This window comes from Oreochromis aureus, linkage group 2 (assembly GCF_013358895.1).
Source record: "Oreochromis aureus strain Israel breed Guangdong linkage group 2, ZZ_aureus, whole genome shotgun sequence".
NCBI classification, from domain to species: Eukaryota; Metazoa; Chordata; class Actinopteri; order Cichliformes; family Cichlidae; genus Oreochromis; species Oreochromis aureus.
The window spans coordinates 23681349-23969706 of NC_052943.1; the positions used below are offsets into that span (position 1 = coordinate 23681349).

General features: G+C 38.5%; 2 protein-coding genes across 3 annotated transcripts; one reads left to right on the forward strand and one right to left on the reverse strand.

The window, feature by feature from the left end:
* Positions 1-23568: 23568 nt before the first annotated feature.
* fstl5 (follistatin-like 5) lies at positions 23569-203862 on the reverse strand. Of its 2 annotated transcripts, XM_031757945.2 has the most exons (17): positions 203487-203862; positions 176433-176574; positions 169564-169594; positions 141697-141945; positions 112431-112627; positions 106689-106809; positions 90109-90275; positions 85556-85567; positions 81871-81991; positions 64939-65100; positions 64152-64286; positions 46317-46343; positions 45979-46097; positions 39760-39909; positions 35504-35611; positions 33653-33777; positions 23569-25964 (listed from the first exon to the last, which is right to left on the reverse strand). In XM_031757945.2, exons 1-17 carry the CDS (start codon positions 203507-203509, stop codon positions 25262-25264), a joined length of 2592 nt encoding a protein of 863 aa, XP_031613805.1. In that variant the 5' UTR covers positions 203510-203862; the 3' UTR covers positions 23569-25261. The 2 variants fall into 2 exon arrangements, with proteins under 2 accessions (XP_031613805.1, XP_039477065.1); XM_039621131.1 differs by lacking the exon at positions 85556-85567.
* Positions 203863-248021: 44159 nt separating this feature from the next.
* Positions 248022-259166, forward strand: qdpra (quinoid dihydropteridine reductase a). The gene is made up of 7 exons (XM_031759017.2): positions 248022-248247; positions 248332-248424; positions 249235-249331; positions 250099-250239; positions 254009-254117; positions 256191-256274; positions 258062-259166. The coding sequence occupies exons 1-7, from the start codon at positions 248164-248166 to the stop codon at positions 258162-258164; spliced, it is 711 nt and encodes a 236-aa protein (XP_031614877.1). The 5' UTR covers positions 248022-248163; the 3' UTR covers positions 258165-259166.
* The last annotated feature ends 29192 nt before the right edge of the window (positions 259167-288358 follow it).

Here is a 288358-nt window from a genome sequence, read left to right on the forward strand (position 1 = left end):
TAGTTTTTACATGCGGCAACTTTGCTTCATTGGTTTAGAATCACTGCACTGCCAACAGCATCTCCTCTGCAACAGGGGGCTGGTTTCAGTGAAAAAATATCAGATAGACTATATACTCTGCCAGCTTAGTGCCAAACAGAAGACGGGCAAATTTAGCATATAGATACTGAACATACTGGAGCTTTGAGCAACAAAAAAAATTGCTGCTACAATCTGACAGAAGTAGAGAAACGTGTGCCTTCTAAAACAGTCTACTAAAACCTTTATATGGTGATTTTAGTCCTTTAGTGCAGTCATTGCTTTTTCACTTCCCTGTAAAACAAAAGCATTAATTACATTCCATTAGAGATGTCTATTGGTCTGTCTTATGGCTGCAGTTGGAAACTTATGTATGACTGGTGCTGAACCAGACTGTAAATTAATGGATTGGAAAATCAAAACAATGAGCTCAAAGCTTTTAAAACTGTAATACATGACTATCTTTTTATGTGTGTGTGTTTGTATTATGTGTGTATTAATGGAATTCAAACAATAAAAATACACTTTTTTTACTGTCTTATGCATATCTTTACATATTAATGTATTGAAGAGAAATACATGTAGATATGTACTCACCTTTCTTTGTATTGATCTGTAAAACCACTCACATAAAACATCCCAACTTTTTAGTGTAGCTCTATAAAATCGCCAAGACCTTTAAAATGATTTCCTCAAGTCTGGTCAGAACTGAAGGACTAGGCAGTAATAAATGATGAACGTGCAGCCTTTTGAAAAGTACTTCTGTGTTCAATATATTCCCAAGAAAAACTTTAAATTCCCAATTGAGGTGACTGCAGTGGGGGGCAGGCAGGCTGCTGAGAAATGCTGCCAGTGTTGGCTGGCTCTATATTATTTTGGGAAATATAAGCCTGCTTGCTCCATTGCATTTGAATTGCCTCCAACTCACCTGCACATAGCATTCTCCTGGTGGGAATAACTGTTTATACTTGTGCCATATGTGTGTGCTTTTTTTCCTCAAGTCCTAACAAAAACAAATATATATTGAGCACTAAAAAAGTCATGCTGTTCTCTTTCTAGTATAGGGACTATAACATTGGTCAGGGGATGTGAGAGAAAGAAGATTAAAACCTTGTTACAGTGTCAAACACCAGTGATAGATCTGACAGCTTTGGGGCTGGTAATGTAAATCAGATGTCCCCACAGATTCGAATGCCAAAGACACTCAATTTCACCACTTTATCACGCAGTGGATTGTTACTCTGTTTGCACTGCCAGGACTTTACTTCAGCTTAGAAGTGTTAAAAAAGAAAATCAAATCATCAAGATCACAATATCTAAAGCTGAGATGTGTGAGCCAAATAAAGCTCAACACACATAGAATTTTAAACACCGTTGCAACATTTTGCATAGGTGGGAACCATTGTTACAGCCATTTATTATGGCTAAATAATACATTCATTTGCAGAGAGAAGCAGTTCTTTAGTTTAAAGAGGACAATAAGAAATTTACATTTAGCACTTTGTGACAGCAGAAGACAATTAGTCCCATATATTGCCAATGATCTGTTCCTCCCAGTTTCTGCTCTTCTAGAAGAACAACTGTTTTCTTTAATAATTAATTATACTCGTATCACTTTGTTGCATATTAGAGAGTATACGGTGGAGACACATAAACATAAGAATAGAACGACAGTGGCTCTGCAACAAACAGCATATGCCTCAGAGCAGTGCTGGTTTTATACAATGAAAGTACTGCAAGAGTAGTAACTCACCCTTAATAGCACTAAATAAATATGGTCAGAGTGTTCTAAAAATATAAATATTAACAGTTTGTAATTTCTTTTCAAAGTTTAAGTCTGTGTTTCCTTTTTTTTAAGTTATCTAAACAATTTATTCTGTTCTTGATAAAACTTTATGCATGGTAACATAAGGTCAGGAGATTGCTGTGGGGCTAAGACTGACTTGAATGAAACAGAATTTTCTGAAATCATTAATAAAATACCTACAGTATATTTGGTTCTTAGCTGTAAAGTCTGGTCCCTTTATGAATAATTCCAACACTGACTGTAATAAAAAAGGGGGGCAAACTCAAGGTGAGTGTACTATTTTTCTGAGCATCAAAAATTCACATAATTGGACTCTTCTTTAGTTTCAGAGTCTGATCTGTTTGGTCGAGTTCATAGTTTTAGCAGTCCAGAGGGCAAAATGGTGTCCTCCTACCCTGTCTGAGGTTTTTTTTTGTTTAGCTTTTTTAAAACCAGGTTTGTTAGGCTGAAATATTTTACAGCTGTTCAAATGCACTGATGACTAGCTGCTACAAAAGTAGCTTGTATACCACTGCATAGGACCGCACAAGCACATGGGCCAAATGGGAAACATCGCCCACTGGCTAAATCTAACCAAAATATTAGTCTTGTTACTATTGCCCCGAAACACTTACAGAAACCCTGAATCTAATGATCCACGGGTCGATGTTAGATAGCTAACCCTTTGGCTAATTAGCATTCACCTTTGCTTTGACAATGAAGAATTTCTTACCTTTCACCAGCACAAACTGCAGCACTATTGATCCATTCAGATATAGCTGTCTGCATCTTTTGTATGTTTCAGCCAGGCAGCAGTATAATAGGGGTGGACGGTTTCTCTATAATTTCTTTGTAAAACCTGACCAAAGTAGAGTTCAACAAGGGCTTTTAAGTGGTCTGAACACTGTTGCAGCTGCAATGTGTAATTCACAAGTGGTGGATCAAACTTGCAGTTTGGTTATGATGTTATTATTTATCTGCTTTTGAGAGGTGATTAAAATATTTGTGGCGTGAATCAGATGGAGCTTTGCCCAGGAGGCATCCTTACAAAATGCCCAAGCGATCTCAGTTGGCTCTTTTCAGATAGCGATTCCAAGTGGGTGGATTCAAGGTTAAAATTTTGCCAACTTTGAGATGGATGATTGAAGCAGCTGTCAATAGAAGTGACAGATAATGCTAATTGACATATGAGAGGATGTTAAATGGGTCAATTAATCGGTTATCTGTCCTTTATATAGACCAACAATCAGCACTAAAGTAATGCGCAAAGAGTGAATAACTTTTTGGCCATTTAGTTTTTATTACACATCCTCCAACAGCTTGAGTAATTCATAGTCAAGCTGGTGGAGGATAATTCATCTATGCAAGAAATTTCAGAAGCTGTGTGTAGCTTCCACAACTGGGCAGCTTTCAATCAAATGAACCAGGTAAAATCTTTTCAAGCCAGTAAAAAAATCGTTTGATTCCTCCTCACTCAGTGGTATTCACAGAGAGCTGATGGTATCATTCCTGCTCTTCTGTCAGTATGTGGTTCTTTCTGGTTTTCAAAATAGTTTTCTCTGACATCTGACACTTGATGTCTCACACTCTTATTGTATTTAATTATATCATATGGTGTTAAATGCTATTAATTTAATTGCTTAGTCCTTTAACACTGTTTACACACTATATTAATATTTGTAGTGTAGTGTCAGCCATTGCATAGCAACAGCTGCTGCTGTAGCCATGAGATATAATAAACAAGTCAAGGGAAGACTGAGGGGAGGAGGGGATTCTTTTCTTTAACTAATGGATTGAAGTCATCTGTTTTTGAAAAGTGGGGAGACTTCTACTGAAAATCCCAGTAGGGTGCAAGCTCAGGTCTAGGCTAATTAGAGCTAACCCACCACTGTCTCTGCCACAAATAGTCTGCTGGTCATATAAAACTGCCAAGAGACTTATTCATTGTGTCTATATGAAATACTTCCATGGATTTTAAAATCAAATGAGTGACTTCACTCAAAGTATATACTGTGAACAATGTATTAGACCACACCTTTTAATCTTTGAATTCATGTATTTTCCAGTGGCGTCATGCTTTACACCACTTCATCCTCTTCGTTGTGCTTCTTGATGTAAGGCTTGGCCATGGCAACCTATTCCACACAGCTCTCTACACACTGTTCTTGAACTAGTCCAAAGGCCACATGAAGTTTTTAGATCTACATCAGCATCCTCTGACCCCGCTCTGTGATTTTTACGTGGCCTATCACTTCATGACTGAGTTGCGGTCATTCCCAGTTGCTTCTACTTTGTTATAATTCCGCTAACTTTTGACTGTGGAATGTCTAGAAGTGAAGAAATTTAACAACTGGACTTGAGAGCGACCCATTCTTTCAGAAATGTTTGTAGAAGCAGTCTGCAGGTGCTTGTGGCCATCGAAGTGATTCGAACACCTGAATTCAATCATTTGGATCTGTGAGTGAATACTTTTGGCAATATGGTGTATTTTATCGAACATCAGGTGATGTCTCCAAATCCTGATAATATCCCATAGCTTTCTGAGTAATCCTGCCAACAAAAAGAACGACAAACAAATGAGCAGATATGCCAAACAAATCACATAAAATCACAAAATCAATCACAAAAGCTAATTTACTGGCTGTTCAGGAGCTTTTCATCATTTCACATCATTCTTCCTTAGCTCATGGTGTTTTGCTGCATGTTAAATTGCAGATGGTAAGATTGATGTTTTGTTTTCTTTTTTTCTTCTCAAGTGCACTTGGGAATTTTTCACAAAATGTCTTTTTTTCCATTACAGTCTGTTATATAGTGGACTTATCTGCTGTGACTTCACCTACTGGTTTGTTAACTACTATTTTGAAGCCTCAAATGTGTCATTTTAGCCATCACTGCCTTTGCTTTTTTGGAGTCAGAAGTGTCCATATTTGAAAATTAGCTTGTTTTGTCGAGAGACACTTGGAAACCTAACATCTACTTAGTAATGTAGATACTGTTTAAAGCACCACAGGCACACTTATCTGAATGACTTAATGACAGAAATCATAATTCAAACATTCTTCATTTCATGATTTCTGTCATTATTGTTACAATCTATAAACATGTTCAAAGAATCATTTGAATAAAAGGTCAACATTAGTACAATGCATTCATATACGCCAAAAGCTCAGACTTTGGAAACTCTGTTTCAGACAGTTTTTTTCAATCCTTTGTTCTCTATGACATCACTGAGACCAGTTATCTCAAATATGGTGATATCAGACATACAGCTGCACACCAAAATGCAGTTCAGACCTCTTGTTTGGCAGCTAATTAAAAGTTTCCATAAACGAAGGGGCAAGGCAGCTAAAATAGTTTGTTTAGAAAGAGGATGAATGAAAGTGCTGCACCAAGGCCAAATAAAAGACAAATAAGCACTATTTTGAATGTTCTATGGGCTTAGCAGAAGTTGATAAAATAATTTCACTCCAAGGTCTATTTTTCTATCTGTCTGGCTCTTTTTTGTACTTTTTTCACTTTTTCTTTAACTGGCTTCCTTCATTCTTCTGCTTCTTCTGTCCCTTCTTCAAAGCTGTCAAGAATGGACAAGAAGTCCTTGAGGTGCTGAAAAATTGAAAGTTTACTTTTGCACAACTGCACAGAGTCCAATGGCTGATTATGCTGTGTGCCTGAAACCTTCACAGCATTGACAGATTTGACATCTAGTGTATTTGTTATGGCCATTTTAAAGAGTGAGAATAAACCTTGAACCACAGCCCCTTTTTTCTGCAGTACACAATCACTGCAAAGAAGACTAACAGCTTTGAATGACGTCTACAATAAATTTCCAATTCTGTGCCACCAGGTCATCCCTAATGGGAAAGCTGCCATGTTTCGTGTTGACAGTCTTTGTTTACTTAAACAAGACAGTAGGGTGATGTTCTGATAAAGACAACAAACCTAAGGTCTTTTTTTATCAGTAGCTGAAGGCTGACGCAAAGTTCACCATCAGTGTGTTTGTCCTGTTCAGCTAAGTGAAACGGAGAGCCTTGGAAGGAAGTCTTTGGAAAGCAGAAATGTTATCATTCAAACAGGATTAAAGACAGAGGGAAAATGTAATCAAAGACTACAATTCGCATGGGTGAGTTCTAATTGTACTGTCTTTGTCTCAGCCTTGATGATAAGTAAACCAAGGTAGAACAATTAAAAAAACACATAGTTCATGTTTGAGATTCTACTTGTATCCCAGAGGTACAGAACTGTGCAAAGGTATTGAGCTACCCCTCACTCCTTTATATTTTGCTTCCATCAAGCCAGATTTTGTGGTAATCTTTGAAAGTAGTCTTGTACAATAATTTTCCAGGCCAAGTCTTATAAAGTTTGCGACACTGGCTGCTTTTTCACTTCTTTTCTGTCCTTGCACCTGACCATTTTCAAATGAATTTTTTATTTCTTTATTTGTTAAGCCACTTAAACATGTAACTCTAACCTATGAATCACTCAAGCACAAAACTAGAAATGAACAATGTTGTCTACCCATAACAGACAACTAATAATCAGCAAATAATCAATTTTAAATTGTATCTTAAGGTAGTACCAACATGTTGCAAAACCACATAATTTCTTCCTGTTCCTTCAGGTGACTCAACAAAAATGCCAAAGATGGCACAGTTTCATGGGCATAGATGATTTCTAAAAATCAGTTAGCCAAAAGCTTGGCATATCTTGGCATGGTGTGCAGCAGGCCCTTAAAAAATTTGAGGAAAATGGACAAATTCAGATACTTATTAGTATCTGAAATTCATGTTCTTAAGTACAGGAAAAAAAATCCAGCAGACCTGATACAGAACCTAAGAGATCCATCTGACACCTTAAGTTGTGCCATCTACTATTTGCCTCATCAGAAATGGTCTTAGTGGAAAGGAGAAATATGGAGAAAAGGCTGAAGTAGGTCAGATTACATGAGAACTGTGATGATAATAAGTGAGAACAGGTCTTATGAAGTGGTGAATCTAAAGTTCTGGTTAAAATCTTTGTACATATGTTTGGAGCAAGTCAGGAAAGATACAACAGCAGTCCTTTGTAAAACATGGTGGAGGCTCTGTTAAGGTTTGGAGCTGCATTTCAGCTAGTGGTGTTGGGTCAAGGCTGTCAAAATTGATGGAATTATAAACACAAAAAACTGCAGTCAGATTTGGTTTCACCATGAAATACCATCTTTATGACATGCAGACCGTTAATGCTAAAGATACATTGAGATGGAGGCACATGATTCGCTCTGGTGACCACTAAAGGAAGCAGCCAAAGAAGAAAAACGCAATGCCATCTGGTAAGTGTCTGATATACAAAAGCCTCAATTTTTCAGCATGGCATGTAAAAGCATACCTGGGGGGAAAAAAACGCACAATACAATACTATCAGTCATGAATTTGCCTCCTCAGAGGCCAGACCTCTGCATTATTGAAGCAGTGTGGGATCATCTTGACAGAGAATGGAACAAAAGGTAGCCAACATCCAAAGAAGAGCTTTGGGATGTCCTTAAAGAAGCCTGGAGAAATATTCCTGAACCCTACTTAAAGAAATACCAAGAAAGTTTGCCTCAGAAAATTCAGGCTATATTGAAGACTACTGGTGGTCATACCAAATATAGATTTTCAAGCTTTTTGAATTGTAGAAATTGTTTATGCCTTAAAAACTGTATTTCCAACTATGTCTGCAGATGTTTCAAGAAATTGCCGCACCTATTTCCCCTTTTCTTTGGAAAGTGTAAAGTAATGAGGGGTGGCTCAAGACTTTTGCACAGTACTTTATTTCAGTATTTTGATTTGCTAAATGTAATTAAATCAAGGAAAGAATGAAATGCATCTCAGAGCAGACACAAGTTGAGTGTCGCACGAAAAATGTTTTTTTTAGCTTAATGTGTCAGTGTGATAGACAAAGTTATTTATCATTTCTCCAGCAAGTGACATGCATTAAAAGGTCAGCGCCATACACCTGCATGTGTTTGATTGTGTGTGAGGTGACAAAATGAATTCAGTTTGAATTTCTGTGACAAATGGCAGCACATGCAGCTGCAGAGGGCAGAATGTGGCAGGCTTTTTGCCAGTTTATGACTTCCTGCTTTAGTTACACCATTATAGTGTCAGGCTAGAATTTTCCTATTTTGTTAATATTGGTGTGTCATCCATAATATGGGTATTATTTCATCAGCTGTTACTAGTAGGAAGGATGTGAATGGCAGCAACGGGGGCTCCATTCCAGATCTCAGTAATTCTGAAGGCTGAGAGTAAGACTTCAGTCATTTACTTTGTGCATGCACATTCTCTTCATGATATGTTTGAAATATGAAAATTTTATTTATTGTGGCCATGAAGTCTGTGCTTGAACCTTGTAGACCAATTGAATAGAGCAAAAAAGATCTCCAGAGAAGGGCTGTGTTTTTGTCTGGCAGTAACAAGAATCTATAGCCAAGGAGCCTTAACATCAGCATGCTAAAGTGATGACAGTGCTAACTTACTGATATGTAGCAGGAATAATGTTTGTAGTATTATGCTTTTTAGTATGCCACCTGCTCACAGTTGCCACTAAACACAAACAGAGGGAAATGTTGTCAGTTTTGCAAAGGTTTTTTTTTTCGTAAACAGATGATGGTCCATCATCTTCTGCTTATCCTTATCAGGGTATAGGGCAAGAGGTGGGGTACACCCTGGACAGATCATCAGGGTGTACCCCAGCTCTTGCACAGAGAAAGGTTAACACAAAGAAACAGACAACCATTCGCACTCACATTCATACTTATGGGTGGAATTCTGTGGGTGAAAGCCGGTGTGCATGGAAAGAACCTAAGAGCACTCCATACAGAAAAACACAGGGAAGGTGGTGGAATCGAACGCAGGACCTTCATGTTGTAAGGCAACAGTGCTGCCCAATTGATAATGGTGCTGGATGAAAAGTTAAGGTATCATCTAAGTGAGTAGACTTCACACTCTGGAAATCATGGATGTCGGTATTTTTACAGACATTACAAACCCGTTCCGATCTGTCCTGTGGTGAAACTGGTGAATTAACAGACAGCCAGAGTAGCTTTGTTTAAGAACAGTGGGCAGTGTTTTAGCTCAGTGGGATGTGGTTGCTGGCACTCAGGAGGTGGAGTGCAGGGTCAGCGATGGGAACACCCAGCTTCTCCAGTCTGCACACTGAAGTGTCTTTGGGGAAGATACTGAACCCCCAAATTTTCCCAGTGCATCCAACTGTGTGTGGTGTGTGCATGCAGAAAGAATGTGAGTGTGTTTGAATAAGTGAACGTAGTCTGTAATATAAAGGTCCTTTTAGTACTTGTTAAAACCAGAAAAGCACTATTAATGTTCACCAATTAACTTTTTATCCAAATCAGTCTTAGCTGTACTTACCGGTGTAATCAAAGGACACCTGTAATTAGCTCAGTATGTTACAACCTTGTTTCTGTTTCTTATGTTCAGTATTGTTTTTTTTCCATATTTCCATAACAGAAAAATAAGAAATGATCTTACCTTCTTTCAGAGGCTTGCACATCCATCATAAAGCAACCTGTTCCTTTGCGGGGTGCCGCCATAGCTCAGTTAGTAGAGCATGAAACCAATGAACTGTACAAAGGCAGAGACTTTACCCACCCCCTTCTCTTTTTCTGCCTTCCTGTCCAATCATCAACAGTTATTTCTAATAAAGACAAAAATGAATGAAAAATGGATGAAAAATGAATGAGGGGTGGGTGGGGGGATACAGCCACTGAAAATGGTTCCAACCATAGGCTGTATATTCCAACGAGTGTAGTCCCCTCCTGCTGACCACTAAAAAGAATGCAGATTTAAGCCACTTATGTGCTGGCTTAAATTTATAAACCCGGAAGCTACGTCCATCTTTGCGTCTGCTGTGTCAGATAAAAGTGCCTCAAAGAGAAGCTTCCTGTAGGTGACGCTGTTGTCAGGTCAAGGGCTGCATCGTTCCAAGGACTCGGCCGTGAAGAACACCATCCCACTTTGATGAGAACAATATTTTAACTAAATATATTCTGGATAAATCAAAGCATTATCAAGTTGTCTGTTGTTTCCTTTATTTGTCCTTCCCCCTGTCCTGTCCTGCAGGATAAACATCAGTGATTCACCACAAATTTCTTTTTGTGATTCTCTATATGCATCTGTTTTGTTTTGTGTTGGAGATACCTCTGCAAATACAAGAAACAAATATCTAGAAATTGTTTTAAATGATTCCACCAGTCCCTCAACTACAGAGAACAGATATCTGTTCTCCCCCTGTTCTGCTCTTCATCTCTAAGCTGCTGCTGGCTCCTCTTCCTAACACTGGCGAATTTGTCCATGGGTGAAAAGCCTCTGTCCCTTCACCTCTCAGCTCTCACCGGTGGGTTTCTCAGTCTCTCCTGACTCTGGACACTTGCAGAAGGAAATCCACCAGTGTGATTAACAACAAAAGCCGAAAAGTTTATCAAGTCTCTGTTAACAATCAGATGAAAACACAATTTGCTCTTAGAATCACCTGTATATATTTTTTATATTTTGATCAGAGGCAAAAATAAAATTAAAAAGGGGAAACGGAACATATAATCCTGCAGAAATGTTGGGCTTTACAACAAGGGCGACAGGCTGAGATTGTATGATATAAGCATGCCAAAAATTGTGCATTTACTGTATATCTTATTATTAGTTGCTAGCATGCGTGGGTAACTGGCCGAACAGTTACATTCTCTTCCACTAGAGGGCAGTACAACTACCTGCTCTAATTAAATGGGTTGCCAACTGCCAGTAAAACAGAAGAAGACAAGAAGAAATTACATAACAGTCATGTTTGGTGATGTGCCTGTGATTTTTCCAATGTGAAATATGTGTTGTGTCTCCTAAAGGTTGGGAAACACTTCTATACAGGATGAGAGCTCATGTAATTATGACTTTAGCACATGGTTAATTCACTCTGTTTCCTTATCATAGTTCACGTATAAAATGTTTGGTTTAGGTAAATACACTTAGGTTAAAAAGTGAACTGTCTGCTTCTTTTTTTTTTTTTTTTTTTTTTTTTTAAAACGTTTAAGACAAACAGGCCCAACTTTGACAGAAAACTAAACTAAATAGCCAACCAGCCAAAGTATGTTAAGTGGCGATATCACTAATGTCACATAACTTGGCTGAAAGTTAGGTAAATTTAACTTCAATATTCTTCGTTATGCTAACATTTGTTCCATTGGTTATTTGAGTGAGCTAAAACTCAGTGCTTACTTTTAAAAGTTTATCTCTGGACCGCTTCACTTCAACCATCCACCATTTTTTTCAAAAAAACGTCTTCAAGCTTAGGATTGGCAATGACTCCTGGAATAGGGTGGGTGTGAGATAACTTCACGTGTGTGCCATTCCTCAGTCCTCTCTTTTCAGTAACGAAGTAAACTTTCATTTTGCACTGATACCCATTACCTTTTAAAGGGCGCAAAATGCACCACAAAGACACCCACAAACAAAAAAATCAAGTAAAGATGAAAAAAATAAGCAGAAACATTAAAAGGTAGAGTGGCCATTTATGTTGTGAAGATACTTTTACTCACATTAAAGTTACCTGGATCACTAGAGTTTAAATATCAAAACACAAAGCACTGATGAGAACCTGCATGAGCTGCGAAACCCCAAATGGCCACAGCGGATATTAATATGTTAGCGTGTTGATCCAGAAGCATACGGCTGTATTTTTTTTTTATGTAATTAAAATAAAAACTGCCTTTGTAAGGTCAAAAGAAGCATCTCTTACTCTTAATCTTCTTATGAGTTTGATTCTAATTAACAAAGACAGAAACTGATTCTTCTAGAGGCACAAATTACCTGCTGCTCTGCTGTCAACAACTGCATCACATAAAAACATGTAAAAGCCAGGATTAATGCTCTGTGAGTAACATCCAGGTAAAATTAGACCATAACAAGTGAACCCGCAAAGGTTTCAGCTAACACGTCTGCCTTCAGTATACAAAGTGTCTCATTAACAACTCTGAGCAAACATGTGATCCAGAAAACCTCCATTCGCCAAAGTTGCTAGCATCATTTCAGCAAATTAAAAGTTATTTACAGTGTTTACTTTTATGATTTATGAAACCTGTATTTGTTAAAACTTGTTGTATAACTAAAACCAAGAAAAAAACACAGATTCATGTGACACTTGTACATCGCTACATTCCTGAAAAATATCTCCCCTCATGCAGCACTGTCTTTCCCCAGTAATGGTGATATATTCCTGTTGGCCAGCTGCCCAGAATATGAAGATGTTTACACCCAATTATGCCATTTCAAAACAAAGCCACACCGACTGAGACTTTTTATGCTTGTAATGGCTACTATTATTTTGGCTTATCATCCTCAACAGGTTAAGAAGGACTAACTTGTCCCAAAGTGAAGAGACACATCTTAATTTCTGTACAGGCTCTATATAAACAATAGAAGTGGACAGACTGTAGTGGATGTGGTGTTATAAGGAATATAGTAAAGTGGCTAATCCTAGGCCAGAACAATAAACCTGTTTAATTTTCTTTCAAAAACTCACTTGGAGTTTTAGGAGTTGCATCCTAAAAATATGTATAAACATGATAACAAGCAATACAACGCACTTGTCACTGCTTCTATGCTAAAAATACTCCTATCAGTTCATAGGTGTCACTGTTAATTAAGTGGAAACAGAAGAAAAACTCAACTGCAAAGTGAGATTTCTGACATTTTTCTCCACCAATTTGCTGTAAAAATGTGTGAAGTGTGAGTTTATAGATAACAAAAGAAAGGAAGAAAATCTGTTTGGTTTTTTTTCTTGTAGTTTTGCTGAAGTAACTTTAAATTCATGAGCCAGATTGCAGTGAAGGTCCTCGTTCAGTTCTGTAGTCTAGCTCTTCAGTTGAGAGGTTTGCATTATGGAGGAGTCCCTCTTGGCCTAAAAACCACAGGACGACTTCTTCTTTCTGTGCACTCAGATTTTCTCTCTGAACAGCTGGCTCTTTGGCTAAGAGCCGTTGAGCTGGCAAGAGCTGGATGATGTTTCCTCCTGGCAGTGATCGAGCTGCTCTCTAGAATTATTTCCCCCCCGTGCAGGATGCGTCTCGCTGTGTTTAGCAACCCAGGAGACGGGCATCACATCTGGTCATGCACTCAACAGCGACAGGCAGTGAGAGGTAAATTCTCCTAATGACGACTGGCTGGCCAACGGCCCGATCCACCAGGGCCTGGGTGTAAAGCTGGCATCCTGCTCTAGTAGAGAGAGAAATCCAAATATGGGGACCTATATGATTTGTGAAACATTGAACACATTTGGCGGGGTTCACTCGGTGCATGAATGGAAATGAGAAAGGATTGAGACTGAACATGCTGCTGCATGTTTCACTCTGCTAGTTGTTTTCTCCAAGGTCACACTCTGTGGTCTGAAAGCTGTTGTGTCCAGATGGACGGTAGGTCAGCTACATGATGGATACTAAATGTTCATATTGATTGATACAAGACAGCAGGGATTTAACTCAGGGCTGGTTCATACACTACAAGTATCTGCAAGGTTTTTAAGTGGAATAAAACTTAGAAATCAATAATTCTGTTGTTGCTGGATGTTCTAGTTTCTCTTTGGTCAAAGTTGTAGTAAATAATCATGCCTGCTACATTAGTGTTCTCCACAGGGTGTAAATCTGTGTCTGACAATGTTGGAAACTGGTAATTTCATTGGTTAATTTTCTGTGAACACTGAAATCACAATAATAATAATAGCTCATAAACCTCCTAAGTCTCATCTCTGGTTCAAGCTCTGTTGTTGTTACTACTTCTTCAGTGACAGAAGTGATAAAGGCAGAAATACAGAGATAGAATGTAATGAAGTACAAATACTTTGTTACTGTACTTAAGTAGAATTTTCAGGTATCTGTATTTTACCTGAGTGTTTATTTTTAACACAAATATCTACTGCTTACATCAAACTGGTTTGAGCCTAAAAAGCAACACATAAAAGGCAAACCTAATGGTGTATCAATCACCAAAGGTTATCATATCCAAAGACATTAAAGAGGTAACAGCATTTAATTTATGGATTATTTATAGTGTCATACGAGTTAAAGTGGCCCATTTTTTCATGGGTTTGTTTTGTTAATTTGTGATAAGTTGTGGTAGTGGCATTTCAGCCTTACAGAAGAGAAGAGAGCATAAAGGGAGTAACTTTTCTTGGTATCAGGAAATGTCAAATGCACTGTTTCTATCAGTTCATCAAATATCAGCAAACACACAAACTGTGTATGTGGCTAAAGGTCCAGCTGCTGTATTTCTCAGAGAGAGAAAAGAATGAGAACTAACTTCACTTGGAGATGGCAAAAGATAAGAAATTCAGTTGTGTGTACTCCATAAAGAGCAGTAAACCTCAGCAGCAGCAGGTCAGCTGATCACAGCTTGTACACAAAGAAAAAATCTACTGGTGCTCACAACAGAACTGATTACTTGAAAGTAGACCCTTCAATAATAAAACAGAGAAAACCCCAACAATCATATGACCCCTTATGAGCAAGTGGTTTGCAACAGTGGGAAGGAAAAACTCAGCTTTAACAGGAAGAAACCTCCAGCAGAACCAGGCTTAGGGAGCGGCAGCCATCTTTTGTCTTCAAAAGAGTTTACTTTCTTAGTTTGAGTACATTTCAGAGCCGGTACGTTTTCACTTTTACTTGAGTAAAGAAGTTTAATCAATACTTCAACTTTTACCAGATAATTTTTAGCACAGGTACCTATATTATATATAGGTACCTGTGCTGTATAGGCATCTATGCTAAATATTTAAACCAAAATCCGTATATCCGTATATTATCACATCTCACTTAGGAGTAGAAAGAAACCTCTAAGCTGGACAGAAAATCAAATTTGATTTATATTGTTATATATATTAACATCACCGATATTAAAATATAGACAATTCTGATAAGTTTTTTTTTCTTTTAGTATTCCTCAGCCCTAAATCTTAAGTGCCATTTCAATTAATGGCCTCAAAAAATGTTTTATCTTCCTTAAATTAGGGAATAATTAAAGACAGCAGCAATGACAATAAGTGTGTATTTTCCAAAAACCGATAAGAAACCAAAAATTAACTTAATGTGTTTTTCATTTGTAATAAATATGTTTTTTCTTTTTTTTTACTCTCACATTGTTTGCAATAACAATAATTTAAAAAAAAAAAAAGATTAGATAATAAAAAATGATGATTAGCCTTACCAGCAATATCCTCTGTTGCTGAATGAACAAAGAGTTGCCATCTGGGAAACTTAGATTTTCTGTTGAGGAAGTTCAAACATCAAAGACTTTGCCTAAAAACATCCAAACAAATACACCCAAAGAGATTGTTAGCAGTGTACCAACATATAGACAGCTAACACATATCAACCTCATTTCCTGCAAACATCTCAGCTGGATATCACTGAGTGTGTTATAAAACTGCTGTAGTCAGAAGTGTGCTGTCATGAGATACAGAAGCACAATGAGCGCTTTGAATATACTCCAGAGTTTGCTTGCAGTAATGTGATGGTCATTTCATGCCTTTTTGGGGCTCACAGATACACACTCCTTTATCACTGTGAATAGTTTGAAGAAATTTGTTTGGAGAAGTGCAGGGGCTGACTTGCTCTGTATGACAGTTCCGTTCAAAGATTCCTTGTTCAAAGAAGTTGGGACTGATCTTTGGAAACAGGAAATAACAGTCTTTTAATCTGAGATAGTTATATTCCTTAAATGTCTGTGAGCCTGTCTGATGTACAGAAACAGTATGGAGACGAACTTCTGACTCAGAATAGATTTTGGTAATCAAAGTTGCTTCGTCATGAGAGTTTTACTTTTAAAAAACATAGTTGTGTGAGAGAGAGAGACCCAATACAATATTATCATTATACTTAGCTCACAAAGTGATATCATTGCAGCTTTAAACATTTTGCAATCTTCCAACTGGTAAACTTGTCAAAACTGAATATGTCTAAGATCTTTTTTTTTTTTGCTATTTTTTTGCTACAAATGGAACGACTTACCAACCCTGTGAATAAAGCCTGTCAGCAATATTGCATCCACATGATAAAATGAAATGCTCGTATTAAAGTAAAAGTGTAGATTACTTTACTATTAAAGTATTTTGAATGTGGGACAGCAGTCGCCAGTTTTCTGTGATATAATGAGCTCTTTTGGTCTAATAATAATGTGATAGTGAAAATGTCGAAAAGTTGATGCAACCCTTTATGCTGTACTCAGACTTTCCTCAATTATTCTTCCCTTCTACAGTACACAGAGAGAAATCTTTAAAGGTGATAGATTTGCTGAAGTGTGATGTAGTTTTTCCAAGTTCAGCGTTTCCAGTGTTGGTGAGCTTTTCATTTGAGCAGACTTAGTGTTAGCTTAATCGTCCTTAGCTGATGTTAATTGGAATGATAACCCATGAGATGAGCTTTCATATTGGTTGTATTCTCAGAATATTTTCCTTTTATACAACATTTCTTGCAAATCCCATGTGTCATATTTATTTCCTTTGTCGTATCCATCGTAAAATAAATAAATCCCAAATAAGTCCATATAAGTGATTTACACAAAGACAGTGCTTTTTGTTCTCCAATCCCTCCATGTTTGTTTTACCCACTTCCTCCCGATACTGACTGTTAGCTCTGCTATTTTACTGGAACCTGTTCCACTATTATTCATCCTCCACCTTGGTCAGCTCAAATGACTGCACAGTTGTGGAAAACATGTGGCATGCCAGCTTTAGCTAGTGCAGTTTACTTGATGATGCCGTTTTTGTCTTTGCCTGTTTATCCTTTTTTGTACATTACCAGCTAACCTCACTGCATCTGACACATTTTATCAATCTAATGTTTGTTAGTAACTTGTTCCACTATTTTGGTTGTTTATTGATGTTCATCACACAGCTAGTAGGTGCATTAGCACCACCTTCAGGCTGTAGTGGTGCATTACATACTACCAAATGGCAAAAGCGCAGAATAGTTGTTTCTGGGCAAATAAATAAATAAATAAAAACAAAATAAAAACAAAATGTTGCATAAATTAGCCTTTTTTTGAATAGTTTAATGACTATCTGAATGTTCAAAAATCATGCCTATCCCTGATTATATTGTAGTAAGCTAACAATATGTTGCAGCAAGTCACAGTAACAGCTGTCTCCCCCCCTCTGTCAGCCTTGGTGCTGGTTTAATACCTTGTTTTCAACATGGGTCCATTTTAGTGACTAGATAATAACCTTTTTTGATGGTTGAAGACTTTCAGTTGGGGAAATATTGGATCAGAGTATACGATTCTAGATGATTTATTATCATTATGTAACACATGACTGCACAACAAAATTGTAGAAGCAGTCCTTTTATGCAACTCAGAAACAACAAAAAATGAAGAAATGATTTAGTCATTTAAAAAAATCAGTTTTTCATGTTAAGTGCAGAGGTTCCATTGTCTTACAGCCTGAGGAAAGAACCTGCTGTGAAGTCTTGTGGGATGACAGCAGATACGTCTGCTTGTCAGACAGCAGCAGGGTGAACAGGGGTGTTGCTTTTTTGTTTTTGTTTTTTTACAGGTGCTTTAGGCCCTGCCGCCTCACTGGTATCTCAAAAGATTGTTGCTGGTGATATTCTGGGAGATTCTGATCACCAGCTGCAGAGCCTTCTTCTGGGGTGTATATGTCCAATATCAGTTGATATTTTCAGTCAGAATACAGTGTAGTAGAAGTTAACAAGAACTAAAGTTTGAAGCCTATTGCATTAATGTTTTGGCCTCCTTTTATTTTATTTATTTGTTTATTTACTTTGTTTGAGAAATGATTAGTAAACCGACATCTATAAACTGACAAATAAAGGTACCTGCTACATGGCAGCAACAACCGCTAAAGTCAAGCTAAGTCTAAGCTCAGTTATGGCACCTCTTGTCAATCTTTTGGGTTCTGATCATTTGCTGTTAATGTAAATGCACAAAAGGACCAGCCAATTACTCCCAGTATATATGGCTGCAGCACACAGACATCTGCTATCTGCTAATTAGTGCAAGAAATATGCTCTAAAACATTATTTCAGCGGCTGATGTTTTGTGTTTTAACATCAGATTGTATAGGGATTGAATCCTTTGGAGCCAGCCTCAAGTGGTCATTAGTGCAACTGCAATTTGACATGTCAGTGGCCGCTAGGCTGTCTTTACTACGGTGGAGATGTTTGATGATCATGACAAGTATCAAAGACAAAGAATCTGATTAAGCACACACCAAATCTCTCATTTTTTAACTACTTTATATCAGAAGGTTTCAGTTTTATTTTATGGTTGAGGTGATGCAGTTAGAATAAGCTAGGAGAAACCTACCATGCTTGTCCATTTGAGAGCTAGCAGTGCTGATACTTTTACTCACCAATATGACAAATATGTGTCAGAAAAGATGCAGAAACTGTTGAGGAATCCTGAGTTTGACTTTGGAGCCTTTTGCTGCTAGTTTTTTCTTTTCGGTTCGACCTTGAGGAGCTCTCCCTCTGCTGCCTTTTCACAGCACACTGAACAGCAAAAGGACAGACAAGGTGCATGTTAAGTGAAGGTGGTGGCTCCTGTCATAGTCGACCTGGGTGCTATCAGGACGGGATCAGTCGTCTGTGTCTGGATGACAGAACTGCCTGCGTCCCCATCACTGCAGAGTGTCCACAGGCGTATTTTGGCCTTGGTGTCATGACAGCCAGCTCAGCATGACAATAGGACAACTAAAGGGGACAAGCCGTCTGCTGTCAGCAGTTAAAACCAAATCCTGGGCTCCTGCCATCAACATATGTCCAAAATCTGAACTAGTAAAACTTCACCTCGACGCTGATATCAATTTATTTAAACAATGCTGAACTGATTATACAAATATTCAACATCTCCTGTCAAAATTAGACATTTGGCAAAGATTTAGGAAATGACCTTTAAAAAGTTTTGCTATTTGCAGACTGGTGTGCAGATCCTCGAACTCCCCGAAGGACTGCTGAACATTGGCTTAAGGAGCAAAAACCCTAAAACTCCCATCTGTTAAAAAGAGACGAGATGTCCTGATGAATTACAAGAATCAGAATCAGAATACTTTAATAATTCATAAGGAAATTATGTACGAGGAGACAATATTTGGTTAATTTCCTAAGGAATATTATGGACATTAAAATGGAATATTAACAAAGCAGTTTTGCTAAATGTTGCAAACTGGCATTATAAGCAGGACAATATAAACATGTTGACCTGAAAAAGTGCTGCTTTCAAACCACTCCAGAGATTTGATTGTTGCTGCTTCTCCAGTGTGGAATCTAGAAATTTGCATCTTGTAGACTGAACAACCATTTTTTTAGCAATAAAAAAAAATTATAATAAATTGTTTGCCTTAATTTAAGCAGTCAACAAATTCCAAAATAAGCATTGACCCTGATGGCCAACCATTCTGTAGGCCCAGCCTGTGTGACTGGGGTGGAAGTGTTTTATAGTGGAAATACTGGATGTTAGTTCATTGGGTTCTGCAACATCTCTGACCACACTGTGATCATCACATCATATAAGAAAACATGCAGGCACATTTCTTATTTCTAAAATAGACCATAAAAAATGATATAACCCAATAGATCCTCACAATCATCACTTGCACCTTAAATCCACGTCGCAGTACTCCAGGTTTATCTTTCTGCTGGGAAGACAGCAGGGAGCCAGTGTTTACTAAGCTAGTAAATAGACACACAGAACATGTGATGAGTGAAAGACCAGTTTTTTATGAACTTAGCCTAAATACACACGTAACCTGTTATAAACTGTAAATCTGGCTTTGATAACAGCCCATCCAGATCTGTTGTTGTACAGTGTTTGCGCTATTTGTGTGGATTTGTTGGACTGCATGTATTTTGTGTGTGGTCAAAGTGCTACATTCATCCAGTTGTTCAGTGTGTACATTGTGCGATCACTAAACTTTAGCATTAGTGTGAGGCACTAAGTGGAAATCTTATCAGCCTAAACTTTGTGTTCAGTTTAAAATAAAAGCACACAAACTTGCCGAACACGGTAGACTCTTATTGTACCCCTGTCACTATTCAAAGCTATCATCCCAGCCTTGAGAATTTTTTTTCTGCTCATTTTCTGCAACCCCACAGAAGAGAAATGTGTAATTTATTCAAAGTCCATGTTTGCTATAGTAATTAAATTCCTTCTTATGTTTACATTGAGCTTATTTCACCACTGTGACTAGTTAATTTAGCATTTGGGGAAGGCTTCTTTGTCTGAGAGAAAATCCATTTTCTAGCTCCTACCATTCACCGCCACACACAAGTATGCTGATTATTCCGGAGGCACAGAGTGGGAGCGCGGGCAGGAGAATGCAGGATGAGGACCTACAACTGGCACAAGGTGCAAGCACCACCAGTGGCCTCAATCAGTCATGAGGTGCCTCAGCACGAATGGAGCAGAGAGGTTGTTGTGCTGGCAGCCCCCGGCAGCATGATTAAGGAGCCAGCGGTGTGATTACGCTGCTCGCCTTATGAATGGAGTAATAGAGGGAGGCATAGTCTGGTGCTAAATTCTCCTGATGGAGGTGAGACATGAGTATGCGGTGGGGAGGAGTCCGAGGCCCTCCCATGTGACCGAGAGAAGATAAAAGACTGACAATAGATAATTAAGGAACTGCCAGGACCTCTTTTCTATTCACATGGCTGTATTATTAAAGGGGATTCAGTCAGGAAGAATATTAATATAAACTACAGCCCGTGTGACTCAGATGAATATAAATTGGGGCCGGTGTGTGGAGCAATGCATTAGGGAGTGTTTATCAGGAGCGCAGGGGAGCACGGCGATCATGAGAATGGGCTCCACACTTTGCCAATGAAGCTGTGTTGAGCTCCGGTGAATTAACAAACGCATGTAATCAGCAACAAAGGTTCTTTTGAGCGGTTTGCATGTTCACATATTTAAATCGCTGCTGCAGAAAAAAGTCACACAGCTGCAGTTTTTTGCGTATTAGTCTCCTGTTCATTCAAGCTTCATCACTTTTAATGATTCAAAAAAAAGAAAGGAAAAAAGTTTAAATCCCCAGGTGAGTAAATGTATTTTTCAAGCTACATAGTACTATAGAACATTAGGCAGAAAAGCATTTCATTCGTTAAGAATCAATATAATCAATTCATCACAGAGTAAATATATTTCAGGCAGTGAAAAGGTGAGACTTTTCTGTGTCGTAGTTGTGGTTGAATGTGGTAAGTTTTTCATATCTGTGGACAAAAAAGGCTTATCTGCTGTAGGGGTTGTTGAGATGGAAGTACCTCTCCACATGGATTTCACAGATAAGTATTCAACCTTATGCAATTTGGAGGATCCTTTTATCCAAAACATCCGACTGAACCTGCAGCTGTATACATTTTAAAGATGAATAAGCCCTGAGAGAAAAATATGACAGTGCCAGAAAACATTACCTGTGCTAAAACATGAATATACTGGCTATAGTACTTTTTTTTTTCTTCCATAACACATATCAGTGGGAAGAAAATTTCAATGATGAACCACTGAAAAAGTCAAAGATATGACTTTAATAAAAACAAAAGTCTTAATGTTTTCTTCATCTTCCTTTGAAGATGACAGGTTCCAAATTAGAGTTTAGATTTGCATCCAAAAATTTCAGTTTTTCCCCCTTTCATTAATCAAATAGTTATATGCCTCCAGATATGTCCATCACAATCTCCTAAAGGCCAAGATGACTTCTTCAAATGAGCCATTTTGTCCATCCAACAATCCAAACATCCAAAAATTAATTTAATCTTTGTTTGATAGATTTCTGTGTTTTCAAAAACCATGACCTTCATGATGAGCCTCATTTAACCCAAGTTTCTCTTTGCAGGAAACCCCCACAGATTACTCAGGCAGTTTTGCCGATGTGGTGGTGTTTAAAAAAAAAATCAGGAAAAGCCATGCCTGTCTTTCTTATACATCAGAACACCATAACTTGCATAAGAATAGTTTGCCTCATCAGTGTTGATGAAGATTCACTCTGTTCTTGGGGACTTGGCGAAGTTTTATTTTCATTAAATGTCTTCTGCCTGCAGCACACTTTAAATGGCAGTATTTTTACCTTCACAGGTAGGTGATTCCCAAATGAAAAGCTGGCAAAATGTGACTTTATATGATTTTATAGATTAAGTTATAAAATCACCTGATACAAAATGAGCTCTAACTGGATCAACTTAAGCCTGTTAATGCATGTAGAATAATAATCCACTAATGTACATACAGTATGTAGTAAACACAAATACAAAATTGTCAATAATACGTGATTTAAAAAAAAATACTAAAATAGATTTTAATGCCATTTTGAACAATTTTGAACATACTTACCCTATTAATCCATTGTTATTTGCTTATCCAAAGTCAGGTAAGGGTGGCAATAGGCTAAGTAGGTTTTTCCAAATGTCCTTCTCCCCAGCCATACTTTCCAGTTCCTCCTGGGGGATCCCGGGGCGTTTAAAGACCAGACGAGATATATAATCTCTCCAGTGGGTTCTAGGTCTACCCCAGGGTCTCCTCCCAGTTCAGTGTGCATGGAAAACCTCCAAAGGAAAGTGTCCAGAAGGCATCCTAAGCAGATGCAGAAGTACCTCAGTGAACATAGGTGAGGGTTGGGGTGCAGATTGACTCGTAAAATGAAAACTTTCCTTTGAGCTCAGCTCTCTTCTTACCACGACAGTCTGGTACGATGGCCACATTGCTGCTGACGCCTCATCAATCCACTAGTCCAACTCACACCCCACCTGCTCATCACTTGTTAATAAGATAATTGAAGTCCCCTGCTTGAAGCAGCCTCTTTCCAGCAGAGAACCATGGCCTCAGGCACTTGGAGGCACTGTCTTTCTTGTACAAATAATTTTTTTTAAGTAAACGAGTACTTGAAAAGCAAATATTGGTGCTATATCACTAAAATACACAAAGAATATACTTTCTTTACCTTCAGTTAGTCAAATACATGCCACATTTTACCTGAGAGCCAAGATGCAGTCACACAGAGACCTGTTGGCAACCACTGCTCACTAGAAGACAGGGGTTGCAATTGCAATTCTTTCTAGCTGTAAGTGTCACATTCACTCGCAGTATTCATGGAAGATGTTAACTTGTCTGCAAAGACTGTTGATTCTCAAAGTAAAAGTCATGCATTTTCAATTGTGATGTTTTTTCCCCCTCAGATTATGGTTTGGGTTGCACTTTTTCAAGTTTCACTACTTCTCAGTAAGCAGCAGGCGAGTGTTTGCAGATAAATCGGTGTCTTCCATGCACACTATGGGCAACTGTGGTAATCTGTTAGTGACCAAAGCAATCACAAGGAGGTTTTTGGTGCAGGACGCTCTTGGTGACTGATTTCAGCTGACACAGCCAGTAACCTCCAGCAATCATTCACAAACCATCGGGGAATACACATTGTTCCCCAGCAAGCTTAGGGAAGCTGATTGGTCTCTGTGTGACTGAGGCCTGCAATAACAAAAATACACACGCACTTTTGCATGAAACTAGTAAGTCTTAATTTATGTATTTTTTTTTTCTCTGCTTCTTACAGTTATCTTAAGCATTCTTTGCTGCAAGATAAATGCACCCAAAGGGAAAACAGACTTGTGACCTTGTTCTTGTTGCAGAATAAATAACGGTCAGCTTGGCTCCTAAAGGAGCCTTTATTCCATAGCTGTAAAGCGGCCTCTATAGAAGGTCACTTTAACAACAAAAAGACACAATGATACACTTGGTTCATGATATATTTTTTATTGTTGGGTAAAATGACAAGCGTGTTTTCTCTATATAAATAACAATCACATGAAAGAACATACGAGACATGGCTATATGGAGGTGGAAGCAGTGTTTGTGATCACAATGTGCTGCTTGGGTACAGGATGTCCATAATGATAGCTGTGTGTTTTGTTTTTCATTCTTAAAAAGGAGTGTGCTGATTTTCTGAAATGAACAGAACCTGGCAGAATCTGTACACTGATGAGAAACTAATGGACTCACAGCCAGCCGCTATGTACAGGACAGAGAGAAAGGTCAGAGGTCGTCATCAGCAGAGTCGGGGTTTAAAACAGGAAAATTTAAATCAAAGTATATACGCTTAACTGGAAAGACAGAATGACTATATATAATCTGTACACATCAAAAGTTCATACTAAATTTGAGATACAGTTGCCCATTGTGATTCAGAGTCATAGAGTGCTAGGGTGAAAATGCATAGAAATGTGTCCAGCTAGGAAACTGTTTCATTGACTACTGCAGGAGCATTTAGAAAGAGCTGCTTCTCATGCTCAAAGACCCTCTACACGGCACAACCACATCTACCCCAGTCCCCAGTGTGCTAGTTCATCATTACTTCACATTAAAACATCCACTTGAAACACGCTGTCAAACAGAGCAGACTACGCATGTGCTCCACATTCAGCTACACTCTAAGATGCTTTTCTTTTATTTGGTCCAGGGATATTAAAATTATGACAGAATTTTCTTCACACACGAGTGCTCTATTGACTCTTAGCTAAGGAACATTTTTGAAATATTTTAAATTTCATAATGTGTAAAGCTGGCAATATTTACCTAACATCACCGCTGACTTTCATTTTTCTGCTTTGGACTATAAATGAAAAGAAGAGGAAAAAAAAAAACTATAACATTCAAAACCTTCCAAAGCTGGTTATAATTTCGGATCAAAGGTTACAGAGCACACAACCATAATGAACCACTCAGTCTCCACTTCAAACAGGATGGGATCACAGCAAGGGCTCGTTTTAATTAGACAGACTTGGCTGCATTCGATGGACGAGAGCTGTAGATTTGTGAGGAACCACTCACACTCACCATGAATGAAGGGGTCAAAGAAAGAGGTGTTAGTCTGCAGTCACACTGGGAATAATTATGCTAATTCCTCTGATGGAGGGGAATTTTCCTTGAAGGCACAGGAAAAAAGTTGGGAATGGGAAAATTATAAGATTTAATCTGGGTGTATACAATATATATGTATATATGCGTTTCTGCCGATTCACTTTAGTTTGTTTTTGTTAAGAGATTATCTACAGCATTCCCACACACTGAATACAACCGAATAATAATGCAAAGTTGCACATATTTATGATTTCATACCAATTTTTCTGAAAAAAATGTTACTAGCAAGCAACTTTGATGTAGAGGCAAACCACCAGGTGAAAACAAAACAAACAAACTTGGCTTCAAGACAATATCAATCAATTATGCCCTCACATATTTGTTCTTTTTTTAGCATTTTTTTATTTATTTATTTATTTTTTTCATTTTCGGATGACAGTCCTTCATCCGTTGGACTTTCAAGTCAATTTGGTTTCTGAATCTGTGGTTTTCATTATCGGACTCCCACAAAACTAAAGAATCTGCAACAGAATTCAGTGCATTAGTACCTTTGAAAGGAAAAAGCTCACTGGGTCTCATCGTCATGACCCTAAGACTCTCCCACCCACACCACCACGTTGCCTTTGAGGACATCGGTGATCTCACAGTTGAGCTTGTTGAGCCGTCCATCCAGGATGAAGAGGGACTCTCTGGACGGTGTCATGAGGTACTGTCCGAACAGTCCGCTGCCCGCCATGATCCTGTTCTTGCTGCTCCATGGCCACTCAAATGACTTGGTGGGCTCCTTCAAGCTCTTGATCATCTTGACTTTGCCGGTGCTCAGCTCCACAAACAGAGCGTCAGTTTGACGGCCGGAGCTGCCGAAAACGTTATACTGGTGGACCTCGGTGAAGGAGCGCTGGAAGGCCAGATCAGATAGGTGCAAGTTGGTGTGGATATCGAAGGGTTCCTGGATTTGCCCTCGCTCTGAGATCGTCTGGATTCTCATCAAGCCATCACTGTCATCGACAGTGACCAAGTAGTGGCCGTCTGGAGACACGTAGGGAGTGCCAGTGATGTCACGGTTTTGTCCAATTACGCTGTCTGTCACGCTGTCTAAGATGAGCTGAGGCTGCGTGGCACCGGTAGAGTCTGGCCTGCAGTTAACAAAGTAATAGCCACCCAGATGGGTGTAGGCTACAGACTTGGGGATGCAGTTGTACTCCCATAAACTGATGTTTTTCACGTATGAAGTCGTCTCCAGGTCAATCTTGTGTAGGACAGGCTCATTTCGATGAAGGATGAGGCCAAATCTGCAGGGAATTTAAAGAGAAAAACAAAGAAAAGATTTAATCAATATCACATTTTTCTTCTGAAATCCAAATTAAGAATCAAGAAACTGCCAACCCAGTTGACTGGTTGAATACTTTGTACAAAAGTAGTGTCAGAATATATCCAAAACATTTCGGTTTACCTGAGCATGACTTTAGCGATACTTTTTTCTCATTTAAGACCGTCCAAGCAGTAATGCACAACTGCCCAAATCTGCAGTTTGTTTAATAAACTCTTGAGGCTTCCTTCGAGATCAAATCAATCCCCATAGACCCCCGTGTTAAAATAAAACACAAATGTAGAAGCAAGTTTAAATGTTGTATATTATTTCTATATACAGTTTCTGATGCATAAACTCCAAATAATGCACAATGTATTCCCTATAATCCCCATCCAGCAAACATCTCGGCTATCTGACAAAATGCCCTAACTCAGCACATCCACACATTGCTGAGAATGAGATTTAGCGAGTCAGCCAGCGAAATTTGCCTCCTTAGTGATGCTGCAACTTTTTCATTTTTAGCCTTTGTAGATTGTAATTGGTCAATGCTTTCCTTTAAACCAAGTGGAGTGAGTACCTGGAGAAAACTCACTCAAGCACAGGCAGAATATGCAAACTCCACAAAAAAGAGCTCAGCTGTCAGTCAATCCAAATCTAGGACCTTTTTACTGTACGGCATGAGTGCTAGCCACTGCAACACTGTGTTGCTAAGATTAGAAGATCATCAGGTACCGTTGTAGTTCTGACCGCCGGTGGCATTTCTCCCATGACCTGCTTGGAACCAATCGAAAGGCACCACCAGGAGTTGAGGCTGCAGATTAATTTGACTTAATATAGGAAACCTCACTCTGCCCGGACATTGAAATCGGATTGAGAGCCTGATAGCACTTTCTTGATTTTGTGGTTGGTGGCACATGACTATTATTGGTTAGTGGACCAATTAAACATGCAAGAAACTGATTTTAATCTATAAGTTTATAGATATAGGAAGATTTAGGGGGAAAAAAGTAAATAAATGTTGGGTTTAACTTGGTTTTCAAATGAAAACCAGGTCGCAAAAGGTATTTCAATGGAAACTCTTGTCATTCCGACATCCCCATATAAATAAACATACAGTCTCCTCAGTCTTGTTGTGTTGACAAATTTGACCAAAAGTGCACAAAAACAGTACATTAGACCTTGGAGGGTTTTTTTTAAACGCCTTTTCGTTGGATTGCTGCACAACTTTAGTCTAGTGAAACAAAATTCTAGAGTTTTACCTTTAACTCTAGCACTCATACTATTAGATAAAATATCTCAAACACTGCTGATGAAATTTGAAGTATATATTCATCTCTCCCCCAAGTTAGTTATAAGAATCTTGATGATTCTTAGTTTTTCCATCCTACACCATCATCCAATTGCATTTTTAATTTTTTGTTTTATGACCAACTAGATCATCCCATCAGCTGCAGCTGTGTTTAGTTCTACACTCTTTATAATTTGTGATCTAATACAGACTGACTTGCAATTAGTGCTTGTAAGCTGAATTTGAGAGGCAAAATCATACATTTTTGGGCTGTCTTCTCCAGCTTCCCGGCCTTTTTGGATGATTAATGCAGAAGGACATCTTGTTAGTTCAAAGCTCAAGTCATTTGCTTTGAACAGTCATGCACTGTATTTGAAAATGTTCTGTAATTTTCGATTTTTTTAAAGAAATCTGACAGTAAAATGCCCCCGAGAAGCTTAACCTGCAGGTGGGAAAAAAAAAAACTTAAATAAACCAGCACAATGCACATAACAAGACAAGGTCAACCTGAAATAAGAAATTGATTTTTTTTTTTACTAGGTAATTATGAAGATTGTTGGACTGTCATAATTTTAAAGAAATTTTCAGGAGCAAAAATTAATGTTGCTGAGAGGTCCATTTAAACACTAAAACGACCATATTCTGCCCTCTGACAATCTTAATATTGGCTGTCTAAAATCATCTACACTTTCCCCTTTAATAGAATTATAGCAGTGTTATATGTGGGCAACAATCAGTGAAAATGCTACTCATTAGAAAAACCCAAAGAACCTCCTAATGGCACATTACACTTTAACAGCTGAACAGTTGGAATATGCAAGGAGCGGACAGGCCTCAATTAAATGCGAATACCAGGTGATTGATGCTGACAGGCACTTCAATCTTGCCGTCATTCATCATCTTTTATGCCGTTTGAACACCACACTGTCTGTACCTGTGAACAGAAAATGGCTGTTTGAAAGCCACACAGCACATTATCATCACTGTGAAGGGAATCATTGATCCAGAGATCATTGTGTCCACTGGGGCCAGGCAGGAGATTGCACAGGGTCACAGAAACAACTAAATCGGAGTTTTTGGTTTGTAACATGCGAGCATAAATTGACAACAACTATTTCTCACGTGTGCGAGGCTGGCTTTACTCCTCAATTAATTATAGTTTACTTATTATGTGATCAGTATTTAGTTTTGGGGGGTTTTTTTCTTAAAAATTTCCTGCCATTGGCTTGGAGCTGCTAACGATCGATGGCTTTTGGCATATTAAATAGTCTTTAATTAGCCTGTCTTATTATTAATGGAGCAGTTTTTCATATTTTGTGGCCACGTCTGGACTGTGCTACAAAACACTTGTCTGCATTTAGCACAAAAATTGTGGAGCAGACCATTTCTTTTCATTCATTTGCACAAGTAAAAAAATTTTTTTTCAGTGTAATCAGGAAAACAGCAGATTTAATTGTTCTTTTTCTAACTCAGTGTTACTGTAAGAACTTGCAATATGAATTATTTGACCAGTTTCTGTTCTGCACTCCACCCCCTTCATTCAGTTAAAGAGCTACTCTCTACTCATTGTCATTTAATAAAAATACAAAAAGCATGTTTTTAATTATTTTTAATTAATCCCTGTAAGGGGAACCAAGGATTTCAGAATAAGTAAAGCAAAGACAAAGGAAACAGGTCAGAGTAGGCAGGTTGCTGCAGGAAAATGGTAAGAGTAAGAGACCTGGACAGGACTTTTATTTAAGGCTAGAGTATAACACTGGACCAGTGCACTCATCCTACCAAGTTGTTATTGCTCAGATATGTGAATGTGTTACTTCCATAAGAAGCAAGCAGTGATATCAGCAGCCTTTCAGAATTTCTTTATTAATTTTGGCAGCAGAAAATACTTATACTAATACTTATCAGCCTAGCCTAGCCTAACCTATTAGTTAGGGTAGCAGAGTCAATGCTAGCCTAACTAATGATTATATCCAATAAACTTTTACTTGGAGTTGACATCAAACTAACATGAACTACACTTTGCTGTTTTTTTCCTGGCTCAGAACTGGTCTACACTGGTGGCTGTGTGCGTTTTTCACTTTGTTATTATGGGGTATTTGTAGAATTTTAAGGGTGAAAAATGAATTGAATCCTAAGATTCAATAAGAAACAACCACTGTAATACGACAAATTGTGGAATGAGTGAAGCGTTGTGAATACTGCACTGCATCCTAATCTCTCTCAATAAGTACAGCCAAAATCTCAGAACAGCCAAGACTTAAAATGTCCATTCAAATGAATTAATTAGATAAAGTTTTCATTATACAACCAGGACTTTAGTAATTTAGACTGTAAAATTTGTTGACAGTATACACTGGTTAATGTTAACTTTCATAGGTGGTATTCGAGTCACTGGAGTCTTACAAAGATTTATGATCATTTCTGTGAAACCACTGAAGCGGTTTTATGTCAATTAAAAACTAAACATGTTGGTTCTTGATTCTACTGTAGTGTCCCCCACCTATATTAAAAAATAAGCTCTGAAGGAAGATGGGGGGATCTAGAAGAAAATCATCAGAAAAATGTATTGTGCAGTTTAAATGTGAAAAACCATTTTCATCCACTGGCAGGCAGAGCTGGTGATTTATAGACCAATATTACAACTCTGCCTGTCAAACAACACTGAAATTGTTTTGCCATGGATTATTATCAATATTGTGGCTGATCAATGACTAGTGCACAAATGCTGTGAAATACTGGTAACATGCTTGGAAGCAAAAGGTCAGTGGTGCATTTATCTTGCAATGAAACAAATACTTTTCTCAATGGTTTGACTTTTTTTTTCATGTATGAAAAATTGATAATCAGACATTGTTTGGCCTTGCTGTGATGTGAACACAGCTGGGGTGCTTCACTGGCAGACTCGGATTGCTCTGTGCCAAACTGACAGCTGCTGTTTGTCGTTTGTACCAATGACTAATGCATTAAAGATTTTCCCCAATTCTGCACGACATGGCTATGTTCAACTAAGGCTGCTTTGCATGCTATCTCATCTCTGTGTCAGTGTTTTCACTTTAGAAATGGCTGAGTCTAAACACTTAACCCCAGAGTAATGTTTGCTATGCAGTTCAGTAAAAGATCCTCAGGGTAAAGCTTGTGAGCAGCCACAATGGATGCTGAACAGCAAAATATATCTAAAGCACAGCAATTCTTGTTCACCCATCCTCCAGCACAAAAAGAAACATCAAATCAACATCTTGCTTGACTTGTTTTGCCAAAAGGGAGTCTGTGCAATGATTAGAAATCTGTGGAAAAAAAAAGAAGTGTGGGTAGCTTGAGCTGCAGGGTGCTATAGATGTGGGCATAAATAAGAAACAACCACTGTTTTTTTTTTCTTTCCTTTTGCTGACATGTAAATTTGCTTGGCTACAAGTCGATGGTTGTAATGAATGACAGCCCCTGGAAGTTCCTGTTTGCTTTATAGTAGCTGCTGAGGGAATCCCCAGTCATTAAACAATCCCTGGAAGTTGCTGAATATATGTTGGCTGTTCACACACAGCTCATGTTGCTAAATCGACTAATCGATGCTGCGTTCCTGCCAGCAGATAAATGCCTGTGTGAGTACCAGATATATAAAGAAAAATCAGAGCCACAGGGTAGCAGTTAATTCCAACTTTCCTATTATCTGCAATAAAACAGCTGTCCAAATAAAATTGTGTATAGATCCAAAGCTTTGTCTGCTCCACCTGTTGTCACACATTCTCCAGAAGAGTACTCGGCTTCAGCCTCAGGTACTGTGTCAGATTTTAGCCATATGAAAAACATTCATAATAGTTGCACCTCCAAAGAGAAAGCTTATTTTTAACTATGAGTAGCTGTTAAAGAGAGCAATTTTCACACAACACTGTGGGGAAAAAAAAAGAAAACATGGTCACACTTTCCTGCAATCTTCCCTGCAGGTCTCAGTGGATCTAATTACAGCTGTGCCAGCAACCCCACCCATACTCCCATCACACACACACGCCGGACTGCTTGCTCCTCCTCGGCAGGAGACCGTTAACTTCCTGAAATCCTCCAGACCTCCTGCTTGTTCCCGGCCTCTCCGTGACATTAGCCAAGCGTTTGGGAAAAGCTTTTCTCTATCCGCGTTAAGCCTGGGTGTGACAGCTGCTCATGACATGTGAAAACCGAAGCAGCGTTTCGATGCACTCTGCACTCAGCAGGTCTATGCTTTGTTGTTGATGAACTAAAGCGATAAAGAGCAGGTGAGGTGCCAACTTGCCCCCCCTCTCTGACTTTGTTGGGGCTTTTTTATTTTATCTTGGTGAGAATAAAGAAAACACTAATGACTCCTGTAAGTAGTGGCATTTGATGATAATACTAATTGCCGATTCATTCTTAAAACCACTCTTTGACCATTTGACACAAAGAGTTTGGGGATATCTTTATCAGTGTAAGAGGCAGCTCCATTTAATTGTTGTTATTCTGTTTTGGTCCTGATGTTTCTAAAAGGAAAATTTCAACAGCTATAAACGGCATACCTTAGTTAATTGTTTTTAAAGTTAGTGCACATTATGTGGACAACCTGTGCAGAACTGGAAATTAACTTAAGCCTCAGGTATTGCTGCTGATTTATCAGGTAATCACCATTTACTGGTAATGTCTAGCACCAAGCTCGGAAATTTGTTACATTATTTCCTTAAAAGAAAAAGAAAAAAGTCCAAAAGGTTGAAAGGTCTATTACAATCAAATTAGTAAAGGTAGGGCCTAGCAGGCAGCCGTCAGCTGTAGCCGCTTTCCTTTGTCCCATCTGTCAGTCAAAACCTCTATAACCCCCCTAACAGGGAGTGGGTGTTTACTATTCATAGAGGCCACAATCTTTTTTTTTTTTTTATCCGTTTACAAAAATGCTTTTTTCAGAGACTCACTTTTGGAGCCAAAGTGGCCATTAAAGAAACATCCTCGTTGGTGTTCTTTTCAGCCCCCGAAATTGCTGCATGATTATTTGCTTACATGTCATTTTTAATATACACCTTAATGTTGTGACAAGTGACCAAAATCATAATAAACTCCTAATCTTAACTAACCACTGAGTAAAAAGCACTGGGAGATGAGAGATTAACTGCAACCTGCCTCAGCATCTTGTATCCTAGACCTCCTCCTCCCCCTTGCGTCTCCTTTGTTTAGAATTTGATACACAATACCTCTTAGAGTCTAATACTGCAGGAGCCCCTGCATCAGGGCACCGATGCCTAAACACCTTGGACATGTGTAAGTCTGTCACCCCAGCGTCTTCTGACCAACAGCAGTATTTGATGGCTTGGAATGTGAACCAGTTGGATGGGCTGAGCTTCTGCCTCCCAGACACTTTAATGTAGGCATGAATTTGCCTTACAGCTTAACGTGCCCTGAAGGATAGATTCAGAATCTATTATGATGTATTATTAAATCTACAGAATTATAAAAAATGAATCGGATTATAAATTTACCATTGTGACATGCTTATCTCTCTAGTCAGTTGCATTTGTCAGTCCTCTTATTTTTTGAGCATTTGAAAAGCACTGCGTACAAGATCTACTAGAGCTACTGTGTAATATTTACAGTCTTAGCACAGGAACCTGGAACACACAGCCAACAAAGACTTGATTTTAAGCAACCTAGCAACATTTAAGATAAAATAATAATTGATGAAAAATGAATGAATTAATCCAGTATTTGCAACTGTACTGAAATCTGGTAACTGTTCAAAAAGTTTTCAAGCAAGAATGCAGATCATTTTCTGCCACTTGCTGTTTATTACTGAAAACTGAATATTTTTGGTAATCTGTTGGTTGGAAAAATTAAGACTGAGATTAATTAGAGTTTTTTGTTTTTGGAAGTTTTTATGACCGAGTGATTCGATTAAAAAAAAATCAGTAACTTTGACCTTTTTCTTCATGGCCAAACCAGACTTTAAATAGTCAAAGGATATTTAACAATTGTAAGGATGCTGTGACTTTCTGCAAGTTTCCTTTGAGATATTGCCAAGAAATGTAAAGCAAAGAGTACACTGACATATTTAACATTTCTAATACTTATAATAATGCTTATATTATTTATTGTTCTCTGCTTAGTTGTACAAGTTTTTTGTTGTTTTGATTTTTATGCTGGTTCTTGTTTGTCTTTTGAATTTATTTTAAAAATAAGGAATTATATGATCTGTTTCAGGGTGCCCAGTTTCATCAGATAACTATTTGGCCTTGATCCAAAAACCCACTCAAGTAGCGCCAAACAATGCCCATTCAAATTATTGTATTGAGTCTTGAAGAGATTTTAAGTAAAGTGAATAAAATGCCAAAGGGGTGAACCTAATTTGCAAATCAATTTGCATTAGGAATGTTGCTGGATCATGCTGGATGTACCTGATGTGGTTAATGATGAGGCTGGAGGCGGGAATGAAGAAATCGTCCACTCTGTCGAAGCGCCTGCCGACCGGTTGTGTGTGAACGGTGTGGTGGGAGACTCTTCCGCTGGCCTGATTGATCACCTGGTGAAGACCAACAGAGAAGCAGGTGGGTGTTTAAAATGAGCTTGATGAATACACTCAGTGCTGCTGGTTTCTCCTCATTAAAGTCTTTAAATCATACTTACTTGGAGCTAACAATGAACCAAAAGGGACTAATATCAGAAAGCTGCAATGGTTTCCAGCATTTTTTAACAGATAAAACTCTTCAGCCTCTCCTTGTGCTGTTGAGTTGCTGGAGCTTCTCAGTAGGAGGTGATGTGTGCTATATTCCTTGGTGTCTAAATAATAATCATGCATGCACGGAAGCATGTAGACATGTGCTTGTGTGTAGGCAGGGTTTGCTTTGATTGTACCGCAATGCTGAAGGCAAATTGCCACAGACCAAATCCCTGCATTACAAATCTCTGAGCTGCTGATGACAAACTAGAATTTCCAATGAAACCACTCAATTTGACTCAAAGGAAACAATTAAAAAACACACTCATTAAATATTTGTTCCATTTATAGCAAATTCCTCAAAATTGAACATATACAAAGAGTATTTACAAGGTGCAATCAATAAGTGTAGTGAATTCCAGAATTTAAATAAATAAATAGCAGATTTAGTTAGTACTATAACAGAACGACTGCTATTTTCAGTGTTCTCCAGAGGTCCTGCTTTTACCACTTGAAGTATGCAATGTGTGCTGCATTGGCTCTCCTCCAGCAACCCTTTATCTTGAGGATCACGTTAAAAATTATTACATGAAATTTGGGTCATTTTGATGTTGACCCAACAAGTTAATGTTTGCTGTTCACAGAGACACAAGTGGTCAGCACAGGATATCTAAAGAGCAGTGTGAATGAGATGGACCAATCCTGATGTGCAAAAAAAGCACCATCTTTTGATATATATATATGTTAATTTAACTTTTTAATGATAAACACTCTACATTTGTGGTCAGAAGTTTATGTGCCTTGATTTATGTGTAGTGGTTCAGAACCAAAAACTACTGCTGCAGCCTTCATGCTTGCTGCACTCGAAGTGCCTTTTAATTAGGCAGGTAAGACAAATAGGTCAACAATTTAAAATCCCGAAGAGACTGAATGATTAATGCATTTATGTCATTTTGGAAAAAATGGGGAATGGGATTTTTTGGAGTAATCTACATTTAATAACTTAAAATATACTCTAAGGGAGAAGCAATAAAAATAAAATCTTTTTTCAACTGTCAAATAATGCACAGCTGAAGTCACTGAATTTTTTATAGGGAGAAAAGATCAGTTTGGTTTTTTATCACCTGTAGCTTTCTGGATTGGCTTTGTTGGTAATGTTATGCTAATATTTATTCCTTATTGCTGATTTTACAGCTTACCCTGTGTGGAGATAGGCTTGTGTATTTAATATAATCAGCAGGAAGATATTAAGTTCCTCTATCAGCTCCCTTTATTTATAGAATCCTGAAAGGATTCGTTGAGTAATAGAAAATTAATGACCAGTTAATTTGGCACTGTTGGTAAAGGAAAAATGAGCAGCCTTGGACTGTGGGACACCATGATTGGTATTTTTCACAATTTTCTGACAGTTGGTGAACAAAATACGTTTTAAAGCATGTGAACCATCCAAACTTTGCCTTGATAGTCTGCATCTCTGTGCTTGTTTGTATAACTCACTGCTTTCAACAGTTTCACAAGGACAAAAACGGACAAGGACTGCAGAGGAGAGAAAGACATTGAAATATAATTAACTAGTGAACCACGGACACACCTGCAGGGTAGGAAAGTTCTTCTCCATGTCTCCCCAGCTGAGCAGCCACACCTGGTCATGAGATTTGTCATAGTGGAGCTTCACCGGATACGGGTCAGTGCTGACCGTCTGAAAGAGAACACAAAACCGATCGAAAACCAAACTGAGCCCAAAGACAGCAGGGCCATGGTATAATAATGCAAGGCAAACTAGACTTGGTGTTTGAAGAGATTCCTCTTTGATGTGCAATGGTAATGCTTTTGAAAAGTTTTCCTGCAGACTAATGCACCGCGGGTTGACAGGACCAAGTCTTCTTTTAACAAGGTAGATTGGAGGTGTGCTTTTTATGTATAAGGTGTGTTTGGTGTTGAGCTGCATTTCAAATCAAGTGGTGACAGACACAATTGCTTTACCACACTGAAGTAATTGCTTTCAGTCTTTATCCGTTCTTTGACACACAGCGGCAATATTCCCAACCAGAACAATAGATGAGTCGTATGTGACAGAGAAGCGCTCCTCATGCATTATGTCCACCTGAGTGCAGAGAGACAGCTGGCTCAAAGGGAATACGGAAATCTCAGGGGAAGCGAGAGCATGCAGTAGCTTTACTCTTCACAACAGCAAGAAAAAGCAATCATCTTTTTTAAAAAGAATTATTGCAACCCTGTATTCCCACAACCCCCTTTGACTGCAGCTTTCTTTCTATAATATTTGTTTTGCCACAAAGTCCTAATGGTATTGTTTACCTTGGCAAAATATATACTGTATTACTGAGAGAGTAAACCTCTCCTAAGAGAGTTATTGCAAATAAGATGAGAATATCTGTTGAATCCCAACTAATCTCCGAGCATGTAGTCATCAGAGAAAACAGGTGTTCACGTTGTTCTTTTCCTCTCGACTGACAACTTCTTTCTGGCTGAGGAAGATTATAAAGATCCTCAGCCAATATGCTCTAGTAACTTCTGCAGATCTGTCAGAGATGAAGCGCGGAGAACATTGCAGCTACTTCCACACAAGTATCCGCATGCACTCCGCAATTAATTAGTTATAATGCATGGATTGGAATACAGCTTGCTCATTAAAAAACTGTTAACCTAACAATTTAATTGGTTACAAATTTCAAAACTCAAATCGCTTGTTATTGTTGCTTTCGGCACGTCAATCATATTAATAATCCAATGAGAACACGAAAATCTAGTAAACCAGAACTTGCGTGTCTCTTACCATTCGAGACGAGTGACGGGTTCAGGTGGTTAATTAACAACTGGTAATATAATGCAATGAAGCTAAACCTCCAGGCGACTGAATAATGAGCTTGTGACAGACTCTGGGACACCAACCTGCTTACCGGCAGGTCCCTGAGAGGCTGGCAAGCCGTAAACAGCTATCACAGTGTCAGGAACATCTGCAGGGATCTGAACAGCCCGGAATTAGTCTGACACACCCCAAAAAAACCCACTGACACTGATGATTCAACTCCACACTACTCACTGCCATTTCCTGAGAAAGCCTTGCATTACAAAAAAAAAATCCACCAGGAAAAGAGACGGGTGCAGCAAGGTGGCAGAGTGTTAAAGGGGCGGCTTCCTCACACCATCTGTGAGGAAGATGGCAGGATTTGCCATTTTAAAGTATTTCTGAAGGGTTGCCAGGCGACAGTATCCATGAAGAGGTGGGTCTCAGGGTCACTCGGTCATCACGTTGACGCTAAGGTTAACTGTGGGTCTTGACAGTTGCAGTTTGTATGAAATGGGTCAGGTCAGGGATTAGCAGTCAAACAAAAGCTGATCTTAAAGCTGAAAAAGCAGCACTTTAGAGCAGCAGTTCAAGTGGAACAGAGCCGGGCTGATGCACTGGCAAGCTTTCAAGCAAGTAAGAAACACAACAGACTTCATCAAGTAGAAAAATTCAACACATGCAGACAAAGCCCTGCACTCTGCTGTTGATACTGAGGTTGCTTATCAGAATGATTTTATAATCTCTCTGTAGTGGTGACAGCAGTAGCTGGGAACCCCTGGTCAAAATCTCTGCTACTGTAAATAGTTAAGTGAGTAGATGATAAGCTGATGTCTAAAAAGACAAATATGAAGCATTATTTTGAATATTTTAAGCAAGATTAGAGCACGCTCTCTGTTTTATATAATTTTGGTGCAAAATAAAAGTTTGGGCACCCCACAAGATTTGACTCTCACATAAGTTTTGCCAATGTTTCCAACCTTGATTACGGTAGCTTGTTAGGCCCATTTTCTTATTAGGTCAGAATTATGGAAAGGCCTGGGGATGCATATTTCAGAGTTTAATAAATACTCAGACTCCTAAGACCTTGTCCCAACAACTAGCAGCTGCCCACTACTCTCAAGAACAGAGAATAATTGATGCCCACAAAGCTTGATTACAAGAAAATAGCTTTTTTTCAAGTAGAAGCTTTCTTACTTTGTAATGGAATTAAGAAACGGCAGTTAACAGAAAGTAGAGGTCAGGTTGAAAGAGCTGCTTCAATAACTGCTAGAAAACCAAATAAAAATGTTTTTTTCTTAAATAGACATTTGGAGTGGGTCTCCACGATTTCATGAAAATAACCTTCATGGAATCAGAAGTTTGCCATCCAAACAACATCCAAACAAACCAGATGAATGGCAGACTGCTACACTGAACAGCGAAGTATTTGGAGCAAAAAAGTGCAGATTTTCATGAAAAGAACTCCTCTCAAACTGTCGCACCATTTTAGATTGACCGTGCTTTGGGTTCTCGCTGTTAGAGGAAACAATGGATTCAATTAAATACCAACTAGGAAAAACATTTGGCTTCTACAGCAGGAAAATGACCTTAAACGCACCTCAAATTCCACAATGTGCAACCTCAAGAAATGCAAACTAAATGTTTTATCATGGCTTTCAGATTGGGGACTGGGGACAGTCCATCAATGAAAGCTTATGGATAAATCTCTAACAGTAGTGCATGCAAAAAATCTCTGAGTATTTAGTAAACAGAATAGAATGAGTACTCTTAGCTGGCTTCAAAAATATGTACAAGCAGTGATGATGTTTCAGGCTGTTTTCAAGCAAGATAACAAAAGTCATCCTGTCTGAAATATTAAAGAAATGTGTTTTCTTCTTTAACGTTTTCTTTTTTTTTGTGCCAGATGGGCACGATCATCTCTAGACTTTACAGAGGATGATCAGAAAAAGAGAAAAATACCAGGGAGAGGCAGTTTATAGCCAAAAATGTTTTGTTGGTGTCAGACATTGGGGAAAAAGACTGCTTCAGACAGCTTCAAGCTAATAGGAAGGCAACATTAACTCAAATAACTAGCTGTTCTGTATGCAGAACAGCATCACTGAATGTGAAACATGTTGAACCTTGAAGCCGATGGGCTACATTGGCAGGTGTCACTAATGCTGGCTGCTATAAACATGAACCTGAGGCTACGTTTTATGCAGCCTGAAAACCAAAGGTCGTCAAACCTGATACAGCACAGTATCAGACACAATGTACCTAATATAATGTCCATTACTACACTAATTTATGTACATTTAGTTAATGAATCAGAAAATGTATTTTTATGCTTGGTGGTGTTTTACTCGGACTAATAGACCATAAACTGGAAAATTATTTAGTCTACTGGCGTTTATTACCCAGAATACTTGGTTGAAGGAAGTGTGGGTTAACAAAGAAAGCTGATAACCACCATTCTGATACCTTTCATTAATGCTCTGTTTTGTTGAGCCAGATGACATGAAGAAAGCCTGGCTATATTGAATTTACTTTGGTCTACACTCCTCATACATCGTCACAGCACTCACTTACTTGTACTAATGCTCTACTAAATTGTTACTTAAGTAGAATATTCCAACACCTCTGATACAAGTGTTTCCCAAATAACTGGATACAGGTCATTTTTAGTTTAGGCCCAAAGCATTCACATATTTGAGCTTCATGAAGGAGGATGATGTATGGAACTGGAAAAAAAAATAAAAAAACCATGTGTGTCCTTCATTCAGCAAAATCAATCACAGAAAATACCCATATGGAGCAATGATGTATTGAAGGTTTTTGTGAAATATGTTGCGTTCAATCAACATGGGGACACCAAGCAACCTTGAGGTTTTTTGGCACAGATGGAGTCAATTACTGTAAACAAGAACTTTTCACTTTTACAAAGACACAAACAGGAAAGATTCTTTTTTTTCTTGACCCGTGTTATCGTCAGACCCTCTCTCTGTGTTTCTGGCAAAACGGACGAGAACTTGTTTTTTCCAGTTTAGCCCGACAATTACCTGGACGGCCTTCTGAGACTGGATGTCAACTATGAGCACTCGATCCAAGGTTGGCTGTGTCACATAAATAAACTTGTCCTTGATGTTGACCGCTGATGACCACACACACCTCTGAACCGCCTCTCCTGGTGAGGTGGGGCACACTTCCTCCTGCAAAAACAAAGGCGCGCGCACACACACACACACACACACACACACACACACACACACACACACCTACAGTGAGCTAATTGTTTTTCATATTACAGGGAAATACGTCTCATTAAAAAACAATTACCTTCACCTAGTCGTTTTTCTGTGTTGTTTACTACCTGCAGTCTTATGACCTATGCTGATGTGAGTCGTGCTATCTTGGCAACTTGGATAAATGAGCTTTACGTGGTCCAGCGAAATCTCTGTAATCGCTCCCACTTGTCCGCACATATTCTTCAACACAAAGCCCGCGGACAGTCTACGGCTGTTCAGCTTCCACTCCTGGCAGCTCTCGCCTTGCTGGCTAACGGGCAACTCAACCAGCCTTCTGGCTCTGGAGATTTCCACCTCTCACCCCCTACCCTAGTCATCCAATCCTCCAGGCAGTGCCCAGTCGTCCATTTCAGACTCTGTGGGACAATTTTGGGAGCTGCAAGGATGAATGAAGGGCTCCGGCATGGCGGGATAAACGCTTTCTCTCATATTTACAACCACAGAGGCAGCCCATGACAGGTCCCTTTCCACTGGCCAAATTTTCTTGGTTTGAGGGGCATTATTTAATCTATGAACTTGACTCAACTTTATATTAAGAATGGGGGGCAGCGAGAAGGGATCTAAACTCTACTTCCGACCTCCCTAGTGTCTTCTCTGTAGGTTAATTTGCACACAAAAACATCCAGCTAAGAGGTCATTTCAAGAAGCTAATCACTAAATCAATGACACTGCTTTGGATTTTCTGGCTCCATCACAAGGATTTCAATTCTCTGTGACTACATTGTCCAGGTGCAGCGCCATCTGTTACTGTTTATTCCAAAAGAGGTTGGAGGAGTCTTTTTTAAAAGCCAGAAATCCTTCCACTTTGTGAAGTAATCGTTGAGTCATTGTTATTGAACCCTGCGACACCCCTGCAGACCTACGCTGTGGTCATTTTGTTGCTGGGGGGCTGTCAATATTCAACTTATTGCACCTTTAAGAAGTGAGAAGTCGAACATCTGATGCCCAGCCGAGGGTGTGAATGGAGGCGGCTGTAATCCTCTCTGTATGAGTGTTGCATATGTCAGTATGTGGGTGCAATCGATGTATGCAATTTATGTTGCAACTGACAGGTTTTAAAGACTGCAAAGATTTGCTGTACTCCTTTATGATGGAAATGACTACAGTGTGATACAAAACAATATATATCTTTTCATCAAATACTGCAGTAGGACATTATGCTGCAGTGAATTGACACTGCGGTGTTGTATTTCTTTAAAAGATATTTAAAAAAAATACTAGTGTGAAGTTATATTTAGAGGATTTTTACTCTCTACACTTGTGAATGTGGATGATGACATTTAAAGAGCTGCTGTGAGAAATATGAGGCTTCTGATATTCTCCAGCTTAGCCGCCGGATGATTTGTAGAGCTAGTACATTTGTGACACATAAGTCGTCTGTGGGGAGGGAAAGTGCCGAAAACAGTGAAGCAGCAACATCCAAAAGTGTCAAAAAGAGAAACTTTGTGGTAAAGTCACGGCACAATCATGTCTAATCTCTTGAGGTGTTCCTCCAAGCTCTCAATCCAAACTTCTGTACTCTTATAGTATGACGTGATGCAACTTTCACAATATTTTTTTTAACATGTACTGATAGCTTAGTTAGAACCTAAAGCTTTTAGAGGATTCTCTAAGCACATTTTTCAAAAAGCTTTAGGTGAGTTCCAGCTAGTATTACCCTAAAGTGTTTTTTTTCTTGTTGAACCAGCATGCTAATTATCACCCTTGAGAGTAAACAAGGTCCTCTTGGAATACTTGAGACTTAGAAAACACTTCTGTTAAAATTAAAGAAATAGAGAGAGAGTGTTCAAGCTGTTGACTGAGTCCCGTCGGTTTTCTAAAATAAATGTGGCATTTCTAAAATTCCAATTATTACATTCTATTTACCCTATTGTTATTGTTTACAGTTGACTGTTTGACTGTTTTATGATTAAAATTATCATTAAAAATGTGAGGTTTATATACATACTTAATGCATTTACATAAGTTAAGCATTTGGGTTCTCTACGCTCCTCCTACTCTGGAAATACCAACAGCTACTCTTCCACTCTTTGTTCAGTCACACCACACCCTCCTGGTCCAGTTCTGTTACTACTGGAGGAGGACCAGCCACCTCAGGCAATGCCTGGATCTGGCCAACGTCGTGTGGCTTATCCTTGGGGCTAAGGTATAGTCCCAAGTCTGTTCTACCCCCTGAAACCCCAAGTGGTGAGTCCTAAAAAAGAACACTAAGAGCTGCTTCCATCCACACCGAGAGGGTATTCAGCCGATCAACAAATTTTATCTACTGGAAAATGTGGATGTATCGCGCTCTGGTGCAGGTAGAATACCAAGTGGAGCGCCAGGTGGAGGAGGAAAACAGTGGCGCAGTCTACAGCGTGGATATGGAAATTATTTTTATTGTACAAAAGACCAAGAGCAATGATGGTAAAGTGCAAACTGCGTCCATCTGAGCGCATCCATTCGTGTTTCTTTGATTTAACCTTTACTAACACCCAAAAATGTGGAATGTTTAGTACGCATTTGAATTTTTCCTGCCTTTTCCTGTCTTAATTACTGTAACTCACTTGTAATGTGCATCCCACAATCTGCAATAGGCCATCTTTAACTGCTCTAGAATGCAGCAGCTAGGCTGCTAACAAAAACTAGCTATATTGCTAACAACATAAAGCCCATCTTATACAGGGACATGTGCTGAGACATTACTGTGGCAGTAATGTCTCTCTCCGATAATCTGTACACACTCTTAACTGTTCCATGCTCTTATTTTAAAAACCAGAGGGGATCATTTTGAGGTTGTAGCTCCTACATATTGGAACAGGCCAAATCTGAGGTTTGTTTCAAACAACTGCAGAAAACGTAACGTAACAATTTTTCTGCAGTCATTAGTTTTTAACCTTTTGTCCTTTTTCACAACTATTCTTCTTCTAATGTGCAGGAGAAAATCTAAGACTATCTTTAACTCACATTTGTATATTTAGACATGTACAACTATCTTTAATTTGTGGTTGTCTCCAAACTGTGAAGCACTTTGTATGTTTTAAAAGGTGCTATAAAAAATAAGCTATTGTTATTGTTTACAGTAAACATTAAGACAACCACCGCACTTAACATAACCCTGTAGCATAAAAAAAAAAAAAAAAACACCTCATAACATATCTGATTGTCCTTTGTTCCACAGGAAACCAAATAAAGATGCTTCCTGAAGCAGAATTGGACATCATTGTGTTTTCTTCAATACGACATGTATCGCAGTTGAGCAGTCTATATGGTGGATTTGGATAATGGATTGGCTGTGCATAAGCAATCAATCCTCTGTGATGGAGAAAACGTGAGCACTGTGCTGGGAAACGGTCTCATGTGTTCACACCGCAATCCACCAAGACAAGAGTGGAGTGCTGCAGTGATTGATATCCTAATACAAACACCTCTCAGAGGAACGCTTGGCTGATTGTTGCGCGTTCATGGCATCGCTTTATGTATAACAGCCGTCCAATCAGTGCAGGGCTCCTGGATGAAAGGCAGCTCAGAGGAAAGCTGCTATTCGAGAACACGTGTAAATCTAACAGGTATCTATCAGCTGGGTGCTTTGAATGTTTTGCTGCTTGAAAGCTTCAGTGATAAACTGTGTCTCAGTAGGGGAGGCTCGGTGTAAACAGTCCACTGCCATGTGAAACTCACTCTGACTGCATGAGCTATGTTAGTGAATTAACACCATGACCCAGTGGGTACCCTACGTGTCTAGTGGGCATTGTTTTGTTCAACTATCTATCCATTTGTCCATTTCTTACCACTTATCGGGATCCAGGTCGTAGGGCAGCAGTCCAAACAACACAGATGCTTAGACCAGCCACTGCTTTAACTCTTCTGGGGCGTAACTGAGACATTCCCAGGCCAAAACAGAGATACATCTCTCCAGCAATCTTGGGTATTCCCCTTGGTCCAAATTTGGTGATATGCCCAAAACACCTTACCTTGAAGGCATCTTAGTTAGATGCCCTTTTCGGAGAAGCGGAGGCTTTACTCAAGAATGACTCAACTCCTCACCCTCTGTTATGCCCAGACACACTCTAAAAGAAGCCAATTTCTTGAATCTGCAACATTGATTTACTTTTTTCTGTCACTGAAGGTTGAAGACACAAGTGAAGCTAGGAACCCAGACTGACCAATAAATCGACAGGCTCATCTTCAAACTCAGCTCTTTCCACTTTGACAGCTCAGTAGTGCATCCACATCAGTACACTGCACCAGGCCTCCCTGTCAATCTCTTGCTTTTCTCTTCCCTCATTAGTTATCTGACGGAAGCAAAATAATAACATATTTATGTGAACAATGTTAGGAAAATGACTGTTTGAGCCTGTTGTTTTTACAGGTTTACAGAACACGTTTGTTTTTCTTCCTTGAGTGAAAAAGGCTCTAATGAAATTACCTGGTAAATGGGGAGGAGATGATGGAGACCAATTGGTGGGTTTGCTTTTGTTCTTGTGGAGTTTGCATATTCTCTCGATGGCTGTGTGTGTTTTCTAGCTCCCTCTCACAACAGGTAATCCTAAATTTGCCACGTGAATGGCTGCATGTCTATCCATGTTAGCCCTGCCTCCACCACCCAAGCTGTTTTTCCACTGCGGACGACCATCTTCTGGTCTAGTCTGATCTTAATTCTCTTTGGGGTTTCTCTGAAAAACGTTCAAATTAATCTATACTGCAATGGAAAGCTTTAGGTCCATTCATTTAAAAATCAGGAGAAAAAGAAGGACATTGCAGCATTTACAATGGATCTGTTGCTGACATAATAAGATAATTACACCATCATTTATCAAACAAGTGTGTGAGAAAATGCAGATCTATATTTAAATCATATTTGCAATCAACTGTTCAGCAGGACACTGAACGTTCAGCAGCTTAGCTGACTCTGAAACTCAGATAAATCCAACTGCTCACAGAAGCTGTCACTCTGTCGGATAACAGCGCACTTGATGTGTAGGATATAAATAGTGAATAACACATTACATCCTTTCAGAAAGATTAACAAACACTCCTGTTTGTCCACAGGAGTCCACTGTAAAACACTAAGATCCAAACACTGACATTTAGATCTATGCAAGCCAAGGGCTTACAAGACTATTCAAGCACCTCTTCTCTGCTTCCACTTCATTAAATTAACTGGTTCACTGACAAGATTTTCCAAAGTTAAAATAAAAATTTTACAAGGAACATTTCACAGTGTTGCGAGTTCCTGGCAGGCACAAATCATAACAGTCTTTGGACTTTAGGAAAAGAAATGGGTTTTGCAAAGTGATTATGCAGAGAGGCATGAATTTATATTAAATAATGTCATTAAAATTATTACAATTAAATTTGAAGTATACTAGGTTAGGTGCTGTTAATTTTCAACATTGGAGTTCTGACACTTATACAAAGGAAGAGCAAAATAGCCTGTTAAATACACCATAGAGGTCTCCTTTTATGCTGCATGTCGGCAAAGAAACCACAATGTGGCTCACGTGTTTTTCTTTTTTTATACACTTTATACTTTTGCATACATTAACAGTGTTTCTAACCAGAAACCCACTGTTGGTTCAGGTCTTCTGTAAAAATGTATTAAAAACAATTACTGTAAATCCTTTACATTTATAGTATTCTACATCACTGCTTTAGAAATGCATTATAAACTATGATCTGTTTTATAGCAAAGCCCAAAACTGACACTAGATATTCACTGAGAACTATTTCACTGCTCTTTGAAGACTGCAACCTTCTCCTGTCCCCCACCTTATGGCTACATAGGGCTATGGTCGACTGCTAATATGCTAGCTTTGAGCTTTGCCTGGTTGAGTTAGACGTCTTTACACATCTTGCTGTTTCATTGGTGGCTTACAAAAAACCTCTGGCAGCATTACTGCCAGCTTCTGACTGGCCTTGGGCTTTTCGTACATTTTTAATTCTGGAATATAAAAAAAGTCACTGAATCTTAAATGTTTTCTGACGACTCACCTGCAGAGCCAGCAGCTTCTCACTGGGTTTAATGTGCCGTTGAATCTCACATGCAACCGGCTGAATGACTTTGATCCCATCTTCATAAAACACATAGAACATGTTGCCAATGCCGAGACCTGCGAAGGAGTAACAACAGCACCGTTATATACGGAAAAAGCTTATGAGACTGCACAGTACGAACATTTGGAACGGAAATAAGCATACAACATTGTTATCTACTCTCGAAGCATCAAATCATTTAATCCTTCTCATCACAGTTCAGTAACCCTATTACAGAAATTCAATTAACTCAGTTTAATGAATGCTATAGTGGAGTAGAAGCAGTCTAGACGTACCTTCTTCCCGCCACAAAATGTTTGCCACTGCAAGGAAGGAAAAAGAGGAAAGCACAGATGAAAATAAATGCAAGAATCAATAGTGTCCCTTTGTGAGAACTAACACCCAAATACTGACTCCTGTTGAGGCAAAGAGGAAAGCAGACCACATGAAAGTTTTATGGAAGCTGTCTGTCTGACACCAAGTGCAACAAACAATCGATGGAGCTCTCTGCTTGGAAATAATTTGATTCCAAACACTGGAAAATGGAGTGCAAGCAACAACAAGTACTGTAAAACAGCTTATGATTTTTGGATGCTGCAATCTTACGAAGAGAGAGGAAAAAAAAAATCTTAGACCTCAGATCATCATCCATCAATATGAGCGTTATGGGTAAGCTGCCTTAGACACCCATGAGTAGTCCACAGGTTTCAGGCTCAGATGATTATCATAAGTCATTAGGAAGGATTAATGTGCTGCTTCTTCAGTGGCATGAAACCTGTTTTGGCTGCTATAACAGGTAATTTCTCATTAAATTTACTTAGAAGTGACTAATGACATGAAATGTGGGATGAAAGCCACATAACACCCTGAATGTTCACTGGCGACCTAAGACACAGACTGACAGTGGGCTCTCAAAGCAGCCGCTGGATACTCGGAGAGAAAAGATGACATTATAAGACTAAATAGTGAGAAGAAAATCTAGAGCTATTATATACTTTCCATGTAAAGATAAGAGCAAATTCTTCTACTCAATCATTCTCATCCCCCAACCCGCCACCACCACTATCATCTCACACTGGCTTTTAACTGTGACCTTCTCTCATTGTTCTGTGTCCCCCAGTCTTCTCTCTGCTTCCATTCCATCTTCCATTTTCATGCATTTTCAGTCTACAAACCAATCTCCAGGCCAATTCACATCCGATTCTAATCTCGCCTCTATTGCAGTGCTCATTCCCGCAGCCTCTTGCTCGGGTGGACGGATGCAGAGAAAGAAAAGGGAGCTGAGACAAAGCCAACCAGACACCACTGTGCCGTTAGTCAGCCTTAATCTTTCAAAAGTGCTTTGTCAAGTCTTTCCTGTGCACTCTTGCATACCTTTTAGCTCATTAAAAGTTACACAAAAGGAGCGGGGTGTATAGCGGGGTCTGGAGGATCGAGGAAGGAAGGAAAGCAAGGACAAAACAAAAAGGAAAACAATACAATTTATTTGAGATCTGCCAAAAATGGAAAATGGAAAAGAGGAGCTGAGATGAGATCTTGTGTGCCCCGGTCTTTTCCAATAGTCCACAGTATTGATGCTATTCATCACTTGGCAGAAACACTGTGGCTGTTCTGCGCATACAAGGAGCCCATACATCAACTTCATCATCCATATAACAAAACAAGCTGGCTGCCACTGTAGGCAGTGAGTTCACTCTTTCTGGCCGTAATAACTATGTTTCCACTGGGCTCCAAACATCGGGGACGCCACGCTCACCAGCCAGTCTGGCCTCCGCAGTTCCTACCCGTCAGCAAGGTTACATAAATTCAATTTGTTTACAAGAGCACGCTGCTGCGACAGTGGGCCAAACAGCCTGTGATGTTCACCACAGTGGCATGGCAGAAGACAGTATAATACAGCTAAAGTAATTGGGTCACAGTAGATGCAAATGTAAAATGTAATTCAGGATGACTGCCTTAGGTGTTCAGCGTTTTATTGCTCTTTCCAGGTATTCTTTACGAAGTTTCTTGGGAAAACTGACCCAGACTTATGCTTTAATTATAAGCTCTACACACGCACACCTTCTCGACAGTTTGGAAGTACAAAGCCTACTCGCTGCTGTAGCATTATATATTCAGAAAGTGAAAAAATAATGCTCGAGAAAACAGGGAAAAATATCATTCTTCCTCTTCTTTCTTTCATCATCTACACTGATACAAAAGTCTTTTGAGAACGCTGATAGCATGCAGAGCAGGTACCCCACAAATCTGTGCGAAGCCAAAAAGATTTTTGCATGTGCCTGCCTGCCAACTCCCACTTGCAGTACATCGAGGCCTGGATCAAGATGCCTTAGGACTCTCTCCTTTGGGTCTTAGCCAAGCCCTGTAAACCTGAATATCAGCAGAAATTTGTCTTTATCAACGGTGTCTAATACTACTTTTCAAATGCTCCTTTAAAAAAAAACCCAAAATGTTCTGTTCTTCGAATTTTCTCTGTGCTGATTTTCAGAATTAGGTAGTTGATCAATTTTCTTGTAGGTGTTTTCAAGAAAGACTATTTTCTTAATTTGCTCTACACTATGAGTGACGCTGCCTACAAGTGAACACTACAGTACTTTCAGCATGAATAAAAAAGACTGGTTTTGCCACGACATATTTTTGCCTTAATGCCTCTGATTTAAAGTGAAAAAAGCTCAGGAATTTACCTGAAACCACGTTTAGAAGTCAAACTATAAATCTAGGGAGGCAGTTCAGGAGGTAGAGCAAGTCATTTACTAATCAGAAGATTGGTGGTTTGATCCTTTGCTGCTCCAGTATGCATGCCAAATGTCCTTGGGTAAAATACTAACCCCAAGTTTGCATCTATTGGATTATGAATGTCAGATAGAAAGCACAGATAAAGTTCCCATCACAGAGAGAGAGTGAGAGGGCTGTTATTGTCTGATACTGCTGCAGTTTCAGTGAAAAAAAAAAAAAAAAACCACACAGAACTGCACACCACTATTGAGAACTGAGTAATTTTTAAAACAAATGCAACAACGCATGCCAAATATGTAACAATAAAGAAGTGTTCATCCACAGCAAGGTGCTCATGGTAGTGACAGCCCAAAAGTATGTAAATATACACATAATATACACTATTAAATTGGATGGGATGTCATGCCAGACATGTTTTCTTTTACTTTCAAAGCACCAAAGAGTGAGTGCCATTTAGTTCCATTATATAAAAAGAGAAGGCAGATACCTCTGCAACTGGCAGCTCACACCAAAGCAATCTGACTTTAGAGTGAACTGTCCCTTTAACCTCAGTTTATCAGACAATGCTCTGGGCGCAGGGTAGGAATCAAAAAACAGTTCGAGTTGAGAACCGCTTCCAACTGTCCAATCTATCTCGACTGTATGCCCCCAACTGCTTTTATCAGCACTGGCACATTTTTCTGACAGATGAACATGTCAAACTGATGGAAGTGGAGCTTTGACACGTGAGTCACACTGAGGCCTTTTTTTCCATACTCTGGTTCTAAATTGTGCTCAGACAAATAATTTAAAATTTTATGCTTATGCCGATCCCTCCCATTTTAGAAGAAAAGAAAAGAAATGCAAAAATTAAGTACAGAAAAAGGGGTACAGAAAACTTGTTAAATACTTTTAAGTCAGCTTTCAGTATATACACGTTGGTCTTTCTACTGAGAGGTCTGACATCATTACCATTGTGCAGGCCCTTTAACACAATGAAAAGTACAGAGTACAATTTTTTTTTCATATCATGAGCCGTATGCTTTACAAAGAAAAGCCACAGCAGAAATCTTTATCCAGTTCTAGGAAATGAGAATTATAAAGCAGTGCACCTTTGTGAGTCAAAGGTCAGAGAAAATGTCATGAAGCTGTAGCTCTCAGATGGTAAGCAGAGTATCTTTTTCCTGCGTGTTTTGCAAAATGTAAAAATGATGGTTGATACGGCTGAAGAAAAAGTCATGAAGGGTCATTTTAAGCACCAAGATATTTCATGTCTTATTTAAAGTGGCTATCAACTGATGGTGGCTCAGCCTCTCTGGCGTTAAAGTGAATACTGATGAAACAATATCATTTTCAGAGCCTTGTGCTTCTCACTTGGCTTCTTCTCTCTGCACTACAAACACTTATGAGTCACCTAGTGATCAAGTCCAACTTCATACAGAGAAAGTCTTTTAGCTTTTATATTTAACCCATCCATTCTTCAGTCACGAAATTCTTCAGATTTCCTAACAGCTTTTTTTTTTCTTCTTCCCCCATTGCTTTTAGCAGCTCTGTGCTTCAACAGCAAGTTCCCAGCAGTACTATTTAAAGTCAGGTAGAGCGAGGAAGCTTTCAAAATAACAGGTCTGACGGCACTTGAATTAGAGCTGGGAGCCTGTGGACGACCGAAGGCTGTATCATCTCTTTAGGATGAAACGTATTCAAAAGACTTAATCCCTGAGAGTTTTCAGACAGGGTAAAAAAAAAAAAAAAACGAGTTACTGGAGAGCACTTCAAACATCCAAACTTGAAAAATAAAACTTGTTTAAACTGATTGTGCTTCATCACAAACACGGGCTGCTATGGGAGACATACACGGATGAATATCCGCTGTAGCAGTGCAGCCAATGTGATCCATCTATAATTATGAAAAAACCCTTGTGGTTTCTTATTTTTATTACATCACTAAATGAATCATGCTCTATCACATTTATAATACTTTGCAAAGTCATGGCAACTAAATCCAGTCAACCTTTCAGCCAGTCTAGTTCTACAGACCAGGTTTAATGTAATCACTATAATCATTCAAGTGTAAATAGATTTTAAGTGGTGTTCGTGTTGTGTCCTCTGCTGTTCATGATTTGTACTGATTATGATCATTATCCTCATGATTAGTATTATTACATTAGTATTCAAAAGAATCATCACAAATATTCATAAGCTGTCATGTTGTAGCTGGGGCTTAAAGGCGTTAAAACTTTCCACTGGATTTACGTTATTCATTTCGGAAAGCCTTCAGCGTGAAACTCAGTCGACAGGCAGTAGGCTGCTGACACTGCGGATAGCGTCACTGCCTGGTTAGAGTTCCTTGTTGCTGACAGCGTGTCCAACGCTGTGTGAAAGCCTGCTGTGATGGGGAGGGACGCTACTGATGGAAACATGGACGCTAGTTTGGCTCGAGCTGATCTTCTGTGTTCAGAGGATATGAAGCAGACAGCACGGCGAACAGCATAGCATAAAACAGCTTTGTGAAGACTTCGGTGTGCAGCGGTGGTTCTCATCTGTGTAGCGCCGAGGCCCAGGAGATTGCAGGGCTTTGTTCCAACCAATCACTTCAGCAGCAGATTTCACTGATTAGATCTTCCCCTTCGTCTGAAACTGTAAAATCAAGCAGTGGCGTGTTTGATTGGAACAAAAGCTTACAAACTGCAAGATATCATAAAATGGCCAAGAAAACGTGACCGAATGAAAACAGCAAGGTGTGCAGACAAATGGTGAGGGAGGAAAAAAGTTGCATAGAAGAGGACAGAACAGTATGGAGCAAAGACAATAGTCTAGCATAATTATCGGTTTAATAACATAAAAAAAAGTTATGGGGTTATTAAGAAATGCGCATGACCAATGATCTCAGTTTTGAATTTACTTAGGACATGTCTTCATTTTTTTTTCATGCAGTTTTGCAGTGAGAAATGTTTACCTACAGGTAGATATCAGCTGTGGGGTTGTAAAAATGTCAAATGTTCTTTTCATGGTGTATATCTGAAAGTTTACTTTAAACAAGAATTTGTTGGAGCACCACACTGAAATCTAATGTGGACGATCCTAAGACCTCATGTCACTCGATGGCTTAGATACAGACATCAGATGAGGACCAGCAGTATCTGACTGTGAGAGGAATTTTAATGATCTATTATTGGTCACATACCTCTCTGCTTATCTTGCAGATCAGCAGGTATCTGTAGCTATTAGTCTGTTAACTTGCACAAAATTTAAAGAGCCTCTATGCCAACTGTGGTTTGCACCAACACAGCATTACTATTGAGGTGGAACAGAAAAGGTTGCCTGATTATTTCTGTGTATTAAAAAGCTGATAAGCATCACAAATTGCTCTATTATGTCTGACATTAATGATTCAATCTAGATACTTAGCTGGTTGAAAAACATACAACACAAGTGGGATGAAGAACACAAGAATAAAGGGAGCTGTGGGTGTCACTTTTCCAAAAATCACAAAATGCATTAAATTTCTCATTCTGGAAGTGCTCTAAGCAATAAACCTCAGCATAGCATCAACCTCAGAATCAGATCACACCTCCTACAGTTGCACACAGTGAGTCACTATCTTTATTTTCACACATGTACTCTGGACAAAATTAGGAGAATTAGGTTGTGATAATTTCCACAGTTGTCCTTCTCGACATGTGGGACATACTATGAAAAAGGCTCCGTGTGGTTTAGATGAGAACACTGTTACAATAAAGGAAGCAAAACATGTGACGCCCACTCACTAGTGGTGAATGTGCAGAACAATTTGATGCTCTGTTAAAACATCGAGGCAGCCTGGCATTACACTGACTTTGTAGCAGGGAGCTGGCAGGTTAAACACTGGCTCAGTGTTCAGTCTCACTGTGTTACCTGCACCTCCGCTGGTTGAGCCCTAGAAAAATTCATGGCTGCAGTGCTTTTGTGGAAATGACTTAGGATACCCAACTGCCAGTTGAAGAAATAAGCACAAAATGCCACCAGTGCAAAATACACATGAAAACAGAGCCCTAAAAATCTCAAGACTAGAGAATAATCAGACTGATTCAGAATGAAGACAGTCTGAATTTCTCCAAAACAATTTGTCTGTACCCTAAAGGTGAAATAGCTTTACCTTGTCTGCAGCTTTGCCACAAAATAATGATTTTAGGACTCAATAGGTGAATCATATCTGAGTGGAGATGTTTCGCAGCAGAACTGCTTAACTCACTTTTCAGCCCACTCGAGTTTCAAGACTCTCTGTTCCTGCTGGAGTATTTAAAGGTCATACATTAATTAATGAACCTTTACAGTGAGTCACGAAGCAACGAGTACAGAGGAAAGAATATAAAGTAGAGAAAATATAGTAATAATAAATAGATACTGGAATTGTGAGTCAAAACCAGAGTAAAGAGAAAAATGGGGATGTACCCTGACCTGCCAGAACATTAAAAGCCATCTTTCTCTTGAGCTGCCAAAACAGCTATGACCCTTTCAGGACCTCTGTGGGTGTCCTGCACTATCTGGTACCATGGTACTTGCACCAGATCTTTTGGGTCCTGTGAATGTGGGAAATGGGACTGGCTAATATCAGATGCTTAGATATTTTTACAGTTTGGTGAGGTGCTGCTGGGGAGACTAATATCAAAAGCCGATGTTTTCCCAGCAGAACACTGCACTGTTATGAAATCATCAATGTTATTCACCTCATCTGCTCTTCACAACAGGCCATAACCATGCCACAAACAGCCATACTATTAAAACGCGGCTTTAATGGGTTACCAGGGTGAGATATATATAAAGTATCAAAAATGTAAATGTAATTGTTGTGCTAATAGAGAGACAAGTGAAAGATGCATGTTGCAATTAAACACTAAAAATATGTGACAAAATACGTTATCCTGTAAGTGAGCTTAAAAATATTGTAACAGTAACAAACTTACTTGTAACTTTAATAAATTATATAAAATGAAAGATTCAGATACAAAAATAGCTAATGGAGATTTTTAAAAATTCCATCCACCTGTTAAACAGCTGCTTCTTTCTTTGCATTGAAAAAAAAAACAAAACTTGAATGCTTCCTTCAGTTTCTTGTTTTACTTACATAGTCACATATTTTAGAGGCAGGCTACACACTAAGCACAGCCACAAAGTAAGACAGAAAACAGGAAAGTCAGCACAAAAGGAAAGAATTGTCCTGTTATAGTAAGCAAATATTTTCACTTGGCAAGGTAAATGTAATGTGACTCATTTATTAACGGTAAAACGGCTGAAAGTTGCCACTAATTTTAAAGGGTCAAGGCTACAGAAGACAACTACTACCACCACGCTGTGTTCTATATGTTAATTATCTTTCTAATTAAGACTCGTATAAAAATAGTAGAACTTTAGCTGCATCAAACCATAGCTGCTGAGCAGAGGAGTTACCTTGATTAACAACATATACAAAAGCTATTCATGCACAGAAAAGAGCACACCAAGACCAAACCTCTGTTCAACATTCCCACCACACTATCCGTTAGTTCAGTCGCTGGAGCCAAGTGGATATCCAGATTTGGATTACTTTGTGATATTTTCTTGAGAAAGCCAAGATCATGTTTCCCATTTTTTTACTTCTCAATTTCATATTTATGAAGATATGACATGAATCATCCAATTTTGCTCCCAAAAATTCCTGGATCCAGATCATGAATCACTCCAAAATCCACCTGTAACCTTTTAAGTAATTTCGCTAACAAATACACAGAGACACTGAATTAATCACATAAACCCCTTGGTGGGCATACAAATAAAGTTAATATGTGGCTTGCTTTAGACGATAACGATATGATCGGCCCTTGAAACGGTGCAAGGCAGATTTTCTCACAAGATTATTTCTAGTAATAACAGCATAATTAAAAGTTCTTTATTTGGTCCACAAGTGCACTTCAATGAAGGTAAAGAAGCAGTAACTCGGGCCACTAGATTCACTGTAGAGTATTGTAAGTCCCTGATATGGGGTATGAAGTGCAGCATAATGTGGAGACATAACAAAGTGGAGAGACCAAAGCAACAAACACTCGCTTTGAATCTCGCAGATCCTCTGACACTGCAGAAATAATTGGCACATTGTGAAGGGCAGATATTTATGCCAGTTTAGCGGCAGACTGTCAGAGATGGATGGTGCTCTGCCTGCTGGTGACAGCTTCTGTTAAAGAGATCTCAGAATAGTGACTGCTCAGGTTTTCCCAAACAACAAAGTGCTTGGATAAATCTGAGAGAAAAACAATTCAGTGCTGCGCCTGTGAAGAGAAGGTTTTGACCTCCAAGCTCCTCTGGTGGATTCATCTAAAAAAGATCACTCATGCCTTGCTCATCAAATCATGTTTTTCAATTCATCTAATGCTTAATACCTTATTCAGCCCTTTGACAACTGCCTTAGTTAGTTATTCAGCTCTCCTCTCTCTCTTATTGAAGTGTTTGAATGAGAAGCCCAAGGCGGGTCATAAACAATGATTCCACAGAAAGAGATCATTACTTTCCACGAAGTTAGGTTTCTAAAACATTTCCAAGTGTAATCTCAACGTGTCATTTAAATCTCTGTCTGTTTCAGATCGATGCTGGTAGATCAAGGGTAGTCTGCTGCCACAACATGCCCACAAGCATCTCATCCTGTGTAGGATCAGAGTATTGAGCTTTTGCTTGAAAGCGTCCTTGATTCTGGCACTTAAGGCAAATGTCGTCTGTTTTAATAATGTGCATATCTTGTCCCTGAGCATAAACACAATTAAGTCGGTACTTGTGAGCATCAAAAAGTTAGAAAACCAGAAGTACGACAATTATATATGTACAAAGAAAAAGTATTTTTTATATAGGGGTGTTTAAGTATTGTATGTAAATGATTCACAGTGTTTGCAGTTGGTTGTCCAATTTTTGATTAGTGGAAAATATGTACATAAAAAAACATGAATTATTACACACATATAGGAGTTGTTCCAAAACTTTTAAAGCACATCTTCAGCTAACAGAGCTGAGCTGTTATTAAATTCAGAGTCGGCGCCAGAGCCTAAAGATATGTTTTAACAGGGTGAAAGGCTCGTCTTACTTTATTGTTTCATTTACAAAAAAAATCTGCATTCACATAATTCCATAAGTCACAAAACAGAGACTTTAAACTAACAAAACAGTGGGAACTTTGGATATTCCCAAAGTCCACACGTGAATAAATAGCCCCACTACACAATGTGACAGTTGGCAGGATCTCCATTTGTTTAGCACTTTTTAAGTGAAATCATCCTTCCAAGCTAGCAGTACAAGCTAATGGATGAGCTCTTTTTAGTAACGATGAAACATAAGCGAGTAGTTTTTGAAATCCGACATGCATTCTTAAGGACATCCTTTTCAAAATCATCAGGGCAGAAGTAAATCCCCATCAGTAGGATCAGTGTCCTTACTCAGAGCAGTTAACTGTATCACTGCAGAAACACTAAGTTACTATGAACTGGATAATTAACTTGAGCTGTGGTGTTTCTGCAATGCTGTTTAAGTCTTCCATTACCAAACTAATATGACTGAATGTCCTGCTCAAACAGCACAAACAGATGTGGATACAGAGACGCCATTTATACACGGTGTGGAGGGAATTTTCTATCTTGGCTTTGGCTTGAAGGATACTGTTACATGCTTGTGTAGAATCACCGGTGAAGTTTTCCTCCCCATATCAAGAAGGCACTTAAAGTTCATAACACTGCCTTCGGGTCTGGAATGTCTTCACCATGAAACAGTCAGTGAATCTACCTCTTACCAGCCAAAGTCATTCTCTTTGTACAGTGAACTCTGATAACAGAGTAGTTACAAGAGCCAACAATGGGTACATTTTATTAGAAATGGCCATACTTCAAAAGTTATAGTTGTAATTCATTTGATAAATACATCAAACAATGAAACACAAACTACTTGCTTTTACTGTATTCAGACTACTTGTGCTTACTGACGTGTATGTCACCTCTGAAAACAGATAATAAAGTCTCATCAAAATCAGAATAATTTGTGGCCTTTGAGAAATCCTCATCCTCGGTCTGTAAAAACGTTGAGTTGCAAGTTTACTTTAATCTTTATGGTTAGGCATTATTTTCAATGGCTTTAGGGAATTGAGAATGACTAAACCTGTATGCAAATTTAAAACAGTAAGAATTAGGATTGGTTTTGTACAGAATACTTCTTCACTAGTTATATAATTTCCCTTTATATTTGTCCCCATAGTGTCTCCCTGAAACTAGCTTATGAAACCAGATGCTGTTTTTTGGATGGGTAATAACTGCCAATGACTTTAGAGAGCCTCTCTGGCCCAACATGATATCACATGGAGCTAATCTAGATTCACACTCCAAATGTACTACAGCGTGTGGGTTTAAATGAGGAAAAGACTGAAAAGACTGTGATTTATGTGGCAAAAGTGGGTGGCACAGATGGTAATTAATCATAACTTTATCTAAACAGTCTAAAATTACTTATTATTACAAACAGCTGCTGCAATTGAAAAGTAGTGAAAAGTTTGTAGCAAGTTTTTTTGCTAATAGAGGGACTGGCAGGCTGCTGATGAAGATCAAGGTGGAGAATAAGCTCAGACTCAGAAGACAATGTGACAGACCAAAAGATCTTTGAGTCAAAAGGATAAAAGGGGTGAACAGGTAAAGTCTAACCAACTTCTCTAATTGCCAATGTTTCTGCCGTCTGGAAATAAAGGGGAAAGAATCAAACTGTGCCGCCTAATGTGGAAAGTCCCATGCTTAAGAAGAAAAGGGTGACCATGCTCTTGTAAAACAGAGACAGAGATTAAATACTGGATGGCCGAGAAGGACACCATCATATGAAAAATTTAAAGTTTCCACCAAACTCTACATGGAAAAACTAAGCACAGCCTTACTGCTTGCATAGGAATTAAGAGACTGGTGCTGCTACTGATTTACCGATCATCAGTAACTGTGACCACCTTTATAAAACTACAAATTTTGGTACTTTGTTGGACTGGAGCATTCAGGTGTGTTTTAACAGTCAGAGGGTGCAATCCTTAAAAAAAATAGGCATGTTAAATTTAAAGTTAATGACAAAACAACTAGAAAAAGATTCTTCTCTGTAAAAAGAAAGTGTCAGGTTGGAAAAGTAGCATCTGAACGAACTCATAATTTCTGGAACAATGTCCTTTAGACGGACAAGACCAAAGTAGAAATGTCCGGCCATAATGCACAGACACACCAACACCATAGCAACTCTTCATACCAACTGTCAACATGGTGGTGGTGGAAGCATGATGATTTGAGCCAAAGGACCCTGCAGACATGAACTCCTCTGCATACCAAAGTATTCTGTTATTTAAAAGTGATACCCGTCTGTCTGACAAAACAGAAACTATTTTCTGGGAACTATTTCTGGCAACTGTCAAGCAGTCCCTTAGCTACATCTATTAATAATAGAGAATTAATAGTATATCAAAGTACTATATGCTTACTGTCTAATCTAATAGCTACACAAATGTAAAATAGTATCAACCTGTATGGGTTAATAGACAAATACATGTTAAATAACTTTAACATGAAGTCTGTCAACATGAAGTGGGACTGGGAACTGCATATGTAATGCAGTTTACACACACACCTTAAGTAAAATAGACAACCCTGCACGCTCCAAACATGAATCCTGAGATTATCTGTTTGCACTAATCATTATAAAGCCACGGTAAATCAATGATTATATTTTTTAAATAACAGCTGCTTGACAAACATTTCAATATTTACTCAGAAAATTTCTCAGGTAAAACCAGGTGCAGTGTACAACGACACTAGCTAAACCTGATTAAATTTGTTGTGTTAAAGTACAAGTACATTGTGCATTACAATACACATGAGCAGCTTAGACTCCTCGGTGTCTGTGCTCTGGCCTTAAACACTGATGTATTGACAACAGCTGGTAGCTTTCCTCTGAAATATCACCCATGGCAGCCTCTTATTGGAGAGCCCAATAGGAATATCTGTCCATCTGCAGAGGCTAATCAAATACCAAGATAATGCAAATGACAACAGGGGGTCAAAATTTAAACCTGCAACCCTCTCGCAGATTTAATGAGTTTTGTGTTTGTCTCACCTTTTTACACGAGCAGCTGCACAGACACAAACAAGTCTGAACTTATATTAGTCAGCCTTTCTCCTCTATGCTCAGATATTAAATTATCTGAGCATAGAGATGAATTCATTTATTATTTCTTAACAGACTGCACATGAAACATTACATATAATAGGTTGTTTTTCTGTTTTACATGCATGTATCTTAAATTTGTCATATCAGTTTATTCTCTTTTCTTGAGCTAGATAATTTCAGTATTCGGCTGTTTTAAAAACACATTTTAAATCTGTTTAATTAGTCAACACCTTATATGCCTTTTCCTTCAAGCCAGGAAAACCTTTAGATGGAGTGGGGACAGCTTAATAGTTTACTTTGTTTGCCACACACACACACAAACACACAGTTGTCAGCCGTAAAGCACCCTGTGATGGATCTGTGTTAAAAGCACTTTAGGAATAAATCTGACTTGACATGACCTCGTGTGACCATTAAACTAATTACACTTGTAAAGCTGAAGAATCCAATACCTCTTTGTCTTTCCCTTATACCAGACCACTTCTGTTTTCTATGTGAAGAGGACAGCGTTGTAGCTACAGTGTAAATTGATGAATGATGATTGGTTTTGATTGTACTGCTGTATTGAGTTATGAATGGAGGAATTACCAAGATCATAGTTTATTATTGTTTCATCCATAATCCTCATGATCAGCGCGCATATATTGTCCAGTTTGCACATGCCTGTATCGTTAACCTCTTGGATCTATTCCTGAATAATGCATGAATGTCATAGTTTCCATAATTGTCACTTTTCACACAGAAGGAAATGATCAGCTTCAGATGCATTTCCACTAGTATGCAATTTAGGCGAGGGAGCTGTCTTTATAGTTTGCATATGAGGCAACAAAGAACATCTCCTTGCTACCAGTAAATCCACCGGACTATTAACTGCACTATTCTTACACAGACTATGGATTAGAGATCTGTCAGATTTAAAATTGATTAATATCTGATCCAGCTGCATCAGACAGTTGCATGCCCACTGGTCAGGTAAGAAAAAGAAAAAAAGATGTGTCCTATCGAGATGTTTGTCCATATGCAAAAAGAACCATCAAATGCTGTTGTTGCTAAGAAAGCTGAGGTGATGGTTTAGTGTCGAACAGTCTGTATTTAACTATTTTTGTTTAATGTTTTTATATTAATTGCATTGATTTAATTTTTTTTCAAAGATTTGTTGGCTTGGCAACCTCAACATGATTAACAAAAACAGGCTGGAATAAACTGTTAAACTCTGCCAAATGACCATTAGTAACAACTTGAATGAATGTGCCAGTGTTCATCACATTAGGGCCACTCAGAGAGCTTGCTGGCAGTTTTATATTTGACATCATTTGTCCCCACAGTAGTGTTCTCAAAGATATTGAGGTAAAGCTACTACACGCACACACACACACACACACACACACACACACACACACACACACACACACACTTTTAAATAAGAACTGATGGATTTTTAGGGTTTTTACAGCTCATTGCAGCTTTTATAATGATGATATTTAACCTCCATGACCATTGTTGCTTAACAACAAGTCTATCCCATAAAGTAACTTGGCCATACATGTAAAATAACTTAAACAAAAGGTACAAATGATATTAAAGGGGAGTTACATTAGAGTTGATGCCAATTAGCAACATTTTTCAGCTTCCGAAATATCAACTCTTTGATATCCAAGATTTCAAAGCAACCTTAGACAACTTTCACATCTCTGCAGAAACTAAATCACCTGTGATCAAAACTGGAGCTACAACTGTCGAAAAAGAGAAAAAAAAGAAGCACAAAGATAATAATTTAATATAGTATGGCAATCAGTCTGGAAAATCATGGCTGCATATGCTCCATAAAGCACACCATGGTGACAAAGGGAAGAGAAGCTATCAAGATGAATTTAACTAACAGGATTATGATAGGCTGATAAAGACAAAAGGGTTGAAAAAATCCAGTTTAACAGGTGATTGTCCATCTTTGAAGTTTTTGTAAGATAGTTACTTTATTTTAATGATCCCATAGTTTGCATGCATCAGGGATATTTCTGACTTGACATGTTTTAACTGTTCTAATTACATCTGTAAGACTGAATACAATCCCCCCGCGTCCTCTTCCCATGTCTGTTTTTGTCTCAGGACCACACAGCATGAGAAGTACACTGATATTCTGTCACCGAAGAATACCTATGATTTTGGTGTTACTTTTATTATCAACATAGAACACTTTGTTGACAGTAAAAATTGACTCTTGGTGCACTAAAGACCAATATGTGCACAGATTTGAATCTACTAACAAGTCTTTTCTATGCATTCAAAGTAATTCAGTCTTACAGTGCAGTTTTTGTAGAATTGCCACCCCAGAACTGTATGCCTCTGTCAACTGAAGGCAAAGTTAACATCCTTCCATTCCTGTGTTTTGGTGATGAATAATAGCGAGAAAAGTATTTTTTCAGAAGACGGTGATGTCACATGAAGTTGACCTTGTGCGAAATGTTTTCATAATTGGAGGAGGAATTCTTGAATTATGCTCAAAAACATGTTTTGTAAGGTCACATGGAACTTGACCTTTGAAATTCTAGAGTTCATCCTTCACTCCAAGTGAACTTTTTGTGCCAGATGTAATGAAATTTCTTCCAGTGTTCCTGAGTTATTACATTCAGAAGAACAGAAAGGATTTACAGTAAACTCGGTCTTTAAACTTGAAAATTAACTCAGTTCATCCTTCAGTTGCAAATCCGGCCAGCAGGCTTGTGACAACACTTTGTAACTTAACAAGACCAAGACAAAATCACAAGGAACAAGTAGATCCACAGGTTCAAGTTCCATTTTTTTCTCGCAGTCTGTGGTTTCAATAAAATAATATGTGCAGGACAATGGGGTGGATGGATAATTGCCAGTGAGGGAAAATGCTACCTGCTGCCATACTGGATGCCAGTGAAAAGGAATAAAAACCTATTAAAACAAATGAATGACTCCCTCCATTGTAATGGATGCATAGACCCTACATAATAGGTGGACATAAAACAAGAGGTTGCTCTGAAGCCTGAAGCCTCAAGTTTGGCGTTTTCCCCATTGCCATCTTTTTGTTTTCAAACCAGACATGACAAGCAGAGAGTAGACCTGCCTGAGAATTCGAGAGATGCGCAGCGCTTAGATTGGCATAATAGGACCATGACTGACAAAATAAGCATCATGTTAGATTTAATAACACTTGTAAATAGCCACCGAGCCCATAAACCTATTAGGAAAATGTTTCCTGACATCAGAATAGAAAAGGTAACATATAGCAGAGTTCCAGCAAAGCTTTACAGGTAAAAGCCACCAGTCTAAACCAGACAAGTTTTACAACCAGAAAGAGCATCTTCTTTTTAATATATTTAAAAATAAATAAATAAAAAGAAAAAAAAAAGAAAGGGCATCTTCTCTAGTTATAAAAACAGGTTTGGTTATATGGAAGTGACACTTAGCAAAGATGCAGGTTTAAGGCAATCCTGTGTGGTCTTTGACTAAATAAATAGATCATTAATAAGCTGAAATCACTGATATCAATAGAATGACATTTGTGTATTTACCACACCTTAAGTGCCAATGAAAATTGACGATCATGCATTTTAAAGTTCCCTTGTGAATTTTAATTGGGTGTTCCCTTGTGTGTGAAATGGATGTGTATTTGTTTTAGAAATAGAGGTACGTGTTTGTGGAATGAAGGCTTTGTGAGCTGACACCCCACATTAGCCTCAGGCTCATAGAGGCAGCCAGTTCAGGAAAAATAGACAGTCAGCTTCTATTTGCTCACTTAACTGGTATCTGAATAAAGGGGACAATCTCATGGGAAAAGCAGAACGGGTCAAGAATGCAGTCTTCAGATATCCAAGACAGACAACAGCATGTGTAGTAAAGTCTGTCTTTTCCTGTCTTTCTCTTTCGTAATGTAGTAGTGCAACCTTGTCTGCCTGTCAGCTGACATCCCTTTGAACTCACTCCAAAAGGGTCTGCCATATCTAACTCATAGCACCATTTTGCCCGCGGTAGAGCTTCAAAGGCTTCAAAGCATAGGAGTGACTTCTGACCTCACCAAGTATGATCCTCTGATGCGTGACAGGCGGGGCGGAGGAGGAAGTGTCGTACTGTAGGGATCGCATCTAAACGCACCGGGTCTGGCAGGTGACGGTGTGGGACAGGGTGTGCGTGATGTGTGACCGGACTGCAAAGTTGAAGCGTGTGTTGTTTGGGAACTTTAATTACCCACAGGAAAATACAACACACTAACAACTGGTCATAGACCCCAAAGACAGATTTTGACATTTCTGAGAAGGTCAACGTTAATTAGAGTGTGTGATTCCACTCACGAAGAGGAATCAGAAGAGTTTGTTTAGACTGTAAAAGCTTCCAAATACGAATAAGATGATTATCAGTGCCCTCAAGTTACATGCAGGCAGTTGACAGTTACCTTATCAATTAATAAGGGTATTAAAAAAAAAAAAAACATGGTGACGTGGATCATGGTTATGGATAGAGATGTTTTCCCCTCATCAAATTTCAGGATCAAAAATTATGTTTTACATTTACATAATTGCAAATTTAATATATTTGGTTTACGTAGTGTTTTATAGAACAAAGAATTATTTTAAGATTTTCCCTTATGCTTGTGATTATAGAATAAACAGCAACTGATTTATTCATAAATACATTACAGCTGCACTTATTACTTTCATAACCGATTAATCTACCATTTCTTCTAAGATTAATCAACTATTTATTATGCAAATGTCTCAAAATGATGAAAAATTACTACACCCGAGGTGAATTTTATCTGTTCAGAAAGCCATCACCACAAGATGCTCAATTAATGATCACTTTTACAAAAAAGTGCAAGTAGAAAAGGCAAGAAACAGAACATGTTTGTCATTTCTGGAACTAATAATTAATCAGTTAATTAAATTATTCTTGTCAGCACTAATAGAAATTCTGATTGGTTTGATCCCTAGTGTATCAAGGCAGACGCAGATGCAATATGAGGAACACAAATGGCATGATAGTGGATGAAAGGGTAAAAGAACAACTCTCCCTGCTTTCAAGCCAAGAGACGGAGAGTAAAGATAGTATCACCATTACTCCTCTTCCTTCATCGCAGCATCACAGGATATAAACTATTAAGAGCTGACAGGATAAATTATTAAGAGCTCCATTTGCATGGCTCCATTTTCCCCCTGAATAAAAAAAAAAGAAAAAAAAAGAAAAAAGCAGACACTGACATCATGACTTATACATACAAGTTTTGCGCGCAGAGTCCTCAACAAAGAGCGAAGAGATGTCCTCGTCCACGCCGGCCTCATTTTTGGCGATACAGGTATAGGCGCCGGTGTCCTCAAAGTGTACGTTGCTGATGTGAACCTCGCTTCCATTAGCTGCAAGGGACAACAGAACAGGAGGGAAAGACAAAAATAAAAAGACAATTTTCCTTCAGGAAAGAGATAAAAGGTGACTTCAATGTTACCATCCTCTGCTACCATTATATAACAGTTATGTGTTTGGAAGAAGGGTGAAAGGTTTGTTTCGGGGAGATTTCAAAAAGGTGGGAGTTCAAAGTAAGAATGTGGCACATGCTGTGTTTCTGTGAGATCTGGGACAGTTTTCTGCTCTGTAGCTTTTGTAAGCAACCTGAGGGGAAAAGCAATCTTCACTATTTATTCTGAGAATCAAGTGACACTTGATAACTTTACTTCTGAGCCTTTGATATAGAATTTGGACAAAAGACTTTGACGTTGTGCATCTTTTGGTGACATCAATCTAACAATGCCTCCTGTTCAAACAAACAGCTTCACAGTAAAATTAGTCACAAGAACCAGTCTTCAAGCAGCTACTGAACTAACAGGACAAATGTGTGAGAATATTAGAAATACATGCAATCATCTATGTCACCCAGTCCTCTTTGATACATGAAGTGATGGCAACCATGTTCAGATATTAGCATAAAAAGTGTGAGAGTGGTGGTAAAAACAATTACAGAAAAAGTAAATGCACAGGTGCACTTGCAGTAAACTCATTACTCCTGTTTACCTTGCAGAGTGAGCTGTTTGGACAGCTTGGTTGTGATGTCCATGCCATTCTTGAGCCAGGACAGCTGGGGGCTGGGGATGCCCTCTGCATGGCAGCGGAGGCTGGCAGTGACACCCGGCTCCCTGGCTTGGCTCTCTGGATAAACTCGGATGACAGGAGGAACTGAAAGATGGTGTAAGAGAAAAGAGACAGCATAGAGAAATGAATGAATGCTGCTGCATCACTCACTGCTGTTTACATTAGAATCAGTTAAGGAGTTGGATAACCTTATTGAACAAGAAGTTTTCAAGAAGACAACAAGTTCTGAACTTATGGCTCAGAATTAGCATAAACTATCAATAGGATTGAGTGCATTTGCAGCATTACCGAATGCCTTTAGATAAGGTTAATGTGCTCCACAAAGCCAAACAAATCAGATAGATAAATAAGGGAGGGAACCTCTGTTCACTTGGTAGCTATTGATTTTCTGTAACCTCCTGTCAGGAAGGAGATGAGGTGATAGAAGAAGAGAAAACAAAATCTGTACAGAAATAAAAAAAAGGTAAAAGCTAAATGTCGCTCTCTTCTCCAAACTGTTCCAAAAGCTTACTTGGCACATTTCTGCACACGGTGCTACTGTCATGCTGCTGTTTCACTTGTTTACCCTACCCTGAAGCAAAGACAAACAAAAATATCTCTCCGACATATTGTACTTCCAAGAACCATAAATTAACATAAATCAATAAAACACACAAATACATTAATAATATGCATTTATGCATTGGCTGAGAATTATGCCACAAATTTTGCTCTACACCCGGGGGCCAACTTGTTAGAGCCCTGCTCCACAAAACATGGAAAATATCAGAAGAATGAATTTGAATAATCCTTTATAGACGGAAGACTTCTCTGAATAGCATAACAATGATAAAACCTTTCAGAGGCATAGCGGTATGTCTGAGGAGACTCTTTCACTGGAATGGTGACTCAAACTTGGACAGTGACAATGAACTGTTTACAGAGCATCCATAAAAATGCAGCATGATTCATTCCACAACAGCCTGTCACATATAAGGATGACAACCTGGCAGCAGTTAAAGTAGAGACATCAAATGTCTCTATCTTGCCATCTTGTTCTGAGCGATCCCTTTTGAGTCTCTGTGGCCCAAATCAGCACCTCCTTTTTTCCCTCTCTTTCCTGAAACAGACTTCAGAGACGTGAGCGGAGGATGGAAGCAAGAGTCTTGGCAGAAGCAGAGAAGGCAGACGTGCTGTAGAGACCATTTCCTGTGGGCACTGGGTTAGAGGAAGTCTTTACTCAGCCAGGTGAGTGAAAGGACTGAAGATTACTGCCATGGCCATCTGGTAACCACAGCACTCCCGGGCTTTGGAGCTCCCGTCAACCCGACTGCCAACACACTGTCCACAGTGGGCCACAAGGGTTCTTATGGCACTCAGGTTACCTTACCAATCACAGCCACACAGACACTCCGCTTATGCCAATGCCTCTTAGCAGTTACAATGCTGATTGCATAGAACTCTGGGAGACAATTATTTTGTACAATCATTTGAATAAAGTTTATTACTCATGCTTAATATCCTCACAGATGCGTACACAATCCCCCAAAAGATCTGTTTCTTTCTTTTGTGTGTCTGTGTGTGTGAGAGAGAGAAAGAGCTGGGGTGGGGTGAAGAGCATAAGTTTTACAATCCTCCTTGCTTATCTGTTTTTGTGCCATATGCTTACTGTAAATCACTCTGTGACTGCCTTGTTTGGTGAAACAACTTGTTTACTTGGTAAATACAAGCTGTTCAAAAAGGAAGCTCGAATCTACACCTGCGTCCTTATATCAATCAGCCTGAATACACAAACCATAAAAATCATTTTTAAAAATCACATTTTATGTGACTTTTATGTCAATTAGCACCTTACGATTGCAAAACAATCATATGTGATTCATATTTGGTCAGTGCTCTGGTTAATCTCCTTGTGCAGCCATAAACTGTTCCTATAACTCCTGCTACATGCCAGCTGCACCCTGGAAGTCCCGTTCTGACCATGTGCAATTTTACCATGAACCTCAAAACTTGCGCAAACATCAGATTTTGTATGAAACTGACCCCATTTTTAAAATCGTCCGTGGAGATGAGTCAGCTGCAGAAAGCGTGACCATGAACATGGTTGTTATTTGTTTATAGTGTTCACAGGGCTGTTCAACGTGACTATGTAGCCCACAATCAAACAGTCAATGGCAAGCTCTACAGTAATGTCCAGAAGTGCAAGGAAAACAACCTGAACTGTGACACAAACATCATCTCAATGTGGAGCTGCACCTGCAACATGTGCAGGAGATCCAAAAGTGATGCACCTCCAAGGAGCAAGAACGAGATATGCAACAAGCGATCCAAACAGCAGAGAGTCTATGAGAGTTATGTCTAGACTAAAGTTAATATATATATAACATTTTATGTGTAACGTATTATTTCCCATCTAGCATCAATGTAGAATTTAAGAGTCCAGCTTTGTAATACTTTGTAAAGTGTGTACAAACACACCTGCAGTGAGATTATAATTGACATTTTGAAATACCACGTCATGTTTGGTATCATATTTGGTTTCAGAAGCTTGCAACCTTTATCTTACTGAGCTATAATACTTCAGGTGGCATTTATTAAAATTCTTTTGATAAATTAAAAAATAATTTTAAAATAACTACAAATCATATGATACTAAAAAAGGGCGAATGCATTGCATAGCTAATACATCAAGCACAAGAGAAGGATCTAATTAACCAGGTTTCTTTATGTACAGTGCTAATGTCATTGTCATATCATTGTCATGTAAATTTAATCACTGTGAAGTGAGAAATGATGATTTGAATAAATAGAATGGATTTTAGTATTGGAAAATGTAAATGAAGCCACTGTATGGGCAGTATTTCCTCACCGTGCTCTTACTGTGTTTCTGACTGAATTCATTGTAGTTAAATTATAAGATGTTAAATTTCTTTATAGATTTTTCTACTAGTGCATATTAGACTGAGTGGCGGGATGTATTTTTTGCGTGGAGGTGTTAAAGAAAGAGGGTCATGACAAAAATGGCATGTTCTTGGCCCACAACAACAACCCATTAATCAACAGCTGTATAGCGCAAGCATGGATCAGCCAGGTTCCCCTGAGTATCCCATCATTAAAAACCTCTCAGGCAGTCTGACAAAGCTGTGTTAATTAGTGTGTTGGAATTAAAAGAAGAAGAAAAAAGATCCTCAAGGCTTTTAAAAATCTAAGAAAATAACAGCTAACAGGGCTGTGGAAGGGGGCAGGTATGGATGTCTGAGGCAGGAGTTGCTCTGTGACATCCCGAGGTCACAGAAAGATGGACGACTACATAGAAAAGCAGCTTACTATGACACAGAGTGCTTTTTATAAGTGGAGGACTTGTCACCTACAGAATCCCAAGTAGATATTAAGACCAGGCCATGGTGGTCTGGAGCCATGTCAGTTAAAGCCTTTGCCTCCAGCAAGTTCTCGAGGAAAAAGCAATGATAGATAGATACCGTTCTCATCCTCCCATCTGCGACTACTGCAGAGAAATGCAAGGGTCTAAAATGAAAGGATAAAGTCTGGTGAGACCTCTGGAGCCATGAAAGGCACAAGTCCAAACCCTGGCAACAAAAATGAAAAGTAAGAGAGGGGTGAAGAATAAAATGTGTAAATGCCTGTGAATCACAAGGTCTACCAGCATAAATTTGAAAATGACTGTCTCACAGACTCCCACTCAGGCCGGGGTTGGGGAAGTGGATCCCACACCTCTGATTTGAAGGCATTAACATTATTTTTTTTTAACTCATAGTGCAATAATATCACTTAGTTTCAAGCTTAAGCTCTTTAAAGTACATCACAGAAGTACAAATGTAAATGTATTCTAAATGCTGCTTGCTTGATGATGCTCTCTACTGGCCCAGACCCAACAGGATTTTTCTTGTTAATTACATTTGCAAAAATTGGGGACTTGAAGAAAATGTCATTAGGCATTCAGTGGTATTTTACTGATAGCTGAAAGTAGTGCTAAAGAGTGTGAAGGAAAAAGGAAAAAAATACATTCATGTAGCTCCATCAGCTGCTTCGCAAAGGTTTAGTGATGGTTTAATAAACAAATCCACACGTTAATACTGTAATTTATGCTTTTGGAAGATGAACCAATACCATCATTATTTCTGTCTTAGCCGGTATAAAATATATACGCTTAAACAGGTCAATAAGGCTGCTATAAGACTACTCAAACCAATAAAAGATGTAATTTAGAATCTACAGATAGTTTAATTTTATTGTCTCTGATAGACAGACATTTATTAGATTTACAGCATAACAATACCTTTATAAGCCTTAATACAGCCTGAGATATCCAGCAGAGATATTTTTTGAAATTCAAAGGTGGAGGCAACAGAGGCTTTGAGCCTTTAGAGGCCAGGCGCTCCAACTCAGGAACAAGCTGTCTGAGGGGATCAGACGTAGTAGCTCTTTGTCTTATTTTAGGTTTTAAGTTTTGAGTCATCAAAGTGTGTTATATGTTTAATCTATGTTTTGATACAATAATGTTTTCACTCCGCTCTTTTTTTTTCAACTTTACAACTATTATTTCTTTATCATTATCATCATCATTAAGAATTAAAACAGGACTATAAATAAATTTGTATTAAAAATACTAGTATCCATTCATTTTTGCTATTTTAATGTGATTTCAAAGATACCAAATATGATATGATCACATTTTTTTAGTCTTCACTCTCAGTCTGAAACAGGTGTTGAAAAGTGGCAGCCAGGTTGTGATCAGGGTGGTCTTTTGCTAAGGCCAATACAGTATATAGAAATATCTTCTGATACTATTGAGACTGATGGAAAGTGGATAGCATGAGATTGCGCTCACATTTCATCCAATTTTTGAGTAAATTGCTTGTGTGATTTCAGAAGGTGGAACTGGTTGGCGCTTTCAGCTGGAGGTCTCTGAACTACGATCTAATCATAGCTGGTAACAACACTACAGGAGTCCAATAGATTACAGTCAAAGTATATTTTCAGCATGTACAGGTGCAATTACACAGTAAGTAAGAGTGGGACTAATCAGTGCTGTGATGGGTATACAGCGGCTTGCGCAGGCAGACCAGCAATTGCAGGTGTGTGGGTCCTCTGTTGGTTTCATGGACCTAGTTCAACTAAACATCTGTGATGGGAAGGAATCACTGCCTGCCAAAAGTTTTGTAACCTAGCCTAGTTTTTCCAACTTTTTTTATTCATGAAGGTGTTCAGCACAACATAAATACATAATTAACTATGTAAGAGCAGGTTGAGGTTACGTAAGGCTGAAAATTCCCCCCATGCATGAATTGTTAAGATTTGTATCCAAATTATTTTGGGATATTTTACTTGAGAACGTCGATATACTATGCATTTGTGAACACACGATGCAAAATGTTTCATTGTGCTATATCTAAAAATTCCCGGATCCTGAGCTGGATCAACTGCATCTGGGCTGCAGATGTTTAGGTTTTGTCTTTTCAAAAAGTTATTGTTTAAAAAGAGACTTGTTTATTCTTCGTCTTGGAATCCTTGACTTTGTAGCAATTGTTTCAAATTCCAAACAACTTCTAAAGGATGTTTGCAATAAAATTACATGTGCTGTAGCGCAGCATTTAAATAACATTTGAAAACACTGCATTATAGAATAAAAAGGAGAATGCTGTGACTTTGCAGCGTTGCGTCAGATTTCTAATACTAAAGTTTCTGAGGATATATCAGTATGAATAAGTATTAATAAAAATGGGATTTCTACCTGTCATAAGTCATATTTAGCAATGGGAGATATCAGCTCTCACCTCTTCTTTAGACCAGAAAAGCTATTCAAATAGCAGAGCGGTGCATTTCCTCTTGCAAATTTCCCTGTCAAATATACAGCTTATGTATCATGACTGCGAAAATCTGACTGCTGTCTATCATTTACAGCCTACAGTTGTTACTCTGAGCTGAAAAGCAGGTGTGGAGGGCTGAAACCTGCGTAGGAGGTGCCAAGTTCTATCAATGTTGCCATAATTCCCAGTGGCTGCCCACAGAGCCCAATAAAGGTCACTGCTTAGTTAAAGGCCTATTATTTGAGAAAAAGCTCATGTCAGTGAATTCCCCATGTGACTGTGCGAATGTGGGGGAGAAAGCCCATCCTGCCCTGCTGCAGATATCTATTAATGCTACCGGGGTTCCGAACGGTCACTGGTAGCGTTCGATAAGTCCACCAAGTTATTTCATTCCCACCTGAGGTAGAATGAATTAATTAAAATGTGGTGAGCCAACCGTGCACATCTATTAAATTAGAAAAAAAGAGGGAAAGTTTTGTGTGGTGTTGGATGAGAGCAAATTGAAATGTTGAATTGTGGCACTGCAATAACTGAAAGTCATACTTAATGTATGTAATTAAGTTCAAAACAAATTTAGCTAATATTATCGGGAGAATTGGGATAATTGTTAGTTTAGGAGAAGCACTGTTTGCTTCGAATAGCAATTAACTACAAAGTGTGTTTGTGCATGTGTGTATGTGTGTGTGGGTTATTATGAGTTTAATGGGTGAAACTTTTAAACTAATATAATCATTTAAAGTAAAGTATTACAGCACATTCGTTTACAGTTTAATAAGTGCCCAGGGGACTATTTTTGCATGTTCTACCCAGTTTTCTCCCAGTGTTACCATTCCAGGAAAACACCACAGATACCTGAAAAGAGGAGTTCCCCTGATAAAAAGAGTAGAGGCATGCGAGCATATGTAGCTTCAAGCTTTTGGCTTTAAAATTGTCATCAGGAATAATTGGATGTGCTTACAAAGCAACAGATAATGATACCAGGTGTGCCATCTGATTGCTCGATTCCATCAATTAGGCTCCGTGTCCACACACATTGGATTTTGCACCGGACGCGCCCATGACCCATTTTTTAGAGCACTTCTTGAGTGTTTATTTTTGTCTGGTTACAAAACATTCAACATCTTGAGTGTGGTCATGTTCCTAAAATCACACTTTTCAACTCAGAGTGCCAAGAGTGCAGTGAGCTGTGCACTGGAAATGCTGAGCTTCCAAGGATTTGTACGGAACAGAAAAATAAATGCTGCTGATGCAAAACCTCTGCCTGCAGACACAGATCGTTATGGTGACAATGTTACGTCTATTTTACTTATTATTTAAATGAATAGTTAAAACAGTGTTACAGTATCAATATCTTCTCTAGTGCAACAAATTCAGAATAATCAGAATTTAAGATTCTTTATTTTAGGGTTTACTTATTGATGTAGCCATTAAGAGTGGTCATGGCTTAGTAATATTCGTTGACCGCCATCATTTCAATCTGAAGGTCAAGATGAAGAAATTTATGCAGCAGGACTCAGAATCATTCTTGTGGAGCGTAAACAAAATTTCTGCTTAAGAAAATCTCACTATACATTTGCTATATACTGTTAATGGTTAAAATGTCTCTTTTTTTTGTTTAAATTATGCGTGTAGAGTGATTTTCTCTCATTCTTTAAAGAAAAAACAATATCAGAGTTGTATTTTGTTTTAAATGTAGTTTTAAATGAAATTAACACGGTTTATTTGATGTTGAGAGCACTGTGTGTTTCTGAAGACACAACTGCTGTTTGTTAGCTGTTACTTTCTGACACCTTTGTTTGTTTCCAATGATTATGTCAACTGAAAGCCTGAAAATATGCTTTGACAGTATAGCTACTCTGATAGAGTGGTATCTAATGACACAAAATGTAGCTTGAAGACTTTTGACAAAGCCTGCCTTCTCCCACAGTAAATCCAGCTCTTTCACCAGAGTCCCAAAAACAACAGAAAGTGTACACTCATCCTTTCGAAAATCCCTCTCTCACACAGTCCATCAATGCATATGCACATACTCGATTCCTGCGTGCAAATCACCATTTTCTTTGCCCAGACATTCGTGAAAACGAAAAGAGCGAGGCAAGCAGGGGGATTTTTCCACTCAAAACTCAATTCAGACAAGATGTGAGAAAAGTTGCATTCTGATGTGTTTCTGAGAGTGTCAGGAGAGCCACTGCCAGGAGAATGCGACACAGCAGGGCTGACAGCTCCATCATAAAGCTCCCCAGCCAGTCGTCAATCACTCAGCAAGGCTCCCGTCGGCCATGGCGCTCCAGAAGATGAGCAGGCGTGCAGAGACACACATACACAAACAAGCGTGGCGCACACAAACACCATGGCAGGAGACCACTTCACCATCACACGACTGGGAGATTTCCAACTAAGCCTGGCAGTCTTGGTACAGAACTTCAGTCAAATTGAACTTGTGGCTCATGCTATTAAACACACACAGACGCACACACTCTTAATAACACACATGAGCCTCTGCACATCTCCCTATGACACCGACTCATACGCCACCTTGAAATACTGTCCACACACATCCACAGCCACACACCAGGACAAATATGCACACCACGATGAAAGCTTTCTCTCTCGGTTGTGATTACTCTTTCACCTGCATGCCTCCCATGGATATGTGGAAGTAATCAAGCTCAGAAAACAGTTTGGTCCAGAGCCTGAATCCAGTGCACTATGTGAAAAATCACAAAGCAATTGAAAAAGTACTTTCCAAGGGTAAAACAAAAGTAAGACTGCTAGGACTGTTATTAAAAAAGATCTGGAATGGAAATTAAGTATAATGGATCTCTAAGGAATACCGCGATGCTGTGTTTATATGCTGTTTCTTTTCGGTCTCAAAAACAGTAATGTCTGTACGTGTGCACAGGGGCTGGGCTACTTTTTCCTCATTTAATGTGTGTTCTCTATCTGATTCATTATTTACAACAAGGAATTTAAATAATACAATTTAAATTAGGGAAATTTGGTCCATGGGGCACCTGCTGAACATAACAATAGAAAGCAAAAACAAAGAAACTAAAAAAGAACAGATGTTTTGGTTTTTCTTTTTTTTCTGTGCAAAGATACAACTAGAGTTATAATAGTTGTAATAGTTCTTTGATTATAAATTCAGTTCCAGTAAAATGCAAATAGCTGATATGAATGAGACCTATTTTGCTATTTTATTTACTGTAATTTGTACCGGAATCTTTTATTTTGAAACAAAAATTACTTAAAGGAAGCACTGAACAGTCATGTCTCAGCCCAAGATACTTAAAGCCTTGGACCAGCTTGTTCCAGCCATCATTATCATAGATTTAGTGTTCAGAAACATCACAGATAACTAAGTAATTTGTAAGTTAATAACTTAACTTATTCAGCATGTGTATTTTTTTCTGTACAGCTCTCATATGCTGTCTCGCTAAGTTCACCAAAAGTTTGAAGTATGGCAACATCCATACATCCAGTGTCAGCTAAGAAACAAGCATATTTAAACTGTATATGGCTCAAAGTTATTGAATACACCATAACAGTCTTAATCCTTTAAAAAGATGTCCACATATCAATGGGTTGTATTACAGTAGCTATTTCCTTTTTGATTAAAGGTCTATGGTTTATGTGTTTAATGTACCCATAATAAAAACAACCATGCAATTATATAGATTTAAGAACTAAGATCAAATGTCCAACATGTATAGTTCTTGGCCAAATTATTGAAGAAAAGAAAAAAGACTCACACAAATCTGGTATACATGAAATAGCTCATTTTTCCTAAACTACTCTATCTCTGATATTTTGTGTGTCTGGTTACCTGTCTCTGTTTGACAGAGCCAGAACTTCCACAGGTGACAACCCCCCTAAAACCCCCAACCAGACACTCCAAATCTACACGTCTGTACACTCTGTCTGAACTGCTCTTCAGCACCTACGCACAGCAACACTCAGACCCTTTTCTCTCATCAAAATCCAGCAGTGTGTGGGCAACCCACTGGTTCTCTAGGAAAAACTCCAACACAGCAGCATTCAGCTAGGGGCTTGTAAGTATTCACACATCCAAAGAGCAGCAGCGGAAAAACAGACAGTCCAGTTTCAGTCAAGGTTTATGCTTCCTGAGCTTCTGCATAGGTAAGCTCTCATGGGTTAAGCTCCACCTCTAGCGCCATTTCTCAGAAATATGACTTCTTTCAGGCCCCAAGGGGCTATTTTGGAGCAAGGGATTAGCACACCAAGATTCACACCACACCTACCACCTATAGCTAACCTCAGGGTTCATAACAAGACCCCATGGGTATATGTTAGGTTCAGCAGGTCTCTGAATCCCCATTAGTGTGCCCTCCCTTTCGCACCATACACCCTACCACGAGCTCTTAACCCCCAACAACACGACTTCCAGGGGTCACAGGGCACATAAACAACAATATTAGACGGTATCATCAATTCATTCTTGGATAAAAGTAAAAACCAAACTCCATTCATACACAAAATGCACATGCCAACTTTTGACAAAAGATACTACCTCTCACATTTAACACTTCAAAAATGCATATGTTTTGAAATTATTTTCCCCCCCGAATGAAAGCAGCTTTGTAGAGAGGGAAACAAAATGTATTTTTCCAGGAGGAAAATTGGTTGGTGTATTTGACGATTCAACCAAGACTTTCATTAATTTACCCCAAACAACAATTTGTTTTCTGCTTAAGTGCCTGGGAGAGTGGGCAAACTTTGCAGCCACAGTATAAATGAGATTCAGCTCTATTGATTCATGTGGGTAAAGTGGGGTCAACGCAAAACAGAAAGAAAGGAAGACAAAAAAAAAAAGAGCCGGCACAACAGAGTTACAACAACAAATAATCACGACAAAATAAACACCTCGAGGATAATAGTGTACACTGAAGATAGCATTGCAGTGTCTTCATTAAGATGGGGTGAACAATAGGAGGCAGCTAGCTGTCAATAAAAGCATGCGGACAATAGATGAAATGCTTGTATAAAATCCATGAGGGACATTTTGATGAGTCAGTTTGTGTGGGTAAAAAGGGATCAAAACCAAAACTTCTTAATGATCTTCCGCACTTTGCACTCCGCTTACAACATAGAAACCTCTCTGCTCTCAGACGTCTTCACTGGGAAATCAAAAAGTTCCCCTAAATGTACATCCAGTCTAAATTTCATTAGTTGCTCAGAATAAAACTCTAAATGTATATCTTGCCATTCTCTTGCGGCCCCAAGAGTGATGGACAGCATTCTGAATGCACTTCTCCAGGATTACCCTATTTCAGCTGTTTTTTAATTGAGTTTTAGAAAAGCTCAGTAGCCATGGCAGGATGATAGCAGGTCCTCTGAGGCTTCACCCAGACTAAGCATGTGAAACTCATAGTCTTCAGTAAAAAGGTCATCTGGAAGTTAGAGTATTAATTACAACCAAAAGTCACCGGCCTCATGAGGGTCCCCATTTTCCATATACACAATACTGGGTTTATTAGGGCCTGTGTTTCTTTGCAATTAACCTCAGAGTAATCTTCTAGAAGAATGATAATGAGCCAAGTGTCTGTCAAAAGTAATGAAGATCTTGAGCTTTCCGCACTGACACATTGTGATTTTTTTTTTAATACATTCAGCTCATTAGGGGCAGTATGGAAGAAAAGTGTCTCATTCACACAAACTCGCCCTCTTCACCTTTGTCCTCTCTTTACTGCTCCTGTGTCAGTCTTTGCACCGTTATTCCCTGTACTGACTATCCCAAACCAATTAGTAAAAAGTAGATAATATACTGAACTGGTATTAGTTCTAAATGAAAGTGAGGTCACATTGACTTGTGCACAAATGAAAGGAGAATACTCTAAAAAGGGGTGCAGTGCACAAAATAATAATAAAAAATAAATCTGTGAGAATGAAACTATCAGTTAGCCAGCCATGGCCCTACAGCCATTCAGTATTTCACTGGACCTGAACATGTAAATCCTCCACCGAGGTGGGGCAATCAGTCAAGAGTGACGCCGCAGAGAGATATGTAGTAGAGCTCAGCTCTATACACAATGACACCTGCTGGACTGAATGATGATTTTATTTTAAAATGCTTTCTCTGAACAAGTTTAAAAACATAGCAACAGAGCATACATAACAGAACCTTGACCATCAGTAACTGTCATCAGAATCACACCACCTCGCTTCATTTTATCATTGTCACGATTCAAGAAGGCTGGTCTGTCTTTACTCATTTGCATGGAATCCTGGGTACTGGGGCTTCTAGTCTGTTCTTTACTCAACTTCAACTTTCCCACACTGCCAAAATTAATTCCGTCATCACTCTGGTCCAATTGGGGTTTTTTTTTTTGGGGGGGGTTGCCTGCCTTCTGTGAACCAATCAGCTAGTGCTAGATCTAACAATTTTAATTACTGGAAGTCTGGTTTTGCATTCTCTGCCACTCAGGAGACCAGTGTTGGGACTAACGCGTTATTAAGTAACGCGTTACAGTAACTACGTTATTATTGTGGTAACGAGCACGGTAACTAGTTATTTTGCCAAAACCAGGAACGCGTTACTCGTTACTGGGATTTAGATAGGCTCGTTACTCGTTACTTCGTGTGGTGGATATCGCGGAGCTTCCACAGATTCAGTAACATTAGCAAGTGGTGGAAGCCAGCAGGTGGATGAAGGAAAAGGGAGGCAAGAGGAGAGACCCGAAGCGGCCGCCGGTCCGCGTGTCAGGTGAACTGAACTTCAGGTAAGAAGTTATGACCTGCAGTCTATCTGGGTCAGATATAAACCAAGTTTAGTTGGAGTTTATTTTCGGTATGCTGACTTTTTCGTACTGCGTGCTAGCTAGCATGACGGAGTTTCTATACAGCTGGGTGGGTGCTATGTTACTGATGTTGAACTTTTTTTGTTCATACAGTTAATTATTAGAGTTGCCAACCATCCCGTAAAAAACAGAATCGTCTGGTATTCAGAGAAAATATTACGCGTTTCATACTGAGGTGAAAAGGAACACAGTTTGTCCCGGACTTCAGCTACAATGAAAAAGACACAAAGCTGGAGCTGCACAGCTGCCTCTTCTTCTCTCATTCTCTCCTCTCCCGTTTCTACTTCAATCACGAAACTGATCAATGATCAGCTGATCGGCTTTTCTCTCTTGTTTATTTATCGCCCACTTTCTGCCAGAAAGAGGAAACCAGCGGATGTCGCGTTAAACAACAGCAGCACGTTTAAGCTTGATCAGCTGTTGTTAGAATTTATTTAATATTAATTTCTAGTACAGCTGATGTTTGCTGGAGCCACAGCTGTAAAGCTGCTGGTCATGATATCGGTTTGGTTATCTGGTGAGAGGGAAACATGAAGATGAAACCAGGAGATGTCCTTACTGAACCATCAGAGCTGAACAGGTGATGGAGAAACAGGTTTACCTTTTAGGTGACATGGATGAGTTGAAGGGAAGTTATGAGCTGTTTCTGAGAGACAAATAACACCAGCATCCTTTTCTATGAGCTGACAGCTGGTAACTGTGCAGGGGCGGGTCTAGCAAAGTTTTGCCAGGGGCCAGGTAGGGCATTAACAGGAAAGGGGGGACAAGGAAATACTTTTCTTTATTATTCTCATTTAAAATGTCTCGCTTTTAAAAAATAATTATCTGAGTCTTACAACAAACAATTGATAGATTGATACATATATACCATCAGAACAGTGTACATCACTGTCACAACAGTGTTTATTTTCATTCAAAGGCTTTATGATTTTTCCTATAATGGTGGGCGGTCTCTAGTCAAAATGCCTGGGACGCGATTTTTTTGTCCCAGTCCAGCTCTGTATGCAGCTCATCTGCAGTCTGGTGTTACCTACATCTTCCTATTCAGAAGGCAGAATTTCCAAGTTCTGAGTACAATCAAAAGCACCACGACTGCAGTTTTTGTGTTGGATGTAAAAAGCAGGCTAGAATCATGGTGGCGGTCAACGACGGTCCAGGCGTGGGATTTTTCTCGTGGAAATGTGCACATTATTTTTTCCTTTCTATTGGTAGGTGGCACGGTGCACTTGTGGCAAGTAAGCAAGCTAGAAGACTGGTACTCTTGCTGGGTATCCAGTTACGGAAGCAACACATTAACAAGAGAATTCTGAGTAAAACCAAAGTTACTTTCCCTAGTAACTAGTTACTTTGAAAGTAACGAGTAACTTGAAGTAACTGAGTTACTTTTTTAGAGAAGTAACTAGTAATGTAACTAAGTTACTAATTTAAAGTAACTTACCCAACACTGCAGGAGACTAATCAGCTGATAGTGCTGACTTTTTTTCACACAATCAATTACTAATTTTCAAATTCAAAAATCTACATTTTTATTCTATTACATGATAATAATTTTTCTATCAGGACACTACGTGACACCTGCCAACATTAGATACATAAGTGATATAACCTTCATTTTCTGTAATTTATGATGAAGGCCACTTACTTGAAACATTAGCATGCTTATCGAAATGATGAGAATTCCTTCAAGGAATTAAAATGTGTCAACTTTTCCTTAAATTTTATGTACTACTTTTCCTGTTTACACAATATTTGAACAACATGACTTTTGTTTAGCACCATCAAAAAGCCAATACTACCATCACTACAGGGTTTTCCCTGAATATGAAATATGGCTTTTATTTCCCTTTAAGTGGGGGTTAATTTACTCAAGCCCAAACACTTTTTTTCTGTATGAAATGACCAAAAGTTGCAGAAAAACACATAAACCTCTAAAGACAGGAAACACAGACTCTTTGCCTTAACTATATTTGAACCAGCTGTGCTTAGGTGTACAGTCACCCCCAAAGGCCCATTGTGAGCCAAGAAAAGCCTTGTATGAGGAACACACCTGGTTCAAAGATTTATTTTTGAGAATAGACTTATAAGTCTAGCAGAGGCAGACAGAGATCTCACTAGAGTATAAACTGGATTTTAGCATTCAGTCTTTTGGCCTTTAATCGAGTAAAATGACAAAAGAAATAATAAATATGCAATAACTGATTTGTATGGCCACTCGGAGGCTGCAGGAAGAAGCTATAAATGCAAAGACATCTAATGAACTCATTACTGGATAAGGCAGACTTGTTTGCAAACAGTTGCTTATTTACTCATGTTAGGCATTACACCAACAAGTAAGAAGTAAGAATGTCTTATAGTTAGAGTTGCAATTCTGACCAATAGTCAAATATTCATTCCAGCACTGTTTGCTGGACTGACTTCTACTCTGGGAAGTTTCTGAATCTTTAGCTGTTAAATGCCGCTGCCAGGTAGTCACTGTTTGCATTTTAATCCAGAGCATATAGTGCAAACCAACTTTTAGAGAAACCACTCAGGCTGCTAAACAATAAGACAAAAAGCTAGCTCTTTCAGTCTGCCACAGTTTTTTCCTATCAATTGGTATTAGTGTGACTACATCTTAAGACTATGTTTTACTTTTGGGATAATGCACTCATGCGGTATGAAAAACATCTCCCTTATGTTATCCTGCTATTAATTACGGAGCAAAAAGTTTTGAGATATTATGAATTCATAGAACCAGCTAAGAAAAAAAGCCCCACCACAGCAGAACCTGGCATGCAGTTTTAAGCAGTAGGTATGGTGACAACTATTCCTGAGAGCAGCATGATATTTTACCACTTACCCATTTACTTACAGTCTCCGTTAATAAAGAGTGCCCTACACAATGATTGTTTTGAAGTGATTTTGGAGAGGGACATTTTTCTAAAGGACGACTGTTCCAGGAAGAAATACTCAGAAAAAAAAACAATTTTCTCAGAAATGAATTTCTACTTTTCTACTCTTTAGAGGCTGTTTTAAAAGCCCATTATTGGCTCTAAATGCACCGCTACAGTCAAGTCCACAAGTCCATTTTTGGACAATGATTTTTGTAATTTTGATTTGTACAACACTGCAGTGGATTTTAACTCAAACAATGAACATGTGATTGAAGTAGAGACCTTCAGCTTTAATTCAAGTGATTAAAAGAAGAATTTCTCTAGGAATTACACTTATTTTTACACATAGCCTCCAATTTTCAGAGGCTCAAAAATAGTTAGACAACTGACTGACAATCAGATTGATGGCTAGTTATGATCTGTTCCGTTGTTATTTCATTACAAATTAACCTCTCGACATAAAGAAATGCTGATGCAAGAAAAACGCCTTCACAAAATCTAATCAAGTCAAGAACACGCTCAAGGAGGTGGATCATTGTCAAGGCCTTCATGAATGTAAATGCAGAGGGTTTACAAAGAGGTGCAAACCACTGATTACACTCATCATGAGCAGATTAGAACAGCTCATGATCTAACCTACCCCTAAACCCTAATCCTAACCCTTGCCCAGCATAATAGAGGTAGTATTGGTATGGTATAGCTTAATGCAATATGGCATGGCTGCAACTGGAACTGGGTCACTAGTGTTTATTGATGATGCGACTGGTGACAGAAAAAGGATGATTAATTCTCAAGTGTACAGGGCTCTCTGCTTAGATTCAGCCGAAAGCTGCAAAACTGATTAGACGGCACTTGACTGTGCAAATGAATAACGACCCAAAGCACACTGGAAAAGGAACCCAGGAGTTTTTCAAGGCAAATTCCCCTTGAGTTAAAGCTGAGAGTCTGCACTTGAATCACATCTCTGTTCTTTGATTTAAAATCCACGGTGGTCGCGTACAGAGAAAAAAACAAAACAAAACAAAAGAACAAAAAAACCCCACAAAAATGTGTGACTGTTCAAATACTTATTGTCATGACTTTTTGAGAGCAATATAAACAAAGACTGGATACAACCACAAATGTGACAAGGGACTGTGGGGGACAAATACAAAGAGATTATAATGACCATTGTGAGATCATAACACAACTCTAAATGTTAACAGTAAGTGTAAATTTGCCTTAAACCTGACAAGAATGTTTTTTCCACTTTGTCACTATTATTTACCAAATATAGATTTTCAGATGAAATCTTAGCATTAACCAGAGGCTACTGTTTTACAAATACTGTGACAAATGTATGTGAAAGCCTCTTACCGTTCACTTGAAGAGTGTGGATCTGAAACAGTTTTTCATATCCATCAGCATAACAGGTGTAGTTGCCCATGTGAGTAGTGGTGACCTTGGTGAAGTACAGAGAACCGTCATCCCCAAAATCCTACCACACACAGAGGGAAAATAAATAAATAACAGCTTTTATCACTTACAGAAAGCTACCAGAAGCAGCAATTTTGGCTTTAGGCATTGAGAGCTTGAAATGAATCGTTTCAGATGAAATGCAACAAGCCTGTGGCGTGCAGATGAGAATCGTTTATAGAACAGGAAATTAAAACTACCACATGACAACCAAAAAGGCACATTGCTGAGCTAATGGCCATCAATCTAAGTCAAAAGTTGAAGCCATTTTGTGCCACAGAAAACAAGTGCGGAACGTAACTGTCAAAGTCACAGTTAAGAAGAATTGTTTTCAGTTTTTCCAATCAGTGGCAAGAGATCTGATGGAAAGGAGCTGAGGTGACAGATGATTACTGTAGAAATTACACATCCATCCATCGGTGGTGGGGCTATACCAGATGTCATAGGGTAAGAAGTACACCCTGGACAGGTCAGTTCACATCTACAGTCAATTTAGAATCACAAATTAACCTAACCTCATGCATATCTGTGGACTGTGGGAGCTAGAGTACCCTCCACTGATACATGCAAATTCCACACAGAGTGGATTCAAACCCAGGACCTTCTTGCTGTGAGGCATTAGTGCTAACGGGGGGTCACCGACAAAAATCAAACAGTGTTTCACAAACAAAAACAGTGAAATATTAAAAATAACAAAAGCTACTTATTTGAAGTGTAACTGACCTTGAAAAAGGCAAAACATTGATACTTTGCTTTGTGTATTTGTGGAACATGCATGGACACAATGCTCATGTGGCTTATTTCAAGCAAAACAAAACCAAAAACCTATCTATGAAAGCCAACTGAAACATGATTAATTCATGCTGTGTTGTGGTTATTAAGCCAGAGAACAGAAAAAAAAAATGGTGCCGGACATGGAAGCAAAGCGAGCAGAGGAATAAATTGAAGCTGCAGCACAGAAAGAAGCCCCCAAAGCTAATGAGCCCATTGATGGTGTGCTGGCAAAGAGTGAATGTCTGCCCTCTTGGTAAGATCACACTGCAATAAAAAGTCATCTTCACAAGTTACTATAATACATTTTGGTACTACGTTGAGCCCTGGGGTAATATAATAATCTACTCCTAAAAATTAATTAAAGAGGTGCTCTTTTTCTGCATTGGATTCATATGAAGTAATAAAAAGACGTCTTCTGCTTGAAAGAAAAGCAAAAGTGTTTTTCTCTTTTTTACAACCCTAAAGGAGAAACAAATTTATTAGTTTACTTTTGACCTAAACATGCTAATAATGCTAATGCACAGGAAGTTACCTGGGATATTATGGTTGACTATTATTTATTTATTTGCTTTTTATTGAATCATTCATTAGTATTAGTGTAACTATTTATTGTGGTTGGCAATTTCACTCTTGAATTCCAAGTTGCTGAAACATGTTATGGGTTTTACAGTTTTTTTTTAAGGTGGAACTGGTAGTAATTTTAAAAAAGAAGACATTAATATTTTCAATCGGCTTCTATATTTGAGAGGAAAAAATAAACGTACATTGAATTATATAACAACACTCCTTTGAGCGTATCATCTAAATCAAGCGAATACATTATAAATCTTCTGGGACTACTTAAATAAGTGCCTGTTCTTACAATAACACTGAGGTGCACAGTGGCTTTTCAGAAATGAGCGCGCTGCGGCACTCTGCCTTCATTAGAGTTTTCACCATTGCCATCTAACTTGATGAGGGCCAAATGCCAAAACGTGTTCACTTCTGATTGCTGCTACGCTTAAAAAAATCATTCAGATATCTTTTAGCAGTGTGAACGTTTGCTCTTAAGAATATCCGTGATTCTGCTTCAGTGCTTCGGGTTTATTATAACTGAACACAGCATTGTCAAGACTCAGCCTTAATTACAACCCTCTATCAGAAAAGTTCATAAGAAGAAAAGTACCTTTTCTCATTAAATAGCTTTTAACATTTTGATCACATCTCTGCCGGCTTTACATCTTGACATTCAGCTTACCCTTAAATGTCTGCAGATGAGCGAGGACAGGCAGCCTTCGTGTTTACAGGCAAACTGGGTGTTTATCGGTTCATCCCGATGTGCTCCGATCTAACGTACAAGCTTGGTAACGGGTCGGGCTGAGTGAAGCATCAGAGCTCCACAATATGAGGGGAAATCGATGGTGCGTTTTGGCCCCTTGGGCTGAGAGCATATTGTGTCACCTTCTTAAATGAAAAATGAATGGGGGGAGAAATGAAACTCACAGGGGTGGAACGAGCCACGGCGGAGGCTGTCGACAAGATTCCTCCACCTCACCTCACCACCCTAACCTCAGCTATCAGCAGCGCCCAGCACCCAGCTCTGTGCACACGAAACAGGCAAGGGTAGGACTACTCGTAGGGAAAGGAGACAAGGGCAGGCAGAGGTGGATTTACAAATAGGCCATAGTCCTCAAGAAACTATAATTAATAAAGCTGTCACTGCCCAGTCACCTCTGAAAGGACACTGAAGAGCCACCTCATTGAATAGCTAACCTGTGGTATGATGAGGCATTTCAGACAATGGCCTTTGAAGAAGTTTCCAGCTCAGCCTTGTGAAACTTTGTTAGAAGAACACAACATTTTGAGTAAAAATACCCTCCAGTGTAAACAAAGACGGAAATGTTTTTGCAATCCAGCTAAAAATAGGCTGTTCGACATTAAAATGTCAGTTCAATTTAATACAAAGAACCATTTTATTACTTACATCTGTGTACTTCTATCCATGCAAATATTTTCAGTTTTATGTGCCTATGTTTATGAGATTTCAGCTGCTGTAATTACTCCTGCGCCCCAGCACAATGGAGGTGAATGGTACTTAATCTGTTGAGCTAACAAAACTGACATTTAAAAAAGGTGCATGTTTTCATAGAAACACTTTTTTGTTTCAACTCCTCCTTATATAAAGTTTTGTATTTTGATTGTTTTTATGTTGGTAGGTGATTTATCTACGAATGCTTCATTGCAGATTCACTGCTTCGAATTGCCTTTTGAGAGGAAAAGAAAATGTTGGAAATGGATTGACTTAATCCACAGAGCTCACTCTCTAACTTAAGCAGACAGTTCCTGGAGAGAAATACAGCTGCTGAAGTTAATTTGTTTTGATGTTGCACGCATTGCAAACAAAATTCAAGTCACCTCTGTCATAGTGGGGAAAGCTGTAAATGTCAGAGAGACATATTTTTAAATGTGACATAAAAGACCTATCTGCACGGCTGACCACTACCCGGTATTTATTGGAATATATTACCCTTTAAAATAGCAATAAGGTGAAAGTATAATAGGCATGTAAAATTCCACCCTTTCCTATGCTAATAATCCTAGTACCTTCTAGCATAACACCTTTATTTTGACCAGATTACTTCTTTAGATTTAACTGTCCCATAAAAGTTTGCATGACAGTTCATGTATAATATTTTCAGACTTTTTTGTCCCATCCCTGAGCTGACAGACATGATTTGTTGTCCGCACTTTACAGCTTTGTGGGCTTTTTTTTTGGATGAAATAACAGAAAACGTGAATTGATGTCAGTTTGGTGAAACCAAAAACACCCTACCTGAGACGGGATCTGCTGGAGGAAAAACAGAAGTCAAAGATTTAGAGGTTCATTTCTAATCAAAGCATTTATGAAAGAGATGGATTCCAAACCAAAAAAGGGAAGCAAATAATAAAATACCAACGTTTTCTTAGCCACTTATCCAAATGGGGTCTATAGCCTACTACCAGCTGTCAAGGGGTGGAAGTTAGGTCACCAGTCACAGAGCAACAGACAGAGAAAAATGGCTAATTTAAAATCACCGATTAACCTAACAAGCATGCCTTTGTACTGTGTGAGAAAACCGGTGCAAATCGAAGAACCCCACACATTGACAGGGAGAATATATACACACAACCAGGAGATTTGTCTTGACACGTGCTCAGTAATTTAGGTACATTTCATCTCTTATCCATGTGACTTTTTCAGTCTCAGCTGACTGCAGGTTTCCCCAGTCTTATAAACAGCACAACTGCATAATGATCAAAATGATCATCATTATGTATCAATGAGCCACAAGCTCGGTTTCCTGATCATTGATGTTTCAAATTGTCATGAGCATTAATCAGTGGCCATGAGTATTACTCACAGTGAACTGGAGAATGTCTGAAATCACAGTACTGGACTGTTTGAACTTTGTTCTGAGATGGTCATTCCCTTTTACATAAATATCCGCTCAAACAGAATCCCTTCCTCATCCTTTCATCCAAAGAGTGGCCACTGGCATGTAGGTGTAAAGAGTGATGATTGATTGCAACCACTTAGCAGTGGTTACTTGGTTTCCTCAGTGCTTTTGGCACTAGCTGGTAGTAATCCTGCTGTGAACCTGACGCTTGCTTGAGGTGGACCATTTCTTGTGCATTGCATTTGGGGTTTGAAAGCCACAGAGACACAGAGTTTTAAAAATATGCATCGCAACTCTTCCAACACTTGTGACATATATAAGATCAACAATGCTTTTCACTTGGGCAGCGAGTGTCCTCCTTTCCTCTTGGATCTTGTGGCTCATTGTTATGCAGTGGTGGTAGTTTTGATTGTTATGCAACTGTACTGTTGATAAGCCTGGGGAAACCTGCAATCAGCTGAGACTGAAGAAGTCACTTGGATGAGTGATGAAACATTTGTACCACTGAAAATGTTGCATCCAAATGAACTCGATCAACTTTCTGGAAATCAGGAGTTATCAACCTGCCCTAGTGCTAACTCTTGCATCATCAAGTCTCAGTAAAAAAATGATAAAAATACACTTGTCTCAAATATGAAAATTTGCAGTTTTCGCAATTTGTTTCTTGTTTTATAGTGTTTAATTGTGGCATAACTTTAGGAGATTTAAGTTGGCCTTTCAGCTACTCTCTCAGAATCTCTGAGGCAAACAGCCTGTTGAATGCACACTGACACGGCAGCAAGTCACCCAGTACAGACAGTACAGAATATGAGCTAAGCTTCCAGACCATAAGATTGCTTTGCTAAATTACATATTTTTGTAGCTATTTTAAAACAGGACACTGAGTTTCAGTTATTTCATGTATTATCTGAAATGTGTTATGACAAAACTTGATTGAATCATCTATTAGAAACAGCACAGGAGCTGCATTCGATTAAAAAAAAACAGCTGCTGAAGAATTATATCAGATAAATGCCTACTTCAATGGATGTGATCAGAAGGGAGAATAAGAAACATTCAGATAAGCTTGTACTGTTTCCTGTGTTTCATCTTCTCCAATTGAAGCTTTAGTGTCTGTCTTCAAAACATGTCTATTTTTAAACACGTTCATGTTTTTTATCATTCAGATCAAAGATTTTGGTCCTAATGAGATATGTTTCTATTGTAAAAGCACTAGTTTAAGTAGGACGTACTACTCTGAAAGCTGCTGACAAATACTGTATACAAATCTCCTCTAAATACTCTTTTAAATAGATGGATTTTCAAACTTTTGAAAAATTACAAAAATGTCATCATCTGAACTTTTGGCAAAACCCAAGAGTCATCATCCCCAAAAGCAAATACGAAGGTACACACGCAAACTCACACACAGAGACATGCACAGTACACAACTGTGTCTTTGGCTTGGCCACTCAGGGAGGATTGAAATACTGACAGCCTTGGATGATGATGCAATAGCCAGCAACTGTCAACTTCACGGAATTACAGTAAGCTGCTTTGTCAAAATTCAGAGAGGCTCTATTGAACTCCAGGATACAAGCGCCCCGCTGGGATTAATGTGCAATTCACTAAGTCTGAGAAAGAAAAAAAAATCTAAAATAACAACGTTCTAAAATTGGGAGGGCCTGCGAGATTACACAGCATAAATCTCCCATGTGTACTCACAGGAATATAACTCCAATTAAGGCTGGCATCAGATGCTCACAAATATTAACAGACAGCAATTATACAGAAATTGTCTGCAAGGCAATTTGGGAAAGGGCTTGTGGATGCCAAATGCAGGCAAAATCCATTCTCCTCTCTGGAAAGAACAACAATGATTGACTGGATGTCTGAGGGCCAAAAATAAATCTGGAATGAGCTGCGCCTGTTCCACTGGTGGTTCCTCTTGATGCTGCGTGGCTTTCACACAGTATTCTGTTAAAAAGCAAGAGGCTGTTAGCATTCATGCTGATTGCCTTGCTGACAGTGTTTAGTGTAAGTGAAGAGGTAATCTGAGCAACAGCAGAGGTTGTAAACTTGGGCGTTTTTAGGTACCAACAAAAAAAGATCTAATCTGACAATCGCATACCCCGAGGATCAGACTAGATCAAGTTCTCTCAGTATGAAGTGCCAGATTAGTCCCTGTAGTTGTCCAACTCAGTTTCACTTCATGAAGCTGCACTGGCATCAACCCAACAGGCTGTGTTGTACCATAGAGCGAGAGGCATAGCGAGTATAATTTATGTGTCAACATTTACCACAAGTACTATGAAGCCCTGAGGGTACCAAAGTGGGTTAGGGTTAATTAAAATGCAAACTGTTAGCTGAAGCCTTCTTTCAACTCTGCTTTCTCCATGATGTGCAACTCAAACCTTGAGTTCTGTGGACGGACATCAAATTTTGATGCTTTCTGTAGGAGTAAGATGTTTGCAAACCACAAAAGGCAGAGCTCTGATTGATTACCAGCACAGCCTGTTCTCCTCCCCGCTCTCACAATAATGGGAAAAAAATGTATGAGTAGAAAAGGTGGAGAGATTATTTTTTATCCAAGTCCTGATGTAAAATCATAGCAATGTCTAACAGTTTTAAAATAGGTCATTTTTATTCCTTCGTCTATATGCTGTCATTTTTCCCAGCTATTGATGAACTTCAGAGAAAGCATTTTTTTCATAATGAACCTCATTCAGTAGCAGAAGCTTTCATCCCTGAGCTGACATTTGAATTGAAACTACACCTGAGCAAGATCTGATACTGGTCACTGTGGAAACGGATGACAGTGCATGAAAAGCAGACAAAGACCACCCCTCGTTGAGATGCTGAACTCTGCCGTGTCTTCAGGCAAAATACGAAGATGAAACAAAAACTGGTTCTATTGAATCTTGCAAAAAAAAAAAAACAATAAAAAAAACAAAGCAGTAAAACAGTTCTTGAAAAAAACATATATGAAAGAGATCAAAGTCTAGGTTGACCTTACAAAACCTTGCATTTCACTTTTTTTTCACTTCCATAAATCCTCTGAAAGATATCCACAGCGTTCTTGAGAAAAAAAATCTGACTTACGTATGGGGTTGGCACAGGTTTCTATAATAGTCACACATCACCTCCATCCAGTACCAGCACACTAGTTTAAAGCCAGTTGATGGTGCCAAGGATGACTGGCGACAGCTGGGCGCCTCTTACTCATTTTAAGGGTCATCAAGATTTAATGTTACATTAGTGGCTTCGCTGGGTTTCCCTTTATCTTCTTCGACAGTGTTGACTTAATTATGCACAGCAGTATCACACTCATCTTGGTCAGCCCAGACACATGGAGAGGAAAAGGGTAAAGCAAAGGAGCTCTGCCTCTGTACCTCTCTGTGTATCTCGCTACGTTAAGTATCCGTGCTCCTTTTGATGTGGATGAAAGTGACACAGAGGGCTGTCTGGGGCCGTGCATACAGATTAAAACGCCGACACATACGCACACGCAGTCTTTCACCAAGTTGTAAAAGTAGGTCCTTCCTCTAGGGCTGAACCCCTTCGGTATCCCCCTTCATCTTTTGTCTTTGTCTGAAATCCCAGCCCCTCCCAGCAGTCTCTAAACACAGACACCAGGAACACAAACTGACATTCCGGATTACTGTCAGGCCTACAACACAAAGCCAGTGCCAACAGTCAAATAAAATGCGCTGACAATCTGAGCCACTGCCAAAAGAATAAAGCTGAAATATGATGAGAAGAAAATATAGGAGGGATTTTTTTTGTGTAATTTTTTTCCAAAAGGAAAAAAAAAAGTGACAGCCCTGAAACTGCAAAAACTGCAAATTGGTGAGACTTGCTGCTGTGAAAATGCAATAATTAGACCTATTCAAAGTTATATGCACATCTAACTAGATTGCATCTATTTAGAAACAATAAATTAAAGACAGTTTTGACAGGTAGCTCTTACATTGATGTCTTCCAGGTTCAAGGAGTTCAGATACTGATGGTTTCTCTTCCACAATATAGGAGGTCTCCGTTCACCTGTGATGGCGCAAGTCAACACAGCACTCTGGCCCACCGTTACTGTTGTCACGCTGATTTTCTGGTCCTCTGGAAGGGTGAGCAGGTACGCATCTGTTGATGAGATAAACAGAAGTTAGAGTGGCTGTCTTTGGCTTAATTTATCATTTTTGAAACAATTAACCTGCTAAGTAAAAGTGGCCACTCTAAACTTTGAACATGACGGCTAACAGTAAAAAATTGAATTCAACTCAGTCATCCTATATTTTTTTTCTACATTGAGTATTCGCTGGCTTTTCATTCTTCTAATGGCTCACAATTTACCCACTGAGATGTTTCAAAATTCATGGTTTTCTCACATCTGTCTTTTAACGAAGCATAAAAATAAGAACACACAATACAAGCGTGTCTCAATTAGTTGCTACCGTCCTATAGCGGGAGACACTTCTTTTTTTTAAATATGCACCGAGGCAGCACAATTATTGCATTTTGCACAGTAATGAGAGGGAATTAAGTTTAACGTTCTGTAAATACTTTGCATAATTTATGTGAAGATACTTTAATGGAAGTTCTGCGTTATAAGCCTCTCTGCAGAGTCTGTGTCCACCACTACGTATTTCTTTTTTAGCTAAAAGAACAAACCTGACACTTTTGGGAGGCACCAGTACTACTCTTCGGCTGACTGCTAAAATCTCAACTGAAGCGTGGTGCTTTGTAACTTAAAGCTGGAATATTTTTAACATGCTCAGTGTTCTGAGAGTTTAAAACATCTCCATGCTGTTATAAAAGCCCAGGAGTACACACTTTCTGATGAAAGTAACATTGAAATCAAAAAAGAAAAAGAAAAGAAAAAAATATTCTCTATGTGCACAGAGGTTCCCCACGGAAACACAACCCCTCACCCTCAACCAGAGTTAGCGTTTTGCTCGCTTCAGTATTTCTGCAATAAGCCAAAGTGTTTAAAACCTAATTCTGATGATGATGAGACCAACACAGAGAGAGAACAGCAAGTAAGCCCGATCGGGTGGCTTGGCGAGAGGTCACCATGGTTGCAGTTGTTTAATCCCTTTGTGCATCCAGTATTTTGAAGAGACAACAAGTACAATATACAGTCCGCCATTCTTTGCTGATATTATGTAATGCGGCCTGTGAAAGAATGCCTTTTAATCTTTCTCTTGGGTAATGAGCAATGGAGCAAAAGGAAACAGAGACTCAATTTGTTCTGCTCCTAAGGGCATGAAATACAAAACCTAATGAAAGAGCAGGTCCAACAGTGTTCACTTGCCACAGCCCAGAGAATGAGGATGAGAACACCTTCAATTACAGCATGACTCCTGTGGCCCTTGTACCAATGGCTGCTGATTGCTTTTTTTTAACCTTCTCACTCATTTGCTGTGTTTGGTCCACTTGTTGTGTCTTTGAACTGTGAACTTGGCTAGCGTGTTAGATCCAAGCTAATCACACTGAGACCGCGAGAAAACTCATACTTCTTTTCAGTGGGAAGCTTTGAGTTAAGACTTCTAATCTCACATTTGGCCCAATGAAACCCTGTTTAAGCCCAGGCAAATCACTGCTAGGATTACATCAAAATTAGAGGATTAATGAGAGCCCTTTCTTCTGAGTGAAGAATAACTAAGTTTAAATGATTATACTGTTAGTGAAGTGTTGAACAAACTCTGCTGTAATTTATAAGGCTGCAGTTTCTTCTAGAAATTGTTTTCTTATTCAACTGATGAAAAAGTGATTAAAAAAACACTGACTACCACTGTAGCTCATTGGGGTAAGTCAGAGACCCGTATACCATTAGGCTATTGCATAAGTCTGTGCTTGAATAGATGCATTGAATAGATGAAAGAACAAAGATTCCTTAGGTACATCAGGAAGATGACCTATGTGCGTAGAGAATAACTCAGATAGCAGAAACCCAAGAAAGAAGAGGAGCAAGAAAAGGAAACATTATGGAAGGACAGATTCCTGCACGGCATGTACCACCAGCAGATGGAAGAAGTGGCTGATATCGTAAAATCCTATCAATGGCTGGCCCTAATGATGCCAGTACAGGAATGAGCTCTCAACACAAGATCAATAGAGGCTGGGGTCTACCACAGCAGCCAAGACCCAAAGTGAAGGCTGTGCAAAGATGCCCCTGACACAATTCAGCACATAACAGCAAGATGCTCGAAGTCTATATATATCCAGAACACCATAAACAAGTGGCTGGCATAGTATACAGGAACATCTGTGGGGAGCATGGCCTGGAAATCCCTAGCACAAAATGGGATACGCCCCATAGGGTGGTTGAGAATGACCAAGTTAAGATCTGGTGGGCCTTCCAGATAAAGGTAGATAAACTGGTGATGGCTAACCAACCAGTACTGATGGACAAACAGAAGGCCATAGTGATAGATGTAGCTATAACGTGATAACGACACGGTCAGCTAAATCTGTCATAACAACTTCAGGAAGATGGAACTTGAAAACCTAGAGGTATACCAAGGGCTGAGAGAGGAGATAGAAAAGATGTAGAAGATAAAGGCAACAGTAGTTTCTGTCGTAACGGGAGCACTCGGGGCAGTGATGCCCAAACTGGACGAGCTGCTCCATCAGATCCCAGGAACAACATCTGAGATCTCTGTCCAGAACTGCACAGTCCTAAGAATCGGAGAAGAGACCTCTGGTAGAGGACCCAAGCTTGAAGGATAAACTTGAAGGATGAACTTTAGATTTCTTAATAATTTTTTATTTTGTTATATTACTATGTGTGTCAGCACTACAATCCCCAAGGAGATGAAAATTAAAGTGTTTCCTTCTTAATAACAAATGATCTTGAACACAAATACTGAAGTTGAAAAGAAAAAAAAACATTCAAACAAACATAAAGAAACTTAAAAAGCAAACATATTTGCTCATTAGTCAGTCTCTTTTGTCGGTAAATGATAAAATGTCATGTGATGCCCAGCACAGACAGTATTTTTTTTAGACGGAAATAAATAATAAACCTGCCACTTGTTTTGATTTAGAAAAAAGCATGGTGAAAATGATACATGAAAAGCAATAACCAGCTTCATAAACGATTGGAACATCTCCCCTGTGGACACCGTAATATGACAGTCATTTGATGGAACACATTTGATTAATTAAGAACTGTTTGTATGTAATAAAGACATGACAACAGTTGTCAGCAGGGGTGATATGAGAGCTGTCATGGATGGAAATAAATAATAATGACTGAAGGGAAATGGAAAAACATTTAGGAGTAAAAACTCGTTTTATAGCACCTCATTAAACATGTTTTTTTATGCAGTATTGTTGTACATGGACAACTTCAGGTCAACAAGGGAAAGGCTGTTTCAGGGCTTACAGATGCACTGCTGTCTTTAGCTTACCTCTTCGTATTTCTTCATGTTTCAACAAAGTGGATCCACAGCCACAGGTAGCATATAACTTCTACTAACATAACAATACTTGATACATTTATGTCACCCCCTTTATTTTAGGATATAAGACAAAGTTGTAAGGACCCAAAGTATGGTGCAGGGTTGGTAGACAGTAAAGAATGTGTTGGAAGGCCAAAAAAACTGTTTCCATTGTGATGTTTTCAGGCACACAACGACCCAGTGGCACTGGTCGTGTTTGCCATATACTCTCTCTCAAGAGCCTGAGGACATTACAGCAGAACTCATAGTGCACAACCCTGTAAATAAGTGCTACTGATGCAACTCCTGACCTATGCCCCTTCACTGTGTTTTCTTAAGAACACTGCAGGCTATATCAATGAAAACTGAAGCAGCAGCTCCAGCTCATGTCACTAGCCTTAAATACTTAGAAGCTGTCAAAATGGAAGAATTGCTTCTGTTTTTAAAGCTATCAGTATCTAAGAGACAAGGTGACATTTCACCAGGTTCACCAATTATTACTTTTCAGATGTTCCACAAGAGGTTTTTTTTTTTTTGGGTGTGTGTGTGTGTGTGTCACTGTTTTTGTTTAAGAATCACACAATTTGTCCACTGGTTTTTTTACCTTCCGTCATAAATTTCTTTCAAATGCTTGGCAGGCAAATTTAAGATGACTGTTTAAAACAGACATTTATCAGTTCAAACATTTGATTTGTACTCTTTATACTGCTATCATTAATCATTTAAGAGATCATTGCATTCTATTTTTATTGACAATTTAGGAAGTTTGGTTTACGTTTATCCTTCCTGTAATAAATGGATATTTATTTTACTTCAACTTTGTTTAAATCAAAGTTCATGAGAAAATAATGGGCCGAGTCTGAGTGTACTTCTACCAAATTCATGTTACATTAACTATAGCCATAGCAACCCAAAATGAAGCAATCAAGGTGTCAAGCAAAATGAACAATATCCAGAAGAAAACATAATTGGGGAAGTAAGTAGAAAAACAAAGCAAGCAAAACAAAACACAATAACATCACCCTCATGCAGAAAGCAAAGATTTAAGGAAAGTGGATCCTCAGTCACTCGTGGCTTAGCCACATACCTCCTCCTCCCGCGACACTGATAACAATATAGCCAGCAGATCAACAATCCAAGGAGCTACTTGGTGCTCTACATGGTGCTGAGGTGGTGGTGGGTGGATACACTGACAAAAATCTCCTTCAATAATGTCCTCCCTAACCATTCAATTACAGCACCCTTGTATCTTAATGCTTTTGGAATACGCTGCAAGCAACAAACTCGATTTGCTGCTGATCCCCAGGGGGATAGAAATCTGTGAAGGTATAGGGAGAATTTTAAGAAGAAAGTGGGCAGGCAGACAGGCAGGCAAGCTTTAGCTATTGGGTGGAGCAAGGATGGGATGGAAGGGATCCGACCCGAATGAGAAAATCCTCAGAGAAAGGGGAGTCAGGGCGGCCAGAGCCAGCTGAAAGCCTTCAGCGTGCAGCAGCTCCTGTGTTAAAGATTTATCAGTGGAGGAAGTGGCACCGGCTCCTCTTTTTGGTCTGATTTGAGGCCTGAGGGACTCGGCCCCCAGGGAAGGATCAACCTTCACCGTTCGACCTGTAATTAGTGATTAACGGTAAGGTCCAGACTTTTGATTTACTCTCCTCTGCTCTCAGAAGGGGATGTTGGTCAGTGGCACGGCACGAGGTAAATCACCTATTGCACTGGAGGCAACAAGCTTGTCAGGGAAAATAGGCTCTGCCTAGAGGACGCTGCAAAGGACCAGCTGCATGAAGACAAATTGCACCAAGGTTGCTTAGCCAACCCTCTTACTCCATCCTCTATCATGCTCTGTCGCCCTCTTTCTCAAATACATGCTCACTCGAGCTGTCTTTCTTCACCAAGTCTTTCATTCCTTTCTAACTTACTCCCTCGCTCAATCCTAATGACATTCAATATTACCAAAGCTGAACGCCTGTGTAGCCCCAATTGCTTTTGAGTTTGACATTTTGAAGAGGAGATAAAAGTATTTTTCCCTGATGCTCAGTATTCATAGATCATATGCATAGACTCAAAGGTAAAAAAACACCCCCCCCAAAAAACAGAATACACATTCATCTGAATACTCTCTGATCTTGGATGGTTGACTTGATTTGTGCAAACTCTCTCCCAAAGCAAGAAGAATGGAGTCTCTGCTTCTGTGTTTTTGATATAGCGCATGAATGACTCGGTGGACTTGGATGTTTGGCAGAGACAGAAAATAGTTTGACTGGTGAAACATTCCCATTTCCTTTGTTTTCCCAAAGAAGATTCGTATTTTTGCTTTTCATGTCGAACTGCTGTGGCTTGTTGCACTACTTAAAGAAAAAATAATAATTCCCTGTATAATATGAAACAAAACACTAATCAGGTGACTTTTTATGCGTCTATTAAGACAAACCCACATTGCTGACAGGGAAACATTGCACCTTTCCTTCATTCCAGGTTTTATATTTTTCCCGTCTTGTTTGGTAATGCAGAAACAACTTAGCTGTGAAGACCAAAAAGCAGTTTTTGACATGAGTGGGAAAACCTGGTGAGAGAGTACAAATGAAAGGTTTAACATAACCATAATTGTTGTTCAGAGGAGAAAAAGATGTAGTCGGAAGAAAATTACAGCTTACAACATTACCTACAAGAAGTTGATTGCATGTTATAAACACCAATTATTCCAAAACAATCTTATGTAAGCTCAAAAAAGGCTGCGCTTACACAGAATATTTATATTATGACACTATGACAGTTCTCTCACCAAACCGCCATAGACAGATTGGCGACCTGTCCAGGGAGTACGCTAAGACAGCTGGGATAGAGACTGCGACCCTGAATTGGATAAGTGGAAGAGAATGGATGGATGGATGGATGTGAAGTAATAATGGCTGTCTTATTTCAGTATATTCTTTATATTAATAAGTATATGTACACAGCAGCACTGTCTTCTTATTCCACTAGAGCTGCTACTCATTACTGTGTCTTATGCGATTGCCAGTGCTTTTCAGTGTATTTTGTACCTAATTCTTTATGCAAAATAAGCAAATTATTTAATAATTTTTCAAAAAATAAATAAGCAGACAGGAAAATATAAACAGATGCAGACATGGGGCTTGTTAACTCATAATCACGTACTTGTAATCAAGATCTTCTGAGCAGATCTTTTGAGCTTTGACGTTAATAACTGTAATCGATATTGTCCGAGGCAGCTGTACTTAACGTTTGCACAAGTGATTTCTGCAAAATAAATAATAAATTTGGGTTTACTTACACGGAAAACACTGCCACTCAACTTCAGGTCAAAGAACAACGAGCTGCCTTTTATGATGAATCTGTGCTTGTAAGAGATGATTATATAATGCGCAGCTATTGGGGCGGCATCTCAGCATCCCGTGTCACCTTTCACCATCTTGTGAAGGAGGAGAAATAACTGTGCTTTTGCAGCTTGCTAAAACAATCTTAAATATGCAAAATAAATTACAGGTATTAGGTAAAAGGTGAGAAGATTATTATTATCTCCTTCCACCCTCCTCCCACAAACATCAGGATGGCTTTAAAACAGTCACAAATGGCCTTTGTGAGTGCATTACCTCTGGCTGATCAGCCTCTAGTCTGTTTCCAAGCTGCTGGTAGAGATCCTGAGGGACGGCCTGCATTAGTATGCTACAGAGCTTAAGAGGATGTCTAATTGGACTAATTTTATCACAGCTACCTTGTGGAAAACAAGTAATGAAAAAAATCCTCCATCTTCCTGCTATAAGTAAATCACACGGCACTTAAGCAACAGCATAAGAGAGGCTATATTTCAATGACTTCTTATTTCTTAGATATAAAAGCCACTAATGCTGCTGAGTCCAGTGTGTGTTGATGCACTTTTCTGACAAACATCAGGCACCAGTTTGTGTGTGTTAAAGGGGCAGTATATTTAGCACCTCTACAATACACTTCCATCCAACTGTCTTGGCTTTCTGCTAGTTTTACGGCAACATTACAGCCCAGCTGAACAGCTGCAAATGGTGCATGCCTACACCTTCAAATAGATGACAGGAGATGTTAAATGCTGAGAGAAGCAAATGAATGCAGCAGCCCGTTTATGCTGAACTCCAAAACATTCCTGACAGCCAGAAAAGCAAGTTGAACCTTTCTCACTGAGAGGGCTGTAGAACATGTTGTAAAAAGTTTCTCCTCACTGGGAATTTAAACCTGACCCATCAGTGGCACATGAACACTAGTGAAAAGTTAATTAATTGAAACCCCACTGTTTCCAACCTCACTGTGCACAGAACTAGCTGCCACGGAGAAACATGTTTCACAAGTAAACTTGCTGAGTACCTTATGCCCACTGAATCAGCATAGTGAAACTGCAAAGCTCATACTGAAATTGGGGTTTATAATCATTTTCCATGCAGTAAAGTTCCCAGCTTATTTTTTGGTGCGGGACATTTATTTGGATTTATCTTACAGTTGTCATTCACTGTGTTCTTTGAGATGTAACGTATTGGGGTGGCAGGGGGGACTGGTCCCGCTTGTCCCCCACAGTGTTGGTTTGCAGGGTGATGAGTCATGTCAATGGGAGCGCATATATAGATAAATTATACCACACTGATGGATTAATCTTTTCCACACTAAACTAAAAAGTACTTCACTCAAGGATTACTTCAAATTTTAAAAGTACATCAACTTCTTCTTTTAATAAATTCTGGAGATATCAGAAAAAAGGTTTGAAAATGAGCCACGAGTTATGAAACCATTTTAGCACTTGAATGAAACACTCAGCAGGGGTTTTGACAAGCAACAGTTAGACTATCCATTAACTCTCGCTCTACCATGGGTGCTGAATAACAGCAAACTTGACTTAATGGAAGCAGCTTTTCCTAGAAGAGGCCTGGCTGATGGTTTGGGTGTCTAATTATAATCTTCAGAGAAGTAAAGGGTGTAAGTCAACTAATTTTCAAGCCTGGCAAAGTCTGTATTACACCACACATGAAACAACACAAGATTAGAGGTGGACTAGGTTAAAAAGAAAGAGAACGTGAATAAAAACAATTATAATAAAAAAGAAACAAGAAAAGATAATTAATAAAAACCAAAAGGAAATCACAACTGTACAGCCAGAATTGTTATGCTCCTCCAAATCAATTTTAAAAAGGCTAATAAGGCATTCACTCTAGCAGCTAATTGGAAATGTTTTCTCAAGTGAATCTAGTATTTGCCCAAACTTGGGTTAACTTTACTTGATATATATTTTGTTTTTTAATTCACTGACAATAATTTGGTTGGCAAGATACAGCAAAAAAAGGAAGATGGCATTGGGTCATAAAAATAAAGGTAGTATACAAGCAATGTTTGATTATAACAATTAAGTGAGCGGTTTCACTGAAACACTCGTCCTTGTCACATCTATTTTTTTTTTAACCAAGAAGTCCACTCTGCAATTTCCCTTCAGGTAACAAACTTTTGGAATGCCACCAACACAACAACCTTAGTTGGGTAAAGAGTTGGGTGAATGAGTAATACATGACTCAATTCAGTAAAACAAGATTATTTTTAAATGACACTCATCTTATTAAGGATTCAAAAATAACTACACATAACAGATGTTAGGGAAGGCTATTTATGTTTTATATGTCTAATATAACAAAAATATGAGCTGATATATTTTTAAGTCACTAATTTTCTGCCTTAAAAATCTGATATAGGTTGGGCTCTACTAATGAAAGAAACACTCATCTTGATGCTTCAAATGGATAAATAAAATCCTTCTCCTCCCGTAAAAGGCTTTGAATAATCAGGCCCCATCTTATCTAGAGCTACTGATACTATATGACTGATATAGAGAATGCTCCTTCCACCTGCTGGCTTACTTGTGGTTCCTTCTAAAGTAGAATGGGAGGCAGAGCTTTTAGCTTTAAGGCCCCTCTTCTGTGGAAACAGCTTCCAGTTTGGATTCAGGAGATAGACACCCTCTATACTTTCAGGATTAGGTTTAAAACTTTCCTCTTTAATAAAGCATATACCTAGGGCTGGATCAGGTGACCCTGAATCCTGCCTTATTATGCTGCAATAGACCTAGGCAGCTAGGTACTTCCCGTGATGCACTGTGTTTCTTGGGGCAGTGGTTTTCTCTTTATTATTGTAAGGTCTCTACCTTACAATATAAAGTGCCTTTTGATATGTTGTGATGTGACACTATGTTGATAAAATTTAGCTGATTTAAAAAACAGTTTTCAGAAAACAACATGTGACATTGTGTAATTACATCTATCTTTTATAATGTATATGGCTGGCAAACTATTACAGTACCACAGCATTATCTTTGAACACAACTGGATATTGCACTAATATAACAAAATGCACTCATAACTTACTTTAGGTGTGTTCACATGTGTCTGGATTATTCTTGCACTCGAAAAATGTATTGTTCATTTTGACCTTCCCCCAAAGCACAATAACCAGGCTTGAATTATTTATATTGTGTTTTTAATATAAAACGCTTTTGTTTAACGAATGGACAGAAATAGGCTTTTGTTAAAGTAACACAGATTTATTACCTTAACTACATACTGATCAATCGTGCTAAAATGCAGTCAGCTGCCCAAGGCTGATTTTGAACCAGGAAAAATCATGCTGTAGGTAGATGGATGTGGTGGATAACCCCTGCATAAATACACATCATGTGTTTTGATGCAGACAGTAGAAAATTCTTTCTGTGTGAGGATCACAAGAGTAATATATGATAGCTCACGTTACAGTCCATCTTAGCTTCTCACCAATCCCTCAAGAAGCCAGCGGGCACTCCAAGGCTTTCTACTCTCAGCAGAAATCAAAGAGGTGTATATATTGGATGTGTGTTCTGTCAGCAGGGGTCATGGTTCAGATCAATATGTTGATACCCAAGGAGAGTGGAGTATGTCATTACTATGAATCAGTCAGATATTGTATATTCTATAAACTACATACTACATCCCACATTCTTTAAATAAACCACCTACTTCTGTCATGCTAACAGGATATAGCCTAAAGTAGGGCAAATACAGTTTACAGTTTAAATGTAAGAGACAAGGCCTCAAATCTGTATAATGTCTATGGACCTGATAAATTTTCAAACTAAAAAGTTAGCCTCAGGCTGCATCTCATCCAAAGAGATCTTTCCAAATACTTTCAAATTCATTTTCACCGTTGTCTGCCAAGCAGTATGCCTCAAGATTGCATTCAGTAGGTGTTCCCAAACTAATAACATTTAAACTGTGCGGTGCACAGGCAAAGCGCATTGTGACTGTACAGCCAACTTCAAAGAGCTTAAAAAGCTCACTAACACAAGGATTTATTCAATGTGTGAATTGCACGCATCAGCTTTCAAAAGCCCTCAATCTAAAAGCACCCAACTTAGCTAATCTTAAACCACCCTTTAGACACTGTCCATTCTTTCAGCTTGTGGACTTGGTTCCTGAATTTAAATACAACAAAACTTTATTTGCAAATGTGCAAAAGAGTGTAAAAAGTCTAAAGTAGCACTTTTTTCTATGTGCCTTTTGAATTGGCCTAGCACCTTCAGCTCAGTCCTAAAGACGGCAGTTACGTCCTGAGGTTTGTTCTATCTGGTAGTTGTTTAATTTGAGTAAAGCAAAGAAAGAGATGGATTTCCACAATATGGGGAATATTTATATTCTACTATTCCACTAAGGAAAGATTAAAAGATTTAGCATTAAAGCAGAAAGGATCCTACTAACTACATATATAGTAGCAAGCGTGGTACATTTGCCACATGTGCAGGCAACATCTTCTTTTAAAAATAAAATAATTCAAGTGCTGCTACTGTATACTGACTAAACATGGCATAAAATTAGTACTTTACAACAAACCCCATAGTGCAGGTATAACTGCTGTATGTACTGTATTACAGATTTTGTTACACCACACTCCTGTGTATGATCTGTACATATGTTTTTTGACAATAAAACTGACTTTGACTTGACATTCGCATTTAGTGAGGTATGTATATTTACCATAGTTGAGTTTATTTTCATGTTGTACTGGTATAAGATTTCTCATATACTTTGCTCTACTCTAATATGCCAGATGTTACTGTATATATCATTTTATGCATGTAAAAGAGCACTGTCAATGCCAAACAGTCTTCTTCTCTCAAAGGAAACATTGCTGCTGGACTAAAACAGTTCATTTGTAGTCCTGGTCTTTTTTCTGTCACTTGTCACCATCACTATGTGAATGAAACTATTTGCTGCCATTGCAGCATTTTAATACAATCAAAAAGTTTAGAATTTTTTTTTTTTGTAATGCCAAAACTAATCAGAGCAGACCGGGGTTTTTAGAAGACAGATGTTAAAGAACCAGACTCTAAAACTGAGTGCTGCAGATAAAGCATGGCAAGAGGTGGTACAGTATGTAAAAGATAAATAACATAGTTTAAGCATGTAAAACTTTTCTATGAGACCCCGAAATAAAATCAAGGCACCTGGTAATGAGCATGATACGGGTGCTTCAGTGTCTGTGCAATGTATTCTGTCACCTCCGCGCCAAAAGTTAATGACACTTTGTGATAGATGACACCTTATCTGTTTACCCATGATGCACTGAGCCATCATTCACCAAATTATTCAACGATGACATGGTACTCACTATCAGCAGCGTGGCAGACATCATTCATATCTGTAACATCATCTAATTAAAAGACATCACTTCTGCCAGACAGTTTCCTTACTGCTAGCTGAAGCAAATTGATTCTCAACCCCCTTCCAGTCTATGCAAAGGAGGAATGAATAATGCATGGACATTAGAATCTTATCTTCTGTCCTGACAAACAATGTTGCAATGCTTTGAATATTCCATAAAGGTGTGCAAAGGGTCCTTATTAGCGCAGCAGTCAGACAGGTGTCGTTTTCATGGAGAGTCATTCTGCCTTTACTGCTGTTCATTTCCAAGCCACACCATAGTTCTGGATACACTGAATCAACGGATTTACTTTATGATCGTGCTCAGTTTACGACAGCGCTTAAGGTATTTGCATAGATTTTTATAGCTGCCACTCAGATATTATGTTGGCAATGAAGTGAGAAACTATAACTTTACAATGTATTTTTACCCCAAGCTCTGTGACCAGGCTCTATCAGGCCACAGGCTACAACCTACAAGTCACTGAAATAAATGTTCAGTGCTCTGACTCAGATTTATACTGGAGATGCCTGTTATTGCAGTATTATCAGCAGCTGCGCACCAGCCCACTCAGATTTAAAAAAAAAAAGAAGAAGAAGAAGAAAAGAATTAAAAGTGTTTCATTATATAGCTGCTTTCTACCTGTGCACAGACAGAACACTATCAGCAGTAATAAAATAGATTAGCCACGCTCAGTAAAACTGATTGACTTGTGTTTTTAGTAAGTTCAATATACTATAAAAAATAATGCTTTTCCAATTAGCGTTTATGTTGCATGATTGTGAGCATCAGGGAAAAATACAGTATGCAGCGTGGTGATCTACATGAAATATATATTTTTGGGAGTCTGGGTTGTCTTCCCAGCAGAATGACCAGGCGTCCCCCTCGTCTCAAGACACGGTATAATGGACATGTCCCACGTTTTGTTTTTCAAAAGTCAACAAGACTTTTTTTTTTTTTTTTTACCTCAAAGCTGGATTTTATTAAATGGTGAAAAAGGGTGACTACTGTCACTATGACAATCTTCTACCAATCAAAGCAATTGCAAGGAGCTTTTCAGAGCTAAATCTCCAGTTACACCAGTGTAACTGGAGATTTAGCAATCAAACCTAACTCCAGCAATCACTTGCCAACCAGTCTGGGTTTACACATTTTTTCTCTCTGGTGTGAAAAGAGAGATTCTGTTTTTCTGTGAGCTTGTTTAAATATCTTACCTGTTCAGTTCGAGATGAATTTTATTTAAATATACACATATTTATACTTCTATGTTGATCTCCCCAGTTTTACTGACGCTGACTGAAAACTAGAAGGCCACGCAACATCACCTTGAAATTAGTAAGCAAACTAACAAAGTCACATTTAAACTTAAAGAAAAAAAATCTGCTGTAGTAGATCACATGTTACTTGGTTTTACATTGCAAAAAAGATGGATGTAGGTTTCAGGTTTGAAAAGTAAAGCGCAAATGGAAGTGACTTAAAAGACTTGCAAAAAGACCAGTTGTATAAAGATCAACGTGAAAATGACCCTTGGCTCCCTTGCTCTGTGACCTCTGTAAAGAATCAGAAAGGAGGATGTCCTCATTTACCAACTTGTCATTCACAAGTCATTACCCAGTAAGCGTAAGGTTCCATAGCCAGGTCCATCCTTCACTTGTCAGATCCAGCTTCAAAAGATCAAAATACCAATGTCTGATGTCATGGTTGCTACATCTATCTTTTATACTGCATATGGTTTTAATCCTACTCCCTAAACACCAACTAGGAGTAGCACTTGAAGCTTTTTTCTGAATTGAGCGGTTTTTGTCATGTTTCAGGCCTGCTTATAGAACAAAATGACGGGGTTTGCATCAGATGTTTGTGATGAAATATCTTAATACTGGCTCCCCTTCTGATTCCTCCATAGTTAGAAAGATGTATTTCTATAAACATAACTACTTCACTGCTTCTCAACTTGAAGGAATGGCAGTGGGTTGGGGTGTTGGCTTTCTGGTCAGTATCTAGAAGAAAGACACTTTATACTACACTCGAATTATTTTCACCTCTCTCTACTGACTATATGATAGATAAGTACATTTACATAGAAATTAGGAGAACTAAAATCTTCAGTCAAGCTGTTAAGTCTCTAGAGATGGTGGCCTTTTTATCACCATTTCCTTCTGAGCTGTGGGCCTATCTTGAAAGGATGGAAGCATTTAGGAGAGAGAAACAGGTTTGGACATGAATAAAGTGAGGAAGCACAAGCTGAGTACTACCATGACCTCCAGGTATGTAACGCACGTCAGTAAACCAAGTATTCAATATTGAGTGTTAGTTGAAGAGAGTTGAATTCTTTTAAGCAATCTGATACTGCCCACATGGGATGGAATAAAAAAAAAAAGATCTTTTTTGCTTTATATGTATTTCTATCTCACACTGAGATATACACAGGAAAGTGAGTATGTTACAGGAGAACTTTTACCACTGAAAGTATTGTGGATTTATTTCTGTTTATTTTCTATAACAATAAACTCAGAAATCCTGAGTTGTTGCCAAAGACACATTACTTCAGCTGTGCTAAGCATATTGTTTATTGATTGCCTCCATAACTATTAACATCAATATAGAAGCAATTTCCAATAAAGCGTCTTAAAAAAATAGCTTATCCAAAGATTAATTCTACAATTGGATAATTATCCGCTGTCGCTAAATAGGAACATAAAAAAGGATACAAAAAATGAAAAAGTCTAAAAGAAGAGGAAGGCAGGTTGAAAGAAACTCCATCACAGAGGGGGAGATTTACTCACATTAAATATCCTATTTCCTTGTGAGCAGTTAAGCTGGAAGCTTGAGAAAAAAAAATCCTCTGAAACCTAAAAAAGGAAGAGACAGAGCAACTCAACTCTTCAAAGAAATCTCGCCCCAGATTGAATGGGGTTCTGTGTTTCTGTGACTTGCCAGAAGGGGTTTCTCTCCCACACATTCATGTATGATGTGGAATCCAGCAGACTAGATGAGACTCTTGCACTTTGCCATTTGCTCCCGTGACTTTTTTTTCTTGGTCTCCTCTAGGAAATGCTTCAAATACAAAGGGCTGATAAGATGAAGGTTGATTATGAATTCTCTCCCTCTGCTAAATGTGTCAAGCCAGCCAAATGTCAGAGGATATTCTGTCAGAGGATATTGAGCTGACTGAAAATGTCAGACAGGGAGGAACCGTGAATAGGAAGGAAACAAAAGACAGAAACTGGTGCACATGTGTTAGTGTGACTCAGATATCACACAGCACCTGTCGTCTTTATGCTGCCTAATGATGGGGATTTGGTTTGAACTACTGTTTCTAAGAAGTTGTGACCTGCTTTCTTTTGAACCATTTCCACTTTGAACTCCTTCAATGGTACAACGCTGTTGGCAACAATCTGCAGGTCTCAGTGAGTAAACTTTGGCAAGACATCAAATATTTCTCGAGGTTTACCACAATCGTAACTTTGGCCAAAAGAACAGAAACAGTCTGTCAGTTTCAAAGAAAAACTCAATCAAAGCCTAATGAAACACATATTTCTTTTATGAAGGCCAAAGTTTTTAGACACGTTAAAAGAAATTGCTTATGTCTCAGGAAAACCAGGGCCATCACAGGTGACCCCATGCGCCCTGTTCACCACCTTTTTGACCCGTTGCCCTCTGGTCAATCAGGTCCCACACCTCCAGACTCACAAACAGGTTCTTCCCCTTGGCCATGCAGACTTTCAATAAATACTATCCCCCACAACCCACCCCTGCCCACCCACCTCAATAATCTGAGCCATGGTCTCATCACTCAGGCCCCTCACACACGGACTCTATTCAGACTACGTTTTTGCTTTGCACTACTTGTTCTCTAATGTGTGCCTTTCTCCTATTTTTGTATACATTTCTTTTGTTTTGTATATATACCTCTTGATTGTATATATTTCTCCTGTTTGCCATTTATTCCTGCTGTCTACCATTTATTTTTTATTCCAGCACAGTTGTATGTGTACTTGTTGTAAGTGTACAAGGACAAATAAAAGGGCTATTCTAAAAGGAGAATAAAGATGAAACAAGCATCAGTATCAATGAAATATGAGTATACACATTAATTATGTCGTGACATCTGAAAGATTTTTTTTCCAGGGTTTCAATTTACTCCCTGTTTTCTCATAATACTCATAATTACTGCACTACTTTCCAAATCAATTAACAAACAACTGGGTAAAAAGAACGCCAAGATCATTGCCATAATGTTTACACACTAGGACAATATGAACAATCAACTTTAAAATATAGTTTTTTTTAAAAGACAAGAGCTATTATTGAGTATTGACTAAAACTGCGAATTAAAAAATGCATTTATGTCACATCTGATATATATTTTACTGAACAATGTAAACAGACAATGGGAGTAACACAACTGTATACTCACCAAAGGCTGTGTAAAACTCCTCTTTTGTAAGGTGCTCATCATCGTTCACGTCGTTGTACTTCAGCAAGTCAAACAATGTGCATTCAGAGATGTCCTTGGATAGACCTTCTTGCTTGATGACCTTCAACGAGAACACATCAATCTTTGGTTAAAGAAGGTTAAGAGCATTTTTTAAAAATTCTGTGTGTGTGTGTCTGTTTTTTTTTCAGTACTGTTCCAGAAATTATAATAAAACAAAACCTCTATGCAGTTAATTTTGTCACTAAATAAATCAGCCAGATGTTGACTAATAACATTTTTGTTTTCCACCAAAGGATTTGATGTCTCTTAAAGTAAACCACAGCAGTGATGGCATCGCTTATTCAATCTACAGTGAGTAATCAACACAGATATGTGTTAAACCTACACAGAGAAGTGTAGGTTTAACACATAAACTTGCTTTCTGCTCTAAATCCTGCCCACCAGACAAGTATATCCTAATAAGCTGAATACAGTAGAGGGACAGAAGTCCAGTTGCCTTTAAGTCCATTTCAAGTGGGATGAGGCAAACAAAGGCTATTATGGATTGTCTGTGTAGGTTCTCATTCATCCAGGTCATGGTAATTTAAGGAGCTTGGAAAGAAAAGCGACTGGACCTCTTTAAGTGTCTTAAAGACGTTTCATCCGAGAAGCTTCTTCATCCGAGAAGCTTCTTCAGTTCTAAGACCAAATGGTGGAGAGTCCCAGGTATTTAAACCCTAGTGGGAGTTGTCCCTTAAGATGGTTGTTGACCCGCTATTGATCATGTGCCTCATCACATGAGCCAAGGACATCAGCAGAGGTCCGGGCGAAACATTGTGAGACCTTGCCTCACCCTATCATGTGACCTACTGAGATCAACTGACGCAAGATGTGAGTGGGCGGTAAGATTATTATGGATTTTTTTGTCCACTGATGAGAAAAATGTGTTTACCCCAGGTTTAAACCCAAGAAACAACAGGCGTTGCTTGGATTATACTTGTCATTACAAAATGAAAAACTGAGTACTATATATATCTAATTGCCATGAAAACAGTAACTGGAATCCACTGGCTGAAATGAAGTCGAAACCATCAGGTACTATCTCAGGTCAATTAAGTTTTTTATGTTAACTTGTGGTCACCTCACAGCAACAAGATGATGGGTTTGAATCCACCTCTGTGATAGAATGGTGATGTGACCAGTGTGTACCCTACTGGATATTTGATGGATGTTTGGCAAATTATGTGCAAAAATGGAAGTAATGGCCCAGATATCAACTATATTCTCCAGTTATCCACTCGCTATACCGAAACCGAAGCATAAGATTTTTAAGGCCACTACCAATGTTGATATTTTGGTGATTTGAACATTTTGCACATTTTAAAATTTTTGCTAGCATTTCTTATACATAGTTATTTATTTAGTGATTTACACTGTCCAAATCTGCTTAGATTGTGTCGTTTTTAAGCTTGCTGTGTTTCAAACGTGTGCGTTGCCAAAAGTGAATTCGCAAAGTGCCCTCTGGTGGAAAAACTACGCAATGTCAGGCCATTTCCCCCATCTTGTTTACTCAGACAAAGCCAATCAACAATTTAAAGTTTAAATTTGAAAAACAAATAAAATGGTTTCAATATCTGTAGAAACGTACAACAATACTGCAGTTTTTGTCATCATCCTGATAAAAACATGATCCTATTCAACACCTTCTGCATGGCCCTGGCAGTAAAACATCCATCATACTAGATCAGCTGTCAAAATGCTGATCACAAGGGACGGCTTTATACATCATGCATTGTCCATCGGATGAGTGCACTTCCCTTTCCCAGATGACTTGCCAAAATTTAAGAGTTACCTGTGATGCTATGTGAACTACACCTAACTTTCATTTCAATCTTGAAAAACTGAAAAAAGGTTAGAATTCATATTCTTTTCAACTTTAATTCTTTTCATTCTTGGACTTAGAAACAATTGAAAAGAAGCAGAAGATTTTAACTCAAAAACGGTCTTTACTCAGTGCACCTTTCTTTACTTGGTTTTTTGGTCCTTTTTCTTACTTTGACCAGGACTGATGTGGCATTTAAGAGACTTTTATGTGTTGGAATTGCAGGCTTTGATGCATAAACTCCATTTCTGTTTCTACATTGTTTTTCCAGTAACTGCTCTGGAGAAAAAGAGAACAACACAAAGCAGTAACACACCCTGCACATGTTCAGTGGACCATGTGAGCTAAATGATCTGAGGCAAATCATCGATGGGTTAACCAGATATATGTGTATTGAGATTGCAGCTTCTGCCTGTTTTAAATCGAACCTTAATTTACAAAGCCAATGGAACATTGGCTGGTTACCCAGACAGAACATATGTCTTACAATTAGCAGTTACACTGAGTTTTTTTTTTTTACTTACACTGAACCTATTCTTGTAATACAGACATTATGTACCATAGCTATACGGTTTCTGCCAGAAAAGTTGTTCAGCTGGGATGCTTAAGTTGACCCCCTGTTGCGCCTCCAGGCTTGCAATACACTGGTGGAAACCTTGCTGTATGTGAACATTTTCCAGCATCCCAGACGTGCTTTCATCTCCTTCACTCTCAACTCTTCCCTCATAACCATAACAATTTACACACCATCTCCCTTACAATTTCAAAAGTTTTAAAGTTTCATCTGTCTCCTCCTTATCCACCTTTACTATTTTTTCACACAAACAAAATAAGATTCTGTGTTATTCATGCGAGCAGAGGGTAGTCGTGAACCCTGCATGCATGAATCTGCAAAAAAAACTTTTGCATTGTCAAGAGGATGAATTAGGCACTGCAGTACAAAACAATACTGCAGGACTTATACTAGGATGTGTGACTTATGAAGCAAGATCTTCAGTGTCCGTGCTGTGAACATTTCAAAAGATTTGCAAATTCATTATATCTATTTTTTATATCTATTTTAGCCCCCGAAAATCCCAAAAGAGGGATCAGGAGTCACCTGTTCGCACTCCTCTTAATTTGAATTCAGCTCTTTTAGAAATATTTGCAGACCTGATAACAGACTCAGACTAGATTTCTGCAGAGATTTAGAAGAGCAATTTCCCATTAGTTATAACCTTGAGATTTGTACTATATTTAAAAGTTTATAGATGCAAGTTGAAAATAAACTTGTTTCTTCTTACAGCAAATTCTACAGCATCTTTTATCATGCTTTTTGTAGACAATACACGGTATATCAGGATCAATACTGGACAAGAGGCAGTGTTTTAATTTTTTTTTCTAGTAAAAGATAAATCTCCAAATTCTATCTTTGGTCCAATGATAGATACGATGAATGCATGAAGAAAAAATACATTTTGATTTGCCATTTTTAAAGGGCACTCTAGACTAAAAGGGCAGGAACAATTGCTCCCCATGTCTCTTCATGTGCACACTCTAGCACATCAAGTAAGTCCAAGTGAGGGATTTCTGTCCTAGAATTTCAAATGAGATCAGAGAATGCTCCAATTATAAAGGGTGCTTTAGGCCATGCGGGTGGCAGCCATAATTTTGTAATTTTAAACTGATGAAAAATGTGTGAATTGCTTATGTAGTGCTTTTTGAGGGCTTGTTCAGACCAAATTTGATTTGCATTAATCTCTTCTTTCAAAATTATCATTTGTTAATAAGATAGAACCCAGCCCCAGCTCAAGCAGATGAGGTTAAGAAAACATGCACAGCCCTGCCAGTACAAGTTAAGAGAGTCATAACCTTACTGTGTAACTTACATCCTATTAGCTATGAATTACTCTGAAATACAATTCTGAAGAACTACTTAATAAAGCAGAGAATCTATCAAAAACCCAATTATTAATTTGGTATAGGAGCCATGATGTTAAATCGCTATGAACCCACGAGAGCCTTTGTTTGTTAACTGACTGATTAGGTTGAGAAACCAATTTCAAAGTGATATTTGTCCTTCGGTCATTATGTAGTTATTCTGATATGAATTAAATTAAGCAGAAACTGTGCATTTTTATGCCTGTAAAGTAAACATGTAAATAGTCTTCACTTACTACAGGCAAACAAAAATACAGTTTGGACTGCTGCATTGATGGACTTCTTTTGGACAATATTTTCTTCAAGGTAAATAACAAAACAAACGAAAAAAAAAACTGCATGCATACCCCAAAGTCAGGTAGGGTCATGAAAAAAAAGCATATCTGTATGAACAAAAAAATAATAAATTCAGTTGAAACCCCCATAAGGGCCACCTGCAATTCACTGATATTTCAATTTCTGCCCTTCCCAAAAGTGCTCCCTTCTCTCCATTTTCCTGTGAATGAGGTTTATGTGGCTGGCTCTGCATGAAATATGCCAAATTTCCCATATATGTAAACGACAAAAATGGGAGGAGGGCTAAAAACAGCCCAGGAGGAATCCCCGAAAACAGCTCCTCCATTTGGACGTATATTATTAGCCTGCATCATTCAAAACACCTGGTGGGGGTGGGGGTATCAACTCTGCAGGGGAACAGAATACATGTCATTTACAAACATGTTTAAAAACCAGGCCAAAGTAATATTCAATAGGTTGAAAGGGCATATTGAAATTAACACTTGGGGTATATTGGCAATATTTTTCCATAAAACACAGTCCAACATGGTCTAAGGAGCTTGGAAAGAAAAGCGTCTCTTTAAGTTGCTTGAAGATGTTTCACCTATCATCCGAGAAGCTTCTTCAGGTCTAAGGTCAAATGGTAGAGAGGCCCAGATTTAAGTCCTAGGGGAGTGTCCCCCAAGAGGGTCATGAACCCCCTGGGGGGATGACTGAGAACCTTCACAGACAAACCAGTCCAACATGGTTTGTTGACTATGTATTTTATTCACCGAGCATTGATTTCTCTCAAGCTGGCAAGGAGTACCATTTAATGTTAAAACATGTAAAAATATGTAAATAATATGAAAATGACAAAAATATCACTATTTTGTGGCCATATGCCAAAAACCTCCAGTGCTAAAATATACTGAAATTGATCTAATGAGTCAGAGGAAAGGGCACTGACAAAGCTTACCAAGGTGACCCCTGTACAGACAGGATTTCCTACTGGATCAGCAGGAAGATAACAGAAGAAAAGGAACTGATATGATGGTTTTGAAAACCACTGCGGGTTGCTTACCCCTTCAATTATTCAAATAAGCTCTATATTAACTCAATCCCAGGGTACTGGGAGACTTTATTTGATATGCACAGAATATCTTCTTTCCTTACGGCAGCCACAAAAAGGTCTTTTTTACAACATCCCTCTTGGTAGTGCTGGTCAAAGGCTGTAGCCTCCCTTAAGCTTCATGGCTCCTTTGACCCACATTGCTTTTCAAAAGATTTACCTTGAGCGATGCACAACAGCCACCAGAGGGAAGGGTAAAAGGAGTAAAACGGACACAATTCTGGCACACATGAAAGAGGACAGTTTAAACACCTGAGCGCACAGATGGTTTGTTCACTTTTTATCCCCCTTTGATGAGATATTTAAATGAAATGGCTCTCAAGTTTTGACAGACATGACAGATACTGTGAAGTCTCTTGAAATGGGAAGCAAACCTTTTTATTCTGTACTTACATGCTGCTTTACAAAATACCTTAAGACCAGTGTTAGCTTGTGAGTCAAGGTTAAGCAGTATGTTACCTTTATGCCAGGCACACACTAATACCACATTCATTTTTGAAAGGGGGAATATGTAGTGGCATAGTCAAGCTCATTTATACTCCCATATTCTTACCTGTGAGAGCTCGCTGGCATCTATTTGACCGTTATTGTCTGCATCAAAGCATTTGAACATGACATCAACCAGTTGCTTCTTGGCAACCATGCTGTCCTTGTGTTTCCCATGGCTGGCAGTCCCCATGTATCGTTTGTCATGCAAATCCAGAATCTTGTTTTTCAGCCGCCGGTAGTCGCTCAGTCTACAGTTATCATCTGGGGAAAAAAATAGAAAAGGCAAATTGGTTGGATGATGGAGAGTTTACTGATTTATTTGTAGTAAAAAATGCAATAAGAGCTAAGGGGAAACTATATGTTTATTTTGTCCGATAACATGTTTCATAAATATCTAAATTATTCCCAGGTGCAGAACAAAGCACAATTAAAAACATTGAACTTATTACTTGTAACAATGGATGTAGTGTTTTCACATTTTTAGCCAATTAGTACCCGAGCAAAGTAGAATCCCCTTGAAGATTCACATTATTAAACATTAGCTCTTGTTTATATTCAGCAAAACCCAAATCTGTGCAGGTCTCTGACTGTCTTCCTCATAATAACAAATGCTAAGGATTATTTTCCCGAGGGGAGCACAAAGTGTGACAGACGTGCTGCCTTCACTGCCTCAAACTAAGAAAGCGGGAGCCTCTTCAACACAAAGAAACTGATGAACAAATCCATCACACAGGTGTCAAACACTAACCCTGACAGCAACAGAAAACACGATGGTTTTGTATTTACAATCCACCATCAAAGGCTCCAGATCAAAGACGTAAACTACATGAAAGATTCAGCAGAGTAGAGTGGAGCCAAAGAGAAAAATAAGGACTAAAACTAGAGGTTGACACATGTCAAATCAGCTTCTCCTTGTTAAATCTGGAAGTCTCTCTCTACTAATAACAGTTATATTAGCTGATGTCAACAAGCACATGGGAAAAAACGTTGCTGTTCACTGGGAAGTCTTTTAAGTCTCTGGAGAGGACGCTGACATCTATACCACATCTTACTGCGTGATCAACATGGGACAAGTATGGAATAATAGCTTCGATGCAGAGTCTCATGTGAGACAAATGATCTTTGTTGGGGATGATCAAGCAGGAATGATTTAGTGAGTCTGGTAATGAGAATTTCACACAGTAGAACTGGGTTCTCACCGAGAGCTGATGACTAGCTAAGTAGAATCAGAGTGACCCCAGAAACCAATGACATGTCATTATGAGATACCTGGGATCTCATTTTTATCTAGTAAATTTCTTCAAGCATTCCTTCAGAGAAACAACTTGAGCAATCAGTGAGCATTTAAATGAGATGCTTGATGTAATCCCGACGCTCGCCATCATTTGGATATGAGAGCCTTGAAGAAGTTCTCCTAAAACTCTGCCAGGGAAATAAATGGGCTTTCACCGAAGCTATCAAGTCGGTTTTATTTTCATCTCAGTTCTCTGTGACCTTGTAAAGTCCCCAAGGTGTAAAAACTCTATTCTTTGCATTCATATAATGTTTATTATTATGAAGAAGTTAAAAAAAAGGGTCATTTTTTCATCTTAAGTATAAAAATATGGTAGCGTAAAGATTTGGTGTAAACAATGTACAACTGACACTTAACTTATTAGAAACGATTTACTGATATTTGCTGTTTTCTGTGATATTCTCTTGGCGGAAAAGTGAAGAAATACCTTTAGCTATGAATCAAAAGAGAAAAGCCTTGACAAATAAGAAGAAACACGACAAATATAGATTCTTCCATACAAGCTTGTTAAATAAGATTTTCTCTTTAATACAGATGTCAATATCATGGACAACGGGTACCACTTGGATACCAGCGCTCTACCTTTTCAAATTTAAAAACTGCCACATTCACTGTGCTGCAATGAAAAGGAAAAGTTAACACCATTAGTGTCTGATCATTGCTATTCCATGCAGGGCAGAAGGGTTCAAGTGAATGTTTGATGAGTGTAAAATTGATGCGAATCGTATGTGATGACCTTTGCAGTTAGCAACTCCAACCACGAATGTTTACTGTGGGAGATATTGGATCAACATATTGAAGATCATGCTCTCTGCTGTAGTTATGAATATAAAAAAACTGAAAAACAAGGTTTATATCTTGTAGGAATGTTGCTCTAACAGTTTGGTCCCAAGAAGCATATAAAACACATCTAGATGTTTGTGGACATATTTCACTTTAAAGATTTTTTTCTCTGTGATCTATATATCGTGTTTTAAGAGGGACTCGTTTGTTTTGTTTATCCAAAGACATATTGTCAACAGTGTAATTCTACTCCCACAATGCTTTATTTTCTGATGACCTGGTGTAGCAAAATTATGAAATCATGACCTAGCCAGGTGGAGAAAATTAGGCAAGAGAAAGAAGCTCTGGAACAATGACTTTGTCTCTCAGTGCTGGTCTGGCTTCTAAAACTATCAAACTGAGGTGTTGACAGATGTTTGAGCTGCACACTCAGTAAGAAGCGCTCTGTAACTAGCAGGGTGTGAACAAAAACAGTGGTGGCTGCTAAGGACTTTCTAGCAGCCGCAGCAGGTAACAAAACAACAGGAAGATCTTTTAAATGACAAAATTTGCTTTGGCTGTCAAAATAGTGAGAATAGCTGGTGAATTTTAGGGAATCAAAACAGTAACTTGCCCTCCAAAGTGTACCAACTGCAGCATGCTGCACATCATGGAGCGGGTTCTGCTTTAACAAGCATCAGTGGCAGAGAAGCTGCCCTGGTCACAAATGGCTGGTAAAATGAATAAAAGATAAATGGCTGCTGGCATACCCTCGGCTAAGGTCAGCTACATAAAAGAAGCATGAACTAGCACACGCATACAGGTCCACACGTGGATGTAAATGAAACTACTTATACACAAACTGCTACCCACAGACATGCATTTAAACACTCCAACATATCCAAACAGCACTTGTCTACACAGGGGAGTTTAAGCATTAATTTGGCAATGGCGACTATAATCTGTCAAATTAACTATGCCAACATGCCTTAGTCAAAACGGTACTTCAGGGAACAAGTAAAAACTCAGCAGAAAGCTGTTGTGTTATTCAGTCCAATCCACTTTGTCAAACTAAGATCTACTTATGGCTGAAAGAATAACTCTCCGTTTCGTGAAATCCAAAGTTTCCTGTAAATAAGGAAATATCTCAGGCACAGAAATGGCTTTTGAGCCAAAAGGGATGCATCAATGGAGTCTGCTTTTTCTGTGTAATTGTCGGGATTATCCTAAAAAAAAGAAAAAAAAAGAAAAACCATTTCCCATTAAAACTTCGATCATTAAATTGATCATCACTAACTGATGTGCTCTCAGTTCCAACATTGTCTTGTTAATTGAATCATCTGCCTTTTTTCAGTCTTACTGTAGACAAAGACACAGGAAATCAGGATGGGTTATAAAACTGTGCAAACCTCGTCTGGACTCAAAATTACTTGTAATGGAAGAACAAGGGAAGAACAGTGAGGTGCTTGCTTTGGTTTTTTTTTTGTTTCGGGCTGTTTTTTGATGGAGGATCATGTTAGATATCAGTAAAAGGCTTAAAATGGAGTTCTACTGTTCCGTCAATATTATAATCTTATTTACAATAATGATAATAATGTTAAATAATCCTTTAACCTTATCCTTTTATTTTAAAATAATTTGGTGGTAGGAGAGCAGGCTGCTTCAGTAGGAAGTTTAAGACCCTGACTATAACAGCAAGCACGCCTCCATTGACTTCCATGCCTTGGGAGACCAACACGGTAGCCACAGGGTAACTGACAGAGAGCCAACAGTCAACTGTCACCGATTACTGTGAAAGTGGAGAGGCTGCAAGACTCAGAGAAATCCAGGGACAAGGACAGCTGCAGGCAACTAATAATCCTTCAGCAGGTTCAACTATGAAACCCTGAGAGCTTCCTCTAGATTGATCTTACTGACCAAAGACTCTCTTTTGGTCATCTTGTCTGGGGCTGTAAACAGTGAGTGAGACTGAGCATTTAGAGCAGGGCAAATGGGTGTGCTTGATTTATAACACAACACTGTCAGCAGGCAAAGCAATGGGTGAAAAGGCAGGGTACATTCTGGACAAATACGTAGTTGACCACAACACAGAGAGAAAGACAGCCATATACTCTCAGATTCACACCTTCGCCTATTTAGAATCACCAGTTAACCTAACATGCATATCTCTGGACTGTGGGAGGCAGCCAGAGCCCACGCAGGCACACGGAGAACATGCAAATTCCACTAAAAGGTCCATCTACCTGTCACACAAGTATAGCTACTCATGTGCATGGATAAGATGATACAAACAAAAGGACAACTTTCAAGCAAAAGCTTAATGTGGCGTACAAGCTTCCTGCCAGTTCAGAGTTATTCCAGCTGGTGCTGGTAAAGGTCAAGTGACCTGTGCCAACAAAAAGAGCAAAGAAACAGTAGATATAAAAGAGGTAAACAACAAAGTATTGTATACAATAGCTTCAAGATGAAGACCTCGAGGATGCAGAGAAAGCAATTCTTGCAATAGTATCACATTAACCGAAGTTACGTTTGTTTACTTTAGTGGGTAAGGCCTTTAAACGATTGAGCCTTACCCACTGAATAGCAATGGCATCTTAAATGCTAAGTGTTAAAGATGAGCTGGAATGTAGTTTAATCTGTTCTTCTTATTTGTTCTATGTAAGTGGTATCGATGGACATTTTGCATTTGTGCAGCAAAAGGGATGGATGGTGATGAATAGTGATCAAACAACAAAATCTTTATGGCTAACTGCTTTATGCAGCCGACAGCTTTTTCTACATTTAGTGACATTCACAAACAGACTGAACTGGCAGTTACAGCCTTAGAAAGAACATCTAAAATTTAAACTAATGTTTCACACTGGGTTCTCCACATGTTGGTTTTGATTTTTTTTAGTACTTAATAATTTCATCTTCCCTTATCCCCAGTGCAAGCTTAACTGTACCTTTCATTAACAGTCTCCTTATTAAGAACACACCCTGAAAACAACATATGATTAGTAAATAATATATTCAGGGACATGGAAAAGTGTTGCAATACATGCAAAACTAAATATTATCCATGGATGGAATACATGACATTTTTCATAGACAGCGTTGCAGAGAAAGCTACAGATGCACCTAAAACGGGTCATGAGAAGTCAGGCTGTGAACACTCTCATCTACTGTTAGCTCTGACATTCAACAATTTAGTGAGAGTGACAAAAAAATTTATCTTTTCACAGTGACTATTCATCTGTGGGCAATTGGTTAATAAGTGGCTTTTAGTCAAAATGTAGGCCATCCAGGTATTCATGGAAGCCAGTGTTAATTTTTGATAATTTGGCAATACCACGTGAAGGAAGCCACCCTTTTACTGTTTGCTGTTGACTCAATGACCTGGAGATTGCTGTATCCAAAGAACAACAACAAAATCCTACATTCAAACCATACAAAAGTGGTATTCTCATGGGTATAACAGCATGCAAGCACAGGGAAATGGTGGTACACTCTGTGGTGAGCAAATGTAATGAAGCATGAAGGCTAAAAGCAAAAAAAGCAGTTTCTGTTTTAAAGAACTTTTCCACATACAGATGACGTCAGTGTAGAAAACGTAAATATTGTACAGATGAAAAACGCCTGCTTTCTAAGCACCTGAGAGGCACACTGCTGTGCACAAGACATTTAGAGTCTCAAACGTGCATTGTGCCAAACAGCATGGAGAAGCAGCTGCTGCATTAGCAACCAATATAAGTCCAGCTGGCACTAATGAAAAGTTACTTTTCGAGCTGAAAATACACACTAATCCTTTGCCGAACATGCAGTAGACTCAGAGAAAGAAAAAAGAAATTCTACATGCTCTCCACAGAGACCATAAAAGTGACTGAACCCCCCTCGCTACCTCAACCTGCCCCTTTAAAAGCCCTACTGTTTTATTTATAAAAAGAAAAAGGCGGCTCAGCGGAATAGCTAGAGTCAACTCCGCTGAAACTGTCCCATCTTTGCCCGACTAAGCCTGCCCCCCACCAACCATCTCTTGCAGCTTTTCCATCTCCGTCTCCAGAGCCCTGGGTACTGCCACCGCTCACAATACATCAAGACAGCACAGCATGACAACTGGGCTAACCAAATCAGAGGTCACTGATTGCAATCTTTAAGAGCAACTGGAGGTGTCAGTGCCGCAACACCTGACTGAATCTGAAATGGATATCTGGGCAGTAGAGCTGCAACCCCTCAAAGCTGCTCTGGCCAGGGCGATATGAATGCAAAACACTCACAGCAGACCTCAGGCACAGAGAAGAGACTCCTGCTAATATCTCAGAGTTCAAAATAAAAATTTTTAGTCACACTGAGGCTTTTTGCATCCATACTGAATTGTAAAGAAATACAAAACTGAAGTTCATTCCTGCCCTTAGAAACAGCAAGTTAAAACACAATCACACCCTAAGGTCCTTTTGTTAGATATTCTTGATCTTTTAATCACACTCCATGATCTTTATCAGCAGATTGAGTTTACCCAGCTGTCATGGAGCTGCTTTTCTTTTGTTACATGTGCCTATATGATCACATTGTGTACTGAAATTTTGTTTTCATGCTGTACTAAAAACCAATTCCATCTGTGGTTGCATGGCAATGAAAGTAAAGAACAAATCTGGAAACAAGCCAGTCCAATTTCTACAGGGAATGGGTCTCTAAATTGTTAGACTTATGTCAAAGTGGCTGCTAGAGTTGATGAACAGATTTCTTGTGTTTGGCCTGATGGCTGAGTGTTTTGCAGTATCTAATAATATCTGTACAAAGAACAGGATTGATCTATTGAATTATCCTTTGGAGATAATGATTGGTTTGTTGTTTAATTATTAAAACCAGAAACTAGTGAGAAAAAACCCACAAGCTTTCTTGTTTGAAGTCGATCATAGGAGCATTTTCTTATCAGTCACCTCTGTTAATATTTTGTTAAGTTCAGGCAATTAAAATAACTTGGTGTCAGTTACAGAACTGTATTAGTTAAGCCACAAGGAAAACGTGAAAAAGTTGGTAAAAGACAGGATATGTATTTGTTTTGGAGAACATGTTAAAACTTTCAAACCATTCACAGTCATCCGAAAACTAGTGATTACTGATATATTCACCAGCTACACACACACACACACACACACACACACACACACACACACACACACACACACACTAACCCAGAACCTACTTCCATATAAAATATGGAAGTAGGTTCTGGGTATGACAAGTAAAGTCAGTCCACAAGTACCGTAAACCTGTTTTCTTGCTAATGGCCAGGGGCAGAGTGCTCAGTTTGTAAAACAAACTGCTAGTTGTACAGAAGACTATAGAAAAATAGCCCTTGGCTGCTTTGCTCTGTGACCTCAGTAAAGGCTTCTCTTATGACTTCATAGGGTAAGTAGAATTTTGTAAATTATGGCTACAATTACAGTCGTAAAGGACGATTATCACAGTCATTTGCTAATGAGCATGAAGTGTTCTACGGTTTCTGGGCCACACACAAACCCTTCGAAAGCTGAGATTCAAAGCACCAAGATTTTTGATAGCAAAAACACTCATAACTTCATGACTTCATGACCCATGGGTACCATCCCACTTTTGTACTGTCTCTACATGCTTAAAGGCATAAATGAAACAACCAAGTAATTGTGTTTATAGCCAATATATTCGTATATCAAAACAGTCACCAAAGGTGAACTCTGTCTTATATACCAAAAACCCACACCAGCCTCCTCCATGAGATGTTTTGCAAATAATAATAAAATAATAATACTGAAAATTCTAAATAATAAAAAAATAATAAAAATAATAAATAAGTAATTCCAACTCTGTCTTTACCAAATAACAATTGTGTATTTTTCATATAGAGGACAGCTTCTATACAAAAGTTTCTTTGGAAACCTCACTTTGTTTCTTTACCACTTAGTAACTTTCTGAGCCTTTAGTAACAGCACAAGACAGATTCCCTCCTTTCATTCAGTCTCTGTCACTACTGTTTCCTCCCCAGATGCAGGTGTAATCCTCTCCTTCCAATCTTTCATCAAGACTGCCGCTCTTCCTCACGTCTTAATCTTTGATGTATTACCACCCCACCCCTCCTCTCTTACCTTGAATGGAATCATTATCATCTAGGAGACTTTACTCAAACATTACTCCATCCACCCAACTTACCCTTACTGCTTTCCTTTTTTTCACTCGACTGACAGAATCCCCAGGAGGTGTTCAGAGCTTCAATTCCCCTATTAAAAAAACCCCAGCTTCTGTGCCATCTGCTACTATATACTCCAGTACACCCACACCTGAACACTCTGACTTTACTGGCCTTTTGTTCTAGCACTGCTGGATCCTGGCCATGGTGGCTTTGTGGCATGTTCTGATGGATTATCTTAATTATTAATTTCAGTGAATGTGAAACATATGACTCATCTTGACTCCTGCATTGTATAAAGCATTACAGGCTGGAGCTCCAATTTAATTAATCCAATACATGTATAAGTGAGAGAGATTGTAAATGGAAACTGGTCAAAAAAGAATAAAGAATAAGTATACATTTAAATATTTTGAAATTGTTGGTTATTGTAGGTCTTTTTAGTTGGGGGGTGGGGCAAGCAAACAAAAAAAAAAAACAGGCCTTTCTTATCCCAAAAAAATGTAGGTTGGCTTAGACTAATCTTCCAGACTGAGATGAAGCTAGACTGAAATACAAGACAAAGAAAAGGAAGAGAAGAGAAGGAGATTGTGGGAACAGGAAGGCTTTGTTTTCCTCTCAAATATGATCCCAGAAGGCTTGATTACACAGAGCTTACTCCTTCAGTGGCAGGTCTTGTTGATGACATGATAGAAGACAGTGACCCAGGGGCTGAATACACCTTGGCCAAGACATCAAATCAACACTGCTGCAGGTCTATATTTGGTCTACTGCAGACAGACTGAGGAATATCATTTTTTCACAGTTGGGCCACAGTTTGATAAGCGAGCTTGAACAAGAATAGAAATATATCTCAGATGTATAGCTGATGCATAAATGATGTCAATAGCTGAGTTAATAATGTTAGACTGAAACCCAGCGGTAGAAGCAAAGAAATAAGGAGTAACCTGAGTAAAATTTACAGTTTAAACTAGTCAGAATGGCTTTTGGTGTTGCGAGGTTAACTATCTAGCCCCAAGTCAAGATGGATTTGGAATGGATGGGTAGATGTGTGCTGGTGTGACCAGCAAACAGTAAAAGCTTCCTTCACACGGTATTGCCATTTTGCTTTGCTGTACTTTACCCTTTAAGCATGCTGACCTTACTTCAGTGGCTTTCTGCTTCAGAAAAAAAGTGATCCCTATGAGTGTCACCTACTCCAATCAGTTATCATATTATCAGATGAAGATGATAAATCCTTACATAACACAAACTATGACATTAAAATGCAACACTGGTGCAAATAAGGTGACTGCACCACATTAAATGATCCAGTCTAAAGTTATAGAGCTCTAAACACTAAACGTTAATGTCACACAGCATAATAAAGAAGATGTGGACATTCCATTAATTTGTAGTAAGATAAAGGGAAATTATTTTGTTGACTGGGCAGGTATTTTTGGTCTGTGTTGTGGTACTGTAGCTGCGATTCCAGCAGTTTAAAGGAAACCTAGCAGCACATTAGGACCAAGTCAAAAAACACTGATAATTTATCTGCTTCACCAAATGAATACATGCACATTCCTGTTACAATGTGATGCACAGTTTGTGCTTCATTCAGTTGTTTAAGATACGTCTTAACAACTTGCACATATCAAATATATTATCCCAGCAAATCATCTATATTGCACGTATAACAATATAGCATTTAAAAACATGAAAACTTGGTGCTTCCATGGTGAACACAAGAGAGTTTTGATGAACTTTAGAGTACACCCTCTGTGTTGTCGTGCAGTATCCTAGTAGGTGGGGTTAATTAGTACAACTGGGAGGACCTGGCCAGTGTCCCTGGAGGACTTAACAGGTGTCTGTCTCAGCTCTTTCTCCATCGACCCAGGATTTGATTTGGTTGACTACAGCCGGGTTATTTTAGGTTTTACACTACACAACATCACAGACTTAACATTCACTCATCTAAATACTGACACACTGACAATGACTGACACACCTCACAAGGTTAATTATGTTTTTTTGCTTTATTTGGCTAATAAATTGTGGTTCAAGTTGTGCCTCTCCCATTATTTGCATGGCTCATAACCCATCGACCCTCCAACACTGTTTTCAATGTTTTTCCTAATTGTACTGTCATGAATTTTTGCACTTAACATGCTAACTGAGGACTGCAGAGTTTGAGATGTAGATCTCAGAGTTTCTACTTTTTCTCTGAGCATTGCACGGTCTGACCTCGGGGTGAATCTGCTGGGATTCGCACCCCTGGGATGACTGCAGCATTGTGTTAACATAGACCTAAATGATCCAGCCAAGAAAACTACCAAAACACCTGCTTACATAGAGATGGTGACACTTGCTGATGATCAATTAATAAATGCATTTCATTAACAGCACCTGGTTGGTATTTACCCTGTTAATTCCTATGGAAGCAGTAAGGTTGTACTTGTTTTTCTTATTTATTTGTTTGATTAGCTGGTTGGTTGGTTTTCTTCTTTTTGTGTTCTGTTGTGTTTTTACAGGACTGTATAGGATCTCTTTAAAAGCTTTCTTTTTCACATGACTGTCATTTTAAATGCATATGTTAGGACAGTGATGAATCCAATCCATCATCAAACACCTTTTGTCCTCCACAGGCGATGTCACAGGGTGCAGCCAACTCTGTCCCAGCGTATTGGTGCTAGCACTGCTACTCTACTGCCAAGTTCAGTCTTATTCTGAACTTGGACTAGCAGGATAAAACACTACAGGCTAGGCAGGAGTACATTGCAGTACTTTGACTAAGAATCTAAGTCATTATATTATAATCACTTCATTTAATTTAATTAAAAATATCTTAAGGTCAGTTATGACCCCTTGTATCTATTATGCCCAAGCAGGAATCTGTCTTTGGTTAGCATCACTAAAATGTAATTAACTATAGTCTAAAACTCTTGAAAAAGTCCAGAAGCTGACCTCAATTTCAGATACTTTTTCGTTGTTTTCGTTGTAGTTAAAGCACATACCTAGAAACTCAATTTCTGACATCTAGAGACTAATGGCATTTACATTCCTCCCAGCAAGAGACTTTGCACAAAGAAAATGTTTGGTTCTTTAACTCAGCATATCAGTGTTTACCTCAACCAATGAGTTTATTTTACTCTCCAGTGCAGCTCAGCCTCTGAGAAATGTTTGTGTTGCATGAATAAACTCTAGTCTGCCAGAAGTCTGCTTTGTGGTCTGAAGACATACAGTACTCTATTCAGCTTTATGTACTGGCTTGTATTATACTGCCGACATTAACAGACACAAACAAACAAACACACACACAGACACACAATCTCTTACTCCTACACAGATTGTAAAGCAGCTTCTTATACTGACCAGCGGCAACACTCTGATCACAATGCCTATAGATTCCTGCTTTTCATCGCACTGTGGGGTCAGCATTAGGTTAAAGGACTCTATTATCATCTATCTAGCCACTCAGCTCATAGCTGGGAACCATAAAGAGTTGAATTCTTATAGATCTGCTGCGCTGAGATACGGCGCTTTCTGTAGCCTTTATTGATCGGCTCATAAAACATTCAGAATGGATGGAAACAAGACGATTTTGTCACAACTATTCCAGCACCAACACAGATCGATCATTATAAGTTGTCTGATTATTTTCAATTGCATTCCAGCAAAATACTAAGTAGCATTTAATAATAATCAATATTTCATTCTGTGTTGCTGTGATCACCTTTAACATTGGTAGGGTGGAGTAAATGGAACCAAATCAGTTAGATTTACAAGTATTCTTCTTGCTAAAGGTTTGTCAGAATGCTTGGTGTAAACTGCCATATTGGTGTGAGCTCAGTCATTGCTTACTGTAGTAGACTCACAGTCATACTGACAGAGCCATGAGGAATCAACTTAAACTGTAATCAAATGTCATGATGTACATTGCTCTACATGAGCAGAACATTAAACATTAATTACTTACTAATGTTCTTACACTTAAAAGAACATTATACTTCTTATTATGTCACCTAAGGACAGGAAACTAATGCTACAAAATTGGACACGAAAATTGGACAAAAGAAGATTGGAAAAATGTTGCTTGGTTTGACGAGTCTTGATTTCTGAATTTTCTGTAAACACCACGACACTAACATGGAACCATCAATAGAAGGTGCAATTAATGAAGTGGCCAGAATGCATTCAACCAGATCAGAACAAGCTATTGCACACAAGAGCAGATGTGATACTTTAGTTTGTTAAGCATTTTATGTCATGATGGCTTTTTTGGTAATTAGTTTGTTGAACCATTCATTTTTGGGATAACATTTCTCACAAGAGGAAGGGTAATTTATTCAGGAGTTGTATTTCTGATATGATAAAAGTTTTCACTGTAAAAGCAGCTGCAGTTTGCTCAGGACAACAGAAAGTTTGAGCATTTATACTTTGTTGCAAGAACACCCCAGATCATTTTTGGCTCATTTTCAGCTGCTGTTTCCAAGGTCCAAAAACTCTTTGGGAAGGCAGTGGATAAAAACATCTTCCAAATCACATTTAACAGAGAGTAAAATATCGATCTTAATTATTTTCCCAATAACACTTTCCAACCTGCAAAGCATTTTTTATACCCAAAAAGCAAAATCCAATTTTGCATTTCTAATGTATTAGATTTTATTTGTGGCGTATGGCACATGTATATGAAGTGCACCCATGCTTTCCTACAATAATCATAAAATATTACTTACATAGGACGCTCAAAGGAATTTCGGAAGCACTGGAACAATTCTAAAGCTTTAAAAGTGAAACTTGATGATGATTAACCCTTGGTATTACAAAGGCGCTTCATTTCTTACCCGGGTATATTGCCATTGCAACTTAAGCTGCAGACCTAAACTGCACTGGAGCAAGTTATGTTCCAGATTAATGTACTGGTATGGAATTACCACCTACAGACAATCAATTCTACAGTAAATAGCATTACTATACTCGATTGGAATGGAAAATGTCCAAAACCGAGTCGAGTCAAGCCGCCTTGAGTGGAGCCGAGTATGTACTAGTGGGAAAGGATTATCATTTGTACTTACTGACCTTATATTAAATTTGTAAGGAGACGCCTACGAGGAAAGTATGTTTTTATATTCATTTTCCACTCTCAGACCATTAAATGCTAACTGACTTATGCAGATCTAAATATTCCTTTAATGTAATAATAATAATCCAGAAGATACTCCTGAAGCTTGGTAGAGCTTTAATTTTGATAAATCTGTTAAGTTACACAGTCACAATTTGTCCAAATGTCTTGTCCTGCCTTATTGACCAAAGTGCTTAAAGCACAGGCTCATTCATACATCACTTTTAATACTAAACTACTGTACAGTGGTTTTCCAGTTAAATACACTCATTCTAGTCATTTGTCTGCAGCAGCTGTGTCTATTTCAGTCTGGATTATATGTTTAACCCTTTTATGTTTTTCTGTGTAAAATCAGCTCCCCTGCTGCCTGTGACTTATATCATCTTTGTGACTGAGCGAATGCTGCCAACACCACCCCTTTATGTAAATGTGCTTAAAGCTAGATTGAGAAACCCTGGGTTAACTTTTCTATATACTGATATTAGGGTGCATAAAGCCACTTAACAAAAAGATACCTAGGATATGTTGAACTTGCTTCGTAGTACAATAGCCAGCTCTCCACCTACAGCAGTTTCTGGATATAGCGGCGATCTATCTCACATCGGATTCCCCAAAGAGATCAAGGATTATCTGTCTGACTGAAGATGAAAAACTCTAGCTAAACTGGCTAGCTCGAAGGCAAACACAGTACAGGAAGGACTGGTGGTAACTTGTTAGCAACAACTTTCAAAATACTACCCAGGATATTGTTCTCTTGTAATGTAAATTCATCAGACTTTGAGGCAAGACTAAAACCGGTCTCCAAATATTACTTAGACAGCCCTTAATTCACCTGAGCATTCAGTCTAAATAAAGTCTACGTGTGGAAAACACCGGAATTTCAAATTTTAAAAAGGATTTGTTTATTACACTATCGTGTTGCATTTACAGTATACACTATCATATAATAACTGGTTGGATTTCACTATGCTAGTGAAAAAACAAGTCCTTAAATTTGCATCACTTAGCAATTCTCTATTTCCTCTCTTCCTTTTGAAAAAGTAGCTTCTTCACTTTATACTGTCCAGCAGCTGAAAATCCAACACATTTGTCATGTCACTGGGTCACATGTTTTGCACTAAATATAGAATGAGGTCAATGCTTTGATATTAGAAAACACCCACAATGCTGTAACCCAGTCAACCTCCCCCCACACTCCTCTTCTTCCGTACATCTCTGTATTTATGACTTACTCACAAACGCTGCTTCAAGCAATGTTGGCAGCTACTGTTCACTTTCATTTCACCAAATTTTACAAAGGTCTGATATCCAGGAAGGACAAAGTAGGTGGAAACAAAAGAGGAATAAAATGCAGTGAGCAATAAAATGAAAACTTTTCAGGATAATGGCTCATGCAGGAAAATGGCTTTTAACCAATACTTTAATGGAAAGCCATCTTGCGCAGACTGCAAAAATGGTTTTGGAACCCATTCACTTCAAGTAAACAAACCTGCAACGGGATTCAATCGGCCAATTGAATCCCGACTGAATCGTCAACAGTCTGCAGAGCTTTTAAGGGGTTATTTAAGCTTGTGTTGTCATTGGAATATTTTAGAGGACAACAGGGGAAAAGAAAAAATTAAATTTAAATTAAAAACAAACAGAAACCAACAAAAAAGCTTAAAAGTTTATATTATAAAAGGATATTAACAGACAAAACAGTTCATAACACCTATAGTCCAAACTGTATCTCTTGAAACTGCACAATCTAGCAAACTGTTACTGAAAAAGTCATGTAGATAACCTCACTAAATTACAAATATATAGCCCTTATGTTTTCCCTACTTAACTCAATTCTACTATTTATAGGTAGCTACACTTATCTCTGAAAGTCCTCCTGTAAACATTAATGAAATTATTCTGCACTGACAACCTCTTATTCTGTACTACAGGGGAGAGTAACATCAAACATGTTTAATTGGCTAATTTGTCATATGATTGTTTGGGATCTGTGGCCTAGTCCTCAGCACACGCCTTTGATGGAATAATTGGCCATTTTGGGCACATAATGACATGCAAATGACTATAAGTTGCTTTGAAGCTGGCCAAGCTAAAAATAAAGCCATCGATCAAAGACACCAGTTTCTTGTCTTGAGGTTCACAAACCTGCAGTGGTGTGTGCGTTGTGTACAGGGGAGCCAACTGTACCAAAAATGGCACTAAACAGTGCTAATTAGTGCAGCATCTAAATAGATGTGCCGCTTCTGTAGGTTTCTATAGGGCTGAAAAGTACCATGAAAAGAGAGATGTAGTTTCATATTCTTCTCCGTTAGCAGGGGGTACTATAATTGAAACATTTTTTTCCAAAGGCTCATGGTTTGATATCAAAGACAAACTTGTCCTTCAAATCAATGCTGCACAACGTTTCCATCTAATATTTATAAATTGCTTGTGGTTCTTTTGACTGTGGTGATGTTTCATCAGAAAGTACATTATATACATTCTATTTTCACTCTAATAGTTAATGATTAATGAAAAAAAACAAACATTTTTCCACCAACACCATGTTCTTTGTCTTCTATGCTCACTTTCTTCCCAAGATCCTTGTTACTGTTCAATTTAAAACTCCAGCCTACACAGATATTGCTCTCAGGCTAGGACCTTTTGGAGTGACCTAGGACCTTTTACTTATAGAGTATGATTTTATTTGCTGTTAAAATTATAATAGACTACATGTTCTACTTGTCTTAAATATGTTTTAGCTTTTTTCCCTCAGACTTGTCTGCAATGAAGCACTATAAACAAACACACTGCAGCAAATCAGAATTGTCTATAGCATTGCTTTTTTATGCAGTCCATAGCAGATGGTGCTAATTGTTTGTATAAATAGGGTAAATCGAGCCTCAGGTGTCTAGACTGTGTGCCGCAGGAGAACACACACACAGAGGAGAAAAAAAAAAAATAAATAGGAAGAATACCACTCAGAAATGAACACTGTATAAATTAGAAGTCTCTTTGTGGGGTAAATTCTCAAAGGCTTTTCCTTTCTGTGCCACTAAAATAGTACCCGTATAAATCATTATTTATAGATCAAGAATTAATCCAAATTAGAATTCATTTAATAACATGACATGCCAACAAAATGCAAACACCTACTGTAAGTTTGTTATGTTATTCACCAACACATGGCACACTATCAGAGTTTTTCCTGGCTCAGAGTGAGCCTTTGGAGGAGTCCGACCATGCAAGTAACTACACATGCAGTAAAGGCACCAAGTATGCGCTTTTGTAGCTGACATAAATCGAGTTTCTTATTATTTCTGAATACTCAATCAGAAGAAAGACAATTATGTTTAAATAAATGAAAAACATCTTAAGGAAACTGTTTAAAAATATAATTTTAGAACAGTGCTGGTTCTTTGGCTTTTATGCTGAGAAAAACTATGGCTATATATAGCCACGACTGCAGTGAATACATATAAGGAGGAATTTATTTTATCTATGTTATATAAACACATGAAATATGGTGATGCATAGAAAAAGTACAGTGTGCATCAGAGCTTCCAGCCATTGTTACATAATATATAATTTAATAGTCTAAGTAAAGTAAGTAGCTTATAACAAAGTAACCTCGGTGTGATTCAATTACTGTGTTTATTGTTTGAGCTAGATTGGCTGTTAAGTTCCCAGACTAAAAACTCTGAAAGTCCATGCAGGTGTTATTGCTCTGTCATCAAATCAACACGCTCTGCAAGTGGAAATTTTCTAATAGAGAGGAAAACAAAGTGCCCACATAAAAATAAAAGGAAAAGAAAAACAGATAAACACAAGACAAGGACACTGTAAACCACAGATAAAGACAAGGAGTGTGTTTGTCCTATAAAATCAAAATCACATCACAGAAACTACTGCCAGTAAAGCCTATCATGTTTACTGGATTCAAGGGCACACTGTCAGCTATGGATCAAATTAAAATATGAGATGACATCACTAATGTCCAGTGTACTACACAGCTCTCCATCACAGTGCTGTGTTATAATCATCATCATCATCATCATCATGGCTACGCTGCAGATCATTGCTTTACGGTTGATGGGGCCTTTACATAACCAAAGGGAGGAAGAGTAAAGTGACAGATTGCTGTGTAGAAACAACCCAGAGGAACACAGATCAACAAAATTATTAAAGATTTTCATTAAAGCTCCCCAAGTTTCATTCATGTTCATGTATTTTTGTGTTTGGAAACTTACAAATCATCTCTTTCATTCCACAAAATTCAGTTTTACTAACATGAACCAAACTGTAAAACTGCAGGAAGAAAATGTATTCCTATGTTAACAAGAGAAGTTTACTGTACATAGTACAAACTCTACAGCTCCTGCCTTACTGGGCTGGGTTCGAAAAAAATACTCCTGATATCCAATGTAAGGGGGCAGCAATGTAAGGCATGTGACTTTGCTTAAAGTACTGACTTAATAACAGTGTAAAAATGAATGTGTTAATGAATCATTCTTATTTAAAAATGTACTTATTATTATTTGAATAACATCAGTACACAGACAGAGCACTGTGTTCTGCAGATGCAGAGTTTCTCTTCTCTCTTTCACCACGTTCCATACATGGACAATCCAGAACAGACAAGAGACAGCTGACATTAATCAAGCTGACGATATCTCATAATTTTATCTTAAGTGCATAATAAGCTTTCAGCCTAGCATAACAAAAGAGACCAACAGTGAAAGCACAGTCACAAGTTGCTGTTTCCCATTAAATCACAATTAATTCACAGACTACTGAAAAAGAAAAAAAAATCACAAACCAACAGCATTTCTGGGTGAAGTGAGCATGAAATGACTCCAGACTGTGGAGCATTTGTTGTTAAGTTCCTCCATGCTGTTTCACTTTCCTTCTAGCAAAATATGTGAGTCTACCATTGCACTGAAGTAGGATAACATAGCAGTATTAAACTGAATTGATATGACTTACTGTGCACCATTATTGGCCCATTCTCACTGACACCTAGTCCAGGATAGTTAGTCTGTATTGGACTGGTATCTCCTTTAAGTATCAGATTAACAGATCCTTTAATTAGGGGCTAAAGTGGAACATTTTTTTGCATTTAGATGAAGGGCTCATGACTTTCAGTTGCCCTTGGGACACAGGCCTTCAACATGAGTAATTTGAGCAGCTCAGGAAGCTGCTGTTTGACTGTTGATACTGTTGATACAGCTTGTAGTGAAACCTACTTATAGCAGGAGCTGCCATATAGACCTCCCAGCTAAATTAGCTGCTAAGTCTTGGGGTTCAGTGTTTTATCACTTTGACAGGAGTCAGGGCTGTGTATAAACAAACTAAACTTGCAGCCTATAAGACTAGATCACTTCTCTTGACATGGAAGAACAGCTTTAGGTCCTGTAGCCTTCGGTAAATATTGACTGCCTTCGCCATCTCCAGTCACTTCTTGCCCTTGTCTTCCAATTTTTCAACCTTCACTGTACAAAACAACACCACAGATATTATGCCACTCAGTCCAAGACTGCAGATGTCAGTGATTGACAATGCCAATAAAACAAATACAAGTGGATGCATTTTGCCATACAGTACAAGGTAAGTGTTCAATATACAACCGGCGCCTTCACTCATAAAACAATACGTTTGCAGATTCCACTGTATTCTTGTTGAGGACATTTTGATTTACCTTGAGTTAACATTTCTCCCTCAGCCCACTGTTTTTTAATTCTCTGCACCCAATTAGTTAACATTTTGTCTACACTCCATCTCCAGTGCATCCTTCCCAACAAGTGCAGGAGAAAAGCTGTTCCTGCTAACCACAACAGAGTAATGAAACTATTGTACTCTAAATTTGCCCAATCAGTTTTCAGCAAATGGGCTAGTGCTAATCCCTACAGCTATATCATACAGCTACATTCTTTTTCTACTGGATCTGTTTTCATTCAGCTATAATAAGGAAGGTCAACACTGGCATGTATTCAGTGATATGACTATCATTAGCAGATCACCGTGTCAGAGAAAAAGGCTGGGAAAAAAATCAATAAAAAAGCTACATCTCTGTTTCGCTGTAATGCCCCAACTCTGATTTAGGATGACTATGTTCTGCTCTCCAAGTTGTCCAATAACAAAATTTTGTGCAGTGTCAATTTAGCCACGAGAGAGGGAAGTATGAATGGGCATTATCACGGCTCCAGACAGCAGACTTTCTCAGTGTCTCCTTTGAAAATGTGGCAAAGTCATAGACGCACCATTTATTCCTGCTCTAGAAAGTAATTTCAGGGCATTCTTTCAAGCATAATGCCTTCAACCTGGCCTTGTATTTCTCCATTCTCTGCATAATGTCAAACATTAATTCTCTTACTGACCATTTAAAAAGGAACAAAGCCGGCTGGCACTGGTCTCAAGCAAGGTGTGGATTTTTATGTCTCAGGATATGTTGCTCTCTTAGCTTCTTTATCTTTCAGATAATGACTAGGTTGCCCTTAATCTATATTTCCTTGACTGTGATAAGGTTTTTGTCATAAATATCCATTTTCCAGTGTAAGAACTGTGTGACGGCACATAGACTTGTCATTTATTGTGTAAATTTACACACACTGAGGCCTTGTGGATGTGTATGCGTATATCTGTGTGTGTCTGTCTTCCTCTTCTTAGTGACAAAAAAGACAAATGTGATCCTGCATTGACTGATTTAATACACATCAGATAAGCACATAATCTGGATAGATTGAACTTGAACATTAATCTCCTCTGCCCTGAGTATTGCAGAATGCAACATAAAGTCTCAAACCTGTGTCAACTATATGTCAAATATAGAATAATATCCCAGAAAACTTTTAAAGAGTATTTTTAAACATCTCAAAACTACATCCCTATGATAATTAAGTATTCCAGTGTTTTATTAAAGGGAATATTCTTCTTTTGTTTTTTTTGTGACTGACTCAAATGAGTCCGTCTTATTCCGAGAACAACCTTTAATCAACAAAGCATATCGAGATGTGCACAGACTAACTTCAGAGTTGACTGGCACCAAGACCCTGCAGCTGACAATGGTTTGGACGTCCTTGCGAACTTAATGATTCACAGGTCTAGATTTTAATGAGGAGCTTGTTCTTTGGCACTGCTGCCGATGACAGTGCCAGGTCCTGTACAGAGGTCGCAGCATTAATGGCGCCACAGAGTCATTAAAAGAAAGCAAGAACACACAGGAGGTTCTGAAACCCTGTACACAAGCTGATCTCAGTGGAGTGACTCTCCAGTGGGAAAGGCACAGACACATCATTAAGGTAGGATGTCTCTAGAGGCCGGAAGCTATGATGCTTCATGAGCATGTTTTTCTTGGTGGAGCCCGCGGGAGTTGTCCACAAAGAGTTTGTTGTACTAAGAATGCCAGGGAAGCAGCTAATAACAGAAGCACTTTACTTCTACAAGCCCTACTTTTATAGACATAACCTAATTACAGATGTTCACCATAGTTGTGCTGCCTTACATGATATTGCTGCAAAGGACAATATGTACCATTGCGCTACAGTTTGAACTGTATTAAGAGTTGATTTAAGATTCTTAACAATAAAGGTTTTGGGGGAAAAAAAATACATTTATTATTCACTGGAGTTTAAAAGCAAAAACTCTTTCTCACCTTTTGTTATAAGCCAAGCTATGCATGGATGCAAAAGTACAAGGGACACCCAAAATCTTTTGGTGTGCTGCTCCTAAATCACTCTTGTTTTTTCCTTACAACCAAGCAGTAGATAAATTAGACCCTGCGACAGCTAGTTTTCTCTGCTTATGCGTTCCAAGTAAGTAACGTCTTCATATCAGTGCCACGTATCAGTAGCATCATACATTTCTCATCCATGCAACAGCCTCAGTCCCATTTTTTCATATACTGAAGCACAAATGATGCTAACGTAAACTTACAAACAGAGCCTAAATGTAACTATTACAGTCCTACATTAAATAAAATAGTAATAATAATAAAATATGATAGAATGAGTCTACTTTGGCACTCAGCAGGGCAGGAGAACAGAGTGGACATGGGAAAAAGACAGTCTTTGAGTGTCGTATCAAATTTTACAAATGATTAATATCAAAATGCTTTTAAAGCTACAAGAAACAAATATTTTTCAGACTGAATTGCAAATCATTCTCATAAGCCAAGAATTTGCTTCAGAGACGAAAATTCTATCATCAACCCCCTTACCCCAAATCTTCTTACTATCATGTATGCCTTCTGCTCTGACACGTACAGTGTGATACTTAGATATTTTATAGTTAAGATTACTCAGATGTAATTGGTTTAATTAAACTGAGCTTGTCTACCTTTCAAGTTGTACTAACTGTTGACAAATATGTGCATATCACAAATCAGTCCCTCTGGGTGTTTCAAGAAGCTATTTTGTTTAACTGGGTCATGGATTTTTCCAATCATAATTTCTCATCTTTTAACAGATTTAGCACAACGATATTTTAAACATGCAGCACTATGTCCGTGTATGTATGTATGACAATGTAGGTTCTACAGATCAGTCAAATTTTAAACCAATCTCTGCACTGTATTGTCTGAAGTCTGAAGTCACGGTGTTTCAAAGTGGCTTCAAATTATACCGCAGCATGGAATCTGCTATTTCATGACTTTTTAATGATGTTTTATGCATTGCTGATACTTTTTACTCTGCCATTCTTGTATTGCTTGATCTCACTGTTACGTTTTGAATTGGTGGACTATGAGACCGGGTATCATTGTCCATGGCCATGACCTAAATTATTTCAACTCTCATGCAAGTCATATCTGACTAATGATCCTGCTTTTCAGCACTGGTTCCTTACCTTTTAAAACAGCCTCTCTGACATGGTAAATTCAGGCCTAATTCTTCCAATTCTGTTTTTATTCTGTATGCCACCTCTTGGGTCTTCATTCAGAAAATATAACACAGCCTATTACTTGCAGATATACCAAATATTGAAACTTGACACTGAAGCCTGTGTGAAATTATTATATAAAAACTTTAATGAAGCTGACATTTTAGTTATTAAAGACAGGCAGTTAGAGAGTTTCACTTCTGCCAGTATCAGAGGTCTCTAAAATCACATTGTAAATCATATATAGAGAGCCCATGTTATATAAATCTGTTATGATTACTAGATTACAGCAAGTTGCTTCAAAATTCAAGATTATCAGAAGAATAAAAAACAATAATCACCCATCTCAATATCATGGTAAGGTGATATAATAAAACAATATCTAGAATGTATTTCAATTAAAATATTTTGACACTAATTCTAGCATGAGGAGGAGGTGTGAAATTATAATGTATATCTTGTTCATTAACAAATACTGGAAAATTGTAACTCTGATACACGATCATGTATTTGTTTGGTTTATTTTTTTCTTTGTTTTTTGATCCAATAACCTTGAAAAAAACTGCTGGACTGAACCACATGATCCTGCACATGTTCACAGGAATGTAGAATTCATTTATATTCTGAGCCTATGGCAATAATTCTAACCCTATCAAATCACAGAGAAAAAATGTGTCTTCTTCCAAAATGCTCAAACCAATATGTTATGCAACTGCCAGAAGTCTCCAGCAGACCATTTCACTTCATACAGGTATGATGTCAAGTAATAACATCAGTTCATCCCCAAAGCTGAAACACAGACAGGATCAAAGAGTAAAAACTTTGATCCATCTTGCAGCATGCAACAGCAAAGTAAGTGATGCAATGCAACAATACAGTTAGTAGTAAATAAAAAATTAAGCAGGACTGGTGCAGGAATTTTACTGGAAGCTGAATGTCTGAAGTTTTTCCTCAATGTATGATCTCCCACATAATTGGATGCACTAAATGCACTGTAACCACTTGCTTGATGTGCCGCAACCGTAGCCCTAATTGTCTCCAGTTGTGGCAATTGCTTGCTGCAGAGATTGCTCGTCTTCATGCCCACATTGCCCTCCACAGATTGGACAGGCTTTTGTGCACCACTTAATTTTCAATCAGATTCGATCCTGGTTAAGTTGCCATGCAGTGTGAGAGGAAAATGGGGGTCATGTGTTCTCCCCAGTGCTAATGAGAAGCTTCAGTCAACACATGGCTGTCATTTTTTATCCTGTCTTTCATAATAGATAAAAGGCCCAGCAAAGGTTTGGCTGACAAGCCCTGTCCATTTCCAACACAGATCCATCCAGCTGGGACCAGAACCAAGAGTGACTCAACTTTTCTTGCATATGGATGTCAGTTCAAAAGCAATCATTTTCAGTGGCTCTATGTTAAAGCTGGCCTAGAGGGCTAATTGTCTGTCTGTCAAATTAAAATGAAGCAAAATCTCTTCAGTGATCAAGAGATAGCCTGGGCTTGTCTGCTGATGATATGTGGTCTCATTAAGACATCACAATGACATTTAAATAACTGTACAATTTAACAGCATCTATTAATAAATCAAGGCACCATGCCATCTTCTAGGGTGACGCTGATGAACATATTCAGAACAGCATTTAGATTTTTTTTTAATTCTCAACTATCATATACCATATACAGTACTGAATATATACTAGGTAGTTAGACTAACAAATGTGTGTTGGTGTGATTGGCAGATGACTGTTTGACAGTCATCATTTTGTCAGCATCTGTATAGCCAACAGCAACAAAAATATGAACCAATTTGTCCCAGCCAACAAAGCGTTAGTGGTATGTCACGACCAGTGATGGGAATAACGGCGTTACAAGTAACGGCGTTACTAACGGCGTTACTTTTTTCAGTAACGAGTAATCTAACTAATTACTATTCCTATCGTTACAACGCCGTTACAGTTACTAACAAGGAAACGCGGTCCGTTACTATTTTTCAACAAACAGACGGTCGAAGCTGTGTTCAGCTTACCGCATCTTATACCAGTTGCACAGAAGTAGCTGTAAGTAATCTGGGCGCTACAGCTTTAAGCAGCTGCGCGCTCCCGCAGACGGTAATCACGATCACTGTCTAGCACAACACCTGGAGCTAAGGGGGGCAAAACAATCGCATGCGTGCTGCTGTTTGACTGAGGAAGAATAAAGTAGTTGTGGTAAGTCAATCACATGACCACTTAAAGACACAGCAACAAGGTGCCAGTTTATAAACTGTGTTGATAGGCCACGTAAAACCAGAGTCATGATAAACAGTATATACGCTGCGTTTTTTCCTCAATAGTTTCGCCACATTAGCGCTAGCAAGCACTCTGCTTATGAGCAAAAAAACAAAACAAAAAAAAGTTTTAGGAGTGACGGCGAGAGAAAGAGAGAGGGAGAGAGAGAAAGAGAATGAGAGAGAGCAGGAAAAGAGAGAGAGCGAGTTTTGAGATGTGAGATTTGTGACGTTTAGCGTGTTTGGAGTGTGTAGTTAATGTGTTGTCTTGTGTAGTTAGTGTGTAGTGTTGTGGATAGTTTTGTGTTGTGTGTCAGAACAATGAGGCGACTGCTGTCTCCAGGTAGAAACAGCAGTGATACACCTGCTGCTGTCAGACCTGCAGGTATCAGGCTGTGATGTTCTCCTTTGTAGTGGACAGAAATTATTTTTTTGGAGTGGCACAAATAATTTGTGTGGCATCTTATTGAAGAACAGCTGATTGTTCTGTAAATAGTTTGAAATGGTTATTTAAAAAATCAAGGTAAAAGGTAAATGGATGCAAATAACTTTGTTGTTTGCAAAACTTGTGCATAAGATTTTAAAATTGACAATTTATATTTGCATTTGAAGTTATGAAATATGATTCATTAAACATGTTTATGGTTGTTACAGTAAAAATATAACTTTTTCTACTGTGATTTTATGTTTTTTGGCTGATTTTAGATCAATTCTGGTTATACAGTATGACAAAATGAGAACATAACTGTAAATTCAGGCACGTGAGGTTGCGCTAAAAAGGAAATAGTTTTTAAAGGTAAAATGTGGAGAGAAAATCAAGAGTAGTAAAAAAATGGCCAATTATACCCTGGACCCCAGAGGGTTAAACGTTCTTTGTTTTTTTTTTTTAAGTAACGCAATAGTTACTTTTCCAAGTAATTAATTACTTTTAGAATATTGTAACTCAGTTACTAACTCAGTTACTTTTTTGAAGCAGTAACTAGTAACTATAATTGAATTACTATTTCAAAGTAACTTGCCCAACACTGATCACGACAGTTATAGCATTGTGTTTCGAGGTAAACAGCCAATTGTCACCGAATACAACAAGTTTAATATATTGAACAGGATACCGCACCTTATGTTGTAAAGATAAACCTTCTGTGTATTAAAGGAGGCCAACAACAGTAATTCATTATAGCATATCTGAATAATACCTATGATTCACATCCAAAGAAGGACAAGGGCAGGATCAGTTTTAAAAAAAGCCTGTAGAAAAATATGCGCCAAACATGTTTATCATAAACTAGCTCCTCAAATTCAACACTAAGATCCTAGCAGCATGAACCCAGTAAACTTAGTTTCAATGCATTGTTTATCGATCAAATACTAAAACTGTGAACTACTTACCTGGATTTTTTTTTCCTTTTCACTTTAGAATGACAGATTATGCTTAAAAGTGTTAACCAAGAAGCATGAAGGGAGTGCATATCTTTGCCAATATCTATAGTTAGTCATTATTCCTCATCTATTCAGATTTTGCCATCAATATATATATTTATTTATATTATTATTTTTTTCTGAATGACTTTCTATATACTGCTTACATGTTAAAAACAAACCAAACAAAAGGAGAGACAGAGACAGACAGACAGACACACATTATTTCCACACACGGCAGGTTTGTTTGCATTAGTCCCTCCAATTTTGTAACAATTCTTTGGTTTAAACAGCTGATGTGATAAGAGCTCAACTGACAGAGCAAAAAGCCTGACAGTCACTACTAGTGCCAGCTGCTTTCATTAGAGAAAAGAAAAGCTTTTCACAAATGGCTTAGGCATCTTCCAAATCTAAATGAAAGCTTTATTGTATATAATAAGGTAACTTTAACTCTTTAGTCTAACATTAGATTTGTCAAGCATTCAGTCTTACATTGTGCCCACTCAATAATGTCATGGGGTAAGGGATTGGATTTTCCCTAGCCAAGCAATAAATATCAGCCTGAATTTATGCAATTTCAAAAAAAGAAGTACAATGTGCACCTTACTACAATTTGCAGCACCGTGGTGCAAGTGAGCAATTACCAATTCTAAATTTGCAATGCTGTGGTAGATAAAGTGCCATATACACCAGTCCATTCCATTCCCCAATTAACTGTTCAGTAACAATATCTGGGGATGGTTTTTTGTTTTTTTTAAGTTAGAACTGGCCATTTAAATCATCCCTGTGACAGAGCACAACTTGACCCTCTACTGATGAAAGCCTAAATACAGCCTTAATCTCACTCATGGTTCTGATTGGTTAATTGTTAGTCAACCCACATCAACTTAGCTGATGACTGTTCTTTTTTAAATTTAGAAACTGCTGTTTTATGTCACAGCACCAAAAGAATCAGTCCAGAGTCTCAAAGGTCTGGACCCAAGCAAGCGCTTTAGAGGCAACTAATGCTGAAAGAAGGGAGGAAAAGTCATTATTATGCTGTGATAATGAGTATATATCTCCCTATTGCTACATAAATTGGACCCATTACCTGAAGGACAAATAATCAAGTAACATATTTAACATGCCATTGAGGGCACATTCTGTTTTACCCACTAATAATCCCTGAATCATAATTACATCTAGATCTGGCTGTAAGCCCTATTACATTTGCTCAATTATTCCTTTCCTCTTGCTGCTATGCTGCCTTTTGTACTTGCAACAAAGAACAAATTCCCTGAAGCTGTGTAACATTTAAGCAATCGCTCTGTTTTCCAATGTAAAGTTTAAAATCACAAACAATTTTTAAAAAATATAATTTATGGCTTAATTTCTAAATATTTTAAAGTGCTGAGGAGAAAAAAAATGCTGTGATTACTAATCGCTCCAACAGGCTCCTGTGTCCTCTCCCTGGAGCTTTCATCCAATGAGAAATTGATTACATATCAGTCACAGCAGAAAGAAAAACTATCCGGACTGAACAAAGGATGCAATGTTAAAAAAAAGAAGAAGAAGAAGAAAAAAGAGCCTGTGTTTTTCCCCTTTTTTTGGCTCTTATTGATCTGATATTGATCACCTGACACTGGTCAAATATCCCACTCTGCATTTCGAACAGATGCTGACGGGTGGGAAGGGGATAGCCTGACAGGACAGGGCACATGTGGCAAGCTAGTTAGGACAGTCACTCACAGGAGGATCATTGATCTAGATATCTAGATGCCGTTTTGTGTTTTTAGGATGAAACGCATGCTCAAGTGTTAACACTGCCTTACCTGCATCACTTTTTTGCTGCCTTAACGTATTCCAAGTCATGAGGCTGCAGTTTTAAGATGGTTTGTATGCCGGCTCTTGTATTGTAAAGGGAATTGTTGTAAATGCTTGTTTTCCTACCTGCAGTGAGGCTTTGTTCATCTTTAAATTGAACATTTCAGTAGTGGAAGAACGCATACTTGGGTAAGGAGGATGTGCTGTTTGTTTTTGTTTTGGTTTATTTTGGTTTTACATCCCGAGAATGTTGTCCTCAAAACTCTCTGTAAGGAGGACCACAGAGATGTGCAACACTATATAGATCCAAGCACCATTCCTAGTCTCTTATGAAGTTACTTTTCAAAGTTAACAAGTATGTGGAGAAACCCTGTCAAATCAATGCAGATGCAGTCTCTCATGAATATTATGCATATGCTGTATGTGAGGATTTTTCATCAATCCCCTTTGACCTGAAAGGAACAAAGGTGCAGAGCGTCAGGAGCTTTTGCTTCAGTGATGTCTAGCATTGCGAAGGGAGAAGAGCCTGTTTCCGGGGACTAAGAATAATTGGTATGTTTATACAATCAATGGTAGAATGCAGTCAGCCTTCTCTGGGGAAATATGAACACAACAGCACTACCACCTGCTCCTACCTCTAAAGTGTGCTGTGCAAACCAGAGAGAGCTATATGACTGCTTTCAGGTAGTGTCCACTTTGTTAAGCTGCTTTCACTATGCGCTATTAATACGGTACTGTAAATGTAAATAAAATGTCATGGATGTCTGCATGTTCTGTAATGTGTTAATTTTGATTTGGTTATTCAGGCAGATTTTTTTTTAAGATCATCTGCTTGATTTTTGACATGACATATCTAAATGTGAAGCAAATCATGCATCTTTTTCACAACCATAACTGTTCTGCTGATATCTTACTAATTACTATGCTGCTTTTGATGTTTTTGCTTGTATGAAACTCCCACATGAATTCAACAACATCATTATTTTCTCTATGACAAGATGAAAATGCAGATGCCATACTGGGTAACTGCTTTACTGTGTACATTTTTACCTAAACCAACCTCGTATGGTTAAACAGGCTCTGACTCACAGTAAATTTTAGTGAGAAAGAACATATTTCTTCATGTCAGTTTATTCGGGTCAGTGGGAGCCTTTTTTTCAACCAAATAGAGTACATGAAGGACATTTATTTAATGACAACTGTTATCTAACAGATTTCTATATGTTGAATACCCCATTTAATCCTCAAGAGAAATCTATGTGGAAATTTCACAACAGCAAAGATGGCAGTAGAAGTGTCTCTGCAGAGACATAAAGCTTTTTTAAAATGTATTATTTAAGCCTTGATAGACGTTTCCTATGCATACAGTTTTTTATCACCAGGTAAACACCATATTTTTAAATACTGGCTTTAAAAAAACATTGCCCAAATAACCTCTCAGAAGCATTACCAAGATGACTGTCAAGTTTACAGATTTGCTTAAAGAGGAAACACAAATCAGGACTTTTTACTGATGTAAAACTTTGTTACAATAAGCAGTGGGTGTATCCAATGGTATTTCTCCTGGCAACTCAAATATGTTAAATACTGGAAGTCAAAAAAGTCATTTCGACTTCATATACTGTACATTACTAAAGGTACAGGATGGACTAGATAACACGTGTTATGAGAAAAATGTCACAAAACTTCTTACCTTTGTAGAAGCACTCTTCACTGTGCATGATGGTAATCCTGTGTCCTCTGATGCACGAGGTTCGGTGGAGCTCACAATGGTTCTGGTAGAGTTTCCCATCTGAACCGCACACCGGTTTGTAGTGTGGTTTGCAGTGATCCAAGCACTTGCACTCCCCTTGTTCGGTCTCATGGTCGACCACACAATGGCGTCCCAAGCCACAGTACTTGTGTTCACATGGACCCAGATAGCTGTTGTGCCCCATAAAGCCTAAAAAAAAAACACACACAATGGGGCGTAGAGCATTACACTTCTGTCTGACTTTAACTTGTGATCTAAACAGGTTCCCTCCAGAAACAAATCGAAAGCCCGGATTTAGGCTCCTGTCAAGGGCTGGATCTAATTCAGGCTTTTTCCCTGTCCCCTAGGCCCTCGGGGAATTCCCATCAATACAGGAAGGTGTTTTTCTCAACTCAAAGTGTCAGTGAGATCCATAAATTATGCAAGTCAAGTTCACTGCAAACCATTCATAGTAGGGAAAAGCAAAGAAAAACATTTTTTTTTTAAAATTTATTTTATTTTTATCTACACCTGTGTGTCCTGAAAACCTCCAACTGAGTGGACTGATGAAAGAAAAGGATCAACTACACAAGCATATTTAAAAAAAAAATCAAGCAATGCATCAATCAGTCAATGCAGCAATCAATCAATCAATCAGTTATGATGCACATAACTTTAATAGTTCAAAGACTCCACCCTTATGGTGAGTGGATCCAGCAGCTCTTTTATGTCACTTGTCTGCTTTGAGGTTTCAAAGGCCCAATAAGCCTATAGGAATGTGACGAGAAAAGAGCGCAGTTCTATAGCTTTTATTTATGTACAATTAAATGGTGAGCAACACATGAGAGCAACTCTTCTGTCCAAACCATCATGAGGTGATCTGCTCAATGCCCACAACTTTGTAGCTATTAGACATTCCATGTTCTGATGCATAGACAATTTACCACCACGTCACAAGTCAATCAGCAATATCATTCACTCCCATTTGACGTTATTTAAATTGCTTGATTCAGAATTGGGGGGGGAGGAATTTGGGATTCTTTGATTCACTAATGAATATTTTCATTGTCGTCACTACACTACATAATTTCTATGGTCTTTTGATGGTTTCTATGATCTTGGTCTACTACCTAGGCTAAGCCTTTTTCAGTGTGGCCTATCTAAGCTAACATCTAACATCGGCAAAAAATGCAAGAGCTACCTGACAAAGATCAATATCCTTTAAAAAGACACATTTCAAATTTTTGATGTAAGGTTGTCATAATGGGAAATTTTCACTGTGTGCTCCCTTTTTAGGCAAAACTCAACATACATGTGCACAGAGGTTCAAGAGAGAATGTAACTATAAATGTGCAAAAGAACAGGAACAGGAACAATGAGAGTCATTCACAATTGTATAATATTTGACACAGTATTAATATTTCATTCCTAAATATCATGTTTTTTGTCAGAACAAACCATGGTAACCATGAGAATCCTTTAAAAATGTGGGTAATGATAATTTCACAGTTAATCAATATAGAAACTTTTCCAGTATTATTTTTGTTGGTATTTATTGTATTTTTCTAACCATTTGGATCTTTTAAAATAAATTAGGAACGGTTTAAGAAAAAGTCCATAAATGAATTAACAGCTCACTACCAATTAAGTTGATAATGAAGGTTAGAAACAAGGTCAGTATACTTAAAACTAAACTTAAATAGTAAAAAAGAAAGAAAACTAGACTTTAAGAAAAAATGATTGATGCATTGTTGTGCTCCTAAAATGAACTAAAACACAAAAAACTGTTGTTAGCTTTAGGCTTTGTCAATTTGATCAAATGTGGCAACAGAAAAAGGATGAGGAGGCTTTGGTCCACATGTTTACTGACAGTTGAGATGTTGACAGGACCGAGTTTTTGTACTGTAAAAGCCATTACAGACCAGCATGTCAATGGCTGCATTGAGAAAAGGTGAGTCTGCAAGCATGACTTTTACAAGTCCAGTATGTAAAGGCATCAGTGTTCGTCTGAACTTATACACTTTTGCCTTGCCAAACATTAACCATGTCATAATAAATTTAATGCTTAAACTAAACTAACTAAAACTAAATATTTCAAACAATAAATATTAAATGGACCCACTCTTGAAACTAACAAATTAAAAGTGGATTGAAAGCAAAAATTTGAAATTAAATATGAATATAAACTCATGAAAAATACAAAACTATAATAAGTTTGGTTGGAAACCACAAGGAGAAGGTTTGTTTACAAGGTCAAAGTGCCCCACAGTGTACATGTGCATAACCTCCACCTTGCTGCAAGTCGGAACTGAATGACCAGAAGAGATGGAGCAGCTTGTATTTTGCAGTAACCAATGTATTTTCAAACAAAGTGACCCTTAAAATAGCAAGGGCAACAATGTCATTCAGTATTCATTGAATTCTAGGGTTAAGGAATTGAGGATTTAAAATGAAAAAATAACCAAAAACCATATGTGTGAAAGGCGTCCTTGAGTAACAGATTTATTTCTGGAAGACTATAAGGTTGCAGTTCTGCAACAAACCCTGATCTCTGACCACTGTGTGGAGGAGGGAAAAAAAGAGGAGGAAAAGACGTAATAAGAGAGCCAAACATCACAGCTTATATGGTGATTCAGCAGCAAACATAAATAAAATCATAAAGCTGTGTGATTTGTGAGGATGACTTCATTTACAAGGGGTTTTATGAGAGCAAGATTAGTGTGATTTTCTCTGTGGTCTGCCTTTTCAACCTGTATGAACACTAACACGTCTTGACAGGCCACAGATCAGTCCGTACAGTAACCCATGAACCATATCAAATATATTGGCTTTCTAATAGCAGCCTGCCCGCTCTTAGATTGCCCTTTGGAATAGTCCACAAGGGGCGGAGGGGTATGTTGAGCGCAGAAGAAAAAAAAAGAAAAAAATAACCTCAATCATGCCTCTCAAGGCTGCACCCTGATGAACGTAAGGGAAGTCAGGCAATGACTACATGGAAAATGATTATAGCTTTGTCCACTACCTACTCCATTAGAGAAAAGGTCACTGTATTTATAGGCCTTAGTGTACCCTTATTTAAAAACTACCAAAGTAATAACACTACCCTGCAAATATAGTTCAGCCTTTTTCTTTCACATGACAAAAAGGACATCGTTAAGGCCGTAATAAAAGTTAAAATAAAAAAACAAGGATAAATAAATAAAAAGAACACATACATATTTAAACACACACACACACACACACCCTTTCATACAGACCACCAACTGGTGTTAATGAATGAAAGCCCACCATGGCATACAGCCGTATGGAAGAGTGTCATGAATTCTGTTTTAATGAACACAATCTCAACATGCCTTGTGCATATTAAAGAGGGGGAACTGGTTTTATGATTATGAAAACACACACACACACAATACAGAAGAGACAAGGTTGATACAGTTGTTTGATTCATGTACTTCCCTGTCAAGGCCCCTATAAGAGACTATGTGCCACAACAAGCTGTATCATCCTTTTTCGCAATTTATTTATTTTATCTATCAGAGAGCTGGAGAAATTACTCAAATATTCACCATGAAATTAACTGCAAATTACTCATAACAGATGACATTTTTAAAAATGTTTTATGTGATTGATAGAAACATTTTTTAATTCTGAGAATCTGCTCTTGTTGTGGGTTTTTAATCATAGTTTTAAAAACAAAATCTAATTTTCATTTGAGGCAGTTTTGTTTTTTGGCTCAGTCCTACTCAAGTAAAAATAAGACAGTAACCTCACTGCAACTCATAGGAAACCTCATAAGAAAAATTGGCGGATGCAAAAAAAATTTCACATTCAATGACCAAGTAGCGACCAACTCTTCCCCCAGATATTGAGACTGCAACATCCTCATCCTCTGAGCAACCAATTTCAATTGCAAGGTGATTGCACAGGTCAAAAGCAGGAGGCAACGTAAAAATTGCAGTTGAGCTAGAACTGATTGTGATCACAAGTCTGATGAAGGTCTGCAAACAATTGCATCTAATTGATAAATGCGGACAGATGGCAGAATGCCAACATGCTGCAATCAATTTACGTCATTCTGCACCAATGAGTGCAACTTGACTTCACTAGCTGTCAACTGGTTGTATTCTGGTTTAATTGCTATATAAAAGCAAGATTGATGATCATCAATGTGATACTTTTATTAAATTCCCCTTCTGTAACAACTACGTTGCTATTTATGGAGATTTTTTCCTGTTTCAGATCTATGAGGTTTTGGCTAGACTCTGAATCTATGTAGTTAATGAGAATTTCTGGATGCAGACAGTACAACAGGATCCCAATCACACACAGTTGACTGATTACAGCTTGTCATTATATCACCATCTATCATCAAAGTAACTTTGAACATGGCAACTCATGGCAAATTGTCACAGACTCTGATGCCCATCTTCATAGCAACTGTTTCTACAAAGACAAGATTGTAACTTCACTGCACAGAAACATAATGATATTGGACATGCAGTGGTCTCAGGTTACTGTTTTCCCTAGTGTGACTATAGTATTTAGTAAAGTTTAACTGGCTTACAACCACCTGAAATGACATAGCCGTGAAGCAGATTGGTGTTTCTAGAAAAGATAAAAAGTCAATAACAGATTCCAAGGCATTTCTTTGCTGCTGAGAAAGACACTCATCCCCCCTTACATACACTCTCTTCTGGATTGGGAATAATGAGAATGCATGATAGCTATCAAGAACAATGCAAAGAAAACAAAAATGTTGGTGTTTAGCAATACTACAGTCTTTACCACTTTAGTTCCAGTTCATGTTTAAGAGTAGATTTTAGTACATGCCTATACTCGAACTGACTTCTAACCCATATTTAGCCATCAACTCTATTAACCTTCCAAAGCATTATTAAAAAAGTAGATTAAATATTAAAATAAGAGCTACATTTTGTCTACTTTGCCTGAGAATTATCGTAAAAACTAGGCTTCTACTGGTAATGTTCACATAATGTAATTTCCTCTCTGATCACTGTCACTGCAGAGCACCGAATATCTAAAAAATATATAATGTCAATGCATTTTTGTTTTCCTTCCCATTATCCACTCCTAAAGCAAGATTATTTCTTACATAGCTATTTCGGCAAGTTGCCAGTGAACATACTGCATTAGGCATTTCATTTACTCAGAACCATATTACCCAATGCAAATTAGCTGCACACGATCACAACTCGTAGATCACAAAGTTTCACTTAATTTCCTCTACATAAGGATGCCCAACTTAACTGGAAAACTGTCATGTAAAATAGAAAAATAACAAAATAAGGTGTAAGCAGACCAGCATGCACAAATTTTACTCACACTGCACACAAGCTGTTCACTACCAACCAATAAATATTGACTACAGAGAGGTGCTTCACTGCATTAATTACAATCTATGATATATTTAGCTTTGAGTGGGACAGTATAGTGCTCTATTAATTCACAGAGAAAGCAAGATCAACACCATCTATTCACAGAAAACCGCAGCAGATGGTTATAGAAATGCATTAAAGAAATAGCTTTGCTTCTGAGACCAGATCCATTACATTTTTCGTCGTTAGCATCACTTTATTCTTCCATTTATTAAAAACAACTTTTACTTTTGCAAAGTCTCTTTCTACAGAGATGGATATGAGCAGAAATTACAATAACTTCAGGCTTTTGTTTTTATGATAATAGTTTGTATAATTATATGTATTTAAAGACAATGAGTCTAGAGATGTTTAAAAAAAGGAAAAAAACATACTGCATAATTTCAGAGCTTCCTAGAACATCAGAGGAATCAGCTAAAAGACTTCTACAGTTTCACTTTTGAGGACTATGGCTTTCAATCAGAAGCCTTCATGAATATCTGCACTCGGTTTTAGCAGTCAGACGTCAGGGTAAACAAAATGACTTAAAGTGGTGCGCCTCATTCATATCCCAAACAATCCCCCCACACATAGTCCCACATTATGCTGTATCCGTCACAGAGGATTTAGACGGGATACAAGTGTGTACACTGTGACCTGATTGGAGCCAGTCAATTTGCTAGTTTATTAATTCCCCGCGGTGCACTGGCGTAATGATTATTCAGTGAATTTGTGTCGCGCAGCGAGGCATCCTCCGTCACCAGCAGGGTCAGCGAAGGGCACAGTCATCTGTTATCAGTATGCACATCCAACTGTCTGGCCATCAGCTGACAACAGAGACAAATGAGGGATCGTACACAGCAATTCCTTTATTGATGACCTATTGTTTTTCAAAACGTGGACAGAAATCCATGATGCTGAATGTTCAATGTGACCCTCAGGGTAGAAATGTAACTTGTCTTGTATACACCCACTGAGATTATAGATCATGTTCTACCAGTGGCTGAATACAATCTGTTTACTTGAAATATAATGCATGAGTCTCGCTCAGTGAAACTTCATTGCAGCTGATGCTTCTTTTCAGAGCAGCCAGTCAATTTGTTTCTCCTCTGCTTATTGTTTTATCACGGAGTAGTACAATATTTTATCGTAACGTGCTATGATATGATCTGTCATTTGTAAACACACCACAACTTCTGCTACAATACCTCAGCTTAGGTGGTATTCGTTTCTTTCCATGCATCTACTACACTAAAAACAAGAAGAAAACAAAAGAAATGGAAAAAATTTGACCTAATGACAACAGACTCCCACACCATGCAAGTTTTGCTAGAGGACTCAATAACACTTTGAGACACTGTGGATACTGACATATGGGTGGGCTGAATAGTGATGATGTGTGAGTGGTGATAGCAGACTGGAAATTATATAAAAGTCACATGCTAATAAAAGTTTTTAGCGACAATTTTTGAGTTTGAAAGAGTCGTTCCTGTCAGCTGGCTCACCTGAATTTCCTTTTTTTTTTTAAATCTGCAGTTAGATTGAGGCTGGATAGCAGAGAAATTATATAACATTTGTGAAGTCAACACAGCCAAGGCTGACTAAGCAAAACCAGTGAGCACAAATTCTTTAGCAGAAAGTAGAACAAAAAGGCCAAAGTCAGCAGGTCAGAACCCAGAAATTGTCATTAACATACTCCCCAACAGAGATCATTTTTGCAGTGCTTCGAGAACTGAAAGTTTATTTATGCAGACTGCAACAAAACAGTGCAGCAACATGAGGTTTATAAGAAAAAAGCAAAGGGATCTTAGACGCTTTATATCAAGTCGCTTCCTTTGATGATCATGTCAAACACGCTGGGAAACAATGCCTTTGTGAGATTTATAATATGTGTTAGCTGTCTTCAACTTAAAGAAAGCAAGGTACAAATAATTTTAGGAAAAATGTAAAGCTAAAACACTGGGTTTTTTGTTTTGTTTTGTTTTTTTTGCTAAATTTGTGATTGCCAAAGTTTTTTTCAACCCACGTTCTTGATCTAAAACATCTGACTCAACTAAGCCTTATAATTAATCCATCTTTGTTCTCTACAAAAGGAGACCCATTATCCTCACTTTCAATTCCATCTTTTTCATTGCTGCATTCTACTTAAGCAGCTTTTCATGAGTCACAGCTCAACATAATTCCTATTTATCTTACATTGAGGCTTTAATGCAGCCCTCAAGTTTATCTTCTCTTTGAAACAAACCATTTAGCTCATTTTGCACTCCATTTAAACTAGCTTTTGTCTGATTGGTTACCCATTATCAACAGACGGTTTGAAAATCATGTGGGTGGGGCTTCTGTGTTCACAGTCAGAGTTAGGTGCTTGAAACTAAGCATCTGAAGCCTGACCTGTTAGGTTAGCGTTACTAACACACACTCTGAACTGGTGATTATTAAAAACAAAAAAACCAAACAAAAACCCTTTGGTAACATTTATTGGGTCAAAAGTTTACATTAGTTGACAAAAAGTTTCCAAACACTTAAATGATTTCTTTGAATTGTTCTTTTTCCTGAACAGCAAATTCTGAACTGAACAGCAAAATCTTTAATGACTTTTATAAACAGGAATTGAGAGCACAATTTGACTTTATTTTGGATTTTCTCTAATCCACTTCAAAATCAGTTTTAATGAGTTTGGATTCATTGAGTTGTTTGCGAACCCAACTGTGTTCAAGTGTCATCAGTCTAGCCATTAATTTGAGTGAAGCTGAAGAATTTAGAAGTAGCCCTCCTCCTTCGTTACTGCATCAACTTTGTACAATTTCCCAGGACCACTGTAAAATAGCCCTGGATCATTCACAGCCAAATAACATATATGTAAGTACAGTTGTTTGTGCTGATGATTTTCAAATCTGCAGTTGATTAGAAATGACTCCAAGAGACCTTCCTACATAACTTATGTAAATCTAAAATTCTCATTCTCAGATCTTCACTGAGTTCCTTTTGCATTGTTCTGAATATTCAGTGAATATTCAAACAAATCCTTTTTATGCTGACACAGAGAAACTACCAGTAGCAGTAAATCATGACTCCTTACAAGAGGTTAATATGCCTTGGCATGATCAAGTTAAAAGACACTATAGAACCTTCAGCGTCACTTATTCAAAATTCGAATGTAAAATCATTTCACGGTGGACAAAGAACAGTATAAAGAAATTATTAAAATTGCATATAAACTTCTGACCACAATTGGTAGTATGCACCATTGAAACATACATAAGAAAAGAATAAAGGAAAAATATAATATCATTAGATTAAAGAAAAATTATGGTTAATTTTGTCCAAGTCATTTAATCATTCATTAAAATATTAGGATACTGTTATGTTTTAGCCTTTTAAGTTACATTCAAATATATTCATGATATGCAAATGAAGCATTTAGCACTGATAACAGCTGCATAATTGTCAATTAGTGACAGGTATTACAGTAACTTTAAACTGCAGAGAAGTTGTCTGAAATTGTTTGATGAGCGACAGTTATTAAGTTAAAGCTACGTTAGTGCTATTGTGGACAGCTGGACATTGTAATTGACTGAACTACTTCTTGCATCACAGACTGAAAGGACCCCGACTCTGACAGGAAGGACCCTGAAAGGATCCTTCCTGCTCATCAGATGCAGCTTTAATGTCACCTTGGAAATTACTTAACAGTTCACCAGCTGTATGCTTGCTATATGCTGAAAGAATGGCACTGACAACAGCTGTTTATGTAAAACTGCAGCTGAATATTGAAGTCATCAAAAATAAATTAAATAAATAATTTCATTATTAAATATAATAATTAAATAAAAAAATCCCTGATTCAACATTTACCTTTAAAATCTTTCCAGGAGTTAAATAAACTTTTGTTCTTAACCTTGTTTGATAGAGTTCTGTGTTTTGAAATCTCAGTGTGGCCAATGGCTTAAGATGCAAAGACAATTAGTCAGAATTATCTCATTAAAAACCAAATGAAAATATGCCCTGTGCAGGTAAAACATTAACCTTTAGTCAGAGCGTGTAAGCAACACCAAGGTCCTGACAGATGTGACTCCAGTGTGCAGTATTTGAAGGGCATCATCCCTCCATGCATGCATAATGAGGTGAACACTGTGTAAAGGGATAACAGACGTACTTGGACATGGCCAACATAATCAGATTGTCTTTGCAGATGGATCAAAGCATTGCTATGGCACCAAAAGACAAGCTTTAAAACCACAAAAAACCCAATAGTGTTATGGAAATTGTCCTCCCCAAAGTGTAACAACCTACACTCTTTGTAAAGCCATTCAAGCTTCTGATAACTCTGGTTCTGATGCTGACTCAAACAAACAAAAACAAAACAAAAAAACCACACACACATCCATTTAAGCATTATTGTTTTGAAGCATATTTTTTCCTTGGACAGGCATCTCTGTACCTCTTTTTCTTTTTTTTTTGCGAATGCTTTCTATTCTCTTTGTAAACTCAAACTGTTGCTGTAGTACCTGTATCTGATGTTTTCCATTACAACAGCTCCGAGTCCTGAGGGAGAGAGCGAAGCGTGGTAAACAACAGTCAGGCGCTAAGCTCACACAGTGCAGAGTTTAGCTGGCCCACAAGGCCGATGAATAAGAAAAAGGAGATGCAAATTGGAATAAACAACAACTACAACAATCTTAAAACTTTACTTGCGCATAAACAATGTCACACTCCCTCACACCAACTGACACTTTGTGCAAATAAGTTATCTGAAATCTCAGGCGGCGAGCAAGTTCTTAAGTGGAGCGCCGCGGATACTGGAAGGCACAAGCGTCTACATTAGCAGCAGCAGCAGCAAAGTATATTTTTAGCCAACCTGTTGTCATGCAAAGAAAAGGTGTAACATATTCACGGTTAAACATCTGACATCATCCAGTCTGCCATCACCGGGCGTTTTTCTCAAACAATGGCTGCATGTAAGTCTGACCATTAGCAGCGTCTCAGGAACAGCAATCTCCTGAATGTCACCAATTTGTTGACAATGAATTATTTGTGACACATTTATGGAGAAGGACATTTAATGGCACTAAGCATGATTTATTTTCAGCCATCCTGAGCCAGAGGCATGCACAGTCTTGGAGATTTCATTTTAAAACAACTGGTGAATAATTTTCACCTAAAGACATGAACCTTTAACCAATAGAAAGAATTTTGAATCTTATAATGGATTGACTTCAGATAAATTCATTTCAGGCTCAATGTCTGATGTGTTTGTTAAGCTGGCAAACTTGTCTCTTTATTCAAAAATGAATATTCTGCCAGGAAAAGGCGTTAAGCCTGGTCACTGCGACCCCCTTCACATTCGGTGCCAAATGATTTACTAAAGCAGCATGGTGGTGCAGTGGTTAGCACTGTTGCCTCACAGCAAGAAGGTCCTGAGTTCGACTTTGTGATCTGTGGATTCTGCATGTTCTCCTTGTGTTTGTGTGGGTTCTCTCTAGGTACTCCAGCTTCTCTCTCAGTCCAGTGACATGTAGGTAGTGGGATTTGGTTAACTGGTGACTCTAAACTGCCCATAGGTGTGAATGGTAGTCTGTCAATCTGTGTTAGCCCTGCAGATTGGTGACCTGTCCAGGGTGTAACCTTCCCCTTGGTAGCTGGAATAGACTCCAGTGCCCCCGTGACACTGACAAGGATGAGCAGAAGACAAGGGATCGATGGATTATCTCCACATTTCAAATAAGTGAACAAACATCAATTTAAAAGGTAAAAAGAACAGGCTGGTGACACTGGCAGTCTGGGCTTCTGACAACAGTCTGTTCCAGAACAACAATAACAATAGACTCCAGAAGGTCCAAGAGAACAGACTATAACCCACTATATATCAAGTGGGTCTCCAGTTTAAACTTCTCAGTGTCCAACTGTCAGAGGACCTGTCCTGCAATAGACACATCTATGCTCTCAGTGGCCAGGAGTTAGCTTTGTGAGGAAGCTAAGGAAGGCTGGGTAAATAAAAATTGCCAGTACTATAAAACACGTGCAGTGCAAAAAGATGCACTCCATAAGAAAATGAAGCTTGAAGTATATTTTCTCCCTTCTATATTTAGCGTGAGAGCCTACTTAAGGGTTTACTTAAAATCCACACTATATCAATATGTTTAAAACTCTTGCAGATAATGAACAGCTTATACAGCTCAAAATTGATATGAATGTAAATGTGCATAATTATCACTTTTTCACCAGAACACTGTCAATTTAGAAAGTTCCTGTTTTTTTTAAATATCTGAATCAGATTTAAATTTATTACCAAGTTGTTCTCTTGTTTTTTTTTCTTCCTTCTTCCACAAACTATGAATTTGTCTAGGTGTATAGAAACAGATGCATTAACTACACTGGAAGTACATTTGGCACGGTTTCTCATTCGGTTACAAATTGTTTTCTGGTGATAAAAGGTGTCAAAAAGGCAGGCTGTTACAGCATTGTTATCTTCGGCTTTACACATGGCACGTCAAAGACTTGTTTCTGTCAGCCCCAAAGGTAACGACCTGCTCAAAGACCTGTATCCATCAGCGTCGTTAAGGTGTTGTGTTATCACCTGCTGAAATGCACTTCCTTCCCCTACCAAATGCTAATTGCAACATTGTGACAACACTTTTACTCCTGGTGGCATAAACAACTCTTGAACAATTTATGAGTATCTATTTGAGGCATAAGAGCTTTTTCAAGCCTTTTAAGCAGAGCAACACACTATGTTTAAAACATTGATGACTTCCCTTCCACCTCAATGACTTCATTCCACAGCCCTTTCACTAAAATGCAAAGAAAAAGTCTTGGGGAAAAAATAAAAAACATTGTCACTTCTTATGTTTCCATTTTTATCATTTTACTCACTGTGTGACTGCAGGTCAACATATAACTCTGTTTCATACTGTTACATGGTTGGACTATATATTCTTAAATTTAATTTCCCATGTTTTGTCTTGTTTTGTTTGATAAATTCAATCTAGTCTGACTCAACGAGGAACGGAGGACAAATCCTTGATATCATTTATAAAGGGGAAAGCCTATTCCATTTTAATAAAAGCTGAGCTCTGCAACCTGCTGATCTGAAACCCTGCCAACCTCTGCATCTCTAAGTACCGTATAAAAAATATATATATAACAGTTATGGTCAAGAGAAAGCGTTTGCATTCACATTTTCGACATTTAACTCTTATACGAGACAACCGAACAGTGAAATCCAATTTTCTCTTTAACAGTAAAAGCAGCCAGAGTAGAAAGTGCAAGGGTCAAAGCCACTACGTGCTGACAAGAATAGCTGCAAAATACGCTCTGGTGTGCCTTGAATTATCACATACTATGAAAACTTGTTAGATACAGAAATTCTGCAGGGAAAAAAAGCATTACGTTTAAACAAGACAGGGACATTTTCAGTTCAGGTAAAAGGACGCAGATACAGACGGGGGTGTTTACTACTCAACATCCATCTTGTCGCTCTCAACAAACACAACTGACAGCACATGAATAGTATGTGCTTCGTGTTTGTGAAATCTAAAAGAACACCGAAGTCAACTCACGTTCAACTTATTCATAAAATGCTGTCTGACATATTCATCACAAACCACTTTGCAGAGTACAAAGGACATAGTGTAAATACAAATTAAAACTATATGACTAAACTTCACATGAAATATTCCCCAGCTTGTCAACAGTGTACAGAGGTATACATCACAGCTGCTCAGCAGAGGCTAATCAAAGAATCCCCACCCCTACAATAGATTTTTTTTTAAAGACTTTCACTGCTTTGAAGGACTGTAAATTAATCAAACTACACTGTCAAAAGGAAAACAGACTCTTTATGAATGAAAACATCAAATCTCTTTTTTCCCCGCATGGTTTTTAATTAATGCAGAAAAAACTTGCACTGTTTATGTAGAAATTACACCAATTAATTTTGAGATTCAACACTTATAATAATTGCAAATGTTGTTCAAATATAGAGACAAATATTGTTTTATGAAAATTATGCTACTGTGCAAGATGTGCACATATTTTGTGTATACCAAATCCAGGATTATCCGCAAGTATTTGGACAAATTACTCTGTCTCTGCAAACCACCACTGTGGATTTTAAAAAACTAACAGCAGCAGACTTTCAGCTTGAATCCAATCAGTTTAGCAAAAGTATCGCATTAACTGTTTCAGAATTATATATTTTAGATCAGAAAATCTTCTACAAAACCTCCTTACTGACTTGCAAGGTTTCCTTGTGGATGTCTGGTCTCTTTTTCCTCAATTTCTATCCACCTTTACAGTTACTGAATGCAGCAACAGAGAGAACCAACAGACCTCCATGCTAATTGACTAGCTGCGATTACACAGCCTTTGTCGAGAACCAAGATCTTTGTCTACGTGTGATAGGTGGGTACTCTTACCAGCGGGAAATTTCAAAAATATCTGGAAAAAAATGGTCTGTTTGTTACTCTTACTTGTTCTTGTGCTGTTGTTGGTTATTTAGTTTAGCATGCAGAAAAGTCCTAATTCGCTATACACAAAAAAATATTTGGATTGACGTGTACTGGGTGTGAAAAACAATGTTTTTAATGCTGCTTATGTGACCACTGATTATTTTCTCATGTTTCTCCTTTTTCATGGTAACCTCTGTTTTCACTCCCTTCCTGTCAACACCGAAGTAAGTGCTGCTGGCTTTTCGGTGGACCAGAGGCAAGCACGTTTGCATAGGCTGCATACCCAAAATCCTACACTCTCTACAGCAAATAACTACACAAACACAGAGAGACACAAATGAAGCAACCCCAGTTCCACTTATGATGATGCACACTTAAAACAATTTAAAAAAGAAAAGAAAAGAAAGAAATCTATACTAGATAGCCATCACTCTAATGTGCACCTGTTTTTTATTCAGTGACCATACTCATTACATTTTCCTTTTAGGATGTAATTTCTTTTTTTTTTGGGGGTATTTTCTTTTGAAAATACCTTATCTATGTTATGTAACTTGTGCTGTGAATGTGAAATGTGTGAAATGTGAAAAAGACCAAAAGAAAAAGCATTCAATTTCAGGGACAACACTAAGAGAAGTGTGTTACTTTTAGCCACTTATAGTATCTGTATGTGTGCTGGTTCCTGGCTGAGTGCACGTGTAAGAGTGGATGAGAGCACCTGGTAACCACTTGGCAACTTTCCGTCCCATTTCATTCCCTGGCCTAATGACTGAACGTGGGCCTGGCTCCTCTCTCAGTCTGTCCACATCAGGATGCAGCACTGAGAGCGTTTCCACCAACAACCCCATTTATCAGAGATTGCCGCCTAATTGTAAGCACCCTGCGCTACTCCCATTACTACTTCACATTACAGTGGGCTGGATGGTAGGCAAACAAAAAGGCAAGCAGCTTTCCTTTTCAGACCTGATTTCTCTCCCTCTTTCTCTCTCTCTCTTGAACTTAATATGGCTGATTCTGCATTACTATATCTCTGGGTGAAATATTGACATACAAAGATAAAAACTGTTTAAGTAAATTCAGTCCAATGTAAAATGTTCTTGCTCAAAGCATTACACGCTCTCCTGACATTTAAGGTAATATTTTAGGCTCTGTGGAGAGAGGAGATTAACACGTCTCTCTCATACAAAAAGAGATACAAAAAGAAATGTTTATATTGACTGTAATACAAACCTGACTCTTACTACTTGCACCAAATAATTTTGACATATTTTGTGAAGAAACTATCAAACCGAAAAGGCGAACTCTTCAAAATCAAGAAACAGCTTTCTATGCTGAACAATAAAACAGGAGTAAGAGTTCTTTTTTCCCCAAAGCTGGATATTTCCAGCTTACTGTATGTACTACCATTCACCGAAGACCAGGGACCAGGAGGACTGAGTTGTATTTATTAGACCTGATTTAACTGCTAAGTTTTTGTTAAGCTGAGTCTTCAGAATAGAATTTAGTTGATGCACCAACCAGAAGTAATCCTAGTCTAAACTAAAACAGGCTTTGTAATGTTAATGCATATGACTATGGCTGTTTTCTACCCCTGTCTCGCTCTGCCTTGCTAATTTATTTTGGATTTGCGGCAACAACTCACGATCAAAGGAAAGGAAAATGCAATTTCACAGACTCTGAAATAATAATAAAAGCATACAAAAAAAATCAAGAGTTAAAACATTACTGCAAGAGCACACCAATTGCCAACTATTGCACTTCAATAACAAATAGACTTCATTTAGGAACCACTGTAAGGAAAAGATGGAAAGAGCACCTGATAAAGACAAAAACTTGTTTCCCTAGTTTTTTTAATACAACGAAGCAGCAGGCATGCTCACTGCAAATCACTATACAGACTGATGACTTCATGTATTTTTAAAAATTCATCTCCTTTTTTACCAACCATCTGATGAGTTGTTGTCCAACAAACTCAGATGACAACTCCCTTAGAAGTTAAAACAGGAAAAGAAGGCCTTTCATTTCAGCTCCTCTTTGTTGTACATGTCCAGTGGCTTGCTTCTATCCTTAACTATTCTCTTCTGCTTGTGTTAAAATCCATATGTGACACAGTAGTAATATAAGCTGTAGAGAAACAGCAAAGACTTTGACTTTACATCAACTCTTAAAAAACCCTAAGATTATGGCCATTTCTAGCAGACAGTTGGTTACTGTAACGAACACTACAGCTTTCTAGTAGGTACCTCTCCTGTTTCCCATCTTTCCCATCTTCTGGTATGCTATAAAAACAAAACTCACTGGATTTGAGTGAATTTGCATGAACTGTAATAAGGTGCAACAAGTCAGTTTGTGAAATTTCTAGAATCAGAAGAAAAACAAATGCGGGTGTTTTTGTCAAATAAACTGCAGCTAAATCGAACTAAAGTCATACAGCAAGACCAGTCTACTCTCACTCACATCAACTTCTTATCTCAATCTGCATGCAATGAAATTAGCAGAGAAAGACAAAATAACACCTGAAAGCTAATTTGGGAACAGAGTGTGTTAGAAGACCTTAGCTGTTTAACACAAGCACACTGTTACATATAAAGACTGCCTGTCACTGCTCTGAGATTATGTTGAGTACATGGAACAAAGCTGGGTGACAACTTAGATAAAATCGTCAAATGTATTCATCTTGTATATATGTACAAAAGAACACAATTTTTAAAAAGTTATACATAAATGGGTCAAGTAGACTTTTTTTTTTTTACATGTTTGGACACTGTTGCAGTTATGCCATTCACATAAAAGGGACATTAAAGTTAATCTAGGCTGAAAGCTGGAACCGACCTTCAGGATAATATCTCTTCCTGTGATTACTGTGTTGACCTTCAGATGGAAAAAGAAGCACCGCTATTGCCAAGCCTTCATCATTATCCACTGTAAGTAGCATGGGTTCATGCAGATCACTAAGAATTATTGATGAATCTCAATTAGATTCGTCTCACTCCATTTAATTCTACATATTCAGGATATGGTTTGCCAAAAATTATGGGTATCAACATCCAGGGAGTCATTTATACACTCAAGATGACTTTTGATGGTAATATTGTTGATCTTGCTAAGTGTGCAGCACGTTATGCTTCCTTTGGCAGCAGCACTGATGATCACCATGACACCCATCACTCTTTTTTTTTTTTTATACCCTGTGTCTGTTATTATTTTCAAATAAGCAGTTTAACGTTCTTTGAAAGTTCATTAAGCAATTCAAAGACCAGAAAATAAATTACATGCCATAACAGTATACAAGGATATGGCTCATAAATGCTATTCTTATGGCCTAGAACAGTCAATGTGTTTTGCTGGGTAGTAGCTCATTAGACGTCTGTACCTCAGCAGGAAACATTTGAGTGGTTCACACTATGCTGAGTCCTGCTGGTTTACATCTTAGTCATCTAATTAGGAACTAACTTACACCTGCAACGCCAGGTGAGCGCAATTAACAAGCATGTAGGATGAAATACCAGGGTGCTATAGAAAGCTATTTTAAAATCAAGCTAATTTCGGATATGTTTTTTCTCCCCATGACAAAATCGACCTTTCTCATATCGCACCAGTAATGGATTTGTTCCATTTAAGATGTTCCAGTATGCTAAACAATTTGATATGTGCAGCACAACACAAATGCACTTTCACAGAAAAAAAAACCCGACACAAAACAATTAAGAAACTTTAAGAAACCTCAACTTTTACTAGATTGTTTATTCTGAGTGTGCAGCATTTAAGGATAAATAATATGAATTAAAGAAGATACAAACATAAAGTAGCACTAATTTAAAGTTAAATGCAATTTACCAAAGGGCTGGACTGAAAGAAGAGGGAAAAAACTGATACTAATCTGAACTCTGTTGCCAAGACTGTATCACGGTCTACAGGTTGCAGTAGTGTAAGCTGAGTAAACACACTGTAGTTTCTAGTTTGTTCATTTGTCCCTGGCAGGGAACAAAGTGAGACTGCTCTCTGAAGATATTAGAATAGTAGTATGTTAACACAAAAAGTAAACAAGTACTAGCAAGCAAACTGAGTTTATGACTTCTTACTAATGTGGATGTCTGTACCTATTGCATCCCATTATATTATTTTCAAATAAGCAGTTTTAAATTAAGAGTCCATTAAACTTTTGAATGACATTTTGAATGCTGTGGTTTGTTATTTTTTCACCAGTTTGTTGTTTGGGGTTTTTTTGGTTTGTTTTTTATTTTGTTTTTTGTTTTTTTACATGTAGGTCTAAAATGGTCAATTTTAGTGTTGTTGCTTTTGCCCACAAAAATCCAATTTATCAAATGAAACAAAACAATGTTGTTAAATTATTAAATTTGCTTTACTGCGTTTTTTATATCTTGGATTGTGTGTGTGTTGGTTTAACAGTGTTGGTAAGCCCACCCTCAAAATGCTTGTGCTATAGCTTGTTTGATGCTTTTTAGCCTTTCCTTCGTTGTCAAGGGTCAGATCAGCAAAATTACTGTGACAAAAAAACGCAGCTTCCCCATTCATTTCACTGACATGTCTACGCTGGGATAGCAGGAGTCCTGACCCCAAGGAGGCACAGGAGGCCAGACATGCCCAGAAAAATCATTCAATATAACTTCAGCAGCCCTGGCCAATCAAACAAAACAATGACCCCATCTGATGTTAAGCACTCTGCAGCATACAAAATACTTTGACTGGTTTATAATAGGATAAACAAGTCAAATGCCACCATAACTTTACATAGTCTTTACAAAGTCCTGCTTAATAGAAACAACTGTACAGTGATAAGCCTTCAAATGACCATATTACAGTTATTTTGTATCACACGTAATGCCAGAGGTGGTGTTACTAAAGATTAGAAGGACAGGGATAATTGTTGCTCAGCTGCTATAAACACTGTTCCTCGGAGTAGTTAATACAGGCTATATACAACAGAACAACATACCCATTATGATATTACCCATTGTTTGGAAACTTGTATTTGAAGCCTTGATTTTAGTATTTTTGCCATTTCCGTCACGATTTTCTGAAGCCAGAGTGAGGATAAAATTATCAGCTAACAACACTAGAAAGCTAAGTAAGGTAGCATCACAAAGACACAAAGTTATATTAATAAAACAAAAGTTTCAGTCGCCAAATCTTAAGCACAGACTTCATGGCCAGGCTGTTAGTACATTTAGCCAAACAGCAATCCATTATATTTGTCAGTTAACTGCATTAAAATCTTCAAAAAGGCCAAGAGGTCCAAATTAGTGACTTAAATTGGCAGAGGTAAAGTCGTACAAATAACTAGGAGTGCAATTGTTGGCATCCACCTGGCACTGAAAGCAGCCATTTATTATTTTATTTATTTTTAATGCAGTCGTTGCCATGACAGGGAAAATTTGTTGTAACGATCAGAAACAGCTGGGACTCTACAGGAAATGACTTAGGCGGCATACACGAACCGCAGTGTTTGGCTTTGTGTTATACAAATTTTAAAAAGGATTCCTTATTCATGTTTCATGTTTTTATCCCTTGGCTGCTGTAGTACTATAATTCATATAAATTCAGTGTAAATGTATAGATAAATGTGAGGATATCAGGCCTCAGCTTGTTAACACTATAAACACAGGATCATTAGCTACGTCACTGGTTCTATAACAAGATATTGTACATGGCTTATGGTTTTCCATTTCAGACACGCTTAAAGTAGAAGTTAAACTACAAGTTGTTTTTTATTGTAGGATGATGAGCCTAAAAAGAGAAGTGAATAAAAGATCTCCACGTGTGATATCATGCAATTTTTTGGTGAGTGTGTGCCATTAAGGTCATATTGCTATCAGACAGTCTATGGGCTATATTGAAGGATCTGGACCGTCATCCAGTAAAAGAAACAAAAAAAAGCATGGGCATCAATTTAAAACAGAGCATGAAGATTTCCACTGCAAACACAGTCTAACGCTTTCTGAAGTGCAACGTGACCAAGCAAGGTACAGCTGGCTTTTTCCCCTGAGAAGGTGAAAGAGTTGTACCATACAGTATTTAGGGCAGACACAAGTGTCCTCTAATGGCTTAGTGGGTCAAGGAGCATAAGTGGCCTGTAAAGCTAGCCACAAGGTCCTGTGGGGATTCAAAAGGCAAATCCTATAGGGCCTTTTTTCTGTTTTTTTAAACCCAGCCACTCATCTAAGACTGACTGGGGTGCTCATAAGCAGATGGTGTAGTGCAGTCCCATAGCATCTCTTTAAAACTGTTTCCTTCCCTGCCCAGAAAAAGACAGCACTTCATGAATCTACAATAACTTGATTAAGACTTACTGTATGAAAGCCATTACAAATTAAATTGTGGCAAAACAGTGACGCTAGATGGAACAACAGGGAGTCTTCCAATAATTCTGTCTGAGAAAGGTGCAGAGGAACGCAGCATTCACCTCTCCTCAGTACAGCTGTGACGAGTTATTAAAAGTGTAACCCAGTCCCAGGGGGTGGTGTGTAATTTTAGAATTAATATACAATTTAGAGCTTGCTGTTTGCAGCTTTTGAATTATTCAAATGTACTGCTATGGGCTCGGGTTTGGTAGGAGTAAGCAGTAGGCAGTTGCCATGCATACAAATGAATAAATTACGCGAGACGACATAGATTAGAAGAACATAAACATTTGTGCCAGGAAACAAAACAAGATGTTTGCTCTTGTGCAGAGTTCAAACCTGAAAGGCTGTAACATACTAATAGGAATAGTCCACGTCTGTAAGGAAATCTTTCATCAGCAGCCAAATTCGCACGTCAGCACTTCACCTGTTCACTCAACAAAAATACATACATCAACGCATTTTCTGCAGGTATAAGATTTGACTCATCTGCTAAATTTCAATGGTATTACATGATTGTTTTTTTATTGTTTTTTTTTTGTTTATATACATCAAGTAACTAGTAATAACTATACAAAGTAAAGCACAAAAGTGTGGTTGTTTATATTGGACTCTGGTGACTACTCGTGTAAAATTAATGTGAATAACAGAAAAGCACCGGAGAGATATTCATGATATACATTCACAGATATTCATAGTTGCTTTAAAATGCATTTATAATTAACCGGTGGGCCTGGGTTTGATTCAGCTGAACTCCAAAGCTTTCCTCACAGAACAAGGCTGTGGTGCCAAATGAGAATACAAGTTCTAAAACTAGGATGTGCTCGCTATAACTAGATCAATACTGACCCATATTTTGTTTTATGTGTTTGAGCACATGTAACAGAGTGTCCATCACAGCTGAATACCTAAGGGATGTTGATTGTGTCAATCCGTCAGTCATCCATCTATCCATTTTCTTCTACTTATCTGGTGGGCCAGGTTGCGTGGGCAACAGCCTAAGCAGAGAAGCCTAGACCTCCCTCTCCCCAGCCACCTCCCCGAGCTCACCTGTGGGAACACAGAGATGTTCCCGAGCCAGTCGAGTGATATGTGTCCTGTGTCTACCCCAGGGCCTAATCCCTGTATGACATGCCCAGAACACCTCCCGCAGGAGGTGCCCAGGAGGCATCCTTGTCAGATACCCTAACCATCTCAGCTGGCTCCTTTCAAAATGGAGAAACAACTCCACTCTACTCTGACGCTCTCCCGAATGACTGAATCGAAGGAAGTGACAAGCCTCCAATCAGAGAAAGTTCACTTCTCCTGCTTGTATCCACAGTCTTTCTTCAATCACTACCCAAAGTTCATGGCCACAGGTAAGGGTAAGGACGTGGATCGAGAATCTGTACAGGACTAAAAAATGTAATAAATATTTGATGTTGTGACCATTTCGCCAGCCTATACTACAGTAAACATAGGCCGTTTCTCAATTCTCAAGTACGCGAGTACGTACTCGCGTTCTTGGCGAGTACGTACCCGCCGAGAACGCGATTTGTACAATTGGAACACACCTGCGTACGTGATGATGTCACAGGTCCGGAGTTTTTACTGCCGTCCCCTCGTAATTTAGCTGTGAGTAACATGTTATGAAGCTTAACTTTAATCACAGCCAAACCGGTTTACTCAGGAACAAATAAAACACTGAAATAAACCAAACATTAACATTTAGAAGTGATCTAAGTGACTTATATATCATTTTTAACCTCAGTAGTGAAACCTCTAATAATAAAAATAGTGTACATGTACATACGTGTACATACCTTAATAAAAACAAGCAGGTGAGACGTTAGAACGCTTTTATTTCTATTTTAGTGGACACTCAATACTATAGACAGCTGCTGGGGTTTCTTTAACCTGAGTAGTGAGAAGACCGCGAGCGGGGGGGGGTTGAAAACGATGTGCCAGGAGTCCGCTGTTGAGTTTTGGACGAAATGCATTCTGGGATATTTAGCTGTACCAAGTCCACACCGATGCATGCTCGATAAAACGGGCGGAGAGAGAACACATCCGGGACTTTTTTCGCGTTCTCGGCTTGATGCGTGCCGAATTGGAACAGTACTTGGTCTCCGACTGATGACGTATCACGAGTACACGAGAACGCAAGTACGCACAAGTACGCATATTGAGAAACGCCCATAGTTTGAAACTACAAGTTGTAACACTAAACTTATCAGGAAACACTAAGTGAGAATTACAGTCGGGGCAGAGCATAAACAAGTAAATTAATAAATAACAACACATAACCAATTTCAGGAAAATCCATTTATGTTTTTGTGCCAGAAGGGAGGGAAGAAAAAAAATTGGCTAACATATCAGAATATTAGGTTTTTATATCACTAAATATTGGTATTAGTTTTAAAACTCCTTTATTAGTAATGCTGTACTTTTAATCTTAGAGGTTTTCATTCCCATTCTGACGAGCACTCTGTTCACCATGTGGGGCAACTTGAGTTTAAGCAACTTTCCCAAGGACACTTTGGGATTTGTTAGGTGGCAAATCTCGAGAAAAAAAATACCCCAATGCAAAACATTATTCCCCTCACTCTGACCAAGCTTTTTAATATCACAAACATACATCTTAATATGAAAACAAATCAATGGTTGGCTAAATAAAATAAGGTTCTGTGAACACCAGCAAGTTTGTTTTACTGTGTCTTGTTTATACACTACACCAGCACAAGTCATTAATCTTAATAGTGCTGCTACCAATGACATTTTTTACATGTAATGAGAATGGGAAGACAATCTTAAAAAGCTCAATCAGATTTTTCATATGACTAAATCAGCCCATTTATTTTGTAAAATTGCATTTCACCAGCAGCCCAAGGTCTTCCTGTAGTATGCATAACAAGCTCGCTTAGTGTGGTATGTGCTCGTTCTGGGACTCCAATTACCAAGCATCCTGGAATACGTTTGGCATTTGTCTCTTCCTTGCTAACATTCAGTTAGAGTTTATAAGGCGCTTCATTCATTCCATCTATGATTTTTTTTTTGTTTGTTTTGGCATCCACAGTAAATGCAGGAATGTAATTTTCATCCATCCATTTCACAAACTGCTCATCTTGTTCAGGGCTGGACAGGTCGCCAGTATATCACAGGGTAAAAAAATATAACAGTCTCAGACAAGAGAACACATTCAAGTATGTATGAACGTGGAAAAAGACAGAGAGAGAATTTCTCAATAAACCACACAACAAAACTACTTGTGAAACTGCATTTTAAAACAGAATAAATACAAAATAGAAAAAATAGAAAAAATAGAAAAATAAAAAAATGAGAATTCATATTGAACAATGATGTATAATACATTTTGGACATTTTATAAAATATCAGTAACTACTACTTGGGAGAAAAGCTATTCATCAGTGCAATAATATCTACATCAGACAGTATTTGACAATTTCTTTATCGCACATGACAGTAAGTCTTGTATTTTGGACTGTTGCTCAGGATTTTGAAAACACTTTTACCACTTTGATCTGTGCTTTAACTATTTGCACTATTTAGAGTGTCTACTGGTATACCTACACCACCCTGCTCTGTTTTTAAGATAAAAGCTACAACTTAGCTTTATCTTATTAGCCTGCAAAAAAAGTCAAATTCAACTTTTGGAGCTATATTTTTTTTCTCATTCTTATGATTAACATTATATTCAACATATTTTCTATACAATACAATTTGTCAGATTTACTGTGAATTACCATGACTTTATGTATTAAAACAACATCAATCAGTACAACACATTAAAAAGTCACAATTTTTCCTGTTATAACCACGTTTGTGGATAATATTAGACTTTGTTGTTGTGTTTTTGTAGATCTGTAGAAAACCCAGAGATAAACAGTGGCATTTACTCTAGCATATTTATTTTGTGTGAGGGTAAAGCTGAATAATAAACACACTTTTTCATCTGTTTTAATATACAGGAAGAGTCGGTGTGGCTTCTGTTGATTAAAGTAAGAAATATGAAGTTATATTTGTGAAGGAAACATTAATTAGGTAAGTGCCCCCCATCCAGATGTCTGCCCTGTAACTACATCTTAAAACTAATAAATGTATGTGATTACTCGTTACCTCAAAGTTGACCAAGTGACATGAAACCACAACAGCTTTATAAACTAAATTTGGTTGGGGGGACTTTTATTCTCATTTTGACTTGCTAGATGTCTATTCAGTCCGTTAATTGTGACGTAGCCTGTAAAACTGGGCCTTTTAATGCTAAATCGACCTCAGTTTCACAATAACGAGAAGGCTCCAATGTACATGGTGATACTTGAATAATTTATGATTTTCCCTACAGTTTGCTTGCCTTCTCGTTATCGCGGCTGGAAATGAGTTTGCTGAAAACTGGCCAAAGTGAGAGCTCCCCTCTCGGCTTACAGAACATGGTGCATTAAAGTGAATCACAGCAGACAGCTGGGGCCGCCCTTTATGGTAATGCACCCTCTACAATTACTGCTTCGACCTTCCCCGGCAAGGAAAAATGGGGAGACGTCCATTTAGCGCCCCTTTCAAACACTTAGTGGCAGGCATGTTGGGCAGCAGGACCACCTTTTGCCTGACATTGACTCTTGTTTAGAGGAGACAGAGAAGACATTAGAAAGGTGACAGGTTGACAGATGAGATGTATCTGTCAACCAGCAAGAAGAGCATGGTGCATTAATGCATCACCACTGTCCAGACCCACAGAGGTAGTTGAAGCTGGTTGGAGATAATGGTGCCAACTACAGCTCCAACTAACAGTTTTTTCCTACCATTTTATAGAAACCCAATTCCAAAAAGGTTGGGACACGGTGGAAAATGTAAGTAAAAACAGAATGCAATATGTACAGGTTGCACCTCCATCCCATCAGAGATGCAGGCTTTTTAAGTTCTTGAGAATGCAACATGCATGTTTTCCCAAAGAGAATTTCAAATTTCGATTTGTCTGCCCAGAGAAAAGTTTTCAACTTTGTCACAGTCCACCATAAATGAGCTTTGGCCCAAATATGACAGTGGTTGTTTCTGAATCATAGATTTTATTAAAGTTCAAGATTTAAGCATTAATTAATGTTTAGTCAATAATAATAAAATTTAAAAAATAGATGTGCTTAATTTTGCACACACATGTTATACTTTTGATTTTATAAAGACTGGCTATTTTAATTGATCTTGAGCACTAGTATGAATAAAGCTATTGTAGTGTAGACTGTAAAGACTGTTCGTTTCCTCCTCCAAAAAACCCCCAAAAGACTTACTATTGTGCAGAGCCACACATTAAACTCAAATGAACATTATCGATGCAATAACTGCTTAATATACTGACTCTGTGTCCTGAGTACATTTTTAAAAATTACATTTACAGTTGAGGTTATCCAACTTTTTTTAGGTTGCTGGACCTTCACAGCACAAAATTTTTTTGTTAAAGCTGAGAGCTGAACGACTGTATTTGGTGTTAAAGATAAATGGCTTATTGAAAACTCTGCGCTCCATTTTTAACTTGTTCACACGGCTCCTCGTTGTTATGGAAATATAATTCAATCACTTTCATGGACTGAGCATATCAAGAGTAACATATCTCATTGCACAAAAACACCCAGCTGAAAGTAAAGTATGAGAAAACATTAGAACAATAACTACCTCCCATTATAGACGCTGAAGGGTATAACCATTTAGTGCTCACTTAAGCTGCTTTCAAGCATGCAATGCAGCACTGAACTTTTATAGATATTACTCAGCTGAGCTGTATGTAACATGTCTGATTCAAACAGTCGTCTTAGCTACCCGTTTATCTGCATTCCCTTCCTTGTACTTACTACTCACCACACCGCACCACCGCTTCCCTAAACCCTTCCCTGACTATATCCATTTGTGGACTATCCCCTTTATGTGCTACAAGTGTGAAAAGGTAACCTCAGACCTAATTCTCCTGGTTGGTGTTCAGTTAACAACCTCCAACTGAACACCACGAAAACTAAAGAACTTATCTTCGACTTCAGGAAGGGCAGAGCAGACCCGGCCCCACTGTACATTCACGGGAACTGTGTAGAGAGGGTACACTCCATGAGGTTTCTGGGCGTGCAGATCTCTGATGATCTCTCCTGGACTGCAAATACCACGGCGGTGGTAAAAAAGGCCCAGCAGCGTCTCCACTTTCTGAGAGTGCTCAGGAGGAACAACCTGGAGGAGAGGCTGCTGGTGACATTCTACAGAGCCACCATAGAGAGCATCCTAACGTAAGGCATAACAACATGGTATGCAGGGTGCTCAGCTGCAGACAGGAAAGTACTGCAGAGGGTCATCAACACAGCCCAGAAGATCACTGGCTGCTCTCTGCCCAGCCTGGAGGTCATTGCAAACTCTCGGTACCTCAGCAGAGCTGGCAATATCATCAAGGACCATTCTCACCCCAGCAATCAACTGTTTGAACTATTACCGTCAGGCCGACGGTACAGGTCACATAAAATCAGGACAAACAGATTCAGGGATAGCTTCTTTCCCAGAGCTATCACCGTAGTAAATAAGCACAAAAACAATTGAAACTGCTTAGCTACACGATACTGTCACCGTCATTTATTATGCTGCTATTCTTACTGTCATTATATTAATGCTGCTATCCTGTATATATCGTACTTACTATTGTTTGTTTTATTGTACCTTTTATATTTTACATTTATATTTATTATTGTATTTTTGCACCAAAGGAGTGGCACTCCAATTTCGTTGTACCCTGTACAATGACAATAAAGGCTATTCTATTCTGGCACTGCAGGAGGTTAAATGAGTGAAATATGTCTATAGTATAATGTGAAAAACCCTCTATATACTAGTGAAAAAAAACACTCTTTTTTTGTAAAACTACAGGCAATATGAGCAGATACAAAACATGTTGGCGGAGGGTCTGCAAAATGTCTTTTAAAGCTCCAAACAAAAGCGTAAAAACATGTTTTGATGCAGCTGACAAAGTTTAGGGTGATTACTTTTTTTCTCAACATTTGTACAAGCTTAGTCACAATTCATACTATTACAATTAGACACAGGCATTTCAAGCAAAAAAATACCAACCAGATTTCTTGCACACGGACCTGATAACTTTAGTTTTTGAAGGAATCCAAACAGAACTTTTTAATTGCTGTTGTCTTTGGATTTTTGTCTTTCCTGTTTGTGTACAGAATGACGAGTTTTATCAGTTTGGTGTCTGATGGATAGTTTTGTTATTTAATGGTTGCTGGCTACTGTATATTTTAAAACAAGTTTAGTTACATAAAATTTTCATTTAGGGTTTAAATATATCTTGTTAAGTGAAAAGTCAAGCTTTGTACAAGAATGTGACCATTGCATGAAATCTGTTTGGTGTAGGAGATAAAATTTTAGAAAGAGAAGATAAGAGAGTGTTATGCTCTTTCTTATTGTGGTGTTTTTCATCAAATGTGCTCTTTTTTGTCTTTTAGTTTAAAAAAAAAAAAGGCTACATAAATATTTTATACTACAGTTAGTCAGAAAAAAAAAGCAAAAGTGCTTCACTTACGCTGTAGCTTCAACAACCCCTCCCCTTGTACACAACATGTTGACATACAGGAAGGAAGGAGGAAGAAGGAGGAGTCAAAGGCAGAAACTCACCTTTTATTCTCAGGTTCTCTGGAACGCCATCCTGTTGGAAAAGAAGAAAAAAGAAAACAGAGATAAGATCTATGAGATCAAAACTCACCAACATTAAGGTAAATGAGTGCAGTTACATGTCCTTGTATTAGATGAATGACATTCTGTAGTCCATTCAGTATATTAACATTCTTCTGAAAAATGGTGTTTCACATCTCAATGCAATCATCACACAAAGCCTAAGGACTTCATTCTGAATGCAAGAACTCTGAATGTCTGAATGTCAAATAATATTGCATGAACAACCCAAACAACAGTGTACCTTTACACGGCAATTTGACTCACTTACACAGACAACGGACAAACAAACTCTGAGATTTTATTTACTTACATATTATTTAATACATATTATTGACTTCTTCTTGCTTTTAGTCATTAGATATGTTTCTTTAGATTCTGAGGATAAAGTACATATGCCTGTTGTGTTTTGAATGAGTTAACCAAATTAGTAGTTCAGATGCTTCTTCACGTTGACAAATAAATGTTTAAATGTAGTGTAACAGAAAAAAATATGCAGTAAAAAAAAAAGAAAAAGAAAAAAGATATTACAGATATACCGAAGAGCAAACAACTAGGACCTTCTGAGTAGCCGCGCTTTAACAGATTTGCATGCTTATTGAGCATAGTTGTAGAAAATGCTGCTATCAGGACTACTATTCGAAGTAACTGCTCTCCAGAAACCATGAATGCGAAAGAAAGAGGCATAAATATTTGATTTCTCTACAGTGAAATCTGCATAGCTCATCCTTCTCATTCTTGTACAGAAAAATCAGATTCTCTTTCTAGCAGCTCGAGCCGGGTGGCGTTATGAGGAAGATGCATTATGCAACGGGTCTACAGTCAATAATGAACTGTGGTCCCTGAATGCATGAAGAAAACAGCAGTTTACCCATTTTCTCAGTTTGCACAGAAATCGACCTACTGTTTTCTTCCTAATGCACTATTAATTACCTGTCAATTAAAATAAAGGATATTATGCACTTACTGTGTTTTAAAGATATATGGGTAAGCATATCCAAGAGATGTGACTTTAAATATCAATTCTGACTGAAGGAATAGCTCAGCTTATCTTGCTTCCTGGGTACCATGTGTATACATTTGACATTGTCATATTTTTATTTAGACTATACTGGGTCTGTACATACTGAGCCCTGCTGTTAATGAAATCCCTACCCCACAGAAAAGAACATCCACATGATTGATAATCTAATAAATATTGATATAGTGATTTATTGTAAACAATATCTAAAAAGGTTAACTGATTTTTATAAAAAAAATAATAAACACATAATACAAAAAAGTGTGAAAAACAATTACATTTTCTAAGCTCTTAATTATAATGACAAAATATTCATCTATAAATATCAATAGGAACACATAACACACGTAACTGTACCAGTAATTACCAAAAATTATTAACTTAGTGTTTAGTGGTTACTATTAACTGCGCAGTTTATTTACCATGTTTACTACAAAACGCTAGCAGTGGGTCCAAGTTTGATTTTACACCCTGGTATGTTTCCAGAATTCGCAATCAATGCATTCCTGATGACATGCAATGGTTTTCAAGATGTACCACAAATGTCAGCCTTCTCTTTGTGAAAGTTGAGGATGAATACATAACTCTGACAGTCCCCAATGTGGCTATGACATTTTATGGAAATCCATCACGTGGTTTCTTCGATATGCAGGCACATCACCCAGCAATCACTAAAGCTCAAGTTAAACATTGCGATGTGGTAACAGCTCTCTCTGCTCATCATCTTTCCGGATGTTTCAGGAAACACTGCTGACCATCAGATACAAATCAGAGAAAACACCTGTGGCTCTCTGACATTCTTTGTATACCCCTCCCACCAAACAGACACACACACACACACACACACACACACACACACACTAGAGGAGCTGACATTTAGAATTGCACTACAGGTAGGGAAGATATCAAATGGGCCTTATTTGCATATAGCAGACAATGTTCACACTTCATTTGTTTGAAGAGAGTGATTTCTCCTGAGCCACTGGCAGGCCTGTCTCTTCTGCCCCGAGACTCCGGGGACAGTGAAGCACCCAGCTGTACAACTCGTGCTTCATCTGCTCCTGTCACAGCTAGCTGGCTGACCGCCTACATCTATCTCTCTTTCTCCCCTTTTTGTGTTTCTCACTGTCTCTCAACCCTCCTCACTCCAGCAGCAACACCTCCTCCTTGTCTTTTCTTTCTCCCGCTTCAGATCTCACAAACCTCACTTCTCCAGACCACCAACTTCCAAGTACACTCCATCTGGAAACATATGACAACAAATTGCAACATACCAGTATGACAAGTGACCAGAATATGGTACGCAGTACTATTCCTTATGAGCAAGACAAAAACAGACATGTGCATATTGCAGTACCTGTACCTTGCTAGAGTTATGCACAGTATCTGTATCTGCAATCGCATGCCCAGACTAATAAATACTTGAATTTCTAACAAATGCTTCATACGGTCAAGAAGTTCAAGAAAACAAATGTGTAATTTAGCCTTTTTGCATCATAACACCGTTGCTGTCTTTTCATGGTTTATCCGTTTATAATTGTCTGTGGGTAGCTGTGTTCAAACCGTTTCTGACAAAGGATGGCGAGGCCAGTAGTTGTATTGCTAAGACTCATCATGTTGACAAGTAACAACTATAATAAATAAACCAAAAGAGCAGGGAAAATAACCATGTAGCAGAAAGACTTTGAAAACCACAGGTCAACACCTTGTTATTGTTCTAGTAGACTTGCTCCGTACAGCATCCCTGCCTTTTCGGCCCCTGCGGAGACGATACAAAAGCTGGTTACCTCAGTTTCGGGCTGGCTGCCATTTGAAAGCAGACAGCTCATCAAGATGAGTGACAAGGGTTGGGGCTCAAACTGACCAGCTGAGGAGGAGAGGGAGGAGGAGGAAGAGGAAGGGGGAAATAATACTGACAGAAGTCACGTTTAGGCCAAATGTTGCCTGTTGCAGCTTTAACTGACGCTACTGTACAACAAGCTCTTTCTTGTGAATTTTCCTGTTCAATCTTGTTGTTCCTCTCATTCCCCGTCTCTTTATCTCAATCTAATTTGCCCGCCACCCCCACTCTCTCTCTCTCTCTCTCGCTCTGCTTATCCCCTGTTAATCTAGATTTGCCATGTGGCCAAGCCAGTGCTGGATGGATGGGGTTTTGCACACACAGTTGTCCTTGCCTCCATTTTGTTTGTCCTGACATAACAGCTTGATGTCAAAGCGACAAAAACTCACAGAAATTGCTGTAGTCCCTCATGCTGAGCAAGCCTGGCACTTCTACGTGATTTTCACAAATTGCACATTGAGCCCTCCATCATTCTTACAATTAAACTCTTCATGTAAGACCTTGGCTGAAAGATCTCAAAGTATCAGGAGCTTAAGAGTAGCAACAACCAACACTTTAAAAGGGGTATGCAATAAAACCTATAATAACTACAGGCAGGGACCCGTGTCCTATACCTGACCCCATGTAAAGGATTTCACAGTGATTTTCTGAAACAATGCCATGGGAATTACACGGGAGTAGAACATGTGACCAGCTGTTTATGACCACGTGGTGACTGAACTCTTTGTGAGGAAAGCTTATAAGGTTGTGTCCGATCACGTTACCCTAACCAAATGCTGTCCTTCGAAGCACAGGAAAAAACATCGCATTAACCTTCCCAGCACAGTTCGCTATTTTCCATCCAAAAATGAGGCACATTAGAGAATATGAAATTGTTATTTTATCTCGCTGACTTCATCATCTGCTTTTAAACAGTGCTAACTAATTTTTATTTTGAGCTGACAACCACGTTCTTGAACTTGATATTACTTCTCCACAATAATTCACTTTGAAACAACTGTTAACACAGCTCGCTCAGCTTTATTGACAAGAGCATGACCCGAGTCTCTCTGCAGTCCAGACAAGAGCTGAGACATTCTCTAAGCAACAAAAAGGCCAATGACATAATTTGAAAAAGGGCTTACTTTTGGCTTTTTTTCCACCAAAGGGCTGTAAATTTCCACAGTCTCATTTGACAGGCAGATAGATGAGCGCAGTTTACCTCTGTCCTCTCGCAAGACGAATTGTAATGGTATGCAGATGCTGTAATGACATTCCTCTGCGATGTAATCACAGCGCCTGGCACATTAATTTCACTGGAGTGGAAAAGCACATATATCATTTCTGTGGCTTCTCGTCAGATTTCCGCTACATGTGGGTATACATTACCTTAATTATTAAAGTCACTGCAGTTCCAAACCACACCAGCGAAAAGAGACAAAGTCTAAATCAGTTAGTTTCAATAAGAGATAATGTACTGCTGGATACAATAAAGAAAAGAGCACCATTCAGCTTCAAAATGTACTGCTGGTTAGATTAAAAGTACTTAAAGAAAATATGTCTGCCTTATTCACATGGCGCTGCATTACACTGAAAAGTACACTCTCTTCAGTACAAGAGAGAATAAGGGGACAGTAGAAATACTGGACTGTGTTGCAGTGGAGACATTAAAGAGACACTACAAGTGAAAAGGGCCATATTCATTACAAATAGATATCACTGAAACACTTGCATTTAAAAAAAATTAAATACAAGTTTCTTAGGTCTTAATATTTAAAGGAAGTGATTTCCACTGATTTATAATCTGCTGATGGTGTGTGTACCTCCTTTTTTAGCCAAACAGTGGGGAAAAACAAGTCTCCAACAAGGCAAAGAAATGTGTTGTTTGCATATTGTTTTATCAGAATTAATGGCAGTGCTGGTAGAGGTAGATCACTATGTACAAAGATTAATTCTTACTGCAGTGCCTTGGGTCGCTCTCCACCCTGAGCCCTTTGCTGCCGTCATTCCTTCTCCCCTTTCCTTCCTGTCTCTCACCTTTATTATCCAGTGTTGCCAAAAAAAAAAACAGCCCAGTAGCACTGTTGGATTGAACTCCAGCAGATTATAAGTGCACCTTTACAGAGTGTATTTTTGTTTCCTTCACTCAAACTGAAAAATGATGTTTTTAAAATGAAACAGCATCAAGCCATTCCAAAGGTAAGATGAGGTAACTCAGGATTATTCACAGGCCCAGAAGGAATTAAGTTCCGCTTTTGGATTTTACATTTGATTTAATGGGGGGGCGGGTTCGCCGCAAAAAGAGGAATGAATTAGACAATATTTTTATTTTTTCATTTTATTCCAAATCTAACTAGTACATAAAATAAGCATCTTATCAAGCCCTCAAAAGTAAATCTTATAGATTCAGGTGCCTGGAAGCCACTCTGCCTAGAATACTTGTTGATATTTTTGTTCTTAACAATGAGTCTAGAAATTCAATTCAAAAATCACCACCTATCCCTGAAATCCTTCAGCCCCAAGTGCAAATACAAGCTAAAGAAAAAGACATTACATCTTCCGCAGACTTCCTCTTTACAAGATGAAACTGTGAAACACTGCTCTCCTGGAAACTAGTTCTTCTTGCTCTGCCTCATCCTCGGATACGTAGGATATGGAAAGATACAAATCATATACCTCGCTAGAGAGGTAAGGTTTTTTTTTTCTAAAGTTGCGTAGTCGTGTTAGATGGAATCCATCCCTGTCCATGCAGAGGTGGATGATGGATCATTTGCTGCGCCTCCCTTTGGTATAAAGCACTGCAGCCTGGCAGAAGTGCTATCTCTGCAGTTTATTGGCACCATATTACAAGATGTTTGGGTATTGAGGTTTAAATCACTTCAATTTCTTAAAATACTCAATTTTCAGATTAGATGTTGCTAGAAAGAATCACAAGTCCCAAATAGTTGATATGTGTAGTCTACATGTTTAGAAAGCATCGCTGTGAATAAATGTTGTTCAAAGGTCAAAGTGATTTTGACCATTGTGTCGATTCAACAGCGTTGCATCGCTTCCAGCTCCCCACTCAACTATGATACAGCGCAATGACGTTCCTACCATCTGTTCCCTCCGACTCCCTCTCTTTCTAACTACCTCTCACCCTACCCGCCCTTTATAACCACTGTCTTTGCCTTTCATTCCACACAGACGTGATTGTAACAGACCAACATAAACATGAAATGTAATATGTAGCCGGGAGACAAGAGATTTTCTTAAAGTAAAACAACAACAAAAAACACAAAGGAAAACAACTTTTTTCTCCTATTGTTGTCACTGCTAATTCTTATCATGGACTGGATTGAAAGAAGTGTTTACTAGCAAACATAATTGCAAAAAGGGGGCTTATGGGAAATGAGTACTGAAGGACCACAATCTGACTAATGCCTCTTGACAAAACAGTTTGTTTTCCTCAACTCTCCGTCTGCCAAAACAGTCAATTTCTTTCCTAGTCTGGTTCTAATTGATCCATGCCTGCTGTGCTGGTGTTTTGGAACTGGATCAGACGAGAAAAAATGAGCATGCTACTTATTTTAGAAAATAAAAAAAAATTATCTTGTTCCTTAAGATGTAGCGAGAAATTAATAAAAGTGGCGGATTTTGCTTTTGGGGCCTGCCCTCTATTACTAAGTCAATAAGCGTTCAATTACTTCTTTTACTTAAAACACTCAGCTAAAATGCCACGCCAACATCTTCTTTCAAAGCTCGTCTTCATCTTTGCTCATCTGTGCCTCACATTAATCTGATGTTGTTTTTGAAATGACAGTTATCTGGCTCAGAGGGAGGGATAATGATTCATCAAGTGGGCAGAAAAACAACAACCGCAGGAGAGTCATATGATGCAGGAAGACGGTGCCGCTGTAATGAGCTTCATACTTGGCCAAAGCACACAGACCTGTTACAGACAGCATGCAAAAACAGAAAGGCAATCAATACCTTGTGTCGAAATCTCACGACTGGTCGATAGGGCGGTGACCCGAATCCCTCCTTGCTGGGTCTCCCGTTGGTGCCAAGCGCAGCGAGCCCCAACAGCAAAATCGCAGCAGACCACCATCTGGTCGTCTTCATTGGTCTTTTCCTGTCAAAAACCAAACAAGAATGGTGAATGCGTACTCTCCTCCAACACTCTGCAGGTTCAATACTGGTTGGCCAAGACAATACATCAAGCCCACAATAATTAGTGAAGACAATGAGAACCGCAAAACTGTCGCTGGTTTAAACTAAAGCTATCAATACGTGGCCCACACTCGGCAGGGAGATTAGATCTCCTTTCAAATCAATTACGGGGAAATAGACGTCATGAGAAAATCAAGATAAAGAAGACAAAGAGCCAATATATTAAGGCAATTAAAGTGAGGGCTTTGGATTAATTAGGCTGAGTGTCTAAGTCAAGCAACTGTGATGAAGTGGAGAGATTACATCTTAAAACAGATTCCTCACAGCTTTGCACAGATGCAGCCTGGAAATTTTTTTTTTTTTTTTTAAAGTGAGAATATTCACTTTTCACCTCCAATTCGACTGCATTTTCAATTATTCATTGGACTGTGTAAAAACAAGTTTGACCTTTGCATGACATGAATTAAACAAAATCACACTTGTGGAGGAAAGGAGGGGAAAAAAAGAAAAAACAAGCCCTGTGGAAATGTCTGTGTCAGTGAAACGGATAGGTTCGAGCAAGTAGCAAGGCACAGGACATACCCAGAGAAGAAGATATGTTAACCACTCCTCTTATACTGCCTTACACGCCTTACACACCAAACAATTGTTATGTTGAAACCTGCAGTGGATTTGTTCCTTCATATTTTTATCCCTCATCTTTATCTGCATTTACACCCTACAAGTTTTTTTTATGCACCTCACTGCAAAGATCTCCTCCATCAGAAGCACTTTATAAATAAATCTGACTTGACTTGTTTATTTTCACAGTCAAACACTGAGCTGCACTTTCTAAGACATCCAAAACCATTCTCCAGTGAAGGGAGATGACTGACAGCAGGATGGTGACCCCGCTTCCTTGTTCTTTGGGGCTGACACTGAGTCAGACAACAATGGTGCTGTTGTGGCAGCTCTGTGGGTCCACGCGCTTTTCACTGGAGGTCAGCAGGTTGCACCAGCAGAGCAGCGTGTCACTGTGATGTGCCGGACAGAGAGGAGATACTGAAACTTTATTTTTGTGACTTTACATGTCTTCTAGAACCCTCCTCTGTTGCCTGATGCCTGCAGGATTTCTGCTTTGAAATTACTTCCTTTTATTTCAAACCTACTTTTTTTGTCATGTGGAGCAGATATAAAGAACTTGGTCTTTTGGTGGAAAACACATTTAATTAAAAATATCATCAACAGCTGTGTTGTATACTGTAATTCTCTGGCAAATTTAAACCGATTTTCAGACTTTTTGTTTCACTGGCCTTTAGAAGAAAAGAAAAAATCAATGTTCTTTATCAAACTCTGAAACAGCCTTGAATCACCTCCTACACAAATCATCGCCAGCCTACTAACCAATCCAGTTCTTTTCATGGTATGATATACACCCGCCCCCCACCCCACTCCCGCCCCAAACAGAGACTTGTCTAACTACAAACAAAAAACTTCTAGACAACATACTCGTATAATCCTGTATGTTAAAGCCTTGGTCTTTAGTGTGGCTACCTTGTGAACAAAGCTTTAAGCCTCTGTAAATGAAATGTCGTGCTAGGTCCTCTACCCCAGTGTGTGTCAGTGCAGTAGTGAGGGACATTCAAAGTGCCTCGATAATCCAGCGGGAGGTTTTGTTCTGAACAATGAGTCTAGAAATTCAAAAGATCTATGAACCTGAAAAATAATAATTAAAATGTTGGTAATGATCAACAGCCTTACTAACCCCCTGCGGACATATTATGGTCCTTTTATGCTATAGGGCATTAATAGTCGCACTCACTTTTTTAATGTGATCATATTCATATTCATTCTCTGTGCGTCGTAACTCTCCCGATCCAGGTAGGAACCCTGCCTGCAGCAGCTGCTGCTCCACTTCTCCGCTAACACAGTCTTTATGCCACACTAGGTGGATTACCATATTTGCTAGCACAATCAATCAACTTCTTTCCAGTATCCCAGTGTTAAATGGGTTATTAATGGACCAACTTTTGCACGGTGCTGTGTCAGAGACAAAAACATATGCACAGTTTTAAGAAGTTTAACTGCACCATACAGCACAGTTCCTCAGAGACATTAAACTCATTATGATCAGTCACAACTGCGGCATAAGCAAGCACCTTTCCAGTCCTCCTTCTAGTGAATAATCACTAATCTTTCTTGGAGCTCCGGACTGTTTTAAAACTGTGTTGTCCTATGATTCATTAAAATAACCTGATTTTCTTTTAAAGCCGCTATCACTACAATGAGCGCGTGGATTTGAAAGAAATCGTTGGAAAAAGGTTGCAGTCCTGCTGAGCCAAGAGGTCTCTATAATATTTTCCCCATCCCATTTGTAGCAATGGCACTAAACGCAAATAAATTAGACTTGTATTGCTCTATCCTACCTTAATGGACAAAGCATTTTACAATATTTATCTCCTATTCAACTATTCACACACAAACAACAACAGCAGCTGAGCTATTACACAAGTGGGGGAGCACATGTGCCCTTTTAAATTAATTTCAAAATAATACAATTATAAGAACAATATATTCAGCTTCCAGTTCAGTTCAGCCTCCAGTGAGTACCAGACGAATGGGGTACACATCCATGCATTCATCCATCCAACCAACCTGCAGTTGGCAATGTCCTTTTAATCCGTTCAGCTTTGGTGAGCTCGACATAGTGGCACATGCAATGGTTCGCCACCTGCTGCGGGTTCTGCTTAGATTGGCCCTTCAAATTGCAGCAGCTCTCAGAATAAGGACTACCACCATCAGTTCCAGTCCAAACAGTAGCTAGAGCTTGCTCAAAGGAGGCATCTGAATAATACTGACCGACCTGACCAATGACCCAGGTGGTAAGAAAACCTTGAGCTTGAGAGAAAAAGGGAATTGTCCACATACAAATAGATTGCAGACTGTGTGATTCTTTGGGGAAAATGAAAAATAAATTATGCAGCCTTTAATATACCTGGCCTGAGGGGAAAGAGTAACTAAGTATTCAGTATCTTGCCCACGAATGGACAGGAGGAACCAGAGCAGAAAATATTATAACTCAAAGACGTTCAGTGTGCTCAAATTCAAAAGCAGAACTTCCAAAACAGCCATAAGGTTGAACAAACTAACCCCTAAGAGAAATGCAAAAAGGATATTGAATAACGGTTGCAGAGGGAGGACTGGAACCTGAATTTAATAAGCAGAAGATGGATGGATGGATGGATGGATGGATGGATGGATGGATGGATGGATGACTTTAAGACAATACCCTCAATGCAGGAAAATGGCTACTCCCTGCCTATATCCCTATAAGCAACAGTGCTCAACAAATGAGCCTTGAAGTTCAAAGCAATTCTGAAGTATACATCATTAATATACAGTTTAAAGATAAAATTACTAAAAAGCTATTGTATTCTTTGTAATAAACTGATAAATTTCATTAATTTTCACTGTGTAATTTATATGTGCCTAAATTTTTCAGCTTATTGAACGATACGCTGCACATAAAAATAATTGTCTGGATGTAGCTTGAGGTAAAGCGTCTTTGTCACCTCACCTAACATACGTTTCTGCATTTTCCTCTTGAAAACAAAACAAAAATCTGATTTAAGTTAGAGTAAATTAAATCCAAATTTTTCTAAATGGCAGGCATAATTATTTTCTTTTGATGGAGGGCTAAAACATCTTTGGTACGTACCAATATGTTTTATGTGAAAAAAAATACCCAATTAAGAATAAATTAAGAATTTTAGCTCGTTTTCAAAAATAAAAAAATAAACAAATCTCAAAATATTTTTAGCAAAATCCCCCAAATGTCCCAGGCACAGCAGGGGTGATCTACAACTGTAAGTCTTAGTATGTGAGGGAAAACATGCAATCTAAATGCTGCACGTCTTATTTATTTCTCTTGAAAGCACAAGAGACAAAAACAGTCTCAATTCTTTTTCCCGGGATGCCCGAGAGACTGCCATCATAACTTCGGCGTGTGGTTTTAAATCCCCTAGAGCACACCTAAGCTTTGGCACTGACTTTGAAATGAAGACTACCTATCTCCCACTATGTACACAATGAATCATGCCCTGCCAAGCTCACAGACACTTTCCATCTCGTTCAGCAGATTTCTGCCATTCATGCACTGGGCAAGTTACCATAAATGCCCATACAGCTCACCTTACAGATACTTGGCTCTATGTATGCATCACACTGACTGCACCACACTGGGCACTGGCTAGATTTGAATAATGCACATTTTGTAATTTACTGTCAACTGTCATGCATGTGTGGTAACCCATAACTCTGGAAAATAGGAATATATTATTAAAGCGTGCCATACATTTTCCTGACATTATGCATGGTTTCCCCCAAAAGACCTTTACTCAAAAACTCTCCCCATTATTATGAGCAATCTTGGACCAATTCTGACTTATTGCTGATAAGTCTTCAATTTACAGCTTTCTAATTACTGTCAGCTTGTCTCCAGTATAATTAAACAAAGCCCTTGAGAAATGCAAAACTCTCAATATAGCTGAACGTCTACTGTTACCATCCCCGACTTCCTTCTCTCATTGTTTTTAGTCAGACAGTGAAATATAAGAACACAAAGAACAACATACTGCAAAAGTTAAGAGTCTTTCAGTCTTTTGCAAAAAGGGCACCAAACCCTATAGCAGATTGTTTAAACTACTTTAGCACCAAAAGTCACAGCCAACGCTTCCTTCTAACATCTGTTTTGCCCTGCTAATTACAATTTCTTTTTCAATGTTTCTCCTAGCTGCTAAGATTTTTCTAAACCAACTGGAAAATAAGGTCTGGACCAGAAAAACAACATAATGAAATACTGTACACTTGGAGACGTTTTAGGCTGAAATCTCTGAACCAACAACCAAGGACAATTTCATCTTTCATCCCTCAATGTAGATCTCCACTTTATCTTTTCAAGCTGTCGTAGCATCTCCCTCTGTACGAGCTGGGATTTGCTGAGCTCTTGCACTGACATATCAGCAAAATGGCTATAAAGACTGACCCCCTGTCTTTAACCCAACTGCCTGGTTACAAAATTCAAGAGGTGGATGACAAGTTGAAACTACACCGAAGTGTGGTGCGTGCCAGTTCTGAAGTCACTTTTGGCTCACACCACTGTTCACCAGGGTAACAACAGGGAGAATAACCAAGGCTTTAACTGGCCTTTACTTTAAAGACATTTTCCAGTACACATACACATTTAAAAATGGCTTGTTTTTATCATGAAAGTACGCAAGCCTTTTCTATTAACGCCCACAAATAAAAGTCAATACAAAGGGCCGCTTCACCAGATGCTAGAAAGCCCTCCATGTTCAGAAAACAAACTGAACTTGGTTGATAAGGAGGACTCACCAATTTTAATTTTTAAATACTATTGTACAGCTGTTTATTATTCCCCCATAACTCCTGTTTACTACTGACAGTAATTCTTTTTTGGGGTAATGTTTTGTTTAGGGGTAGGTGTTTTGACAAGGTAATAGCATCATAAACATTAGTTTAAGTGAAATCGGGGGGCGTGGGTTGCATTTTATTTGAATAATAGTCACAGATGCAATTCAAAGTAATAAGCAATAAAGCAACAAAAAACAAAGATTACAGAAATGTTGGTAATAAATACACATTTGTTTTGATGAAAAATCCTATTCTGCTCTCTTCTCCTCCTGCTTAGTTGCCAAGCCTGCAGATTTATCTGCTCATTCCTTGTTGGAAACCTGACCTTCACGGAGGGAACCAAAGTCTTAAAACAGCAGCTGGATTCAGTGAATAGCACACAAACCTGAACTCAAGGATGTTTAATAACTTTTGGTTTCTGTTAAGAATGTGCACATGCTGTGAGCATTTTTGACATGACGTGCTTTAAGGCTGTGAATTTTCAATTCATCGGTTTCCCTTTGCCATTTGAAACTTACAGCATGCAAGGTTTCCATGTTCTGAACCTTTCAACTCCCCTCAGTTGCCCGTGAGCTCTCCAAGTGGGAAACAGTAACCCCCTGTTGCACTGCACAGCTCCCAATTGTGAGTGGAGCAAACATCTATGAATAAGGAACAGGGCGATGCTGAAAGAAACATGCATGCTAAGTCAATGGACCGTGGCCAAACAACCACTGAAACACTCTATGAGACTGCTTCAAGGTCAGTGTGATGGCTGCTTTTCTTACATTGCATATAAAGACAGGGAGGCAACTCTTCCTGACATTTCAACACTAAATACAAAGATATTTTCATAGAAGGAGACTTGATAATTCAACATTTTTTCATGGGTGCTAATCAATCAGGAAAACGTTAAAGAAAGAAAATGTTTAAGAAGTTGTTAAGCTTCTGCGGCAACATCTCTGAAGTTTAAGTCGCACTCTTGGTTTATTTTTAACCATTTTGCTGCCACAGAACAAAATGATGACAGACACAAGTGGAAGAAACAACAGAAAAGGGTGTGAGCATGCCTGGCAGATAATAAAAAAAAATCTAAATCTGTTGCTGTTATATCAATATTTAAATGCCATTTTTGCAAAACGTGTTTGAAACCTGCCAAATTTAAAAATGATGATTGAAGTTTTTCATCTTTTTTTCTGTGGCAGATACATTTTGACAGCTATGTCTTTTCTTCTATCCATTCCAAGTCCAAGAAGGAAAAAAAAAAAACACTTTTTTTTGGACTGTTATTTTTCCACTTCGCTGGGCATGCGTGGGTTTTTTTTGCTTTACATCAAAGCCATTAAATCATGAAAGTTTAAACCACAGGATCCAATAAAATCCAAGCTAAAGCATAACTGCTTAAAAAAGTCAAAAGTGCTTTTGAATTTTCATGATCACGTTTTGATTTATTTAAATGACTTGAATGCAATGTGTCACATCCACTGATAACAGGAAAAAACACTTCACCACAAAATCCACACTAATATGTTAAAACACAGAATACGAGTGTGCCAGCAGACAGAAAAACACTAATGGGCCATATCATAAAATCAATCAAATCTGAAAGAGTTGCCACCTGAATCAACTCAGAATCAACTTTTTGTTTTTGTATACTAATGAGCATATTTGATGTAGCCATGCAACATTTCTTTAATACTATGAATATTTACAAGGCCTTTGAAGTACAAAGCATTGAGTTGATATTTGTTTTTAATTCAGGTAATTTTGAGGTCTTGTAACTTCAAGTAAACAGGGATAGTTACATGAAAACCACATCAGTTAAAAACTGCAACCAAATGAATTTTATACTCCAAGTGTCATAATTTCAAGCCAAAACAACATTTTTGTTCAGCATAACTTTTACTGTAACTGCCTTCAACATTAATGGCACAGGAGAAAAAAAACATCAGTACCCTGGATGTTTTATCTCTTTTCTCATCATTCACTTGAGAAAATTTCAGAAAGTGAATTTTGGGTAAACTATTCAAGGTTTATATCAATTTATTTTACAACTCTGAAAATTCCAGCTATCGCCTGTACTGAATATCTAAAGGCTCAAAGATGCTAGAAACGGAAAGCACACTAAAAAGTGAAACATTTCATCCTGCTCCACATGTATCCAATAGCATGCAAAAGTCTTGAGCCACCCCTCATTTCTTTATAATTTGCTAGGAAAATGGAAAACCGGTGTAGCAATTTATTGAAACATGTGCAAACATTCAGGCAAAGAGAGTATAAAGCAACAACATGGTTTCTTGTAACTAACTGGAAAGCCAATATTTGGTATGACTACCTTTATTCTTCAACAAAGCCTGAACTTTCTTAGGCAAACTTTCGTGTAATTTCTTTCAATCAATCCATGACTGACAGTGTTCCCCTGTGAGTTTTTCTATCCAGGTACGCTTTTGCTGTATTGGCAGTGTGTTTAGTAACATTGTCATGCTGAAAAATTAAAATCCTGCCAATCAAATGCTTTCCAGAAGGTACTGGATAGTGGATGATTGAGACCATTTCTGATGAGGCTTTGGTGAACAGTAAATTGATCAACTTAAGTTCCAGATACATCTCTCAGCTCCTGTTTCAGGTCTTTGCTGGATGTTTTCCTATTTCTTAGGTAAATACTTTTCCCGTTAAATTACAATCAACAGTAACATCTTTTGAGAAACACCAAATGCACTTAACTTTAATACGTTTGAGTTAGTTACCTGTTAAGGCATTGCACAAGTTCCACACATGAGGACCTCTACAGGCAGACCACAAGTCAGCTGTGTTTGCTGCACCACTCTCACCATTCAGAATTCAATAGAGGCAAGCTCGCCAAATCTACAAACACCTTGTACATGGGAAATGTAATGTAAAACTTAATGCTTTGCTAAGTAATGCGAAGTATATAAGCTCAGTTCAATTTAAGTGGGCTGTTTATTATCAATGATAAGAACTCCGAGAGCATTAGTCTTGCACTTACAGCCAGTAAAGACAAGTAGGTGAACTTCTGGGGCAGTTACACCGACGTGGTTTTAATGTTATTGTGCTGTCACAGCTCAACGCTGCCTCTGCTGGTGGGAAGCAGACTAACGGCGGGCGTGGTGGGCATCGCTTCTTCTCTGAGCCCCATACTAACGGAGCCGAGGGGGCAAACATTCCACATTTATATTCAAATATCACACACATAGAGCTGAATTCATTTAAACTGTTTTAATTAGAAATTAGAAGGCAGGTACTGTTTTACAATATGTGTATGTGGCCCCATATATATGTAGACTATACTACTAGAATATGCCTGAAGAAAAAATAGGGAAATATAAATATTCACAGACACCAATTACAAATAAATGTATGGTCATATTCATGAATATGAATTAACTCTAATTATTTTCTGTTCTATTTTTATCTGTGTAGTTATCTGAAATTTTAATACCACTGCAGTACAGACCTGTGTTACTGAATTAAGACTGACTAAGAGACGGATTAAGATTAAAATAATATTTAGTATTTGTAAATAAGTTGTAAAAACCATCATTATACATGACTACTGAGACGGTCACCTCTCTGCATGATTTCAGTCATCTGATGTTAAAATATTCAGAACAAAGGACAGATGTTTAGCCATCAGCCAAATGCTGTAACATGCTGTAGTTAATAATGGAACAAGTTTTTTTTTCCATATTTAAACAGATCTCAAACATTTGCCTTAAAGATTTCCTGAAATAATGTTTCTCTTTCATTGATTTCAAGGAGGTGGTTTTCCTTTTGGAATATCAGGGGTTGGATTCACACCAAACACTTTTAGAGTTTATAATGTGTCCACAGGTTTATAGTTTATGCTATGCTAATTTGTTTTTTTGTTTTGTTTTGAGGCTGTTTTCAATTGTACAGCATTAAAATCTGCTGTACTGGCTAGAAAAGATGAGATTGATGAGAAATGCTTCCTTCCTTGTTAAGTACTGCTACAGTATGTAGTGAAACGTGAAATATGGATGACTGAAATTCACAGCACTCGATTCTTTTCTTGTTACATGTGAAGGCTGCATTGGCCGGCGGGCCACACTTTCAGAGGACTGGCTCTAAGTGAACAAGCTGACCAAATGGCAGCAAAATGCCCCCCACAGCAAAGCAGAGTTACTGGATCCCCTTTCTATACACTTCTAAGACTCTGTTATTTTAAATTGACAGGATAGCCCAAAGTTATATGCCAAGGTCAACAAACATCTTTTTAACTGGGGCAGCATATTGAGTGGAAAACTGGACATTTCTCAACCCTCATTCTTTTTTTATAGTTATTTTGTAGAGTCTCATTTCTTCTCCACACAGATAACATGTTATATAACAAGAACAATTCACAGTAAAAACACCTCAAGAGGAGAAGTTTGGCTTATTTAGTAATTTCAGGTCAAATTAAGGTCTCATGTCACTGAGTTTCATTACAAACTATACATAGTATTCAATATCTTTAACTTTTCTCTGTGTAAAAATGCAAAGCAGATCTTTTTTTTTATTTTATGTGTGTATTGTCTGCAGGGTCCTGCTCATATATTACACTCCCTAAATGATTCTGTAAATGTTGTGACAAACAAATGCAAACAAATGTACTCAATCTGCTTGCATTGGAATAAGCACATAAATCACCACTGCTTATATTGGCTTATTTTAATCTGGCTAAGAATTATTGTTGATGTAATAGAATTTTCTTATTGGGGTTTCATATTTTGGCTTTCAGGACATAAAATGCTGCATATTATAGACAAAAACACCAAAAAACGTTTTAGACTAGGTGAGTAGACTTGCCAACACTTATTGATATTTTAAGCTCCTGAGGTGCATGTTCACAGGAAAAATCATTATCTTCAGCAGAGCAATTTCTAGTCAAAATAAAACCCACCTATACAGAGGAGAAATTGGATGGCAGCAGAGGTACTTGCGCCTGATTCAGCTTGCAGCTGATTGCATACTGTATACTGGGACTTGGATGCTCCCAGTTTGCTTGGCAAACCAATGATTTCCTTGAGAGACTTGTTTGAAATTATTCAGATTGTCAGTGAGGTCACTGGAGGGGAACTTCAGTCAGCAGATAAACGGCTTTTCTATCCCCCACCCTACTAGACCGCCAGCTCCCCTCTTCCACCATATGCTTCAGCTGACACATCCTTGACCCCCTGTGAGCAGATCTCTTTAAGCACGCTCAGCAGTATTGCTATGTACAGTTCAGTTTAAGTGGGGTACTACAGTTTGTCTCTGAGGTATCTGGAGAACGCTGGAGCATCTGTTGTGTGTTTGCTGCCCAAGCACACTGCCGAAGCATGTCTTATGTGGCAGAATTATCGTGCCACTTCTCATATACTCTATGCTCATACTCATACATCCCCAACACCACTGTATACTGATAAAGGACTCCTTCAAGTTCAAAGCACGTCCAAAACCACAGGCGACACTCTTTGCCCAAGGGTAGTGCTTCCGTTTATTCCTTGTTCTTCCCTTACAAATACTGAAAATGCTCTGCCAATCTCTCAGATAGAGCACTTCCCACAACAAAGGAACAGAGGACTCATTCTGAATGTCATACATGCCTAAATGGGTATCTCATATGGTATTCATGCTATGCCCCTGCATGGTGTCTGTATGAATCTCTTTTTAAAAATTTCTTACATCTTTTGACTGCTTTGTTATTGTTTTGGTGCATCAAGAAAATGTTAGCCGCCTCTGTAGTCCGTGCATTTATGATGTGCATGAAAATGAAACCGTTGGGGTTTGAGAGGGACATGCTGAAAATGTTTTGCATAGGGCAAAAAAAGCTTTTCACTTAGGTTTTCTAATGGTTCTACGGGAGTACGAATTCTAACAACTCAAACAGACTATATTTCCTTCTGCAGGACAGTGCAGTCAGTGAGTCAGTTAATAAATGGCAAAGTGGGTTCATAAAAAGGGGCAGCACTTGCCTAGAGGTTAGAGGAGCTGGCTGGTGAATATAAGTTTATATCCTGAGACGAACTAAAAGAAATGGGATTTTGAAGAAACAGGACAAAAATCTCCCCTCCTTCAGAAAATATTGTTGAGATCCACCCCAGGCAATGTACTCAGTCCCAGGGATCTACTGTGAAACTACAAACTGGTCAGCAGAATCAACAAGAGTGAAATTTCCCTCTGTAAAAAGATGAAAATATTATATTTGACCTATATTTTATGGGGAAAGGTTGAGATTTGTGCCTTCATATTAAGGTTTTTATTTCACGAGCCTCATATTTCCCAGCATAGGCTTCATAACTGCATGCTATAACCTGAGCAGGTATAGTATACTGGCTCCAAACCATAAATTAAAACCAAGATATGTGTCAGTGGCAAAGCATCGGATTTGATTTTATATGAATCTTTCAAGAATGATAACATTGTCGAAAGCTTTAAACAATCCTCAGGTCATTTCCAGCAGTGATCCCGGAACTCTGTTCACTTCCAGCCAGTGCAAATCAAAGCCTTTAATTACCACACTGATAAGAGGCTTGCGCTGGAGTTTCATTTATGGAGCGGATAAATGTGGGATTGTTTATAATTAATTTCCAGAACAGTTGCCAACCTTTTCAGTGTATTTCCCTGAATTTCCACCGAGTCCACACTAGAGAAATCTCCACTTTCTTTACAAAACATAAGTGTTATCAGCCCCCTATGAATTAGAAGTCCACAGTCACGCGTTAACTTCTATTTATTATCATTTCATGCCCAGCATTCAGTCTTCAGTCTTGGTATGCTGTCATTATGCATACCAGACAGTGCCTAGTGTTTTTTCTTTTCATTTGTTGTCAAATATTGCTAATTAAACGTTGACAGAATAAAGCCAATTCATGCATGGTCATCACCGTGAACATCACCATGCACATCGAGTTTGATTCATTTTCACTCAATTTTGACATCAACAGATGTTAAGATTTCCTCAACGCTAGTTTTAGGACATCTTGTCTGTTTTGTTTTAGAAGTAGAGCTTCTTTTATTATTATTTTTTCATTATTATCATTAATTTTTACTGTTCTTTTTTAGAAAAGCGCTATGGAAAACCAAAGAAAGCAACTGAGCCTACAGTGTAGATTTCACTGGGTACACAGGGGGAATATCTTCCTCAATGGCTACAGCACATATAACAAAAATATGGCAAAAAGCACCAACATTAGGGAAAAAAACATAATGACATTTATCAGTGAGGAAAAAGTTAAAGGAGGAAGCTGTGAGCACTGTGTGAGTTTGTAGTGTAGTTTGCCAAAATGGCTTGTTCTTGTTGTTGCAAATCAGCCTTAATAGCATAGCTGACATGTACGTGATTCCTCAATAATCATCCCAAAACACAGACATGTGTGACATAATTGGAGTTTCGAACATCAGTGTAAATGTTGCTGGACTACACATGACACATGCACATTAAAGCAAGCAGAAGCCTGATATCAAACAGAACACTCTGATGTTTGAAACCAGACAAACACAAAGGAGGACAGAAGAACAGATCATGTCTGTACATGTGTTGACATAGAGAGGATAATAATATCAGAAAAAATGAGCATAATTGAGCATAATTGTTTGAGAGCAATACAGAATGCTAGAGACCCTTATTGTAACATATTCTAGTATATGTTGAATTGTTAGCTAGCTATTTCTGTGCTTTTTCCTTTGAAGACATTTTCACTACAAACTAAGGTTGAAAGGGTAGAAAAAATCCACTATAGTGCGGGAAATTATGGTCTGAAGGTCAAAATTTCCTTGGGGAGGACCCCCCCAGAACCCACAGCATAATGCAGCATGACAGCCCATGCTCTTTATTGGGTCTATATTAAGCTGGAATTGTTTTTCCAAACTACTTTTTCCAGCATTAAAGACCTAAAATTCCACTTTTTTTGGTTATTTTACATCTTTAGTCCTTGTAGTTGCTCACAGTCTTTTATCGCTGTGCAGTTAAACATAACTGCAGTGCTGATCTGCATGCACAGTCTTTTGGCAGGAACCTGGAGAGCTACATAATCACAGTTGTAGAAATTTGGCACTGCAATGCCGGAGATCACTTGTCTTTTAAATTTTCTGGCCCATGCTGTTGCCTTTTTTTTTAAATCTTTGACTTTCTCGTGATGAAGTTTTAGTTTTTGTACTTTTGTGGTCTTTTATCTATAAAGTCATGGTGAGTTTTGCTGTTCATGATAACTGCCCCGCTTCTCTTTTTACTGCAAGCTGTTATAGCACCTGGAAACATAAAGCATACTTCCTGTGAGCATTTTTTTATACTTGAAGAAAAGTACTAAAACAAACAGATGTTTATAAAATCAAATATGAACGCCGCCATGAATGGAATATCTTTTCGAATCAGCCTTCTGTGATATTAATAAGCAGCACTGTGTTAAGGAGGATCCTGTCCAAGAGCAAGGAAAGTTTTTTGCAGTTGGGTCCTTCCTGCAGAAATGCTAATGCCTCTAAGGTAGCACTTAGAAGGTAGAACTGGCCACATGCAAGTCTAGGGTTTGCTACAAGCTCTGTATCATACTCAATCTGACATGGAGGTATAAGATGCTCCAAAACCACTGAGCACAGGTGAGGCAAATTATTATTCCATTGTGTCTTGTGCTCTACGGGGACTATTTACACGTGTGTGTATGTATATATATATATATATATATATATGAATAGTATAAAATATCTGAATAATAATATCTGGAAAAGATTCCTTAAATATATATTATTGATTTGACAACCCATCCATGCTGTCTTGTCTCAGAAGGATGTGGCAACAAGAACCGTCTTGTCATCTATCCAGAATTAGGTGGTTAGATGCCACCTCCTGACAAAACCATCATTGTGTAATCACCGGCCATTCATCTCAAATGACATGGTGACAGATGTGTTGGTGAGAGGATATACAGCGTCTTTTTGCTATGAGAGCACTTCCTCTGCAGATTCCCAGCTGTGCTGGCAGCTGTATCTGCTGACAGCTAACATGGATTCTGCTTTGTGTGCAGCCTCTAATTTCCCTGTGATCTCCATATTTGGAAGACAATTTTGTATTTAATATATTTAGCTCATGTTTCTACACAGAGCCAGTCATGCGTGACCTTTCGTTATGCTGATGTCACTAACACTTTTTTGACTGACTGAGACTTAAAGAGTGAAGAAAAATGTGTCGGTGGCACCTGAGGAGTTGTAATAAGGTCCTCTGGACTTTCTTTGCGTTTAAATTCAGGAAGGAAGAGCGTTTTCATGACAGATTAACTAACCCAAGCTCACCTTTAAGCCACCTCTTTGACGGCAGCCTACTGTTTAAACGGGTAAAATGCCACCGGACTTCATTAACTGTATGGTGGTTTTTGCTATTGACAGCATGATAATGAGAAGACATACTAGCCACAATGTGAGAAAATAGTTAAAAGGGCTCTTTGAAAAAAAAAAGAAAAAAAAAAGCATGTCTCTGCTTTATTTCTTTCATTTCATCTAAGGAGCAATTTTCAGAAAGGGGGGATTTCTTTGTGGAGCTTAAATTGAGTCCTACTAGTTGAGCCAAATCTAAAAAAGGCTGAGGCCCAAACCTGGCACAGCCTTAATAATCATCCCTCAGATATTCTGGATCATGTCCAAATAAGAGGCAATTTAGCTGCCGTAATCACCATGATATATTAAATATGACCAGTTATGCTAATGGACTAATTCATTAAGCTAATTAATGCACTGATTTGTGTACGTTTCATGTTAGTGTTATTGTCATTTCATAATTTGTAGGTGTTAATATCAGCTCTGTAGGCAGTGAAGAATTGAACACATTTGACAAAAATACATTTTTCTATATTAATATGCAAATGTATGCAGTTATGCACTCAAAAAATTAATCACATCACTCACTGATCTGCAGTTTGAGTATAAGGTATGACAAACAGAAACCGTGTGCATGATTACGCACCATGTGTTGGCAGGAGGTCAAAATACCCTGACGGTGAAGAAGTGCAGGATGGAGTAGAGGAACTCCTTGAAGTGAGATGGGTCAGCTTACTCAACAATTAATTAACAACACCTAGAGGCTCTTTACAAAAAGCTTTCATCTTCACACATTTGGCTCGGTTGTGTGCATCAGTCTGTTATCAACTTTTTTTGCCAGACAGGAAAATCTTTTATAAAAGGACATCCAAGCTCATTTCAAACAACTGTAACATTTAAATATGAAGCAGAAGATAGATATTTATTTGCTAAATTTCCATATACAATATATGATACAAATCTTCTCTTACCTACAACTAAAGTGTAAGAAGTTTTCCATTTTGAGTGTCCAAAAATGCTCAAGACATCCAGTGACCTCTGCTGCATTGTTACGCAGCCTCCCACCTGGAAGCGGTTTAATACAACCACTACTAAACAGCATCGTGCAAACAACCAGCAAGATGTGCTCAAAACAATATGTTGAATGCACTTAAAATGTAGTTAGCATTGTCACCTCACAGCAAGACGGTCCTGGGTTTGAATATTGCTGTAGAGAGGTGGCGTGGTCTTCCAGTGCATGCATGGGTGTTCTTTTAGTATCCTACTTTGGCTTTCCTCCACAGTCCAAGGACATAGATATTAGGTTAATTAGTGATTCTTAACTGACATGAATATAAATGTGAATTGCTGCTTATCTTTCTGTGCACCCTCACAGGACTGGCAACCTGTCCAGGGTGTATCCTGCATCTTACCCTGTGACAGCTGGGAAAGGCTCCAACTCCCCCACAACCCTGAACTGGATAACTTGTTAAGTAAATGGATGGATAATAGGGAAAACAAATCAATAATTTAAGGCAGGTTGTAGCATGTAAGCGACTGAATGTGGTGCAGCATTATTGTTTTTAATAGATAGGAACCACAACATATCCTGTACACTGTAGAAAATGAATGATCAACACTGCGTGCAGTGGTTGCAAAGGTGATTACACCTTTAGGCATTTTCTGTGGTACTATCCTTGAGTTAAGCACCTTTAAATGCATATTACTGAAAAACTGTCATGTTTTCTCAATAGAGATATCAAACCTTGACCAGAAACATATAGTAGATATGAAAATGTCACTGATCCAAACATGGATTTATCACTGAGAATTTTTGTTATCAACTAAAAGGATAATTTTAATGAACTGCAAATAACATAAACACATTCTTTCAGTATGAATAACTGGCAAAATGACTTTATGGACTTGTTATCAAAGGAACAGGCAACTGCAATTCTGCAAGATGAAGAGGAGTAGGAAGAGTTTATTGGACCGTGGAACTTTATTAAATCTTGTTTGGGTTTTTTTGTTTGTTTTGTAGATATCATATTGCTGAGTCTGTTTTATATTCCACTCTCATTCCTCCTTTTTTCTGTTATTGTAAAGGCTGTCTATTTTTTTACTAATAAAAATCTTCCAGTTAAATATGTCCAACCACATAAAAGGAAAGAAAAACAGAAAAAAACAAGATAAAGCAAAAAACACTACAGAGTATGACTGACTGAGTGACATATTCTTACCTCATTACCCACCACTAAAGTGAACTTAACTCCCATTTTGTGCTCGCTGGGCTGATGGTGAGTAGTAGATAAAAACTGTGCTTGCTCAGGGCAGCTCTCAGGTGTGACTGTGTGTTATGAAGCATGCTGCTGATTTCATGCTCAGCGCAACCTAGCTTCAAGAAGTCCACTACCAGCCTCTGACTATATATACTTCATAGACTAATTATCGAACTGGCAAACAATGTTTACGTTTTGAGCACTTAACTGCTAATAATTCCGGATAGCATGACTTGTGAATGGAACGCTGGGTTGAAAAAGCACTCAGCCACCACTACGGCAGTCACGATGGTGCCAAATAGAAATTAAACTCCCAACCTACAATTAAAACTGACAGTTGAAATCTCCCGGACAGCTGAGTGCAGCTGAGATTGTTTTGTCAAGTGCTGCTTTCAAGGTCAACAAGTGATTTTGAATCTAAACTCTTGAGTCAATGTGGAAAAGAATTCCCTACAGAATAAAAAAAAATGGAAATTGAACATCTGTCATGACACCTGATGAAGACTTGGTCACATGATCAAAAGCTCTGTGCTATGCTCTTGTAGCTTTTGCTAATCAGCAGTTTTCCCCCAAAATTAACTAACAATCCAGAAAAAAGATGCTACTCTTAGTTGCTACAAAGAATTTTAGCAATTTCATCTAAAAACAACTTTTCTGTTATATGATTTGGTAATTTCTGCACTAATCAGCCTTGTTTCCAGCAGCAGCTGCACTCACTGCTTAGGGCCAAACAAGAGGCTGACAAATTTAGGCAGTGAACATGGTTTCTGTTTTCACACGGTAATATTGAGTGAATCAGATCATGACATCTAAAGTTGCCCTTTTTTCACATGTACAGTAGCACGCAGCAGGGGAGAATGCTCTTCACATGTTTTCTCTACTGAAAATACTTTGGTTTAGGCGATGGCTCTGCCTGTATGAAGCATGCAGGAGGCCGTGACATCCGCCCACTAACTGTGAATTTATTTTACACTTGTTCTGTTCTTACATACGTGCAATCAAAAAATCACACAAGGGAGCCGGCAGGTTAAAGGCCATTTCAATCTGACTATTTGCATTTTCACATGTGCGTCTGTCAGGTTTAGAAAAGCACATGTGTGAGAATAGCTACCCCTTGTTGCTTCTTGTATACATATGAATTATTCACTAACACATTAGGTATAGCAGCCCAAGTATATGATAATAACATTTCAATTTGTTACAGTGCCCTTGGGTGAACAAAAATGAATAAATGCAAGATTAAATGCATTAAACTGCAGCACAAAAAGACTTCAAAGAGACTCGTATCATCATTCAAAACCCCTCCATCAATCAAATCTCAGTCGCTACATTTACAAGCCTCTGAGTTGGCTGCCAAACTAAGTTCAAAGCAGCTTCAAAGGAGCAACTTCCCGTCTACAGCCTTCCTTCTCAACTCCGTAGGAAGCCACTGGTCCGATATCCCCGACTCATTAGACAGGGCAATGGCTCCAAATGCCAAGCGGATAACAGGAGTGTGTTCCTGCGCCACCGGATGACAGATAAAGACGGAGATGGATCCTTGTGTAAATTTGTTGGCTGCATGTTGTGATGACATAATTCATCACCCGCCATCCATTTTATGAGGCTGTTATCCGTTTCATTCAGATATTATCCAAACACATAAACTGTGATAACACTGTGCTTTGAACTTATGCTGGCGTATTGTGTCTTCTCACTAAATCCTCCAAGCACCACACGTTTAACACGGATGGAGGAACGTCAGAAATGCTTGCGGGCTATGCTTACATTGAGCTGAGTGCAAGCGATGAGATGAGTTGATTCCTCTGCAGACCTGTGTGTGAATGTATTTCCACGCCCAAACCTCTTATTAATATTAAACTAATACTCATCATTTCACTGTCACTGGCATACAAGCAATTCATATTTTGCATGTTTGGAGTATTTAGTGAATGTGAGAACATGTGAGCCAGAGAGGATGGAAATAGAGGATGAGAAAAAGTTATTTTTCTGCCCTGGTAGTGACTGCAGAGCCTGAGAGCTAAATCACTTTCAAAGTTAATCTGCTATAAATCCTGGCAGGCAGTCCAAATCTGGGCAGAGAAACTTTTGAAATCAAATGTGGAATTTCAATGATCCTCACACTCAGAAAGTAGGTACTTCAAGAGAAAATTCAAGAGAAACATAGCAGGTAGATTCCCTCCTTGAGAACACTGGCAGCTCATTTGACTCTGCTTATGAGTCTTACTTTGCATTTGGCGTATGAAAAGAGTCCTGTTGGAATCACAGGGAAGCCAAATGTGTGATATTGGTACATAGGAGAGCAGATTTACAGCAGTTAAAACATTAAGGAAGTTGTGAGGGTAAGTAGAGTTCAGCTGGTCAATCACTGGAACGCTAATGAGCCTCTGATGTGCTTCTTACTTGGCTGCCTGCTTTGTTCTCTGCAGGACTGTAAATGTTTTGTGTGGGCTGTGGGCTTCCAGTGATCGCTGAGACTGAGTGATCTTGCAAGCACTCAAACTGGGGTTTTTTTTCTTTCCTCAAACAGGGTGTGCAATTTTGCTGTCCAGATAAAGACGCAAAGATTTTTCATAGATATAAAATACAGTACAAATTTTGCATGGGAAATACATGCATTTTCCTTTCACTTATACCAAGTGCAAAAAACGCTGGACATGAATGAACTAAACTCACGCAATATTTTCTAAAATGTATTGTCTGGTATCTTCACATTAAAAATACAAAACAAAAAACAAAAACAAGCGAACAAAAAGAATGAAACTAATTTCCTCAGAAAAATGTATTATTAAAAAAGGTGTTATCAGAAAAGTTGGTGTGACTATGCAAGTAGTTCCACTAACATACTCAATATGAAAAGTAGTTGAGTAATTGCAGAGTAAATTGTGTAATTTCTTCAACTTAAATATTAACAATCCCATGAGTGCTTGCTCTCTCCACGTTCATATTGCCAACAGGCACTCAGGGATAAAAAATGAAGTCAGTGTTAAATACTGCAGTTCTTCTAATGGCCACTTGAGGCAGGCTCTCAAAAATGTCAAACTTTACACACACACACACACGTATAAAACTGAATACATAGCTTCACAAATCGGTGGTGGACATCAAAGGCTATGTCCATCAGTTATATATAATTTATGATTAATGAAACATATTAAATGAAACAGAATTAAAGGCAAGAAGAACAACCTCAGTGCAATTTGCATTTACATTGCTGTCTGCCTATGCAGGCAGTTTATAGCTTTCTAACCTGATCTAACCAGATACTAGGTAGGCATTTATGATACAGGCCTGGGAGTTTGGCAAAAAGTAAATAAATGTAATTCCATAAATATCAAATAGTCCTCATTTATATTTCTTGTAACAGTAAATATTTTAATATTTATGACTTCATCTGAAGTAGGCAAACTTTATCTGGTGATGAAGAAGATGAATCAAAGCCCCCTCTACTTTATACTTTGTAGGGAAGAAACTAAAAAAAAACTTTTTAAATTTCAATTTCTATCATTAAATTTTAAAAAAAACTGAAGCTCAAACATAAACTCCAAGTGATAAGAAATGCACTTGAAGTTTTTGGAGTTTCGCTCTCTCAAGATGTATGAATTAAGAAATTATAGCAATTAAAAAAGATAATAAAACCCTAAAAAAAGAATTTTATGTAAAAAAAAACAGGACTTGGTGACACTTGAAGGGGAATTGAAAGACTCTATTCTTGGTTCCTGCTAAAGAAGCTTGAGAATTTCTCAGAGTATATCATGTGTCTTTGATCCACACAGCCAGTCCTCTAAGAAATGCCAGATAGCACACTGTGACCAGTCCCGGGCTGCCAGTTTATACTGTATGAAAATTTGAACTAATTCATCCACAGAGTGCGTGTGCATTATTCATCACAGCACTGAAAAAAAAACCACCCAAAGCTAAAATGAAGGGGATTCTAATATATGTTTTGTCATGCACAGGCTTTCTGTAGAGTTTGGCTCAACATCTGAGAATTATAAACAGTGTAGTGTGTACTATCAGCTTTAGTTGTACCGTTCAATTAATCCAAAAACCACAGTTATTAACAATCAAGAGCACGAGGAAGCACAACAAAAATACTCCCAACGCAGGAACTCCTGAGAAAGATTTGACAGAGATTTCAACCTTATATGGCTGACATTACAATCATTTATGGTCTTGGGAGTCTTTCCATATGAGGCAGAGGCAACAAAGACCGTGACTTTTCTTTTATAGCTCTTTAATTTATAGACCGTTTCAAATGTCAGGAAGTACAGGCTGTCACTACAAGACTGCAGGAAAAACGCCTGGCAGAGGCACATGGCTCTGCCATTGTTAATAATCATTACATAATCAGACCGATCTGATCTACTGTACTGTGCCCTGAACAATGTTGTCACACTTGGCCACAGAAGCAGCGAACAGCAAACTGTGACTTGTGATATCATTAAAATGCAATGCATGGCCAGACCACCCTTACTCCCAGAGCATCAGATGCTTCCAACAACCAGCAAACAACAGCATTATTATTTCAGAGACAGACTGTTATGTCTCTGGCTTTGACCAAAGCCGCCAGGTTCCTAGCAGACCCACTGAAACATACAGTATTTTACAATGCCTCAAACCACACTTGTCGTCACTGTGCTCGACGGGATTAGAGCAGAAACCTACAGCCTGTTGGCCTTTGCCTTGAAGGTTTGTTCTACTTCTGTTATGGTCTGACCATCTGCAAAGAGCCTTCTCAATATATCCCCAAGCCTTGGCCTTAAAAGTAGTCACGAAACCCTTGTTCTGCCATACTGCATGAAATAGGTTATGACAATAACAATTTAACAATCCACTTGGAGTTCAATCAAGACATGGAATGTAGGAGGTCATGCTTCAGAAATCTAGAGCTGTTTGAAAAGTCAGGAGACACGGCCTCATACTGTTAGCTTATATTGATCCTCCAAGCAAGGAAAAAGAAAAATGATCCAGTGGAAATGTTACCAGCTTGATTTCACTGCACACAGAGCAGGGATCCTCTCACATCATTACAGCAAGCTAAATGCAAATAGTAATCTAAATTACATTATAGCCGTTTTCATCTGTAAAAGCTACATGCGATAATAATAGCTTTTCTGTTTGTTTGTATCTTTTCATGCAATGGTGAAGTCCTATAAAGAGAGAGGCAACGTGCACAACAGAGGGGAAAAAAAATATTTTTCACATCATCAAACAAACCGCTGCTTGCCAGGAGAAAAGAATGTCAGGAGGAGGTTGTGTCTCCTAAACATGTTAGCAGAATAACATACGTCAGTCTGTGTGGGTCTTCTGCACAATAAAGATTCCACGTATTAAAGAGGGGAACAACAAAGACAGACACAGAGACACAGATGGGAGTTGGCAGCGGTTAAAGCTTAGCTCAGAGTGGGAAGAAAAGAGATGGAAAAGGGGGGGAGCAGTGTTACAAGTGTCATTGTTGAGATGGGTTGGGCTATTAAGTCATGAAACATAAAAACAAACAAATTTTATATGACAATATACACTGAAAACACTTGAAATGTAGATTTAATCTCAGTGTTTTTCACTGTCTTTAGTCAGTTTTTTCTCAACTGCTGCCCCTTGTATGTAAAATAACCCATATGATGATTGTTGAAAACAGGTAGGCAGACAACACCCATACTGCTGGTCAAACCCAGACTAACAAGGGAAAAACTACTTAAGGTGAATTCTGGAAGTAAACACCCTATAAATTGGACTGGGACCAATTTAAAAGTGCTTTTACTCTCCAAACTGCTCCAGTGGAGTCACCGTGCCCGTAAAGGGTAACTCTCCGGTGAGAATATACACGGTGTCATTATGACTGTGAAACCAGGCATTACTTAGGAACAGTCTGTTGCTGATAAATTCAGTCGGTGCAGGTGGCATCTTTCAACAAATAACAGAATTCAAACTGAAGGAATAGAGAGATATTTTGGGGATTCTGCTTATTTTCTTGCCAAAAGTGAAATTTGAAGACTGATGCCACTATTATGTCTGCACTGTAAACATTGAGCTGGGGAGGCAGGAAGAAGCTGCTAGCTCTTTTCAAAGTTCAAAATTGCATCTGCTAGTATCTCTAAACCTCGCTAACTATCTGGCTATACTAAAATAACTGTGCAAATACTGAAAAACTAAATGAATTTTCGGTGTTGTACAGGATGTGCTAGAGACATTTCTTGGCCAATGACAGCTGTGTGCAGTGACTTCCTAGTCTTGTTGTCACAATGTGGTTGCCACATCAAGAGTGAAGATGCACTGATAGTGACAGGCAAAATGTTGCTTCATATATTAGATGCAAAGCCAAGGATCAGATGAACAAATTAGCTAAGAAATCTGTTGACTTGTGTTAGCAGGTACATTTTTAAGCTTTGAAAAACATCTGCTTCATGCGTTCCCTCACCCCCCGACTTTATGGTTGACAAAAAAGTATGAGAGTATATCTTGAGCACTGAATTTTCTTTATCTGGTTCAGCTAATTCTAAAAGATATTTTCTCATTTACTTTAGCTCCACTGATTCATTTTTATTGGCCCAAGGTGAATTAGATTTATTTTGCAAAGCTTATGGAATTGAAATGTTTAAAGGGGATCTTTTATTCTCATTTTAAGCTCCTTAATTTTATTCTTCAACTGTGTTTAGGCAGTGTTGCAAGATTCACGGTTCAAGATCCCTGTCAGTTCACTCTTTATCTCAGACTAGCTCATTTTTATTTTATTGGCTGCCCCTCGTAAACATGAGACGTGAACAGCAGGTGGGCGGGGCTTCTGTGCTTACAGAAAGAGCTGACCGTTTAGAGATATCCCCTCTAATTGACACCATACAGGACCAAGAGTAGAAGAAACTGTCTGAGAGGCAGCATTTAGAGCACCTTTTGGCTTCAGTTGGTAAAGCGTAAAAATCAACATAAACATGTACTTCTAAGAATAATGTTCTGCCCTTTAGATGAACCAGTTTCTGCCAAAAACCAGAAACAGTCCATATAAGAGTTATAGAATGGGTTCAAACTAGCACAGATACATTCATATTTATTTATGTTCATTGTATTTGGGCAGAGGCAGAAGTTTAAGAGGCATTTATCTCTTAAAGCTTTTCAAAAGCAAAGGAGGAAAACAATCTGCATGACTGGATACCAAGAACATTTCTTTTGATGTCTTTCGGGTGAACAGACCTTTTAGATATCAAACGGAGCTTTGAAAAAGTGTTTATCAAGCATGGTGATAAATTCTGAGAGTTGAAAGGTTGTGTGTACACCTCCATCTGCAAGGGACTCGAACACATCGTTCACTGTCTAAACCCATTAAAGCAGCTTTACCAGCACAGCAGGTATGTTGTCTTGTGACACATGCTCAGGTCACATGTTAGAAACCTCAACACAGGAAACTGGTAGTGTTACAGTTTTTATCCCCCACATTTGATGAGTGTCTTGTACAGTTTTCAAAAGAGGCCAGAGCAGACCATTATTGGTTTAATGGGAAAACCTACTCGAACTGACCTGGCTGCAGCATGCGCAGTTGTATCTGACATGTGTACAGAAAGCCACAAGAGTACTTCTCTCAGAATAAAATCTGCTTTCAAAGACCAGTTACCTCTCTAAAATAGCCCATAAAGACATCTCAGAGGATAATTGCTAAAGATTCTTGAGCCTGCTGCGACGCCTGGACACCTGAGATCACGGTGAAAACCCTAAAATGGTACCATTTTCAGTGGCAGCGCAATTTTCCTTCCCAACATACAGCTTTATTGTCATATCACCCCAAATCTGCCCCCTGCAACTAGCTACCATCAGTGGGTGCTCTCACCTTCACATTGTGTGCTTTTCCTCTCAAAGCTGAAATGCCTTGATCAGTTTCCTAGCATTTTATTCTTCCTTCTAGTGAAAAGCATTATTGACTCTAAAGTCTTTGCCTCCCCACTGTGCTCAAAAGAAAGTCATTTTAATGGAAAGCAGAGCAGCTCCATTAACACTATACCTGCTCAGCTGGCACCTACAGTATATCTTTTGTTAAATGGCTTAATTGGAGTCCAAAAAAGAAATAGAAAGACTTTTCTGGTCTTAGTGTGGTGGAGAAAAAAAAAAAAGTTTTCCCACTGGGAGTGTTATGAATACAGCTATTTAGCTTTGTCATCTTGAACATTAATGTGCACTGATATTATTGGCATCATTCAGTGCGCAAAGTCTACAGAGTCATTCTGAAAATTATCTCACTTTCTGCTTCCCTCTACAGCTGAGTCTTATTTATTAAGACTGGCACGTTTATCAAATATCCTCACTTCATTCTGCACAGTATATATAATATATAACTTGCATAAATGATACATTACTTGGTCCCTGGCTTGTATTCAAGTGGAGAATCAATTAGTGAGTGCAGCCTTGAAAACCAGATTCACAGATCCATCTAATGCACCATTGGAAATAGATTCTATCTTGTGGTTTCAAAGAGCTTCGAAAGATAAAGTAGATGCATTGCGGGAATGGAGTGTTTGAAGTTTGATCGTAGAGGCCTACAGATGGCTGAACGTTCAAACTGCATGGCTTCTGTGGCATTTGTACTTTCTACACAAGATTTTTACTTGCTGGTGCAATTAGTCAAGGAATGTGCCGGGATTGGCAGCATCTGCGCACCTTATGAATTACAAAGTATGTCAACATTGTGTGGGAAGGACCAAACACCAAGAATTTAAAGTTTTTATGAAGACATCCTCTGTCTTGTCCCTTTGATGTGCTTACTGCACTTACTGTAACCAAGTAAAGTTGTCACTAGGTGAATCAGGATTCAGTCTTGTCCACAAATCAAAAAAGAAACGAATATTGAAGGTAAAAGTTTAAAGGCGAGAAAACACTAAGAACAAAACACTAAAAGGAAAAGTGACACTGAAGATGCCCGTGTAAATAAAAGCATGTAACTCTTATTAAAGTGTCAAACGATGATGCATAAATGTGTTTAAAACATAAGTAAACCTGTAAGGTTCCCATTTATATTTTCATCTGAAACATGAACTTCAAAAGAATGGGCTTTTATCCACAGAACATATTATTAAATTAATTTGAAACTTGCCAAATTCTGTTGTATATTAATGTGCACGAGTCCTACTTTTCCACACAAAAAACAAAAAAAAATATGATGAAGCTCCCACGTCCTGCAACAGAAACCTCGCGTAGTGGATTTAACATGTAAAATCTAAGTCGTATCGATTGGAGAACTTAATCTGGTTTTCTGGTGGGCTACTTTTAAGTCCGTCTGATGCACCACAGCAGAGATTAAAACAATGACCCCCAAATATTTTATTTCGCAAATCGCCAGACAACACAGTTAACGGCCATCCCCGGCACAAGAGCCCGTAATATAGTACTGCCAAATGAGTCAGGCGCAAAGCAGAGGATGAAAAACAAAAGTATAATCCCTCCGCTGCTAACGGTGTCACTCAAGGATTAGCGTGCCAAGGGGGGGAAAAAATAACACGCTAAGTACTACGCGGATAAATTAAAAGCTCTGGGCAGCACGGCGTGCCTGCAATCGTTTCAGAAACATTGATTGTGTTACAATGGGGAATGTTTGTGCTTCAGTGCGCGCACCCTGACGGCATAACAGCAACTATAATCTCAACTTCAGATATCCGGATATCAGCTGATTTGAGCCTCCGGGACCTGGCTCAAAGTAAATTGAAAATGGTAAAAGCTTAAGGCAGTAGATTGAGAGATATTTTCTGAGTCGGGGAGACTGACCCGGTGGATTATTAGAAAAGAGTTGTGGCGCCTCACCGATGATGGGGGTTAAGCTGGGTGTCTGATAGCGAGTCACACAGAGATGAGGACTTCCTCGGGAAGGCGCTCAGATCGGATGGGCTTTAACAATTAGTCCACAACAGCATATAAAACACACAAACACACATTTTCTTACCTGTGAGTCCAGACGTTAACCATCCAGGAGGGTAATCCAAACAACAGTTGCGGTGAACGGATTGAAGCAACACTTCTCAACAAAGTAAGGGCCAATTAACGATAATCTCGAGGTCGGGTCAAATCCACGGACGATCTGGGGGTAATTTCCGATTTGGGCAGAGAGCTGTGCTCCGTAGAAGTTTGCACCTCTAAGCAGCCAAAGGGCAGATTGTTAATCCTTTCCCAAAATAACACCAAGTACAGTAGAGCCGACGGAGGAAGGAGAAGGCGAGAGGAGGGTGTAGAGTTCAGCACCACGACAGAGTGGACAGCTCCGACGGCGCAGCGATCTCACCTCGGCCGCTCTCGGGTCTCGTGTGCGCCACTGAGGTAGGAGCCACCAGCCCCAACCTCACCTACTGGCTCAGTCCCGACCGGATTTACATACAATCACAGGGGAGGGAGGGATGAGAGGAGGGGATGAACCAATCACAAATATCCCGTAGTAGGCAGTATAGGCAAGAGAACGAGCGCACACCGACAGAGTGGATGTGGAGCGGTTTAGTGCCTCCGTGCCAAGCGAAACTGTCCTTGACTAACACGGGAGGGAAAGGGAAGCGCGCGAAAGAGAGAGAGAGTGGGAGAGAAAGAGAGCGAGAGAGACGGGTCTTATGGCTGCCCCACTCTCTCACTTTCTCACACAGAGACACACACGTATGTGTATTTATATTTATACACACACAGATTCACATATCAACTATAAAGTAATGCATCAACGGTGCTACATATTCCATCAATTAAACTCCATTCATTATCACCTTACTGCTGCTCCATAAAATTCTGTTTTATACTAAATTAAATTTGACAAACCGCAAATGAGCAGATTTGGTTATTTCTTAGTTCTTTATTCCCTTTTTTGCTACAGACCATATAAAGCGGGGAGACAGAAAAAAATAGTATTATTATTTTTTCTTTTAGATACTTACTTAGGTTTTAAACTAAAGTGCAAATTTAAAGAACATGCATTCAAGTATGTATATGTGTAAAAGACTAAACTATCCTACAATGTTTTAAATTGGTGGTACAGTAAAGAAAAGCATATATTATTACTACTACGAACACTAATAATAATGATGATGTTCATAACATTTTAGGACATTTTTGCATTTTTATATCTTGCACTCCTACTTAAAGTCTAGTGTACATCCTTCACAATTGTCCACATTCAGTTATTATTATTAGAGCAGTAGTCTGTTTGCAAAATAAAGTCTATAAGTGAAGACACAACAATGGCAAAGGGGTTTGCCTTCGGGGTCTTCTGCCATAAAGCTTTTCTGGCTTTAAATAACTTGATCTTGTACTGTAACTATGATACCTGTACGTGTGCTATGTTTATAGGATATCAGTAGATATACAAATGCAGTGATTTGAGCTTTTCGTTGATTTGTTATTCTTATATTTTTTCTCTTTAGTCTATTGTTTGGCTTACTTTCTAGACGTTTTAAATTCCCCCTTTTTGATGCACGCTTAAAGTGAGACGACATTCCATTCTTACTTTATGTGTGTGCGACACTGCAGGCTGCTGCTGGTATATTATGATCCTCGCATACCACACCACCTTTTTGTCCTTTTTGTGCATCCGGGGCTACTTTTAAAATGCACTCTAGCTCATTGTGAAAGATTTTCAATGTACAACATCTCTGCAAAATGATGTTGCAAGTAGCAATCTATGGCACTTCTGCATACTTACATATCAGAGTAGCACAACAGAAATGCAACCAATAAACAAATGTTTCCACATTTAGTAATGTAAACATCTGGTGCATGTTTGGTGTTTCGCACACAAAAGGACTGGTGCACATTTCCTTCATACAGCAGTGGGAACAATCAGCAAAGGAACTGTGCAGCACTGTAACATTAGTCTTCATGACTGAACAGACAAAGAAAGAAACAGCACCAATAGAAACCTTGGCTGTGTCTCAGACCAGTCTCCAGTTCAGCACATTACAAACTGTCCAGGGAATAAGATATTTTCTGGGTTGTATCAGTGCAAGAAAAGTTCAGTTCTGTGGAAAAAAAATGAGCTCGGGAAATGGAATGATTGCTCTCTGTCATCAGTGCCTGGAATTGCAACACTTCTATTTCACTTGAGTTTGTCTTTTGTTGTAGTAGGGAAGGACAGCTGGACTTAATCAGCAAATTACTGTTCCAGCATGTTTTTTGTTGGAATATTTCCATTATTAAATTGTCAGTAAACTTGCAAAGTGAACATCTTGGGTGTAAAGTTCTATTGATTTATCATCTAGCCACCTGACTGTACTGTATTTATTTATTCTGTTTGGCAAGCACATATTTCTGACGTATCCATGCTATTATGAGAACTGCACGAGCCTTTGAGTCACCAATCCTTCAGTCTTCAGTGAATAAGTAAGCTTATAATAAGCTAGTGATTCCCTATTGAACTGAAGAATGATTTGAAATTACGGATGTACTGTAAAACACAGAAAAGAAGTCGGCACTTGCTGGTTTATTGATTTTAGTGACATCTGCTCACCCAGCATGCACACAAAAACTTTCTCACTTCCTGCTTGGGTGCTAAAAAAATACATGGCCAGTGTCTCTCCGGTAAACTATCCTCACACATAAGTGACACATGGTCTGTTTCTGGGAGGAGGGAAAGGAATAATAATAGATTTCAATGAAGAAGTCTGATGCCATAAAACAAAACAAAAAAAAATCAGCAGCAGTTTATTTTCTAAAGATACTTCTATGTTGTGACTCAGGACCAGCTATCGTGTATTAAAATGAAATGTTTAATGGGCATATCTGAGAAAGTGTACTGTATTACAAAGCAGCAGGAGACAGAAATCAATCAAAATGAAATAAAAAAATGACAACAAAACGATAGCAAAGACACACAAAGGAAGTGAAAGGAGTTGCAGAAGGGCCACAAGAAGAAGCAATCACTGCAAGAAACACAGGCAACAGAGTAAAGCAAAGTAATAAGAAATAGATGATAAATTCCTGTCCATGGTGTAAGACATCTTTCGCCCCGTGACCCAGAATTGGATAAGTGGAAGAAAAAGGATGGATGGATTGTAGAAAGAGGTGCAAAACAGCTACAAAAAACTAAAATGACATAAAATAATATAACTCAAAATAGCTCAGGGATGTAATTTTGGAGACAGACCGTGATAGGTGCATAGTTTGTGGTCTTTGTCTCTTTTTTGGTCTGGAGGTCTTGCATCGCTGCAGAAAGAGGGTCTCATACATCATTGCCCAGGGGCTCACCCATGCTAATATGTAAAGAAAAAAAGGTTTGAGTTTGAAAATAGTACTTTGACAAAAACAGTCAAAATCAACATTTACTTCCCAGCTTTTGCCCAGAAGTTCACTTGTAGAGTTTATTTTACCTGACAAAAGCTCCATACTTCCTGTGATTACAACTGAGATGTTTCTGTGATATCTGAACAAAGAGAATGATGTGACTGAAGGCTTCAGCGAACACATTTTGTGGAAACCTAGATTAAAAAAAAAAAACTAAACTAAGAAACAGCTGTGACTGTTTTTTGTGACTTTATGCATGATATGAGTGTTTTCAGTTCTGCCATCTGGTTTAAGGTATAGGAATTAAATAGTGTTAATGTTAGGGAATGAGTATGTTTTCTGGCTAAAAAACCCGCAAGAAACAAAAAAAAAAACAACAAAAGCATGCTGACTGTTTGGAGTAAACAATGCAAAGTCAAAGTCTGCCACTTTGTATTCAGACTACCTCCCTCCTAAGTGTTGTGACATTATCAAACCTCCCATCCTTCCACTGTTGCTTGTGGCAGAGGTGAGTCACTCAAGACACAAAAGGTCACTTGTTAGGAAAATGTAAACACGGGTCATTTGAAGCATTTGAACAAAAAACAATGGTGACGTTTTGTCATGAAGGCAGGGTTCTTGTGAGTGACGATCACATAGACTAAGCCTCCATATTCTTAGCCTCTTGTTAATCTGTTTCCTCAGTTAACCAACCTGATAGCTTCCTCTGCACACATAAAATACCTCACATGCATCTATCTTCAGCATTCATTACCAACATTAAATTGTTTAATCACATGTTGTTTGGCCTGCATGCTACGGAAATGATAGAAACAAAGATGAACATTGCCAGTGATGAATCACTGCTGTAAACTGAAGCATATTAAACACTAAATCTGCACATAACATGTATTAAAACGAAAACCTTTTAAAAATAAACAAATGCTAACTTTTTGAAAAAATCTGGTTAATGTAAAGTGAGTTATTCTAATTAACTGATGAACAAACTGTAACTGCAGTGATCTGAATATTGAGTTAAACTATAGACTGTATATAAAAGATGGATTTAGCACAGCTGTTTGTGAAGCATCAAAGGTTGCTGCTTTATTATACAATCTGATAAACACCAAAAAATAGCTATAAAAATAAATTCCCTAACCCACATACAAACGATAAAGTATTAAAGTATATGTAAGACAATGACTTTACTATGAAATTTAACAGCAATTAACTATTTAAATTTACCCATAAATTACCTTAACTTGTGAAGTTTATCCACTTCACGTCAGCAGCAGTTATGGCGTAGTTGCTTAAGTGACAGAATTTAATTCACTTTCTACGGTCACCTGGTTGCCAGGGGCGGATCTAGAGAAATTTTCTTAGGGTGGCATGAGGGTGGCAAAGAAATCAAATGGGGTGGCAAAATCAAAGCTTTTTTCCCCCCCAAACACATAGCAGGTGGTTACATATGGTTAAAATGATTCAAATGTAGTAAGTATACACGTTTTTCATATAAATATAGTCTATAACTTAATTATTGTCTGTAGCCCACATAATTACACACTTTAGTTACATAAAACATGTGAGTTTTGATCTTATGTACTGTATAGCCTGTATAATAAATAAATATGTAGCCCAATAAGTATAAAATCCAGAAAGCTACACAACATGGGGCGGTTCATTTACAAACACAAGTCTAACTTAAGTTTCACACTGTTTTTTGTTAGAAAACAGTCACATTGTTACATGCTTAAATTACACAAAATGTCAGAAATCTGCACTGTCATGAACAAAAATTTAAACCTCATTTTTCTTGATTTGTTGGATTAACCCACTGAGGTCTGAAATACAACCGGCCATTTTTGACTCCTTTTGAGTTTACGTTTGTATTTCACCCTCAGATTGTTTCATTTTATTTTTCCCCCCTTGCCTTGTTTGGTATCATTCTTTTCAGCTCAACTGAATTTAGTTGTTTTTTTCACTGACATACTGCATTAGTATTACTGATCTGAAATCACACAAAGAACTTAAAATCCTAGTAGTATTTTTTACTGTAAAAAAAAACCCCACAGACATGTTGAGTAAATTTTTATAACTTGAAATGCAAATATAAATTGTACATTTTGTAAACATATACAACTATTTATCTAAAAATGCAGCCGATACACCTGCCATTTTTTTCATTTTGTACAACCATTTAAAAATATTACTAAAACTAAAATGAGAGAACAATCAGGTTTCGCAATAAGATGCCCCACAAATGATGTGTGCCAGTAAAAAAACGTTTGTCCACCAAAAGACAGAGAAGAACAGCACAGGGACAAACCTGCAGGCCTGACAACAGGTGGTGTATCACTCCGCTGGTTTTCTACTTAGTGACAGTGTTTACGTTGCAAATGTGCCTTAGTGACATTCATTAGTGCCCTCACTGACACACAAAACAAAACGACTACACAACAGAACAACTACACAAGACAACACAACACACTAAGTATACACTCCACACTAAACGTCACAAATCTCCCACATCTAAAAACTGTCTCTGTCTCGCTGTCGTTACTGTCACTCCCAAAACTTTCTCCTCTTCCTAAACAACCAAATCCCACGTGTTGACTTTTTTTTTTAATTGGTCGACATGGTGCATTTTTCCACCGATAGGAAAGAGGTGGCTTTTTTTCTTTCTTTACTGTTTTCGCGCTGTCCTTAGAAAACGCTTAAAACACACACACACAAAAACGTGATGACAGTATTTAGTAAAAAGCGTGGTTTATATATATTATCATAACTCTGGATTCTATCGCTGTGCCATTGAGAGCATCCTCACTGGATGCATCACCACCTGGTATGGCAACAGCACCGCTTACAACCGCAAAGCTCTCCAGAGAGTGGTGCAGTGGTCTGAACGGATAATTGGAGGTGAGCTTCCCTCCCTCCAAGACATCTACAGGAAGCGGTGCCTGAGGAAAGCGGGGAGGATCATCAAGGACTCCAGTCACCCCAGCCATAAACTGTTCAGACTACTTCCATCGGGAAGGAGGTTCTGCAGCATCCGGTCCCGTACCAGCAGACTGAGAGACAGCTTTTTCCATCAGGCCATCAGACTGCTGAACACTTCATAGACACCTCACCTTGACTACTTGAACTTCAACATTATGCACTCCATACTGTACATTAATGCCACTGTTTTGCACATGTCCAACTACCAACCTCTGTACATTTTATATATTTTGTTTACTCTATTTAATTTGTAAAATATGTATACATACACACACACACGTAGAAAAACATATTTAGTATACACATCCAGTAATGCATATACTCTTATATTGTACATATATTTATTACTTTCAGATTTAGCCATTCTTATATTTTGCTTGTTTTATGTTATTGTATTTTTGCACAACTCTGCTGCTTGTGAAGCTCGCACACAAGAATTTCACTCGCATGTACTGTACCAGTGTACCTGCACATGTGACGTGACAATAAAAGTGATTTGATTTGATTTGATTTACTGGCCTGTAATTAAAATTTAAAAACTTTGAAGTCCGAACTTTTAATGTGGGCTGAAACAGAGACTCAGCGTGGCTGCAGCTTTTTGCTATGTCAGCTTAAAATAGTCATGCGATTTGGAGGTGCAGCGTGTCTGTGGACCACAGAGGGTTAATAACACTCACCTTCCTTCCATTTCCAGAGTGTAACATCCAACCACCTGTGTAAAATCCGAAATTCCCATGGTGTTGTTCAAAATGTGCTCTGGCACAATCATAAGCATCGCTTGCTACTGAAAACAAGAAAAAAGCCGGTCCTGCTATGGGCTGAACCATTTGTTAATAGTGCAGGGGGGGAACACTATCCAATATATTCAGTTTTAGCATTTATATTCACTGTTGACTGCAACTACGCTCAAACTGTTAATGCTATCTTATTTTAATAAACAACACTGTCATATGCAAAACTGGGGTGGCACTTGGGGTGGCAAGGGATCATTTTAGGGTGGCACTTGCCACTCAATGCCACCCTTCTAGATCCGCCCCTGCTGGTTGCTTAGATGAAGTTTTAGTGATGTGAAGTTGGCAGGGCCTGGGTTAAACTTTTCTCAGCTTCAGGGCAAGGGATTCAAGTGGCTGCCAGTGAAGGATATTGGGGATTGACATAAGACAGGCTGTTAAATACAGCAGTACAGGTAAAAAGAGGGTTACCAAGAAGTGAAGTCTGGAATGTCTGCTAATGACCAACCATCACAAAATGATGCACAATGCGCACTTCCTGTGTGGACGTTCCTAAAGCACAGAGAAAAGGTTATTCAAAGTGATTATTCAGTTTTGAATTTTCTTTATGTACTTACCATCACAAAAAATAAATAAGAGCCTGACATCATAACAATGTGTGAAAAGAGTTCTTGGAATTTTTCACACAAGCCAGAGAGTTTTCTGGAGCCAGCACCTGCTGACTCTCACTGGTAGCAAATTTAAGGTACATTTATACTGGCAGTAATTTCATGAGGCTGTTTTAATTGGTAGATTCCACATGAAAGAGACACATTTTGCCTGAAACCGAAAGTCTAAATCTAAAAGACTAAAAAAAGCCCATTAAAAACTGCCAAAATGTGAAAATAGCCAGCCCTCCTCTGGCATCTTGGCCCCTGCCATCAGATGAGGCATAGGTATAGAATAATTGGTCTCACACAAATTCATTCCCCACTCATCAGGTAAAAGGCTAACTCAGTGCTCTACCACTGCTTAATTCATGTGCACACTTTTTTTTTTGCTCCTTATACTTGTCACTTGATCTGTTCACGAAAAAAAAACCCCAGCCCACACAAGGTGTAGGAGTCAAGTTCCCTCTCAGACCACTTGAATTAAAGCATGCTGAAAGGTTATTATGGATTTATTTGTCCACCGATGCCCAAAACACGCCAGCATTAAACCTCTGAAATGTTTGCCTTCATGTAAATCCCGAAAACAAGTCACAGGCTTCACGTCACATGTGTAAACAGTCACATCACCATAATCAAACATGATGTACGTGCTGACGCTCACTCAGCACATATGCCAAAAGTGCTGCTGCTCGTGTGAAATGAAGTTACAGCATGATTCATTAAGGCAAATAAGACGGAGCTCTCCCTTGACATTCTCCACACAAATCCAGAGATTATGTTGCCACATCTGTGCTTATAAACTACCCGTGTGTATATGTCACATGGGCGCAGCTGAGATGGCTGTAATTTATCATGCAGACAATTAATGCCCTGCATGTTAAATAAGAAAGTCGGGGAAGGATTTGTCTCCACGGGTGCAATAAAGCATGCTGCTGTGCTCAAGCTGCAAATTCATTGTGTGTGTTCAGGCTTTTGTGTTGAGAGGTTGTGGGTATGTTGTGCGTAAGCCTGGTTTTGAAAGAGCCTGTATACATACACACACACACACACACACACACACACACACACACACTGAAGTGTTAGAAACTCCACTTCTGTATCTGTTCATATGTGAGCAGGCTTTTCTTTTGAAAATAATGGATGCGAGAGAATAATCAGAGAGTGTGTCTGTGTGTGTGTGTGTGTGTGTGTGTGTGCGTGTGTGTAGGCGTGTGGTGGAGACTGTAATAGATTGTGACACATTGTATGGGCAGCGTCAGCAAGAGCGCGCGCACACAGATGTGATATGTGACCAGTTTCGCATCCCATTATCTGTTAAACTGCACGCTGTCGTGCAAGACTCCAGATTGCGACGTCAACTTGATGTACATTCACTGTGCTCGCTGCATTAGGACTGAGCATATGGCTCCCACTTGCCACTCTCTGGGCCTCTGCTCGAACCGAGGGACGTTAGCTGGGATCCATCTTTCTGAACCGAGGCTTTGGATTCAACCTCGGTGAATTTGCAGCTGCTGTGCTGAAAGCTAAAACAAAGAATACTTAAAGATCTATGCTTTAGTCAAAGTGAGAGTTCAAACACTTGAAAAGAGAGAGTGCAGTTGCCACAGTTTATAAGTAAATTTCTTTACGGAGTGATTTGTACGATATGGTGGAAAAGACATCATTCTCTGTGGGGATCTCGAAGGAAAATGCTTCTGAAGCAAAAAAAAATTGAAAGCCAGTTTGCATGCTTCAGCCTCTCAGCTGTGTGGATTTGTTGATTTTCTCTGCTTTGAACTGAGTTCTGAAGTGTTTGTCAAAAAAAGGTGTCACTTTTTACCTTGACAAAGCATGATGGACACCTTTCACCATTTTACAACATATTTCAGAGGCCATGTTTGGATTCACAATAGCTCTTCATCAAAGAAGTTTAGCCCGAGCATTCATTTCAAGGAGACCTCTGCTTCAGTACAGTGCGATTACTGACAAAGATGACTAAAAAAAGGCTCAACTTTTTTGAGCCAATCGGTGCTTTGTGGAGTGGAATGTGTGCTTTTACCGCAAATCTTTCCATTATCCGAGAAATCATTGTACTATAAACGTTTTTTTGTCTTTTAAGAACCCTTCAGACTTGATCTAATCCAACTGGACTTCAATCATATTTCTTCTTTTCTCTGATTCCTGCACTATGTGCATAGCTCCTTGATTTGAATGTCCATTAAATAATCTATCGATTTACATATGTTGTTTTTATAAGCATTTTTACCTGAATGCACGTACAAATGCTTTGAAATTTGTCCACAAGGTGATGACTTTAAGTACAAAGTAAGACTAGCCTACTGTTCAAATACCGTTGAGATCATCATCTGAAAATGCATCTGTCTTTTAGTTTAGTGTTTTGGGCTGCAGACTTTTTTTCCCGCGCTCCTCGAGGCTTTCAACAGCCTTTTCACACAGTTGTTTTGCTCTTCTCACTTATGCACAAAGTAATTCTTAGAAAATGAGTGGACGTTGTTGCTGAGTCATTCCTAATGGAACACTCTACAGCTACATTCATAATGCATGCAGCAGTCACGGCACTTTGACTGAAAGCTTTTGTGTCTGGCTGGAGGTCAGAGTCCAAACATTGCTCTGATATTTGAGACTAGAAACCCAAACAGACCTCAAACAAAGACACGGCACCATGCTGCTTTCAGGCCACTGCAACTTCAATTTGTGACCAGTGTTTGTTGCACTCAAATGATTGCATCTTGGCAAGGAATTCAGCCCAGAATTTATGTAAAACATAATCTGTGCTCAACACGTATTTGAATTACAAAGACTGTACTATGATGGGAAAGACAGTTTGCGTGCTGCTCAGTTATTAAGATTATTATTTATGCATATTTTATTACTTTTAGACGTATTCATGATTGCAGAAACATTTAACAGTAGTTGCTGGATATCTCAGTACCTACTACTGCAGCCAGTTTTTCCCCCTAATGGATGTGAACTAAAAAGTGGATCACCACTAATCAAAACTTTGTGCACATGCTACAACCGAGTGTTGTAGCCTTTTGATGTGCTTCTTAGCTAAACATTGTTCCCCAAAGGATATGGTATGAAATCAATCTCAGCACGACGAAAAACATAAAACACTTCTTTTGACCTAAAGAGACATGGTCCACTTTTAAAGCAGGTCTATGAATGAGTTCAAAAAAGCTTTGATTACAATTTTTCAGTGCAAGTTTATCTTCTGGGAGTTAAATTTGACTGAGATTACATGCTCAAATTCATACTTGCATTTTGACTTGACAGTAAATATACTGTGTGTGTGTGTGTGTGTGTGTGTGTGTGTGTGTGTGTGTGTGTGTGTGTGTACTACGTGCACATCTGCAAGAAACACATACCAGACTTGATAAGGAACGCTGGATATACACATATGCAAAGATGAAATTTGCCTTTGACATTTTTCAAAATTATATGCTAATGGATGGGGTGTGATTGGCAAACGCAAAGCCTGTATATAAAGAGCATAAACCCATAAAATCCACAAGTAAATACCCCTCGTGATGCTATCAATTAAGCCACATTAACATCAAGGTCTAAATCCAGCAAGCTTGTAAAATCATCATGTGCAGCGGAAAATATAAAAAATAAATATACATCCTGAATTATGCAGAATGAACAGGTGACAGGCTGTCAGACTGATTGAAGATGGTGAAGCAAAGCAAGCTGTTAAATTTAATGAAGACAGGTAAGCATTTAATTCAGACAGAAGTTTTTCCAGTAGGTGCAAATCATAAAAAGCACAGAGAGGGAGGCATAAAGTATTAAGTGTCGGTTAATCCATGAAAAATTAATCCAAGCAAAGACACAGAACTTACAATGTGCCTAAAGTGTTTGTAGTTCCCAGCCGAGGGGGTCACAATTCTGCACAGGGGTTCAAGATAACTCTGATTCCAGAAATAAGAATATTCTGCCCAACAGATGTGTTTCATTATTCAGACTTTTGTTAAATCTTTGTTGCTTTTGTGAAATACTTGAACATTCTTATCCATTAGTGCTTCAAACAGTTGTTTAGATAGCACCACTGAATCTACTTACAGGGGAAGTGCCTCTTTGCTTTAAATCTGAAATGTGATAAGGGAATCCAACCAGACACTGTTGCCTTCAAACTGCAAAGATCCACTTCTTAAATCTTCAACATACCATTGTATTTTAAAAACATGCGTGCAAGCAACTTTCATACAGATGTATTGTATATGTGCAAAGTCCAATATTTTTCTGTGAAATATAACAAAGTCAAGTCTGATCGGTGTTCTTCTGTTTTTGTTCTTTAGACCCTTCTGTGAAAAGTTTTCACGCAGTCCTGTGAAAAACTAAGACCACCCCATGATTAAATAGCTTGAAGAACCACCTTTAGCAGCAACAACCCAAAGTAACTGTTTTGTGTATGATTGTATCAGTCTCACACATCATTGTGGTTTATGAACACCTCTCTCAAGGTCGCATCACAGCATCTGAACTGGATTGCAGTCTGGATGTTGAGTGAGCCATTCCAATAACATCCTTTCCTTTTTCAGCCATTCTGTTGTAGGCTTGACTTGTAGGTTTGCTTGGGATAATTCCTGAAACATTTCTTCTTCAGATGTAGCTTTGAGAACCATGCTGTCAAAAACCTTTTAGAGAGTAGAAGATTTTTCAAATTCTACTGCCATCCACTTTAACATTAAACATGTTAAATGAGGTCTGGAGAGCCTGAGATGTAGTTCTTGGGTTTTTTGCAGTTTCTGTGAACGCCACATGGTCTGACCTCGGGGTGAATTTGTCCAAACATCCACTCCTGGGAAAATTATGGCACAACTGAATGCTCCAGATCAGAAAACTGCCAAAATTTCTCATCACACTTGCAGATGATCAGTTAATCAATGCACTTGATTTGCAGCACCTGGCTGCTGCTTGCCCTTTTAATTCCCATGGAAGTAGAAGGGTAGACTTAGTTTTTCCACAGGACTGCATCGAGTCCTGTGATAACATTCTTTTTCAAATGACTGCCAGTCATTCATATAATCTTTTATACTGTTTATGACCTCAAAATCATGCTTAATTAAACAGTTACTTGCCACAACTATCAAAAAGTGATCGACAGTCCAGACACTGAGTGCATATCAAAGTCAAAGCTGGGAACCAGAGAATGAGATAAACTGAGGTTTGAGAAAGGAGATTTGTATCAATGCTAATCTCTGGCATGAAGGGAAAAAGGGATTAAGTATTATATATAAGATGTAGACGTTCTTCTCTGTAGTCCACAAATAAATAAAACCAGTGAGATGGACAGAAACTCTGTACAAAGACAGACATGACAGTGTGGATGTAAAGTATAGCTTGATTAAAGTTATTTTATAACTGCGTGGATGTTAAGCTGCATATTACAAGATTTCCGCCCCCAGGTGTCAGGGCCTACACATATAACAACACAAAGACATTTAAACGAACACATATTTTAAAAGCATAGGTTAGAAACTTCTGCCAAGTGCCAACTTATAAGACATATAGGAACGAGGTTTAGAGTGTGTTCAAAAAGACTGAGTCTTATATAATGCTTCAAGGACAGCTCTTAAATTCATTCCAAAGTTTGATTTTCTGTTATTAATGAGGTTATATTGCTGTGTTTGACATGAGATTATCTTTGTGACCCGAAGGCCTGATTTTCATCTTGAATTATCGTGCAATATGTCTGGATGTGCTGTGTGGCTTATGAACACTCCAAATCACAGCCTTATACTTACATCTATGATTTATATGCGCGCCTGCATTCTGTCCATATTGTGATCAGATCTCATTATGCAAAGCAAGCGAACATGGCAGCTCTTGCTCTACAGCTTGGACTTAATTTTGCTTTTGCTGCAGAGGTAGGTCCTCTGTCACAGCAAATGGCTTTCTGTTAAGAAGAGATAGAATTGGCAAAAGGAAAGGCTGTGTTGATAAAGGGTTTACCTGCTTATGGGAGGTTTCTCGGCTGAACAATTACATTTTAAAGAATAATGTCATACCACTTGTAGCCCAACAAAAGACACGCTGGTTTCTTTTGTTGGGGTAACAACACATTTTTCATTTTTGTGGCAAGTTTAGAAGTTAAAAACACTGGAAGTAAGCAACAACAAGATTTCAGTGAGTGTTAAATTTCTCTTTAGCCCATTATTGTATTGCTTTTACCAGTTTGTAGAGTTTTTCTCTCCTGGTATTCTATCTGGCCCCAGATTTCATTTAAGAATGTGCAAAATTAAACATAAATTGTGTACTTTGATCAGACATATTCCAAAAAATATGAAATAATACTGTAAACTAAGATAAAATGTGGGACAGGTGCTGAATTTGGATCTATGGAGGCTCATGTGGCAGAAGTCCATTTTCTGCTGTAATCCAAGAATGCTATAAATCAGAAATTTTGCTATGGTTCCACAGTTAAATGAACCTGGAAATGGTAGGCAACTGGTTTTGATGCATGTGGGAGTGACAGAAATGCTATCCCATCAACAGCAATGTGTATATTGCAAAAGGCAGTGCACACAGTGGATTAGCTGCTAGGTGCAAAGCTGTTTAAATAAATATGTTTTTGAAGATCTGACAGCTCTGAGACCACTGACAGTTTTCTGACATATCTAATCAAACTATCAACAAAGTCAACAACATCAAAAATGTCACAGAACTCCAAATATTTACATTTACTTTATATTTCATTCAGTAGTACCTTTATGTTTTTTCTTCTTTCGTTTAACTTTAGCGCTCAATATCCAGATGCTCAAAAAATGCACTTATCCCATGTGCTGCTTTCAACATTTTCATACTAAAATAATGTAGCATAAATTGATTTTTAAAATTACAGCAATAGTGCAACGTGTACAGGAAAAAAAAACTTAATTAACACGATACAAATAAATTTGAGTTCACATACAGTACGGAAAGCCTTCTTATGCTGTAATTAACACAACCACAAATTGTTTTTTTCTTAATTGGTGAGTCGTGTGACTGAACATGTTCATTGCCTCATCTGTCACGTTCGGGGATTTGGCTCTGGCTGAGTTTCAGCTACTAGTGAAAAATTGCTGAAAAGATAAATAACGAAGTGAACGCTACACTGAAGGGGTAAAGTGCAAATGCTGAACCTTTAATCATTTCGTCCTCACCGTCCTTATGCCCATCTGTTGTTTCATTGCAGTTAAGTACTGCAACAACTTGTTAATTAAAGACTTCTTTCTAAAAAGAAACTACTGCTTTTGTTTTGACCTCACTAATGAGACTTACAGTATCTTTTTCAGAAAAGTCCAAGAAGTTGCACTTTGTAACTTTGCTATAAATTATTGTCAGTTATCAGCTGTACTTGGATTTTACTGATTTTTAACAAACACTACTACCAAGTTCAGATATTACAGTGTTACCACCATTAAACCTCCAATCAATATACATTTACTGAATGGAGCTTTTTCTTTTCTTTACTGTTGTATATTTTGCATTTTATCTTACCATTTGTTATTTTTTTTTGTATTTGTAGTTTAAATCTGTTTTATCTATTTTATATTTTTTCTTAATTTGCAGTTAATGTACTCTTATCCTGCTTTCATTTTCAAGTTTTTTACAGTTTGATTTGATTTGATTACTCCTTGTTTTATATCTCATTATTGGCTTATCAAGCTGCATTATAGCTGCATTATAGGTGCTATGTAAATCAAGTATGACTGACTGACTCCACCCAGGTTTGTTATATTTAGTCGCAGAGTGGCTTAGTGAGGCTTGGAATGACATTATATATGCGTGCGAGTACCAATACAGACAATAGGTTTGACAGGGTAAAAAGACCATTAATATAGAACTCTTGTTTGCAATCACATTAGTTTAGAAAGTAGAAAGATAAGAATAAGCAGTTTAGTCCCGACAACCTCTGGATCAGTTTTTAACAAATGGAGCTAACTGGTAAGTCATTATTACTGTGATATGTACAGTAAACACACATTGCAAATGACTGCCTGAAATGGAATCAATACAGAAAGTTATTTTGTTTACATGCACAAAGCAGTCACACTTAGCATCAGATGTTTGGCCTTGAAAAGAATGATTTATTTCCTTTTTTTCCACTGGGCATAGCATATTAAATGTGTAATGCCTGTCGTCAGAATACTAATTAAAGCAGAAGGACACATGGTCTGTATAGCTATTATGAACATGTCATTACTTGCTTATTAATCACGAGTCATAAAGTCCATAAAGCCTTTGTCATTGCCACAGTGAACATTGTTATCACACATTTTTCACATATAGCGCAGACATATTACCAACATATTAGTGACAAATGTCTTTGTGTGGCTTAAACTTAACATTAAATTACATAGTTAATGTTTCCCATAAGAGGGAATTCAGTTTTTTTAAGCATTACTGTTTGATGTTGCTGTATGCAGCTACATCTCTTTTTTACTGCTCCACTTGTAGCCTGCCACAGTGAATCATTTCACCCTGTCCATAGCATCCTCTTGTATCAAACCAACCCTCTATATGTCACATAATGACATCTAATCAGCCTACGTATGTGAAGTTAAAACCCTTGATTTATACATCTAGCAAACAAATTACAGTCTTCAGCATTAAGGGAATTATCCATCCAGCTAGTGACTTTTGTCCTCCAGGGACCAGCATGGGAGTTTGTGGTTGTGAACTTATCCTATGCAGACCCTTGCAAACCACTGCCCCTTCCCCTTCCAAAATATGTGCAAGACTGTTTTTTCTGTTGATCATTTAGCTTAACACTAGTCATATGAAGCAAAGTGAAGTCTCGTGAAAGTGAAACTGTGATTTGGGAGAAATATTCAACCCATACCTCCTATGCAAAGTGGGTTTTAGATGTCTACAAGCAAGGTATGCTGTGGTTGCATATCCAAAAACCTTCACTCTTTGTAGGCAAAGTGAAGTGCAAATCCTATACATTGCTAGTAAAAAAGCATAGGCTATATCTGAAAGATGGATTGAGCTACAGTGATGTCACACCTTTTTGGTTTTAGAAGTTTCATTTTGCATGTTATTGTTCAAAGCTGTTAAATCCAGCTGAAATGCTTGATTGGCAGAGTGCATCACATAAACTGATACACTGATTAGTGATAATTAGCATAGCAACAGGACAGACTTCTTGAATGGTCTGCTAGCACACTTGGCTTCCGCATGGAGACATATTATAGCATTAAGTGTTCCAAAAGGCGCCAGCAATGCTACAAAATAAATTTGAGTGCAGTTTCCTGTTCAACTTGAATTTACATTGAAGCCAAGCAGGTAGGTAGTAGCTACATGCTACATGGTATTTTAAAATAAGAGTGTAGGGGGTCTGACTTGTTTTTGAAAATCCATTATTAGCTTAATTTTTTTAACCTTGGAGGTTGAGGCTTTGCTAAAAACTACCAAAAACTCTGGAGCTCGGGGGAAGTACAATGATATAGGGAGATTTGTCTCCAAGAGTGACTTTTTTCTTCTTATGTCATTTATTTTCTTTCTACTGTACTGTGTGTGTGTTGGTTTACGTAGATGACATTCAACTGTACAATTAAACTCTGGTGATAGCTGGATTTTAATGTTTTAATGAACATTAACATTGCATCTTGAAAAGAAGTCCGAATCTGCAGCACACAGCACATCTGAGTCATCAAAGGTGATTTCTTGTGATATCTGACCATAAATGTCAAACATCAACCAGAAGCTAGGTTTTCATCTTTTTACTGTTTCTGACTCTGAAGAGAAATAAATATAAAACTTATTTTTATCAGCCAGGAAACCTTTGCCAGATACATCTTTTATCTTTTATATGATAAAATTCATATCAGTGTTTACTTTCCGGTTGCCTTGTGCAGCTTCCCCATCAAAACAGACTAGGCTTTTATTTCTGTCTTTTCTTGCATGCTGAAATTTTAAATGCTAAATGAAAAGACAACACATGCAAACATTAGCTTTCCAAAATGAATCCGATATGAATGGAAATAGGATGTAGAAAAATGGTGACATTTGTTACTCTCGCAAAAGACTCCTTTCTGCATGACTGAACTATGCCTCAGAAAATGTCGCCTTTATCTTCATATTTCCTTTTTTTCAATTCTATCTCCTCAAAGCATTTAGAAAATAAGCATTTATGTGTTGTTTACATCTCAGTGCCCCATGACTACTGGTGTGTACAGTCACTTTGCTAATACATTTTGAACTTATCAGCATGCAAACTTCAATTAGAGAAGTCTTTTCTTAAGGTGATTATTTCAAATTAAATGAGCTTCATCAACCCGCAGACAGTGGATAAAAAGAAATCTGCATTTCTGCCTTGGAAAACTTTTGAAAGTTGAAGTCTGCTGTTTTTTCTTCTTTCTAAGTTAATCAGAAGATTCAATAAACAGAATAATAGATGGTGATGGGATTTTTGTGATTTAAAAAATCATAGCTACTTTGGACAAGAAGAAGCAGCTGCTGGCGCTTTTACAGTACGCTTTCCTTCCAAGCGTATCTCCTCCATCTTTAAGCCCAAAGTCCCTGGCACAGATGTATCAATCCCCTTCTTGATTCTCCCCCAACTCCATTTTGATTATTTCCCTCACACCCATGAAAGTAAGACTTCAATAAGCACCTGGACAGACACTGGAGATTCCCTGGGATTTTAACTCCAATCTCTCTCTAATCACAGCTTCACCTTGGTGTGAAAGCTCTCTTCCAGCTCTCCCCCTCACCAGTCGCTAACAGTATCACACTATCACTTTATTGCTTCTCCATGCTGATCTTACTCGAGGCATGCTGTACTTTTATCCAGCATCAGTAGCAGACGTCTCTTTGTCTGTCTACCAACAGATTACCCTGGACCTGCTTTTCCTTCCATCTCTCACCCTCCAGTAAACTTCTGACACCAATATCAGCTTCATAATCCACTTTAGGGTGAGTTGCTGGGAGATCTGAGCCATTACACCCCTCAAGCTTCACTATCTAATCCTCCCCGTTTGGATCACCTGGCCTACAATGCACAGGGTTTTGTTTTCTGAGCTCATGCTTTGTCTGCAGGCCACAGTGATGCTACAGACTGCCCAGCATTTAACCAAGGTGCTTTGTGTTTTACTCCCCATTAGCACTGTCTGTACAGTTGCTTCTTTGCATAATCTCTGTGTAATCTCTTAATTTGCATCTATATTACATGGTCTTGATAGAAAAAAATATGTATTTATGATACCCCAAACAGTGCTTTTTCACAGGCTGAGAGAAACACCAAGAGCTTGGGCTGAGTTTCATTTTTATTAAAGACTCATGGGGACATCTAGTGTTCACAGAGAAAAGGAAAAGAAGTCTTAATTCCTAACGCTGCGTCTCTGCATATGTAGAAGAGAAATGTGTTATTTCTCATAAAAGAGAAAGAGATCTCACAACCTTATAATTTATTTTTTGTTTTAAAAAAAGATACACATGTTAAGAAATGTGAAGGTGGAGAAGTAATTCCATCATAACAGATTAATCTTTAATGAGTTGAACCAGAGACAGAATGTATTACCAGATGTCAAAGAATTCATCAAGTCTTTGCTTTGTCAGGCTCATGTTTAAATTTTAATACTTGGGTTTAAATTTTTACTTGTGAGGCTGCAGAAACATAATGATCTAATTTCCAGTGTTAGAAGCATTTTCCACCATGTAACCCATTTATATTTGTTTAGGTCAGTACAGATTGTTACTATTGTCTTTTTGGGATACTGGCTCAATCTAAGGCAGTCAGTTCTCTTTGCTTCTGTTTCTGCATCTTTTCTTCAGTCATATTTATGTTTCTTTGTTGAAATTAATTAATCTTTTTGAATGACATTGGTTATTTTGTGTCACTTTGTCTCTTCTATCTACATGTCTCTTTGTGGTCATTTCGCATCACATTTGAATCAGTTTGCAGCACTTTGCAGGCAATGTGCAGAGATTTTGTGGTCATTGTAAAACAAGGATTCTGGCTTAGGATCCCAAATATGCTCATGTCAGCCATCCAGCCAGCCAGCCATCTGCCTATCCTGCTTCTCCCTGTTTGATTAGCTCCCATTAATAAAACCACTCCAAGCAGCTCAGCTACCCAACACATTTTCAAGTCATGAATCACTGCAATCAACAAACTCACAGCAGACCAAATCTCTCCAAGCACCTATTTACAAACCGCCAACAGTGAAGCTTAGAATTCAAATGGCCACAAAGTGGTGCTTGACACAGCCTGGGGATGACTGAAAAAGCTGGATTTATGTCTCAAAAGAATCAAAGTCCATGAGGGAGACACCCCGGGGAGAGGATGTATCTATGTTCTCTGTCAAGAGTGGCGGAATCAGTGCAAACAATTTGGCTAGATGGTGCTGGCTGTCATAGCCGGGGAGCAAAACAAGCACCCAAATTTTCAGTGGCAAAGAGGACTACAAAACACTGATTTTACATAGTTTTGTCCACAGCTACAAGGCACTATGAGAATCGAATGCTTTGTTTTGTTTTGTTTAACAAAAAAACCCAAACCAAAACAAAACACTTACCTTTTATCTGCTACACAAGAAACTAGATTTTGAGGGTTTTTTTACTCTGAAATATTTTCATTTGGTGCAGAAGAAATTTGATTTCAACAAACAGTTTGAGTCCTTCTCTTCAATGCACTGTGTAAGCAAGGACTTGCAGTATTATTGCTTTGTGAAGGAAGTGTTTTTAAGAAAAGGGGAAGAGATACAGACAGGTTATCAAATTAAATGGATTACATGAATAAATTACTAGAGATAATAATGCCACTCCACTGCTAATGGAGAGTACACTTGTTGCTATAATTTGGGACTTCTTGTCAGCTCGGACAGACAAGTTAGGTAATTACTGTGCTTTTATTTTATGTAGATCACTTTACTATAACTCCCTTTAACTCGGCTTTAGGCTGGCTACCAATTACCGAGAATTTTGAGATTCTTCCTCACTTTCTGTGTTCTGACAGGCCGGGCACCTGTCGACATTAGAGAATTAGCGCAGCTCTATGTCGCCAGCAAGTCTCTAGGATTTTCTGATCAGAGTATCTGAGGTGTTTCTTGCTCCAGGCTCAAAAGAAGACTTTGAAGCAGTAACTCGTAGAAACTTGGGAAGTTCTATACTTCACTTCACATTTGTGGATGCCTTACACAGGAGTGCAAGTCCATATATATTCAGATAGTCTCTGTTTTATGTAATACTCGTATTTCTTTACCATTACAGTATTTTGTCCTTTTTTTTCCTTTTTTTTTTTTACGTTACTTACATAATGACAGTGAGTCACTGAACAGGCTGGTAAGCGCGAAAATGATGTGAATCACGTATAACACCATTTGCTGTCACCGGCACAGTGTTTCAGATCCTGTATTTCCACACTTACAGTATGCTTGCTATTTTGAAGACGTAGGTGCGTTTACACCGATAAGTCAGCACATTCACATTCCCATTGTGTTAACTGATGTACTGTCATTTTTGTCATAGTCGCTAATACAAGCTTTCATTTGCCGTCTGTGGTCTGATCCAACACCGTAGTTGATGGTAATAGTAAGAAGGTATCACATATGGATAAAGACCAGTTTTACACGTTACACGTTAGCGTCACAATTAAACACACCAGGTACACTTAAATGTAATTTTTCAACATGCAAGAGTAACATTGTAAAGAATATTTTAACCAAAGCCACAATCTTTTCTTAAACTAACCAAATAAATTTCACTCACTAAAGCTAACAAGAGAGGGAATGCACAAGTTAAAAGCAAGAGAAAATGAAACCAATGAGTGACAACGAACAGCGCGAGACAAAATGCAAAATGAGCCAGACTTTCTTTTAATTTTTTTAAAGTGCTCTTGAGCAACAGTTCTTCAGGTTTTCTGATGGTCTTTCAAGTTTTTCTTTGGACACTAGCTGCTTCTACCTGACCATTTTAAGAGGGATGTTTTGTTAAGCGACCTAATAATGACTTTTGAAACATTCAGGCATAACACAGTACGTACGTCATATATAATTTTCTGAATCAAGGGATGAACCAGTACTATGTCTGCGAGTGACAGATAATTTAGCAAAGAACCACCTTAAAATTGTATTAAAAATTACATGTAGGGACTTTGTTACTAGCAGTCTGTTGCAAAAGCACAATTTATTCCCTTTTCTTTTTTTCTTTTTTTGTTGAAACTAGAAAAAGTGCCAAAGACAACATGGTTTTACAGAAATAAAACTGTCATGGTTCCTCAGTCCTCTCCTATCGTCGTACTTAAGGTAGTGGCAGGCTTTAGTCTTTGCTGGAATCCCCAAAAGTTTATCCTGCTCATCTGGACGTAGCGTTTTCAGTGGGAGAAACGTTTCGTCACTCATCCATGTGACATTTTCAGTCTCAGCTGACTGCAGGTTTCTCCAATCTTATAAACAATACATTTGCATAACGACTGAAACTAGCCCACTGAAGCAACAATGGGCTGGGAGGTAATTTCCTTGATCATTAATATGCAAATTTTCACAACCACTGATCAACAACCACTGATCAAAGATTGGGGAATATATAAGATTGGGGAAACCTGCAGTCAGCTGATTCTAAAGAAGTCACTTGGATGAGTGATGAAACGTTTCTCCCACTGAAGACGCTATGTCCAGATGAACGGAATCAACTTTTGGGGATTTATTTACCTGGATGATTGAGCATGCATCAAGATCTTTGCTGGATTGTTGTATTATAAACAGTAAAGCCTGGCTCTTATACCACTGGATGTTTCCCTGTATACATATTCTGTTGGAGAGACCCTTGCTGGAGAATGATGAGATATTTTCTCATCTTGGAAGAGAATCTTTCACTCTCTCAGTGGAAGAGTAGCTGTCAAACTTTTGAAGGAATGGAAACTGGGAGAAAAGGCAGAAGTGTTCAAAGTTATACAAGAAATTGACAGAAAATTGGTAATGGATTATATTGACTGAATCCAAATGTGAAACCTTTGATTCAAATTGTCATGAATGTATAAACATCAGAGCCCTGACCTCAAAATTATGGAGGCAGTGTGGGATCATCTTGACAGAGAATGGAACAAAAGACAGCCAACATCCAAAGAGCAGCTTTGAATGTCCTTGGACATTCAACTACTCCTGAAGACTACTTGAAGAGGTTAAAGGCAAGCTTGAATCAGAGTTCAGGCTGTGCTGAAGAATAAAGGTGGTGATACCAAAAACTGACTTTCAAGCTTGTTAGAACTGTACAGATTTAGTTTTTAACTTACATAATATATTTCCTTGTACGTTTGCATGTTTCAATAAGCAACCACCCCCATTAGCAAAATAATGAGGCGTGGTTCAAGACTGCATTGTATTTTATTTGTGGTATCCTCTTTTCACTAAGGAGAGCTGAGCATTACTACAAATTTTGTAGTTGCTGAGGTAGATGAAGTGCTTTGACTGTATTTAAGTGCTGTATGATCAAAATGTGGCTTGAAGTCTAAAGCACTTTGAGTGGTGGGTAATGCTGGAAAAGCACACTGCAACTTTTGGCATTTGATTTGAGAGAATGTCACCTTTTAAATTACTCTGTTATGCAAGGAATGTACAGTGTATAACATCGGTGTCCAGACCCATAGAGATTACAGCACTCTTCAACACAGTTTTAAAAACACAAAATTAAACAATATTTTAGTGTAAAATGCTCAATTGTTCTGATCACTGAATGTACGACTCTCTAACATGGAAAACGAGTGTGAGATTAAGAACACCAGTCTTGCTGTAAGCAGCCCTTTAACACACCTGTTGATAAATCAATAGATTGAGATGGGCAATTCAACTTGTCACTGCAAGAAAAGCACAGGTGTTCTGTTATAATAGTCGATAAAGCCCTGCTCTAGTCAAGTATCTCAGTACGATGTGACAGTGTAACAATGAGCCAAAACACCAGTAGCTGTATTATCTGCGCCTACGCTTGTTTTATCTTCACGTGTCTTCACAAGTATTTCATGTGTGTGTTTTACTTATTCAGAATCTGAATTACTATCACATGCTGAAGAATAGCAAAGGGATCCAAACATTATATCCCTCTGTACTGAACATACATAAAACAACATTTTTCTTCTTTAACAAACTAACCTTCCCAAATAGAAGGTACAAGAATATGTTTTCTATAACTGAGTTTGCTGCCTGTATAAATACTCATATTTGTATAAATTTAGCCTGCATTCGACCAATGTTTCACTCAGACAATCTAACCTTTCCTTTAAGCTCTGTTTTTTAACACGGCAGAACACGTAGGGTGTCAAGTCAAAGTATAAAATAGTTCAGCAAGAAATGTATGCATTAAAATGCATGAGTAATGGCTTTATGCATAACCACAGATTTATATACAGCATTAATCCTCTTCTGAAGGCATCGGTGTGCTCAAACATGCACAGAATACATTCCAGAAGGTAACAGAGCACAGCCACTTATGAATGTGATCCTGTATTTTTACAGGTAGCTTCAAAAACAAATTTCACAAAGTGCTGCACTACAACGATAAACACGCACAATCAACATTACTCGACAAAACATGGCACGGGGATGACAAAAGACATCACAAAGTCTGAGCTTAATGTGTGAGGTGAGGAAGGTTAAAAGAGGCCAGCAGAGTGGAGCAATATTGGAAATGAAAATCAAATCACTTCTCTAAAGCAAACATGTAAATTGAGTAAAACAAAGTTAAAAAAGTAAAGACCCTGAGCTTTTTTCACACTGTTTTTCTGTTGGTTGAACTGTGAATTGCGTCTCCTTTAGGCTGTTTTGTACTGGGTTAACTTAATAGAAGATTCATGTAGTGAAAAGAATTGCTACATCAGAGACCGTGAGGACACATTTCATATATCCCGCTACGTTAGGACCAGTATATTACTCGTGGAAATTATTTTTCTTTTTATGGTCATAGAAAAAACAACCTCACCTGCTGCTTCAATCCACAGTTTAGATGTGAGGAAATCTTTAGGAACAGAGCTGTGGATTGTTGCAGAAAGTAATGCACATTGTCACACACAGTGGGGATTTTTTTATTTCCACTGCAGACTTTTTCAGAGCGCTACAAGTTGATTAAGTTATCTATACAGAATAGATCAAATGAAATATTAAGTGGTACTGGGCACAGCTGAAAACACGAGAATGAAGCAGCATGATTAAAATCTTCTACTGCCGCTAACGTTATTTTCCCCCTAAAACAATGGTACTGTATAATACAAACATTAGAGGCCTGTACAATGAGGCTTAGAATTAGTTTAATTCCAAGTTTTTGCCATCAAAAAGGTAGTTTGCTGCATATTAGGCATCGATGATAAAAAATAAAAGTAGCTACTATGATGTCACATATTGCCTACTGAAATCCTGCTGTGAAACAGATGTGAAGAGGCAACAGTGGAGCTCACTGAGAACCCAGAGACAATTCACGCCCATCTGGCAGTTACTTATGAATCACAAGGTAGGCCCACCCTGAAGCATGATCTGCTTTATTGTCATTCTGGATTCTAATGGAGACCATAATGCACATAATTAACATCATGCTGTATTTAAAAAGTCTCGGGAAAATGAGCTGAGTGCTGTTTTTTCTATAGACTTCTATACAATCAGACTTCTTTTGAAACCATAGAGGACTCATCCAGGTTTAAGGCAGCGGTGATGTCACTTCTGAGACCTGGATGCTAAGCCTATCTGTTATGTACAGCCTGCTCCAGAACAGTTTACATCCAAGATGGTGGATCACAGAGTATAACTGAAGTGTCTCCTGAGGAGTAGAAATTGCTATACAGACATTAAAGTGCTTTATAATTTTACCACATTGCGTAAACATTTTGAATTTCCCTAGCCAACATCAATGAGGGATGCAGATTCTAAGCAAGGGGAACCTTATTCCTTACTTATTTTTTTTCCTGCTGACTCCAAGCTGTGTCAAAGCTATTTCCTTTTTCTCTAACGCTTTATGACACAAATCTAAAAATGGGAGCATAAAGCCTTGTAGGCAACTTGCTGAATGTATGTTAGATTTGCAAGAAAGCTTGTTTAGTTTTTTTGAGTTATTTCTGATGATATTTTTGTTGTGTTCTTAAAACCAACAGGATTATGGCTCAATGAATGAGGCTTAAATGGACGTATACACCATAACAGAGCATCTAAGTAATAGTAGAAAATGCATTTTCTGAAGAAACTGCTGTGTGAATGCTGATAGCTGAATGTTTTGAGCTGAAATGAAATAAATGCTGAATGTTAAGTTAAAAATGTTGAATGAGATGAAAAATAAAGAATTTTTAAACTAAAAACAAAAGTGCAGAACTGCTAAAAGCTGACATTCACACAGAAGAAGTTCGAAAGTAGCTGAACATGTTTTAAATGTAAATTAGAAAAACCTGAGTAATGACAAAAGAAAATTTCATTCATCTGAATGAATATTAAAAGTTCATATTCTTTTAACCCTTTAAGACCTACCATAGAACCAAGTCCGTCAGAGCTTATATTATATTTTTACATGTTGTAGTGCCATTTTTGGGAGCATTTCAAGTTGATATACATCAATACAACCATTATAACCCAAATTTTAATAATATGTATGCATTAAGTGCATAGTAAGTACATAACTTGCAAAAAAGTGCAATAAACCACAAAAAAATTGAAAATCGTTTTTGTTTTTTTAACATATATTTCTAGTTAGAGAAATTTAAGAGGCTTATGCCTCAAAACTGTAAATACAAAAAAGTTGCACAAACTAGTTTCCCACCACAGGAAATTTATTTTAAGTGTCTTCATAGTTTTATTTTTGAAATACACCAATTTTCATATACTGCAGGAAAAACGAAAATAAATATTATAATGCAAATTTGCAAAAAAAACAGCATATGCATCAAAATAAACTATTTCCAGCAGTGCAATATGAGTCCTAAGTATCCCAGAAACGACACAGAAAGTCATAAAGTCAAACATAACTTTTAAAATCACAAGTATAGGCCCATAAGCCCCTGGTGATAAAAAAAACTACATTTCCGCAAAATGACGTCACTTCCGGTTCCGGGCATTTCACGGTGGACATGCGATAGTTCACGCTGATGGAGTAGGAAGTGTTATGAATTGCTGATCGGATTGGCAAAGCGTGTTTCTGGAATATTATGTTTTTGTTGCTGGAAGTGCTTTTTATGCAGTTTTTGCAAAGCTATATGTGGAAGGAAACCGTGACCTAGGACAAGCTGATGGCATAAAATGTAAGTACAACTCCGGTTTCATATGCAAAAAAAATTATTGCGCTAGCTTACGTGGTTGCAGTGCTACACCGGGATTTAAAAATAGTTATGCACAACAGAGCGTGCCCGCTCCGACCGGCTTTAAAGGGTTTTAAACACCAAACCACTGAAATGTGGGAGAATCCACTACAGAAAGATCAATACTGTAAGTTTTAATGATGCAGACAGAAAAGATTATTCTAAAAGTCATCAACTGACTCCAAATGCCGAGATCTGAACCACCTATCTGCTTAAAACAAATCCACCAATCAAACAGAAGCCTGGATTTCATGGGCCAATCAGAATGCTTGATCCAGTTGTCCAGGACTAACTACTGACGTACTATTACTCTGTGGCAAAACCCTGTCAAATCTGCCTCGGTGCACCTGTTGAACAATTGCTTCTAAATCCAAGACCCTAGCTCCCATCAAAATCAATTTCAAACGGTGATGGTCCCAAGGACTTGTTCTACACAACAGTGTGTTCTTCATGTTCCTGCTGTCAAAAACTTGGCCACAGGAGCAATTTAAAAAGTGGGGTCATTCCTGCTGTTGAGACAAACTCCTGACTGAAAATATAATGTATTTCTATGGGTCAGTTACAGGGTTATCCCTCTACTTGGATCCACACAGTTCAAAAAGTTTACATCTCTGACCTTTGAAAGACACACTGTTTGAAAGAGAACAACAATGGCTAAGTTTTCAGGGTAAAATTATGGCTGTAGAGCAAACACTGTGCACACAGCAGCAGTTGAAACATAAGTTTTTAAGATTAATCTTGGCAGTGACAGACAGAGCTCATTAAGCAGGCAGGTGTGAGCCTGGTTGCTATAGCGACTCCATCCAGTGGCACCACACCCACACAGACACACACACACACAGACATGTGCCTCTCTTCTGCTGCTTTAAATAAACAGAAAAGTCATTGTGAATCAAATGCTTCCAAAAAAAACAAACTACAAGTCGTATTGACAAAATTATTTCACCATGAGCATCAGCATTGTCTAGTCTACCAAATTCTGAGTTTTCATGCCTGTGGAGTTTATTATATGAATGTGGTGACAGTGTAAAGACAGCCTGTACTTCTGATTTTCAGACGAATTTTGGGATCCATTTTAACATTGGACTCTATGGAAGAGTTAGAGGGAGGAGGCTGTGCATTGGTGACATTTATGAAAGAACCATAACATATACTACAATAATAATAACATTGGATGAAAGAGGACAGCGATGGCTACGTTTTGAGGGCAAAATCATACCTGTAGAGCGAACATTGTGGACCCAGCAGCAGTTTAAAGAGAAGATTTTAAGATAAAAATTTGCTCTGCTCCCACTCTAGCAGTTGAGCTGTCTCACTCTAACCCCCAACATTCTGTCCCATACACACTCATTATAAACTCTGAAACGGGTGAAAAAAAGCATGAAACTTAAACTGGAACTGAAGAAAAAATTATAATAGATATTGAAAAGATAAATACAAGTTGAATAGTTGAATGGCTTGGCTTCGTTTTAGAGTTTGAATGGTGGCTCTAGGTCAACGTATGTGGAAGTAGATACAGTTGAAAGAGGAGTAAGTTGAATGAAGATTTGAAGGGTCTCCCCATTGAAATATATTATAAATTTTTGTTGAATAAAGTTGAATAATTTAAAAAAATATAAAAGTTAAAAGTGAGAAAAATAGAAGCAGTAATGTCCAAAAAAAGAGGAATCGAATGGTGGTTGAATGGTTTTTCTAAGTTGAACGGTGTTGAATGGAATAAACCGGAATAATAATAATAAAGATTCGAAGAACAATACTGTGGATGCTTAATCAGCATCCAGTTTATTAGTGTGGATGCTTAATCAGCATCCACACTAATAAACATTTGAATAAAGAATAACATTGTTGTCATTGTTGATTTTGTGTCTTCACCCTGAGTCCATCCCCTGCCAAGCTGCACCTGTGATTCTACGGCTGCTGATGAGCTGACCGATAAGTAAATCTTTTCTTGGATTTTATCCTCTGCATCCTTACCCAATCACCTCTGTCTCCCACAGGACGCCAGCCTGCCCTGTTGAAATACAATTTTTTTCAGTGTTTCAACTGAAAAAATAGAATGCCTTTGATCCAAAATAGAATGCCTTTTATCCAAAATAGAATGCCTTTGGTCCTTTGTTATGCCATCATCTTGCTGAGAGGCAAAACCCATAAATAGGGGCTTTGCTCTGTTAAACTTTACTGCTTAACAGACGTAGACCTGACAGCAACCACAGCCCTTTTGGAAAGTTTTGAGAGAATTTCACATTTCTCAGCAATTCACCGACCAAGCCGACACATTTCACCATGTCAGCTAACCCATCCTTCAGCTCAGATGAGCTTGAAATAGTTGAAGGGAGCATTTTGGGAAACCACTACAAGGTAGAGGCCTTCCTCGGAGAAGGGGGCTTTGGTATTGTAGCCAAATGTCGTGATACCAAGACCAACCGAGCTGTGGCTGTTAAAGTCAACAAGAGCCGCCCTGATGTTGTGCAACAGGCAAAACTGGAAATTTTCATCCTGGAGCAGCTGCGACAGTTGGATCCAGATGCCGCCAACATTGTTAAATGGGACGGCTTTTTCCAAGACGGAGAGCGGGTTTGCTTAAACTTTGAACTCCTTGATCAATGCCTGTGGGACTATATACGGGACCGGAATAACCAGGGTCTCCCCATAAGTGAAGTCGGGCCAATTTTACGTCAGCTTACAAATGCTCTGTCCCACCTGGGTTCTGTGGGAATAGTGCACGCTGACCTCAAATCTAGAAACATCATGGTTGTAAATCGCCATGAGTCTCCCATCAAAGTCAAACTTATAGACTTTGGCCTCGCATGTCCTGCGTCTGCAGTGATGCCTGGTGACCGTGTGGGGACGGTTGGTTATAGTGCACCTGAGGTTATGCTTGGCCTTCCTTTTAATGAAGCAAGTGACATGTGGTCTCTGGGGCTGGTAGCTGTGGAGCTTGGTACAGGGGTGCCACTCTACCCTGGAAATGAAGATTATGATGTTTTGAAATTCATCATAGAGACTCAGGGTCAGCCACCAGATCATGTTCTAGATTCTGGCGTGTACACTGAAGACTATTTCATTGAAGACAACTACAAGCAACAGCGCTGGACATTTAAGACTGAGCAACAATTTCAGTACGAGACAGGATATGAATCCCTGGAGACTCGATACTTAAAACTTGCGCACCTTGATGAGCTTGAACAAATAATGATGCTTAGACGAGGACCAGAAGATGGCCAACGTTTGTTTGTCAGCTTAATTAAACAGATGTTGGCCTTGGATGCAAACCAGCGCATAACACCTTCGGAGGTTCTCCGGCATCCCTTTTTCGACCCTAAGAGTTCCCTGTGCATTGACACGAGTAGCACAAGGGGACAAAACCCTGTGGTCTTTCAGCAGCCTTCAAACTTGAAAAGCAAGAGATCACAGAAAATCAACTACAGTTTCCAAAACTCGGTTGAATTTTCTCAACAAGTACACATCAACATGTCAGCCAGCCCATCCTTCAACTCAGATGAGCTTAAAATAGTTGAAGGGAGCATTTTGGGAAACCACTACAAGGTAGAGGCTTTACTTGGAGAAGGGGGCTTTGGTATTGTAGCCAAATGTCGCGACACAAAAACCAACCAAGCTATTGCCATTAAAGTCAACAAGAGCCGCCCTGATGTTCAGCAAGAGGCAAAACTGGAAATTTTCATCCTGGAGCAGCTGCGACAGTTGGATCCAGATGCCGCCAACATTGTTAAATGGGACGGCTTTTTCCACGACGGAGAGCGGGTTTGCCTAAAGTTTGAACTCCTTGATCAATGCCTGTGGGACTACATACGGGACCGGAATAAACAGGGTCTCCCCATAAGCGAATTCAGGCCAATTTTAGGTCAACTCACAAATGCTCTGTCCCACCTGGGTTCTGTGGGAATAGTGCACGCTGACCTCAAACCTGGAAACATCATGGTTGTAAACCGCCATGAGTCTCCAGTCAAAGTCAGACTTATAGACTTTGGCCTCGCATGTCCTGCGTCTGCAGTGAATCCTAGTGACTGCGTGGGGACGGTTGGTTATAGTGCACCTGAGGTTATGCTTGGCCTTCCTTATAATGAAGCAAGTGACATGTGGTCTCTGGGTCTGGTAGCTGTGGAGCTTGCTACAGGGGTGCCACTCTACCCTGCGGAGAATGAGTATGATTGTCTGAAATTCATCATAGAGACTCAGGGTCAGCCGCCAGATCATGTTCTAGACTCTGGCGTGTACACTGATGACTATTTCACTGAAGACAACTACAAGCAACAGCGCTGGACATTTAAGACTGAGCAACAATTTCAGTACGAGACAGGATATCCATCCCTGGAGACTCGATACATAAAACTTAAACGTCTCGATGACCTCGAACAAATAATGAAGGTTAGACGAGGACCAGAAGATGGCCAAAGCTTATTTGTCAGCCTAATTAAAAAGATGTTGGCCTTGGATGCACACCAGCGCATAACACCCTCGGAGGTTCTCCGGCATCCCTTTTTCAACCCTGGCCTCTCCATGTATTGCCATTGAGAGACCACACAGAATCAATCAAATATGTTGTTCATTTTAGGCAATGTGAGCAACACATAGCTAAATTGTGCTCTCATTTTTCTTTTCTTTTGCCTCTCACCCCCCAACCAGTCATGACAGATGGCTGCCCCTTTCTGAGCCTGGTTCTGTCAAAGGTTTCTTCCTGTTAAAAGGAAGTTTTTCCTTTCCACCGTTGCCTAGTGCTTGCTCTCATAGGGGATCATTTGATTGTTGGGCTTGAATTTAATTTAATTTAATTTAATTGGATTGAACAAAATTTTAAAAATTCAGGTGAGAGGTTCACATTGTAGGGAGCACTACAAAATCTACAAATAAAAAAGTTGTCATTAGCAACAAATCAAAATAAAGAAAAAAAATTTGAAAAACATGTCTTACTGCTCTGTTTATTTACTGACAGGGGATTTCTTTAAATCACCCTGCCGTTCTTTCTTTAGCCAAGACTCCTGAGTTTAGAAAACACACAAACACTGCAGTTCTTCTTTTACTCGCGAGGGCAGCCCTTTAGACGCTGGATCTGCGTCTATTGACTGTCCGCGTCCTTTATTTATACAAGATGTTCCTGTGTGTGTGTGTGTGTGTGTGTGTGTGTACAAAGGTAACAACGTCATTTAGAGCCGCGGGTTTTTCCCCTTCACTACATTTGCATGTTCTTCTAAAAGAGCTGAGGTTTCACTTCTCTGTTCTCTGAAGACAGGAAGCGGTTAGTAGCTGCACACAAGTTACTAGGTGAAAAGTCACTTAGACATGTCCTTAATAATAATATAAAAAAATACATTTCATATAGCTGATCATATTATACAATATTCTCTTGACATTCCCTCCTGTTGATCACGAAATGAAATGTACAATTCATCTGTGAGTAACTACTTGTCTTTCACATTCTCAGTTACTACATCATTAGCACTTTATCTTCATCTGACAAATAGGAAAAGAAGTCTTCATGATCTTCATAGATTTCAGTACATCTGCGTACGCTGTGAATGATAAACTTATCATCTGTGAAATTACAGCTTTAAACAAAGAATAACATAAGTAAAGAAAAGCAAAATGAAATCAAGAAAAATTCAATGATGATCAACAGTCTCTTTAAAACTTGTTAAAGTTGAGGGCTTCTTCCTGGATCAGGATTACGATGTTGTTGTTGTTGTTGTTGTTGCACTTTACAAAAGTCACTCTGAAGGTGGTCAGGAATCAGAATTAGTGCACCTGTCCCAGGGTGTTTCCCATACATGGCTGTGTTAATATGCTCGGCATGTGCGAGCAAACATAACAGTCTTTCTCTGTGGTTTTGTTAAACACATAGCTGTATCAGTCACTTTTCATCCACATTTTTACTAGGCCTACGCACTCAGGCCATTCAGGCCAGAATGATTGCATAAACATTTTGCAACTGAGATTGCATCTGCTTTTTCCACTGGATAAATCTCTAGCCATTTTGAGAATACGTCTATAATCACTAGAGTATAAAAGTGTGTATTAAGGACCTGGACTATCCCCCCCCCCTGAGGACACATGGGTCACCCCATGTGTCACTAATGCTGCTGTTCTGCACAGGGACTTGGGGAATATCGGTTTACCTTCACAAGTCATCAAATCATATTATTTTGGGTATTCTGATGATTAAATTGTGCCCTAAAGCAATGTCAGCTGACTTTCTTACTGCTTCTGCTGCGGCTGCACAGGCCTGCACGTCCATCTACGTGTAAGTAGAAAGGCTTATCATAATCAGGCAAAGCCAAAACTGTATTTGTCTGTAATGCCAGTTTCAAGTTACTGAATGCTTCTTCTGCTTTCTTCTTTGTAGATGCAACACTACATTTTGACTTAGGGCATTTTAGGCAATTCCTATTTCTCAAAGAATTCATACATCTTACATATTTCAAACTTTTAAGTTAAGGAAAAACTTTGCATTGCTTACAGCTCTAAAACTCGTCATTGTTAAATCATGTGCCTAATCATTATATGTCACTGTGATCCACAAGTATGATCACAAATTTGTTTTCCAAACTTACAAAACAAACAAACAAAAACAAAAACAAATTGCCTATGGCACCAAGGCTTTATGCTCATATTAATTGAGTGTAAGCTGCTTTCTTCATTGCAAGTATTTGTTACAATAAGGTTTAATTCATGCATCTTATCGCTGAGTTCTAAATTCAAACTATCTCACTTCTAATTCATTTCAAAAATACTTGCACATGTAACAATTTGTGTATGTGTGTGGTCTATTTGTGTTTACCTCTTTTAAACGTGATATGGTGGACATCACTAAACAATCATGAGTTCCCGCTTCAATTTTTCCAATCCAATTATATCCTATATTCTCGCAGTCTTACTCGTCCACATTCACCTGACACTGGTCCCTTTTTCATTCACATTGTCCTTTTCGGCTACAAAGCTCCAGCAAACACAGTTTGTTCCTTCCCTTTTCTTCTCAGTCTTCTCTTCCAAAATTACTCCAAGCATGGCAAATATGACACTCAATGTCCAGTGCTCTTCCACAATTCTTTATCCCACTGTTCAACTGCCCAGCCTGTATTTTCATTACATTACATTCGTTGCATTACTCTTACATGCTGCTGCTGGTCGTCAGTCGTCATCAGTGTTAATGGATCAGTGGCACTGTCGTTTGCCTGCTGTATCCAAGTCCACGATGTTCTGTCGGTCTTCATCAGGCGATTAACTGTCCTTTGAACTTCTTCTCAGTTTAGGGACAAAGTGACAGGTGAAGCTGTAGAATTTCAGCCAAATGTGGCCTGTTTTTCCCAATTGTTCCTCTATACTTTCTGCCGGTTACTCAAGGTTCAATGTTGAGAGAAGCCCACCTGTATTGGCACACTAAAGCATACAATTAGTATTATATTCATTTCTTTTCTTAAAGGCTTCATTTGCTTTATGTGCCTAGAGGTAACTCATCTGTCTCTCTGTGTTCTTTCTTTACACCCTCAGTTCCTTTTATGGGCATGCAAAGTTCCTGTTCCAGACACACAACCACCACGTCCTCTCACACAGCAGGCACACAGAGCCATATTTCCTGTTTCTTCAAACTAATCTAACTCTTTTGTTTTTTTCTTTGTATTTATAATCTACAGACCCTCTTAAATCTACTAAATCTTAATCTAAAAACAATACACCTTTATTTCATTCACACTTTTAAACATTCTAACCTCTTTTGTCATTCAGTAATCGTCTCACACACTGCCTTTTCTTTCAAACTCCCCCCTTTTCACTTACTCAGACAAATCACACAGTCACTCAAATCAAATACTGACAGCATTCACACGGTTAAAATCACTTAAAATACACTTTCATACGAGAATTTTAAACATGCCTTTCATAATCAGAAAAAGCAAGTCAAAAAGGAAAGAAAAAAACTGAAACCTCTCATCATCCTCACAGCTTCTCACCACACACACATAACTAAAAATAAAACACACCAGCCTTTATGGCTCAAGATATATACATCTATCAAAATTCAGTCAATTACTATACATCCACACTAGTATATTCAAACTGTATTACTGTATTACCTCCTCATTTGCATTCTCACACACACCGTCTAAAAATAGAATCAGCAGCCAGTGCACTGTAGTGTTGTCTCAAACCTGTAGCTTTAGCTGTTGTATTCAGGGCTTGATCTATTATTTGTTAGTATAGGTTTTCATTTCAACAAAGTCTCATCCAGGATGACAGGTGTACAAGCAGGTCAAGTGTCTCTATGCACCTGATTAGATTTGGTATTTTCCTTATTTTCTTCATCTCATATATCATTGTACTGAGTTTGAGCAAACCTTAAGCTTGAATCAGACTACTTTTAACAATCTTCCACCTCACATCATAACTGACTGAGGTGCCTCTTCTTTTTTAATATTATGTCATTATTAATGTTATCATTGTATTGCTTTTCCTTTATTATAACAGCTATAGTATATTACAATACACTACTTTACTACTAATATACAATAGTATATTAGTTTATATTTTATTATGTATCCATCACGGGTTTGTGTGAATCTGCAGCTTCACACCTTCCCAAGCTGGAGACATTTGCTTTTCCTTATTGACCAATGACACAGCCTTAATATACCTTATGCATCTCTCTTTTTATTTGATATCTTTTCGTGTGAATTATCTGGTTTCATGCATGGTTGTCTTCCCAATTTGTTTCATTTGTACCAATTTACAGGTTGTTATCCTTCCCATTATCTCCTATTATCATGTTGAATACACTAGATAAGCTCTACTTTAATTTAAGTTAACCTTAATTTAACCTTTTGTTTATTCCACTTCATTCCTCTTTCCATGCTTTAAAATACAACTCTTGTGTATGCTTTGATTTCTTTTTTAGCTTCCTTTTCAGTATTTATTTCTGCTTGGAGGGTTTCTTATAATTTAGTTATACATTATACATACAGTTATACATTTTCCCTCCCACTTGGGACATTTAGGTGTTCTTTGGATTTCTCCATCTATATGTACTAATTTGTCCGGCGCCTGGACATTTTCTCTCTAACCACTGTTCGTCAACAGTGAGTTTTGTGGGCTGATTCCCCATTATCACAGAACTGCAAAGCTTTCTCTGGTACTAAACTCGGGGTGGTTGCTGACACGCCTTCTACCTTTCCCTTTATCACTAGTACTTGAGCTTTTGCAGGATACACAAAGAAAACAATAAAACAAACAATGGAAGTAGTTCAGCAGCGTATTGTGCTGTAAAATCAAGTTACTTCCAAAACACATACACAAAACACATATACATACACACAGATAGACATTTGCGCGCTAATTTGTCACGAAGTATTTCACGGCCACTTCTAAAACCACTCTAAACACAGTTCCTTGTGGCGAACTTAAACCTTATTTGTCACGAGGTATTTGACGGCTACCTCTAGGACCAATCTAAACTTAGTTCCTTCCGGCGAACTCAACCTATTTCACGTGTTTTTTCTTCAGACCCTTGCGGCGGGTTAGACCTATTTAGACCCTTGCGGCGGGTTAGACCTATGCGCTTTTCTTTTGTGCACCCGTGCAGTGGGTCAGCCTAATGCGCTATTAATCCTTGCGGCGGATAAGACCTATGCGCTTCTCTTTTGTGCACCCGTGCAGTGGGTCAGCCTAATGCGCTATTAATCCTTGCGGCGGATAAGACCTATGCGCATTCTTCTAAACCCTTCCGGCGGTTTAAAACCAAAAAGTGTTTTCTCACCCTCAGTCGTCTTTTGCTGGTTGTTCAGGTCATCTGGATCCCAACGTCGTGGACCAGTACTATTACACCGGCCTGGACCCGAATTTGTCTTACGTCCCAGGTCTTTCACCTCTACCTGGAGAGGGCTGTCGACAGACTTCGGTGCTGGTTTACCCACGGCATCAGGATGCAGAAGTCAGACCTTATTGGAGTCACAGAAACGAGTCTGCTGTTTCCATCTCTAGGTTCGAAGGACCAATTTAAATGACAGGGGATTTCTTTAAATCACCCTGCCGTTCTTTCTTTAGCCAAGACTCCTGAGTTTAGAAAACACACAAACACTGCAGTTCTTCTTTTACTCGCGAGGGCAGCCCTTTAGACGCTGGATCTGCGTCTATTGACTGTCCGCGTCCTTTATTTATACAAGATGTTCCTGTGTGTGTGTGTGTGTGTGTGTCTGTGTGTGTGTGTGTGTACAAAGGTAACAACGTCATTTAGAGCCGCGGGTTTTTCCCCTTCACTACATTTGCATGTTCTTCTAAAAGAGCTGAGGTTTCACTTCTCTGTTCTCTGAAGACAGGAAGCGGTTAGTAGCTGCACACAAGTTACTAGGTGAAAAGTCACTTAGACATGTCCTTAATAATAATATAAAAAAATACATTTCATATAGCTGATCATATTATACAATATTCTCTTGACATTTACTTAAATGAATACTTGTACTTTTTTGTTATAGAAAACTATTAATATAAATATGAACACCAAGGAGTTAGTTGGCCTGCAACTAACATTCTTGTTATTGATTAAAAAAAAGTGTCTTTTTGTTTGTTTGTTTCAAAATAGCTGATAACTATTCGCTGATAGCTGCCAACATCTGCGAACAAATATAATTCTATAAAGTTGATCTACATAGTGTGTAACTGTTAATATAGAGCATTATTAAATTTATTGCTAATGCAATCATACAGGGAGTGCAGAATTATTAGGCAAATGAGTATTTTGTCCACATTATCCTCTTCATGCATGTTGTCTTACTCCAAGCTGTATAGGCTGGAAAGCCTACTACCAATTAAGCATATTAGGTGATGTGCATCTCTGTAATAAGAAGGGGTGTGGTCTAATGACATCAACACCCTATATCAGGTGTGCATAATTATTAGGCAACCTCCTTTCCTTTGGCAAAATGGGTCAAAAAAAGGACTTGACAGGCTCAGAAAAGTCAAAAATAGTGAGATATCTTGCAGAGGGATGCAGCAGTCTTAAAATTGCAAAGCTTCTGAAGCGTGATCATCGAACAATCAAACGTTTCATTCAAAATAGTCAACAGAGTCGCAAGAAGCGTGTGGAAAAACCAAGGCGCAAAATAACTGCCCATGAACTGAGAAAAGTCAAGCGTGCAGCTGCCAAGATGCCACTTGCCACCAGTTTGGCCATATTTCAGAGCTGCAACATCACTGGAGTGCCCAAAAGCACAAGGTGTGCAATACTCAGAGACATGGCCAAGGTAAGAAAGGCTGAAAGACGACCACCACTGAACAAGACACACAAGCTGAAACGTCAAGACTGGGCCAAGAAATATCTCAAGACTGATTTTTCTAAGGTTTTATGGACTGATGAAATGAGAGTGAGTCTTGATGGGCCAGATGGATGGGCCCGTGGCTGGATTGGTAAAGGGCAGAGAGCTCCAGTCCGACTCAGACGCCAGCAAGGTGGAGGTGGAGTACTGGTTTGGGCTGGTATCATCAAAGATGAGCTTGTGGGGCCTTTTTGGGTTGAGGATGGAGTCAAGCTCAACTCCCAGTCCTACTGCCAGTTTCTGGAAGACACCTTCTTCAAGCAGTGGTACAGGAAGAAGTCTGCATCCTTCAAGAAAAACATGATTTTCATGCAGGACAATGCTCCATCACACGCGTCCAAGTACTCCACAGCGTGGCTGGCAAGAAAGGGTATAAAAGAAGAAAAACTAATGACATGGCCTCCTTGTTCACCTGATCTGAACCCCATTGAGAACCTGTGGTCCATCATCAAATGTGAGATTTACAAGGAGGGAAAACAGTACACCTCTCTGAACAGTGTCTGGGAGGCTGTGGTTGCTGCTGCACGCAATGTTGATGGTGAACAGATCAAAACACTGACAGAATCCATGGATGGCAGGCTTTTGAGTGTCCTTGCAAAGAAAGGTGGCTATATTGGTCGCCGATTTGTTTTTGTTTTGTTTTTGAATGTCAGAAATGTATATTTGTGAATGTGGAGATGTTATATTGGTTTCACTGGTAAAAATAAATAATTGAAATGGGTATATATTTGTTTTTTGTTACGTTGCCTAATAATTATGCACAGTAATAGTCACCTGCACACACAGATATCCCCCTAAAATAGCTAAAACTAAAAACAAACTGAAAACTACTTCAAAAACATTCAGCTTTGATATTAATGCGTTTTTTGGGTTCATTGAGAACATGGTTGTTGTTCAATAATAAAATTATTCCTCAAAAATACAACTTGCCTAATAATTCTGCACTCCCTGTATGGCACATTGACACATGTCCAGTCTACAGAATTCTCAGTTTTCATGCCTGTGGAGTTTATTAGGTGAAAAAAAGCATGAAACTTAAACTGAAGAAAAAGTATAACAGATATTGAAAAGATAAATACAAGTTGAATAGTTCATTGTCTTGGCTTCATTTTAAGGTTTGAATGGTGTCTCTAGGTCAGCGTATGTGGAAGTAGTTAGAGTTGAAAGAGGAACAAGCTGAATGAGAATTTGAAGATTCTCCCATTGAAATACATTGTAAATTTTTGTTGAATAAAGTTGAATAATTTAAAAAATATAAAAGTTAAAAAGAGAAAAAATACAAGCACACATGTCCAAAAGAAGATGAATCTAATGGTGGTTGAATGGTTTTTCTAAGTTGAACGGTGTTGAAGGAGATAGCGTACAAAAAACGTACGCAAGATGAAAAGTAGAAGAACAATACTGTGGATGCTTAATCAGCATCCATACTAATAACAGGCACTGGAAAAGAATCAAAAGGTAAAGGATTAAAGATTATGATACTTACACATTGTTGCCAGCTTTGGCAAATCACCATATGTTGCTAACACAGGATTTTAAATGTTAACCTGTGTTTGACCTACTGTGTTGTAATTGCCTGGTACTTGTAAAGTTAAGGCAGATAACATAAAAGACACTGTGGATATATTAAACTTGCTTAGCAGTCCAGGTCCAAGGACACACATCATTAAACTGTGTAAAACAAAGTTGCCATTTCATTCATTTTGGAGTTCAATTCTTATTCAGTTTTATTTATACAGCGCCAAATCACAACAACAGTCGCCTCAAGGCACTTGAGTTCTGGTCTTATTTGTCTTCCCAGTGCCGTAGTTTTTCCCCAACTCCTGTTCTTGCTCTGAAACTAGCAACCTATCAGTTATCAATCTCTCCTCTCTGGACAAGCACCACCACTGCCCCAATAAACCCCATTCTGCAACAGCAGTTGATGCTGTAGTCATTACTGTGTCCACTTCATGCCATGAGATACCAAGCTGCTGACAAATACTCAACCTGGCACAGGTTCCTTTGATGCAGCTCTAATTCTGTTTGTTTGTCCAATGTTGGGAACCTGCATGATTTCTTTTTCAGGTCTGAACTAACCAGATACTGGGTTATGATTATTATGTGTTCTTTTGTATCAGCCAGCTCTTGAGCTTGGTCAGCCTCACTGACTCCCATCACCCACACAGTTCCTCCTCATCTCACATTCTAAAGGAAATGTGTGGGTGTGCATGTTTGTTTTAATACATTTTCTCTGGAGATAGGAAGACAGGCAGGAAAGCTAGGTGTAATTCCTTTGTTTGCAACACTGGAAAGGTGTGTATTTGTTTCTCTAACCCTCTTTTTCCTCTGTGTGTGTGTGTGTGTGTGTGTGTGTGTGTCCTCACGCACACCTATGTCAGACTAGACAAACCAAGCACTTATTCCCAGTAGCAGAGGTGTGTGTCATATCCAGGTGAGGTGACAGATCGGGGCTTCACTACAGTGACAAGGAAGCCAAGGCCATCTTGTTTGTATAATTCATGAGAGCCGGGGATGTCTCGTTGGCATGCTGCTTTGGCTCAGCACACGTAGCACAGCAGCAACTAATGGGAAGACGGAGCTCAGTGCTATGTTGTCAACCTCACAGCCTTATAGCAGCACCTAGTGCTCACTGTATAAAATTAAATGGTTTAGGAGATCTGCAACATTTGCAAGTTTTTTTTCTATTATACAATTTAGTGAAAATGGTGCTATTTTTTTTTCAAATGCGAAATAAAAAAAACATCAGCCTCTAATTGTTTCTCCCAATTGTAACGTATCTGAAATTACTGCATGAATTTTATACAGAAAATGGAAATTACCAAAATTTTAGCATTATAGGTGTATTCACACAGAACTGCATTACTGCACACTAGGCTTGCCTGTAATATATCTATGTATGATAAAGCTCAGTAGACACGTACCTTTTCCTTAATGAAAACCTATTCTCAGAACAGCCTGGGCTATTAGATTACTTAAGCACTTGTCATTTAAAAACATATTTGTGTCCATTATAGCTTTTGGGCACTGACATTTCCAAGCTTCAGACAAGATGAATCATTCTCTGTCCAACTAAGATTTTGCTATGAAGATAAAGATTAAGATGTCTATTTTTTGTTTCTTTTCTTTTTTCATTTTTTTGCAAATAATCCAAACCATCTGACAACATATTCACTTTTAACCTTCTGTGATGGACAAACTGTATAGAAAAGACTTTTTTTTTCGCCTGTCCCGTTTGGTTCTTTTGCCATCAGAATTATTGTCTAAAGGCAAAGAAAGATGCCCAACGGATTTACTTTACCAAATGGACCATCCCACCCTTGCCGTATTGGTCTATTTGATTCACCTTTGCTTTTATTGTTTATTTTATTTTATTTTCACTTGACAGAGAATGGAACCAAAGAACAAAAGTCACAGACTTGACTGGGGAAAAGAAAAGGGAGAAAGAAAGAGGGAAATAAAAACTGCGGGGAAGAGGAAGGGTGATAAAGGGCAAAAAAACAAACAAAACAAACAGACAAAAATTACATATATCGATCACCTGGATCACCTGTTGAGAAAGAAAAAAGAGAAAACAAGCAAAAAAAGAGAGCCATATAATAAACAACATCATCGCAATGATCTATGTGAATATAACAGTAAATACTAAATATTGAATATTATTGTGCAGCACGTAAGATTGACAGCGCACAGTGTGCTTTGAGGTAGGAGCCAAAAAGGGTGTAGTTTCTTTGTGTGAGCACCCGTGTGTACACCTGTGAGCATGAGCGCGCTTGTATTTAAAAGGTTCCTTCATGTAATGATCTGCTAGAGCAGTGGTTCCCAAACTTTTTTTGCCAGGCCCCCCTTTTTACAAGAAAAATGTTCGCGCCCCCACCACCTAACCCCCCCCCCCGCACAAACACATCCTCCAAACACACACACCCATATTTTGTTTACAAACTCCATTGCGGTTTATTTCACACCTCAAACATTTAGTAAACAATTAAGCAAATACAAGCAAATACAAACGGCAATAAATTACAGATAGTAATAAAATATACTACTAACTCTTTTACGCTACGTCCACACCTACACGGGTATTTTTGAAAACTCAGCTGTTTCTATGCGTTTGGGCTTTTCGTCAACACGTAAACGGCGTTGCGATTCACCGAAAACGGAGATTATTTAAAACTCCTTTTTTGCGTTTACGTGTGGACGAGGATTACAGAGTTCGTCACGCAACGTCAAAGGCATGTGCCTTTTTTCACGTCACGCTGTGCGCCACGTTATTGTTCACATGAGATGAATTGCAGAATGGCAGATAGAGACAAAATACTGTTACTGTTAATCTGACTATCTTCAGGTTTTACACGCTTACATATACACACGCAGTTACTGTCCCTCCATTTAGAAAGGCAGAGGCGTCATGGTGTAATTGTTTTACCTGTAGTTGTTTTTTTCCCTGTGTAATAATATTCAACATTGCTATCAATACATTTTTCAAAAAATGCCTCTCTGTGCAAAATGGGTTTAAACACATAAACAGCTGTGAGATACTGTTTGTCCGTGATTTGAACAGGGAGAACAAATTACGGCAGGATCAGCCTGATATTATTTGTATCCCACTGTAACTTTACTGCATAAAGAGCTAACATCATAGTTAGCTCTTGATTTTCATTCACAAACACTTCTTGTAATAACTAACAAATGTCAGGAGTAGTTAGTTATTACAAGAAGTGTTTGTGAACTAAAAATCAAGAATGGGATCCTGTTTGTCCGTGATTTGGAGAGCACAGCAGCGTGCTTTGGACATGTTAGTAACATGTCCAAAATGTCAGGAGTAGTTAGTTATTACAAGAAGTGTTTGTGAACTAAAAATCAAGAATGTGGGATCCTGTTTGTCCGTGATTTGAGAGCACAGCGCGTGCTCCCGACGCAGGAAACTAATTTTGCAGGGGAGACCTACCTTGGCACTTGTGCAGGTGAAGCCAAAGGGAAGATATGCTTCACCATATTTTCCTGTCTTTGGCTTGGAAGGAAGTTGGTTTGGAAACATATTTGGCGATGCTTCATCTCCTGCTTTGCGTTTGTGTGGGAGCCCCGTCAAAACCTGTCCACAGTGTCCAAGCGCTCTTTTTTTTTTTTTTTCATACCGCGCACCCCTGCAATGGCTCTGCGCCCCCCCTCAGGGGCGGGCCCCACACTTTGGGAACCTCTGTGCTAGAGGGTGTGGGGAAATAACGCTACATGTGCCTGTATAGTAAAAAACACAAGTCTGTATGTTTTCACCCTTGTTTAAACAAAAACATGTTTTATTTGCGATGTCAAGAAAAATGGCTACTCTCTCCTACCTTTTATGGCTTGCCATGCACATGTAAATGGTTTTTGGTTACTGAAAACAGAACGTCTGAAAAAAACTCATTCCATGGTAAAGATTCTCAGACACTGTTTCTATGTACATGTATGTATAGAAGGAACAAGAAGAATTTGTTTTTTAGCATCAACGTTGTGCGTCTTTTTGTCTTTTTTTTGACACGGAAATGCAGTTAAAAGATCAAAATTTATGCACTTCATTGGGCCAGATGTGTTTACTGGGCCATTTATGGCCCTCTGGCCTTGTGTTTGACATCTGTCCTCTAGAACGTCACCTGCTGGCTTCTGGACTACCATTTTCAACTCTCAGTGTTAACTTTTTGTCCGTAAAAAGGAACCACATTTGAATGACAGGGAGATTTAGCAAGCTGCATCCAAAAACTATATAGTTTTATCCCGAGTCTCTGGGTTCAGTGGTTAGAGACACACTTGCTAATTATTGCCAAGTGAAAAAGTCATATGAAAGATGCATGTACCCCTTGTGCTTTCACCTGTCATTAGCCGTTAAAACAGCTCAAGTTTAAGGCACTTCTACGTTGAATTCACTTTTGAGACCCAAATTTAAATCCATCTTTTATAATAATAATAACATTTTTAAAAGATTTTTGCTCACAAAAAATGCACCATCAGCAGATAGAGAGGTTCTGTTCAGTGACTCAAATTAGCAGAGCGTTACCAGCTACAGCTTCCTATGCTTGGAGGACAAACTTTTTCCTGTAACACAAGCATTTTTTTTTTTTTTAAATTATTATTAAATACTATTTAATTGTCTACACTCCTTTTCAGGGTACGAGCATTGACCATGTTCTTTTAATTGCTGTAAAGTTTGGCTATGGGGGATTGACTCGCTTTTGGGACCAGCCTCAAGTGCCTATTTCAAGAACTGCAGTTTTTGGTTTCAGTTCTCAGCTTGCTTCGCTTCTGGATTCACTTTGGAGTGGGTGATTTCTGACAGTCGTTGAACGCAGCATTAGTTCAACCAACTTGTTGCTCATTCAGAGAAACGCCTCCTATTCCTCCTCCTGCTCTCCTAAACTCAATCCCTGCAGCTCTCTCGCTCTCACTCCTGACGGGTAACCGGAGCGTGAACATGGCTGCTAATCGGGTGATCGTTTACGGTGGGAGAGGCGCTCTGGGCTCAAAGTGTGTCGAGTATTTCAAATCTAAAGGATGGGTGAGTGGTGACAGCTAACGCTAGCATGCTAGCACTGATAAACGGTGAGCTAACTATATTTCTCTTTCTCTGTGCACTAAATAGTGGGTCGCCAGCATCGACATAGGTGCAAATGAAGAGGCTAATGAAAACGTGGTCGTGAAGATGACGGAGTCTTTCACCGAGCAAGCAGGACAGGTGCTCTGCAGGTCTTTCTTACTCATCAGTGCAAAAACTGAAGCGCTAACAGACAGGAGTAGGACTGTTACTGCGACAGCTAAAGTCAGACTTTTCATGTGACTGAAGTATAACTCCAATGACATTTGTTTGTTATTTTATTATTGTTATAATTATTATTATTATTACAACTATTTGCATTGTTCAGTAATAGTAGAGTTGCTCAAATGTGTGTAAGCTAATGCTGCGTTCAGGTCACACTGAGAAAGTGGGGATTTCGCTTTTTATAGTAGAGAGGTTATGATAGAGTCACATTACTGTGATGATTTTTTTTCTTATTTGTTTAGGCAGCATTAATGGTTATCTAAACTATACTTCTTTTTCTTGAACATCTTAATAGCTTTTATAGCTCAAATCTATTCATTGAGAGCATCTAAGGGTAGAGAGAGTATAAAAAGCCAAGGTAAGTAACACTATTAAAGCTGATCTTAAACAGTCTTATTTGACACACAGAAATATATTTATCATTTGATGCATCTCTTTTTGCTCATTTTATCTGACTTTGATAAAAATCGGTAGCATCCCTTCTCTCTGTATAATTGCTTTTGGTAAGATATTTTATGCACTTTATAAAATAAAAAGTGTGTTTTTAGAAATCTAACAGTGCACCTACTGAGTGAGGATAATTTCTACAGCTATCCTCCTTTGTTTGTTTACCAGAACAAACACTCTCCAGCTGATGCTTAGTTGACATTTAAATGCCATTCAGCTCGTGCGTCAGCCCCCAAGCTTTATGTCATTGTGTTAGCAGTTAGCTCTCATTTTGTGCAGGTGACGGCAGATGTGGCCCAGTTGCTAGGGGAACAGAAAGTGGATGCCATCTTGTGCGTGGCAGGAGGATGGGCGGGAGGAAACTGTAGTTCCAAAGGTCAGAGTTCAACCTTTTTTTTTTTTATTTGTTTTGATGTTAATAATCAGCCAGCTTTCCTGCAGCCTCCCATGCATAATTGTGAACTTGAAAACAATTTGCTGTGTAATTAAATAAAGTCTAAGGGATATTTGTGATGAGACTTTTTCTTGAATCTCGTTTACTTAGAAGTGTTCAAATCTTGTTCTGCGGGGCCAAAAGCTTGCCAGATTTTTGTTCTGCCAGTTAGCTTTTTAGTATTTATTCCATAGCTGTACCTGGCAGCAAAGGGAAAGCAGCAGTTCTCTTGAAGTGCCAGAATTGATGTGCACTGTGCAGCTAATAAGAAGTTTGTGGTTGCCGAAAATTCAGCCATTTCAAACATTTGGAGGAAAAGGCACTCACTTTCTGGCAAAGATGAAAAGACTGGCATGAATGAAGCTACTCAAAACAGCTGGTCTACATGGCAGGCTCAGATTAACAAGTTAATGTATTAAATCTTTACAAATACCAGTGTTTATAAACAGCAATTCACCATTTAATAGATGAGGTACGTGCCAGCAATGATTCCTGGCAATGAACGGTTGTCAGGCAGTCTGGTAAGGCTTCAGGAAGTTTCTGGTCCAAGCCAAGAAATAATCTGACACAGAAACCCTGTAAAAATGGCAATTTGATCTTTTTTACTCAAGTTTTTGTACAGATCAAACAAACCTTTTAGAGGCACTCGCAGCTTTCGGCACTGCTTTGAAGAGCCAGGCTAAGATGTTGTTCTCTGTAATCTCCTACAGACTTGTACAAAAATGCCGATTTGATGTGGAAACAGAGCGTGTGGACTTCAACCATCTCCAGCCACCTTGCTGCCTTGCACCTAAAAACAGGTGGACTGCTGACTCTGGCTGGAGCTAAAGCAGCCCAGTCAGGCACTGGAGGTGAGGCACACAGTTTTTGTTGCGTGTTTACTGTTCTCATCATAGCGAACTGATAGCCTGCTCCTCAGGGTTACAGACTTTGACCAGGGTAATTGACACACTGATCAGAGGCGCACCTGCTCACAGCAGTGTGCGCGATTGGGGGCGAAATGTGTCGATAACATTGATCCAAGAAGCAAAACAAAAGGGAAAAGAGACAGAATCGCTGATGAGCTCTGCGGCAGCAGTGGTGCTCACTGGTTAGTGAGTCTGTTTCACAAACAAAAAGTAATTGGTTTGATTGCCAAAACAGCATGTTTGTCCACCACAAACCATCCCCTGTGTTGTTGAGCAATCGACTCAACCAACCTGCTTAATCGTTTTAAGATATCCGGGGCAAGAGTGAATAAATAAAAAATAAGGTTAATGAAAGTAGATAAATTAGAAGAATAACAGAACACTAAAGGAAAATTTATGCTAAGAACCATAAGTTATATATTACATAAGGATTAATGCATACAGTACTGCACAAAAGTCTTGAGCCACCCTCCACTTCTTTATGTTTTTCCAAAAAAATTGGGAAATGGGTGTAGCGATTTATTGAAATGTGCAAATCTGGATTAATCACTCCGTACAACATGTTTTCACTTCAGTTCTTTTTGTAATCTGGCAAACCTTGGCTGTTTCTCGCCATTTGCCTTCCTTCAAGAATAATATCTTCTTGACATCCAGTCTTCTGCTGAAACAATTTCTCCGTGAGGAGTAGATGGATTCATTGAAGGGCTAGATGCATTCCTCAGTTCCCGTGTCAGGTTTTTCAGGGATTTTTTTTTCCTGCTTCTTAAGTACATGATTGTCAGACACTATTCAGATGCTGTAGGTAGTATTTAAGGTCTACCATTCCTGTGTTTTGGTTAATAGTTCTTCAGCATTCATCTTGTTGGTCCAAAATCATATTTTATATCTGTGAAACTGTGATATCTTTGGTTTTGTTTTTGTATATTAAATTAATGAAATTAGAACAAATTAAGTTTGTTTTTTGCAACAGGGTGCTAGGAACAAAGTGCCTAAAATTAACAACAATTTTATGCCTAAGTGTTATTTACATACTAGAACAGGCCGTCCATGGGGTTGTTTAATACTCAGCCATTTAAACAACCAATTAAGACACAGAGTCCAAAGAAATCACTTTATTCAACTTAATGAAAGTCTACATCTATGATTAGTTGGTATAGTCAAATACTTTGTTAGTTGCAGCCTTGTTACCATGTGATACTGGTCCAGCTCTTCAGCTCATGTAGTGTCCATAAAGGCTTAAATCCAGGGCCATGTGATTTGTAAAACCCCTCCTGTGACCAAGCTGGCCATGTGATGGGCTATGATCCAATTCTACAGCTACACAAAGCCCTGGCTCAGCAGCCCACACAGAGCCAAAGAGCTCATTGGTTGCCGGCTTAGGAAGACAGTGACTCAGCAGTTGTTGGTCCTCACACAATGTCCCCATGCAGTGTTTTAACTTATCAGACTAAAGCATTTTAGTTGTTCTCTGCAGTGCAAGCATTTAGGTAGAGCTCTGCATAGTAAACGTGTGGGGGAAAAAATCTTCAAATTCTAATTAAACACAAGGCAATAACAAGTACCAAATGTTAAGAAATGTAACAAACGGGGTTAAGAGACACCTACGCCTCATCCTTTTTTCTTTTTTTTGAGTGCTTTGATCAAACAAGATGAGTGCAGAGTTAATGAGCCAAATCCAGATCATCTGTGAAGAGGAAACAGGAAAGGATATTAGGATGACTAATTGTACTGACTTTGGCTTTGTTGTTGTTCATCAAAGTTTAATGGATGAAAAGACTGTTAAATGCTGCAGGTGTGTGAGATAACAAACCAATTGAAGGGTATCGCTTAATACACTGAAAATGTATGTTGATTTTGGGTTGGGCAAATGTTTAAAGTAGTTAAAAGTTTTTCTCATACTCGTTGTCTTTCAGAGGGATTTACGATGCAGCAGATTTTACAAACCCAGGCTTTCTTTGTGTTTGCTGTCTTGACAAAACCTAAAACCCAGTTGGAGATAACGGGCATGACTCTCATAAAAGGGACTACAAAAAAAATGTGCATTTTCTGCATCATCTACATGAAAATTCCCTTTTTGTGCATTTCCAGTTTGTGTAGTTTGCATTTCTGTAACTTTACTTTAGAGCTTCATTTTGGTGGTGTTAGTAAGGTGTGGCCCAACATGTGTAAAGTGTTTTCCTTCAGTAAAGAATATATACTGCATTTGGGGCAAGTTGTGAAAAGAAACTAAAAATGTGGCACTTTCAGCCAATTTCAACCCAAAACTCTATAAAAAACCTGCTCACGACTTGGTTATGTGTTCAGCATAAGTTACCAAGGTTGGGTTTAGGCTCAACATACCCCAGTAGCACATCAGTCTTGTTTCTTAGCTTCTTTCTCTGAGGAGCAAACCCAATTTACTAGAAATCTGAAAGAAAAAACAAAAAGCCAGCAGGTGAAGAAAAGGTTGGAAATTTTATAACTGCCCTTTTTGAGAATTTGACCCCAGAGTTAAGCTTAAGAGCAGAGTTTGAACCCCAGACAGTTCAGAAGGAATGCCGAGCTCTTTGCTTGGCCTCGTGAAATTTTCATGGTTTGTGATTATCCTCCCAGATATGCAACTTGTAGCCTGTTAAATTCCTTGGAGAACTCCATCCTGGCCTTATTTAACATTCACTAGATGATAAGTCAGTAGTCAAACCAGTCTCTCATACAGAACAGAGAAGAAGAGGCTATGAAGAGACTTCCAGTGGATGCAGTGGTAATCCTAGAGTCACAAGTATAACTTGAAAAACCTTTGTTGGCACCTATTGCATTTGTTTTACTGCAACCAGTTGCAGCTGCTGTTATATAGAATCACTAAATTATCAGCATGAGATGTGGAGTTCATCATAATCATTTGGTAACTATTGAGTGCGTCTGTTACAAGACCAAATAATAAAGCTTAGTTATTGAAGAATAAAGCAGATGAGGTAGGTGATCAGCATGCGGGCGCAGCGGTTATCACATTTCTAATGCAAACTATAACAACTTAAATTTGCAAATTCACAACATGTTTTGTAACTATTATATTGCAGATAATAATGAGAGTCTGCATAGTGTAAATTCTATTTTTTCCTTCCTTCCTTTCCAAAATGTTTTCAGGTGAATGTATGTGTATTCATGCAACAGAGACAGAAATCAGATTTATGTTTTTTAATGATGGGCTGGACATGTCTGGTTGTCTAAATTTGCATTCTAATCTGGTCAATATACAGTGAGTGGATGCATTTGCAAGACTGGTATTCCTTACTAGTGTTTGCTCTTGCAGGAAAAACAAAAGCTTGAGAGCAAAGTCATGCCACCACCCCTCGTTTCTATTGGTCGGGGATTTATAAGCCTCTCATAAGATCATTTAGGGGGAAGAGACGCTTACTGTTTCCAGATGCTGAAGAGTCAGAAAATTCCTTCTCTCAGGCAGGGTTCATGTACAGATTCAGTATGCAAGTAAGCAGACTATCAAGCCTTAAGTCGACATTAACATTTACAACCATGTAAAAGACAGGGAAGCATTTGAAAGTCTCAAATATTCCTCACATAGATTCACAGACGTCTGGTCTGTCCACTTGACCCCTCTCAACAAATCAGTATTGTCCACTTTCTGTGTAACGATTATATTGTGGTGTACGTTGCCTTTTGCAAGCTTAATTTTCTCCAGGATCCAACATAATAATGTTTCCACTGCAACCCCCAGGCATGATAGGATATGGCATGGCCAAAGCAGCCATCCACCAGCTGTGTCAGAGTCTCGCAGCAAAAAACAGCGGGATGCCTGCCGATGCTGCTGCTGTCGCTATACTACCGTGAGTACTGAAATAAAACACAATCAAGGTGTACAAAAGGCAGCTGTAGCATGTGTTGTCCTTAAAAGAATAATTAACAAAAAGTCTTCTCTGCTAGATTAAAACTAGAAAAGTCTATTGCTCTCTTCTCAGCCTCAGATTAGATTCGTTTGTATTCACAGCAGATACAACTGGAGAGCCAGACTTACAGGGAAAAAAAGTTATCAGTAATGAATAATTAAAAGCAGTCCTTACAGACTTTCATCCCCAGTCTGTTTTTCAAAGATTTTAAAACTTAGTCGAGATGATCCTGAGCACACTTCATGTGTAAAATCTCTGGTTTATCCCTGCTAGCAAAAAGCAACAAACTGCAGCTAATAGAATTTAATAGCTTGATATGGTCTAACATGATTTTATTAACCTTTTAGAATAAGAAGCTAAAATAGTTTTTAATACATTTTTATTTATTTTTTATTTTTTTGTACTGTACAATTCACGTAAATGTGCTTTCCTCAAAACATAAGTTGCCCTTTTTATTATGAGAAAACAAGTGGCTTTAATTATATCATACAGTTACTGTCATTACTGTGTGTGGTGAGTTTGTAATTAGAATTTAAATGGAAATGAAAAGGGAAACATGGCTCCCTGGTTTTAACTCTGAAATAAATCTTACATTTGCGTGAAATATTCTTTTTAATACATGTGTCTACATGTCTTCTTTTTCCACACTGGGTTTTACCATTTTCACCAAGGAATTGTCTGCAGGTGCCTCTGCACTCCTGTTCGTCCTGACATGGACTAACCTTGGTGTCTACTTTCAGAACCCACCTGAGTTGTTTTTATGGGGTAAAAACAGTTGATTTTATGGTAACACAGAAACCCCTAGATTGCCTGTATTAGCAACAGCATGTAAGAGCTCATGCTTTATGACAAAAAGATTTCTTTTTTCCCCTCCTGGGTAGTGTGCTGGTGTACTGCTTGCAGGGTAATACTGTGTATTGTTTCTTCTAGTGTGTTTTTAATATTTTTAGGGAACAGATTTGTCTCTAATCCATATCCAGCAGCAGACTTTTATTAATAAAACAGGACTGAGAAACCGGTAGGATGAATTCAAGTCTGTTTTTTTGTGCTACAGACGCAGGTTTAAAATGTGTTCTGTATTCACCATAACATAAAAGTCATGTATAGAGCTGCTTTAAATACACCAGCACGGCAAGCAGTCGGTGAAAGGACTGAAGATGAAAGCTATAAAATTAGCTGTGCCACGTACTCTTTGTTATGTCGGGTAGATAAGTACGAGGTGAGGATAAGATGCAGGAATAAAAGATGAATAGGGGTGCCCGTTCCACGCAGTGGATCTGCACATGAATGCTTTAGATGAATGACACACAGCTGTATTTGCATCATTGCGCTCTCTCTTTAGTTATTGGATATAAAACCATCTTTTACACTGTCATCATGAGAAGAAAGAAATGTCTTTTTAGGGGGTGTATCCACCCCTCGCGCTCTGTTTGTCTGCATTTTCCTCCAACATGGGGCCAGGCTGCCTCTCCAGCATTCTGTCACATCTGTTTAACATTAGGCCCATGACTTGCATTTCTGCTGCATGCAGGTCTCTGATGCTGTCGCACCACCATATAGTAACCCAAATATTTCTGCAAAGCACAGTATAGAATGAAAATGCTGTTTACCCATTGTATGGCTTTTGCAGGAATACACAGTCTGACAATACAGGATTGCCCTGGCAGATGATAACACGCCCAATACAAATGTCCTCACTCAAGCACATAAACTGCAAGCCTGATTGTCTGAGCGATGGCTGTTTTAAGTTTAAAATAACCCTCCTGTGCCTTTTCCCATAATTCCTAAACATTTTTTTTCTTTGTTAAGCTGAATGTTGATGTCTAACTTATACGAAATAATCAATTTTCCTGTAAATACAGTTTTAGTATGCTTATAAAATGACTTCAGCCCCTCAGGAACTGCATGTGACATATATTATATGTGGAGATGCTGCAGTCTGCACGCTCTGCTTCCTCTGTGCTGCTCAGATGCAGCTACTCACCCTGATTGTCATCTGGCTTCATTTGGCAGTGTTACCTTGGATACGCCGATGAACAGGAAGTTCATGCCTAAAGCAGATTTCAGTACCTGGACACCGCTGGAGTATATTGCAGAGTGAGTGCCGAAGCAGTCTTTTTCTCTTTTTTATTTTTATTTAGATTGGGGGTGTGTATATATGTTTTTATCAATTTTCAAATGGTGAAATGTTCAAGATGTTCAGTTTTATAGCTGCCCTATTATGCAAAATTCCAACTGGACTCTATTAGGGTATTCACATTTTAAATGCTTTGATATCGTTCAACTGCTGTACAGCTCTTCTGCGTGTTTCTCTTCACAACGGCCCCCCTGCTGACTCTCAATTGTTCACACTCTTATTAAGAGAATGTGGGCAAAGAAACAGAATTTCTTTCTGATTGTTCAGCATTGGACTAAGAAGCTCTTTGATTCTCAGGGACTGACACCATAATCGTCACATTTACCTTTGATGCTTGGATCACAGAAACATTTCCAGCTATCAAACTACATTAAAGTGACTGGAAATACCTGACGATGTCTAATTATGCACAAGAATGAGGAGGCATGAACACAGAATACAAAGTGTTTTGCAAGTAGCTGCTGAAAAAATCTGTTAGGACAGATTTGTTTTGCTTATATTTATATTATGTGTTATGACATCTTCATGAACTGGAATGGGTTTCTTTTGAGGATCTGAAGGTTTGGCTGCATATGAATATTATTAACTTAAAAAGAAATAAAATTTAAAATGTAGCATTGCACCACAAGATGGCAAGATAGACTTCTTTTTTTTTTTTTAAACAGCAGTGAGACAATTAGAACTTTGAGCTACATGAGCCACTCTACCTTTACTTAAAGCTTTGATACATTTTTTTTTTAATCCTTGGTGTACAACTGAGTGGACACTTTGGGTTTAGATAGAAGTTTTGTTTTGGCTACGTTTATGTCTGTGTTGGCCAGTGAAGATTAGATGGGATTTGATCCACTTTGATAATCCCTTAGGAAGCAGATGAGGGTCTAGAGACAGAAATAGAAACAGTCTATGTGACCGGAAATTAATGAAGGTGGCGGTTAGTTTGTTTTAGCACCTATTGTTATTCTGTGCTTACCTTTCTGGTCAGTGTTCATCTATTAAACCGAACTGATTTCAAGTATAAGCTATTTTTACTTAGATTTTATGTCACTGTTTTAAGTTAATAGACTAGCTCACGTGGTATTTGAATGCATCTTTGGTGCTAGGCTTGTTAGATTTTAGATTCATGATCTATGCTAAATACATGACTGGATGAGTTATCGGTTAACTAAAGAAACCACACAAATTTAGTATAAAATATGTTGTGTAACGGGGATGAATGGAAAGAGTTGTAAATGTATGCAAAGAATAAAGTTACAACTACAGACAGTATATTAAAGATAAATGTAGCTGCAGCATTGACCACTGAATAGCGATATCCTGTCATGAAGCTCTAAGCTGATTGTTTTCAACATAAGATGCACATGTAATGAACGCCTCCGTGACCACTGTAGTTGTATTTAACTACAGTTAAAAGTACCAATTTAGGCTGTGAATTTGCAGTCATAGAGCAGGATATCGCCCAGGGAAAAAAACCAGCCCACCAGAGGGAAGGCGAGAGTGAACCGACGCTGCCAGCATCTTATAAAACAATCAGGGGAATATGATTGAGGTGTGGCTCATCTTCCAGACACATCTCTGCCTCCTTGACTCCAACAAATGAACAGGAAAAAGCAGACACACTTACTAAGAACCACAACGGGGAGGTTCAGCACATTGTACACATATAGTATATAAGAATTAACATGAAAAGGGGTTGGAGATTTTATTCAACTGCTCAAAAAGTTCTTCCACTTTTTTTTTTCCTCCTCAGAATGTTCTTCAGCTGGGCCACCGGGGTGAACCGACCATCTTCAGGAAGCCTCATGGAGCTGGTGACCTCCGGAGGTGAAACCCAGGCTGTTGCTGCTCAGTAGAGGACAGAGCAGCTGTGGGGGTGGGGGTTAGTAGGGAGGAAGCGATAAAGATGGATGGAAACGGATACAGAGGCTTGAGGAGAGAAGGGTGAGAGAGAGATGGAAGGAGTGATGAGGTGTAGAGGTGAAGAAGAGAGATGGAGACAGAGAGGAGCTAAATAAAATGGGTAGGTGGAGCAGAGATGACCAGATGGGTTTGTTTTGGAGGAGGGGGGCTTTCTTTGCAAATACTGCCTCACAGCGCCATCTGGCTGTCAATCATTGTAACTATCTGACTGTAACAGCCAATCAAACTGTGTTCAAGCTCTAGTAACTGAACTATTCTTCGTGGATGGACTATCAAGGCTTACCTAGCGTATTTGATTTGATTTCACTGAGCAGTGATGTGAAATTGTGGTAATTGAGAAGCATTCAGAGTAAACAGTGTTATAAATATTTGAGGCTTATTTCATCAGATGCAAACGAGATAATAAAATATACTAATGTAGCTTCAAACTCAAACTAAAGTGATGTCCTTCCATTTCATTGTCATAACATTTTTAATACAGGTAATTGCTGAAAATTAATGAGCAGTGGCTTATTTACCCTGTGATTTTTACCACATTTTAAAGTTCATTCCTTTGAAAAGCACATTGGAAACTTCATAATCACCTACATTAGCCATAGCAGTTCCCTCTAAAATGTAACACGTGACAGTGACCAGTGAAATGTGTGAGATCCGTAGACCTTTTAGTTTCCACTGTTTAGTCTCTGAAGGTCCTCTACCACTGCGGAAACTCGGTCAAAGAAAGCCGCTGTCTTCTCTCAAACGGACAAAAACGCTTTAAAGTGGAGTGGCCTTATGTTGTTTTTGTATCAAGTCAAAGTGTCCTTGCCGTCTGCAGTATGAAAAAGGTGCTCTGTTCCTGTTGTGGGTTTTCTGAGTCATGTATTGTAACTGTGTCAATATTCACATTAAATCAATCCAAAAAAAAAGATTTGTCATCCTGTTTGAAAACAGCAGTTGAAGTTTAAGATACTTTGGTGTTTGTAAAATTATATTTGTTTTTAAAAAATCCAGTGAGACACACAATAAAGGTCATGTTGCAATAATTACAGTTGATACTGTATTTTCAGATGTGAGGCCCGCTCGAGTAGTTTCACAGTAGTTTCTCTGGTTCTTTGTGTTATCAGTTACAGATATATAGACTTTCACATCCTGCCCTACAGTCATATTTGAATGTAACATATCTGGCTTAAAAGAGACAAGTTAGAGTAAAAAATTTATTTAGTTGATTTGATTTCTTTCCCTCAAGTAGCTGTGGATTACTTTTTAAGTGACATTTGATAAGATAAGGTAAGTTATATGCCACTTTTCCCAGATTTGGGAAACTCCTTAGTGATAAAAGTGTAAAATAAATTGTTTGGCTTTTAATTAGTGGGGAACTTTAAAAAAAAATAAAAGGAGTGTTACCGGTGTCCCTCAAACCACTGGCACTCATGGATGGGGAATAATTGTAGCAAAGAAAATTAAAAACTATGCTCAAACCTTCTACTAAATAAATCTAAGGCTTTCATGGTAGGTTTAGAAAAGTAATAAAAAGCCATAAAAAGTGTATCAGGCCTTCTTTGAGGTGTGCAAACACAACAACACAGTGGTTAACAAATTTATTAAAATGTAACAAAAACAAAACAAATATTGTAGAAATCTGCCAAAAACTTGTTATATTAATATGTATTATGTCATAAACCACAAACTTTATTCATTTCAAATTGGAGCCAGCACACTGAACTTCTCTGAGAAGTCAAAACTTAATCAAGGTTAACGTTCAACCACTAAAATTTATTTTTCTTTTCAGAAAGTAAGAAAATAACTGCAATTTGGAAATTAATCAAAAAGTAATAATCTTTATTGTTTTTTGCCTTTTTATAAAAGTAAATTCATTGATTCAATTCAATTTTATTTATACAGTGCCAAATCACAACAATAGTCGCCTCAAGGCGCTTTGTGATAATGATTGATAACACCAATTATATTTTAGCATGAAAAAGTGTCATTTCCGTTAAAGAGCTTTTGCATATTGGTGGAGTAACAATTACAGAAACAGAAAAACTGACTTTATTCCCAGTGCTTTTAAGTTAGAGCAACTGTTGCGTGAACATTTCACTGGGACATGTGGTCTAATACATTTGCTAAGCACTGTACCAACTTCCAAAGTGGATTCCTTCTTATTATTATTCATATACATCTTAAAAGCGGGATTATAAGTCCTTCACTACCCTGTTCACTAAAATTCTAAGGCAGAAACCGAATCTCATGCTTATGAGGACAATTCTTGCTCTCTTTTTACATGCAGGACTCTTGTCTTCAAATAAATAAGTGAACCTAAAATTGATCGATGTGTAAAGTCTGATCAGTGTCAGGATCAATTCGCAGTTTTAGATTTCTCATTTGTCATTTGAATTATGACACTCAGAAATTTTGCCACAGTGGTGCCCACTAGATGGTGCTGTTAAATAAAGAGTCCCACTGCTTTACTGCCACTCTGTGTTTTTCAGTGGCAGTCATATTAATCAAACGGATGAGTTAACACCCAGAGCTGAATATGCAGTACCATGCATACACAGTATAAAAATAACTTACAGAAGGACCCTTTAGCATTCACTCTCCTGCGCACAACTGATTTCTGAGCATCCAGGCCTTTCACCTTGGCAAATGCAAATCTCTACAGCAGTGACATCTGGGAAGGCATCAATTTAAAACTTGGATTATGGCGAATAGATTATTTTACAGCCCCATTCCTCTTAGCGCAAAATGTTGTTGTTCAACCAACCCATATATTCACCCTCAGCGTGGACCAGAATGCACATAAATAGACTACGGGGCAGCTGCTGGGCCTTAGTCTTAAACTCTACTATTTCTCCCGGATGGCCACAGTTCCAGGGGACTATATGGCTGTTGACAAGCACACTGCAATAAATCACCATGCTGAGGATTAATAGGAAAGAGCAAAGCGCCCCAGCTCACTGTAGCTGATATGTATTTATTCTAGGTGGCGTAGCAATTCATCTCACTGTGCACGGTGTGTGTGCGTGCGTGTGTGTGTGAGGGGCCCAAGGCGAATTCAACACGTCTATGCATACATTACCTCCCATGATGCCAGTACTATAGAGTGATTGCCCATGGGGATCGAGTCAATGTTTATCACAGAAAGCGTTTCAGCTGATCAAAGATTACCGCTGAGACAGAGCATGTTGTTCCTGTTTCAGCTGGGGCAGATAAGTTGTCACCCAGCGCTACAGGTGCTATTGTTTTGTGCAGTGTAAACCTCTGAGAAGCAAATTATTTGTATGTCACAGGTGCAGCGGTGCTCTAAAGCGAATTTATCCGCGGTGCTCTTCCTTTAAGCTGCGGCGGCACGCTTTTCACATCCGATCTGATAGCGCGTGTAAATGTAGGTTGACCAATGTGATTTAAGAAAGGTCTTGTTCACATAAACAGCAAACAAATTCTAATAAGGTCAGCATGACCATACAGTGGAATGGGGCAAAGCAACGTAGTGAAATGGAAATATGCATCTTCCATCACTTTTTACTATCAGTATACAACAATTCAACTGACAGGTGAAGTAAATAACGTGCCATTACAATCCAGTGTTGCGCTGGCAAATCTTTGATCCTCACATTCATGTGGGTGATACTTTGACCTATTGTTGGGAACCCAGCACACCCCTTCATGGCAACAACGCTCTTCAACAGCAGCGACCTCTCCCAGTAGGCTAAAAGCTGCTCAGGAAAACAAAGAGCCCAAGGCATTGAACCAGTTTCCAAACTCCTCAGAGCCCAATCAGACTGAGCGTCCCTGAACACCCCTAATCTGCAACACGTGAGGGACCTACATGACATTAGGAAGATGGTTTCGATGTTGTAGAAGAATGCACTATATCATCATCTTCTTCTGTTGCTTCTGCTTTAGGGGTTGCCACGGCAGATCATCTGCCTCCATGTCACCCTGTCCCTCGCGACCTCATCTGTCAAGCCAACCCTCTTCATATCATTCTTCACTACATCTATGAATCTTCTTTGTGGTCTTCTTTTCTTCCTGCCTGGCAGCTCAATATTCATCAACCTTTGTCCCAACATAACCACTATCCCTCTGCACACATTCAAACCATCACAGTTTCGCCTCTCTAGCTTTCTCTCCAAAACTCTAAACCTCAGCTGTTCTCCAATACACTAATTTCTAATCCTGTCCATCCCAATCACTGCCAATGAAAATCTTAACATCTTCAGCTCAGCCTCCTGTCTTTTCTCTCCTGTCAGTGCCACAGTTTCTAAATCATACATCAAAGCTGGTCTCACTACCATTTTATAAGCCTTCCTTTTCACTCTTGCCCGTATCCTCCTGTCACAAATCAAGTTTTTAAACATCAATGGCAATTATTCTGGGTTAATATAACTATAGACATCATTTGGCAATGGGATCACACCAGCCTCACACGCCCATCTTTGAAACCAACTTTCATTTTGACCTCAACTTTACACCTGCTAAGTTTTGTGACGGCATATGCATTGTTGTGAAACTAATTCACTGACAAATGAAGTCCACAGACAGCCATAAAATCAGCCGCCAAAGTACTCAAAGGCAGTATTTTTCCTCCTTAATTATGAATGTCTCTATTACCACTCACTGTCCACCGTGCTTAATGCTACACTTATGTGATATTAAAAGAGGGAGAGTTTCTGTTCACCGGGAGGAAACCAGGTGCAGTTTCTTGAGACCACAATGGCTGTAGTGTGTAGTGTGGAAACTGAACACTGAAAAGCTTTAATCGCCATGACTAAAATGGAACCGGTATTTGTAACATGAGCAGAGACACCCTCCGTATTTGAACGGACAAAGAAAAAAATCCAGAAACCAAACTACCGACTATATGGTCAAATAGAAATGTGTCAGCTGAAAAGTTTCCTAAAGTGTATTACAAAAACACTGATGTTTTAATGATCACAAACAAAAATCCTGTTACGTAAGCAGAAAGTGTGAAGCAAGGTTTGATATCAGGAAGTTTGGCGTGAAATGAAAGGAAAGTGGGCATAATTTGTCGAATCAGCGAGTGACATTAGTGACTGAAGGGACATCTTCTGGTCTAATATGAATTTTTGTTATGGTTATGTTCATTTGGATTAGATCATTTTAACATAATGTTATGTCTGTGTCTCAAACAAAGAAATAAATAAGCACTAATAATTACATAGCATTGTGGATTTATTACTACTACAAGAATTAAATACTTACTGGTTTCATTTGTAAAGTTTATTACTTTGTTCTATTATGTGATCCAAACAGACACACAATTTATTACCAGTTAAAACACATAATTGTCAATACTAGGCCGAAATTTTGAGTGTTTATATTTCCTGTGTGTGAATTAAAACTTGCTTCTCATTAAATCTAACATAGAATCTTTTAATTCCAACAAAGTGCCTCTAAAAACTCTAAATGACTGCATGCTTTGATTCATTCAAACAGGGAATAATGGTTGTGTCTGTCTCATATGCGGCTGAATTCGGGTCCACATGCTGCATATGAAACCATATAATAGATTACAGTGCTCACAGAAAACCTGTGATAGCATTAGCGTTATTGACAGCGGATTGAGGCTTTCAAGCACTGGCTGTCTCGGTGATTCAATTCATTGTGTTGAAGCAGGGAGAAGAGCAGCGTCCAGTCCTGCTTAGATGAAACCCCTCGAGGTGAATTTCCTGATTAAAGCCCCTCACTACCCATCCCCCTCCCCCAAACCCCTGCAGTCGTGTGAGCCTATCTGAGCGTTTTTGTGCCTCTGCAAGCGTGCACACCTACATGTACTGTATGTGGGTTATGTGCACATGTCTGCGTGTGTCTGTGGGTAGTGCATGTGACATAACATGTCTGTGTATGCAGTTTTTGGATACATGCCAAAGAATTACACACAGTGTAGTGTGTGCATATGCGCGTTTGCATAGTGTATGCATGGATTTATAAGGCTAAATTCATGCATATTTGTCTTTATTGTCAACTTATTAGCGTATTTTTAAATAAAAATGCCATAAGTGTTGCTTCTACTTTCTGTAAGGCACTGTGGGGTTTTTTATGTGTTCGTATGTGTACATGTCGCTGTACCATATGTGCCTGGGTTTGTGTGTTTCTATGTGCACTGGTTATATAAATGTGTATTTCTGTGTGTTTGCTTGTTGTAGAGGTTATGTCTGAGATGACGGGGCGCCATGTGGAAGCCATTGAGAGCTGGAGCGGCAGTGAACATGGAAGGTAAGGCCAGATGGTAGTGGTTAGTCCTTGGCTGCTCTGGGTAACCTGACCTGCAGGGGAGGAACCCTCTGCCTCACAAGGACCAGCCGCCACATGTGTTGCGTGAGAATAAGTCACCCAAAAACCAGGAAACCGCCTCGCAGCTTCCTGACCGCCTGTTCTCAGCAGTCCGGGGATGTTTTTTTAACTGAGGATCTAAAACAACAAACTAGAAATGGGATCAGACAGAAACAGTTCAGAGACAGGATCAGGGAGGATCTAGAGGTCTGATGGCAATGTTATTAAGAGTCTGATTCATGTTTTTATCCTGCATACAGTATACCTGCATTAACCCATGATATGAGAGTCATCTTTAATAAAATACATGCAATAGTAAAGAGAACACTACAAAGTAGAACCACACCAAATTGTCTGTTTCGCAGGTTCTGGAAAGAAGTATCATTTAGATGTTTTTGTGCTACTACTGCTACATTTCACTGACAATGCAATAATAATAATGACTAGCATAATAATATATCATATAGACGTACAGTAAATTTGTGAGTATTCACATTGTAACATAGTCATATATGTCACAATACTTTTAAATGGGTTTTTTTGTATGCTTTTTTTATGTTGTTATTTGTTATTTCATTATTTATTTGTTTGTTTTTTTCCCCACATTTTCAACAAAGGTATTCATATACCGATCAGCCACATTATTACGACCACGTGCCCACTGCTGAGTAGGTCTCTCTCGTGCACAGATCTGAGCCACCACAGTGGGACACAGGACCTCTGGGGATGTCCTAGTGGTGTCATTGGCTCACATTTGAGTTCTTTGGGTTTATTGGGTCAAGGCATCCATACATCGGGCTTGTTCTGCCACATCCCATGGATCCTTGATTGGATTGGGATCTTGGGAATCTGGAGGCCAGGTCAAAGCCTAGGGCTGGTCCTTAAGCTATTCCAGGGCAGTTTTTGCAGTGTAGATGGGCATATTGTCCTATTCGTGGGAGAAGGGGGGGGGGGGGGGCTACTGTCTGGGAGATCAGGGATCTGCTTGGTCTGCAGTAAGGGTGAGCGTTAAAGGAGCATCCACATGAATGCCAAGACACAGTGATTCCCTGTAGAACTGGGATTTGCAGCAGTTTTCGCTTCACCTGGTTTTGATGTTGTGGCAGTTCAGGACACTGTGCATACTGCATATGCAAAGACCAGTCTTTAAAAATCAGAGTAAGATAAAAACGCACTAAGGTTAATAAAATGAGTACAGAATAAGGAAAACATAGCAGAAAACTTAAATACAGTGATCAGTTTCTGGCATGGCTTTCCCACTCCAACATTTAATTACCCCAATAAATATCCCACAAATGCATCTTATCATACTTGGCCATATTTTTTAAGTAGAATGAGACCTGAAAATAGTTACTTTAGTAAAAATATTGACTTCTGCATAAGCTATACATTGGCGTTCATATTTAAACAATGATATGCCATAAGATAAATGTTCATACAGTGAGCAGTACCCACACCTTGTGAAAAAATAAGGTAAGAATGAAAGTCAGTGTTTTCTCTCAATATTCTTCACTTGGTTTTTAAGCTGTCAGTCTTTTTGTGTTACTGCATAAAGAAATTTACAATCATCCGATATATTCAGTCTTAAAAAGCTGTGTGGTACGTACTGAAGACTAATACTGCTTGCTCTTCTAAAATCAGTGTTATAGTTTCACCCAGCTTAGCCTCTAGATGGCACTAAGTCATAAGTGAACCTGAGATGTATGGCAGCATAATTAAAACGTGAGTGATAAGTTTTTGATTTAATTAAATGCCCCTCAAGCCAGTAACTCACAGCACAGGGTCGACGTGGATAGAGAATTTATTTTTCAACATCGGGTCCCCTGTCTTTTAAGATCAAGGCGGCTCGAGATGGTACTCAACATCTGCTCAGTGAGAGGTGAGCCACTGCTTGAAAAATCCATGTCAATGAATAAATGATGGGCTGAATGAAGACCTGCTCCAGATATTCTTTCGATGCACACAATAATGAAATCTCTGAATTACTCAACATAAAAGCTGAAGTAATCACACGCGCGCGCACACAAACAAACACACAGACAGGAACAACAGAAGCTTTGATTTGTGATTACTCTGAAGTTATGTGGGAACATGTTTTCCTGGCCTGTCAGCGATGTCACTTTCGTAGGAATGACAGGCTGACAGGGATGGCTTGCTTTGCACATACTTTCTGTCAAACCTCTACTTCATATTATACTACTGTTTTCTGTCTCTGAATATTTCCTGACAGTATTTGACAAAATGTATCCTACTTTCTTTTCGGAGGGCTACTGTATGTTAGGGAATCTGTATTTACAAGAGCAGAATGATCAGGATTTGGAGGCGATATTTTTGGAGACATATGGAACCGAGGAAAGTAAAACCTGCTGCTAAATCTGTACATACGCTACAAGCCATTACTTGTTGTCTTAGTTTTCTTGTGTTTTATAGTTTTCTGTTCACACATGTTGCTGTTATCTAGCTCCTACATACACACCACCCTGCTGCTTTTCTTCTCCTTTTTACAATTCATCTACGTGGGTGTCATATTAACAAAGCAAGTTTTATATAATCTTGAAACTATTTTCTAAACTAAAATTTATTCAGTATGCAGTGTTCAGCTTAAGTATACTTACTGCTCGTTTTATTAGATGGCCTGTACCTTGGTAGTACCAGGGTGGACACTCCTTTAATTCTTCAAGAACTGACTTTATTATTCATGTCATAGATTATACAAGGTGCTAGAAGTATTATTTTGGGGATTTTGGACCGTAGTGATATGATCGCATCACAAAGTTGCTGCAGATTTGTTGGCTGCACATCCATGAAGTGAATCTCCCGTTCCACCACATCCCAAAGGTTCTCACCACTGGTGCTGAATTGGTCTGTGCTTTCATGTTATTTACGACAAATTCAGACCTTATCATCAAAATGCCGCAGCAGATATCAAGTCTCGTCAGACCTGGCAACATTTTTCCATCTTCTGTTGTGCAATTTTGGTGAGCCTGTCTGACCACATTTTCCTGTTCTAGCTGACAGGAGTGGTACGTGATATGGCGTTGTGCACTCAGAGGTGCTCTTCTGCATACCTTGGTTGTAATGAGTGGCTATTTAAATTACTGTTGCCTTCCTATCAGCACAAAGCAGTCTAGCCATTGTTCTCATACCCCGTGTCAACAAGGCATTTCCAGCCAGAGAGCTGCTGGTTGGATATGTTTTCTTTCTTTTTCAGTCCATCTCTATAAATCCTAAATATATATTCAGAAATACAGAAATTCTGAAATACTGAGACCAAGAACATGCCTCATATTCATAGTCACTTAAATTACCCTTCTTCTTTGATGCTTAGTTCTACATGTCTAAATGCACGGAGTTGCTTACATGTGGTTGTAAGCAGGTGTACCTAATAAAGTGTGGACTATTTCTTATATATACATATCCAAAAACAATGACTTTTCCTCAGATGGCGTTACAGTTTGTGCATCATTGTACAACAATAGAGAAAAAAGGAAAGATTTGATTATTGGTTAATTGTTTAAAAACTGGATACTATATGACCTAAACTGGTGCTTCACAATGAATAAACACCACCAATGTTCTTAATAACAGTTACATGTCTATAAGACTGAGTCGCTTTTTTCGGTAGAGTTTAGTCACATTTGAATTCATACTACCTTGTGATAAATGCAATAAATGCTTAAAAATGTCAAGCATTTTTAAGCAATTATTGCCTGAGCTGCCTATTCTGCCTTCTCTGCTTGCTTTCAGGACCACCATCAGTGGTGGGTGTTGAGTTACCATCAGTGGTTGTTATTGGTTGTTTTGACAATATTCATACTAAACATCAGCCCCACACTAATTATCTATTATATATGCATGTAAGTTAAATAGCTTTATTTTTATTATTGCCTGTAAATCAGACAACATGAATATGTCACCCGTTGCTCTTAATTAAAACTGACACATAATTAATAAAAAAAAGAAAAGAAAAGGTCAAACCCGTGAATGAATGAACCATTTGGTACATGTGTCCTCTAGCACACACATCCCCTCCCCTCTAACACTTTGACCCCATGTGTTACTCAGGGAGATGAAGGAGGAGCAGGTCCAGAGTCTGGGAATCAGGGCCTCGGGGTATCTGAGCTAACACCAGCTCTCTGTTTTCTTCTGCAGCTGTTATTGCCAAACAAGGTTTCCTTTGTCACACATTTGAGCTACTGATGCTGGGACCTTCTGTATTCTGAGTTGGTTGCTTGCATTGTTGATGATCTAGTAATGGAGGTTTCTTGTACTGTTGCACTTTGTTGGAGTGTCTTTGGATAACACCCAAAATGTAAATGCCCCTGGCCAGACACAGCTAAAGTGATAACAAACAGAGGGGACAAAGGCAGGCTACCATTACAGGCAATAACCTCATTATTAGGCCTGCAGCAATGATGGGGTGAAGCTAAGGAGGCCTGGCATCACATATGATCCATCTAATCACAGCTGTCACTTCTGGGACCAGGAATACCTGATAGGTTCTTGTTCCTAATAGCTCTGACACTGTTAGAAAGCAAGTGGAGCATTTGTTTTAAAAAAAAAAAAAAGGATCACCACAGGTCTTTGTGACATAATCCTATGGGAAATGATACATGTGTACAAAGAGTTAAATGGCTGTTTAAAAGAATCTTTCCTGCATTCAACAAGCAATCCCTCCATCCTACTACAGACACAATCCAAGTTAAAAAGGTTATTTATGCTTATGTTCAATAATAAAATAATGCCGATGTGCCAAATAGAGAAAGCAAAAAGATTATATGATGTTAGTGCTGAAACCATTATCTGCAAAATTATGCATACATTCAGTGTTAGGTATGGTTAGGTAATAGCTAAAACCACTTGGGTACTGCTGTTGAGACCATTATTAATAAGATTCCGACTTTCAATAAGAACTATTTTTGTGATATGGGATCAGAACAGATCTAAAAAAAAATACATTTTTTAAAGTTTAAATAAGTTTGGCAACAGAATTGTATAAATATATTCAATTCAATTCAGTTTTAATTATGTACTGCCAAATCAACAACAGCAGCCGCCTCAGGGTGCTTCATACTGTAAGGTAAAGACCCCACAGTATTAGAGAGAAAATCCCAAACAATCAGATGATCCCCTATGAGCAAGCACTAGGCAGCAGTGGGAAGGGAAATCTCCAGCAGAACCAGGCTCGGGGAAAGGCAGCCATCTGGCACGACTGGTTGGAGGTGAAGGAAAGTTACAAACTACTTTGATGTAATAATCTAAACTTAACCCATTATACATTTGCAAAGCAGCTGCAAAACTGCATACATGTTTATAGAAGACATATAAGAAAAAAGAAATTCACTAAATTTCCCAGCAAACCCATTCTAGTGATAAGGAGCATGGGACACAACAAAATGACATGACGTGTTTGCAACACATCAGATCAGTTCTTATTAGCTCATATTATTTTTCCTATGAACAATACTCAGAGCAGAGCCAAGTGGTGGCCACAGTTCTCACTGCCATGAAACCCTGTCATCATTACTCATTGAACTGGGGTACATCCAGCAACTGCTATTTTTTTCTAGCCATCCTCTTTTTTTTGCTTATCCAGTTCAGGCTCATGGTTGGGCTGAAGCCTGTTCCAGCTGTCACTGGTCAAGAGGCAGGGTGCGCAGGACTAACACAGAGAGACAGACAACCATTCATTCATACCTGCAGCAAATTTCAGAATAACCAATTAAATAACATGGATGTTTTCAGACTGCTTAAGGAAGCTGGAGTACTTAGAGACACAGGGAGAACATGCAAAGTCCTCATATAAAGACCAGTGGGTTTGAACACAGGACCATCTTGCAGAGGTTACCGTGCCCTAACCACCATGTCACTATGCTGCCTCCAATTTTTCTAGCTAAACTTTGTTTTTTGTTATTTATTAAAAACGTCTTTGCCACAGGTTCATGCCATACCTACCCTAAGTAATAGTATCTACCTGGCCTCAACTCTCAAACTGGTTTGGCTTCTCCACTGGTACTGCTACCAGCTGTTGGTACAACTTAGTTGAAGCTCACATAATATTACTGTCATCATACTGTTAGCCTATGGTGTTATTACTACTAAATTACCCGTTACCATTGCGACTGCTATTACTTCTTAGGTGATTTGAGGTACTCCAAATGGTATTACTGCTTATGCAACTTGCAGGCTCTATTTTACAAATGCTGCTACTAATTATTTTGTTCATCCGGTTACAAAAAAAAAAGTTACAAAAGAATATAAGTGAAAGACCCATTTCCCTGTCAGTTACAGCATCCAACAGCCAGTACTGTAGGCCCATCGAAGTCAGTGTGGGCGGATACTGCAGGCAGCAGCCAGTCAAATCCAGGTCATTGGGGGTGGGAGGGTGCGTGTGTGTGTCAGTATGAGTGAGGGGGGTGGGGTGGAGGTGGTACTAAAACACTGGCCGAACGTTGTGACCGAAATCAGAGTTTCCATACAAGCAACAGGATCTGACCAAGATAAGCCTCTTGGGAGTTGAGCGAACCTCTCTCTCAGGGTGGATTATGTGCACACTTCCCTCTCCGTCTACTGTACACATCTGTCCATATGCCTGTCTGTTGGTTTACCCGTTTCTATCTCCATTGACTTCCCTGGATGGCGCCTAGTGCAGAGAAGCCAGCCCAAAATGATCCAAATTTGGGATTTTCTGGTTCTTTTAAGCCTAAGGTCTTCATGAAAGCGCATTCTCCTCTATGCCCCCCAACCTCCTGAACATCTGTTTCTCATTTACATCTTGGATGGAAGTGGGGTGGGGGGGTTGTTAGAAGGTGAGCGGGCAAGAAATATCCAAGTCTCCCGCATGTAGCTTTTCTTCTTAATATAAGTAAAGTCTTTCTAACTTCTAAATTTTAAAAACACTGACACCTACTGAGATTTACAACAAATAAGCGTGCCTTTTAAAAGTGACAGCTAATATTAGACCTTTGTTGACAAAATAATTACACATCTGCAGTGTGAAACTGTGACATTTTCAAGTAATTACTGAACAATAAACTACACCTCTAGCTGTAACTCAATTTTAAGATGTCTCAATTTTAGTTATGACCAATCATGATTACAATAAAAAAATATTCAAGTAATATTTTTAATATTCAATTAAAATCATATTGAAAATTGCTTAAGCCCCAATCCACCAGCCGCCATCCCTTAATGACCTTTTTGTGATTTTTTAGAGTTTTTTTGAATTGGAAATGATACAGATTGACCTTAAAAGGTTGCAATCCCAATTCCAAAAACGTTAGGTTGTTGTGTAAAATGTAAAATGTAAAAAAAAAAAAAGAAAGAAAGAAAGAAAGAAAAAGAATAAGAACAGAACATCAAAAACATAACATATCAGTAAGACATTTTATTATTTGTTGAAAAATATCAGATCATTTTGAATTTGATGAAAGGTTTTTCTGGTTAAATTGATGTCTTAGATTCAAGGAAACACTAAATTACTTTTTATAATCTTTTGAACCACATGTTTACAGTTGCTAGCTGTCGTTGCTAGCTGTCTTTAACTAGTGAGCTGATTTGTTAGGTTGATGATGGAAAACACTATAGCTAAGGTTTTAAGTGTTCGTCTCATTCATTCTAAAATGGGAGCTCCATTAAAGGTAATTTTTAAATATTCATAGGTGCATAGGACATGTAGTAAATAAATGAGTAGCGCTGCTAAAGGTACCAGTTTCAGGCAAAAAGATTTTCTCCCTCTTTGTTTTAATATCATAAACCTGTTTAGCTACCTAATATGGTTTCATTTATACATTATAGCTTGATAATGACTGATGTTTTTGACCAATATAGCTTAAGCCACAATGTAACTTCCGCTAACATTAGCCTATATAAACTAAAAGGACAAGACAGTGGATGAGCTTCTTACAGTTATAATTATTAGCCCATTTTAATGAATTCCCAGTGCCCCAAACAACTGGTGTAATTGATTTTAATTTTCCCAACATTAGCCTAAATCATTAGCTTGAAAATGTCTGTAAAATTGTCTTTGAGTGGCTTAAAAAGTAACAATGATGGCACTAACAGGTCTGAAACTACATACAGAATTTTGTGGGACTTAATATTTTAAGTAATACTTTAAAAAATCCATAATGTACTTTCTGTTAACATTTTCCTATATAAACAAATAGCACTAGAAATTTGTAGCTATTTAATTCCTAATGCTTTTATTATGTTTCGGATGTCCCAAGTTCCTGGTGCAGCTTTTTTTATTTTCATTCTAGTCAGAGGTGCAGAGTTAAAGAAACATATATCAAACTATATTTTAAAACATTACCAGGCTGTATCATTATTGTTATCAAACTTACAAAATATAAAAAGTTTCAGCTGGGCTCTTATTCCATTTATTGGAAGATATAAATAAGTGTATGGTCATTTAGAGTCAACATTATACTCTATGTGACTAGATAATTACTTGTCAACATATACACAATAAAATCTTTTATTTATTTGCAACGACAAAATATTTTTTCATTTGCCATCTTCACAAACGAGGAGAGGGGATGAAATTTAGTTAAAATGCCATCATCTGATATGTAACACATAGTTACAGTCTACAAAAAATTAGTGGTGTATGACCTGACTGTGATGCAAGCTGCTGCAATGTACTCTGAGCCTGCAATTCAGACATGATTATTGTTTTTCACTGCAACAATGACTGTAAAAATCAAGGAAAAACACAGAAGAAAACCACTGACAATTTTAAAACTTTAGACTAGAAAATAATAGTTCAACGGAGTTTTGTTTTGTTTGTTTGTTTTCCATATTTAAACAGCTGCCAGCATGTATTTACATGTGACAACTAACAAGTCAAGAGAAAGTCGGAATTATCCCTGTAATGCTATTAAGGAAGAAATCCCTTTAATAATTTGTATGTATGTGTAATATAAACATAATAACAAATTCTTGTACTTTTTTCATTACAATGTAACTTCATCAAACATTAATAAAAATATATTAAATTTGTGGAGTCATTAATATTTGGTTAACCTACACTGTTGTACCTACCAGAACTCATATACTGATATGTAAAAGACTACGTTATATAGTTATATAGGATTTCTGGTATTGATATTTGTTTAGAGGTAATACACTGTACATGTAAACATTCAAACTATATTAGAATAACAAAACTAACATAAATGTTATAAGTAGGTTCCTGCTCATTGACATTATAATTCTTAAAATCATAATTTCATACTTACAAGGCTAAATCAGAAAAGGGAAATGCATTTGCAGGGGACCATTTCCAGCTGTGGAATTATACATCAGTTGGTAATATAGTGTATGAAGCAAAATACATCTTGATAGCAAGATAGCATGTATGAGACTGACTCAAAATAAAACTTAGACAGACTTATGGTAATAAAATAATACACCAACCACAAATTACTGGTGTGTTTTTGATTGTTAATAGATGGTTAGTGTGCTGTATAAAGGAATAACAATCCAAGGTGCATAAGCAATTTATAAAATTTAAATATTGTTGTTTTTGATCATGTTAAAGAATGCTATAGATCAGGGGTGGGGAATTAATTTTCCCAATGGGCCATGTGAGAAACTGCGATTGTTGTTTAGGTGCTGAACTTAATTCAAAGTCAATTATTGATGTATTGATGATGATATTATGAAATGTTTAAAGCTCTAAATGAAGTTGTCTGTCTCTGCATGTCTCAAAATGTAACAAAGATGGAGCCAACATATATGCATATGGTCTCCCATATGAGGTCATACCCTCCTATAAAATATTACATTAAAGTATTGTAAAATTAAGAAACTAAATTCAGATTTTTGGGTGGATAAAAGTGTTTCATTTTAAGTATTTTAGCTAAAGAATAATGTTGTAGAATTTCCATGTAAACACAAAACATGTCAAATGATACTGACTGAGTATATTTTTAATCAGAGCTATAGTAAGTGCTTCTAAACAATTCAGTTACTAAGGATGGTGTGGCCTATTTGACCACACAAAGCCATTTTCTCTTATGTTCCTAAATGAGGAAATTCTTTGAATTATGACTTTAAAGTATCTCTCATGCTTCATTATTCATGTTAATTTATGCAACGGAATACCCAACTAATAAAATTTTGGAATATATAAGTGTGTCTTGGTCTGGAGTAATGAGATATGCCAATAATAATATGTAAATTTGGTGAATTATTGAATAGGCATGACTGTGGATTTCTTATTAGTTTGCATGTTTATCTCTAAAAATCCATCAATTTTTCAGAGTGCCTCTTCTGCCCCATCCAATAAGTAAATCTAATCAAACACTGAAATCAATAATTCAGGTGTTTATGTGCTGCTGTGTGCATGTATCTGTGTGTGTGTGTGTGTGTGTGTGTGTGTGTGTGTGTGTGTGTGTGTGTGTGTGTGTGTGTGTGTGTGTGTGTGTGTGTGTGTGTGTGTGTGTGTGTGTGTGTTGTACAGTAGATTTAGTTTCATCTGGTCTTCAGTTTGAGAATTTCCAAACTTTGCAAGTGGCAGCTTTATTGTTAATTTGGCACAGTTTCCACTGTAATAAACTCCCGTCTGATCTGGAATCAATACAGTTTATCAACCACTCAATGCCGATTATTGCTAAGTGCATATTTTAATTACTCAACCCCATCAACAGCTGTTGCAAAAGGACTGCAGAACACGAAGAGCAACAGTGCGTGTATTTTGGTGAATGTATGTGATTACAGCTATTGGTGATCTGGTTTGAAAGAAAAAAGCTCTGCCATATATGTTTCTTCTTCTTCTTCTCCTTCTTCTTCTTCTTCTTCTTCTTCTTCTACTTCTTCTTCATTCCCCTGCCTCATTTGCAATGATTATGTTATCAGGGCAGCCAGGCAAAAGGGTGGAGCAACCATAATTTCAGAGCGGGATTAGGTAGAAATAACGAGGTCACCAAGTTACAGTTGCCATGGCAACGACACATCCAAGAACACAGGATGCCATTGCTTAAAAAAATAGAAGAAACAGGGCCCAGGATTTTTCCTCTCTCTCTCTCTCTCTCTCTCTCTCTCTCTCTCTCTCTCTCTCTCTCTCCCCCTCTCTCTCTGCCTGTTTTTTCATACCCCTCCCTTTCCATCTTTCTCTCTCTCTCCCATCCTCTCCCTTTCCACCCTGTTATTTTTTTTTTATTATTATTTTTTAGGCAGTGAGGAGCAGAGGGAAGCAGTTCACTTTCACTCCCTCTGTTTTCCAGAGCCTTTTGTTTCCGAACATATTCAGAATAATAAATTCACTGCTGAGTGCATTTGCATCTTTCTGGTATTCATATTTGGTGGGAGGTCTGTTTCCTCTCATTTTAACGTGGCTGCACCCTTTCTATAAAGCTCATTAGGGAACACCCCTCTTCAACCTTTCCCCCAAGCCCCCTTACCTCCCACAATCTTGTAAAAAAAAAAGAGAGAGAGAGAGAAAAGAAAAGAAAAAAGAGTCAGACTCCTGGTTCTACACATTTTTCGAGCTGATTTTTTTGGGGGGGGGGCTATGTGTGAGGATCGAAGTCAGGAAAACTTGAGAGATAAGAAAGAATGGCTCCTTTCTGAAGGGAAACGAATGTATCTGGTGCCCTGGCCTGAACATTGATTTGGACTGGAGCTGCCAGAAGCTTTGGGCTTTTATTCAAACAGATATCCATTCCCATGTTACACCTGGCTGCTGGTAAGACCAGAGCCCAGAAAAACCGACTCAACACTATGCAAAGTCCAATAATCAGCAGGACTGGAGATAGCACCCAGTCCAGCGCTGTAATTTTGAAGCGCTATTGATCGCCATTGGGATGATGCCGATTACACAAAGGCTGAGAAAAAAAAAGGCATTGTGGGGGATTGCAGATGATACAAGGACACTAGCAGAGTCTGGCAAGGTAAACACTGGGGATAAATTAAGCAGTGAACTGTGATGTTTGTGTCCAGTTGGCTGTTAGTTAAAAAGTCTGGAGGATAATGACAGTAAACCACAGCGGACTTTTACCTCTCTAACAGACGGCGATGAGGACACAACCAGCTCAGGAGCAGTCTGCAGTTTATTCTGACTTTTTACATCTTGTTTAGCCACCTACTCTTTATATTTAAAATTATTATACAAATATATTTATGTATATAATTGTCTATATGATATCTCCAACATTCATTTGAAGTCATGAAGGATATGTTACCTTCTTGCAACAGGTTTCTTATTGCTGTCAGCTACATATATACTTATCTACAACTGGAAAGTTTATTGTGAAGGAAGGAATCATATTTTACAACAAATTTAGTTGAGTAAAAGTACAGCTATGTCTCTCTTAGTGTCTTAGTATTTTTATGTCATATTTTTGATGCAGTCAAATTAAATAATACAGGCTACATCTGTAGATAGCCCTGTTATAGACCAGCCCTATCATATCCCCCAACCCCTCACCCCCATCATCTGCATTAAATGAGCTCAGTAATACAGAGACCTTTGCATTTGCTGTGCAAGTTTCTCTAAAGCACAAGTGAACACAGTTTTTTCTGATATCCTAATGAATTCATGATGTGTTTTTGTTCCTACCAACAGAGGCTGCAGTTCTAGAAATATACAGCACATAATGACTGTATAATAACAAACAAGTATACAGTGCTTTGCATGAGTAGCAATAGCAGAGGTAGCAGAACTAGAAATAATTGACAGCCTTTTCAATACTTTAGAAGTTGCACTAATAAAAACTGCATTAGGAATAGCACTCCAGCACCAATAGAACAACCAAGACCAGTAAGGGGTTAATTTTATATGTAGTTTAAGTGCTTATATTTGTAGCAGCAAGTAGGAACCTCTTTTAAAGGTCCAACTAACTCTTTTTAACTCTTTGACCACACAAAATTGAAGTATGTTAATTTGAAAGTTTAAATTCACATGTATTGGATTTCATCATGTCATGATCACATGCCTGATTTACAACCATTTTCTTACTTTAAACCCAATTATGGTGTATTTTAACTCTACTTTTAACCACATTAACAAATATATAAATGGAAAGCTGCATCATATTTATAAATTACCTTAAAGGCAAGTTAAAATCTAGTATATAATCATATTTAGTATATAATATTGATGATAAATAATCAGGCAAGTGGACTGCCTTTGAACTGATTATCAGTTCACAGGCAATCCACTTCTCTTTTTGAAGACCTGGCCATACTTACAACAAATTGTCAAAACCCTTCCTACTTAAACTCCCTCACAGGACTTCATTTCAATCTTCCTGTGACATTGAAAGGAACTGTAACTGCATGAATTAGTGTTCAAATGCTTAAAACATCTTTGAAATTAAAAATCTCATCAAATTTCCAAGAAATAACCTTGTACAGCTGAAGCGAATCAGCCCTGAGCCGCTCTGAGTGTTGTATTATGAAGGTGCAGGAAGGTCAGCAGGAACGCTACAGATCATCACAGCTGCTCTTCTCCTTCAAACGCTGCCTCTTAAAACACTTTATTTATCCAGCACTGGAGCTATACCATAAACTTTTTCTCCTCTACCCTAATATTTTATTCTCTCCCACTTTAAATTTGATTCTTAAGAGTGTCGAGAGCAGCTTTTAAATGCACGCATGGGTTTAATCTGAATTAGGACCGTTGCAGTGAGATTTTCTGTTTTGTATGAATAGTAGAGGAACATTCATTGTGTTTGGTTTCTGGAATATTCTCTCTGCCTCACATCAGGTAGCAGAGCGAGATGGGCTGTGCGTGTATGTGTGTGCGCGCGTTTATGTATGTGTGCTTTGTATGCATGTGTATTTGTGTGTGTGTGTGTGTGTGTGTGTCGAGGAGCAAGTGTGTGTGTGTGTGTGTGTGTGTGTGTGTGTGTGTGTTTGTGTGTGAGTGTGTGCAGGCGCATGTGTGCGAGGCTGCTGCCATGCCTACGAGATGGGGGATGGTAGCAGCACAGCCAGCTATTTTTCTTTCTTTCTCTCCTGAACATCAAGTTTGGTCTCCCATCAGCCTCACCCTCTACAGAAAATGCTTGTTGGTAGAAGATGTGGTACAGACAACTATTGATAAGCTGCAACGTTATCTACATAATTATTGAGTAACTTAGTACAGGTGTTGATTGATCCACGAAAAAATCATATGTGTTGATTGACCAAAATGTGGCGCATAGATGTTACTAATAATAGATAGTTATATGGATGTGGAGTAACTTACTAGAAGATCCAATATGCTGCAATTTTTTCATCACAATATGCTACAGTCAGGTTTTATTGGGAAAAGTTGTTGATTATCTTCTGCATGAAAGCTACAGATGTTTAATTATTGAAAGCAGAATGTGGATGTATAAATACAGGAACTATGGATTTTAGGACACAGATTACTTTTGCACATTGAAAATATTAAACTGCAAACTTTTGTATGTTCTTATCAGGGTTGGTAGTAATAGACTACGTGTAATTGGGCTTACAAAAAATGAAAAGATATCTTATTCATGTATTAGTAGATAACGGTTCCACTGTCAAATATGACTAAATTATATTTGGATTGCTTCTTTAAAATGTCAGTTATAAAGTTATAGAGCATTGCTGTTAATTCATATGACTTAAAGCATCGTGGCTTGCATCAGATATAGTTCTGATTCTGTTTGAAGCACAATCTGATTTTGGTTAAAAATGTTTTTTGATGGAAAAATGTTAAATTTTCTATTATTTTATTTAATTTTGAAGCAATCCAAATATATCATATTACATAACATGCTTGTCAAAATATAAACAGAACATTAATAATTACTTAGTACTAATAAGTAATTGCTTAGTAATTAGTATTTCTAGATGGTAACTGACTACATTCCAAAATAATCTGACCCAACCCTTGCTCTTACTGCAAGGGTTGGGTCAGTAACATCTCCCAAACAACAACTACATTGTTGCACACTATAAGGTAATTGGTTCTGATTACATGACATACATACATGACAAAGTAGTAAACAATTATTTTGATGCCAGTAAATGAAACCAAGACTTTTTGGATTCTAACTAGTGTTTAGGCAGCTGCTGACAATCCTAAGTTTTTTGATGGTTATTTGTACGGATACTACATGGTGATTGGCTCTGAAAAATGAGCTGGATTGGAAAAATTGGCATTAATAAGAGTGGTGCAAAACAGTAAACCTGTGAACACTATTTTGATGCCAATAAGTGAAGAAACACTGACTGGAATCTCCTCACCTGCTGACAGCGTTGAAATTAATACATGAAACCTGCAACATTGCCGGTGTTAACACTCATCACCGTACCAGTGTTTAGGTAATTCCGTCCCCATCAGAGTTAATTTAACACTTTCAGACAGTTTTGAACAGCCTCCAAGCCATATCCACTCTGAGTGCATAATCAACACTCGGGATAACATCCACTGAATAATCAACACTTGTAAAAACTGGGAAATTTCCTGTGTGGACAGGGGACACGGGATAAGGCATCCCCTATTATGTGCACAGCAGTTTGATTTATTTGTTGTGTAAGAAAAGTTTTCCACCTGACTTGTTGTGTTGTGATGCCATACAACAAGCAAGTTAATGAGCACACTGTTCCAGTCAAACTGAACCTGAAATCCCTTCAGTAAATGTTTGCCACATTGTGGTGCAAAACACTGGAGCCCGGTGTCCGAACACAGCAAACCATCACAGAGATAGATTCATGCGTGTTTATTTATGCAGTAACTTTCACTTTACTCTCATAAAGATACTCCTGTGTTGCAGGTTGGATAATTAGGATCCTGCACATTGTGCACTTTGGCAACCACTGGCTCTAGCCTCTACATGACCTCTCTGTGTCTCTGGAATGTTGGCTGCCATTCATGCTAACTTCTAGCTCACCAGCCGTTGGCCAGCTTCACCACTGCCACACCAGCGACTGCAGCAAACGACTGAGGGGCATTTTGTCGACACTTGGCAGTTGGCGCAGCTTCCTCACTAAGAAAACATACCCAAAACATCTGCAGCAGAGTGAGCAGAGAGAGGAGAGGGGAAGGAGGTTGATGGGGGAGGAAGGGGAGGGATGGTGGTTAGAAGGATGGGGAGATGTGGTGGTGGTGGTGGTGTTGGGGTGTGGGGGGGCAGAGATGTGGGGGCGGCAGGCAGCAGAAGTACGTCTGCGCTGCAAATCTGACGAGGACTTTTGAAAGGCTAAATCCCAAAGAGAGCGCTGCTGCCTCGGCTTGCTGTACTACAAACAGCCAGAGCTGAGACGGGCTGGGCTTTTTCACTGGAGGTGCTCCATGAGAGAGAAGAAAAATAATTATAATGATAACCTCTGTATGCTACACCTGACAAATGTTGCAGATGGAAAATATTTCCAATGCAAAAAAGTGCAGGAATATTTTATATGTAAAGTGTCAGTGTTATTATTTGGAGCATTTTCATGGTGTAAATGTTACCTTGGCTTCAGCATTTCATGGAGAGGCGCTCGGTGAAGGTTGTATGTGTCTGCATGGCTTTCTTTCCTTTTCTTTCTTTTTTTTTTTAAGTCCACCATTTCCACAAATTTTCCACCACTGTCATGGTGTGGTTGGGGGTGGAGGATAACATTTAGTTTGAAAAAAATCTCATTTGCAATTAGGGGGTGTGTTTTCACATTACACCTCATATCACCGCCTTTACCAATATAATTTTTGTGGATAATTTCCTAGTTGAGGGAGGAAGGAGGGAGCCGACAAATACAAACAGTCATGTTTATGATTAGGTCCAAACCACACTGAACAAAGGCAATAATTGCCTTAAAGGTTGCCTGACAAGCCAAGCTCTTCCACATTTAGTTCCAAGCAACAGGATTGTCTGTGGACAATTCATTCCTGAGTGACACTGGTTAACAATCTGTGTAACTGCTAATCCCGTCTGTAATCTACACATAAAGGCAGTTAGATCTCTCTCTGGAGATCCGGTCTAGATTCTATTTACATCCTGGAACCATAGAAAATGGGATTGAGCCTTTAATCGGCTAAATCTCATCACAAAGAGAAGAATATCATAATCACTAATGCTGAGCGCTCTCTTTACCTTCCTTTATATTGATAAAAAATGCAAAAACATATGATGAGAAACATGTTTCTACATTCTTTCTCAAGCTTGTCTACATGTATGTGCAGGCTCAGAGCAGTGAGTGTTGTTTTTCCTGAGTAAATACAACCCTGTTGGAGGCATGAATCATACGCAGTATTGCTGGGCAACATGATTCATCAGACCTCTGTCATTTTGTCCTGAAACACAGTCACATCTACAGACATTTTAAATGACAAGAAAAGGAAAAAAAAATACAGGTTAAAGGTCACTGAGAGAAAATATTTAGTTCATTTTGCTCCAGTGCCATTATGTCTGCTTATTCATCTATTTTCACTCACTTTGTTCATTTACTGCAAAACTTGTTTGCAGCCACTCTATTTAATTTGCATTAAACATGAAATAGTTCCCTGCTTGCTGGAAAAGTGATGATGGTATCCAACTGAATCCATTCCAGTGGTTCAGTGTTTGCCTGCATACTCTTTCGTGTAACACTGGGACACCGATAGATGGAGCTGTGGGTTTGAGGTGGAATGAAAGAAAGAAGGGGAGGTGGAGAAGGAAGGGAGGGGGTTGACTTTCGCAACATTTGAAGTTGAGACAGAAGTGTGGAAGAACCACTGTTTCTAAATCTACGGGACAACTCATTAGCAGCACTGTCCCCACTGATGTCCCTGTATTCATAACCGTGTGTGTTTACATTAGCTGGAGTGAAAGGGAGGCTTTTGTGCATCACAGACTATCACTGTGTGTCCCCAAAGACTGTGTCGCAATTAACTTAATGATGGCTTCTTGATGATTCAGGGGGAAAATAAGTGTTTTTCTTAGGTAGTGGTCACTTTATTTTAAGGGATGGGGAGATGTCTCAAGAAATGCACTCTTGGGACCACTATGTGTGTGAGGATGTAGGATGTGTGTTGATTTGCAGCACGTGTTGGCGTGCATGCACGTGCACCAGTGTAGCTCTGCGTGTGTGTGTTTGTGTGTGTGTGTGTCTGTCAGGTTTCCTGCTGCGCGGCGCGGCTGGGAGCCCTAGCGAGGGTAAAATTCCATTCTCTCGGTGGAGCAGCATTCTGCATGAGCCAATTCCCAGGAGACACTGCTCTGCATGTCCTCCAGACAGCCAAGCTGAGGCACAGGCTCAGGCTCGCTTATTAACTGACCTGAGGGGGGCGGTGGTGGAGGAGGGAGGGAGTGAGTGGGGAGTTGTGGTGGTGGGGGGGCAGAGATGGAGAATGGAGGAGGAGGTTGTGGGGGGAGCGGGGGAGCCCAGGGAGGTAGGAGGTGGAGGAGGCGGTGGGTGAGGAGGGAGAGGGGGAGGTGGTGTTGGGAATTATGGGTTTGTGTGTGCTTGTGTGTGCGCGTGGGAGTGTGCGTGCGTCTGAGTGTGATCAGGGGTGATGGGCTGTGGGGATACGAGCGTGCATGTGTGTCTGTGTGTGTGTGTGTGTGTGTCAGAGGCAGAACTGGTTGAAAATTTTAACTCTTTGCTCGCTGAGCTGCTTCGCTGCAAAAATTCAGCATGAGAGAAGAAGAGTGTGGATGTCTAACAAGCTGCACTATGTGTTTGTATCCTTGTATTCAGCACAAGGACATGTTACCGCCTTGTTAAATAAGGCTGTGGGCATCACAAAAACCTAGTTAATCACTTTAAATATGTAGTTTGACATTTTCTGACCTGGAAAGTATATCATTTTATCAGCTAAGCATGTTTTCTTCAGTATTTTTTCAGTTTTTGGTGGCAACAGACTTCACTTTCCTGTCATGCCACTTCAGCACCGTAACTCAGGATGCTACTGCAAACATATTTCTACCCTGCACCTATGCACATATTGGCTTCTTCTGAAATAGAACTAAAACCATTTACTTCATGTATTAATCTATTTACACTAATTTGTCATCCCTGTATGCAAATATTAGTTTGTAGATTTGTGTGTCTTCCTATAATTGCTTGACACAACTGTAAGACTCATTTGTCACCAGTATGAGGAAATAGCATAATTGAAAAGTGCTTTTCAATTACAATTTGTTTAACTTAAATAATGAAATAAAATATGGTGCTTTAAAGTTTTACTTCTTTTTTTTTTATTATTATTCCATCCAGCAGCGAAGAGGAAAGAGAGCGAGGGGGGAAAAAAAAAATCACTCACGGCAAAATGCAAATGAGCCTGGAAGCTATTACGATGCTAATGAGATTCCACCATAGAAGTTGCTGCTCCGGCATCCGGGGTATATTTCATCCATATTTGGAAAACAGTTGTGTGCTCAAAATAGGGGACACACTTCCTTGTGTTCACAGTTGAGTTTGTGAGTTTTACTTTCAGTGGGGTCCAAGAGCAGCTTAAATCTGGTCAGAGTTAGATAGGAGAAGCATTTTCCTCAGGTGGTGTTACTTAGCTGGTTACGGTAGTTTATTTGTGTGTTTCACTGTGAAATTCTGCTCTATTTTTATCAAGTCTTTTGTCTCATCACGCCTTGTCAATCACTAGTGAGCTCCTTTTATTAATACCACAATCAGACTCTTCCTCCAGGCTTCAAATTACTCCCAAACATTGTGCGTGTTGGCACATGTTTCACGTTTCAAACGAGTGTGACTGTTTACACCAGCAGAAGCTTCATCAAACACAGCTACAACTTTACATTTTCACGCTTCGCTGTGAAACAGGATAAGACGTGATGCTGGGTTCTTCCGAACAGGAGCAGCATCGGTGCGTTCAGGTGCAAAACCTGTAGCACGGCTGCGAAGGTGTGTAGTTTGTGAGTTAAAGGCAGGTAGGTAGGTAGGGAGATAGGGTGAGTTACCATAGTAACACCAAGAGGGAACCCAGCAGAAGCACAGTGTCTATATGTGTCCTGACCCATTTCCATTCTCATCCACAAGTGTTTTGTCTCCCTCACTTGCTGTTTCACAACTAAAAGCATCTCTCCTTCTTCATCCTTGATGCATCTGCTGTACTTAACAAATGGCCGAGGCTTGAAACATTCAACAAACTTTCAAGGTGCATTCGGTTTCCTTTCAGTGAAGTTCAATTTAATTCAATTCAACTTTGTTATCCCTGAAGGTGAAAAAAACCTGGCATGAATAGGATTAAAAGTTAATACACAAAAGTATGTGAAACAAAGTACAGGATACAGAAGTCAAATACAGTATTAACAATGTTTTAATTCACTGACCAGCACTAAAATATGTCCTCCTCCGCAAAGACAACACATACATCACTTGTGTTAATTAATAGCTGGAAAATAGAAGAGTCCCTCATGATTAATTTTGAACTAAACCTTCTGGAGAACAAAGAAACTGTAGAGATTAAGGTCAAACATTCAAACATTCCCACCTCTGAACAGTCATCCTTCTGTGTTGAGTCAAAGGTCGTCAGTGATTACACATAAAACAGTATTTATCTTTGAAAGTTGGTTAAGATTCTTAGTGTTATACGCTGTAAATACAATTAAATAACAGATACAGTCACAGAAATATGCCGTCAGCTCATTTACACTGAGCTTGTTTAGAAATAATGGATTCAAAACTCCAATACACTTGGTGTAACCATGTGATCAATGTCTGAAAATAGTATCTGAACACCTTCAACACCTCTACCTGTAGCTTGAGTCCGAAGTGGGGGCAGAAAGATGACCTCAAGTTTTTCTTTTGAATGTGGTCAAACTATACTGACTGCATTTCTGAGATCGAATCACAGTGCTAGCTTAACCACCTTCGAATGTAGTTTGTCCAGTGTGATCACATTCTGATACTAATTCTGAGTTTATTTACATGTTGCATTAACAGGCATTTCACCTTATCCAAGTAAAATATCCAAATACAGATGACATTTAAATTCCAGGCGTAAAATGAAGGCTCTGAGTCAGCATCGGTGCAATGTGTTAAGTCACACTTTCCATTTTACTTTCCCTCTCTGTGACTCTGTAGTCCCAAGTTGTTTACATTTCTGTTGGGATCTATACACACAACACAGAGATTTACTACAATATGGCATGCAACTAATGCAAAATAAGTTATAGCACGCATGCTGAGATACTGTAAAAAATAGAAATATAAACCATTTTGAATGATGATTGTTATTTAATGATTGTTATTTTCTGTTATTTCCTTCCTAGCTGTGTTGCTTTCTACTATGTGGATGTATGGAAGGACCCAGCACATAACAAAACAGGCAGCAATGATAATAACTATTACACTGATTAAGTTAGACACAACATGAAAGCAGGATCTCAGCTGAAAGTGGGTTGCAAAGGTGCTTGTAGCTGCTGTGGGTAGGCTAAGGCAGCTTAAATAGCACATGCTATCTAGATATGTGGTATCAGCTGAGCCATCAGCTGATGTGTGCTGGGAAACACTGCGCTTCCTTATTTGGAATAAGCTGAGCTGGTGAACACAAATCGCAAATGTGTTTTAGATCATTTGTAGGCTCAAGTTGCCTGTTTGATCTTTTGTTTTAATGGCCAACATGGATGTTAGCCACATGCACTCAAAAAAGTTTAGATTTCATGATAGGGCCTGAGAGATGGTTATAGCACAAAATGAAAAACAATAAATAAAATAAACACAAAAAAGTAGTAATAACACTTGTCATGTCATTCATTTGCTTTTTCCTGATTTTAGACTGATAGGATAGCATTGTTATTGTTTTATGGCTTTTAGTGAAATCTGATGAAATCTCAATATTTATCTATTAATAAAAATGTAAATGGATTATTTCACCCTGCTGCTGCTTGATGGCACTGTTTCCAAAGACCTTTATGGTGAATTAGGTCATTTAAATTTACTGAATTATTTTTTATGATGTTCTTGTGGATTTTCAAAAAAAAAAAAAAAAGGTCAGAGCAAAAATGTTCTTTTCATTCTGTTTAATATTTTTTTCAGTAGATGAATACTCTTTTGCTCACTACACCACCACTGGTGTAGGTTGTGTTTACTATCATCTGTACTATACAACCAAATTAATACTGAAATATGTTAAATGAACTGTTCACTTCAATGTACTGTATTGCAGCCACACTCGAGTGGTAAGCGCTTTAGGCGGGCAACCAAATCCTGTTAGAAATGTCAATTGAAAAGGTCTTGAGATATTAAAAATGTAGTTTTTAATTAAAGGTTTATTAATAGATTTTTCAAACTTTTTTTTTAATTACCCAACCGGATGCCTGAGGCATTTGGATTACAACTTTTATCTCACTCGATTCAGACTGCCTCTCCCCATTCAGCCATTTTGGATTAAAAGTCAGACTTCATAAATGCTGTTCATTAATTCCCAGTGTGGGCAGTTAATTTGAGATTTGGTTGCAACGTTATGTCTGGCCTGAGTGTCTGTTTATTTTTAGATTCTTGTGGCTACTTTGCAGCCCAGGCCTAATCTGTCACGCAGGCGAACACGGAGGAAATCTTAATCAGTGTGCCAAGAAAAGATTGTCAAAGCACTGGTGTGCCTGGTTTGGAAATTCAACATGTTAGTAACACATACTGTCACAGTAAATGATATTATTGAAATGTGTTGCATGGATTGTACTGTGAAAATGTTGAAATAAATTAGAGCCCATCTGTGTTTTGCTGTTTGCCTATAGTGCTCATTGCCATATGATATTGACCGTCCCTGTGTCATAAATTGCTAACTAGTTATGATGTGAATTATAAATAGATCCTTTGCATATAGGCATCACCAGCAAACTGTAGTTGTATTCACTGAATCATAAATATATAAGATAGACAATGCATAATTGGGATTATACAGTTCCATGCCAATTCAAACCAGCAGAGATGTAACCAATTCTTATACTACCTTCGTCTGGGATATTTTAGAAGTCACCAACTCAGAGAAATGAAGTGTACATGACAAGACAGGCAAAAGTGGTTGTGAACACACACACACACACACACACACACACACACACACACACACACACGCCCAAAATAACTCTGATGATTTTGTAGTCAGTCTTGTATTAGAAAGCTTTTTAGAAGATCTTTTAATAACGTTTTTAAGGGGAATCCACCGTCTATAGAGGACAGACAGCTGACGGGCTTTTGAACACAGAGTCAAGAAAAAGTGTTGATTAAAGTTCAAATGTTTTTAACTCCTTCGTTGCATGAATCAGCTGGAATCTTTGCATTGAAACTACATATTGAAAACACAACATAACATCTAACAACAGTGCCATTTATTCTGGATGTGCTTTACTAAAAACATAAAACACAAACTACTTGTGCAGAATTTGCTTTTTTATGTCAAGGCATAAGCAGTGAAATAAGGTGGGACTATAAAAGCTAAGCAAGCAACTGCATATTTGCACCACTAAACCACTAAACTTCAAGTAAAGCAAGTTCCTCATTATCAGCTAATGCTGTGTAAAAATCTTATAATAGTGTTCATAACGTGCAAATTCCTAAAATAATCGCGCAAGTATTAATTTAGCATAAACCAACTGGCTTTGGTGGATTTAATGGGAACTTGGATGGGTTATATATAAATCATGGTTATGGTGGCAAGTGTGTACAAATCCCTGTTTTAAGAGCGTAGCTTCTTTATGCAAAAAAAGAAGTTGTCTGATTACTCCCAAATCCATTTCCTAGCTAAATGAGGAACTCTGAAATCACAAGAAGCTAGCTTCAGCCACAAGTAGAACAAGATGTGCTGGAGCAGATGGTCTGACCCCCACAGAGTTCCGATCTCAACATTATGGATTCAGATTGGGATTAGATGAAGACATAGAAGACACCGGGGCCATCTCTTGTTTCTCTTTGTCTTTTGTCTGTAGCCTAAATCCAGCCCCATCATCACTTTGGCAAGTTCTCCAAA

Excerpts from the sequence above, each read along its gene's own strand:
- fstl5 (XM_031757945.2), bottom strand. The coding sequence starts at position 203,509 with ATGGTTAACGTCTGGACTCACAG. Across the intron at positions 65,101-81,870 it reads CCACACTCTTCAAGTGAACG|TTCCTCCTGTCATCCGAGTT; the intron begins GTAAGAGGCTTT and ends ACCATCTTTCAG. Across the intron at positions 33,778-35,503 it reads AGAACTTTCCTACCCTGCAG|GTGATCAATCAGGCCAGCGG; the intron begins GTGTGTCCGTGG and ends GGTCTTCACCAG.
- qdpra (XM_031759017.2), top strand. The coding sequence starts at position 248,164 with ATGGCTGCTAATCGGGTGATCGTTTACGGTGGGAGAGGCGCTCTGGGC. Across the intron at positions 249,332-250,098 it reads AGGAAACTGTAGTTCCAAAG|ACTTGTACAAAAATGCCGAT; the intron begins GTCAGAGTTCAA and ends AATCTCCTACAG. Across the intron at positions 254,118-256,190 it reads GCTGCTGTCGCTATACTACC|TGTTACCTTGGATACGCCGA; the intron begins GTGAGTACTGAA and ends TTCATTTGGCAG.